Raw genomic sequence first — 264,280 nt, forward strand, 5'->3', positions numbered from 1 at the left:
TAATGCTGATTTCTAAAGAATGGAAAAAGATATGAAGTACCTTTTCTGCTGAAAGAAGAGTCTTTGTTTTGGTGGGTTCCATGTTTATATAGCAATAGCACAGAATTTTCTGTGGGCCTTGCAAAATCAGTCAAAATCCGGTAAAACGGCCGGTAGCGAAGGGCCTTGCTCCGGTGAAAATGGCTGGGAGTGAATGAGTTCATTATACTTTGGGAGAAAAAAGTGGGGCGGGGGGAATATGTCTTATACCCATCTTTTTCTAATGCTGTTAAATCTGAATATTTACACTGAACACACCAAAAAAATATTGAGTGTCATGAGGCAAAATCAAGTGACTCACTGCCAGGACAGAGTTGATTTCGAACATGTTTTTATAATAGTACAGTGCATTATAACAGGAGTCTTTGCAGCGTTAGAGTAACAGCGCCCTCTGCTGGAACATTCCCCAAGTTCCGCTCAACCAGTTGCTATGACAACCATATCAAGCAAAGTCGTCAGCTGGTTTGTATCAACTCGATCATTTCATTAACTTGTTCTGTGCCGTCGACAAAGACGGACATCAAGTCAATTTAAACCGACATCAAGTGATCATTTTTTGAGCGAGGGGCGGACGATAGACGTCCAATCCAGTTTTATTGTCAAAATGGATTGGACGTCTATCGCTGCCAGTGGCAGCCTAAGAGTTGGAAGTCAAACCAGCTCTCTCTTAAATAGTTTTTTTTTTTTTTTTTTGGCATGTATATGCTTCGTGCGTTTAATTTACATGTCAGTGCGTCCTCCCGCCAGCAGGTCCACGTAGGCGCCCGTCACCAGACTGTCCCGGGTCACGCCCAGCTGCTCCATCAGAGCCTCGGCCACCTTCCGGCACGCGACAAATTGACAGTTAATAAACATTTATTTCATCCGAATGAGCAGGCAAGCAAGCACACCTTCTGCCCGTCCTCTAGTGTCTGTTCTGGACGCATCACTACCTGGAAAGGCATTCAAACTTTGCATTAGAGATGCATTGAAGTTTAAAAAGAAAAACAATACACGGACAATACAGCCCAGCTGCGGTGAACACAACGGAGACGGGAGACACCTCGAGCTCCGTGTAGTGTCCGAGGCCTTCCACGTCATCCAGGTGCACTCGCGTTTGACCGACCAGGAAAAGACGGCGCTCCTTCCGCACCTCGCCTTTCACGCCCAGGGCGTCGGACAGCACCGCCTAAAGCGTAAACATACAAACAGTACGCATAAAGGCACACGATGAAACGGAGAAGTGTCGTCGTCGTCGTCGTACCCTGAGGCCGGTCGGGTCAGAGGTGGGGCTGATGGAGTATCGGGATAGTTTGGGTCCGTCCTCGTCGGCACGCTTGTAGAAGATCAGCTGACCCGAGCCATCCTGCTCGCGCAAACACAATTTGTGTTGACACTCCGGCGCCCGACGGGCAAGCAGACGCACCGTGAAGTCCCGCAGTTTGAGTCGTCCTCGGCGGGAGTGGAAGAAAGTGTCGCGCTGCCTGATGACGACGCCATCCGATCGGCTGAGCTCGGACGCCATCTTGGCAAACTGCAGCGGATGGCTCACTTTGGCCTTGATCTCCACATTGGACGGCATGCTGCGCCACATGCCGTGACATCATCATGTTTCTCACAATCGTTTATCATGTCATGAAAAATAAATAAATAATCTTATATCATGTCATTTATGGACTAGTCGACCATCAGGAGCACATGTAGACAACCAATGGACTTGTACATATCATGTAATGAAAAGTAAAAAACTCACATTTTGATTATTTTAAGGTAAATTAACATTTTATCAACTATTGACCACATCTTAAGGAAATTGTGCGTTAGCAGGACAAAATTTACAAGTACAAGCTTGTGTGGCTGAAGCTAAGGCCGCTAATTAGCAGCAAGGTCGCTCACTAGTCACTACAAGCTCTAATTCCAGACCAATTAACAGCACTAATATCTTTCACAATTCATTTTTCTTCCCGTGAGAGATATCGTAAAATCACAACAGAAGTAACTTACTCAGAAGTACATGTGCAGAGCGCCTAAGTTGATATTTCGGAGTTGCGAGACGTTTTCTGAGGCTTTTAATTGAATTTCACGCGTGTTAACGGAACCGGAAGTCGAAAAGACGCGGGAACTCGAGCAGAGCTCATAGGTACTTTCTACAACACAATACTCTATACACGCAGTGAATCATAAAGGACAGACGTTTTCATTTGACGGCCATCTTGACACAGAAACAGATATTCTATAATTTTACTGCATACCTAAGAATATTCCCATTCACAATTGATCCTGAATGATACAAATGTTAATAAGGTTTGTCATAAACCTATCTTTTGTAGATACGTCAAGGATTCAGCAAGTCAAGAGTATTTTATGAGTATTTTCTGCCCAAAAACGGACTCCCGTAATGAAGACTCCACATTGAGAAGTCTATTCCATAAGATATCTATGATCAAGGAATGCTGTTTTTCACATTGATAAGTGGAACAAAATTAAAATTAAGAGCGCTTGACTCGATAGGCGAACAACTACAATGCTCTATTAACAACCACAACAATATACTGTAATATGTACGCAAGTATGTCATATTAAAATGATCAAAAATGATGACGTCCTCTCCCGGTGAGGGCGGGGGGGCTTCTTCTTGTGGTGTAGCAAAGAATCACTTCAGATTTTTCAGGGCGACTTATTTCAATAATAAACATAAAGAGCATCAAATACAAGCATGTTTCGACGCCAACTGAGTGCACGTGATTTAATCATGAACAATAGTATCATGTTTAAATCCCGTTCATTCGTTTTGTTTTAGTTTTAAACCAGCTTCCTACCGGGTCCGTTTTGAAGCCTGTGTAATTGGGTGACGTTGTATTTGCTGTTCCCTGCTGGCCTCAGTCCCTTCGCTTAAACAAGGTGTTAAAAATATGTAAATTGAGTAGAATTAAATGTATAGGTTAAGAGTTACATGTTTAAAAACTGTTATTGTTTTAATGTTACCCACGATTGAATTAATTTCTTTTTAAAAACTGAAAAGGAAGAATGCTCGCCGTCATGGAAATCGGCCTATTTCCTTGTCAATCCGGCAGAGGGCAGCACATACAACGTCACCCTAATATAGAGGGTTTTTAACTGACCCTTCAGGAAAGGCGAAAAAGCTCCAGGTTAAAAAGCAAAATAAAACAAGTTTCTTCATTTAATCTCGTGCACTTATTTTAACTCTACACCGCCAAATTTGATACAAACATTTGTGGACCTCGTTGCTGTAAAAAAATGTTTTTAAAACGTCAGTGTACCTATTCAATTCAATTTTATTTGTATAGCCCTGGGTCACAACAACGTTGTCTCAAAGGGCTTTGCAGAGGCAATATGATACACAATAAGAAACAGCAAATGAAGCAATAAAGATGAATAAATAAATTCAAGTCCTGGGTACCCCCCATCCTCAGACCCTCCATGTCGGCAAGGAAAAACTTCAAAAACTCCAGAGTCTTTGGGAGAAAATGAGAAACCTTGGGGAGTACCACAGTCAGGAGAGATCCACTCCCAGGACGGATTGACAAGAAGCCCCAGGACTGCTAATGGGAATTAGCAGGTGAAGTTACAGTCCGTAAAGATGCAGTGGAGTAAAGGAACAAGAAGAGGTCCATCTAGCCAGATGAGACGGGGGTAACAACGAGGTACCTTTCAGCCATTTGTTTTTCCTTCCTGGAAAACAATCCCAAATCTGTTTTCAATTTTCTTTCAAATTTTAGAAAAAATGAAAAAGGAACCCAAATCCGTTTTTTTGTGATTTGACAAAAAAAAAAAAAAGAGAAACAGTCTCTCGTGTCCCGATTCAAAACCGCTCATCCAATAACGGAAAACAGGCCTTGGTCCGTTTTTTATTGAACTGAAATGGAAAAACAAAATACGCCTAATAGTTGTTTTCCACCAAGTTCGCTTTTGCCATGACAATGTTCTTATTATAAATGTTATGTGGCTGCAGCAAGGTCGTGTCTATTTACATCTATTTCTTAATGTACAAGGACCTCAAACCTTATTGTGTTCAACTTCACCTTGTTTGACGAGAACCGCACGTAATGTATCATTTATGATAAAAATTTGAAAACACACAGGCATATTGTTTTATAATGATTAAGGACCACATACAGCATTCAAATTTTCTGTTCATTTCTGGGTTAAGGAGACGTTTGAGTGCATCTGTCGGTGTTTTTATTATGATCATATCCATTGGCCAATATTGCTTTCATTTTTTTTTTTTTACAAGAATGACAACACCCACGACTGAAATGCTTTAAGAGCGGATGTTTTTATTGACAAACAATCCGACCATCAAGTTAGCTGTTGGCAGGGTGGCGAGCGAGCGCCAAGCCGACGCGGTCGTTTCCTCGATCGAAGATGCTGTAAAACTTTGTGAGGAAAACGTCTCCCAGGATCCACAGCGGGCCCTGAGGCGTCACAATGTCCACCGCCATGAAGCCGCTCAGGCACAGCTCTTTGTCCCCCAGCATCTCCTGAGGGACACCGTTCGGCAGAGAAGTTGACGGGGCCTGAAGCGGCGGCGAGGCCGGACCGGTCGATTCCTCACCTTCCTGACGTACTGATCGGCCGTTAACGTGAACTCCACGCCGCCCAGAACGAACGTCACTCGAGGCAAACTGGACATCCGGGCGCAGTCGATGAAGAACTGAAACGCGAGCGAACACGGTCACGCGAGCCGGCGCCACGAGCGACGGTCGCGCCGACCTCGCCGATGCTAGTGGGCGTGGCTCCGATGAGCTGCTGCAGGCCGAGGATGTGATTGGTGGGCCCGGCGATGAGGGAGGTTCCCGTGTCCACGATGGCCGCGCAGCCGCGAGGACAGAAAGTCTTGATGCCTTGGACGGACACGCTGAAACGCGGCGAGGCCGCTCTTTAAGAGGCGACGGAGCGGAGCAACGCGCCGTACCTGTCCATGCGGATCTGCCAGTAGCCTTTGGCGGTGACGGGAAGCCACGTGATCGGTCCGTCGTACAGCGCCTCGTCGGTGCCGCCAAGCAGGAGTTCGCCGTCCACGTCTATATTGCCGCCGGCCTTCCTGAATATAAAGCACGGGCGCCCGTCGTCGACCCGACGGTTCGTACTGGGTTCAGTGTCGCGGACGCTTACCTGCTGAGGTAGAAGGAGAAGACGGGCTGGTCCAGGGAGGTCTGCGCCATCATGCTGTCAAAGACTGGGTTGCCCAGGATCTCGGCCAAGGGCGGGTACGCCAAGCCCAGGACGCCGTCGAAGCGGGCCACCACGAAGGTGGAGCCCGGCTCGTACACGGACTCTCCGAACTCCTGGTTGAGCACGCTCACGTCGCCCACCTGCGCACGCGGACCACGGGGAATAGTCTTCGAAAGCGGCTTCCGCGCCAGTTACGCGAGCAGCGACGCCGACCTTGAGCGTGTCTCTGGCCATGACCCCGAGCAGGTGTCCCGATCCGTAATGGATGCCGAAGGTTCGACCGTCGTGAAGGTACGAAGACGACTCGAACGCTCGGAAACGTTTGTGCACCGCTGTGAACGCGCGCACTCGAGGGTTATTGGCCTCTTATCACCGTACGCGGTCAAAGCGCTCTGACTCCGACGCAGACCGGGCAGAGATAACGCCCGAATGTGTATTCGTGCCGTGTGCCCGTTACCGCAAGCTTGGCTGACGCAGTACGACGAAGGCACCCACAGGTCCGCCGAGCCGGTGTCGAAGACCACGGAGAAGTTCTGCTCGGGAGAGCCCAAACTGATCTGCCCGAAGTATTGAGCCTAACAAAAAACGGCGTAGTTTAAGATGAGGTCGAGGCGCGAATCCCGGCTCCGCTTACGTCCATGAAATTGTAGAGCTTCTCGCTGGAGCGCCCCAAGCGCAACGACGGCGTCCCGGCGGGGAAGCAGTGAGCGTAGCGCCGACTGAACGCGTCGGGCCGGTGCTCGCGTAAAAAGTCGTCCAGCGCTCCGTCGGCGCGCAACTGAGAACGGATGGAGCGCCTTCGTTGCAGAGGAACCCTGGAAAAGCAATTAAGCTCGAGCTCTGTCAAACGCCACCCGTGCTCCGTCCTCACTAGGACTATTTGTTACCTGAGCAGGGCCAGGCAGGTGGAGGCGCTCAACAGGAGCAGCGCGAGTTGGAGCGGGCCCATCGCGTACGGCGCTTTGGCTCCGCAATGGTGTGCGGCGGAGGCACGCCGGCTTATCAGCGATCAGACACGCGAGCGTTGTGTCGAAGATCAATACGCGCGCCAGTCGTGTTGACATTTGGGCTCATGGGCCGCAAGCCAATGTCAGGACGCGTTTAGACAAACAAAGAAGCGGTCGCGAAGGGCAATAAGAGAAACAACTCCGGTCGCTGCAACTTTTATTTTTCAACAAAAAGAAAACTAGACCAAAAGATGCTGGCGTTAGCCTACAGTGCTTCCGCAGAAGAAGAAAAAGTGCAGCAGCATTTCTTTTCAATTACCCAGATAAATAAAGAGAGAGAAATCTCGGCGGAGGACTTCCTCTAACAAGGATGCTGATCCGGAACTCTCTTCCTGCAGACAAAGCACGCCGACGTCACGTCAGTCCGGCGAAGAACGAGACGGGCGCCGCTTTTCCCGGGACTGTCGCTCGACTGACCTGGGCGCCGCTTTGATGATGTTGTCCACCCTCAGGATCATTTCGGCCGCCTCGGAAGCGCTCAGCAGGACCTGCCTCTTCACCTGGAAGGACTCAGTGACGCCCAGCTCCGCCATGTCGCCCACCGCGCCTTCCGCCATGTCTGCGCAAAACAAAGCCGTTACAGCGGAATACCTACTTTTAGAACGGTGGCGTTTGTGCGCCAACGCACTTAAACCGAAGGTGGTCATATTCTCTTGATGCGCCGCGCGCAGTTGGGCCACTAGGTCGGCGCTGTCGTAGCCGGCGTTGTCTGCGATGATGGTGGGGAGCTAAATGAGCCAAAAAAAGAAGACGGTTTTCCGGTGTCTCTTGGCTATGAAGGAATCTCGGCATTTTTTTGGTACCATCCTCAAAGCCTTGGCAAAAGACTCCATGGCCACGGCCTCTTTCCCTGGCGTCTTGTTGGCCAAATCGCTGACCACTTTGGCCATCAGCATCTCCGAGCAGCCTGAATACACACCGTCACCTGGTCACTGTTCTTATTTTTGGAAAGCGAAAAATGTTACCTCCTCCGTAGACGGTGCGCGGCTCCTTGACGGTCTGCGCCAACACGCAGAGAGCGTCGTGCAGCGAGCGCTCGGCCTCGTCCAGAATCTGCTGGGTGGCTCCTCGCAGCACGACGGTGCACGCTTCCCCTGCAACGAGTCTCTTTGTTGATGTACAATGCGGCTCGTTTTTTGTTTTAACGAGGGCGCGCGTACCCATGGCGACGCCGGAGAAGTGGATGAGCGTGTCTTCGCCGATCATCACCTCCTCGATGAGTTTGCAGTGGCCCAGTCGTACCAGCTCGGGATGCTCGAACGTGGAAGTGATCTCTCCCCCTAATACGCACGCGGCTGAGTCACGGACGCGCATGTGCGCGCGCGCGCGGCGAGGTGACATACCAGTGACGAGGGCCAGGCGCTCCACGCCGGCGAAGTCGGCGTGTTCGATGGCCATGACGCCGGCCTGAGCGAAGAGCTGCTCGGGGTAGTTGTAGATCAGTTGCCTGTCGAGTCAAAAGGAATCTTTTAATCCCGAGGCTAAATGTTTCCGGTCGCGTCTTCGGAGCAAAGCGTGACCTGTTGATGAAGCAGTTGATGCCGTGCTTGAGGATGCGCTCCACCTTCTCCTTCATCTTTTCCTTCTCGGCCAGCTCGATCTCGGCCACCTTGGCCGTGGAGTCAACGCGTACCCTGGAGCCGAAGATCTACCAAACGCAGAGGGACGTCGCGGCGGTCGCCTTGCACTTTCGCCGCTTCGCTCACTCACTTTGATCTTGTCCGTGTCCATGCCGGTGTTGGCGATGAGGATGTTGGCGTTTTCCAGCCTCTTGGGTTGGTTCACGCCGATCTTCTTGTCCAGCAGGAAGCCTGAAGCGGCACAGCACGCGCTAGACGTCAACTCTTAGCAAACGGTCCGGGGAACCCGGCGGCGGCGGCGGCGGCAGTCCGGGAGCTCGCCTTCGTCCAGGTAGGAATCGGTGAGGCTGCCGCCGAGCTTCTTGATGACGTGAATGGCCTCCAGGTTGCCCGAGCCCTTCAGCCTCAAGACGGCGTCGACGGCGAGCCGGGCGAAGTGATCCTTGTGGTGGGTCAGCAGCTTGGACGACAGCGTGGTGCGCGCGATGTTCAGGAGGTCCTCCTGGAAGCGGGCCGTGTCGTCGCTAGGGAAACGGGCCCAGTTAGCCATCTCTAAACGCTAGAGCCGATCAGAGCAGAGCACCTGTGATTCACAGCCGCCTCCCTCAGGGCGTCTCTGGCCGCCTGCGTGGACTTCCTCCAGCCCGCGATGATGGTCTGCGGGTGGATCTTCTTGGCAATCAGAAGCTCCGCCTCCTGTCAGGCAAAGAGGGCGTCAACACTGCCGCCGTATTCTTTGAGAAAACAAAAAAAGGGATTCTTACCCGCAGAAGTTCAGCTGCCAGAACCGTGACGGATGTGGTTCCGTCACCGACTTCGTCGTCCTGAACCTTTGACATGTCTGTACGCGGGCACGCACGTCATCTCCCCGTAGACGCGTCCCACTCACTCCCGCACGTCTTTACTCACCAACCAGAACTTTGGCAGCGGGGTTGTCGACCCCGATGGCCTTCAGGATGGTGGCGCCGTCATTGGTCACGGTCACGTTGCCGCTTTTGCCGCTACCCAGTAGGATCTTGTCCTAAAAATCCGATCGTCCGTGCTGAATTTCTTCAAGAGGTCAATAGCATTTTAACATATGGACGCACGTACCATGCCCTTCGGTCCAAGGGTGCTTTTCACCAAGTCTCCAATGGCGATGGCGCCCACGAAAGATGACTGCGAGGACAACACGGTACACTCGTAAGCTTGACAACGACATTTTTATTGATGGAGTTAAAAAAAAAAAAAACACGCACCAGACGAGCAGTTTCAGCTTTTTCTTCATCAGCTCCATGTTTGAAGATGTTGACAGGGGCCATTGACAGGGACGCCTGTAGGAAAAAAATAATTATGTTTTAAGAAGGGTTACCAAATGTATTCATCTCTTCCAAAGGGAAAGAAAAACGAACAAATAACCGGGTAAACAAAAAATGCAAAGAGGAATCAACAAAATCTGACTAATATCCGAGCAGCCCTAAACGCAGCGTCACTCCTTCGAGAAGCTTCGAGACAAACGGACATTACAATAATAAAAGGTTACAGACAAAAAAATAGCAATATTGCAATCAAAATCGAAACGAGTTTGTCACCATTTCTCCCACAATGAAATCATAATCGGCGTCATATTTTTTTCCGACAAAGACAGAATGACAAGCCTAGCTTGAAAGACACAATAAAAGCCATTTTCTTTAGCCCTTCTTAGTACAAGCTATAGGAAACTGCAAGAACAAAACGAAATGATGATGAAGCTGTGACGATTGTTGCCATTCTTTTCGCTACGAATAACGCCCATGTGCTCGCCGGTTAGCAACAGCCGCTAACTGGGCGGTAACAAAGCCAAAGATGCCAAAACAAAACTCCGATTTCAAAAAGGTCAATTAATGCTTCTTTCGGGCGCTCTACGGAGCATCTATGTTGGCTTTAATTGTGTTTTAACGCTTAAACGGGAGAGTCAAATAGGTCGGGACTCACCATGATGACTGCGTTTCACGGATGGACCAGGAGAAAGGAGTGGGCTTCTTCTTCAACTTTCTAGCAGCTGTGCTTAGACACGCTACTGAGATTTGCTGCCCTCTAACGGACACCAAGTGAATATGTTGTGATATTCATTTTCCCCAAAATGGCTCATTGATCAAATCTTTGTTTAATTCGTTTAAAAAAATGACTGTGCATTTAACATTTCTGTGTTTATTTGATCAAGTAGCTATCCATAGAAACTTTGATCAAAAGAATAACAAATATGAGTGACATAATCATAAAAATGATCGTATACTTTTTTCATTGGTGGGTTAAAAAAAAACAAAAAAAAAACACAGGAACAGACATCCTGCCGAAGATGACGTGCACGCGCAACGTCATCGCGTGACTATTTAAAGTGTGCGCGCGTGCGTGTGTGCGACTCAAAAAGTTCGCAGTCGGCCGCACCTGTTGTCCGTCTGTTTTTTCTCTCTCCCTCACTCTCACTCAGTTAGGGAGGGCACGTCTGCCTGGCACGGCCCGGCCCGGCCCGGCCCGGTTCAGCATGCCACCGTGCTGGTCCGAACTCTTCCGAATCGTCCGATGGCGCGACAGGACGCCGTGAGATGCGTGCGTATTTTCCTCTACGCGCTCAATGTGCTTTTCTGGGTAAGAACTTGTTTTCCCTTTTGACCCACTTATGTCAAGACCACAACAAGTCACTTTTATGTGCTTTGAGTGTTTGTCTCTGTATGTAGTTTGTACAGTGTGCGTCTGTTTGTTCACGTACAGTATGTGTCTTTTTGTGTATAGTGTGTGAGATACTGTTGTATATTAGGAACAGAGTAAGTGGGTGAGTGTGTGACATGGTTGACATTCTCAGATGTTATTTCTGTAGCAGAAATGGATCTGTGTGCGTCTTTGCAGCTTTTGTCAGCGTGCATTCTGGGAGTGGCGGCGTGGATTCGAGATTCCCTGAACGCCGTCCTGACCCTGACTGCTCACACCAGGTTGGTGTGGACACACAACAACAACAACAACAACAAGACAACTTCATGTACAGTACGCGTGTTGTGTGCGCAGGCTGGAGGAAGCCGCAGTGCTGACGTTCGCTCCCGTGGTCCACCCCGTCCTGGTGGTGGTGTGCTGCTTTCTGCTGATGGTGGCCATGCTGGGCATTTGCGGCACGCTACGCTGTGACCTCGTGATGCTGTCCTGGGTCAGGCCAAACGGCGCTTTTGATTGGCTGAGACGGACTGGCATACTATTGCAGAAATAAAGGTACGCAATCTTGTTTTGTGTTGCAGTACTTTGGAAGTCTGCTGGTCATCTTGTGTGTGGAGTTGGCCAGCGCCCTCTGGACCTATGAACAGGTGACACAAACGCCGTCTCTGGCTGCTTGTGTGTTATCTGCAGAGGAGTGACACACCTGTCTAACCCTTAGTATGTATTATCAGCAAAGTTTACACCTGGCTAACAAACAGTGTGTGTGTGTGTGTGTGTGTGTGTGTGTGTGTGTGTGTTTTCAGCCCCCATTGCAGCGCTCTGACATTATCAGTCTCAAGTTTCGTATGTCAAACTTTGGCCTTCGCCAGCATCAGTGGCTCACACACACCTGGAACACCTTTCAGACAGAGGTCGGTTGTCTCTCTCGCACACACACGCGCTTTTGAAAACAGACTAACAAAGGGCACATGTAGTTTGAATGCTGCGGGGTGATCTACTTCACGGATTGGCTGGAGATGACGGAGAGGGAGTGGCCTCCCGACTCTTGCTGCTCCAATCAGTATCCCGGATGCGCCCGGCGAGCCCACCAACACGACCTGAGCGATCTCCATCAAGAGGTGAGGTGCCGCTCTGGAGGTGACGAGGTGGAGACGTGACACGCCACCTACGCGCCTTGCAGGGCTGCGGTCCCAAGTTGCTGTCGTTCATCCGCTCTAGCGCGCCGCTGCAGCTACTGCGTTTTCTGGGCGTGGCCTTGGGCGTGGCGCAGATCCTAGCCATGGCTCTGACGCTCACGCTGCTCTGGACGCTTTACTACGGACGCCGGAGACTTAAGGAGCGACGGGGCTCGCCGGCGCCGCCTCAGGGAGGCGTGGTCACGCCCGCCGCCGAGCACCGTGTACAGGTAGAGCCCGGGTCCTAGCATTGGAACTCATACGACTGTGGAAACATTAGCATGCTAGAACTTAAAACAATGTATGTGTGGTGTGCTTCGTGTATGTACTGTATGTTCAACTGATTAATACATTCAATTTTGAGGAAAAACATAAATGAATGCACCTGTAACTATTACACAAATCTTCATAATGTATACATTCAGTAGGCCATATCGACAAATGAATGGGCTCCCCGGGCTTTACGTTGCCTCGCCGTATGCATCTGGTCTTGCGCAGTTCTCAAGACGATGCTGTCGTTATTATTTCCTTTTGGTAAGGAATGTTTCCAAGGGTCACAGTTCACAAAGGAAGTGAGCAGAGAGGAAACCGACTGGACACATTAATAATAGTCAGGAGCCGCTGCTTCTTCCCGAGACAAATGAGTGTGTTTATTTCTCAAAATGGGATTTATGTACTTCAACACTGCACACACTGTTAACCATCGTTCATGCCATAAATATACAAGAATCATCATCAAGTGTATCCATGATATTAAAGATGTTTGACAAAGAGAAAATCATGGTTCCACTAGTGCATGCTAGTATTCTCTAACAATTGGTTTGGAACGGGATATGAAGGTTGGAATAAACAATGAAATGGCTTAGAACAGATGAGCCCACTTCAAGCAAATAAACTTTCAGACATCTTTTAAAATGCCTCCATTGTAACTTCAACCGGTTATATAAACCTGAGAAGTAGCTGTCCTGAAAGAGGCTAGCAGCTACCTCCACATGTAAAAAAGCACCTCAACTATGTTTTGATTATCAACATTGTAGTTACCTACATTAACGGCCATTCACTTTAAGTACTCAGCTAATTAGCATGCACGCAAAAACAAGCAAGCACATTTTTGCTCCTTGGTTGCGGTTCACCTGATTCTGGAACAGTTCAGAGTTCCAAAATGCGAACGCTCTCGGGGGTCCGGCAAAGGTTCACCGGGACGGACGACGCGGAGCCACGGACGGCGGGGAGCGTGTCTTCCAATTTGGCGTTCAAACTGGCGCGACTGTGGAGAGAAGTCGGATGATCCGATTCAGGAACAAATTTTGTATTCGGACAGCTCTACCTGAAGGGTCCTTGCGCGGATTCAGTGGTGCCGGTGTTGGACTCGGGCTGGTCCAAGCTGGACTTTTTGGTGCAGCAGAAATTCAAAGTATGGTGCAAGGAAGAGATGCAGGAGGTTGAGGATGAATGAGTTTGGGCCCGCTTCAACAAGGGCTCCTCTGGACAGCTCCATTCCATGGAAGCTTGGTCTACAAAGTGGAGGTTCTGATCCAGACCACAACAGACCGTAAAAAGCGGTGAGTTCATTGCAAAAAGAATCAAGCCAGAACATGTGTGTACAGTCAAGAAGTCCTGAGTAAAGCCTGCCAGCGAGCTCACCGTTGTCTTCTCCAGGCAGTGCAGCAGGTGATGATGGTGCTCCACCATGTTGCCATTGGGGTTGGCCTTGAATGCTAGCGCCTGCGCCGCCTCCTTTGACGCCTTCAAGACACGTGCAGTCACAAGGTCAAAAGAGACTATACGAGGACTACGAGTGAGACTACAAGCTGACTACTGTATCTAGCACCCTTCACCACCTATGCACCAATAACATGTGGTCCTGTGTAGAAATATCAAACAGTGGAAGGCAGAAGTGTGAAAACGTAATAGTCAAGAGTTCTACTAGTCCTTCCGAGATGTTGTCATGGAAAAAGTTTCAAGAGTTTCTTTGTGGCACGTCACTTCTCATTGACTGTACATGACAAAGGTAACTCTTAGCGGAGGAGCCAATCACATCCGGCATGCATCACGCCACAGAAACACCATACCGGCACCTCTGCGTCGGCCAGGAGTTTGTAGCGCAAGTAAGCGCTCGCTCCGTCGTCCTTTCCCGCTTGAATTCTAGCCAGACGGCTTTTCTGTTTGTGAACACGAACACACGTTTAGCGTGGGAGCTTTGACGTAGGCAGTAGGGTTCTCACCACGAAGCGCGCTAAACCTTATGTCCGATACCCACACCGTTTCATCAGGTTCTTACCTTCTGCGCCCGCCTCTTCTCAGCGCGCTGGCTCTGGTGGTAGATGCGGCTGAAGTTGGACACGATGACGGGCACGGGCAAAGCGATGACCAGCACGCCGCTCAGCGAACAGATGGAGCCCACGATCTTACCCGTGATGGTTTTTGGAACCATGTCGCCGTAGCTGAGGAACAGGTCACGATCCATAGAGTCAATCGATCGATGGGGATTTTTATTTCTTGACTTCATAGGACAAGATGGTGACATAACCATAGATTCTGCTAAGCTTAATATTATGTTTCATGAGCAAGTCGCCTGAGGTCGAACCGCTCTTTGAAAAACAATTCAAGCGGAAACCCTCGCGAGTCCGCTTTCTTATTTATAGTGGGACGCCGGCGGCCTTCTTTGACCATTGCTCACTAAGATAGTCACGTGACTCCGCCTGCGGCCCGACCTAACATATCGTGCGATAAGCGTACGCTCACGTTGCGGCCAGGTGACGCCGATCGGGTGTATTGTACACGCACTGAAAAGAGGCGCACCTGGATGCACGTGACACAACGGCGCCTACCCGTGAGCCTTTTCGTCATGTGCCGTACCTAGAGTGCTGAGGATGTTGCCATGGAAACAAAGCTCATCATGCCACACCGCAGCCAACAAGTCATTGTGCGCTCTCCATTAAACAACCAATTAAACTAAAGCGTCATCGGAGGAGCTCATTAGATTAGCAGCTTGATCGGGACATTAAGTTTCTTCTTTTTTCTCTCTTTCTATGTGTCCGTAAAGGGTGATCCTGTCACTGCATGGGTCATGTGGTTAAATAATACATGCGTGTGGACACCGGTCTGCAGGTGTCTCGCTGAAACACAATACGCAGACACTCACATGTGTACACAAGTCGCAGTGCAGCTGACAAAAAACATTGAAAATAGGCTGCTTCTTGCCACCTTGACAACACACACCAGTTTACACTGAGAGGGAATTGAACCGTCATGTTAACATGGACCATTTACCAACTGTATCAGCAGCACCTGAGTGTCTGCCCATACAAGTATCTAATAACAAAATTTGCACTATCACCCTGAGCGTTACCTGACGGACACTCAGTCTCACTTACATGCATGTTATAAAGTTAGTCTAACCTGACAGAGGCTCTCAGCAGGACCTTTTGCAGTATCTTAGTTATCACTTATCTGGTGGGTCTTGAAACTAAAAGTGCGAATCACTGAAGGCAGTCTCGGAATCACCCGAGCACCTTGTCAGCATCACCTACCAAAGGGTTGCGCCTGAAAGTGTCTCAGTATCAAGCCTAAATCTCCGTCATCTACCAGAGTATTCCACCACTTGAGTGTTTCATCGTCATCTACAGGGGCTCCAAGCTTAGCCTGTGGATTAGCTGCTAATCTATGCCAGTGTCCTGCCATAAATTCCGCATCCATTCGAGTGTCTCGGTAGCTGGGATTCCAACCAGATGGTGTCTATCACTTACCCGAGTGTGGTCATGGTGACGATGGTGTACCAGAAGGCAGCGGGGATGGAGGTGAAGGCGGAGCCCTTGGAACTCTTCTCGGCATAGAACATAACGGTGGCAAAGATGATGATGGCCATGGTGAGCGAAAAGAGCAGGAAACCCAACTCGGAGGCGCAACTCTGCAGCGTGTAGCCCAGGATGCGAAGACCGGCCGAGTGGCGCGAGAACTTGAAGATCCGGAAGACGCGGAAGACCCTGAGCGTGACGAAGGCGCCGCTCACGTCCTCGTTCTCGGGCATGACCAGTCCGATGTAGTAGGGCATGATGGCTACCACGTCGATGAGCGACATGACGCTTTTGACGAACTTGAAACGGCTGGGTGCCGCCGCCAGACGAAGGACATACTCCACTGTGAAGATCAGCACGCACGCCGTGTCCAGGCAGAAGAAGGCTAGGGCGTAGCGCTCCCCGCACGACGTGGTCTTCGCTTGTTCAAACCTCCTCCCACAAGGGACCGTCTCTAGAACGTTGGCGAAGACCGACACGGCAATGAAGAACCCGGTGACATAATAAAATACCAGCGCCATGGTTGACGTGTGCGGGTTCTCGAAGGCTCGCCACATGGACTCCCGCAGGTTCGAACGGGCCGGGACCGGCTCGTTGGCCGGATCGGTCTCCTCGTCGTCCTGGAGGCGCTCCTGGTTCTCTCGCCGCCGGTCCTTGTAGTCCTCGTAGCAGCAGTCCCCGATCACTTCCGGGACGATGCCGAAAAAGGTGAGCTCCTCGTCGAAGGCGGCGATGCACTCCTGCCGCGGAAAGTGCAGGTTCCCGGTCCGGTAAAAGTTGAGGATGTGTCGGAACAAGTCCGGGTCGCGATCGAAGAAGAACTCGTTGCTGTCCTGCAGAAAGAAGAAGTCCTTCTCGGAGCTTCCCAGAAGGGTGTCCGGGTAGCGCTCCAGAGTGTTCCGCCAGGTCTGGAATCGACTGCCGCTCACGTTGAGAACGAGGACTTCGTCTTTCCCGTGCCGTCCTTCTGAAGGGACCGCCGGCATGGGCTCGCCGGCCAGGGGCATCCAGCCCACGGCTGCCGCACGAGCCAGCGGCAACCACGCCGCCACCCCCGCGGCCATAGCGGCGGTAGTCCGTCGAGTGAAGTTTGGGAGCGGAGCTTTCACACGGTGGAGTCGTACACGCTCATCAGCAAGAAGATTTGACGCGCGCTCACAGGGAAACTGCTCGCAAGATGCGCTCCTCTGTTTCCCAGGCACAGCTCACATGGTGATGTTGAGCAGCTGGCTCATTATTACACAGGTGATGGATGCACTGCCCACTCTCAGGACCTCCCCCAAGGCATGCGATTCCTCCCCCTGGAACACCCTCCTCCTTTCCCCTTTGTGTGTACGCACAACGTGTTTACAGACAGTCGTGTGTGTGTGTGTGTGTGTGTGTGTGTGTGTGAGTGCACTCATCTGGTAAAAACAGAAGGAGTCACTGTACTTGTAAAAATGAAGCCGCAGGATAACAATCACCAGAAAGAGCGGATGCTTTACAGCAAGACTTTACAATTGTTGTTGCGCATTATTATTCATGACAAACTTTTAGTTATTGACTTTTGTCACAGTTGGGGATTCTTTCAGCTGCTGAAGTGATGATATGAACCTTCCCCCTCATCCTTTCACACTCTCGTACGCTCTTCACCCCTCTCGCTGCCTCCCATCCCCCAGGAGATGTTCATTGAATTCCACATCATTCTATTTCTATTTTTAGTCACATAACAGCCTCAACGTAAAAGAAAAGATGATGAATAGCAAACAAACACCAAGACCATTACTATTGCGTACAGTATAGAAGTAGAGGACTGTAGAACTTAAGGGCGAGCACTGAAACGAGGGACGACTTGGTGCATAATATTGGGTCAACAGAAGGATTACGACCAGAAAGACATAGACTGGATGAGGACTAGCGTACACCGGGCACAGACGCTTCCCCCTCAGGAGCAAACCAGTGAGGGTAGAAGGAGGCATCACTGTGGCAACAGCATCCGCTTAATGACCACAGCTTCCCATGAATTTAATGAGACATAACGACAGACTAAAGTTTCTTCACAAGGGAAAGGAGGACAACTTTTTTCTCGTGCGTGTACATGCGAGATTTCTCCACGGTCAAATGTGCTCCCAAACAATACGGTGCGTCCGTGTGAAGCACATCAGGTAGAGCGAAACCTTTGCTCATCCTCACTATCACACACGCTTTTTGACGCTTGTTACCAAAGCTACAAGGGCCATTACAGGATGCTGTTGTGCCGTGAGAGGGGGGTGGGTTCAATCACCCAATAATTGGAGCTGAGAACAGACCATACTTTAACATAAGGAAGTCGGGGGTTGGAAAAGGGGGGAAATGTCTCCTTCTTGAGAAATGTGTCGGTTTAAATGAGGAAGATCTAATTTTAGACCTAGAGACATTCATTATTGTACATCGACCGGACAGGAAGATTCACATTTCTTTGCCGTCATCTGCTGGCCAAGTGCACGTGATTGTAAGGGGCGCAGACTGTACTGTATAGACAAACAACATTTACAGCCGACGAAAACATAGGCAGAAACTCCAGGTACAGTCCGACCCTGAACTTAAGAACTGTGGGACAGGCCGGTTGTCTTTCTACTATACCGACATACCAAACTGCTTTCATCCAATCAAGATAAAACGTGACGAAGGCCGTGAACCCTTTATTATTTTTATGAAATTTATCAAACAGTAGGCGATCACAAAACTACAGTAAGACTTTCCTCTTAACTTCCTGTCAAATCTTACACAGAGAAAATGACATCATTAAAAAAAAAAAAAAAAAGAATCACAGTTTTATCAGAACTCTAACAACTTGGTTATTCTACGCAAAACATCAAAGAGGCGAAAGCTTCACGGCACCGTGACGTGAAAGGGGCTACCGGGTATGTGGGCGTCACCCCATTTGACCATGAGGATGTAGTTTCCTGCTTCTTTTACCGTGTACGTCACATTGTACATCTTGTGGCCCGCGTGCTTGACGTAGACCTCCTCGCACGGGGCCCTGGGGCCGTGGACCCCCACCATCAACATGTTACTTCCTGCCGAGAAACCACAGACCAACAATGGCTGCTATTTTATCTGGACAACATATAGTCATTTTGCAGACCAAGCAACCGCCAGGAATATTGAGGAAAACCGAAACATTAGGACTATTCGTATTAGACGCCCGCCTACCTGCTTTGCTGCAGTCCACCATGAAGGAGTTTTTCTGTCCCACAAAGGCCTTGGACAGGCCGGACCCCCTAGGGATCACCTTGCTGGCATCCGAAGAGAATTTCGGCAGGGAAGCGAAAGCGCCCATCTTTCCAGACGACGACTTAGTGACGGTTTCTACCAGTACTGACGAGGTCTCGTGAAGACTGGAACCTCCGGACAAGCGAGGACCTAAGGACACAAGCGATGCGATGATGACGATGACATCTGACAAGGTGAGCGTAGGTTTTCGTGCGGCCCTCCCTCGGTTAGATAACCCATCCGTCGAACCTATACGTGGCGCTGTGGTCCAAACCCACCTGAAACTTTGGCCTTGAAGGGGCTGCCGATGATGTGCTGGGCTCCTGCGTACTTGACGGAAATCAGGTAGCTACCGGGGGCCATGGGGGTGTAGGACACCAGGTAGCCCTCAGCGCATTCCTGACAGCTCATCTGGACTTTGGAGGGACCGTCGATGGTCACGGACAGAGCACCGCCGCCAGCATTACATGTGTTGACCATGAACTCTGATGCCACACCTACCATCAGGCAGTCAGACTTGAGTCACCGTTTTTTTAAGATTTGAGACTCTCATCACCCGGTTGCTCACCTGTGGTCCCGATCTCCAAGCCCGCCCCAGAAGCTGACACCTTGCTGGGGTCTCCCGCCTGGCCTGGCTCTCCCACACGGATTTTAAAGGGGCTTCCAGGTACGTGGCTTCCGCCGAAGCGAACGTCGATGGAGTGGACACCGTTTTCTTTAGGGACAAACCGGATGGCGTGCTGATCTGCAGACGGAAAGAGTTCATTTCGTTTTGGAAAGATTCTGAAAGCCTAATCCACAAAAGCTTACCAATGTCCAGTTGAGTGATCAAACATTCCTCTGTGGCTCCAGAAGGTGCGTGGATTTTGGCATCTATGTGTCCTCGGGCTCCGTTCAGTTGCACTGCAAAGGACGCTTCTTGGTTAACTTTCAGTCCAGAGTCCTGGAAGACACCGGCACCATACCAACAAGACATTCTTTTGACCATTTCAGAATGTTTGGAAAGTGTAGGCACAAAGACATTTCTGACTAATAGACTGAAACTGACTGACTGGTGACTGTAATGTTGGGTCTCACCTGAAGGCTAGTGATGGTTAGGCGGCGAGCGTCATCAGACAAACTGGCCACGGGGACCGTGAAGGGAGAATCTGGTATGTGCTCGTCGTTAAACTTGATGGAGACCTCGTAGTCTCCTGGTGGGAGAATGCGGAAGGAAGATTAGCACGAGAAGATCAACAAGTGGCAGGAAAACAGGTTTTACCAGGCTCTTGGACCACATAGGAGACCCCGCAAGAACCGTCCTTGCGGTCCTCAAATGCTATCTCTGCCTTGCTGGGACCCTCTACCGCTATGGAGAGCCCTCCGGCACCCGCCTCTCTGGTCCAGATGCTGAATTCAGCTGGGATGCCGGCCACGCCACGCTCCAGCCCGGTGCCGCCAGCCCGCACCTTGTGGGCGCCGCCCTCTCCCAAGGGACCCACAGTGAACTGGAAGGGGCTCCCGGGCACATGTTGTCCGCGATACTTGACGTCCACCACGTGCGCCCCCATTTCCTGCGGCACGAAGCGTACGCTGTACGTGCTGTCCTCGCCGCGGATGATCTCGGCATCCTCGCACTTGCCGCCCGGACTTGTCACCTGAGCCGCCATTTCCTGGTGGGCCGCCTCACCTGAGATAGAGCCCTTAGATGACAGGTAGGAGGTCATTTCTTTTCACGGTCACACATACCCTCCTGCAATGGCGATTTTCCGCCAAAGCCGCTCAGACTCTCCCGTCCCAGGAAGTCTCCAAAGACATCTCTAAACGGGTCCCCGACTTGCGTGCTCTCCTCCACTCGGACTTCTCTCTTGGTCTCTCCGCCACGTGTCTTGCTGATCTCGGTGCGCTCGGTGCGCGTGTACGTGTGGCTGCTGCGCGTGAACGTGCGTGTCACCCGCTCCTGCGCTGAAACCATCTGAAACCAGTTGCCTGAGGGAGACAAGCCATGTGAGCGATAAAGGACAATTACTTTCTACTTAGATTAGACGACATAGAATATTGATGCTTACCTGGAATCTTGAGGTTGAGGTCACAAGTGCTTCCCACGGTGGCGATGGCAGGTGCCTGGCGCTTCCTGGTGATACTCTCCTTCATTCTGCCCTCACCAAACATTTTTACAGTAAAAGGGCTTCCTATTTCAACGGGAACACATGTAGGAAAAAGTCTTGACTGTAATGGAAGTGTCGGTTTGGCTGTTCTTGGTCCACAAAGTTTAGTGTTTTGTGACCAACGACTTGTTACTTGAAAAACTTGCGTGTAAATTAAGGTAGCGCTGTATAAGAAAGCGCCCCCCCCCCCCCCCCCTCAAATCAGGGGTAATATTTTACCTGAGACGTGCTGGTCAGCAAACTTGATGTTTATGATGTAGTTACCAGGCTCACTGGGACAGTACGTGACACGACACGTGCCGTCCTCTACATCCTCGCAATTGATGTCGACTTTACTAGGCCCCTCGATCGACAGACCCAGACCTCCGTAACCTGCAGCAACAAAAGCTTTCACTTAAAAAGCGCAGGCAGGTATCAAACAAAATTAGACGTACCGGCGGTCCTGGTGTCTACGATGAATTGCGCCACCTCGAAAGTGCGTCCCTCCAGCAGGCCCGCCCCAAACACTTTGACCTTGCTGGCGTCGCCAATCTCAGACTGCGCTACCATGATTTTAAATGGGCTGTTGGTCACATGTGTGCCTCCCTTTTTCACGCTCACTACATGCTCGCCCACCTCCTTTGGTGTGAATGAGATGCCTAACAGGAGGAAGAAAAAAAATAACGTATGATTCGGGACTTCAAGTCTCGGCTGGCCAGTCGACGCACCAATGTGTCTGTTGGGAAGTCTCTTCAGGAGGCATGCCTCTTCACTCCCTGACGGTGCCCGAATGGTCGCCGTCAGACTCCCCAGATCAGTCTCCATGATCCTCAAGGAGACATCAGTCGCCGTGCCAACGTTGAGTTGAGAGGTGGCGAGAGGGTCGTCACCTACAAACACCCAGACGTAAGCTGCGGAACCAGGAGAAATTGGCAGCGTCCCTTTGCATACCGGTGATCTTGGCGGCGAAGGGGCTGCCGTTGATGTGTTTGTCGTCAAACTTGACGATGATAATGTAGTCGCCAGGGGACGTGGGCAGGTAGGACACGGTGCAGGTCCCGTCTTTGTTATCCTTGCAACTGATCTCAGCTTTGGACGGACCTTCCACCGCCAGAGACAAACCGCCTGCGCCCACCCGGACAGTAGTGTTAAGTGTCTCCGCATGAGCTTTACCATCCACTATCTTACCTTCTCCGGCATCCTTGGTAGCGATGGTGAAGACTGCCGGCGTGTTGGCGATGCCGTGGCTCAGACCGGGACCGTAGGCTGTCACGTGACCACTGTTAATGGCGTCCACGAAAAACTGAAGTGGACTTCCTGCAGCAGACATGGAAATCTGTTTTTTTTCCACTTCCTTTTACAGAAAGTTTATAGTCCCGGGTGACTCAGGGATCTTCCATTCTGCACTGAGTTTACCATCCTCAGTAAGCGTTGCGACTTGCGTGTCATATCACAAAAGACCGACTCCAGTTTTTGCGACAAACGGCGGTACCTGGAATGTGCTGGCCTTCGTACTTGATGTCCATCTCGTGCAGGCCACGTTCGTTCGGCGAGTACTTGACGGTGACCGTGCCGTCCTTGTTGTCAGAGATGTGCGGGCGAGCTGTGCGGCCGGACGGCATTCGCACTTCACCTGTCCGGCGCAGTGTGACTACATCGTCATCGGCCCATTCACTCAAACTAAAGGCAGGCAGGCTAACCTGTGATTTCCCCCGTCTGGACGGTAAAGGGAATGACCAGACTGAAGGGTCGCAACATGGCCTCCATGCCATTAACAGGAATCCTGGGATCATTGGTCGCCTAGAGGGACAGGGTCACATAAAAGATCCGATGAAATTCGTTGCCGTGTTTCAATACGCGCAAAAACATAACATTTGGTGGTGAAGAGCGCCACCTTCAGGAACGCACAAGCGTGCCATTAGTAGCCCATCGTGCAGAACAGACATGCGGCTCGTTAGTTTGAAGTGACAAGAGTTCACTTGGCTCCTCATCATTGGCCTGATGGGAAGAAGGCAACACTGAGAAATGAGTCCATCACAGTTCATTTGGACATTTCGGGATCCGCGTGTTAATTAACAGGCATTCGTGAGCATGCTAAATAGAATCTTAATTTGGCGTGCTTTTCGTGATCGCTGGCTCACACAAGACTTACCATTACGTGGAAGGGACTGTCAGGAATGTGCTCCCCCCCAAAGCGGATGGTGATGACGTACTTCCCGGGTTCTGGCGCCGTGTAGTATATGTCAAATGTCCCATCCGTGTTTTCCACCACATCCACATCTAGCTCCCCGCCATCCGGTGTAGACACCTTGCATGTGACTTTCCCTTTCCCAGCAGCCTTTGCGTCTACAGTGATGACGGTTTCCTCTCCGATCTGGATGGTGGGACCGACACCGGACCCTGACGAGAAGGACGCCATGATGAGCTTAGTCATGTGACAAATTCAAAAGTCAACCACTGTACTACCGACAGCGAGATCAACCACAACGTAGACTTGAGTAGCAAACAACAAGGTGGCGAACACTCACCTGGTCCGTGTCCTCCGATGGACACTGTAAAACAGCAAGATGCCCATTAGGATCATAAATAAAGGAACAATTGGGGAAAGCTATAATGGGCCTGACCTGTGACCAAACACTTGCTGGCGTCCCCAGTGGGTAGGGCGTGGATACGGTACGGCGAATACGGGATCTCGTCCCCGCCATACTTGACGGTGATGGTGTAGCGGCCTGCCATATCTGGCACGTAGGACACTGTGTATGTTCCGTCTCGGTTGTCCCGGATGTTGGCCCTCTTGGGCTTTGCCTCAGGATCCTGAAGACACACCAAATCAGGGTCAGAAAAAGAAATCGAAAACATCAAGTGCTTCCCACCACAGGTCTACAAACTGCCCAAGCAGTCAAGCTTCTGAGTGTTCATCCATCTTTTTGTTTGACCAATTTATCACTAAAACTACAGAAGAATTAGAACAAGGAGGAGGACAGAAAGGAAGAAACGGACATGTGCTCTGCTCATACAGTGAGCCGTCCCTCTGGATTGAGAATATCTTCTCAACTCCCTGGTTTGAGACCAGTGGTGGCAGCAACCTGTTGTCAAGTCTGGATACAGTTTGTGATTATGAACAAGAGATTTAGGATGATGATGTTGAAGGGACGAAGAAGTTAGCTGATGATCCGATGTCAGTATTTGCCGTAGAACATACAAAGTTATGACATTCTGCTTCACAAAGGAGGCAGGTATGATGAGATGTCAGGTTGCCATTGTTGGCAGTGGGTGCAAGCGAAGGGAAGTGGGGGAGCGTGCCGTTGGCCTTACGTAGGCTCTCTTAAGAATGGAGAACGGGATGGTTCTCTTGACTATATGAGATTCCCAGACACGGGTGTGCCAGTCCTGCACAAAGATAGCGGCCTGGTGTTCGCATCCGTCAGGATCCTGCAGCCGGCGGCACAGGAGGTCAGCACGGATAGTGTCACTGTCAGTTACTAGCGCTAGCTGACTAACTGAAAGTCAAAGGACTGTCTTGACACGCTTGTCGGACTCACCAGGATCTGAACGGTGAGCAACCCTTCGCCGGCGTCTCTGGCATCAATGGTGAACTCTACCGGCAGACTGGCAGGGACGCCGGACGAATTCAGACCGGGACCGCTGGCACGCACCTTGCTGGCATCATGGGCCGGCAGGGTCTTGATTTTGAAAGGACTAAAAATTCAATGTTTCTACAATCACAATCTTCTTGAGCACAAAACAAAGTGAATGAGCGTTCCTCACCTTCGAGGGACTTCTTGCTGGGCGTACTTGACACATATGGTGTATGGACCATCGTGGCCTGGGGTGTAATTGACCGTGTGCGTCCCGTCCCCATTGTCTATAATACTCACGGGCTCAGTAACACCTGCAAAACCAGTAGTTTCATCTTCAAGATAGAACTGTGATATGTTTGGATGCACTTGATTTGAATTATTCATCAGTCAATCATCACCATCACCTGTGGGCCCAAATATCTGGACCTCCAGAGGGGCTACACCAGCCTTGCTGCTGTCGACCGTGAAGGTCTGAAAAACGTGAGCACGAACGCCACTGCCGAGACCAGGTCCAGAGCAGCGCACTTTGCCGGGGTCCACCACCTCTCGCACCGGTACTCGAAATGGACTTCCTGCAATGAAGGACCGTGAGCTCAAGTCATCTTCAGAGAAGGGAACGCTAGGGGATCAACTCCACCTGGAATGGGAAGTCCTCCAAAGGTGATGTTGACATCGTATTCTCCAGAAGTAAAGGGAATGTACTCCACGCTGCAGCTGCCATCTTTATTATCCTTGCAGGACATTTTGGCCTCTGAGGGGCCCTCAATAGCCAGCCCAAGACCCCCGGTGCCAGCACCCCTGAGGAGGGCAGCACAGGGAGCAGGTGGAGACTTTAACTGAGTTCATTTTGGGATGTACTTGGAAATAAAAACAATTCAAATTTATGTAAGGGTACAGAAGTTACCTGGTCTCAACGGTAAACCGGTTGTGCTTGTTGACCAGACCCTCCTCCAGGCCCGGCCCGCAAGCTCGAACTCGACTCGGATCACAACCTTCACTCACGGACACCCTGAAAGGACTCTTTGGTAAGGGGTCATCATCCACTAACACCTCGATGACATGCACACCTGCCAAGACGAGCCAAGCTTGTAACGCCATCAGGTCATTTGCACAAAGTCAAAGTAGCACTAGTGTAACGCCACCAAGTCAAGGCAAGCCACTGACCATCCTCGAACGGCGTGTAGTCCACTCGGTACGTGCCGTCACCCTGGTCTGTAATGTAGGCGCCCGTGTTGGCGCCCGAAGGATTCGTAATGTAAACTTTAACAGAAGACTGGTAAACACTCTTGGCGTCCACGATGAAATGTGTGGGCACTTCTCGCAGGACTCCTGGTGAAGAGAACACAAATGGGAACAAAAATAAAAAATTAAAGACCTAACACTTCATAAAGATGTCCACTTAAGTACAGTCACAAGGTCTTTAAAAGAGCTCACCTCGCGCTTCCACGCCAGGTCCGAAGACCTTGACGCCGCTGATGTCGAGGGCGGCTTCCACCTCAAGATGTGCGGGGAATTTCGGCACTGGGTGTCCACCGTACTTAATGGTGACTGTGTACACGCCGTGACACTGTGGGATGTAGGTGATGGAGTAGGTTCCGTCGCCGTTGTTCTCCACGTGAACTTCAGCTTTGGAGCCTGACTCGGAGATGATTTCGATGGTGAGCTCAGCCTCTCCGGCTTTGGAACAGTCCACTAGGAAGGAGCCGGCTTCGTGGGCTTTTCCCCGCTCTAAACCAGGCCCACTGGCCGTCACCCTGCTGGGGTCAAAGATGGACTGGACGACGGCCTTGAAGGGGGAGCCGGGGATGTGCTGCTCAGCAAAAAGGATGTTGATATTGTACTCGCCGGGTTCAGTGGGCAAATAGGACACAGAGCAGGATCCGTCACCGTTGTCCTGGCATTCAATCTTGGCTTCGCAGGGACCCTCCACCGTCAGGCCTAACCCTCCGGTGCCCGCTCCCTTTGTATCTATGGCAAACGGGGCCGGTTGGCCCACCGTGCCACCCTGGAGACCCGGACCGTAGGCTCGCACCTGCGAGGTCAGCAAGAAAGCTATTGACTTGACCAAAATGACGACAGCTTCCCCATCTTCATACAAATATCTAACCTTGGATGGATCAGGAGGCAAGATGCCTTCCACGGCCAATGGGCTCCCCGGGATGGGGTTCCCATCATAGCTGATTTCCACACTATAAGGCCCTTCCTCTGGCGGGATGTACCTCACCGAATAACTTTCATTGGCCGCGTCAGATTCCAGCTTGCATGGTATCGGTCGGTTGGATGGGGATATGATTTTCACTTCTAGTTGGCCTTGACCACCGGCGCCCAATGTACTGATGCTGAATTCCTGATCCTTCCCGACGTCGACCTCTGATTGACACATCGCTGACGTCAAAATAGATCTATGCATAACGCGCACAGTACAGTGATCCCCACTAAGAATGCCGAAAATCTACAAGTAATCGACATCCCCATAAAGGATTCGAATTGCCTGTACATTTTCCAAGATGGAGACAAATCATAACTTTGGTTTACATGAATGCAAGGGTTAAAAAAAGAAAACTTGACTGACTGTTGTTTAGACCGTCAACATGGACCTTGCTGAGATCCAGAGGTGGAGCCACAGTGATGTGAAAGGGACTTTTGGGAATAGCGTCACCCCCGTGGAGGACAGTGATGACCAAACTTCCCTGAATAACAAAATAAACACGATGAACGTGACGTAAAAATCCTCAAAGGGACGGAAACGTGCTCCAAACTCACCTGGTGGGCAGCGGTGTAGCGGACTGTGTATGAGTAGTCGTGGTTGTCAATGATCTCAAAGTCTCGCACCACGTCACCTGTAGCTCTGCCTCCGAAATGGACCTCAGGCTGGGCTTTGCCGGCTCCTTTTGTGTAGATAGTGAAGTGTGTCGGCTTTCCCGCTTCTACACCTAAATTGGAAAAAAACATCCAAGTGCTCAACACCAACAGCCGCCGGAATAATAGGACATTCTAGAAAGGTTATATTCATATTAGCTGACCCGATTTACTGAGTCCAGGTCCTTCTGCTCTCACTTTAGCAGCATCATAAGAAGGATCCACTTTTATTCTGAAGGGGCTAATTGGAATTTCCTGTTCCAACAATCAATTTGTACTCTTACGCATCCGCAGGTACTTTGAGATTGACCTTGATTTTTTTTTCTCCTTCTCACCTGGTCAGCAAAGAGCACCATGATAGTGTACAGGCCCGGTGCCGGTGGAGTGTACTTGACCGTGAATGTGTCATTGTCATTCTTGATGATGTCAAAGTCGATGCCGGCCTCAGCGGGTCCGACCACGCCGGGGGCACACTTAATGCCAATGCTGACATCACCTCGGGGGGGCACAAGAGGCCAGGTTTCACTTTGTGCTTGCCGTGAAGACCACAAAGAAGAAGTGGTGCCTTACCTTGCCCTGCCTCACCGCAGTCCACTGTGAAGTAAGTGGGCTCTTTAGCTTTCAGTCCATTTCTCTCCACGCCGGGACCAAAAACCTTCACCTTCTGTGGATGGCTCCCCTCTCCAATGCTCACCTGGCACACAAATACACACCTTTATGAATCTCTTCTGTCGTCGAGTATTTTTTTACTGCAGGGAGCAACAGGAAGCGATTACAGTACCCTGAAGGGGCTGTTGGGAACATTGACTTCATCCCAAGTGATAATGATTGTGTGCTTCAGAGGCTTTATTGGGATATAAACACACAAGAATGTCCCATCGCCGTTGTCCCTAATCTCCACATCAATTGGGAAGCCTTCAGCATCCTGTGGAGAATATCAACGGCAAGTGGGCATGGTAAAGTAGGCAGGCAGGCAGGCGAGTTGTCACCTGAGCGTAGAGCCTCAGCTTTCCGCCGCCGGCTCCTCGGCTGTCGATGGAGAAATCTGCCGGCTTGTTGATCATGCAGCCGACGGGTTCCAGACCCGGTCCGTAACACCTCACCTGGGGATCGGACAACGGCATACTGAGCAGTCAAAAATGTCCAAGGACTGACAGTTTCTGTCTCGCCGGAGCCACCTTTTCTGGGTGGAGGTCCACGGCCGCAGGGAGAATGCGTGCCATGAAGGGGCTGTCTTTCACATCTTCGTCGTCACATATGACGTGGATGGCGTAGTCGCCGGGCTCGGTGGGCCAGTACTTCACATCACATGACCCATCTCCTTTGTCATCGCACTCGATCTTTGCCTGAGACGGACCCTCGATAGAGAAGCCTAAGCGGTGGTCAAGTGGTCAATCTCGGTCACCTGGCTTCTTTTTTTGGGCCGTGTTGCCATTTTGAAGTGTGAGGACATACCCAGCGTTCCCACCTCCGTCCCGATGGCCTCCACCACGAAGTCAGCGCTCTTGCCCACCAGGCCCGTCTCCAGACCGGGACCCCAAGCCCGCACCTTCTGAGGCCCAGCTTCCTCGCTCACATAGACCTCAAACGGACTGAACACACCCAACGCAAAAAAAAAAGTAACAAAGATTCTACTTGTCGAAGATAGCAGCCAATAGGTGCACCTGCGCGGGATGCTGTGAGCCCCCCAAGTGATGGTGATGATGTAACTGCCCGTCACGATCGGATAGTAGTTACATTCGTAAATGCCGTTGTCCGCCTCCACCATCTTCACGGGCTCCTCCAGGCCATCTGAATTGAGCAAGGACAGCAGAAGCTAAACATCAGCGGCACCGTAACCTTCATAGATTCATATGCGTGGCGAAGATGCTCACTCGGTCCCTTCACCGAAACTCGGAGCTCGCCGGTGCCGCCGCCTCGGGTGTCCACTTTAAACTCGGCCACTTGCTTCACCCTCAGACCTCTGGGCTGCAGACCTCGGCCGGACGCCCTGCAGGCGTTTGGGCTACAGGCTGTGTGGACCAGTCAGAAGAAGCTCTGGTTAGATTGCGTTCAAAACAGCTTAGGTCGCTGTTAGTCGTGGAAAAGTACCAAAAGGTGAAACGATACGATTATCTGAAGACAAAAGAGGAGACTATTCACATGAATTAGCTGAAGAAAGCAAGAAAAATGAATTGTAGGGCGACCCAAGCCACCTGACGCCAGCGAGCGATCGCTAGGTTGCATTTGGAGATCGAGATGATGTAACACATGCAGTAAGGACTCATTCCACACACAAATACGCTCGCTCGTTGTTGGTGTCGAATGAGGACGCCGCCCAAGGAAAAGCGGACTGAGCCATGCTGGCAAGCAGAGTCCAGGGGGCGCAGACAGGCGCCGGTCACAAGCTCGACCCCCCCGCCTCTACTAACTTGGTCGCCTGGGTTTTGGCGGTGTCGGAGGAGGGCCTTTCCTTGGGGGAGTGTGTACTGACGGAGGTACAACCTGCACAGGAGACGCGGCGGACACCGACGGAGGCGGGGAGACGCTCTGTGGGACTGACCAAGGGAGGAGGAAGTGTCAAGTGTCCGAGTCCAACCGTCGGGCATCCAAGTCACGCGATCAGGCCAACACCCAAATCACATGATCAAGAAACCAAAGTCACATGTCATCAGGGTTTGAAGGCATACCTTGTGCTATGAGGACAGGGAAGGGGCTCCTGGGAATCTCCTGTCCTGCAAAGGTGATATGAACGGTGTGCGGCCCATCCAGGACTGGAACGTAGGTGCATCGGAAGATGCTATCGCCTCTGTTTTCCAAGACCACCTCCACGGTGTCCCTGCGACCATTCGAGTCCACGATGATCACGCCCACATCGCCGGCGCCAGCGCCTGGTGATCCAAAAGGTAGGGAACATTTAGGGGACATGCCACGGGGCGGGGCCAACGGGAGGTCATTATCACACAGATGCTAACCTGCCGTGTAGATGTCAAAGTAGGTAGGCTTGGTGGCCACGTTTCCCACGTGTTGCAGTCCCGGGCCACGGGCCTGCACCCGGCTCGGGTCCCCCATGGCTTTGGAGACATGGACCATAAAGGGGCTACCATTGATGTCCTGGCCCGCAAACAGAACCTTTACCTGTGACAGAAGGACTCAAGTTAGCACTCAGCTATCATCAGCTGTTTGAAGAACTTACTTTATGGAGACCCTCCACTTTGGGCAGATAGACTACCGAGTATGTTCGGTTTTTGTCGTTGTTGGGGATCACCCGTGCCTAAAACGAACACATCGGGGATATTGAATTCCTTTGAAGCTAAACAGTAATTCTCGTGGCCATACCTCTTCCGTGTGCCCTTCCAAGTCCTCCACGTAAACCAGAACCTCGCCCAGTCCGGCCTCCACCGTTTCCACTAGAAACTCTGCCGGCTTGAGAACCACATTACCTCGAGGTTCAATGCCTGTGACCCAAAGGAGAAGAACATTTGATCAACTCTTTCTTGAAATATTTGGAAGTAGATGCTAGGGGACTTTGCTAAACATGAATGAAGACCGATAGCCTGAACTGAAAACGTTTTCATTTTCAGTTCAGGCTGCAACACCAGATATTCTACTGCTGCCAACAGAGAAAGGCCTGTCTTTTGCTACCGGAAAAACATAAGGTGTCACGGTGACAGGTTTCCGCAAATCGGCATGACCCAAACATCTAATGTTTTCCTACCCACCTGGCCCAAATGCTTTGGCCTTTTTTGGATGCAGTGTCTTGGCCCTCAAAGGGGCTCCTGGCTTCAATTTGGCTTTGGGAAACTGAGACAGGTAGGTCATAACAGAGTGTTCGTCAACGTTGGGGTCCACGATCTCCTCTGGAGCAATTACCTGCACGTACATCGAAATCCTGACAGTTTGCTAAGGAACCTCGACCACCACACGTGAGACACAATTCAAAGGAGAAAGACACATGGTGACACGAAAATGAACCTGAGGTACACCCAACCAGTCGTCGGCCTGCTGCATGGCCTCTCTGGCGTTCTCCACCGGCTGGCTCGGATCCCACATTTCCCAGTCTGGACAGAGACCTGAAGACAACACCATGCATACTATTCAGGGCCCACCACTGTCTACTTGCCCACCAATGTCTACTTCCCGTCCGTTCTGTACGGCTAAGAGTTTTCGCTGCTCTTACCGGGGGCGCAGTTGTCCACCAGGGCTCCTAGAGCTTTTCCATCCCTCCAGTCACGGTGGAAGTTGGTGATGGGCATTTGGGGCACTTTGTTCTGGATCCAGCCCAGAAGACGCTGCTTGGGCGTCAGCTTCCTGGCTTCCTCGTCATCCTCGTCCTCCCACATTGGCATGGAGATGGAGTAGTGCAGGATCAGCGTCCAGATCAGACCGAGGATCAACTTTAGGTTCCCGTCCACGATGGCTTTGGAGTCTGGGATGGCGTGGCTCATTGTAATTAAACTATTTAGTACATTATTTAAGAAATGCAAACTACCCCGACCCAAACTGATACCATTAAAAAAGTGCTTGAAGACATGGCAAAATGTTCTCTCTTTTTAGGTGTCATTTAACCGCATTTTAGACTCACTGGAACGTCTCACTTCTTTATGACTTCTTTCTGTTCCGTCACAAGTCCAATGAATTCGACTTGGTTCACTGAAAAGACTTCTTTGTTCCACACAAACACTCGTTACCCATAGTAACAGGACAAACACACTGATCATGTGTGATGTTTGAGGGAAAGTGTTCCACGAGCAGGAAGTGGGACAAATGAGCGCACAGGGAAACTATTTGTTAGGCTTCTTGGCACCCCGCTGCCCCCCACAGGATGGAATCACCACCACTGTCCCACAGCCACTTTGACCCAATTTTGACTGAAAAGAACCAACAGCCCCGTGACCCTAAGTCAGTGGAACATGCCGCCCAAATCCCTTCATATGTCACAGGACGCTAGTGAAAGCTAAAAACTCTGACAGTTTACATTTGGTCATGAAGGTATTCATTTGTTCACATTATTACACAAACACACCTGTCACCTATAAAAGACAACAGCTGACACAAAGTCTAGTAAAACGGACGCACACATGTTTTCTGGTCACGGTTGTTTAGAGCGGACAGCTGACAATACAGTATAGTCTGAGGACAAACACACAATTGGCAGCAAGCCTTTATCAAATTTGATTCAATTCCACGCACCATCAGCAGACTAGGGCACATTTAGCCTTACAAGTAACATGTCCCACTAGTACGCCGCAGTTGTTGTACTAGTCTAAATGTCACGGGAAAATCATCCCTATTGAGATAGTCAGTGGGATAAATGCTGTACAGAATGAAATAGTCTATTCTTGTGTACCTGGAGATATGAAAATAATAAAGTGATCTATGTGTTTTGTTATGGGGTATGGTATCGTAAATCCTAAAAGAGTAGTGTGTTTCTATTTTCAGTTGGGGACTTGGGGGATGGCAGAACTCAGCTGTTGCTCTGTCAATCAGGACCACCCCCCCCAAAAAAAAAAAAAAACAGACCCCACCTTTACAAGGCCATGTTTGGAGGTTAGCTTAGGTTTTGAAATGAAGTTGAAATATACCGTCAATCATACATATATGTGGGGACTTCTGCGGCAGAGGTCAGTGTTACTCTTCTCAATTCCACACTCACCAATGGACACCAGCCGGATGTGTTGCCGCTCCAGGAACTCCAGTGCCACCGACACATTCTCCAGCTTCATCTGGCGGAAGTTGGGCCTGGCGTGGTACCTGCGGTACATGTTCTTCTGGCTCAGGACCTCCAGCAGCGCGATGAGCCTCAGGCCATCCGCCAAGTCCTTCTGCAGGTCCAGCATGCGCTTGTGGACGCTCTTCAGGTGCTCGTTGCACCACCTGGTGAAGGTGTTCTGCTGGATCTTCTTCCACGGAGCGTCCTCGGCCAGGTCCTTCTCCGTGGCGGGCATCTCCTCCGCTTCCGCCCCATCTTCCGGCTCCTCTTCCCTGACAAAGTTCTGGAGGTGCTGCGGCTGCGTCATGGCGGTGCCGGCGGTCGGCGCCACCTGGAGAGCGCGCCGAACCAGCGCAAAAGTGGCACGAGACGAGCCGCGGCGGAGGGAGCGAGCGTGTGCCTCAGAGTGCAGGACTCCCTGGAATGTTCCTGCCAGACCGTAATAACACGCAGCCTGATAGCCAGCCGCCAGCTCATTGGATCGAGGGGGACCCGGGAGGTGGGGCCGGCCAAGCTCTATTTTTAGAGTACACGCTCAGAGGGACACTCCAGGCCGCTGTGATGTCATCAGTCATCAGCTAACATTTTCCTGAAATGTCATAAAGTTAATTTTGATGTTTTGTAGCGCGGTGAAGCATCACTATCTTGCTGCTCAGAGGATCGGTGTTTGGATCTTTGCGGAATTGATATTTGGCTCCACACTTTCATTGGAAATGTGCTCTATATTGTCAATTGATGTGAATGTCAATCTAAATGGTTGTTTGTCTACATGTGTCCTGACATTGACTGGCGACCAGACGGACGGTTGTCTTGTAGTGAGAAGACTGATGACCTGAATATGAGTAACCTCTATAGAAAAGGATGGTGGCATGTGATCACTTGAAGCTGTTGCTCATCATAGAAGCCCAGTCACTTGGAGTGGTGTTTATTACACAAGACATTAGTACAACATCGCTACATTATCATGCTAGCTTGTAGCCTCATCGGAAGGTGCGATCAGATGGCCGAGTCAGCGTTGGTATTCAGATACAAGAGGAAGCATGCTACATTTACATCAAAGCGTACATTATAAGATCTCTCTTTAACCACAAGTGCCCTCACTCTCGGTTCAATATTGATAATCGATGAACATTAATAACTACATGTATGTGCAGTATTATGTGCTCTGACATACTAGTATTTACTGGCGACCAGTCTATTTGTCTATATGTGCGCTGACATTGACTGTCAACCTGTCCATAGACTGGCGAGCAGTCCATTGTTTTCACAATTTTTGACCTGCAATTAGATGGCGACAGGTCCAGGGCGTACCTGGCCTTTCAACTGAAGTCAAACCTGCAACCGCAGTGAAGACCTAGACAACGGATGGAGGCTTACGATCCAAGATTCTGTGCTTGGATCTGCAGGGTTCCGGGATGGCCGCAATGTCCCTTCTTGTCAAACTCGGGTCAAACTGGGGAGCAACAGAACAAAGATGGCTGCGACTGCCACCGCTGCAGCTGCAAGGTTGCATCCTCCCGCGTCGCCCTACCAGATGAGGAGGAGAGAATATTGTGGGCGGGGAAAGCGGTGACTGCCTTTTTCGATCGACGCGTTAGAAAGTGAGGTGAGCCAAGCTCAAATGCGCAAGTTGTTAACCGTCCAGTTTCAAGCAGGCAGTACCTGCTCCCGTCTAGGACGCCAGCTCCTCCCACCAGCACCACATCAAGCCCACAATAGCAATCAGGCCTAGCACGGGTGCCGACACGAGGGGGTTCTCGTGGGGGCTTGGGCGGCCCTGAGGAGGACACACAAGGAAGGAAGTGGCCACGTGTGACAGGAAGAGGAGGGACTCGTTTGATGCGAGGGTGGCGAGGAGGTGGTGACATCAAACGGGAGGAGGCCGCATCTATTTTTGTCAAAAAAAAAAGTGCAAAATTGCCATACTTGGCCAATCCCTGTCTTAGTCCCTCCCCCAATTTGAGCAACTAATGACAGTATCGTTTGTTTCCCTTCCTGAACAAGCCACACCCCCTCTCACCTGTGCCCCCTCTCCCAGAATACGTTGAAGTTCGCCCTTGCAGTGTCGCAGCTCCTCCTCCAGGGTGGTGCATTCGCGCCGGCTGTCGTCATGGAGACGCCGCAGTGAGCTAAGCGAACGCTTGATGCGCTCGCACTGACACAAACAAAGGCAAATGTGCACGTCAGTTGCCGCACGTTCTACAAGGTGCGTGACGTACGCAGTACCTCGGCGCGCGCTTTGAGCTCGGAGTCCTCGACCTTCTGCAGTTGGACCTGAAGTTGAGCGACTCCCTGAAAGGCGGCGGGCGGACTGCACGACTCTACCTCCGTACTGGAACAACAAAAAACTGTCAGCTTTGAAAGCCATCAAAGCTGCAACCTCTGCGTGTTCGGACAGTCGAATGCAGAGCTCACACGTACGCTGGTTGTTTTTGCTCTTCTTGTCGGACTTTGCTGCTCAACTGCCGGTTGGCGTCGCTCAGCTGGAGACGTTGGCGACTCAGCGATGCAAACTCATCCTCTGCACGTGCGCTTTCGCCAGCTAAAAGCCAAACGTACAATCCCGGTCAACAGCGACTCCACTCGCCCTCTGGATTTGTTTCTTTGTGGATTTGTTGTCTCGTAAAAGAGTGGACTTGCCCGGGTCACGCGCATCGCCACTGTCCATCCTCAGGGCGCCGATCTCGACCCGGCGCTGGCCGTCCCGGTCCCGGAGGCGCTGAATCCCGGCCCCGAGCCGACAGAGCTCCTCTTGCAGGCAAGCGATGTCGTTCTCGCTCTCGGCCGCCGCCTCTTCGCCGGCCTCCTGTAGCGCGAGTGCCGTCTCTTCCGCCCGGCGCAGCGCCATCTCGGCCTCCTCCAGATCGCTCCGCTTCTCCCGTTCGGCCGCCGCCAGCTCCCCCCGAACACGGGCCAACTCGACTGGAAGGGGCGATCGCGAACACGGAAGGCCGCTGCGGCCCTCTAATCCAGCGTGAGGACTTGAGATATTGATGAAATGGTGGACGGTACCTTTCAGAGCATCCAATTGCCTGGTGAATGTTTCAGCCTGATGGGCCTTGGCCATTCGCTCGTCTTCCAACATGCCTGACGAGAATGAGAAGAGAATGTGTTCATAGAGCGAGAGGAACTTGCAACGACAACTCGTTCTCACTCTTCATTGCGTGAAAATTCTCCTCTTGTCTGCAGGAATCTTGCCGGGTCTCCTCCAGCTCCATCAGAAGCTCCACCATCCGGAGCCGCAGTTCTTCCACGCCCGCCTCTTCATCCTCCTCCTCTTCCTCAGCCAACTTTCCATCTTGTGTCCTCTGACACACATCGTCCTTCAGCTGGCCTGTAAAACAATATGCCGGTTATGGATCGATTTTCAAGGCGCCGGCCACCATGAGATGCTTTAGGCAATGTTTTTAAAGATCTACAAATGGGAGAGGGGGAAAAAAAAGAACTTCTCATTTGTTGGGTTGATCACACTGACCGTACGAGTCCAGAACTTCCTCAATGAGGGGGGGCAGCCGTAGTCCGTTCATTTTCGGGGTTTCTGAGGGTTCCTCAAGATGCACGCAGTCTGGTCTGCTGAAGACACCGCTGCCTCCTCATCGTCCTAAAAGGCACGTCATCAAAATGTCAAATATTAGTATCTCTCTGGCGACCACTTCAAGGTGTACCCTGGCCGCTAGCCTGGACCCCAATGAGGACAAGTTCTATAGAAAATGGACGGATTTACTACTCCTGTGAACACACGCAGCGAAGTAGTGACGTCAGCGTGTTGCTCACAACCTACGCTGTGGATGTGCTGGTTGTCATGGAGACGTGAACGTCCTTGACCACGCAGCTGTTTTCATCAGCACGGTAGAATGAGATATTCACATGACATGATGACAGCGATGAGGAATTTACCTGCCGACTTGATGCTGCGTCTCATCTTCCCCATCTTCATCATTGGAGTGACGCTCAAGACCGCGTCACGCAGTCGACATCCGTGACGTCATGATTAACGCTTCATGGACCAGTCTAACGAGTATAACTAGACAATTCAACATCATGGTGTTAAACTGTTATATGTACTAACAACACGTTTGTAACTTTTAATGAGAATCGTTTTTGATCGTATGCCGTGGACTACAAAGGCGCGCCTTTATGATGTCATTGCTGTCCCATCTTTATAACGGGACGCGCACACCACACGTCTTTGCTTGTCGGAAAGCCCCCCAAAAAACATTGGGGATGAGTGTATATCACTAAATCAACAGAAAGAAGGCCATTTGTAGAAAATATATTTTCCCCAAAGTTTGAGGTTTTGGCTGAAATTTTGCACAACGCACCAGTCGACAACACTCTTTTAAGACTCGGTAGGTCAAGACCGCCGTCTTGTGGCGCAAACACGTACTAAATGTTAAAATTGAAATGCTGCGTTTCGGAGAACAGTTTGCAGGTTCCTTTAGTTTCAATACACTCATTGAAAATACCTTTGACAGAGTCTTAATAGTAAAACCAAGGAAAGCCAAAAGCACTTGTAACCGGTGATGGTCGTGTCTGAATAATGACGGGAGCAAAGTGACCAATGCTGGCGTGATGAGCAATGTTTACACAAAGATAATCCTCCCGTCAAACTTGGCATTAGTAACGATCCCCGTTTCAAATTAAATAAAGAAATACACGCTAGGAAATGAAGAGCAGTTTGGCGCTTACCCAGGGGTGAAAGTGGCTAGAATTTCTTGCAGGAACTCCCCGACGTGAAGGTCGCCACGGAGCCAGAAATAGGGTTAGGGTTAGCTTCATCTTTATTTATATTTTGTGGGGGGTTCAAACCTCCTAAAACTACTGAAATGCAAAGAAAACTGTTTTGGCACAGTTATTTCTAGAACACATACAGAAACTGATTTTCATTCAAAATTGTATTTTTCCCCCCATGATTTGCCAAATAAAAGTTAACAAAAACAGCAATAGCCCCAACCTCCATCTCCTAATTTTTATTTTCCCTCATTTCCTCACATCCTAAATGTCAAATCTCAATTTTAACTACTTAAGAACATAGGATGTATATTATAATTGAAGTTAACGTTAACATTTACTTGATTTAAAAAAATAAATAAATAAAGATATAAGTAACATACATTCAGAAAAATAAGTAGAAATGACTTATATTATGCAGAGTGACATAGAATATATTTTGAAGATTGCGCAAACATTGAAGTTTTTAAATCATAAGGAAATGAATAAGTAGCCTAACATACAGTGGGGAGAACAAGTATTTGATACACTGCGGCAGTGTATCAAATACTTGTTCTCCCCACTGTAAATGAACAAATATAAATCCAAAGTGCACATTGACAACTAAGATGTTGTGAACCTCCCCATCAGAGCAAATAAAACTAAATATGATAAATAAGCCTCCTCAACTCTATCCCTGCTTTGAAAGATTTGATCTATTTTCTGTTGCGTTGCCCTTTTTTGTTGCATCAATCCAACTTTTTTTTGTTTTGCTGTTCCAGGAAACATGCACATTTGAACCAATCAGAGCTAACTATCTCTGCTGATCACATGTCAGTGTGTCAGCCAATTGAACGGATAAAAGAGTCCAGGCGTTTTGCTTTGCTGCGTGCATTTGCACATTGAGGTGACTCATCATCGTCAGTCAGATAACTGCAGCAGCTGGGGAAACCTCCATGCCGTCCGTGGAATAAAAGAAATACTAAATATCGGTGAAAACGGATTACGCAAGCACTTTTATGATGGTTGTTGTTAACACTTGTGTATGTAAATCGGATGTTAGTCGACTGTTTTCTTTTTGGAGATGAAACGCATGTGTGGCAGCTTAGCATTTTTTTGGGTTTACATAGCGTTTTGACAGTTGCCGTCATATTTTTGGAATCAAAGCACCGTGTACCGGAGCAGCATTCCGGCCCTGAATCTTATACCGGAACTGCGTTCCTGACCGTTCTGGCCCACTTTGACCCCTGCGCTTACCTCCCAATCGGCATCCACATACAAAAACAGGAGCAAAACAATTTGCAAATATGTACAAAGTTACAATTTTGAAAGGGGGATGGATCGAAAATGGGAGAAAATAATCAATAACCAGTTATTACACGAACATACCATTTTTGCTCTAACAAGTTAGCGCTGTTACATACTTATTGACGGCCGTTTCGTAAAATAAAGCCACTCGGAAGAGGACGGAGCTGCATTTACTTGCTTTACATTATTTTGATATTTAAATTAGTACAATGGAGTTTGCAACAATTTACGGAGGGATTAAACTTAAGCACTTTGATCAATCGTGTACCATTAACGTATTTTATACATTTGACAACTATTTTCAGTGATGGTGGTGCCACTCGGAAAACTGTACCCATCAGTCTTCATCAGTCCGAAAGGACCGTCACTTTGCTACACTTTTGCGGTGTTGCGTTCTGTCCACTTGTTGGACGCCGCCGCAGTACAGTATGTTCAATTAAACCAAACCACAAAAACAGCAGCAAATATATTTGAATAATATCTTGTGATTCACTGAGTATTTTTAAGAGCAGTGTGTAACACCACTTATTTTGACCCCCGCCCCCAATAAATTCTGAAAATATTTATTCTCATTTCCTTGTCTGTTTAAGGCTCGATTATGTCGGCTCAGGCGGATACTCCCCTTTAACGCTTGGATTCAAACCCCTGCCCTTTAATACCTCATCGTCGATCCCGTTTGTGTGTGCGTAGTGTAAAGTTTTACTTTCCACCCGAGGTGACGCACAGTTCAGCTCGTAAGGCAAGTCTTTCCCTTTTTTTGGGGGTGGGTAGGTCAACATTTGCTATTTTCAAAGATAGGAGTGATCACCCGCGTTGCTCACTCGTTAGCTTATCCGGGCTAACCGGTGAATTAGCCTCGTTAGCACGAGGAGCTAACAGCTGCCAGTCGCTATTTGACATTCCCTTTGGTGCCTATTTACTTAGCTTAACTCACTTTCAGTTGACACGGCACGACAGGTTGATCCGTCGCCACAGCAGCCGGGGGCTTCCGATTGGCTGCTTGCTTCTTCGATTCCGTGACCCACCGGCCGGATAGACCCCGGATTGGTCGCCGCTCGACCGTGGACGCGCAAGGGACCGGTCACCGGTCAATCGCAAGATCTGGGTGCGCGTAAACCCCTTGGCTAATTGGCTACCATTGACGTCCGATCAGTTTGAACTGGAATAAGGCGACCCTCCCGGCTGCTAGACATTGGACGTCTATGAGCGCCAACGGCACTGAAATATTTTCAGTCCCGTTTGTTTTTCAGTCCAACCCTTGTTTTCTTCACAAGTCTGAGGAGGAATGCGCTTTGTAGCTTTAGGGCCCTGAAGCTGCCATTCTCTCGCTCTCATAATCAAGCTCTTATTTTCCTGATCAAAGCTTTTGATTCTACTCTGGCTGCCTTGTGACGTGCACGTGCGCGCGTTTTCACCTTTCAACGCGCACTTAAGAGGCCAGATTTGTAGCACTTTCAACTTCCACTTTCCCGCAATCGGGCGCATGACAGAAAAAGAGGAAGTGGAAATCACTTTTCTCAACAACTTTTTAAGATGTCATTGACTATTGTATTCTCAACAAAATTTCAATGATCTGGTTTTGGGCCCCGGGTCAAAATTTCTAAAAAGTCAAGCAGTCGCTAAAGGCTGTGACAAATTTCAACTTTTTTTTTTTTTTTTGCGCTGCGCAGGTAAACGCATCGTCACCCCCAAATGTCCCATCGGCACCTCCGAGTCAGGCACGGCGACACGAGCTAGCGGAGGCTGGCATGCGACAGTGGCCCAGCGCGTCCGGGTGGCGGCGCCGCTGAGCGAGACATGGACGAGTTCGGCAGCAGGACTTACGGCACCAGCGGCCTGGACAACAGACCGCTGTTCGGCGAGACGTCTGCACGGGTGGGATGTCTGTCGGAATGATGCAAAATGAGCACCGTTTGACCCGAACGCTTCATGATTTCGACTTTTTGTTTTGGGTGGCTGTCAGGATCGCATCATTAACTTGGCAGTGGGAGGATTCACGTCTCTGGTTGTGCTGGTACGTACGTCCGTGTCGTCGACGCGAATGACAGATTTCGAGACGAGCACATTTACCTTTCAGGTGACGGTGATCAGCTCCTTCGTTTTCCCTTCGTTGCCTCCGCGGCCGCTCAACATTTTCTTTGCCGTCTGCATCCTGCTCACCTGCGGATCCGCCATTTTGCTGGTACGCCCAAATTGCGGCGGCGAGAAAATGAACCTGAACCCGCCACCTTTCTCCTTAGATCTTCTGGTACCGCCAAGGCGACCTGGAACCCAAGTTCCGCAACCTGATCTACTACAAGCTGGCGTCCATCGTGTTGCTGTGTCTGTGTGCCAACCTCTACTTCCACGACGTCAGGTGAAGGAGTCCCGGACGCACTTCAAGACGCGCAATAAACGTCCACTTCTTGTCCAGCACCTGTTTTGCGTCAGTTCAAATGGCTATGGAGGTTGAAGGACCAAATGCCTTTGGGTGTTGGACCATAACGATGCAACTTTAGTTTTTTTTTCTTGCCCTTCCACACATTCCAGCGGGTAGCTTAGCAGAGCTGACACATTTGCACTAATCACAGGCTCAAGTTCAACGTCCGCGTAGCCTCGTGATACTTTGTAAAAAAAGAACCGAGACCTCGTACGACACTTATATTGGGTTTTGACCAAAACGCCCGTGAGGGGTTTTATGTTTGATACTTTTAACATGTTCCCCACCTGAAGAATAAAGCTCACCACGACTTTCGGATTGTCAACACAATGTTTTTCTTTTGTTTGTATTTAATATTTGACTGAATAAATACATGAAGTAAAATGAGATGGCATTTTTCTTGATCACGCGCCACAAAACTTGAAAAATTGGCACTTGACTTGTAAAAAAAAAAAAAAGGAAAAACCTGGATAGTGTCCTAATCGCAGCCGTCCTGGTTCTCCAAGATGGGATCTGTAGACAAAACAGCATGAGTCGCCGCGCCCGGACCCGTCACGTTGGCCTCACCTGTCAGCGTGCTGCTGATGTTGGGAGAGGGCACGATGAGGACGGCGCCACCGCCGTCCATTGACGAATGCGCCGCCGGAGCGTCGGCCGCGGGCAAAATCAGCTGCTCGATGACAAAATGTAAACGTTATTACTGACTAGAGCGGACCGAAATCGTAGCTACGGAGCACCTCGTCGGTCGTCGGCTCCTCTGCGGACGCCTTTTCCGGATCGGCCAGAAGATCCCGGCGCCGTCCCTCCGTCTCGTCCGAGGCCAGCGTCTGGATGATGATGCCGTCGCCGCACAGGCCGTCCGTCTACGAAACGGCGTCCTCGCATTAAGACAACATACGCCGGTCGCTATACGTACGGCAAAATGCGGCGGAGACGCACCGTTAGACCGTGCAGGATGATGTGCTCGTGGGATGAAGAGGAGCCGGTTGTCAAGGTCACCGTGCCGTTGTCGGCCAAGCCAAGCGGCAGGCTCTGATTGGAGGAGGTCTGCAGGACGTACGTGCCCGGCGTGGCGGTGGGCTGCAGCTGGAATGACTGCCGGAGACGGCGAAACGTCGTGGGAAAAGACCCGCCCACACGCACGCGCGACCTTTTCGCCCGAGCTTACCGGAAGAATCTCAAAGGCCTGCAGCGCTCCGCCGTTCAGCGCGACGGTATCGCCCTCGCCGCCGGCCGCCGAAGACTCTGAGGATGGAGACGCAGTCGATTTAACCGTCGGACAAGGAACGCGGGCGGGGGGCGGCGGCGACTTACCCAGGTGCGCGATCTGAAGCGGGATCTGCACCGCGCAGCTCTGCAGCGCCGTCGAACCCGAGCCGCCTTCCTCCGAGCGGCCCAGGCGGATCTGAAGCGAGGAAGCGGCGCTCGTGGACATCACTTCGTGGAGGCCCTTGACCAGAACTGCAAACGCATACGGCGTCAATCCTTTTTTTCCAGTGAATTCTTTTTTTTTTCCCTGGCGTGTCACCCCGTACCCGGGAAGGGGACGGCCTTGTGATTGGCCACTTGTCTCTTGATGCTCCACCATTTGGAGCGCAACCACTGGGGCGAGCGCACGCTACGCCAGCCGCCCGCCAGCTCCTCCCATTTGATTTCGTTCTCATCGACCACGTCCAGCTCCAAAATCCTGTCCCGAACGCAACTCTGAGCCGTCGACTCGACAGAGGAGTAAACGTCCGAGCTAGCGTACCTGCGCGCGAGGACGAGATCGTCGTCTTTGGTCCAGTCGGTGCCGCCGCTCTGCTTCCAGTTGAGGTAGTTGAGCCACTTGGAGCGGCACTGCTTCTCGGAGCGCGTGCCCACCCGGTTGGCCACCGAGGCCCAGGAAACGCCCCCGGTCACCGCCGAGCCCGGGGACGCGCCCGCCATTTCGTACACCACCTCGGCCAGACGTCGCTCCTCCTCCTCGCTCCACTTGCCTGCGCCGTCCGGGCGTTTAGTCGGACCGAGCGATCGGAGCCTTACCCTCCGTCGTACCCGTGTTGCAGGTGTCCTTCATTAGGCGACAGCGATCCTTGACAGAGGACGCGCTGCGGCCCAGCGCGGCGCCGATGGTGGCCCAGTCGTTGCCGTGGCGATCCCTCAGGCTAAAGGTTTGAAAGGTTACCCGCCTGAGCTGGCGTGGGCAAATAAAGACGGACTCACCTTTTCAACTTCTCAATCTCTCCCGGAGTGTACCTGAACACAAACGGGCACGCGCGGTCACGTAAGACGGGCGCTTTCGCCGCCGTGACGACGAGCGGTCTCGGTCACTCACTTGCCCACGTGGTTGCGGTTGTCGTACATGCGCAAGACTCGTCGGTAGACGGCAAAGAGCGGCCTGTTGAGGCCCACCGCCACCGAGCGGTAAAAATCTTTCCGCTCCTCTTTGGACATCTCGAAGACGATCTCGGCCGGGTCCTCCACGCCTCGACTCTGAACGAGCAAAGACGTCAACGTCGGTCTCTCGGCCGACGTCCGTGACCAAATCACCAAAAGCAACCTTGACGTATTGTTCGATGTTGCTCATGAGAATGTCGATCTCCTCTTTGGACCACATTCCTTGTCTCCACTTGTGACCTGAAAGCAGCCACATTTAGCTCACGCCGCTTCCGGACTTTCCGACGGCGTCTTACGCTTTACCTTTGTTGGCGAGCGAGTCTTTGTCTTCTTTGGTGGTGAACCACGCCTGACTGACGGCCGCCACCTCCGCTTTCTCGTCGGGCGACAAACCGGCTTCCTCGTCGCACAGGACCTACGGGCGACGTCACGACCGTGAGTCCGCCGCGTCCCCGAGTCAAGGTATGTCAATGACCCGACCTGAAATTGAGCCGCGTCCTCCCCAGCGATGCCGTCGCGGTCGTCCGTCGCGGTCACCTCAAAGCTCTCGCAGCCGTCGGTCGCCGAGGACGGGCTCGGCGCCGTCGACCCGAACCCGGCGAGCTCCCCGTCCCTCGTCTCACCTGGCATCGCGACGAGAGAAAAGGATGCGGCGGCGGACTCCTCCGCCGAGACGCGCGCCTTCTTGGCGTGAGGCCCGCCCTCGTCGTCATCATTCTCGCGCACGCAAGACACGGGCGGTTCGGCGAGTGACGGCGGAGTAGCGTGGGCGGGAGAGCGCGAGACCACGCTGCCGTCCCGAGTCTCCGCGAGCGACTCGACCGTCTCCGCCGCGACGTCGTCCCGCTCCTCCGCCGCGCTCATCGCCTGGGATGGCTGCAGAAATCATATGTCAACATCCCATTAAAAAAATGGTTTATAGCATTCATACAAATCACAAAAGATTAAAAAGGAAACCATATTACAAGAGCAAGAAGTGATAATCTATTAATAGTTTTATAATAATATGTTATTGAGTGGATATTGAAAAATTTAAGTGTATTTTGATCATCCAAAGGAGTCAAATTTGGTAGATGGTCCTATGAGCATTTTTTTTTTTTTTACATAAACTGTCTAATGGCGCCCTCTGCTGATTACACGTAAAGCACGCTTCATTCTGGGGAACACAATGGAACATTAAGGAAATATTTGCACAAAATGGTACGACACAGTGAATATTTAGTGGGTTTTAATTCCTCGAAGGGGTGTGAATCTATATGTATGGCTACGTCACGTTGTTTTGCATAACAGCCGCTCCCGAATTTGTGACTTCTAGTGACAATAAAGCTAAAAAAATCTGCAATAGTACTGCTCTCTTTTCTTAGTAACGTAAACAAACAACAAACATTCTGTGCTAATCATTAGCATTCAGTCAGCTACCTCCGCTCCACAAAGGGACCAAAAAAAATACGGCGCCATTTTAGCGTCCAAGGTGAAGCTCGTGGAAACTCGAGTGAATTCAACCGTTTATTTTCGAGTTTTGTGGACATGTTTGCGGCGTGGAACACCTCTGAGGTAGCACGTGGTTACCACTAGGAAGAAAGACGTTTTTTTCGCTGCTGAAAGAGGTACTTACTTCCTGTTTTTGGTCCGGGAACTTGCTAGTGACCAGGATGCAGGCAAGTGCCAGGATGCAAGCGGTTGGAATACGCGTTGTTAGCCAATCCGGATACAGCCGTTATCAAATGTCGGCCATTTTGTGTCAGGATCATGCGATTCTCGTCAACGGGGTGTGTATTTTGAAATAGCCACAAATGGATCAATTTTCAAGCTTTTTTCAAACAAAGATGCAGTAAATTAACTGCGTACTTAATTTTGACCTCCCGCCCGAATCATCACCACGCTAATAGGGTTTGTTATCGACAAAATTGTTTGAAAATCTGTCAAGATTTAGCAGTGGAGAAAGTCCCTCACATTAGGTTCGATGCAGCTGACCCCGCCATTGCATTCCACTGCTTTAAGATGGCCGCCGATGACTGACGCCGCAGACTCCCACCATCTCGGAGGCTCCTTCAAGACTTCCGGGTCGAGAGGTCGCGCGGGAAGATGACAAAACGAGATTAAACCGAATACATGCACATTTTATCCAGATTCAGACAAATCGGCAATATTGAGAGTATTGACGTCAAGTGCTTTTTCAGTCGTTATACCGCTCTAAACTGCTTTGTTGGTATTGTGCTTATATCAATCTAGTCCGCCTAAAAATATCTTCCGCCCCAAAATTTATTTCAGCTTAATGGCTAAATGAAACCGCAAATTCAACGAGAATATAGAATATTTATAAAATTCTATAATATTTTCTTTTTGCATACATTTTTTTTAAATCCGTTCTTGTGATTTGAGTTGAATGTTGAGTCGTTGTTTGCGGCGGAAGCTAAGGACGAACGGAACATTCAAGCTACAGGAATCTCGGTGGACTTGGCTTCAATTTGATCAAGAAATGGATGAAAAGCCGGTTAAAGTGTAAGTAACGCGACCGCGGCAGATTGAACGATGGCGTAAAGGCTGGCGATGTTTTGCAGTTTGGTGTGCGGGGACGTCGAAGGCAAGCTCGGAGCTCTCTTCAACAGAGTGCAAAGCATCCAGAAGAAGACGGGACACTTTGACGTGAGCCGAGACGTTCTTTATTCGAACACCGCAACGTTCACATCTCAACACAGTGCGCGTGCCGTGTGCTGTAGCTTCTTCTGTGCGTTGGAGAATTCTTTGCAGCCACGCCAGAAGCTGAGGAAGAGTGGCAGCGGTACAAAAGCGGGGAAAAGAAAGGTAGTACAAATGTATCGCCTCTGGTGACAGTGATTCATAAAAATAGACCAGGGTTCACTAAATCCGGACCTCGGTGCGACCATTCCTGTCGTGTTTTCCATGTCTCCCTCCTCCAACACACCTGAATCAAAATAATCAGGATCGTTATCAGGCTTCTGGTGAGGTTGCTGAGGACATAATCATTTGATTCAGGTGCGTTAGGGGAGAGAGATGCGGAAAACACGACAGGAAAAGTGACACAGAGTTCCGGATTTAGGGAACCCTGACATAGACTGATGCTTTTCCTCAGCTCCCATCCACACGTACATCTTGGGCGCCGGAAGTCCGGAAACGGCCGAGAAGTTTCCCGGCGCGGACGGCTGCGAGCTGGCCGACAACATCACGTATTTAGGTACGCGGACCGCGGGTCGAGATGGTGCCTCTCGCTTACTTGCGGCGCCTCGGCGTTCCAGGTCGGCGCGGTGTCTTCGCAGGGGTGTCGGGCCTGCAGATCGCGTACGTCAGCGGGCGCGAGGCCACGCGGGAGCCGGCGCCGGCCCATTGCTTCGCTTCAAAAGATCTGGCGGAGCTGCTGGCCCCGCTGATCGGCGGCGCAAAGTTCCGCGGCGTCGACATCCTGCTGACGTCGCAGTGGCCCGAGGAGGTGTGGCGCTTTGCAAATAAACCGGTAAGCATTGATCAGCGGTTAGTTGTGACAGATTCTTTCTCTCCTTCATCATTGTTTGTTTACCTAGCAGGAAGTTGACACAAAGTCGTGCGGAAGCGGCGCCCTCGCCAATGTGGCGGACAAACTGAAGCCCAGATATCACTTTGCTGCACTAGAGGGCATTCACTATGAAAGGTTACCTTACAGGTGAGCTGAAGAATCTTACAGGATTTCTTCTTTGTCCGCTTACACCATTTCCCCCCCTCAGGAATCACATAGTGCTGCAGGAAAACGCTCAGCACGTGACCCGCTTCATCGCCTTGGCGAGCGTCAACAACCCCGCCAAGAAGAAGGTGCGGGGAGGCCGCGTCGACGTGACCGTTCGGTGGGCCGGAAGATGGACGCGTGTCAATGTTTTCCCGCACAGTACCTGTACGCCTTCAACATTGTCCCCATGAAGACCATGGAGCCGTCGGAGCTGGTCAAGCAGCCGCAAGACGTGACCGAGAGCCCGTACAGGCGAGTCGCGAAAGACCGGGACGGCGCTTTGAAGAGCGGCACGAGCTTGGCGGCGGAAGAGGTGGGAGCGCCGCGATGCCCAGATGACATGAGGCGGTCCTGACTTGTTTTTTTTTTTTTTTTTTGCTTGATTTCCACACAGGAGCCCAGCACGCAGTTCTTCTTTGACCTCAACAGCGGACGCGGCCGGAAGAGGCCGCACGAGGGCGACCGGTCGCGACGAAAGCCACCGCGCGAGCACCGTGAGTTAGAAATGAGCCCCGGTCCGGGTCCGATGAATGAACAAATGCCGTCGTGCAGCTCTTCCCCCCGGGGAGTGCTGGTTCTGCCTGGCGAGCCCTCAGGTGGAGAAACATCTGGTGGTCAGCATCGGGACACACGTGAGTCCGCGCCATCGGGATGCTCGCGCCCGTGCGGAGTCTTGACGCCATCTCGCGCCGTAGTGTTACCTGGCGCTGGCCAAAGGCGGCCTCAACGCGGGACACGTGCTCATCCTGCCCATCGGGCACTACCGGTCTACGGTGGAGCTTGCCGCCGAGGTTCTGCAAGAGATGGAGAAGTACAAGGCGGCGCTGAGGAGCTTCTACAAGAGCCGGGGCGAGCGCTGCGTGCTCTTTGAAAGGAACTTCAGGAGCCAGCATCTGCAGCTTCAGGTTTGACCAGAGACATTCGGCGGTCCGGTGGTCAAGTTTGACAAGTTTATCTCTCCCCCCCCAACCTCAGGTGGTCCCTGTGCCGCTGGACTGCTGCGCTAGCGATGACATCAAGGAGGCCTTTATGCTGCAGGCTCAGGAGCAGCAGATGGAGCTCGCCGAGATCCCTCGGCACAGCGATCTCAAACAGGTTCGTCGTCGCCGGCCGTCCCGCCCACCGGCTCGCCATGACGTACTTCTGTGCAGATCGCCCCTCCCGGCACACCCTACTTTTACGTGGAGCTCGACTCGGGCGAGAAACTCTTCTACCGCATCCAGAGGAATTTCCCGCTGCAGTTCGGGAGGTAAAGAGCGCCTCCTTCTGACAGTTTTAAGAGCGACGCCCCCTGACGACCACCTTCGGCAGGGAGGTACTGGCCAGCGAGGCGCTGCTGAACGTTCCCACCCGAGCCGACTGGAAGGAGTGCAAACAAAGCCGAGCGGACGAGGAGGAAGCGTGCGCCAGGCTCAGGGAGGCCTTCCAGCCCTACGACTTTGCCTGGGACGACTAAAACAAAATTGAGGTTCAAATGTGTAAATAAAGTCAAATTTTCAATAGACTTGTTTTACTTTATTTGGCATAAAATTTCAACTCAAAAAGTCAACATCAACATAAAAAGTTAGTTACAATAAAAGTCAACAGGCTAAATGTTAGCGTGTTTTGGCGTGCAAACTGAAAAGGCTTTTTTGGTGGTGAGCCAAGGCAACGCGGAAGGTCAAGGTCGTGCGCTCGGGCCGCCGCGCGCTCACTCGTCCAAGACGGCCGTCCTGCGGGCCTCCCCCGAGCGGCGATTTCAAAAAAAAGCACGGGTTACTAAAGAGAAGGCAGTAGGGAAGGGGTTAAACAAAGTCTCTGGATCGCTTGATGGCGCAGCACAGCATCATGCTGAAGATCATGCCAAAGATCTGCAAAAAACAAAGATGTTTTAGGTCGGGCGGTCCGATCTGGCGAGCCGGCACGCACCATGATGACGCCGATGCCAATGCCCACGCCTCCGATCACGTGAAGCTTGTTGTTAAATATCTCGCCGATGGCGGCGGGGCAGCTCTGATGCACAGAAAAGCACATCAGACCAGCGGAAACGCCGGATCGACGCGTGGAAGACGGCCACCCGCGATTACCGTGGTGACGAGGACCTCCAGCCCCTCCTGCTTGGGGCAAATGTCCCTGGCGGCGTCGATCACCGTGCCCGTGGGACCGCAGCAGTTGAGCTGAGGGCGGGCGGGAAACGGCCAAATTAAAGCGGTAAAAGTACGACGGCCTTCACGTAGAACCGTTCTTACGCCAAAGTGGATGAGGCGAAGGGTCTCCTTAAGCGCCTCCTGCCTGGTGTCCTTGTAATTGGTATAAGTTTGCTTGTAGAACTCCGTGACGTCGTCGACCACGCGCTCCTTGTTGGACAGACCCCAGATGCCCGCCGCCACTTCCACAGCGAAGATGAGCAGCAGGAACAGAAAGAACTGCAATCAAAAATGTTTAGTTCAATTTTATTGTCAACAGAGAAGGGAAAATACCCGATCGATTCAAAACGGACCAATCCCAGCATGCACGGCGACTCCTTGATGGCTCCGCAGCATCCCAGGAAGCCCACGACCATCATCAGGGCTCCGGCCGCGATCAGGATGTACACGCCTACAGGAACAAACGCCAGATTTTTTTCCCCCCAATCACATCAAGGAATCTGACCTTCCAGCCAGACAGCTGGAATCATGCCAGCCGCAGCTCCGACAGGCCGGGCCGGCGCGACCCCGGTCTGGCTGGAATCATGCCAGCCGCACCTCCGACAGGCCGGGCCGGCGCGACCCCGTCAATCCGGCCAGAAGGCCAAACTCCGCGTGTTCACCTTAATCTTAACCCTTTGTACCGAATCCATTTTGAAAGGTTTAAAAGGCGGCTCACTGAACACAAGTTGACAATTTATTCAGGTCGACAGATCAAAACGGCAAGGCGAAACAGAGGCAAGCTCGTTCCAAGGTCACCGTATCAGAAGTCAACAAACGGTTCCCGAGAAAAATGACAACGATTAGTTAAAAACATTTAGTCTTTTGAAGGCTCTCGCAAGGCTGGCCGTGTGCAGGAAGAAGGGTGTGTTCGGGATTATTGTCCGTTTGCGGATTGGACAGGAGGATTCGGGAGTTACCGTTGTCCGGGCAACGAGGGTTGTGGATTTTGCCACCTCAGCATCAAAGGGGCTCTTGGAGTCTTGTTAGTCATGTTATCAGTTGGATATAGGGGCTTCTCTTGTGTTAGGACAGACCGTGCCGCCATTTGTTCTGGACTGTCCGGGAGAACCGATTGAGAGACTTGGTGGTGCAGACGTGGGCTTGTCAGCGTCAGTCGTGCTCACTTAGTTGTATGACGCACGCGCTGGGCTGTGATAAGAAGGTGTTGTTTATCTCATTCTGCTTGTTTTCCTTCAACTATGGGATAAGTGCTATTTATTTTATATTGGGTGTGTTAGAGTAATACAAAGTGTCAAACAGAAATACGAGAAACAATACCATTCCCTATTTATATGAAGTGTGTTAGAGTAATGCAAACAGACTGTGCCTACGAGAAAAGGTACCATCTCCTTCACACCGGAAAGGACAGAATTATGATATATTGTACAAGGTAACGTTAGGATCGCGTGTCCACGGTGACCTCGGCGGGGAGGTCGCCGCCCCTCCCGTCGCCGAGGAGGAGCTTCCACAAAAGGCGCATTCCCGGCGGGGAACAAAGAGCTCGCTGTTGGGCCGCCAACAAGCGGGTGGCGACGCACTCCATCGACAAATCCTTCTTCTAAACGCGCACCTCATCTTACCCTCGTGTGCCAGTAACACCACTCTTGTTTTTGAGACAAAACTTATCATGGGCCCGTGATTTGGATACATTGTCATTTAAGAGTACGACACTGTTTAGGGGTCACCTTTTGCCAGATCAGTTGACCAATTCCAACTGTTGGATTCTTTCTAGATGTCCATTCTACTTTTGTCAGCGCACAGGAGCGGTGGTGCCCATTTGTCTTACCGGTGAAGAAAACCGAAGGGGAGTCCTCGCCCTCAAACAGTCCTGAAGTTCTGGAGTCGAAGCGTAGCCATAGGCCCACCGCCAACACGCCCGTCCCGGCCAACTAGAGGATGGGGGGGAGAAAACCAAAATGAGGTCTGCCTTTTACTTAAAGACAAAAATGGGCCATCATACAGAAGAACCAGATCTTCACTGACTGATGTCATTTCATCCTAAAACTACTCACTTTCATAAACACGAGAAATATTGCTGTCGAAAGTCACCGCTTGATACATTTATTTCTTCTACACTTTTCTTCCCGTGTTGTTGTTGTCGGATCGCTTTACCATTTGTCACCACAATGAGTCACCGTCTCCCAAGAAACCGCAAAACCTCCTAAACAACTCCCAGGAAGAACCTCGTGGGATTGAGACATGAGGAGGACACCCTCCTCACCGCTAATTGCGAGCCTGCCTTCTCTTCCCTTCCTGTTACTTGACAGCATCTCATCATCTCTTTTGAGGCAAATTTGACTTGAGAAAAATCGAATATTGTACAAGTATACATAGGGAAAGACAATCATGCCTTTTTGTACTGGGAGGGCCATCAAAGCACCACCAGTCCAAACGGATGGACTGGTGGTCAGCCATGGCAGAATAAGAGTTAATATTTAAGCCCAATGGCAGTTCGCCAAAAAGTAAAACATGCTGCAATGGCCAACACACACACACACACGCTGACATTTGAGGGCTGTTGTACCGCATCCAGGTGAGAACACTCAGCTAATTGCACAAGAACAACACTACAAATCAGGAGAAAAAGGTTGTAAAATGGATGTGACATACCCAAAAGAGAAAGTTGAAGATAAAGAGTAAGTACTTGACACACTGCAGAGCCCCCATGTCGACCAAACGGCTCCAAACAAGTCAAACTGGTGCAGATGAGGAAACAACTCGACTCGCTCACTAATGTTTCTTGACTGAACGAGTGCAGTCAGGAAGTCGAGGAGAGGAGGAGGAGGCCACCTCCTCCTTCTTCACCTGAGAGGTCAAATGGGCGGGGCTTTTCTTTCGCTGTGGTGTAGCAGGTGACCATCATCAGCACTGACTGGATTTTAAGCATGATGATGACTTTCCATCTTTTTTGGTAATAAAAGCAGCTTTGTCTTGCGACAAATGTGACCCCACCCGCAAAACAGAAATCCTACCATTGAGTAAAGATAACAAAGTGATGATAATGATAAATATTAAATGACAAATATTTTGCAAAATGAGATGACAGAGGTGGCCAGGGCATGTAAGATACCAACATTTCCATTCATTACTGTGATGAATAAAAGTGATATTAAACATGTAAAAGTGATATTCCATTTACAAAAAACAACTAATTAGTGTTTCGCAATATGATCGCCAGTGACGTCCAAAATAAATAGGGTTGATCACATTGTTGTGTGTGTAATAAGTGACTAATATCCTGTCAGTCGTTTTAAATTAGAACTAAAGCAACAGCAACACCCAGTGCAATTTCAAGGGAAATGTCGCCGTCCCGCGGACACGGCTTGTAATTACACTTGAGAGTTGAGACGCTTGTTTTTTTTTTTGTTTTTTTCCAATTGAAAGTGCATTTGTATGTCATTGATTTCATGCTTACGTTTGAAAAAAAAAAAAAAACTAGAAATTATTAACATTAGTATTTAAAATATTAGCTTTAAAATAATTTTGGAACCGTTTCACGACAAACGTTTTCTACATTTTTAAAGGCTGAAATAGTCTGAAGCAAAATCAAAGAGTGCCATCTTGAGTTTGATAGAGTACTAAATTGCAATGGGATATTGATGACTGCTCTTCACTCACCCAGAAGATAAAGTTGAAGACGAAGAGAGCGTACTTGACGCAAAGCTCCCAGCTGCTCAGTGCGGTCATCTTCCTCGAGTACTGCCAAAGTGAGTGAGTGACAGTCTGAGGCAAGACCGAGATGTTGTTGTTGAGGGCGTGCCTCGGCTCGGCTCGGCTTTCTTCGGCTCTTTCCGGAAGCGGCACCCTTGTTACCTTCATCCCAACAACGCCACAATATAAAGTGCTCCATCATTTTAAAAACGTTTTATGATTGAAAAGTGGAATATTTCCTTTTCTGAAAGATGAAATTTTGGAGGTGTGCGTGCCATTAGACAAAAGAGCGAGTGTGCCCCCTCCCTACAGGGGTGCCATATACAAAGACAACCAATAAAAGAGAAAGTTTACCTATGTAGTCATATAAAGACAAGCGATCAAAGAGAACATTTACAAAGACAGTCATATAACGACAATCAATAATTTGACAAACAACCTTCACGCTGTTTGAGTTTCCTTTTTTTCCTCCCTACCAAAACAAGGCAGCCTTCATCTCCTCACAAAGCTTCCCTTCACGGCTCCTCTCACTGTGTGCGTGCGTGTGAGTGAGGAGGAGGAGGACATTTTCAGCATGTTTTGGCACAAATATTGAACTGCAACGCAACAACGTCTCCGAGTTATAAAAAGACCAAAACATGATTATTGAAATACTTGATTTCCACCTGGGCTCGGCCCCTCTCTCTCTAGTCGCCTCCTCGCAAAGCCCGAAACAGAAAAGCGTTTGCCGCTCGTTTCACTTGATCGCAGTGGAATGAAAGCACATGTTGTCGTGAAATTTCTCAATGGTCCGAGTAAGAATCAAGAATAAAGCTTATGGATGAAGCGTTTGTATATTTTGTTGATAAAAAAAAAAGAGAAATTGCACTAAATGGTGATGCACTCAAACAACAAACAGTGAAACGGAAGCGGCTTTATTGTTCAATGGCAACATCACTGCGTTTATAAAATGAAGCTTAAATGATCCATCATAATACTTTAAAGATGAGCCATCTAAGAATATTTGAACATTGATCCAACATGTTATCAGGAGGGATGATGATGATTGTACAGTCAACCAGAACATATTCAAAGTTTGACTCATGGATGGAATGTCTTGATCCCACAGTTCAAAAAGTCATGCGATAATGACCTTATTGGCATATATTTACGATCAAGTGGCCTTTCAAACAAGAGCTAGCTGCTTGGGTGACCTCCAGTTTGGGAGCGAATCAACATCGTACGTGGCCAAAGGCGAAGCTCACATCCTGGCTTTCGGACGCGGCGCCGAGTAGAGGTGCCGCTGCAGGAAGGCCAATATCTTGTGCCAGGAGTCCTCTTGGGCGTCCGAGTGGGCTTTGGTTTGGCCGCCCCACAAAAGGGTGACTAAGCAGACGGCGGACGCGTGAGTGACGGGGGGGGGGGGGGCAACGTCGAGCTTTGCTACAATAAGTCACGTCGAGGGGTGGCTCACCTCGGGCCTTCTTGCTGTCCCACATGAAGTTGGTGGCTCGGAAGTGGGGCGAGTACGGCGGTTCGATCAGGTGACCCGTGTCGGGGTACTCCAGACGGGTCAGAAGATGCTCCTTCCCCGCCGAGCGCATCATACGCTCAATCTGGAGAAAACGGCAAAACATTTCCGTGCGGTCAAATGAACGATTAAATACGGACACGTTTCATGTCAATTTGGACATCCTTCAATGGCAGCGAATGAGTTCATCGCCAGTGAATTCCCATCGTGTTGATCAGCTCACATCTTCCGCGTACTCCACCGTCGGATGATTTTGGTCGTCCTGACCGTTGACCAACAAGAGAGGGCAGTTGATTCTCCTCACCTGATGAGCAGAAGCACAAATGTCGGTCCGCCCGCGCCGTTTATCGGGGCTTAGACTCAAGTGCGAACCTACGTCCGCTTTTCGGGACAGGTCGCCGGAAACGGGCAGGCCGAGATCTCGCCAGATGAGGTTTTGTTGGTCGTCCAGACGAATCTTGCCGACGTTTCTGGCGCTGCGCCAGACTCCGTGCATTTATTTACGAACGTACGTGGAAAATATGCGTGCGGCCGGCGACCTATCCGTACTTGGGTTGGCTGATTTGACTCAGGGGTTGGTCGCGTGGGAAAAAATGGCTGCCGCTGATGCAAACGCAACAGGCGGGCTGCCGACGGAAGCTTTTGTCATCCGACTGAAAGTTCCTCAACTCTCCACGGCGGCGGTCGTCGCTCACCTCGACACGGGCGCTCTCTGACGCCAGGGAGATGGCCACCATGGCGCCCATGGAAAGGCCGAATATTCCCACTCTGTCGGGGAGGACGGCGGGATGCCGTCGGACCAGGTCGAAGGCCGTCTGCCGAGAAAAACGCGGTCCAACGCAATGACGGATAACGCCGCCGCCCGTCACGTACCTCAAAATACTGGAACTCCAGGTCCGTGGAGGCCAGCTCGCCCGGGGCAAAGTACTCCAGTGCCAAAGAGACGTAACCGTGCGAGGCCAGCAAAGCCGAGCGGTACTCCAGTAGGCCCCCGCCGCCCCCCCACATGTCCAGCAACCCCGGGAAGGGTCCCGGACCTGAAGGAGGTAGCGAGCGCCGGCTGTCACTCCTGCGCGCTTTCCGTCGGAATGCGACGAGCGAACTGACCCGAAGGGATGAAGAGGGTCCCTCGCACTCCTCGGTCCTCGACCTCCACCCGGCGGACCCCCGGGGCCGCGTACCACCTCTCGACGAGCTCCCGCGCCAGAGGAGGTCGGCCGTCGAAGTCGCGGTCGACGTGGCCGGCGAAAACGGAGATGGTGAAAAGCATGGGCGTGCGCACGTTCCTCTTCCTCAACCTGCCGTGAATCCGTCCCGTTTGGGAATCGAACACGAAACCCCGCAATCGTCGTTTTTCCTCACCTGAGGCCCGTGCGGCTGCCGGGAACGGGTCGCATGCTCCACAGCAGACCCATAGCTTCTCTTCCACAGTACGTGCCTCCTAAACTCAAGTCATCGGCAACTAGAGGCGCAAAGGCAAAAATGACTTCTATTAGGCGATCATTTGGAATAAACGGCGGCTTGTTTGGTACTGACCGGAAACAGCTCCGGCGGCGTCGCTGACGTAGTGGCCGTAAGCCTCCCAGTAGTCTTTGTCCTCCGACCGGTGCTCGCAGCGCAGCGTCACGGGCGCCCTGGGAGGCAGATTGTCCACCCGCACCCTCAAGGTCTCGTCCACCAGGGCCCGCGTTGGCGCCACGGACAAGATAGGTGGCGGGGCGGACTGGGACATGGCAGCGATTTTCCTTTGTCTGTCAACAAATAAAATGCCATAAAAATGGTAGGAATTATGATATGTCCATCCCAGAAGAAAAAGAAGAAGGTCGATGCAATCATCATGTTCACCACCAGACGGCGCTATACGCCTCTTGTGAAAAACGCAGGGCAACTTTTAAAAGCATCAATAGCTTGTGAATGAATGCAGACGTTGAAAATGACGTTTTACATTTTGATTCAAATAGGTGCAGTGATTTCTCAATGCTGCTTTCGCGTGCAGCCTTGCTTTATACTACAAATGATATGCGCTTGTATGACTGCGGAAGTAGAAGTCAAAACTACTTTTACAGGGCATTTGGATAAGCACACAAGCGATCGGATCCATTTCTCCTTGAACAAACAATTTACCAAAGCTAGTCGCAAATATCAGTCCGAAGACCGTCGTTGTGTGAAAATTCTTTGTCATCTCCGTGTACATTCAATACAACAGCGATTTCTGTATATATTTACCCAGCTGCGTGACGACGTGGTCATCAAACCGAGCCGGGTCGCTTGTTGATGACGTCGCCGCTTTGGCGTGAAGTTCACTGACCTCACGTGAAAAACGGCCTGTCGCCTCGTGTACGTTCACGAGATAAGAAATGCGATACGTAACGGGCTACGATAACAACACGCATATATGAATTGAATATACCCAAACAAATGCACATAAGTTGCAAGGTCGTCTAATAAAGTATTTCTACAGTAATAATTCGACCACAGTGTCATGAACTATCACAGGAAAGACAACAAAATGATTGTATCAAACCGTATTTGAAAGGAAACAAAGCAAACTAGATGATTAAACGCTCTCATGTTGTTATTAAAACGAAAGTCATGACACTTATAGACCTGCCGCCCTAGGAAATTGTCGACAGAGCGACCGACCGCTTGCGCCTACCTCGTGGGTCTGGTTATCCGCACCTCATAAGTGATGCTCATCCACTTGACATCACGTTGAGCTCCTAGACGGAGGTCAAAGTTCCTCCGTGAGCACAGAAACGTGTCAGTAGATTGGAAGAGCCAAGGATGTCCAATTCTTCTGCTCCTCTTGGCGGTGTCATGTCATCAAAAAGTACACAGAGTGAGCAGGAACAAGCGAGGGAATCATTTATTTCAGCAGCCCAATCATTGACTGTCCAGGCTGTAAAAGGTCATACGAGGTTGCACTTTTTCCAAACTGTGCACAAGTGTCAGGTGGAGATTGCACAATGCTCACATTACATGAGGGTGGGAACACTTCATTACGACTGTGCAAACAAAACATATTGGTAGCTATTAATATATCAAGACAGACTGGTGAATGAAGGTTTATCAAACATGGGTATGCGATCAAAATAAACGAAGCTGCCTTTCATGGCTTTCAAACACATGACAAACGCTGAAATATTACGCAGCTCTCCATTCGCCCAAGATTCTCTTGTACACCACAATAGGAAGGAAGTCCGTGTAGCACTCACCAATGCATAGAGGAATAATCTATAACAATTACACAGCCATAAAACTCAAGAATGACACCAAAAAAACAAGTGTGTTGAATGTACTCTTTATGGGATTATTTTTTTAAACAATCTTCTTGATGGGATTGTTTTTTAAACAATCTTTAATTAAACGAAGGGGATTGATGCCAGCAGACAATATCCAGCGGCTATTTTCTGGTTTATCCGGCAGGGGGCAGCACATACAACGTCAGTCTATTACAGAGGCTGATAAATTGACCCTTCAGGAGGCAAATAAAAAAAGCCCCAAGTTCAACATTAAATCAAATAAACGGCGTTTAAATATACAAAACAAATGATCATGATAAAATATTTGACTTGAAAACATATTTGAATTTTAAACTAACGATTAAAAAAATGTTACACATTAAGCTCATTTTGTGGTGTTTAAATATACAAAACAAATGATCATGATAAAATATTTGACTTGAAAACATATTTGAATTTTAAACTAACGATTAAAAAAATGTTACACATTAAGCTCATTTTGTGGTGTACAAGATCATCTTTTTGACTTTAAAGTGCTATTTATTTGATCAATTATAAATATTACACAGTGATATAACTCAAGATGACGCCAAAATATAATAGCGTTAAAGATGATGTTTATGGAATTCACTAATTAAAAAAAAAGCTACCTTTAAACGAAGGGGATTGATGCAAGCAGATAATTTACAGCGGCTATTTTCTGGTTTATCCAGCAGGAGGCAGCACATACAATGTCAGTCTATTACAGAGGCTGACAAATTGAGCCTTCGGGAGGCAAATAAAAAAGCTCCAAGTTCAACATTAAAACAGATAAACGGCGTTTAAATGTCAAAAACAAATCATCATGATGAAATCTTGTGTACATATTTGACTTGAAAACATATTTGAATTTTAACCTAAAAAAGCCCCAAGTTCAACATTAACTGACGAAATCTCGTGAGTATAATTGACTTGAAAACATATTTGAATTTTAAACTGACGATAAGAAAAATGACGTTACCAAGAGAATCATTTGGGTTTTTGAAGAGCTACTTATTTTGTCACACAGGCCAATATAGGGATTTATTTGCATCACTTGTTGGTAATTGTTGCCCAGTGTACCTATTTGACACAATTGATAAAGCCAATACTGCCAGTAATGTCTTTCGGAAAACAAGAGAACATGTTTGTTATTCACAACCATAATAAGCAACCACGCTCAGGTATTTGGCGAACAGTTTTTAATGAGAAGCGATGAGAACGGAGGCGAGACGAAGGGGTCACTGGGCTTTGGGGGGCACCCACTCGTGGATCTTCTTGCGCGTGGTGGGGTAGGGCACGTACTGCTGCGGGGTGCCGCTCACGTTGAACTGGTGCACCTCGGCCAAGAACTTCTTGGGTTCGGGCGGGTGGGTCGTGGGGGGGTCGTCCGTCATGCAGTGGAGCCAGCGGTGCCTGGCGGGCACATACGGTACACGGGTTAGATGACATCTGAAGCAAAAGTCGACAAGAAACCTACCATTCTGCGGGCACCATGCTGCCGTCCACCTCCCACAAAGTCTTCTTCCCATTCATCTCCGTGGTGTAGATGACCCAGCGATGTCGACCTGCAAGCATTTTGGACTAGAAATGAGTAACTGGGACGTGACGTCACGGCGGACGTTCTCACCAAAGAAGTAGTGCTTCTTGTCCTCGTAGTATTTGTTGCCATATTTGTCTACACCGATCAGGGCGCCCGTCTTCACATCGTTTACCCTGTCACACGTGACATTCAAAGGACTTGATTAAAAAAAAATTTTTTTCACGACGAGTACTTTCACAAATAAATCTCAGTGCCAATATTGCACAGCTCCCGTTTGAAAACAAGGCTTGCTGCACTTGCTAGTTGGACACAAGCGATTACTATTACTTTGACGCACCTCAAGAGTTGTAGAAGAAAGCCCCGGACCCCGCCGTGACCTCCTATTTGTCCCAAAGCCCTTCGGACAATGTTGACGTACTCGGCCATTTTGAGACGGAACTCTTTCGCCGTGGCAACGATGGGTCCCGCTTCCAAAACGCACCGGACGGCAACAACTAGCCAAATTAAGATTCCGTGCGAGACGTCCAACACAAATAAACACACAAGACCAGTTTTTGTTTTAATTAAAAACTGTTGCCTGACAGTTTATGATGTTTCGTCAGAGACTCGACCTCCAAACGATTGATATTATACAAATAATTCATGGAAATCAAAGACATTGAAAGTTGTGGATAAAACACAATATCCCACTTTTTTCAAAACGTGAGACCGAGGGGTCATATCAAAAATAGTGTCACAACAGGACTTTCTCCAATTGCTTACATGATACAAAAATATATACGTACAAATGTCTTTGGAGGTGTTTCTTCAACGCGTCCGTGATGTTTAGTGCAACCACAATTCCTCGTTAAAAAAAATGATGCACTTTCATACTTCCATCATACTTTATAAATATCAACATTGCGCTGTCAAATACACAATATCACTGCTTCCGAGTCACCTCAGATTTCGCGATTGGCTTCCAGTTTTTTTCCCCGACAATTTAGGCAGTTACTTGGAATATTCAAACGGAAGTTCAATACCAGCCGCGAACTTTCTGACCCCAAATGGATTCCACGTCAATGGCGGTTAAGTACGGCTTGGTTTGAAGTCACGTGCTTGAATTTCACATCAAATTAGTTTTGACCGCCATTTGCGGAAAATTGTCCACTTGTACACACACTGGGAAATGAAAAGTTCAACTCCCAACTCCTATAGGAAGCGGAACGGCGGTCCGTCTACTCTTCGAGGATCATGGCTTCCTGGAAGGCTTCGATCCACCTGAAGAAGAAGAAGAAGACGTGGCGGTCAAATTGGGATTTGAATGTCTGAAGTGACGTGTTACCACCTCTGCGCCGTGGGGATGTCGTCCGCTTTGAAGATGTAAAAAAGCGTATTTTTATGGTACAGCTTGAACTGGAGCTTCCGCGCCGGTCCGTTTTTCTCCTCCCGCAGGAAGAAGCCGAGCAGCGGTTGGCTTTCCAGCGCTGCCACGTCCTGGCCCGGGAGGAGATATACAAAGTCGGACCGATGGCCGCGACCGAAAAGGAGACGGCGGCCGCCGCGGTTACCTCGCTGGCGGCGTACGTGTACAAAACTTTGTTCTCGATGACGAACCACAGACGCTTCCACGGCTTCTTGTAGTCCTTGGATCGGTTCAAGTAGCCGCTCATGGACGAGTTTTCCGTGTTGGCCGACACCTGCGAGGTAAGGCGGGTCCGTCAGGCGACGACCGCTCGGCTCGCCTTATCGTTAGACGGATCGCAACTGGCCTCTTTCAGCGCGGCCGGAATCTTCTTTTGTTTCCTGGTGAAGGAGAAGGCTCCGGATTTGATGGGGGAGATGGACGACGAGGCGCGGCGGTCACCTGGGAGTCAAACGGAACGTCAAGTTGCGCTTTTACATCCTTCGTGTTGTTGCGCTTACTGTTCTCCTGCAGTTTAGCAAAGCAGTGGTCGCACACGCGTGCCGGCTGATTCTTCAGGTACTCCAGGTAGTACTTGTTGTTGGAGCAGGCCTGGCACACCACCTGTCGAAGTGCAAGATAGGAGACGTGGCGAGGGGGACGGGACGGGACGGGTCGCGCGCCGAGGGGTACCTTCCCGCAGGCGCGACAGTGGTGGCGCCGCCAGGTGAGGGTGAACTCGCAGGTGCAGATCATGCACATGGTGGCCCTCAAGTCGGGGATCCAGATGGGGGCCTTGGAGCCAAGCGGGGCGCCGACGTCCAGTGCGCCGTCGGCCTGGGGGCGGGGACTCGGTCGGTGAGGAGCGTTAAAACGCGGCGCGTGGGAGACTCACCTCCTCTTGACCGCGACTGGAAATGAAACTGATCTTCTTCTTGGCGTGGTCGTCGATGGCCTCGGCGATGGCCTCCAGCCACTCGTCTCGCTCCGTCGCCGAGCTGGGGGCGGGAAGCGGGTCAGCCGAAAACGAGCGGCGACGACTACGACCGTCGTGGATTTTTCAACCTGGCCGAGAGGATGAAGGAGCGCTCCACGCTTTCGATGTTCAGCTCGTTCTGGTAGGCTTCCTGGCTGGGCTTGCTCACCTGCAAAATGACAGGTCACCGTCGCGAGCGCCGCGTCCCGACCGTCCGCGGATGGTCTCACCTTCATGCCGGCCAGGGAGAGCACGCAGTTGAGCTTGTACTGGGCCGACTGGACGGGCGTGGCGTACACCAGCGCGTCGTTGAACTGAGAAGACGTCGACGGTAAAGGTCGCGGGGAGACGAAGGCTCGGGATCCACGGTTTCTTACCAAGAAGAACATCCGCGGCTGCATGACCTTCCTGGAGAGCTTCATCAGCGTTCCCTCCTTCAGAAAGACCTGCGGCGGACGTCGAAACCCGTCGCGTTCCGGACTTCGGGAGAGAGCGAGGGGGGAACTTACCCTGCCCGGCTGAACGATCTCGTGGTGGCCATTCAAACTGTACTGGATCTGCATCAGCTTCTGAAAGTTGTCCTAAAAAAAGGCACAAGGATGAGGGCAAACGTCAACGCCGACGGTCGAGAACACTCACCCCTTGCTTCATGATGTCGTTTGCGTGCTTGGCGACTTCCTTGACGATGCCGAGGGCCGCTGCGCGGATGAAAACGATGAATGAAGGAAGAAGCGTTCCTTTCCATGTTCTCTCTCACCTTCCGTGTCTTTGTAGTCCTCTGAATCCCGAGGCAAATTCTTCAAATAATCTAGATGAGGACAGAGGCGTCAATGACTCTTCCAGTGCCGTCCGCTAGATGAGCGAGCACCTGTGAGCAGCAATTGGTACTGAGGGATCCTCTGGACGGGCTTCAGCAGGTAATGCTTGAGGGCGAGGCTGGCGCACCTGGCGCTCGTCTGCGCCGAAAGGAGTCTGCGTCAGCCCGACGGAAAGGCTTCGGCGGCAAAGTTCGCTCACCTCGAACTCTCGCACCGCCGCGGCGAAGGCCGGGTTCTTCCTGCACTGCTCGTCCAACAGCGCCACGTTGTTGTCAAACTGGCGGATGTACGTGGAGTACATCTTCAGGTACGGGCCCTTCTGCACAAAGATGTCCGCCAGGCGCTGGTGCTCGCTCCTGCGGACGCGCAGAGCCGCGAGGTGAGACGAGGCGTCGCCGTGACCGCCGATTCCGGCCGGCCTACCAGTGCGCCACCCTCTCCTCCAGCTCCCGCAGCAGGTCCTTATTGAGCTGGTAGAGCTGAGGCAAGTAGTACAAGACCTGGCTGAGGACGCGATCGTCCACCGCCGGCTTGCCGTTCTGACGTGTGGCCTTGGCCACGGCGTCCCTGAAGTCCTGGGGCGAAAAAAAAAAAAAAAACTGCAAAAAAAACCTCAGACATTAAACCGTCACAGGTGGCGCTAGACATCCCGTCCGTTTGGACCGTCAACGGCATAATTGCGTGCGATCTTATGTAATATTTGACTTTCTTGACCTACGCGCACGCAACTTCCAAAACATCGGCGTCACACATCAGCCGGATTTCTGGCCACAAGAATGCGCGCAGCGTAGCGGGCAATTATGTCGGTGTGTGTGTGTGTGCGCGCGGAGGTCAGATCGGTGGCAGGAGGAAGCAGCTGCCGCATCCGTGGGCAGAAAAGAATGCGAGCTGACCTCGTTTTTTCTTCTCGGCCGCCGGATGGCACTTTCCACTAATCCTAAAGTTAGGATCGTGTCACTTACTATGTGGAGAAGCTTGAGGACATCCACAAACCTACACAGAGAGTAAAAAAAAAAAAAAAAAAGAGGTGGTTAGTCGGGTTTGGGTAGGGGTCAGGGAAAATACACAAAATCTGACATAATCCATCTTCATTCTTGTTTTGTGCAAGTTTATCTGAACAGCAGCAGCAGCAGCAGCAGCAGCTCATGCCCGTCACTTACACTTTCTCTGAGCTCATGATCTCCCGGGCGATGTGAGCCACCTTCTTGCGCTTGGTTTCGTCCTCCTCCTGCCGGGTCAAAGCACGCGTTCGGTCAAACTTTCTGGTTATCAGCGACCAATTGTTCAAAGCTATTTAAAAACGCTTTATCTTCAAGCAGCGCTTGTCGTGAGGGCCGTCACGGCTGCTTCTTGAGTGATCGCAGACTTTACAGTTAACTCATTGGCTGCCAATGACAGAGAGAGACGTCCAATCTTTTTGTTAAAATAAATGAATCACTCATAGTGACAAAAAATAGTCAATGGCGTACCGATCGCATGCTATTTTTAGACCTTGACGTCACGTCTTAAAGCAGAAGTAAAGCCGAAGTGGGACATTATAGACCCGCCCTCGCATAGAAACAACGTAATTTGTGCTACTTTTCTCCGGTAATCTTTCAAAAACAAACATGCCGATCACACATTCCTTTTTTGGAACTTGTAGAAACGACTCCAGACATTACGACCTATGTTACGACACAAACGGATGTTTTCTTCGTATGTTTCCCGAAACCAAAAACTCGGAGGAAAAAATATGAAAAATGAATCAACTTGCGCAGACTTTTAACGACAGCTCGGTGAATCCATTCGCATTTCATATGCAGTGAACATTTTGTTGGGTTGGCATGGTCTTTCAGAGGAAAAAGAGGTAAGCCATTTTGATATTTTTAACTTATTTTTTAGCGTGACTTGCAGTGCTGCTTCTGTCTGACAATGAATGACCTGAAAATAATTAAAATGGTATCTGACTGCCAGTTACCTTTTCTGTTGATAAAAAAAAAAAAACAACAACTTTAGTAAGGGGGAAGTGTAAATAAATTACAGAATTAAGATTTGTTATCAATGAAAAAATGAAACGTGTTCGTTGGCTGTCACTGATTAGCATTTGCGATCGCTACACAAAACTAACTACATTACCCCCAAGAACGGTCAGAGACGTAGGACAACCAGAGGATAAAATGTATAAGAAAGACAGGGCTGGTGGTAAAGGAGAGCTTGTTGAAACAGGAGAATGTCATTGTCAGTCGCGTAAGAAAAAGGTGTCGATAAAAAAGCTAAGGCTATGCTTTGGTCGGCTCGTGATGGGGGAAAATATTACATTATGCCTTTGTGATTGCTTCTGTGACATAGATTGTAACAACTTCTATTGTTTTTCACCTTGATCCCATAGTTAGGAGAAGCGCTTGAGTAGGGAATCTCACGAGATAACTTGTTTTGTACCATAGTACGCGCCTGAGTTCCATAGCTAGGAGGGAATCTCACAAGATAACTTGTTTTGCACCCATAATATTTACATCTGTTGCAGCACAGCTCAATTGTCCCATGTGAAAAGTCATTTTTCAAGGGGGCTGAACAAAAAGTAGCTTTAATGTTTGTCATTGGACGGGGCCGCGCCGCTCGGAGGCGGAAGTTGGTCTCTCCGCCTCCGAGGGGTGCGTCCTTACAAAAGCAGACGTTTCCGGGTGACCCGTGAAGTCCGCTGCGTACGGATCGCCCAGCTTTGTCCTTTTGCCGCTTTACTGGAGTGTTGCTGGCTTCCCACTCACTTGTCACGGTAAGCGATTTTCATTGCTAAAGGGACATTTTGTTTTGCTGTAACGGGAACGCGGGGATTCTGAGGTTGACAAACTCAAATCTAGCGTCATCGTTGACATTTGTTATACTTGTTTGTGATACTTGTTTGCTTGCTCTTGTGGGATTGTCTCATTTATTCTGCATTTTCATGACGCTAGATTTGATAATCAATAAACATTGTCTATTGAGCAAAAATGTGCCAGTTACTGATTCACCGTGAACCTGGAAATTTCAGAAAACAGCTTGTTAATTTCTTTTCAGCCCTCGACACTCAAGCCATCGATTTAACTGAACATTTTTATGTTCTTCCACATCTTTGCCAGTGAATTTGGCACCAGGGATATCATTTTCGGAGAGAATTGGTAGGTTTCGCTCTGTAAACATCTCCTTTCCATTCATGTACAATTGGGGACAACCTCTCGTTTGTCCCCCACTTAGCAACAGTAGCTAACGCTATGAATATTAATGAGCGGAAGTGACGTGTTGCTCGCGGTACATCATTGGGGGAGGAAGGCTCACGCAAGCGCCTTTTTCCATGTCAATCTATGCAGAGCTTTGTTTCCAATAACACACGCCGACTGCCCACTGCACTCACCTGTTTGTCAGCCTCGTCCGCGTGCTCCTTACCGGAGGACGAGCTGTCATCCTCATCCTCGTCCCAACTGCGGGCCGCCTCGTCCTCTTCCTCCGAGTGGACGTCCCTTCTCGGCCGTTCGCTGCTCGACAACAAGAGAATCAAAATTGACGTTGAAAATAGCAAAGTAGTGTAAATGCCTTATTATGTTCAGCGCAGTATAATCGTTAAACTCCGACAATGGGGTCAGATTGTCCACGAAGGCGAGTCCGGATTTGGTTTGCGTCACGCGCTTGTTTAGCACGCTAGCTGCACTGTTGGTCGACATCACTTTTGAACTTAATGACGCCGAAACATGACCATTTAAATTCAAAGAAATTTAACGACAATCACTGTCAGTGGCAGTCAATGAGTTCAAACAAAGTTAAGGACTACCATTTTCTCCCTAAGTCAAAGAAAAACAAAACAAAACAGGGTCGAGGTTTCAAGAAGACTAAACACAAGGGTGAGGAAGGCCAGCCTAAGTCAGAGGAGGCCGGTGGTTATTTTCCCACTTCTGGAGCGTCGTTTTTTTGCGCCGCGCTCAGACATTTCCTGCTGGGCACGCTGAAAATAACCGGCAGGAAGACGGGGGTGCCGCGCGAGCGTTTAGCAGGCCGTCGAGTCGCGCCGATGTCACCTGTCGCCGCCTAGAAAGCGGGGTCCGCCCGGAGCGGCTCTCGTATGACACACAAATGCTTTTACAGCTGATGGCGGAATGTAGAGTTCAACGACCCGCGTACGTACATATTATTTGCGCTTTCTTTATGCCCGCGTCCTACATTGACTGTAACTAGTTTGTTTCAACATAACAGCGAGTAAGTCGCAGCTTGCTGGAAGCTGATGAGATCAAATGGAGTCATTTGTAAGTCAGTTGAGATGACATCATCATTATTCATTTCTACACTGTGTGACATTTTTCCTGAAGATTTTAAACGTCAAACGAAATCCGGGTTTCAATAAAGGACGAGAATCAAACCTGTCCTCGCCGAACCTCCTGTAGGGATCTTGGGCCTCGTAGACGTCGTCGGCATCCCGCGACCAACGCGGATCGCCGTTGTGAAAGGGCAAGTTCATGTATTCGGGGATCTCCTCGTACAGGGGGACGTTTTCGTACTCCGCTCCGCCGGCGTCGTCGTCATCGCCGACCACGTCGACGCAGCTGTTGGGCCGCCGCCCCCGCTCGGCGCGGTCCGGTGAGTGGCCTCCTTTGGCCAGCATCTTGGGCAGCATCTTGACCGACACGCGCAGCTCCAGAAGCTTTCGCAAGGAGAGGCCGCGTTGTTTGGGGTCCAGGCGGGTAGCTAGGTCGGCGGTCGAGAAGGACTGCGCCCGCTGCTTGCCCCCCAGCGCCGGAGCCCGGCTTTTGGGCGGCACGCTGCTCCTGGTGGGCATATGGCGGCTGAAGAAGGTCACGCCGGGACGGGCGAAACGCCGGGAAGCTTTCTCCCGAGGTGGCGCGGGCAGCTCCCTCGAGGGGCCGAGAGGGGGCGGCGGCGGGGCGGGGAGGCTGTGCCGCTGAGGTTTTCGAGGCGGCGGGCGGTCCTCGGCGGAAAAGGCCCTCCTGGGGTGGGGCGGGGGTGGCGGGCGGCCCAATTTCAGCTGCTTGGGGAGGCTGTGCGTGACGGGGTAGCGCTTAAAATCGCCGTAGCCGTCCTCCTCTCGGTTACCGGCGCGCTCCTCGGCCTCGGGCTCGCCCGCCGGGTGAGGCCGGGAGAGCGGGCCGAGCGAAATGTTCTTGTGCGGTTTCGGGGAGGCGGGCCGCGTCCTTTGGAGGCGAGGGGAGAGCGAAGTCTGCCTAGGAGGCGGCGCGGGAGCGTCGTCGTCATTTTCCCGAGAAACCGCGTTCTCTTCTTTTTGATCGTCCGACTCTGGAGCCGAGCCCTCCACCCCGTCCTGCCTCGCCAGAATCGGCTTCCCGTGCTTGCGAGGGTGCGGGACGGGGAGGGGCTTACTGGGAGGCGCGGGGACCGAGCCGTCGCCGCAGTCCGGCCGCTCGTGACGTTCGGCGGCAGGAGAAGAGGCGTCGACGCGCGTCCCGTCGCCCTCGTTCGCCCTGTCCGAGCGTCTCCGTCCGTCAGGCTCATCCCGGAGCTTTTCGCTCACCCTCGAAAACTCCTCGGTTCCGTTCGGCGCTCCTTCAAGAATCCCGTTCTTCAGCTGTTGCGCGCCGTTCTCCAAAGCCCGGCACCGGCAGCCATCCCGCGGCCCGCAGGCGCACGCGGGAACAACGTCGTCCGATTCCCGCTCCGATAACGTCCCATTTCTGGAGTCGAGCGGGGAGAGGTTGTCCTCGAGATCTTGCCCAGGAGATGCTATAAGCTGGGCTCGGGCGGAGGGGCCTGCGGCTTTTGGGACGCGGGGCTTAGGGGCCAGAGCCGGCTTTGTCCGCTTGAGGGTGGCGGGGGAGGGCCGGGCAGAGTCGGGGGCCGCGGTCGGCGGTTTGGGGGCGACGGGCGGGGGGGAGGCCTGGGCAAGTTTAGGTTTGGGAGCTAATGGTGGCTTCTTCACACCTGGGTGGACACAACACACAAAAGGAGTCAAAATATTCCCACGCAAATGCATTCTACTTCCTTCCTCAAATACCAGCAATGACAGCTGTGAGATGGCAGTGTGAAATGGTCACGCCGGGTTCGGGGTGGGGGGGTTGTCGTGTGACAAATACATTTGAATGGGAAATACGGGAGGACCATCTGACTAACTTGTGGGGCAAGGAAATCTCCCACAACTAATTTGTAATATAGGCAACAAAAATCTACACTCCCCTGGCAAAAAAAGTAACAGTAATTTCAGCAAGTAACAAAATGACAGATTTTACATCCGCCGTGTTCCTAAAAAGTTCAGTGACCCAAAACCCAGACGTGACGCTATACTCTATGTAGAAAATGTCTCATGTTAATGCCATAGAAACCACGTTAAGTTCAAATGGTTCCTAAATATTTCCCATTCGGCGCCAGCGGTCATGACGATGGTATGAAAGCCCTTCACGTACTTTAAACGACAAGAGACGAGCGAGTTTGGCAGTTTTGTCCGACTCGTCAGGTCGCGCAAACTAAGAAAAACAAACTCCGATGACGCCAAATCTATGTAAGGACGAACTTTTATTCAAACGCAACATTAGTCGAAGCGCATGGGGACTCCAACAGCAGGGCAGATGTTATAAGACAAAGGGAGTTTCGGCCACCACCAGCTGCAAGTCAACCACTTAAAACGAAAGGGCCAATTTTATGCTCATTTCACTCGTGGGTGCCCTTTGAAGAACTCCCAACATGACGTCTAGTGAGTCCTATTGTACTATTTATGCGGAGGCGATTTCCCCCCCCTTCTTCTCCTCGGGAAAGGCTGTAATTAAGCGGTTCGGAAACAGCGGATCCTTTTTCCACAATAATGCATTTTCTATAGGCATTTGACTCCAAAGTAGAATGCGATTTTCACAAACCTGTGCTCATGACTCCCGACTTGCTGCTGCTACTGCTTTCTCCATGAGGAACGTAAATTCGCTTTCAATGGAAGCTCTCCGTTCTTTCCTGCCTCAGCACCATTGTCACTTGGGGAAGAAGAAAAAGCACCGCCGGCCGCCACTCGGACTCCTTATCTTGCTCACTTATCCACCGATAAGGACTTTTTCTGTGTTGCTTTTTCCATTTTCCCTGCCTTTTCCAGCTTCGGCAAGTTTGTCGTTTGCGTCAAGTAGGAAGCGCTGCGAGCAAACAGTTTCCGGTTGTTGACGCAGCATCCAACTCGATTGTGAACGACATGTCTCGCTTTTTTTCCCCCCAGAAGAACAATAATTTAACTGCGATGCATCGATTCAAATAATACACGCTGACGATCAATACGTATTTTTTTTTCCCGGCAACTTTTAAATTGATGTATGATTTATTTTGAAATCGCGTCCTCCGAATGTTTGACTTTTCTAACGGTAAGGCACGTCCATAAAATGATCACCCGGGGCGCTGTGGAGCAGAGGCTCCCTTTTTCGAAGAGTTTCGCTTCGGTGGGAATTGTAGTTTTTTAGCCAAGTTTAGCAACGCGGCTAAACTACCGCCTCGCTCGTTCGCTCTCTCTCTCTCTCTTTTCTCGGCGCACCATCGAGTCCAGTCGCTCCCGAAGTTGGGCATGCGGAGCGAGCCGCGCGTCAATGGAGGAGCGCCATGACGGAGGAGTTTGACGACGATGTCGTGTTTGAGGTCAGTGACACTTGTGATCCGATGCTTTGTCATCCTGCAACAAATAGACACGCGCGCTTTAGCTACAGATAAATGTATGCTTTTTTTTTTTTTAATTCAAAAGTGTCCAATAAATGCTAATGCTTTGCTGTTCTCGTGATGGACGGGGGCAAGTTTAGAGACTATTATTGGTTGTTGACGGCACTAGGTGGGGCGGGGACGACCAGATGGACGGAACCAACGCGTCGGTTCCGATTAAAAATTGGGTAACACACGCATACATCTGGATTGCGACAAAATGAGCTCAGCGTGACTATGGAAGTGAGTATTATCCCGAGAGTATATATACGTCACGGTAATTCAACAGACGGAGTCCCGTGATGCATCTGTTAAGTGTCCAGTAGTGTCATGAAATGATGCTGACTGCAAGGACGGATTAAGACGTCCATTTTATGGTGTTTCGGGGATGCGGGACAACATCAGGACGTATTTCGGCGCGCGCGAGGAGATTAGGATCTATGCGTGTGTGTCGGCCGAGCAGAGCCGAGATGCTTCAACAGGTCGGCGCGAGATGGGAAGTCGTCTGACCTGCGTGTTTTCTCGACAGAACTCGCCTCTTTTCCAATACTTGCAAGACTTGGGACGCACGGACTTTGAGGCGTGCCCGACGGCGGCGCGGGAGGATGACGGCGACCCGGGCGGTCCCCGGAAGACCGAGGTGAGAATTGACAAAGCTGTGACGTTCCCCTGCCTCTCTGGGACTTTCCACATGTTCAACTTCCTTTCTGCAGATCGGTCTTCGGTCGCCACAAATGTCATCCCTACTTTTGCTTTTCGTGAACTCTTTCGGCGCCGTTGACGACGATTGGGTCGCTACTCACACCAGCTGCGATAACACATAATCACTGCTGCAACACACATAGCCACAACAAAATGTTCCCACAGCAAATAGATGCTAGAATGTCAGGGTCACGACAAAGCCATAACCTTGTAAGCCCTGAAATTTAGACCACTAATCTTGTGCAAGAGACTGCTGTGTCAACAACCACAATCGAGCTGCTTGACCGGATGCTGAATTATTGTAAACCCAGACTGTTGATTGTGTTATTGTACAGTTTGTGGCCATGTGATGTATGTAACTGTACCATGTCTGATTGTGCATCTTTAGCTGTATGGGGGGGACGGGAAACTGATAAGCATGTGATTCCTCCCGTCTGCCTTTGTCTTCTTCTTCGGTTCCTTTCGGTCAAATCATGTCACATTTTGTAATTGTCAATGATACCGATGACGATAAATATTTCATTCATTCATATTTCATTCATTGACGTCCAATCGCGTGCCTCTTCAAAAAAAACTTTCAAATGGCGTGGACGTCCGTCTCCGTCAATGGCAGCCAATGAGTTAAAGTTTGGCGTCATTTGACCTCGTCGACCATTATGTTGGCGTGGAACAAATGGCTACTTTTGTGCACAGTTTGCAGGAATTCCATGCTCTTTCCAAATCAATACAACTAATAAACACCACCGTCGCCCTGGGGAAATGGGTCAGTCCGCACCCTGGCTAGATGGGATCGATGATGCTTTGTCACCAAAGAAATGAGTTTAAAACAACAACAATAACAACATTTTTTTTTTTGCACTTGTGTAGGGGCGAGTCACGCGGATGCTGGCTGAATCCTTGCGGAAGTGGAGCCCCTTTTGGAAGTCTCACACTCTGGAGCAGCAGCTGGTGGGTAAAACCTGAAAAAAAAAAAAAAAACAACAACCTGCCAACGCCGCCTCTTTATACCCGCCATGTCTGTCACAGGACGGCGTGCTGGGAGAGCACTCGGTGCGCTGCATCCTGGAGCAGGACGTTCTGCTACAGGAGGACGTGGAGCTGATTGAGCTGCTGGACCCCGGCCTGCTGACGCTAGGCCCGGCTCCCGACGGAGCCCGTGCCCTGCCTCGACCCCGTCTTTTCGCCGCACCCTCGTCATGGTATGGGAAAACTCCCCGCCCCCAGTGTAAAAAAAAAAAAAAAAAAAAATCCACTAACCACGTGTCAATTGACCTCCGATCGCGTTCGCTCAGGGATTCGGCCGGTCTGGCCGGCTCGACGGCAGTTCTGCTGGGTCTCTTCTCGGCCTCCGGGGGCGCGTGGTCGTTGCCGACCGCCCTCTGGGTCCTGATCACGCTGGGGTGGAGCGTCGCGCGTGCGGCGGCGCTGTGGAAGCGCGGCGGCGCTCAGCGGGCCGTCCACACGCGGGTCTCGCAGCTGCGCGCGCTCGTCCACGACAGCAAGACATTGACGGGGATGTCCCGCAAGGCGCTGCGTCTGGTGCAGGAGACGGAAGTCATCTCCAGAGGTTTCACCCTGTAAGGCCGCCCGACTCGTCGAAATCGGCGTCATTTTTAGTTCGCTCGTCGCATGCCGGGAATCTGCATGGCTCTATATGGTTTAATTTTTCGTGCTGCAAACAATTCTCAGTGTTGTGTTTTATTGTGTACCAATTCGGGACGCCTCTACAGTCGTATCGCATTTCACTTGTCAAGTTTGCTCGACAGGGTGAGCGCAGCCGCCAACTTTAGCAGGGCGGGGCCAGGGGGGGCGGCGGCGCGAGGCCAGCAGCTGACGGGACTGCGGAAGGCCCTTTACCGGGCCCTCCGCTCGGCCTTCAGAGCCTCGCGAAGGGCCACCTGTCACATGCTCAAGGAATATCCTTTTACGTATTTTCAGTGTTGATTGACAAATTTGATTCTTCTCTCTTTCCACGTCCTTAACGGCTTCCCTCAACATTCCCGCTGAGCTCAGAGGTCGACAACGTGACCAATTATGTTTCTGCGGTGCCCCTGAAGGAACTGGGCTTGGGCCTGGGCATCGAACACCTAGGCGACGAGCAAGCCCAGGAGCTGACCGACGACTACAGCCTGCCGGCCCTCAAGGTTTCCGATCCTGTAACACGTTATGGAGAAAAAAAAAAAAGGATGGATGAAAAGTGACGACGTGACACTTTGCCCTCCTCCAGGTGTTGTTCCAGCTGTGGCTGGGACAAAGCTCAGAGTGCTTCCGCAGGTTAGCCCTCCTGATGTCGCCCCGCCGCCTGGAGGAGGAACGTAAGGGAGACCAAGATTCTCCCCTTCCCGCACTGCATCGCTCCATCGCCGCCGTGACGGAGCCTCTTCAGCAAGCGCTGGCCGCCTGCCTGGAGGAGGTCCGGCGAAGCTACGATTTCCACCGCCACTTCGAGACGCGGGCCGGGTCACGGGGCCGGGACGCCGGCGCCCGGGTCCGGGAGAAGTGCCGGGAGCTCAACGCCCTTCACGCTTCCGTCCGAAGCCTCCAGCTGCATCTCAAAGCCCTTCTGAGCGAGTGAGACGCGCCCGGACCGTCGACGTACGCCTCCGGGTGGCTAACGGCGACGCTTTCTTCAGAATGATTATCTTGGAGGACGACTTGGAGAAGCTGATGGTATCGAAGGAACCCCGCGAGCTGACCGCGGAGGGCTACCGGGACCTGAGCGACCGGTTGCAACAGCTCCAGCCTCACATGCGAGCCAGCGCCGGGTGCTGGGACGACACCGTCGGACAGGTGGAGCGCATGCTGAAGAGAGCCGACGATCGTCCGGGTAGGAAAATCTCGGCGAGAAAGTTTGCGCCCCGGATTTACGCGTCGCGTCCGCAGGTGACGCCGAAGGTGGGGATTTGCGCGGGACCCCCACGTCCGAGATGCCCCATCCTCCTCCGTCCTATCCTTTGATTTTGGACAGAGATCCCGTTCCGGAAGAACTGGTGGGTACCGCCTCTTCGGCGCCTTTTCGCCAGAACCGAATGACTCCATTAGCCTTAACGTGACAGGAATTGGAGGGCTACGTCTCCGATTCGGACTCGGACGGCGAAGGCAAAGAATCGCCGTGCGACACGCAGACGCCAGAGGAGCGGGAACGTCAGCGGCGCGAGCGGGAAGAGTCCCGCCGCGTCCTGTTCGAGCTCAAATCGGTGCTGGGCTTCCGCGCGTCCGAGGGCGAGAGGATGAAGAGAAAGCAGATGCTCTTCAGTGACCGAGGTTTGGAATTTTGCATCCAGATTTCTCCGCCGAAGCAACTTGCTAGCGGTCAAAACGGAGGAGAGCCGCTTTGAGTCGGCCGAGTATTTCCTGTCGTTGCAGCCGCTTCCACTTGCTGTTCCGACGCCGTGACGGATCCATCCGCCGCGCCAGCCGCCTCAGCAGAAAAAGGCGACGACGACGGAAACCAGCTTTCGGAGGCAGGAAACGGACAGGAAGCGCGGGAAGGAAAAGACCAGCGGGTGAGGCCTGACCCCTCTGAGTTCAGTTGCGGTTTGGAGGCGGAGGAGGAAGCGGCGGGAACGTCGGTTTGCGCCCGAGGAGGAGGCGGCGCCTCCGAGTTGCACCAGTACGACGGCGAGGAGGAGGAGGAGGGACGGGACGGCTCCCTCGAAGCCAAAGTTCCCACTTTTTCCATCATGGACAGACTGACGGAGATCCACGGCTCGCCGTCGCTCGGCTTTAGCTCGGCCGTGGCCATGCAGGTGGCGGCGCGCTCGCACTCGCTGCCCAAGATGAAGGAGCAGACGTTTGGAGATGACGAGGATGACGAGCACTGACGGTCTAAGCTCGTGGACGGTGTCGTAACAGAACCGCTCAAATTAATTTTGAGAGCAAATTTATTCTGTAGTGGGATGACTAAAGAACCGTGTGAGACTCCAAAAATAAATAAGACCAGGCCGTTTTTGGGTAAAGAACATCATTTGTCCCTGGAGTGGCGCGATCAGGTTGTCTGATCCAAAGCTTCCAGAAAGAGAACGTTATTTCGGCTGCCTCACGTGTTCAATTTCACATCACCAGTGTACGTGGACTCCAAGTGCTCGGAATTGAAATCGTTTCTCTCGAGTGAGAGACAATCACTTACGGGACAGCCTTTCTTTGCCTCTGCTTGCCGTGTGGGGAGGTCTACAAATCCCGTGTGCTTTTTCCAACGTGAAATAAAACGCAGTTGAAAAAAAAAGGCCTATTGTTTTTAATAGTATCCTGGGCTGCAAACACTGGGGCCAGACGGACAGGTTTGGTGGGTCACTTGATTGTTTTTGTTGACTGGCCTACAACAGCCGGGGGCTTCACTACTATTAACTTTGTTATCACGACAGAAACCCGATCAAGTGGATGTACACACTCCTCACATTTAGCATAAAAAGAGACATCCTACAAAATTGTAAACGATATCCTAAAGTCACGAGCTTCCTGTCCTACCTCACAAATGTACTGGGATGAGCGAATATCAACAATGGACCTTCGTACTCGTCCATTTGCGCCACCTAGTGGCCGCCTTCGTTACTAGTCGACAAAATTTCGAGGTTCTATGAACGCGTCACGACGTCAAGATTTCCCCATACTTACCCACAATACCCCGTGCCGATCTAGCCGCGGCAGCAGCCTGTCATCATCATGGCGGCGGTGCTCGCGGAGACGCTAGCAGAGCAAAGACGGGTCCAGGAAGCCGACATGAACGGCGATGCCGCGGATCGCGAGGACGCCGACCCGGTGGAAGAGGCGGCGGCCAAAAAGAAGAAAAAAAAGAGGAAGAAGAACAAGTCAGCGACGCCCGGTGAGCCCGGATTGCCTCTAGCGGCGTTAGCTTAGCCATAGCTACCTGTTGGCGTTGCTGCGACAGAGTGGGCATATTTATAGCTTTCAATCCCGGACGTGATTGAAATTCGCCTTCAAAATAAAACGCCCGCGCGTCGGGTTTGCTTGAATTGCTCGAAATCAAAAGGATGAAACTCAACATAGCTGTCGTTCCACGCTACGAAGACGGAGATACGTCGGGAACAATACTAAACCAGATGCTTTTGAGATAATAGTTCAAAATCGACTGGGCGTGTAGTGAAACTGAGCCGGAAGTCCATGGATTTGTCGAGCTGGACTTGCCGGTGTTCTCCTCGTTAGCCATGCGGGATAGAGATCACTTTGAATTTCCGGGAAAAAGCTGAAATTTGACGTTCACTAAACAGGTCAAACGACTTTCCCAGACTTATTTTCCAGTTACGTCATCTTGCGTGACTTCAACGGAGCAAATTAGACTTAAGTGTTAAATTGGGACACATTGCTGTCATTATACAGAAACGGCCACTTCATGGTATATTTAGCTGAATCTGCGTTGTTGCGCCGCAGGTCCCGACGGAGACGGCGTCGCCGAGGTGACGAAGGAGTTGGAAAAACAGGTGATAGAGGACAAGGAGGAAGAGGAGGGTGAAGAAGGTGGGCATCGGCGTGCCCTGTCGTTGTCTTCCAAGTGCAAATTTGAATCTATCGCTGACCTAAACAGATGGGGACGACTCGGCAGGGAAGAAGAAGAAGAAAAAAAAGAAGAAGAAAGGACGTAAGTTGTCAGCGGGCCGCTGGTCCGAGAGGCAGGCTTTCTGACGTTTGTTTTTTCCCCCCAGTCAAAGGTCAGACCGATCCTCCGTCAATTCCCATCTGCGAGCTTTACCCTGGCGGCGCCTTCCCCGTCGGTCAGGAGTGCGAATACCCTCCCTCGCAAGACGGGTAAGGACGCGCCTGTACAAATTGTGGTCATCGACGGTCTAAAAGCGCACGCGACGGCAGGCGCAGCGCGGCCTGGCGCAGTACCAACGAGGAGCGGCGAGCGCTGGACAAAGCCAACGAAGAGGTGTGGCACGACTTCAGACAGGCGGCCGAGGCTCACAGGCAGGTCCGGCGTCACGTCAGAGGCTTCCTCAAACCCGGGATGACCATGATCGAAATATGGTGAGGATACCCTTTCCTTCCCCTCGGCCGCGCCGATCGATGACGCCGAGCTGCTTCTTCGGCGTCAGCGAGCGTCTGGAGGACTGCTCCCGCAAGCTCATCAAGGAGAACAAGCTGCACGCCGGCCTGGCCTTTCCCACCGGCTGCTCGCTCAACCACTGCGCCGCGCACTACACTCCCAACGCCGGCGACCCCACCGTCCTGCAGTACGACGACGTGTGCAAGATCGACTTCGGCACGCACGTCAACGGTAAACCCGGCGAGCGACCTTTGACCCGAACGGCCGACTAACCGTTCGCCGCCGCCCGCTAGGGCGAATCATCGACTGTGCCTTCACCGTCACCTTCAACCCAAAGTACGACAAGCTGCTGGAAGCCGTCAAGGACGCCACCAACACGGGCATCAAAGTAGCGCCTGAAGAATTTTTGGGTGGGTCACGTGCGCATAAACTCACACCGCTGTCTCCCGCAGAACGCCGGAATCGACGTGCGTCTGTGTGACGTCGGCGAGGCCATTCAGGAAGTCATGGAGTCCTACGAAGTGGAGCTCGATGGAAAAACGTACCAAGGTGACGCGTTCCTCGAGTTCGCTCAAAGACAGAAAAGTGCAAATTGAGAGCATGACGAACGGTGCTAAAAGAATGAAATCCCTCCCCCCGCAGTGAAACCTATCCGAAACCTCAACGGGCATTCCATCGGCCAGTACAGAATACACGCCGGAAAGACGGTGCCCATCGTTAAAGGAGGAGAAGCCACTAAAATGGAGGTGGGTACTAGAGTCCCGACGGGCGTTCCCCCGATGACCTTTTTCATTTTCGGCGGCAGGAAGGCGAGGTGTACGCCATCGAGACGTTCGGCAGCACGGGGAAAGGCGTCGTTCACGACGACATGGAGTGCTCGCACTACATGAAGAACTTTGACGTGGGACACGTGCCGATCAGGTCGGTCTTTTTTGTTTTTGGTGCGACGGCGGGCGACTTACCCGCTCTGTCCGCCTCAGGCTCCCGCGGGCCAAGCACCTCCTCAACGTGATCAACGAGAACTTTGGCACGCTGGCGTTCTGCCGTCGTTGGCTGGACCGCCTGGGGGAGAGCAAGTACCTGATGGCGCTGAAGAACCTGTGCGACCTGGGCATCGTGGACCCCTACCCGCCGCTCTGCGACACCAAGGGCTGCTACACGGCGCAGTTCGAGCACACCATCTTGCTCAGGCCCACCTGCAAGGAGGTGGTGAGCCGGGGAGACGACTACTGAACGGGCTCGCTTTCTGACTTTTCTATCCGTTCCCATCCCACACGCGTGCCGGATAAGCTACGTTCGGTCGGTCCGTACGGCTTCTGTCGCTCGCCCTTTTCCACTCCCCGGAATGTTTTTGTAAGGAAAAGAAGATTAAAGGAATTTGCTCATCTACGGACGTCCATCTTTTTTAGTAGAAAAGTGGAAAAATATTCTCATTTATTGAGGTCATTTCTCAAGAACAAAGTGAGGTAACAATTTGCATAGTACTCAAAACAAACATGTGCTTTCAAGGAAACTTTTTGTACAGAATCCTCCATTTTGGAAGAGTTCAAATCCCCGTGTCTTGTGTATGTATACATGGTGTTGAATCTGGAATTCAAAATATACATTCCTCAGGCAAAAAGCTCGCACTAGAAAAATACATTTGTTTAAGGGCACTTTAGCTCATCTGTCAAGGGGGGGAAAAAAAAGACCTGCCACCATGAAATCGCAGCCATTTAACACGATTATGTTTTGCTGCGATGCTAGCCAATGTTAATTAAAGCGCTTTCAACAACGGGTGGCAGATCTGGCAGTTCATTCGATTTAAAATCTAACCGTACACTCAAGCGGCTACCTCGTGGCCCAATTAGGCCGTTCCTACGGCGGCCGGTCTTTGCCCCGAGCGACCGTCTGCGTGTAGAAGAGAATGTAGGCCTGCGCTCGGCACACCTCGTCCACGGAGCACACGTTCATCTTGGAGTCGTTGCAGTGAACCCAGAAACCTGCCGGCAATGACGCACCGTCTCTTTAAAGGGCGACACGTTGTATTTTTCGTGTTTAGAAAGTAAAAAAACGGACCTCCCGCCGAGTTGTAACAGTAGGCAGTGTAGTGGCCCGATCCGAAGCCTTTCCCGTGATGCATCACCACGGCGGAGAGCTCGTACAGGTAGCGCCCGGGTTCGCCGCAGCAGTACGGATCCATGTCGAGGAGCTGGTCGAAGCTGACGTGGACGCCGATTTTCTCCCGGTGGTTGCGACCGGACCACCTGAGCGAGGTTTGAAATAGTAACGTTCACCTTATACCTGAGGACGCGGCGCATTTGAAAAATGGCCATCTTTGAACAAATCCTACCTGAAGCGCTTCAGGTGAAGCCGTAGCACTTGAGGCATTTTGCGGACCGTCAGTTGTTTTTGCGCCGGCGTGAGGACGACGACTTTGGACAAGGGCCGCCTTCGCGTGGCTGGTCGAGAAGAAGGAGGAGCTGTTTGCGCGTCCCGACTTTAGGACCGATGAGCCGGAACTCACAGTTACAGTAGTCGCAAGCGTAGATGTCGCCCTCCAGCGCCTCCGTCTCGGTGAACTTGGCCAACATTTCGGTGAGGTGACAGGAGGTCTGCGCGGCAGAGTCGCGGGCGCCGTTGCTGTGGTAACGCTCGGGGAACTCCAGCGACAGGTCCCAGAAGGACTCCACCGTGTCGGAACGTCGCTCGCAGGACACGCACGTCACCTGCCGGGCAGAAAAAAACGGCGTGGAAGCGGCGGGCGGAGCGGCGCGGACCCGAAGGGATCCAACCTGGCTTAGGAGCTGGCCGCGGAAGATGGTGTTGACCACGCCGAGGACCTGCTTGACGAGGCGTTTGTGCGCGGCACGCGCGGCTGTGCTCTCCAGCTCCCGCTGCACCTTGTCCAGCAGCTCGCACAGGAACTCCTGGGCGTCCTGCTGGGCGTAGCCGCGGAAGGTCGGGATCAGCTGCCACACCGAGTGCAGCATGGCGAAGGGCGACACCAGCGCCCACTTGCCCGACCACATCACCCGGAAGAGCGTGCGCAGTTCGTGGCACAGGGAGACGCGCTTGGAGCCGGGCTCTTTGGCCTGGATCAGCTCCATGCTGCCTCCCCGCGAGGCGCCGCCGCTCAGGCCCGCCCCCGCCGGGCTCCGACGGGGCGGGGCCTCGCCCGCCGGCCGGCCCCGCGCGGCGGACGCCAGCAGCTCCGGCGTCTGCGCCAGGTCCAGGCGCAGAAAGCACTCCCTGAAGCCGCGCAGGTGACTCAGCACTTGCAGGACAGAGTTCATGTAGCACGTGTTACCCAGGTTCCTCAAACCCGTCACCCCGGGAGTGACGGCGGGGCGCCGCTTGAAGGGCGAGCCGCCCTCTTCGGCGGCCCGCTTTTGCCGGCCGGCGCTTTGGCGGGGGGGCTCGCGTTTGGGTTTGCCGCCGGAAGAAGGACTTTTGGATTCGGCTCGAGCATTTTTCCGGCGCGCGTTTTTTTTGGGGGTCGGCGCGGAGGCGGTGCGTGACCGGCGGGCGAGGGGAGCCGGCGGCGTTTTGGTCTTTTCGGGCATCGCGGCAGCGCCGGCGCCTTCCGACGCTCGGCGAGTCCTCCGACGTAAACGGAGGCTTTTCCTCAGCGGGGCGTGCTCCAGTTGCTCCCGGAGTTGCCTCTTGAGCGCCCGCCTTCGCTCCCTGGCCTCCAGTTTGCGCTCCTCCGCCTCCGCCCGCCGCCGCTCCTCCTCCTGCCTGGCCCGGCCGCGGCCGGTCAGGCCGAACCAGAGGCGGAAGACGCGAGCCGCCAGCGCCAGGCGGCGGTGCCACAGGGCGGTGAACATGCGGTCCTCGTCCCGGAGCTGCAGCTCGCTGGCGCCGCGGGGCGTGGGCGCCTCGCCGGCCGAGCGGAGGGTGCGCCCGCTGCGGGTGGTGACCTCGTAGCGTTGGCTCTGGATGGCGGCCAGCGTGCTCCGCAGCAGCTTGAGGTCCCCCGTGGCGTTGTCGTTCAGCACGTAGTCGTCGCACAGGTAGCAGAAGACGTAGAGTTCGTTGACCTCCATGGCCAGCGGGTGACGCTGCTCCTTGAAGTGCTGCAGGGCGTGCTCTTCGATGTAGCGCCCGCACGCCACGTGAGCGCAGCCCAGGCAGGCCCAGATGGACTCGCTGGTGTTGCAGTCCACGCAGTGCCACTTCTGCGGGTTTAGGATGGAGTGATCCGGGGCCAGACGCAGACGCCCCACGTGCTTGCAGCGGTCCATCTTCACGCCGGCTCCGTATCACCGAGGCCACTGAAAAGGGCGCCCCCCCGGGGCATGCTGATGGATGTCTACCAAAGGACAGAAAACACTTTGACAATTTCCACTCGATCGGGGATCTCGCGCCATCAATGGCGCTCAATTCGGAAAACGCCGCGACTCTGGAGATGACACGCGGGCACTGTGGCGGAGCTCTAGGTGGCAAGAAGGCTTGAAATGACTACTGCCAGCCACGTTCTCAATGTTTACCAAATGAGAGAGAGAGAAAAAAAAAACAACAACTTCACATCCCTGAGGGTTGAAAAGGGAGCACCAGTCAAACATCTAGTAAAATAAGCATTTACACCCCCCTGCTCAGGCTTATTAAAGGAGTGCGAATCAGGATGTAGTCTCTGGCTGAGACAGAAGGGCAGAATCTTTATGTTCAAAAAGAATAATTGCGTGTGATCGTTGGGAAATGACGCACGTTGACGAGTGGCAACAAGTAGGAAAAGTTGGCTCGCTCGCACTTCAGTTAGCACTTTCGTGCCTGCTACGACAGAGGCTGACATTTCCCCCCCAAAAATTAAGAGGCAAAGTCGGCATGCTTGACAGTGACAAATCAACAACAACAAAAACAAGAAGGCGTGCACTAAAGTCTGAGCACATAAACAAGCTCGCGTGGAACGGACTGGACCGAGTTCGAAACAAACACTCGTCTCGAGTGCAAAACATTCGACAGTCAAAGTGTTTGAAATGATCGTTTCCACAATTTGTCCGATGATGTAATATAACGCGACTGACGAATGATCCAGCATGCTAAGCTAAATTTAGCCGGGCTCGCTCCTGCTTCGTCTCGAACAAATTCGAAGCTCCGGAACCAACATCACCGGGGCTCGTTGGGAGCGGAGGCCGACGGACAAGTAAAAGTCAAAATGCTACATACCGAGCTTCGATTCTACTCGACGGGACGACGCGACACTCAATGCTGTGCTTTTATTCGTCCTCGGAGGGTCGCCATCTTGTCAGCAGCTGTCGCGTGGTTGAGGGCAAGCGCGTGCACGACAACTCACTTTCGTTTCCAAACTGCGTATTGATGACCATTTTTCTGTTCACGCTCCATTTTTCTGTCAAACAAGATGTGGATTCAATTGACAAACAGGAATCGATGTAGCGGAATATTCGTCCGCTCTCAAACGTAAACGATGTACTCTTTTGAATTGATTTCAAATTTCCAATCCTCTTAGAAATGTGTCCAAAATAAAGGCAAATAAATGTGAACGCAGTATTGTCGTTTGCCCTTGACATAATTAATACTCAACTAACTTTGAGGCAGAATCTCCTGCAGTACCACGTTTGAACACTAGAGGGAAACAATGATCACTTTATTTAGGCTCAGGAGAAATACCAGTAGTCGAATTAAAATTTAATGATTCATTCCTACGTAAAACATGTGCAGTATATTGTATTTGTTTTAGCACACGAGGGAACACAACATAAAAAACGCTCCGAGCAACTAAAAAACGAACAGAACCAATAGTATGTTCAGTAAAGTCCAAACGTTACAACACGTGTAATGGATCTAAACACCCCAGAGGCAATTTAAAGTGCGTACGACAGGATGAAGAATAGTCTTAAATAGCAATATTATGTGAATTAGAATCATATTTTAAGACGATTTGACTTTATACAACAATTTGGCAAAGCACAGATGACGAGAAATGAGTCTTTTAATTTCCCGTTTAGCCCCGCCTACCATTAAAGGGGTCCAGCGTCCCCAACAGGAGGATGACGTCGGCAGGGTCACGGTTTCATCTGATTTACAATTCGGCCCATTGAGGGGGAAGTATTTAGAACGAGGAAAATGTGACGAAGAGAGCCGCAAAATGTCATTGTTTCACTCTCTCTACTCCAATATTTTTACAGGATATTCTTTTTATCCAAGTATTTTTTCCACAATTGCTAAATAAATGGTATGGCGTTAGAATATAACGGCGTTACTAACAGCGTTATTTTTTTCAGTAATGAGTAATCTAATTAATTACTTTTCTTATCTTGGCAACGCCTTTACGTTACTGAGGCGGGAAAGGCGTGCGTTACTAAGTTGGTTGAATAAAAAAAGTCTGAGAGAAACGGACTCACGGTGACGAGAGAGCAGAGCAGGAGTGGGGAAGACGCCGTTGCAACCGCGATGCTAGGTGGCTCCAGTAATACCTGACTTTAGCCATAGCCGACAAACTACACCCACATGACACGGTAGATATCATATTATAGAACTAGATGCAAATGACAGACACAGCTGCAATGGCAACATGTTTTAAGGACTACATGCGTTAGTAAACAGCTGCCATCTTAAAGCAGTAGACCTCTCAGGAAGGCTCTAATGTAGAAATCCTTCCTAGCCAACCTAAGTAACTTTTTTTTTTCAATCTAAAATGCTCCTAAATCAGCAAAATCTTAACTTAAATCAATCTTTTAATGATGAAACAGTTTTAAAACTTACACATGTTTAAAGTAGACAGAAGGGAACTAATGCAATAACGGGAGCAATTTTAACAACTTTAGCAAAGGTTACGATCTAGTTATCGCAATACCCTTGTGTCTAGTTAAGTGGAGGGTAAAGAATTGGGCTAGGGCCAATTGTCCCCCAAACCCTTTAAACTTCACATTGCGTTTTTTTGGGGGGGGTTTTTGAAAAAAAAAAAAAAAAAAAAATTATCACTAGTTACTTTGCCAAGTAACTAATTACTCTTACATTCAGGTAAACTGAGTTACTAACGCAATTACTTTTTGAGAGAAGTAATTTGTAACTGTAATTAATTACTTTTTTAAAGTAAAATTAACAACACTGGTCATGACAAATAACAGTCTTGTGCTTAATGGAATATGAAATACTAAAAATGCATTTATTCGGTAGGACATGGCAAAATTACTCCATAATGGTCAAAACTGTCGACGTCACCTTTACTGTCGAACGATATTTTATGCCACCGTAGTTAGTCAGGCTTTGTCATTTCTCTGCCCCGGCTTCGGAGAATGTAAACAAACCGGGAGGCGTGAAAACTAGCCGACATGCTAACCCGAACCGAGTGACGTCTCAGTCTTATTTTCGCTTTTCAAAGCAAAAAAAATCAACACAAAACTAGCCCGGATCACGTCACACGGGGGCAGGGTTGTCGATCGTCTTCGCCGACCGGCAACCCGCCCGGCGGCGAGCGAGTTAAAGCTCGTTGCCCTGCTACGGACAGGAGAGCTTGCCGGGGAAGCGGCCGGAGAGTACCGCCGGACAAACTGGCCGACGTCGGAGGAGCGCTTCGCTGCTGCCACGTGGTCAACACGAATATGGCGTAAAATAACACCTTACTACACAGCGAAGACGTAAACAGAGAGCGGCTTGCAGTTGTTTTGTAGCTAACATGGCAGGATATGTCTGAGGAGAACTTCTCTACATGTCCGTCCATGATCAAACGTAAGTAAATAGTGCTTTATTTGAGGAGAATTTGTCGTGTTTACTTTGTAATCGCCGTATTCACGGCCATTTTTAACAAATGTTGCAATTTCTGATGGGGTTGAAAATTTGACAGAACACCGGGCGCACGAAGAGGGCAATAAGCCGAGGATAGAAGGGTGTGTACAAACAAGCCACCAGTCGTCGGCCGAGTGGCATTCTGGACAATCACCCACAAAATTCAAGCCACCTCCGTATTAAAACGTGTGCCACTGACATTATACGATGTTTACTCACTTCCTCGTAAGTCCAATGGTCCCACAGTAGTAGGACTTGTTTTAACCAATATATGTGGTGAACCGGAACTTATGGAAACTCAAAAAGGCTCACGCCACTCCCTGGTGCAGCAACAATTTTAAGTTTGGCTGGCGTGATGTGAAAAATAAACAAATTAATCCGCAAAATCAGCTGAATCCGCAGTCCATCTACACGTTATAAAGCAATGCTGTATTGAGAGACGCTGACCCGGGTGACGTCACATTCGCATTCGTCCTGAGACTGAAGCCAGAAGTCACCCATTTTCATGGCGCAGGATTCAAAAATTGAATATATAAAACAATCGCTTCCACACACATCCAAGCGGTCCATTTCATTCATGAGTATAAAACACACCGTGTGAAATATGAAATAAACATGCTTTTTGGTGTCACGCGCACTTTAAGTGGTAATTTAACAGCCATTAAAATGGTATGACGTCTAAAAATAGATCTATATAAACGCCAGGCTACAAGATCTGATTTTTGTTTTTTAATTGAAAACGTGCACAGAAAATATAACTATTTCAATATTTTTTACTGCTGTAGGAAATCGCTTCGTGCAACAAAATTAATTTGCTTTGATGGGCTGCCCTCTTGTGGCCAAAGAGAAATATACCCAAATTCCAGTTGTGGTACCACCATTATTTCACATGGGGTCAGTGTTACACTGTTGAAGGTTTGGAGAAATCCACCGACCAATGTTAAAGAGCAAAAAGGAAGGCGCACATTTGCGATAGCTTAGGCCAAGAATGCCATGGACGGCGAGAGACGTCCGAGCCATTTCGAGCGGCAGCAAGAGTTAGGCTGCAATTGTACTGATTCGTCTAGCGAACCTGTGTTTGCTATTTACTTTCTTTTTGATGTAACAAAGCCAGTTCACATCTGCGTTATCAATCTCACGGTCTTCCTGTCGCATTAATGCCGTCGTGGCAGGAAGCGAGCGGAGATAAGGACGAGGGCTCCTGCGATGCCGCCGATAAGCCGCTAATCACATTCCCGCCGTTAATGAGGGCGGGACCGCACCTCGCGGGGCCTCGACTCGGACTCGCCGATCAATCGTCGCCGCCTCGCTTTTGGACAAAAACCGCCCGGCCGGGCATATTGCGGTCACCTCAAAAACGAGCTGTATTTTCCTCGTTTCCACCGTATATGACGGAAATAACCGTATACAATTGCTCGGTGCGCTGATCATCGCCATCAATCGAGAGCTTCAATCCAAACACGAGTCCCTATTCTGAAGCCTGGCGTCGCCGTCTAACATCAGTCCTAAGCGAGCTCGTGAATTATTGAACGACTCACGGCGGATGAAGTTTCACGCCGCGCCAAATATTCTGAAAGCCAAAGAGTCAACTCCAACGAGCCACCGAGATTAGATCTGGGCCGGTCCATTAGGCGACATCCTAGCCGGGCTGGAACGCCCATTGATCCGATCCTAGTTTAATCCGGGTTAGGGTCCGTTCACTTGTGAGATTCCAAACACAATGAATATTTGCGCTTCCTGTATGATGACATCGCAACAAGCATCGAGACAAATACAAAAAGAATGATGTGACACCACCAATTGGGACGATCATTTGTGGTCGTGGTAATATTAAGTATGTGTTTGGATCACGAAATGACAACAGCATCCGGATTCAGAGAAGTAGATGAACTCTATTTCACGAGGTGCCGTCACGGTAACGTATGTCCCCTATGCTAGAAAATGGCCGCCGCCTTCCTCTCCCGTTTCCTATCAGTAGCATCACTCTTCCTACCGTTCGCACCATCACTCTCCCTCTCTTCCGTGGCAATCCATCCACTTTGCCATTTCTCCTCCCGGCTTATCTTTCCATTTGATCTCAGCCACTTTTCGGCCTCTTCCTAGCCTGTCGCTCGCCGCGGCTGCCGCAATGTCAAGAATTGGGGATGTCGTTCATAGGGTGATTTTTTTAGGTACGTGTATGTTCAACGTCACATTTGTATTCATGTACATTTTATTCATTCGTAAACAAAAAAATCAAAATAATTATCAATAAAAAAATATATTCGAGACCTAGTGTCCACATACGTAGACATCACATTTTGGGTCACGTGGGCTACACTTGTATAACTGTTGTTAATACTGTGGTCTACGTGACCCAAAATGGGATATCCACGCATGCACAGTACCGTATATGTGAATGTGTTGTACGTAGATTGGTAATAAAAGTGCTGGTGTATGTGTAGGTGCAAGATAGATGGCGATCCTGAGCCATTGTGACAAGCGTAGACCCTATCAGCCGCTGTTTGTTTGCACGCTCCTCTCGCGCATTAAAGGAAGCGTCTAAGGTGGTCGAGGCGAGCGGGCCGACCGCCCGCGGGCCGCCCTATCTCGTCGCCCGACAGATGCCAAGGCCCGATAACGGCCGCCGCCGACAGTCGTGCAGACGCGCGTAGCGCCGGGCCAGAATTGCATCTAATACTTCATCACGGAACGGTTTGAGTGACAAACTGAATATGGAAGGAAGCGTGTATTTGTGCAAGTGTAGTGTGAAGTCAACGGCTGGCATCTCCTCCAAGTCAAAATGGATTGGACGTCGGGAGCCAGCGATGGGCGTTTTCAAGATAATGTAAATTTCCTTTTAACTACGTAACTACCAAAACACATACAGTGCCCTCCATAATTATTGGCACCCCTGGTTAAGATGTGTTTTTTAGCTTCTAATATATATTTTTTTAATTCAAATAATATGGGACCTTAATGGAAAAAAAGAGAAAAATCCAACCTTCAATACAAGTGCATTTATTCAGTGGGGAAAAATCCCACATTAAGGAAATAATTATTTGACATCAAATAATGTGTGTCACAATTATTAGCACCCCTGGTGTTAATACTTTGTACAGTCCCCTTTTGCCAACAAAACAAGGTCTGGGGACTGAGATGGCCATGGGAGGAGCTTGATTTTGTGTCTGGTGAACCATTTCTGTGTAGATTTGGCCATAGGTTTAGGGTCATTGTCTTGCTGAAAGACCCAGTGACGACCCATCTTCTAGCCTGGCTCTGCCAGACTATTCTCCCTGTATTTTTTAAACACTGAGAGAAATAGTCTGGGAACCATCCCATTAACGGCCTTTTCGAGCAGATACAAAATCAATCGACAAATCAGATTCGTTTATTTGCGTGACGTATTCTTCACGAGCAACGTCACTCTTGCGCGTCGAAAGTCGTCTCTTCAGCAACACAGATGGTGAACGGCAGAGCCGAGAATATGTTCCAATCCACGGTAAAATCAGTTTTAAATGACCAAAAACACATCGACACGAGTCATTGACAACAGTCTGTCTCGCGCTAGCCATGTCGAATAAACTCCACTCTCTTCGTATGTTTACTTCCGCGCGCAAGTCCCTCGTCCTGCCGTCGCCATTTTACCAATGTCACGTCTGCTCGTCGCTGATTGGTCCACTCCGCTGTCTGTTTGCTGTGGCCTGCTCCGCCCTGGAAATTGTTTCCGTGGGAATGGTGGCCAGACTCAATAGCTGGAACAGCGTTGAGTCTGGTGTACCAGGCTACCCATCTTCAGCTTTCGGGCAACAGATTGTTGATTTCAAATGTCCTGGTATTTCAAAGCCTTCATGATGCCATGCACCCTAACAAGGTTCCCAGGGCCTTTGGAAGCGAAACAGCCCCACAGCATCACTGAGCCACCCCCATACTTCACAGTAGGTATGAGGTGCTTTTCAGCACGCGCATCTTTCGTGGCACGCCAGACCCACTTAGAGTGTTTGTTGCCAAAAAGCTCAATCTTGGTCTCATCTGACCAAAGCACACGGTCCCAGTCTTCAACTGAGGCTTCCACCTGATCTAAACCTCAAAATTTCTTGAGTGCACTTGTAAGACTGTATATATATGTGTGCATGTTCTGTTTTAGGTGTGTGTGTGGTTGACTGAGCGAGGGGGTGTATGTGCATGCCTGTTGTGTGTGCGTCAACAATGGCCCGTCGCAAACAATACGTCCCCCCTGTGTGGCGTCTCTGTGCGATAAGGCGCTCAAGGTAATCAATGCTGTAATGAAGGGGGGGGGGGGGGGGGGTCCTATCACAGGCAGTCATCAATGGAATTTATAAAAGTGTGTCAGCGCATGTGTGTGGCAGCGTGACAAACGCACCATCTTGTGTGCGCTACAGATAAGCAGGAAATAATTGCGCTGTGACAGCTCTGAATAATGTCCAAATTAGACAGAAGGTGCACATTCTACCACTTTAGGCAGGACGTGATGAAGATGATGGAGATACCCCCACCCCCCGTTCCCCTTCCTTTCAAAAGCAGCACCCACAAAAAAACTCATTTTGCGTTGCTGCGGATTAGCGCGACGAGACGCTACCTGCTAAAGACCTCCTGTTGCGCCGTCCACTACAGTACGTGCGGGGGCCTCCCGCACCGCTTCGTTGGCAGTCGAGGTCGACCCGAGTCCAACTTTGAAGCGAGAAGTTTTGTTTTGTCTGAGCCCGACGAATGACGCCGCCATCGCCACGCTCAGGTGGAAGCCTCGCCCAAACACGGGTGCCGGCGGGGCGTCACGAGGGTGAAAACGACAGGAATTCTTTTCAACTCGCTGAGAATTCCCACGGACGTTATCCAAATTTTTTCTTGTATGATGTGAAAAGGTTAGTTTCACAAGCAACTCAAGTGACTAAGCCTCTCCATATGTTCTGCAACATGTTGGTGGTATAATAAGACTTTATTTAGCAGCCGCATCTTTTCGCTTGTTCTCAATGAAAGTGTGCTGAGATTGATAGACTGGCACACATGTACAAAGTGTATACGGATGTCACAAAATGGCTGCGCTCATAAGTGACGTCTTATTTTTGGTTTTGGGAACGATTGTCCGCATTATACGAGGTCTTGAGAAATTCAGAATTTGCGCACGAACATTTGAAGGCTTCGTGAACTTTCAGTTTACGACATCGAAGAAGTGAAATCAAATATAAGTAGAAAAAAAGACAACAGGAAGTTTCGGGGGCGCTAGTCGGCGATACCGTTAGGTGGCGCGGGCGGGAACAGGCGGAGGGAGGTCGCACGCTCGAAGAAAAGCCCGTTTGGGAAGCGGCGGCGCGGACGCAATCTCCGCCGTCCACTCGCTTCCCGTTCCATTCCGACAGGAGCGGCGAAAAGCGGGACGAATCCCGCCCGCGCGGCTCACAAACAAGTTTGTCGCGCGCTTCCCACGTCGGCCAATCGGACGGGCCGCTGGACGACGACGTCTCGGCGTGTCGTCCGACGCGGAGACTTTCAAGCGGCGCCAGACGGCGCCCACGAACCTCCCGTTGCCATTGTTGGACGGTGGCGTGCGGACGCCATCTTGTTATTGTTGCGGCGCTTCCTCCTCCTCATCATCTCCATCATCTTAACTTTATCCTCCTTCACTCCTCGTTTTAACCTTAATCTCTTCAGCACCATTATCCTCTATCTTCGCCTTCCCAGAAAGTCTGCGAGCTTAACTCTAACAATAAACACTAGTTGCTATTTACTGGGCCTTATCAGGTTCTTGACTTACTAGCTGCCATTGTCCGATCCATTCTGACTGACAAGTAACCCTCCCGGACAAAATGGACGGGCCTTCAGTAGGACTAAACGTGCTTCAAATGCCAAGAAAACAGCACACTGACTTTCTAGGCCACAACACATCCTTCTTGTTGTTGTAAACACTTGTTTCAATCGCTTTTGTTCCAGAGGTTCTATCGCCGGCCCACCGTGCTAGGACAGCGTCCAAGCCAAGGGTCCAAACGCAGCGTAGGCGCGCGAAGCGCTCCAGGCGAGGTAGCGTGACCGCCGCCGACTGACCGGACAAGACGGGACCGCATCCCTTTAGGACGCTACCCACGAGCCGCGGCGGAATCGCGCTAGCCGCGCCCACGCCACCCGAGCGTAACCGTCACGGGGACGCGCCCGCGACGGGATCCCGGACGCGGCGCCGGTTATCTGCTCCGTGCCAGGGAGCGTGGACGGCAAAGTTTGGTCTTCAAACCGTCTCGCCGTGCCACTTTCCGTTAGCCGTCTTGGCGCGCCTGAGACGGCGGCGCGCGGGCGGGCCGTTGCCGCGGGCGCCCGCTGTTTCTATGGCGACGAGAAATCGCACGTAGGACGCGCGCGGCGAGGACCACCGAGGAAGTCCACCTCAAATCGGATTTGCTCCGCCGAGTGGCCAGATGCGGGAAACGCACCGTCAATTTTGTCCTACAGCGCGACGCTTGCGGTATTAGAATTGCACCACATTCACTTTTGGACCGGCAAGGCTTACTTTTCGAGCCCAGCCCCGTCTCAACTTTAACAAGTTTGCTTTAGTTTTGATGACTTAACCTAAGTGGAGATGCGGTGGTCTTATTATCCCCCTTGTGCACCCCCCACCCTCGGAAGCAACCCCCGTTTTTGAGTACAAAAAGCTGTCGGCCAGAGGAAGATATGTGATTAGCATAAGAAACACTTGCCGTTGTCCCCGGGGGAGTGTCAGTCTAAGTGGGAGCGTATGTTGACATTTATAAGCATCTGCGGGAGGGAGCCACGGAGTTGGGGGCCATATTTGTCAGCTGTTTAACTTCAATTAGGGAAGGAGGCGGGACGGAGGCGGGGGCAATCTCGGCGTCCGTCTAGGAAAATAGTCATCAATGCTTGAATTTTTACGACTAAATAACTATTCTCTCGAGGAATTATTCATATATTTCAGATTTGATTTTATTTCCTTTCAAAAGATCAATTATGATTCTACAACTTAACTCCCATAAAGCACAGTCTTTTTATTTATTGACAATACAGTGACGACACCGGGCCTCCATTCATTTCGAAAGACATTATCGCGTTCCAAAAAATGTCATTAAAAAAAAAAAAAAAAAAAACGATCCCAGATGTGGTGGCAGAGATTTGCTACAAGATGGAGACGGTGTGGAAAAACAAAGAGTTCCCTGCCGAAGAAATAAAACGAGGGGCCGGGAAATAAAGTGAGCTGTCAATCAGGCGGCACAGCAGCTTCTTCTTGGCGAGAACCCCCCCCCCACCTCACGTATTCATCTTCTTCACCAAGGAACAAAGGAGAGTAGAATTTAAAAAAAATATATATATATATATATACGTATATAGCTGGCATCAGATAAGGGAAACAGGAAGGGGTGGGGCTGTTGCTGGGGGAAGCGCGGTGATGTGTGTATTCAACTCCGGGCTGACTCCTCTTATGCTAATACAGCCAATTTCCTCTTTTATTTCATTTCTGGAGCCCCAAATCTGCGATCTGCGATAAGGTTGCCGTGGCGACCGCCTGCTCCCCGGGCGGATGCGGGCAGCCGTGTGATGGAGATGTGGAAGGCGGCAAAGGCGGAGGAGGAGGAGGATGAATAATTTAAAACTCCAGCAAGCTGCACTGATAAGAGCCGGGCGCGCGCGCACACATCCGTCTTCCTCGGCGCTCCGCTCGGGCTTTTTCCCTCCCGAGCCGGCTGACCTTCACGGTCAAGGTCGCGCCGGCTAATTGAACCGGCGGTTCGGGGGCGGACGGCGCCCGTCCTGACCCTGCGGCGCATCAAACAGTGAAAGGACAGCGCCCCGTCTGGAATTCTGCGAGCACTAATGTCAAGTGAAATGTCAGATGTCTCAAAGAAGTCCAGTTTGAGAACATTTTGTGAAAAAAAATGGAAAAAGCTGTTAAAAAAAGTGCTCCTGAGCCTTGGTTCCCTCCAAAAAGAAATCATTTGAAAGGATTTGTATTTCAAAAATCTGCAAATACGCCAATGTTACATCAATACGTCTCATGCTGAATGCTAAAATAAGTAACATTGTAAGATAATAGACCGGATTCTGTCGGTCTAATTCCAAGAGTATAAATCACACGTTTTTGTTTTTTAAGACAAAGCAGCGAACAGGAAGTGGAATTTGGGGGACAGAAGAAAAGAAACAACAAGAAATACATTCAACACCTTCACTAACTATGAATATGTTGGTTCTATCGTAAGCTAGATGTATTTCTGGTTGACACCATGTGGGGGGCCTGTTGACCAGGGAAAGAAGGGGGGGGCCCATAAGATAAGTGATTGGGAGGGGTGGAGTGTACACAAATCAGCTCTGTGAACGAGAAACCAGTAATCGTGTGAATCTCTTGTGAGTGTAAGCCTGTTGGCAACTGACCCTAAGCTGCCCTATCGCCAATCCCGGCACTGAGGCCTACCACTCGGGCAGTTAGGGGGCGGATGGCGCCCGTCTTGACCCTGCGGCGCATCAAACGGTGAAAGGACAGCGCCCCGTCTGGGATTCTGCTAGCAAGAATGTCTAGTGAAATGTCAGATGTCTCAAAGAAGTCCAGTTAGTTAGAAAAATTGAAAAAGCGGTGTTCCTGAGCCTTGGTTCCCTCCAAAAAGAAATCATTTGAAAGAATTTGTATTTCAAAAATCTGCAAATACGCCAATGTTACGTCAATCACAAAACATCATACGATAATACACCAGATTCTGTCAGTCTAATTCCAAGAGCGGTGGGAAACGGTTCATATTTTTTAAGCTGCTGGTCAAGAAATGGCCTCAAAATCACACACAAATAATTGTTTGCTCTCAATTTCACTTATTGGCAATGATGTCTGGATCGGCAAGGAAAATGAACTTCACATATAATGCGGACAAAAATACATATTAGAGAAGCGTTTGGAAGTAAGCTTATTTGCGGTCCAGGCGAGCAAGGATACTTGCTGTCAAACTGCCAGATGCTTACATCAAAACGAGTGTGGCGCTTCCGCGTGACGACGGTGACCTATGATTCGCGGGGATTTACGTTCTTCAACATTGTGTTTTTGCAACCGTATAGAAAAGTATTTGGTAAGTCGTTGGTTTTATGTCAACTTGGTTCAAGTTCAGGTCAGGCCCGGAGCCGCATTCCATCTAAAACTTTGCTCATATACACTCGTAGTGCGGACAGGTTTAAGCGGCAGCCAGAGATTTCAAAGGCACACACACGTACGGAAATGTATGGTAAATGATTGTTTAGCGTGCTGCGGCTCCCCTCCCGGCCACCGGGTGTCAGCGCTCCCCCTGAAGAGAGAGAGAGAGAGCGAGGCGGCCACAGGGGCGGCCCGACAGGAGTCAACAGCAGCAGATGTGCAGATAGTGCAAGATAATAGCTAAATATTGGCCTGGAGAAATAATACAACACGCTGATAAGACAACACTATCGCCTTTTCATCCTGATAGCGCAAGAAGAAGAAGAACCTGGGAGAAGCGGGATGATCGGGAAGGATGTCACAGGAAATGAGCTGGTGAAATGCAGAATGCCAAAAGCTCATTAACAATAATAATAAAGGCAATATGTGTGAGGCATCAATTTAGGCCTCCCTCAATCGCGATCTCTTTAATTAAATTATTCCCAAATGATCCGTCTGCATAAAGGAATAATAAAAATAATAATACAAATAATAAGTGGAATATATTTGTGGCATCAATCAGGGCCGGCGAGATGCGCTTTAATTAGCCCAAAACATTTGCGGGAGCCTCCATTAAATCTGATGTTAATTAAATCTGATCTTGTTTTGTGCATTAATCAAGCGGCAATTTTAATTTAGTCAACACGCGACGCTCGGCAGCAGGACTTTTTTATTTTGGTTTTAATCTAGTCGACACTCGGCGCTCGCGACTTTAATTTCATGCTTGTGATGAAGCTTTGGCTTTTTTTTTTTTGGGACGGGGTGCTTTAGCTTTTTATTGAGCTGACTTGCATTACTTCCTAATCTGACACACACCCAAAAGCTGCAAAACCCCGCCTCCTAGCCTTTTTTTTCTTCCTCCAATCGGAGCATCGAGCTTCTGTGAAGAGTCCACTGTTGCGCACTTTGAGTATAGTTTGATTATCATGTCACCAAGTCAGCACTTTAGAAAGGCAAATATGACACTTGAGAAGAAAAAAGTTCAATCGCTTTCTCATGATAAATTTCACGCTATCGGTCGTCGGCAACTTGTTAACAGAGCAACATTTTTTTTCAATGTTACACAAGTGAACGACGTACAAGTCAAATTTCGGCCCATCACCGGGGGTGAGTTCGACGCGACGTGCGGTCAGCGGCTTTTTTTGCTCGCGCCTATTTAACAGCGAGGCGATAATAACGGCTAATTAGCAAAGCGGCGAGCCGATTGCTCGCCGTACTGCCAGCGATAATAAAAAGAAGAAAAGCGAGCGGAGGAGGAGAGCGGCAGGTGTATGCAAATTGTTTGTTTTGCAGTGGAGGAATTTAAATTACAGTTCAATCACACGGCGAGGGGGGGAGGGGTGGGCATTCGCCTTGGCAGTTGATGTTTGGCTGCGTGCGGATTGAGCGCCACGGGTGCATTTCACAGGCGTGAATGAGGCCAGGCAATCGGGCTCAGCCGACTAGAACAATAATTAGAATGGAGATTAAATAAAAATAATTACAAAAAGTTCATCTACTTTTGATGTATTAATTATTCCGCCCCTGCTTTATTCCGACTCTAATTATCTGCTTCAGTGGAAATGCCGCCGTTTTTGTACCCCCCCCACACCCCAGTCCCCTTCCGACTGCGAGTCAGAAAAAAATGACATTGGTGTAATTATGTCAGCAATTTGGGAGGAAGTCAACTAAGCAAAGCAAAGCAAAGCAAAGCGCACTCTCAAGTAACTCGGAACTACTCGGAAGTTTGCTTTTAACTCTTTCAGTGCCACGGATGACGTCGAACCAAAGAACAAACGTTCCTTAGCAGCTACTTCAAATCGATTGGACGTCAATGGCAGCCAATGAGGTGAGGCGGACGTCCAAAGATGAGAAGGCACTTACTCCAACTTTAAAATAGACCAGTGAAAAAAAGCAACTTCTTTCAGCTTTTTATCAAGACAAAAAATACAAAAGTCAACGCAGGCTATTTGGAAAGATTTGTCAAGTTTTGACTTGACCTGGAACCATAAGCGGCTTTTAAGGGGGAGCTCCCCTGGTGGCCGAAAATTGTCATTGCATGTAATTGACTTTCCTATATATATAAAAGTTGTATAGCAATAAAACTGCAACAAAAATGAATGGAATTAACACAAAAAAAAAAAAAAATTATAATGGGTCGAAATGATTTTTCGAGCACCTTAGATGGTCATTTGCTTTGCATATAATTAAAAAATATATATATAAGAGAAAAAAATATTTTAATGATTTTTTTTCTTTGATTGAAAATATTTTTTTGATTGAAGCTTTTTTGGGGAATGAATGATTTAGACACAAATGTCCTAATCATAATATGGCCCAACCACAAAAAGCATTGCTTCAATCAAACTTTTTCAATGAAAAACAAGTGTTCTAATGAAAATTTTTCATTCTCAAATATTTTTTTGCATTCAAAACTTTTTTCTATGATTGAAAATTTTTTTTTTTTGTTTGAAGTGATTTTTCTTTTTGAAAATCTATTTTTTCGAAGCAACTTATTTTTTGATTGAATAATAAGACAAAAATATCCTAGCCAAAATGTGGCCCTAACACAAATCAACATTACTTCAATCAAAAAGAATAAATAACGAATAAAGAAAAATAGCTTTTACGTGCATTTTTTTGAGTTTCTAAATTGATTTTTGCATTTTGATTGAAGCGACTTTTTTTTTTGGTTGAAAATATATATTTTGACTGAAGCAACTTTTTTTTTTTTTGTACTGAAGTAACTTTTTTTGTATTGAATAATAGACACAAATCTGCCTCCATATGGCTCCGCCCAGGGGATAGAATTTTTGACTGGGGTAACTATATTGGCACGACACCGCCGGGCGTACCAAATTCAATGGATGACGATCTTGGCGAAAAGTATTGCCTAAGCACACTGATTTAGAATTCCCCTCAAGAATGATGGGAAACACAAAACGCTCATTGTCAACTTATGATTATAAATCTTCTTGTAAGTTAATTTTATTGCTGACACTGCGTTTTGGGGTCATCAACATGTTGTGCCCCCCCCCGCCCCAAAAGTCAAACTCCGCCTATGCCTGGAACTGAATCCAACCTGTTGTTTAAGCGCAACTTTTTCTTCATTTAGCTCTTTTGGAGCCATTTGAAATAAGTTTTTTCAAGTTTGCTCTAACGGCAGTCTTCAAAATAATAGAAAACGGCCGGAGATTATTTACTGTCAGACGCGGCGAAACAAGACCTGCACTTCTTCCCACATTTGCTTGATCCATTCTTCTTGGTCACTAGATCATCATTTGCATATAAATGGAAATATTTATTGTTACACGTGAGCAAAGTAATGTGCTCATTTTTTTTTTTTTTTTTTTTTAGCCGTGCGCCCATACACACTTGCATATTTTGGGAGTCAAGCAGTTTAGGGTAGAGGAGGGAAAGAAAAAGAGGAAAACCTTCTAAGATGTTTAGCACACGGCGGCGATAGCGAGAACGCCGGCTAGGACTAAGCCATAATGACTTTTGCCGCCGCTACCTGCCGCCTCAAAGACAGAAAAAGTTGCAAAAAGAAAATGCGGGCAGATAGCACACGTGTCATTATTGTCAAAGAAGCCCGCCCCCCCAAAAGCATTTATTTTACTGTCATAACAAAAAGAAAAAAAGGTCGTGACTTTTTATCTGAGAGAAACTTTTTCATAAAAAGTTAAAAACAAGAAGATGTATGCTGACTTTTTTTTTTGTTTTGTTCAAAACTATGATGATATTAAACTGTCCAAGACTTCATGAACTCACTGGCTGCCATTGACGACAATAGACAAATGTAAACCTTTGCTCGTTCGCCGCCATCCCTCCCGCTTCGAACGGATTGGACGCCTACTGGTGTCAATTCCGGTTTTGGATCGGACGACGCCTGTGGTGGTCAATGGGACCGAAAGAGTTAAAAATAATGAAGTAAGTATGAACGCACGCATACGGGTTAAGTCTTGAGGTCAGGGAGCAGCTCCCAGGGTGAGCATTAATTTCTTTAATGCGTCGGGGCTCCCGTGGGGGGCCCCTTAATGGCCCTCGGTGCACGTTTGGAAGCCTTCATTTTGCGGGCGGGGGGTTGTTGTTGCTATGTCTGCGGTGGGCGGCGGCTAATTCATGATGATTTGTGACACCTTCGCGTAAATGAAATAATATTGCTTTACTTGTTTAAAATAGCCATAATAGATTTGTTATCATCAACAGCAATACGTACAAGTAAGGAGCCAATAGTAATGACGTTTGCTATGCATTTTTGTTACGTTCCAGTCGCAATTTCAGTTTGGAATTCATTTCAAATCATGCAACATATTTAGCATTATTTTTCAGTAGCGTTCCAATAAATATTTTCCATTCATATATAGTTTTGATTTGACGCTAACGTGCGTTTCAAATGATCTACATTTGATTTGACATGTATGTATTTATTTTTCAAAGCCTCACATATGCCGGGGCTCTCACAAAATGGCCTCCCCTCCCTCAATGAAAGCATTAGCGAGGGCAAGGGTTACGTAAGCAAATTGAGCGACGAGAAAGTTCATTGACGGCCGGCGGAGAAACAAAACAAAACAAAAAAAGGCGCTTCTATTCGATCATTCCTCTATCGTTACTTTGCTTGTGACGCGGGAGGCCAATTGACGCCAATCTTCTTTTGGCTCTCGACGACAAATCCTTCAAATTGCTCCGCGAGTCTTTCCTCCGAGACGTAATCCTGACGTTCTGGCCAGCTAACTTATAATGGGACGGGGAAAAAGATTCCTTTTTTTCTTTTGCAGGGTCAGCGTATCTGTTGCTAATAATTACCATGTCAGTTCAACGTTATTAGCATAACAGAGTGTTCGATTACCATATATTTCGGACTAAAAATGGCTCTGGAGTACAAATCTGGATCAAAAGTCACATTTAAAAAAAAAAACAAACAAGAACGAGGACAGATATTTTATATTGGAATTCAAGTTATGACAGAATACAGTTCAACAGTCTGAACAGTTTTGCTAATCGTCAATTATTCATGTTCGTCAGTGTGATACAGTGGTATGTAAAAGTATCTGAACCTTTTGGAATTCCTCACATTTCTGCATAAAATCACCATCAAATGTGTTCTGATCTTTGTCTAAATCACACAGATGAAAAAACAGTGTCCGCTTTAACTAAAACTAACCAAACATTTGTAGGTTTTCATATTTTAATGAGGATAGCATGCAAACAATGACAAAAGGGGGGAAATAATAAGTGAAACTAAGGAACACTTAAAGAGCAATTCAAACCAATTTTTACCAAACATTTAATTCAGGTGTGTGCCTAAAGCTGCGCTGCCCACTATAAAACACACACCTGGTAAGAAATGTCTTGATGAGAAGCATTGTCTGATGTGCATCATGGCTCAGTCAAAAGAGCTGTCTGGAGACCTGCGATCAAGGATTGTTGATTTGTATAAAGCTGGGAAAGGATACAAAACCATCTCTAAAAGTCTGGATGTTCATCAATTGACAGTCAGAGAAGTTGTCTACAAATGGAGAGAGTTTGGCACTGTTACTTCTCTCCCAAGGAGTGGCTTTCCACCAATGATGATGCCAAGAGTTCAGTGCAGAATACTTAGAGAGGTAAAAAAGAACCCTAGAGTGTCTGCTAAAGACTTACAGAAATCACTGGCGCAGTCCAATATCTTTGTGTACACATCAACTATTCGTAAAACTATGGCCAAGAATGGTGTTCGTGGGAGGACTCCACGCTGTAAGCTGCTGCTGTCTAAAAAAACATTATTGCTCGTTTAATGTTCGCAAAAAGCACTTGGACACCCCACAGATGTTTTGGCAAAATATTTTGCGGACTGATGAAACCAAAGTTGAATAGTTTGGGAGTAACACACAATGTCATGTGTGGAGGAAAAATGGAACAGCTCACCAACATCAACACCTCATCCCCACCGTGAAGCACGGTGGAGGGAGCGTCATGATTTCGGGCTGTTTTGCTGCCTCAAGGCCTAGACAACTTGTAATCATTAATGGAAGAATGAATTAAAACGTTTTGCAGGAAAACCTGTCAGACAGTTGAAGCTAAAAAGTGGATGGATGCTGCAAAAAGACAATGGTCCAAAACACGGTAGTAAATCAACTTCAGAATGGTTTTAGAAGAGCAAAATACATGGCACAAATTATTAAATGCGATGGTTCACTTACTTATTTCCCCCCCTTCTGTCGTTCTTTGCATACTATCTTCATTCAAATATGAATACCTATAAATGTTTGGGTGGTTTTAGTTAAAGTGGACACTTTTTTCATCTGTGGGATTTTGACAAAGCTCATATCACATTTGATGGTGATTTTATACAGAAATGGGAGAAATTCCAAAAGGTTCAGATGCTTTTTCATGCCACTGTATAACATTTAAAAGTAGTGAAATGATACGTTTGTTTCGCAAACTACGGAGCAAAATCTCCAGGTATTTGTCGTTTCGGCGGGCCTTAGCGGGGTCGCTGGCGTTTGCTTTTGCGGAGCTCAGACAGGCGAGTCATATTTCAGGCTTGATTGGAAGCGACAGGCTGTTATTGGACGGCTCGCTCCCACACCGATGTTTGCTTTGCAAAGCCTCGGCCATTTATTATGGCTGAAGAACCATCGGAAGTCCCTCCGTCGCGCTCGCTCACTCGCTACTATTACCGGAGCGACAAGTTTAGGCGGCTCTTGCTCGCTCAGAGTACGAGCACAATACAATCGGGAGGAGTTTGTTCTATGGCTACCGTCGACGGTTCGATCGCCGGCGGCCCCGCCCGGTGACGGGTAATGCTGTTTCTGGCTAAAATAAAAATCGACTAAAATTCCAATGAAATGAAATGTCAGCTAACGGGAGTCATTTCTCAACGACTGTACGAGCCTGTGAAGCAAAACAATGGCCACACGTGTTTTTGCAGTTAATGGACAGTGTGCACAGGCTGAGCGCCTTCTATTTGACTAACCTGGCGCTGAACCCCCCGCTGCGGTCTCCCGAATGAATGAAGCCTCTGGCCCGCGCCGTGTTTGCGTTGGCGCAAATCAGCTGAGCGCTGCACTAAGCGCACCTTTTCATGTGGCCGCGTTTGTTCGCGTCCGTGATTAAAAACAACGCTCCGTTTTCATTATGTTTCAGGGTGTTCGGCAGTCAATTTTCATGAATATATATAAATTAGGGCTGTCAAACGATTCCAATTTTCAATCGAGTTAATCACAGCTTAAAAATTAATTAATCGTAATTCAAACCATGTATAAAATATGCCATATTTTTCTGTAAATTATTGTTAGAATGGAAAGGAAAGACACAAAACACAGATACAGTATACATTCAACATACGGTACATAAGTCCTGTATTTGTTTATTATGACAATAAATCAACAAGATGGCATTAACATTATTAACATTCGGTTAAAGCGATCCATGGATAGAAAGACTTGTAGTTCTTAAAAGATAAATGTTAGTACAAGTTATAGAAATTTTATATTAAAACCTCTCTTAATGTTTCCTTTGACTAAAATTTGTAAAATTTTCAATCCAAAAATAAACTAGTAGGTCGCCATTGTTGATGTCAATAATTACACAATTCTCATGGTCATAAAATCAGTGGCACCCAAGCGCCAGCAGAGGGCGACCAAACCCCAAAAAAGTAACAAGTGCACATGACCCTGTACTGTTATTCTAATCTCTTTGAGCGGGGCATGTGCGTTAATTGTGTCAAATATTTTAACGCGATTAATTTAAAAAATGAATTACCGCCCGTTCACGCGATAATTTTGACAGCTCTAATATAAATAAAATCATTTCCAAGAACTGATAAAAAACAATATTAATCAATTCAAAATGAGAAATATACTGCGGTCACAGGCCCCAAACATCACACTAAATTGGATTTTTAAAAAACTCATTGACAACAATACACGTCCGATTCGTTTTAACTGGGAGGAGTGATCATGTTTGAGTGCCGTTGACGGGGCTAGACGTCTAATCTCTTTTGACCGGGAGGCGAGATTCAACACTGCCAGCCAACGAGCGAAAATTAAACGTCGGTCCACAAGATGCAGCCAATTGTCGTCTCGAATGTGCGGACGTGTTGAAGCGTCCCTCAGGTGGAGGGGGAAAAACAACAAGTCTTGTATCTGTTACTCCGCTTTGTGGCAAAGAAAATGTTAACAAAACGCGGCGCTTCTGTTACCGGGAAAGGCTGTGGGAATGACCTCGCCGCTGGAGGATTCTTAAACCGGCTGTCACCGGTCATTTTCATCCTGACACTCACATAAAGTCCGTCAAGTTGATGAAACTTTTTCCCAGTCGAAACGTGAACACCTGCGGACTCTACCTGCGGGACCGGGAGGTCCCGGGGTCGGAACCCGGAGCGGGACCGGGGCCGCCCGGCCTTTTGTGGCGACCGTAAGGGAATACGCAGACTACGCGGGGTCCCGCTCGATGACGGGCGCGCGTCCAGCTCGGGGCTGAATGGCGCACCTGCATCATTGTAGCGTTGCTCCCGTCACGACCTTCGGAAACGTGACACCCCCCCTGCCCCCTCCGAAAAAACAAAAAAAAAAAGAAATATCCGTGCGCTCGCATTGCTCGTCACGGGAAGCTACCCCAGCACACTAATTGTCGTGGTACTAGTTAGCTAGACCTGCACAAACAACAACTTTGCTATTGAGCTCCATAACCGGTTTGTCTGCTTCTATGTGTACTTGTTCAATCTTCGCAACGGTCGCGGGGGTCCTCGGAGGCCGGGGCCTCCCGTCGGAAAGGATCGCGCTTCCTACGTCGGCGAACAATGGCGACGGGGGCGGTCCCGGGAAGCGTCCATTTGGCAGCCGGTTACACGTGAAGCCAGCTGTGAAGCACATTAGCCGGGCTGACCGTCAGCGCGACGTCGCCTCGTTGTTACTGGCGTTATTGTTCCCGGCGTTATTGTTAGCGCCGCCTGTTTGCTAAAGCGACCAGGCGAGCCTAATCCGGAGGTCGGCGCTCACGCTAATGACCTAATTGCTCGGCAGTCATAACGTAGTCCCGGGTTAGCTAAGCTCCTCCGAGCCCCCCGGCCGCAAAGTGGTCGTCACTCCCCGGTTTTAACGTCAACTCTGTGAAAAAGTCAAGTTGTCCAGTCAGCTTCTATTGGGATTTACTCAGCCAGCGATGATAGAACAGCAAACCTTCTCCTACGTCTACATGCTCGGCTCATTCTAGGAAACCATTATTTTGTCCCAGACTTTAGCTGCAGTTACACTTTTTTTTTCTCTGGAAAAAAGCAGACACACATAGATGCATTTCAAATGAAGACATACCTACAAATAATTTTAAATTTGTCACTCAAAAAAAAAAAAATCATTTCATATCAACGGAGACTTTTCCCAAATTGAACTTCAATTTCTTTTCTTATCTGCAATCGGCGGTGGTGACCAGTGCTTTGTATACACTGACTGTCTTTTAGTTGCCTCTCACACAGAAACTTTTATTGAATTGGTGTACCCTGCCTATCACTCAAATGTCTTGAATTGGCTTCTGGACTTGACTTATTCCTGACCGGTTCCTAGCGGTTATTTCACTTTACATTTTGGTGACCTTAGTTCTTAACTAGGTTATCAAAACAGGTCCCTAGCTTTGTCGAGGACATCCTAAAAGTTACCCGTCTTCCGACATCACCCCGAGTGCGACGGCGAAACCGCGCAGACGGGTGTTGGATATTATCGCGCCCCGGCGCGACCGAGCTAATTCCACCATTTCCTCTGCCGTTAAATCCAACGGGCTGAACACCGAGGCGCGGCAGCTGCCAAACAAAGCCGGGCTACCCGTCCGGCTGTGCGCGCGACACCCGCGCCGGCACGGGTCGGAGGTCGGAGGCGGCGGGTCGCGGAGGGGAGGCGGTCGGGGGGGGTAGGGGTTCGCGCCTTGCTGTAACTGGAGCCGAGTGTCGGGGCGGAGGTGGCCTCCCCAAAGCGCGCCGCCTGTCTCTTGCAATACAGCATTTGGAGCGAGAGACGGCCGGATGGATTGACGCCCAATTAAAATGAGTTTATCGCTCGTCGAGGGCCGTCCATTTGAAGTGGGCGGGTGAACGTTCGCGAACGCTCCCGCTTCAAATGGATAGGACGTCTCGCGCCGTCCGTGAGTTGAATGAGAAACCTAGAAAGGCTTCATGGGGTGTTGTCAGGTGGCCGCACCCGCCTTCTCTTCCAACCGCGCTGTTGAACTTGGCCTTGCCGTCACTCCAACGAAACGCAATACCCCGTGCAGACCGGGGGACGGGGGGCGGTCCGGCTAGGGTGACCGTCTCCACTGGGACGGAGAGTGCATTTCAAGCCCATCAGTGTCAGTTAGTTGACTAAGTGGTGACATAATCACCATCGCTGTGGACGCTCCTCTGGGATAAAGGTGGGCGGGGTTACCAGACCTCCAATCATGCGTCACATTTGTCTTTAAAACATTGAGGTATACGGTTTCTACTGACGGCGGCGGTCCGAAACGTGCTCATTTTGGATTCACGGGATGTGGAAAAAATGCCGTTTTTCTTTCTCGGCCTTCTACTTTGAGCAGGTCTCACCTTGTCGCCGGGCAGAACTCAACAGGCCCCGTCAAAGTCGTCACGTGACCTCCCAGAAGTCCTCTTTAGCCGTCTAATGAGCGAGGCGACAAAAGCGGCAGCTAATTAAGATGCCATCGGACCCGAGCGAGCGACACCAAAGAATCAGAGGGAACATTCCGATCAGTGGGTTTGCTGAAAAAGTTTGAGGGAAATCACTTTTTCCTCAGCACTAGATGGCACTAATGAATGACAATTACACTCATCTCAATGCTGCTCTCACATTGAAGAAAAAAATCTCAGTAATGAATGATAAGGCAGTAAAAAGACTCCATTCTATGTATGCGCGCACCTTAAATCAGCGGCTATCTTAAACGCTTTTTCTATTCGCAATGATTTGTATTTTAATGACTATGTTCACGCCGCGTGTTAATCAACAATGAACTGGCATTTCGCACGCTCGGCGACACACAATTTAATCATTCATTTCACACTTTACGCCGCTTATTTATGATACGGGCGCCTTCATTTCGCTGGCTAGTTTTGCTGTGTAATTAAGTTGAACTAGTAGCGGTGGGAAGAAAAGCTTCAATGAGCAAAAAAAAAAAAGGCTTCGATTTTGCTGCCACAGTTCGGAGATCCTTGTTGTTCCTTTGCCTCGTCAAGTGGGAAATCTCCAGTTCGGACGATGAATGTGAACGTCCCAAACAGGTGTAAAAGCGAAGCCGGTTTCCCGTTAGTCGCCGCTATCACCGCGCCTTTTCTACTGACGCCGGCGGTCCCAAATGTGACGAGTGGCGTCAAAGCTCGGGTGCCTCCGAGACGACCCGGGCGCCCGCCGATAAGGCCGGCCCAAATACCGACGGAGCGCGCGCCCCCTCTTAAGCCCCCCTCGACACCGCAAAGCTCTAATCGAGCATCTGGGCCAGCGTCACCCGGTCGGCCCTTATCGCGGACCCCCGGCCTTCATCTGTGATAAGACGTCCACACACTTGGACTAGCGCAAACACATGTACGGGATGACAACACCATGCCGATAGCGTATCAATCCAATGTTTTTTTTTTTCCTTTTTGATATTAAATCACGGCATATTCACTTGAATGCAAAGTCATTGTTATCACGGCTTGGTTGGCTGCCATGGACGGCGATAGGCATCCAGTCCATTTGAAGTAGGGGTGTGACAAAATATCTAAATGGTGATATGGTGGAAAACACTCAGGTGACTTGAAGTTTCGCCCTGAGACCCCCAATTTGGCCAAATTTCAAAATTGTCCGATATGCACGTGTGATACATCTCAATTTTCTGGGGGAAGAACAATTTTGGACAGGAGGGCGATTCAATTTTTTTTTTTTTTTTTTTTTAAACAGCAAAACCCTATCTGGAGGTGAGAGCACGCGAGACCAGAATTACAGATGCCATGACTCTAACGAGATATTATCGCGTACTTACCTTGTTTTGATCCAAAAACTTCATGTAGCATGTATCACTGAGCTGTGAATGGCTACAGCTGGATTTTGGGGGGGATTTTATGGGTGAAACATGGTAATATAACAAGGGTCGCGATGCAGAAATCGCAGACATCAAAGAGTGGTCGAGATGTTCTTTTTCATATATTTACCCTTTGAAACATTTTTTTCCCATTTTTTCTTTGTTTGGATCGATTATTTATCAACTAACATATCGGGGAAAAAGCGACAGTAACAAAAAAATACAATTTAGCGATAGTTATGAGGTAGATATCCTTGACTTTTTTACAGACGCCATTTTTTTTCCATTGTGACATCATTTGTTTAAAAGTTTAAAATATGCGAGTGAATCATTTCAGTTTTTTTAAAACTAAATAGTAGACATCAATTAATGATTTGAAGCTAAAAATGACAGACATTTTGAATAATAAATATAATGACTTATCTTGTTTTCATGGCTGGGTTGAAACAAAAACGGTTGCGCGATGTCTGTAAACGGGGGTTTCCAGGGTAAAACGGGCAAATTAAAAATAGTTCGGGGGCCAATGCGCCATGATTCTGCTATAGCAGCATAAAGACATATTGTTCTATCAAACACAACAGTTGTTTTAGCTTAAAATAAAGCAGTTTCTTTTGGTAAATAATGTTATACTTTCGCTATAGCGCTTTTCTACCTCTCAAGGTACTCAAGGCGCTTTATACTACGTTGCCATCTACCTACTGGTGACACAGCACCAGGAGCAACGGCGAGTTCATCAGGGCGGAGAATCGAACCCACAACCTCTGGGTTGGGGGAAACAACTACTCTACCACTGAGCCACGCCATCCCCTTTTAAATAGGAGTGCAAGAGCAGAAACTGCTTTTTCAGTCTTGTGTTTTCCGCCATATACTTTGTATCCTAGAGGTATGCGAAATTTCCAATTCTTAGATTATTCGCTTTTCGGCCATAGAAGATTCAAGAACGACTCACAAACATCCAAATATCGATGATTAAAATATGTCAAGTAAAGCAGAACTAAAACACTGTCAGCGCGGTCTTCGGGACGCAATGAGGAACGGACCGCTAGATAAAAAAATCTCCAATAATACCTTACTGCGGCCGACAGCACCTACAAACTACGCCCACCTAATGCTACAGCAGATATCACGTGTATATAGAACTAGATGCGAAATGACAGACTCGCCACCGTTAGTAAACAGCCGCCGTCTTAAAGCAGTAGACTTGGCTCTGTTGTAGCGAACCTTCCGAGCGAACCTAATGAACTTTTGATCTAAAATACTCCTAAATCGGCCAAATCTTGACTATCTTTAAATGATGAAAACGTTTTATTAAATCTTTCACATGTCGAAAGTAGACGGAATGGAAATGATGGAATAATTTTAACATAATGAATTGAATGTAGTTGAAAGCTGCAGATACAGAATGGGGACTTGAGTATTTTATTTACTGTTTTGAACTGTTAACTTGATATTGAAATAGTCATTTATTTAAGCCTGAGAAGATTTTTGTACAATGTTTATAACCAATGTACAAAACATTAAAAGCAGCTAATAGCTAGGGGGTGCATCAAACATTGATTTATAATCGAATCGTAGCCTCTGAATCGTTAGGTGCCCCAAGATTCCCACCTGTATTTTATCTCAAAGAGTTATTGATATGCTCCTGCCAGGAATTGTTTTAAAAAGGTGTCAAAGAAAAAAAGAACCCACTAGTTGCTCCCAATATCTTCCACCATAATAGCGTCTCTGTTAACTCTATGCGTTTGCAGGTCACGTCCAGTTGATTTTGAGTCACTGCGTATTACTTCCTGTTCTGTAACCCAAAATCCACAGCAAAGGCCACCAAATTAAACTCATCGGTTGCCGTCGACAACTACAGACGTCCAATCCGTTTGAAGCGGGTAGCACGGCAGTCGCCGATTGGACATCTATCATCGTCGACGGCAGAGGACGCGCTTCAAAAAAAGGTCCGCCCGCTCGGCGTCGAGGAATCGTCTCTTCCGCTAGGCTCGCGAATCGCACTTTCGGCGTGTCGGCGTTCTCGTAAGAGGCGCCGCCGTGTCAAGGACACGCCGACGCTTTCCGTGGCAAACAGGAAGTGGCCCTTTTAAATCACAGGAAGTGCACCTTGTCATATTTACAGCGAGCGAGTCGGAGGGAGGAGGACGATAACTGGCTTTTATTGCGGCCTGTCAGCGTGATGGAGAGCTGGAGGCCTTATCGCCAAACTTTGGATGGGAATATATATACTTCTATCTATTGCCCCCCCCAAATACTGTGGAACTGCACCCCTTCCCCCTTTCAATAGCAGTATATATACTTTTTTTTTTTTTATCAGCACTCAGGCCATTCCTGTGCGTGCGAGCGCGCACGTCGGCTATGTGAAATAATCTCATGCAGCAGATTAAGTGGATTAATTAGGCTTCTATTCATGGGGGTGAATTGCTACCTAAAGAGCTTCCCGCTGCAACGACAAGTATTTTTCACCCGTAATTATCCGGGAAGCGGCGGCCGCCGCCGTACACCCTGGAAAAAGCAGGAAGAAAACTGCAAAGATTCCAGAATAAAATAAAATTTAAAAAAAAAACACAATTTGAATAATTGTTATTGTATATGTTGTTGTTTTTAATAAATATAATATGAGCTAACCTGGTGAGTTGGATGGTTTTTGAAGTGTGTTATTCTTTAAATCACTTTAGTGAATGCAACAATGAACCTTGAAAATAAAGCAATAAAATACACAATATCTATGTGCATTCTCTTAACGGTACTTTTTTTCAATTTTAGGGTCATTTTCAGTGGTTCGTCCTTTGATAACATGACTCATTTGTTAAAGCAAATACCGTATTAAACCAATGCGTAAAATGGTTCTCTCTTTAAATTCACGGTGACTTAGGGCTCGTGTTGGATTGGACATCTAAAAGCCGTCAAAAGCAGCCCAAGAGTTCATAGTAAAAGCAATTAATTAATTAAAAAAAAAAAAAACTCAAGTCGCGACCTGGCATCAACAAAAATAGTGAAATATGATCATTTCACGAGAGTCAAACGGATGAGTTGGAAACATTTGATTCAACTAGGGCTGTCAAAATTATCGCGTTAACGGGCAGTAATTAATCACGTTAAAATATTTGACGCAATCAACGCACATGCCCCGCTCAAACAGATTAAAATGACAGCAGTCTAATGTCCGCTTGTTACTTGTTTCTTGGTGTTTGGCGCCCTCTGCGGGCGCTTGAGTCCAAATGATTTTATGGGTTTGGGGAGTGAGCATGGTGTAATTATTGACATCAACAATGGCGAGCTACTAGTTTATTTTTAATTTTAATAAAACGAAAACATTAAGAGGGGTTTTAATATCAAATTTGTATAACTTGTATTAACATTTATCTTTTAAGAACTACAAGTCTTTCTATCAATGGATCGCTTTAAGAGAATGTTAATAATGTTAATGCCATCTTGTTGATTTATTGTTATAATAAACAAATAGTTCTTATGTCCCTACCGTATGTTGAATGTATATATATCTTTCCATTCCAATAATAATTTACAGAAAAATATGGCATATTTTATAGATGGTTTGAATTGCGATGAATTACGATGAATTCATTTTTAAGCTGTAATTAACTCGATTAAAAATTTTAATCGTTTGACAGCCCTAGATTCAACATATCGGCCTCGGCGACGATTGAGTAGCGATGTCGATTTAGCAGCATTTTTATTACTTTCCAAAAATATTCTTATCATTCGCTTTTAGCTGACCCCCCACGGCTCTGCTTTGAATTTTGAGGGAGCTCTTCAGGCCTGTTTTGTCATTGTGGGACATTGTTGGAATTCTAATCAACTGAAACACAAGGACATTTTTGACTCTGGAAATTGCACAGTCACTTTTGAATTTTCATCAGGACACCACAAACAGGGCTTAAACACCATCCAAGAACACGTCACTCTGAGCAGTCAGAGTGAAAGGTCGTCACTGTGAGTGTTCTCTCGCTTCTAAAAAGCGCGTGGAGGTGCGACAGCTTCTAAGAAAAAAAACTCGATGAAGTTTTCTGATAACGGCGGTTTCGACTTTCAGGACCAAGATCTGAAGTGTTTTCACATCACATTGCGCCGGACCTGTCCCGGCGTCACGGGAGAGCTCCCTTTTCTAATTACGCCGCCGATAAAATCCACGTCATTGCGGAGGGAAAAAAAAAAGGAACTAAGCGGAAGCGTCTCTGAGGGGATCCGGCTAGTCAGAGACGTTTTTTCCCAGAAACAAAGGATGCAAAAGTGACTTTAATTAAGCGCAGAGAAAAGACTCATTAGGAAGAAAAAAAAAAAAAAAAAAAAGCGGCTGAGATTCTTAACTTTCAAAGTTTGAAAATCATGCCTGCCATTCTTCTGAATGGGAAAAGTAGCCATTTCTGACTTCCCGAGAGGACGTTTGCTTTTCGGATCTCCGGAAGCGAGTCGCAAGTAAGAAGTCAAGATTTGCACTTCCTTTGCCGACTAACGCCGGTGTCACCGATCTCCGATCTAAATAAGCTTTTCCCAGGTGAAAGGGGGGGGGAAAATTCCGACGTGACGCTTGAAATAATAAAATGCGGCAAGATGGATGTCCTGCTGGCGTGAGATATGAGGACGCGGCGCCGCCATTACTTATTTGTGAAAGGCCACCTGATTGCAGGCGCGCCATAAATTCAGCCGGGCTCCTGATTGGGATCTGACTCATATTCCCGCGTCACAAAGATGAATGCGGCGGCGCCGTGAAGCCGGGACGGGTGGCGGCGTTTTAATAAATTTCGCATCATAATTCCCAGCGGCCCCGCTGACAAGCGCATTTATTTAAGGACACGCAGATGAATTCGTTTATTAGCGTGCCGGATTTGGATTTTTATTTCTATACCGAGCCTGATTTTTTTTTTTTTCTTCAAAAGCGAACGCATTGCCGCTAAAATGCTCAGAGTGACTTTGATTTGTAATATTTGGTAAAGCAGTAAAGTGTCCGTACATAAAGAACTTTTTCAGTGGCATTGACAGTGCTAGACGTCTAATCAAATGAGCTTTGAACTAGGAGGGTGGTCGGGTTGGACGTCTAGCGCCGTCAGTGGCAGTTAATATCACTTTCGGTTTATTCACCGATCATTCAAAGTAAGAGTGTGACAATATCTCGATACAGTGATATATGGCGATATTTTGAAACCCGATCGGTTATCGATATGCTCCCGCCAAGTAGCGATACTTTTATTTGACATATTGGCCATTAGATGCTGTAAACTGCTCAATGTTTGTTGAGCAATTCCTTGGCGGTCCACTAGGGGGCGCTCAAGAGTGGCGGTGAACGTAAAGTGCATACAAGTTGTCTAGAAAAGAAGAGAGGAAGCTCCAAGTGGGTTGAAAACAATAAAAAAGCTTCGTGGGAACGGTTGAGGAAAAAGTGTCAAAAATATTGCTACAAATCACACATGTGCACACACTTTAGATTTTACACCAACAAGAAAGGAAGTAAGGTGAACAAGGACTTTGCTGTATGCAAGAATTGTCACACAAAAATAAGGTTCACTGGCAGCTGGTGACGAAGTGGACACGGATTTTTTCACTGCTTCGCCTTCATCACTTGAGGTAAGAAAGTTTTGCAATGTAATTGATTTTTTAATTTACATGTATTATTTTGATGGCATTTGGTGTTGAGTGATATAAAATAAAACAGGACCCTAAACTGGATGAAAATCAATATCGAACAAGTAGGCCTGCCACGATAACAAATTTTAGTGTGCGATAATTGATCTCATAAATTATTGGGATATGCGATTTTATTGTGCCCCACAAATTTTTTTTTTAAAAACCAATTTACAATAACACAGTGAGAATACAGTATATATTAATAGATCAAGTACACCCATTTAAACACGATAAATATTTACTCTTAAATTGAAAAATATTTTTTACGAAATCACAACTAAAAATAATAGACCAAGCCTCTCAAGTAAAAGACAACAATATTAATACTGAACAGAAACACAGAATAAATAAAATGTGTTTTTCAAGAAAAAAAATGATACAATTACACTTAATAACTTAAGCATTTAGGGAAATGAAAACTTTTCCCCTCATAGCTTCTGCAATGGTGTTCCATAGGAATGCAATGATACAGTTAAGTCACGGTTCGGTATGATTTTTGATACGGGGGACACGATTTGAGATCCGATTCAATACATTTAATGCTCAGAAAAAAAAAAAAAAAAAATGTATTTTTGTTTCGTTTTTTTTTTTTTTTAGCTAACGAGCAAAAATTAAATTGCCATCATATAAACATGCATTTTAGTAGGTACGTAGCACATCTAGTTTGCTATTTCATGATATCTAGTGTGTGCGCATTACAAAAGTCACGTCTGCTCATCACTGCACAACACCAGCATATGACAATCGACTTTCATAAACAGGACGAGTTTGAAGCACAGCGCTCTTAATTTCATTCAGCTGCTCGTTGTCAAAGCGAGGTTGTTCGTAGCAGCCAAGTCGGTAACAATGTTTTGGCGGACTTCGTTGTAAATATCCGGCGTTGTGCCGAAAAATAGCCGCCCCGCGTGAAATGTCACCCCTGACGGGAGCGCCCACATGTCAACAACACCGGCGCGCCAGAAATGGTCCGCAGTCAAGCCAGAGCACTGGAGTTGAACAATAGGATATAATGGGAACGATAGACTCCGGCGCTATTTTTTACCGGAGCTGGAACGATGATGCATTTTGCGCAGTTGGTAACAAGGAATCCGAACTTTTAACAGCACGTCTGCCGCACGCGCGCACGCGAGGCGATAAATCGCAGCTGAAAAATTACCGCCTTCATTTTTTTAATCGCGCGATAAATGGAATTATTGCATATTGCGACAGGCTTACGAACAAGCCTACATGAATTTACTGATTTATTTGAGAACCACTTTCCTTCTAGTTTACTACACAAACTGTTATTACTGCCATTTTGATGCAATAAGCTATAAAAATGGTTTGAATAGCTTCCAAGATATATAAGGTGATGTGCATGATAATTAATGTAGCCTACATATTAAAAATAGGTATTTTGATTTCTATACATTCAATTCATTCATATTTTTTCTTAATTCACTCAATACTTCAAACACACAAAAAAAATCAGGATTTCAACTCAAAAGCTACGTATTAAGTAGCTAATATTTTTTGTTTTATTTGGTGAGGAAGAATGTGACTGAGTCCGACATCTCAAATGCTGAAGCAGATGGTGGAAGTGCTCAAACCAATGCTTTTGGCAACAAAGGTCATATACGAAGAAAAGACCCAGCAATTTGATCATTTCCCCACTCCAAGCTCAACTGCTGACTGACACCTACAGCACTGTTATTTTTTTTCTAAAGATTTAAAACTTTAAAGAATTTAAGGGTAGATATCAGAGAGATATCAGTGGTTGTGGTTTGTTTCCTCTATATGTGCAGGTACACAATTTGCAGTAGATTCATATTTTACAGCAATGTTGCACAGAAAAGGTGTCACTGCTTAATAAATGACTTAAACAGTACTTTTGCTATTTTGAAATACCTTTTTTTTTCCTTTCAACAGTTATATCGTAGAATATAATGTATCAAATTTCTGACCAATATATCGATAATCGCTGTATCGTGAGATAATCATTATCGTGAGCCTTATATCGTGAAGCGTATCGTATCGTTCCCACTCCTAATTCAAAGTATACATGTCATATACAACCAGATACAGTATACGTTTATAAAATTCGATGTGCGAAAAGGACACGTTTAGTAGGGGCCCAGTTTTCCACAACAGGGTTAAGAATTCAAATTCAATTAAAAAAAAAAAATGCTCCCTAGTATTTGTTCCCAACGTGTACCTATTTTATGATAGCGATACAAACATTGCTATTTTTCGAAGCTCCGAGCGCGACGACGCTCGTAGGCCCGAAATGAAAAGATTTCTCGGAAAGGTAGCGGAACGAGCATGGCGCGCAAAGCGTTTCCGACAGAAAGATCGGTCTGGACGTTAACTCGTCGGCCCATCTGATGGACTAACTAACATCCTTCCCGTGAATCGATAGGGCCCCGAAAGCCCGCCGCCGTCCATTAGCGCGCGTACGAGCGGAGAGGCCGCTCGAGTGTCAGATAAGACGTTCTCGGAGTGGCGTCTTATCGCGGCTTGCCATAAAGTCCTATCTGCCTTTCTTATCGCACGTAAGAGGAAAACGCCAGCTCATCTGGGACGCAGAAGAGGAAATGGAGGCGGCGTTTGTCGCTTTGTGCAACTTCAACTTTAGATTTCATGTCAGAGGACAAGTTAACAAACATCTTTTGACTTTTGTCACGCGATGGCGACGTCACCGCTTGTGACGCAAGTTTTTATCAACTAACAACCATTTGGACAATTCATCCTTGTCTTAATTCTAATCATTATGAATCATTATTTCTCTATAATTTTAAACACAATTATGAATGAATAAAATGTGAAGAAAATTACAACACTGGGACGGGCCCCAATAACATTTTTTTCCCCCCATAGTATTTAACTTGTTGCTGTCATTGACAACGATAAATGTCCAATCCATTTAAACTGGGAAGACGAGGTGCGAATTAGTCCTGCAACGATGAATCGATTAACTCCAGTAATTGATGAGAAAAAAAAGCTTCGAATCAAATTTTGCTGCTTCGGGTATTCGTTTTACTGGAGTGAGTGGCGCTGTAATGGTTTGTTTTGGAAGTGTTTGCATTTAGTTTGATTGATTTGGGTGGACACACTGCCCTCTAGTGGATACAGTGAATATGACATAACTCATTGAACATGGCTAAATCAAGCTAAGGTAACTTTTTCTTTGAGCTCATTTTGTATGTATTCGTAATTTGGTTTATATTTAGCCTTTTTTTTTTTTGGAATATGTGTTTGAACGATTTGTTAAGAGCACTATATTGAAAAAATTTTAACGCATTTAAGCTAGCTGACAATTGACTTGACTTGTAAAGACCAATTGTACTTAGATCCTCATTTATTTATTAATTTTTAAAAATACCGTTTAAGGCTAAGCTCAGTTACTTTATTTTGAAATGAAAGTACACCCCTGCATAGTCTGAAGAAACACTCGGGAATTTTATTTTCTATTTGCATTCAATGCTCTTTTGAAAAAGCAATCTTAGCAAGCCTTTGTTTCACATCTCCTAACGCATTAAATGTTCCTAATCTGATTACTCAATTATTCAAACTATTTCATTGATATTTGATTAATAAAATAATTTACAGCTGCAGCCCTTGTTTGAGTGATCCTGTTTTTACGTGCATTCGGCCGGTCCAGTAAAAATAGATTGGACATCTAGCGATGTCAACGGCAGCCGACGAGCGGAATGAGTGCCCTCAAAGGTCAAAAGCCGAGATGCAAAATTAGCCTTTTCCCCAAACGGATCTTTTTTCTCGGTCGCGGCAGCTGGAGCGCTAAGGCACGTCGCCTTCCCCCGGCGCTCCTTTTTGTTTATCCGCCGCCTAGCGTTTTATCTGGCCGCCCACCTTTGCACGCGGCGGCAAGTATCGCGCGTAATTATCTGTCCGTATTCCCCGTGGGCGCCCTATCGCGGCCGTCCATCTCGCCGTCGGAATTACACGCCGAGCGACGGACGAGACGACGGCGAGGCCGCGCGACGCTCGCGTCTCAGGTGTAATTACTTTGCCGCTTTTATCTGGCATCGAGTTTGCATCCGCGCGAACCCCCTTTTATGCCTCGGCCGCCACCTCCGCATAATGAAGCCGTGGGCCCTCCTCCCCCTCGCCGCCAAAGTCGGCGTGACCTTCCGGCTCGCATTGTGGCAATAAGAAAACCAATTAATGACTTATCCGTCCATCTCAATGTCAAGTCTTTTTCTGAGGTGTACTATTATGTCGCCCCGGCCGACGTCCGGGACGTTAATTAACTCGGCGCCGGATGCTCGACGGCTATGATGATGATGATGATGATGTCGCCCGAGAAAGACGTGCGGGACATCACGGCGTATCCGAGCCGCCGGTAGAAATCGCGGCTCGACTCTTTCGGTGACGTAGGGCCCTGCCGCGTGCGGCTCGAGAGCCGCGTTCATTTGTCACGAGTAGACGTCCGATCCATTTCAACTCTTGATTATTTTTAATTCACGAAACATTTCAGAAAAAGAAACCCACTCAGAAAATGTGGGCTCTGGAATGGGGAACTCGCATATGGAGCGCCAACGGGCCAAAAGTACCGTGACCGCATCGTTTTGGTTTTGTTTTCTTTCAAAGTTTCTTCCAGCGCTTCCGTTTCCATCCCAGAGGACATTCCGACATGTCAGATTAGAGTAGTACTGTTTTTTTTTTTTTTTTCTTAACGGGAATAAATGACGCCCTGGCCCGGCGGATATCTTTTAATTTCCTGAATGCAATTCTGCTCCAAACACTAATTAATTTGTATTTGATCATTTGCCCACTTTCACGCCACGGCTGCAATTTTCCTCCTCCTTCAACTTTGGGGCCGCGCCGGCAACTTTAATTAAAGCGCGAGTCGACGCATTTATCATTCGGCCCGCAATGCTTTGCGTGCGGCAGAAATTAAGAAGTGCAACGGAGAGCAAGTCGGTGGCTGATTGACCTTGTGGAGAAAAATCAAGGGATCTAATTGAACGAACGACGTTTTCTCTTAGACCGATGAGCAACTACGTTGTACGGCAAGTAAAAGTTGGCAATTCTTTGCAAACGCCGGCGCTTCGGTCGGTCGCTCTTAACTTTTCCGCGGAGGCCTTGGTCGGGCCGTCACTTTTCCCGCAGAAAAAGCCAACGTCGGTCTTTTGTCTCAACCTGAGCGGCTTTGGAGGCACAGGTGGATTTTTTAATAGGATTCGCGGAGCGCCGCGCCGATTCCCGCAGACATGCATATGCATGCGTCAGGCTCAGCCTAATAAGCTAACGTTAGCTTTGAAGTCCGTGAGGGTCTTTAAAAAAGAAAAAAAAAATGCAGAGCCGATCCCGCCCGTATCCCGGGAAGATTTCTGTTTGGACATTTTCTTATTCCCGTAGAACAAACATGACATACTGGCAAATGAAGTAGACTTTGGTGCACTCGGAATGACTTTTCAACACGTAGTGGCACGTGTTAACACCATTTGGCAATGTTTCAAATTATAGGCAAAGGAAAATGGTCTGCGATCGCAGGGAAAAGTCCAAACATTTGCCGCCGCCCGGGCATCGGCACGCTTGAACAAAAATACCGATAATGACTAACAGGGATGCCAAATCGTCACTTCTGTACAAGCGCGCGTGCGCCCGCCGCCATTGGGAGCGGCGCCTTTTTGCCGCATTAATTACAAGCTGATTAGCTTTACGGCGGTGCAGGAGACTATCATTTAATTGAGGGGGAAATAATGATCGCAATTGCCGCAACTTCTAATTAGAAAAACAGCTCAAATCTTATCATCGCATGCGCACATTCCTCTCTCTGCGCGTATGTGTGTGTGATGCGTTCAGATAGAAGAAGATGAATCCAGGAGAAGACAATTGCCTCCAAATGTGCGACACGGGCAAAACAACAGCACAAACAAAGAGATTCGCATCTGAAACCTTATCGCTGCCCGCAACACAACAAACACACACTATCTTTTGTGCGGAGTTTCTACGAGCTTGGCTGACACGTTTTCTCACATTTGGCTTGAATATAATATTACACTGGACAACAATGACAAAATTTGTTGTTTTAGATCTGACAGCTGTTTGGAACTCATTTTTGGATGAGAAATCTGAGATCGTCACGATCGTACGATTGCTGCCGACCTTCCCGGGCGAAATGGATTAGACCTCAATGAGTGAACATTTTCTGCAGTTACTGGCCATATTCCTTTCCTGACAATAGCTTGCCTGGGATACCTTTAGCGCACGCGAGTGTGTTTGGGAATCTTCCTGGAAAAATGTCCGCTTGGCTGACCCGGTCCGAGTTGGCCGCCGATGTGCCAGAGAAAAGGCCCGCGGCGCTTGGAGAGGATGAGGGTATTACACACGCACTCGCTAGTGTCCCCCCTGCCCCTAGTGGCGAGCGTCCACACGGGAGGAAGAGGAGCCGCTGGCCGGCCTTGAAAGCGAGAGCCCGGCCTCGTGTTTGGATTCTCAGGTCGGCGATGAGGACGGACGGACGGATGACCGACCCGCCTTACGGGCTGGACCGGCGCCATCGTAGACAAATGCGAGCGACATGCAGGTTCGAACCTTTTTCAAATGTAATTGAACTAGCGGTGCAACGGTTTGCGGTTCAAAGCCGAACCGTACGTTTCGCCCTTTACGGTTCAATACGACTTTATGAACCGCGCCTTTTCGGTTTTGCAATTAATGCATTCCGAACGCTTGTGGAATGAATTGATCGAGCTCTGTGTGCCTGTGTGTGACGTGAAGCACCGCTGAGGAGAAATTCCCGCCCCGCAAGTAAATGTCGGATCGCTGTCAAGCACCTGTGTAATAGAACCCGAGTAATGCCCTCTCTCGCTTCCGAGCGAAGTGAAAGTGAAACAAAAACAAATAGCAATGGCGAGCGGAGGAGTGGAGAGACCGAATTTTGAGGAAGCACCGGCTTCTGCGCTGTGGCAACATTTTGGGTTCCCCGTGGACTACAAGGCGGAGGGAGAGAAAATATTGAAGGAAAAAAAAAAATTGCAAGCATTGCTCAGCGCTTGTTCCCCATACTAATGGCAACACTTTTATAACATGACTCCGGCACCTCAGCCGGCATCACCCACAGATATCAGTTTCTCAGGGGAGGACAACCCTGAAGATGACACCAGTGAAAACACACGGCGGGCTTCGTTAATTTATTTGCAACGCTTGACCCGCGTTACATTGTTCCCTCGCGGACATATTTCTCCAACAACATAATCCCCGACATTTATGAAATGGCACGCAAAGCCATCGAAGATGATTTCGCTAAAGCACATAATTTCGCCCTGACCACTGATAGTTGGACGTCCCGTGCTACGGAGTGCTACTACCTAACTAGGACGGTCCACTAGAATTCATACCTGTCAAATTGTACGGTCTCGTCGTAATTTGTACAAGTGAGCACTCATTTTTAAATGTGTACGCCGTACGTTACGTTCAAAATCTGCACATTTTTCGGTGCATTACCTTTTTTTTTCATCTGTTCGGATTTGGTCAACGTTTCTGCAACGAGACAATGCGTTGGTTGAATGACGGGAGAAAAGTCAGAGACTCGGAGAGGGAAGAGTGTTGAGACGCTGTAGCAAACGCGACGCTAGGCTAGGTGGCTCCAATATTACCTGACTTAGCCGACAACATACAATCTACACCTAGATATCTCATGCATATAGAACTACATGCAAAATGACAGACTCGGTAGCGTTAGTAAACAGCCGCCATCTCAGAGCAGTAAACTTCTCAGAAAGGCTCAGTTGTAGTAAACCTTACGAGCAAACCTAAGCAACTTTTTATCTAAAATACTCCTAAATCGTCAAAATCTTGACTTGAGTCTATCTTTAAAGGATGAAACAGTTTTCTCATGTTCACATGTCTTAAGTAGACAGAAGGGAACTAATGCAAAAACGGGAGCAATTTTATCAACTTTAACGGTTGATTCACAACATTAAATGACCTCCAAACATAGCAAAGGTTACTACATTTTTGGGTTTGTTTGTTTTTGAAAGGTATCACCAGTTACTTTGCCAAGTAACTTTTTTACTACTGTGTGTGTGTATTTCAGTAGTCAGTCACTACACTAGCCAAAGAGCTAAGAGGCATTTTAACAGTTGAAAATGTTTACATTTTAAGTGTTTATTTCATTTTTTTTAAACGCAAAATAAAGGCAGTTCAAAAAACAAACAAACAAACAAAAAAAAGCAAAACGCAAAGCGAAACCGAACCGAAACCGTGATCCCAAAACTGAGGTTCAAACCGAACTGTGGGCTAACTGAACCGTTGCACCCCTAAATTTAACTCACTCGCCGCCATTGACGGCCAATCCATTTGGACTGGGATAGGCTGGCAACAATGTTTGCCGTCAACAAGTGAGTTCATTTCTAGGACTTTTTCTTTTTTTTTTGGGGGGGGGGGGTTGATGACGTTTATTTTCAATGAGCTTTTATAGTGAAAATAGACTATTGGTTTTTCAAAATGACATGCACAGGCCAGTCAGTCATTGGCCTGACAGTGACCTGCCACCAATATCTCTCAAATCTAATCCCAATACTATTTGAAGACAGGTGGAGCTCTGCTTCTCTGGGATGAAAAAAAAAATAGTTTCCTTCCAGAACTGCGCCACACATACACACACATTTGATGAGCTGGTGCAAAAGTGATGATGTGTGTGCGTAAATCAGCGTTCCCACTTTGCCTAGCCTCCTCGCTCGGATGGCTTTAGCCGGGCGAGCGCACTGAAGCAGGAAATCCTGATTCGCAGCCTATCAGCGAAATAGCACAAATAGCACATACAGTATATGAACCCGGCCGCGGCCCCCCACTCCAATATGGCACCGCCGCCCTCCCTCCTTCGACCTAAGACGGCCTCATCGGGCCTTCCGATTCCCCGTTCTGCACCGGCGCGAGCTGCGTTTGCGTAACAGTTTATCACAAAATAAAAGCGACATTTCAAAACGTTTGTCCAACCATAAGCGTTGAAGGAGATAGTACCTTTTCAAACTGTTTGCATTATTCTAACACACTTCATATAATCAATCCGAGAATAGTATCTTTTCTCGTATTTACTGTTTGTATGACTGTTACACACCCAATATAAAATACTAGTCCTTCTCAAAAAATTAGCATATTGTGATAAAGTTCATTATGTTCGGTAAAGTACTGATGAACATTAGACTTTCATATATTTTAGATTCATTACACACAACTGAAGTAGTTCACCCTCGAGCAAGAGTCTAAGACACAGAAAGAAATTTCTGAGTGAATAGGCTGTTCCCAGAGTGCTGTATCAAGGCACCTCAGTGGGAAGGAAAAAGTGTGGCGGGAAACGCTGCACAACCAGAAGAGGTGACCGCACCCCGAGAAAGATTGTGGAGAAAGGCTGACTCCAGACCTCAGGGGACCTGCAGAAACAGTGGACTGAGTCTGGAGTAGAAACATCCAGAGCCACCGTGCACAGGCGTGTGCTGGAAATGGGCTACAGGTGCCGCGTTCCCCAAGTCAAGCCACTTTTGAACCCGAAACGGCGGCAGACGCACCTGACCTGTACAGAGAAGCAGCTCTGGACTGTTGCTCAGTGGTCCAAAGTACTTTTTTCAGATGAAAGCAAATTTTGCATGTCGTTCGGAAATTAGGGTGCCAGAGTTTGGAGGAAGACTGGGGAGAAGGAAATGAAGTCCAGTGTCAAGTACCCACAGTCAGGGATGGTCTGGGGTGCCATGTCAGCTACTACTGTGTTTTATTATGGGTAGGGTCAATGCAGCTAGCTATCAGGAGATTTTAGAGCACTTCATGCTTCCAGCTGCTAAAAAGCTTCACGGAGATGAAGATTTCATTTTTCAGCACGACCTGGCACCTGCTCACAGTGCCAAAACCACTGGCATTACGGTGCTCAATTGGTCTGCCAACTCTCCTGACCTGAACCCCATAGAGAATCTGTGAGATATTGTGAAGAGGAAGTTGAGAGACACCAGACCCAACACTGTGGATGAGCTTAAGGCCGCTATCGAAGCATCCATAACACCTCAGCAGTGCCACAGGCTGATTGCCTCCGTGCCACGCCGCATTTCTGCAAAAGGATTCCCGACCGAGTATTGAGTGCATAGCTGATATAATTCATTGAAGGTTGACTTTTTTTCTTTTAAAAAACACTTTTTTTTGTATTGGTCGGATGATCATTTTTTTGAGCTAGGGATTTTTGTTTTTTCTTGACTTTTTTGCCAAAATCATCAATATTAAAAAAATAAGAGGCTTGAAGTACTTCAGTTGTGTGTAATGAATCTAAAATATATGAAAGTCAAATTTTTTTAGAAGTACTAGAAAATAGCACTTATACTATCGTTTAACCAAAAAAAAAAAAAATACAAATACAAGGCATAAGAGATACATGACGCCTACTTATCACGGAAGCCCAACGTGTATGTCTGACAGCTGACTGAGCAGGATTGATGCTGACTACCAAGTCATAGTCAATACATCTACAAGCCCACGTCTCCACGTCAGTTCTTCCGGACAGTCCAGAACAAATGGCGGGATGCCCTGTCCCAAAACAAGGAACACTGGAGAACGCCCATATCCAACAGATAATACGACACACAAGACTCAAAGAGCCCCTTTGACATGGAGGTGGCAAAAGCCACAACCCTCGTTGCCCTGACAACAGTCACTCCCGAATCCTCCTGTCCAATCCAGACAGACAATAATCCTAAACAAGGCCCAAGCACACCCTTCTGCTGCCCACAGCCCGCCCCACGAAAGCCTTCAAAAGACTGAATGTTTAAGTAATTGTTTTCATTTTTTTCTTAGGAACTTTTTGTCGACTTGTGATATGGTGACCTTGGATCCTCGCCTGGGTCCCTCTGTGCTGTACGATTGCTGTCGACTCAGAATACATTTTCAACTTGTTCCAGCTTTCAAAATGGAGTCAGTAGAAGGGGTTAAGGCTAAGGTGAACGCGCAGAGTTTGACCTTTTGGCCGGGTTGTTGATTTTCGCCGGCCCGGGTCGCTGGAGATGCGCCAACGCGGGTCCGGCTAAAGGGTCAGATTCCTTCAGCTTGTTGCCGTGAAGGCGGTATTTTGAAAAAAGCCTCGGGTTTAACGGATCGTCACGTCATTAGAGCCATCGACCCATTCCTTGACAATCGCGCCATATTTTTGCGCTTTGATAAAAATTTATAGCGTACAATACCATATGCGCCGCATAACACGTGAAAGTGGGTTTCGGTTCAGAGTTGCCAACATCAGAATTGCCATTTATAGAAGCGTCAGATTTGTGGGATTTTTTTCGCCTCGGTGCAAAATATGCGTGGACCTAAACGGGCCGGCCTTGTGGCCGGCCTTCATTACGCCGCCTCTGTGATCCGGGGTGAGGCTTTGATAATTAGCCGAGCCAAATGAACTTGGAATTCTTTGGCTTTCAAAGGCCAGACGTGGCCCCTTAATTACCGCCGTGTAATTAAAAGTCCCAATCAAAGGAGGGGGAAAAATAGAGCCCCCTTAATCCCCCGCCGCCCGTCACCGACACTCCGTCGACCTCAAGTGCCAAAAAAGTGACGTGCGACATTTTAGCGAGTAGAGCAAAAAAGACAAAGCTCGCCGTCTCGCGTTACACGCGAAAAGCGGCGTTTTTTTTTTTTTTTTTTTTTTTTTTGTTCCGGAGGGGCTCATTAGGCACCCCCCTCCGAAAGGCCGACGGGATGTGGCGTGGCATGCAATTAAGAGCAGAATGGATTTACTTTTTAAAAGTTAGCCGTGCACAATGAAGGGCTTTGGACGCGCCCGCCGGCGTGTCACGCGCGGTGATGCTAAGACCCCCGCCTCGACAGTCGGGAGGTGGCGGGAATTACAAGAAAAAGTCCAGGCGTGAGCATTGTTTGCCAATCAAGGCAATCCTAAAGTGGCCGCAAACTTTGTTGCGAAGGAGCGGAAAGATGATGCCTAGTTTTTCCAGTCTTTTACAATGTTTTTTTGTACTTTATTTTTTGATGCATTTTTGTTACATTTCAAAAACAGGCTTTATCTTTCTATTGCTTGTTTGTTCAATAACCCACAAAATTCTACATTTCCATGTTTGCTAGTGACAAACTTTTTTTTTTTTTTTTTTTTACTTTTGACATTCAACTAAATGTTTGATTGTGCCAGTATGGATGGCTAGCCTTGATGATAATATCTTTAGATTATTTGATAACAATAACTGCAACAAAATAAAGCAAAGTCTTTCACCGAAATATTTCCTGGATTTTTAATATTCTGAAATTTTGGCCACTCCAAGATTTTGTGCGTCCCCATCTGGCGCCACTGTCGGGTCGTTTACGTGTCGATGAGATGTCCGCAAAGAGTCGTCCGTTATCGGCCGTAGACGAGCTCCCGTCCCATCTTTCCGACAGATCTTTGGACCGGAAAAGTCGCTCGACAAAGTCGTCAAAAGCGCTTTAAAACAGCGGCGGAGGTGTCCGGGCGCAACAAAGGCGAGCTTACGCCGAGCATCTATTAAATTAAAGAAGACGAGCGCGGAGGCCGCTTCAGGTGGGACAAACGCCGATTAGCGCTCGCCGCTAATCCCGAGGCCTCCGCTCCTACGCGGAAGCGGAAAGCCGGCCTGATCCCGGCCGCTTTGTCGGCGTTCCGAGCGGGAAGGAAAAAGCTCCGTGACCCTCGCCTTTTTTTTATCGCGCCGGCGTATTCTATCAGCGCAGGTGAGGCACAATGGCGACACGCCGCGCACAATGGCGGCGCCTTAATTCATGCGCCGGCTGATCACTCAGCTGATTTTGCTCTTTTCGTGTCAGACGTTTTGTGTCCTTTAAAGAAAAAGCGCGCGGGACGATTAAATCTGCACTTTGTTTCGCGCGCGACGACCCGTCGCCGCTCGCTCAAATTAGGCAAATGAGATCAACTTGGAATAAAGTACATGGTAGACTTTCTTTATCTAGATGCTCTGGAGTTCAAGTTGGGCTTCAGATGATATACAAAAAGAAAACGTAGTGCCTCGTAGTACCTGGCCGCCACGGACGTTTTTGAACCGGGATGGGCCTGCAGCGATCACTTTGCTTCATCGGTCACTGTGCGAGCAAAGCAAAAAAAACTGCAGGCTTTTAGTCATGTTTACACTTCTGCGACACCCCTCTCCGGCGTCCGATTCATCACAGACAGGTAAACAGCGACGACGTTTACGCGGTTTCCGTATTTAGATTCCACGCGACTCGACTCGAAATCCTCAAAGCTCGCCGTCTGTTATTTTCCCCAAATGCTGCCGACGCCTCGCCCTCCGGCAACACGAGGCCTCGAGGGGACACGATATCACGACGCGCCTAGTCGAGAAGCCTTTTACGTCGAGCGGCGGCGTCCCGTGACCTCCGCTCGACGCGCTCGCAGGTTCCTTTGTCTCTTCTTGTCTGGTTTGGCATTCGCGCCGCCCTGCCCGCGTGAGAAAGCGGGCCAAAGGTGAGCTGAAGCAGGTGACGCACGCCGGGTAATAAGGGACAAGGACGCGCTTTACGTCAAGATTTTCCGCGATTATTTTCAACCGGTCGATGCCGAAACACATCCTAGTCCGTCGGCTTTCGCGGCGTTGATCTTCTTCCCTCTTATCAGCGCGAGTACACCCCAGGTGTTAATGCGCGAGCTTCGGGTGTCGTACACAAAGAGAGAGGAGCGGAGCAGATAAGTTCCATTGATCCGATCGGGCTATCTGGGCTCAGCTAATCTGGTCTTTACGGGTCACGGTGAACGCAGCCGTGGACAAATGGTCGTCATTACGCGCGCGGCGGAGGGAAAAGAACCGGTTTCTCTTTTCGTCTCAGCGACCCAGAATGGTCCTCATCAAAACTTCATACCGTAATTTCCCGAATATAGGGCGCTCCCGTGTATAACGCGCACCCCAAATTTAGCACCAATAAATAGAAGAATACTGTACAAGAAAACAGAGCTTGTGTACAGATACGGAAATGTCATTTTACTGATTGGTGAAACACAGCACAAGCATAGCACATTGGTAGATCAAAACATTACCATAAACTGACAATATTTACGGTAATAATATGATTTGACAACTTCTCCAACTTACCAGCGTCTAGGAGAAAACAAAACAGATGTGACTTTTCTTTTAAAGGCTGCTGTGTAACTTGCTCGTTTCATCATGATGAATAAATTTTTCTTCCATGGATTGATACGGTAAAATAAAAGTGGTGATTTAGGTCGGAAATCAGAAGAGCGCATCGCTGTTGACAGGGCCGGCCCAGGCCATTTGGGGGCCCTAAGCAAAATAATGCAAAGGGGCCAGTATTTTTGGCCCACCATTTCGTCACAGTGTACTGTGAAACCCATACATGCAATCCAACCCATATGTCCATATTTTGTATATTAATCAGATTTTGTTGCACTGCATACTTCAAACTTCTCACCCCAAATGATTGTCAGTACTTACAGTAGATAGCGCCAAACCTTTTTCTAAAAGAGGAAAGAAAGAAGTTAAGAAAGAACTTTTATTTTTTTAAGCTTGTAATCAAGTATCAAAACTCACAAAAGTCAAATATAAATAAATAATAAATATAAATAAAGCAAACTGTAGTAAACAAAATAGAATGTAAATTAAACAATTGCCAGATTGGGGGCCCCCTAGTGGTCAGGGGCCCCAAGCAGCTGCATAGTCTGCGTATAGACCCTACCCACGTGACGTCACAACTCCTTCCTCCTGACTGGTGCCCCCCAATTGTCCGTCAGTCTTAATGTTTTCGTTTTAATAAAATTTGTAAAATTTTCAATCAAAAAATAAACTAGTAGCCCGCCATTGTTGATGTCAATAATTACTTACACAATGCTCATGGGTGCTGAAGCCTATAAAATTATTCGCACCCAAGCGCCAGCAGAGGGCGGCAAAACTCCATAAAACACAATTAACAAGTGAGCATTTCACTGTAATGGTAAATGATGTTATACTTATATGGCGCTTTTCCACTTTCAAGGTGCTCAAACTGTCATTTAAATCTGTCTGAGCGGGGCATGTGCGTTAATTCTGTCAAATATTTTAACGTAATTAAAAAAAATAATTACCGCCCGTTAACGCGATAATTTTGACAGTCCGAATATATATATATAGTGGGGAGAACAAGTATTTGATACACTGCCAATGGGCAGTTTATTTATATTTTTGTCTCCATCCTTGTACCTGTTTATAATGCGCACCATGATTTTACAAGTTGATTTGGGGAAAAAAAGTGCGCGTTATATTCGGGAAATTACGTCATGAATTCTACAATACACACACAAAAAAAAAAAGGTTTTTATTGCCAATAGATGCCACAAGATGGCACCAAACCACAACTTTAGTGCAAATGAAGTTCTTCAACTTACTCCCATATAGTTAAATGTGGTTTAAGGCACGTAAAAAGACGAGGGAAAAAAAAAACCCAACTGATTTTCACCTATCATGGACGTGAAAAAGAGGGGTTGGACCCCCGATTCCCCTTCCTCGCCGTCTCCGCGCAATAGAGATGAAAAATATGTATCTTTTGTTTATATGCCAGCGATGCAAATGCCAGCACGCGCCGGATTAGCCACTTCTCCGTCTCGCCGCCGATAGCGCGGCACGGGAAGTAAAAAAGCGGCGCTTTTATGCAAAAGGGATCTCTCCCACCGTCGCTATGACAATTGCAATGCATCACTTCATAGACACTTTTTAATCTGTTTCCCAGCGCCGGCACACTTTGAACCGCTGCGAGCGGCAGATATACACGCGTGCACGTGCGCGCATTTCCCCGCGATTAATCTTTGCGGCCGGTTTAAGCGCCGCGCTGACACAGCACTGATCTCTAACTTTGTCTCGCTGCCCTTGGATTCGCGCTTTGAAAAACATCAAGTTTGCATTCTAATTCGCTCTCCGAGGACAACTTTACTTACGCCCCTAAAAAACACTTCGGTGTCCGGTCGGGACGCCGCCTCTCTTTCTCGACTCGTTGGACGGCGACGGACGTCCTATCCAGACGGGACGGCAATGCGGCACGAAAGCCAACAAATTCGAGATTTGCGAGTCGGGTCGCTCGTATCTCAAGGCAAGCTTGCATAAGCAGTTGTGAACGAAATAAATAGAAAGTACAATCAGCTTTCTATGATTAGTTCGAAGCGAGCATTCGACGATCTGGTATTAGCGGACGAGGACAATCATCCAAAAGGTGAAGAAAAAAAGACAATCCGTATCGGCGACTTTGATGTAAATAGGTGTCACTTGACTTACGCGAGTGATCCATCACGTGACAATAGCGCATCTGACGGCTGTCGGGCAAAGAACCGCGAACCCGAAAGGCGAAAAAACCCTTCGACGGCCTTGTTTATCTTTTTTTTTTTCTTCCGCCGGTGAAGCGCGATAGGGCCCGACACAAAAGGCGAGATAAAGCTTTTAGCAGACTTTTTCTTTTGCATCCAAATTTAATAAGGCTGATGCGTGACACGCTTTGAGGGGAAAAAGGTAAACACATCACGGGCTTTTGTAAGCCGCCGCTGCCGCCGCGTCCCAAAATACAAACAAACCACCAAAGAGCGTCTGACACGCTTTCTTAACGTGTCAACGCCACTAGAAGACAATAAAGTCTCCGAGTTGACACCTCGGAAAACGCGACAAGGCTCCCGAACATGAGGGGGGCTTACCTGCGCCCCCCCCATCCTTTTACCTGGCATTCCCAAAGCGGCTCTCCGGGCGGCACAATGGCGACACAAAGACTCTCTGAGGGGATCCGGGCGCCGTTAAAGTGACAGCTGACGGCGAACCGGCGGAAACAAACACTGATCCGCCGTTCGCCGAGTGGCGCGCGCCCCGAAAAAAAGGCCCTTGACAACACCTGCGCGGATTATCGTGTCACCGAACACAATGGCTGACGGCTCTCCACGTTTTTCCCCCCCCCCACACTCTCACCTCCGCGACTGCCATTTTATCTGTTGCCGCGACAACGGCCGGGTTATTGAAAAAAGAGAACACGGAGAAGAAATAAACATTTTTCAGTTAATTTTCCAGATTAGAGACTCTCCAATTTGACGTTGGCAAAACGGCTCCTCGCGTCGCACACGTTTAAATGACAATCGCTTCCGTTTTACCTAAAGCAATCAAAAGCCAAAACAAATTTGACGTATAATTTGACAAACAGAACTATTTCAGACATTTGAATAAAAACCATGCGACGTTGAAAAAAAACTAGCCATTTGAAAATGATGGATGTCGTCATATTGTATTTAGATAGACATTTGTATTCAGCGGCACCCTCTTCTGGTACGTAGAAGAATCACCGAATTCATTGAACAGATTTTGCGGAAAGTTACAGTGACTTATGCCCCTTTCCCACTGAAACTAGTGGGTCAACGCGCATTTTTTCCAAGCCGATGCAACCCACTAGAAATTGGCACCTTTCCCATTGACAAAAAAAAGCTGTGGTTTTTTTTTTTCCTTCACCCGTCTAACCCCCTCCCCTCCTTAACCGTGCGTAAGGTTATGTGACATCACCACGCTAAGATGCGCGTCTACAAGTGCGACCGAATTCAAGGAAGTAAACAATACAGAGCAACATGGAAGTCTCCTTTCCATTTGTGTTCTCTGTTTTCATGCTTTTTACTGCTCTCAAAATGGTCGAAATGCAGCAAAGGATCAACACTCAGCTTGCGCTGAGGCAACGTGGGCAACGTGAATTCTTCTTCTTCTACTAGCTTTGTTGTTAGCATTGACGTAACTACAGTTGTGGGGCGTGTTAAATGGGAGGCGACTGGCACGTTGTTATGACGCATCACGTAAGAGCCTACGTCACCACGTAGATTAGGGTGTTGACTGTTGACCCGGGGTTTTGCTTTCACACTGCATGACGATCAGAGCCGAGGTGATTTTAACGCGGGTCGCTTGGCGGGTTGATTGACACGGGTCGAGGCGGGTCGCTGCACCTTTCCCACTGCCACCAAAAGCCGATTGTTAGCGGGTTGACATTGGTTTTTTGGCCAGTGGGAAAGGGGTATTACAGTAGTCATAAACATCTGTTCCATTTTTAAAAACTACTATACGCATATTAACTCATCAGTTTGCATTGACGACGACAGACGTCCAATCCGTTTGGAAGCGGGAGGGTCGGCGGCCATCGAACGTTGAAACGTGATCGTGCCCTATTTTGGACAAAAGTGTGGCAATGTTTAGCTGTAGGCGCATCCTCGCTAATGTGACGGACGCCCCCCCCCCCCGACCCGAAGCCTCCCTCCCCCTCCAGTCGGAGAGCCATGGGATAATTCCGCAATGGATATTTGAGAACGGGCCAGTGTGTGCGCGAGAGGCCCTCGGCGGAGGCTCTTAGGATGGAATGCGAGGGTCCTTGTGTAAACACATTAGCGACAGTGGCGTCGCGCGGACCCGGGCGGCGCCGGCCACCCTTTTGCACAAAAACGGCCGAAAGGAAGCTCGGCCGAAAGACGCGATATAACGCGATGTCGCCCCGCGCTTCGATTGGCCGTCATCGTTGCGCCGAATAGAACTTCAGGGTGCGGACGGCTTAACGGCTTTAGAAGGTAAACAAACACGGGGGGAGGAAGAAAAAAAAACATCCGAACGCTCGGTACGTCGCTTTGAAAAAGCAATTAATTCCAGATAGCGCGCACATGAAAGGTAGCGGGATTGTGTGAACATAAAACGCGGCGAAGCCACGCCGCCGCCGTCTTCGCCGGCCCGCCCACGATGACGTCCGACGGCGTCCAGGTCGCTTTTTCGCAACTTCAAAGCGGAGCTTAAGTCCGACGCGGCGTCGCTCGCTTTATTGGCGTCAACTTTGACGAAAACCTCAAATATCTATAATCCGTCAATTTTCCACTTTGACGGTGACAAGTTGAGCCTTTATTTGACAAAGACCGGCCGAGGCTTTCAAACAAAGAAAACAAATGACTTCCTTTTGGCCTTCTGAATGATTCAGCTGATAAATTGTTTTAATGAGAGCGGCAAAGCAGCCCGAGCCGATATAAAAATCATGAAAGCAATACGCTGCGGTTCCTACAATTTATCAATTTCACTTATTGTGCGATTTTCCACCCGCTGCTGGCGATTCTTTTTTTTTTTCTTATTGCGAGTGAAACTTCTTTTGCTTAGGAAGTCAAAATAATGAGAAAAGAGTCCAAAGTGGAAGATAGCAAATTCAATTAGAGGGAAAACACTTGGTCGTCAGCCCTTTGATGGCGGACAAGACGCGCAAATCTCCACTTCCTCCGCTTGAACGTTATTCATCAAACGACTTTTCTTTTTCTTTTATTCAAAGTGTGGGTAGCAGGTACCGTATTTAAATGACGAGCAGCCTCTCCGTTTTAAAACATCGGGCCCCAAAAAGTAAGAATGAAACCTGTTGGATGGACGAGAAACTTGAATTAGACGTTTTTGGAAAAGTGAAGTTATTACAAACGGCTACAGCATTTGTCATGAGCTGATGGACTCAACTAAGGCTGTCCCAAACGACTCATTTTCTCCCGATTAGTCAGCCGACTATTTTTACCATTAGTCAACTAATCTAATATATATTGTGGAAAACACTCAGCCCCAATTTGGCCAAATTTCAAAATTGTCCGATATGCACGTGTGATACATCATTGGAAAGCTTAAAATCTCAACTTTCTAGGGGAAGAAAATTTTTGAACAGGAGGGCATTTTTAAAAAAAAAGATTTTTTAAACAGCAAAACCCTATCTGGAGGTGTGAGCACCTGAGAGCAGAATTACAGACGCCACGACGAGATATTATCGCTTACTTACCTTGTTTTGATCCAAAAACTTCATGTAGCATGTATCACTGAGACACAGCTGTGAATGGCCACAGCTGGATTTTGGGGGATTTTATGGGTGAAACATGGAAATATAACAAGGGTCGCAATGCAGAAATCGCAGATATCAAGGAGCGGTCGAGATTTTCTTTTTCATATATTTACCATTTGAATCATTTTTTTCCCCCAATTTTTCTTTGTTTGGGTCGATTAATTATCATCAGACATATCGGAGAAAATGCAAAAGTAACAACACCAAAAAAACAAAAACAATTAAGCGATAGTTATGAGGTAGATATCCGTGACTTTTTTACAGACACCATTTTTTTCATTGTGACGTAATTTCTTTAAAAGTTTAAAATATCCGAGTGAATAATTTTTTTGAAGTCATTTTTAAAAACGAAATATTAGATATCAATTAGAGGTGGGAATCTTTGGGCACCTAACGATTCGATTACGATTCAGAGGCTCCGATTCGATTATAAATCGATTATTCATGCACCACAACCCCCAAACCCCTCCCATACTAGTTCCAAAATTGTTCAAAAATCCTCTCAGGCTAAACCAAAGTACTTTTTCTGTTTCAAGTTAACCGTTAAAAACAGTAAATAAAATACTCAAGTCCCCGTTCTGTATCGGCAGCTTTAAACAACATTCAATTCATTTAATGTTGTGAATCAACCGTTAAAGTTGTTAAAATTGCTCCCGTTATTCCACAATTTACCTTCTGTCTACTTTCGATGAGAAAGTTTTAAAACTGTTTCATCATTTAAAGATAGATTCAAGTCAAGATTTGGCCAATTTTTTTTTTTTTAGATAAACAGTAATTAGGTTAGCTACAACAGAGCCTTCTAGAGAAGTTTACTGCTTTAAAATGGCGCCTGTTTACTAGCGCGGGGAAGTCTCATTTCGCATCTAGTTCATGGTATATGATCTAACGCAGCCGTCGTCTGTCATTTCACATCTAGTTCTAGATATATGTGATATCTACCATAGCCGTATGTTGCCGTATGTTTGTAGCAACTAGCAACGGGGCGCTCTTTGTAGCGGCTGATGGCCGCAGTCAGGTATTACTGTTATATATTTTTTATTTAGCGACATGAGTTGAACATAATATTTACTCTCGGTCCGTTCCTCATTGCGTCCTGAAGACCGCGCTGACTGTGTTTTATTTCCGCTTTACCTGGTATAATTCAATCATCGGAATTTGGATGTTTGTGAATCGTTCTCGAGTCTTCCACGGCTGAATCGCGAATAATCTAAGAATCAGAAATTTCCGACGCCTCTAATAAATATAGTTAATTACCTTCGTTTTATGGCTGGGTTGAAACAAAAGCGGTTACGCGACGTCTGTAAATGGGGGTTTCCAGGGTAAAACTACTATGGCAGCGTTCTTTTGGCTTAAAATACAGCAGTTTATTTTAAAGAGGGGTGCAAGAGCAGAAACGGCTCTTTCCAGCCTTGTCTGTGTTTTCCACCACATTTATTTTTTTATACTTATTTACCAATGAAGTTTTTGTTGACGCCTATTAATTCACAAAAACATTTTGGAACACTTAAATAATAAAGTGCAAATAGGCACGTAAATAACAATAATAAATCACAAATAAACAATGAGGTTTGATGATTAAGTAGTGCAAAAGAATGGAATTTAAACAGATTCAGAACACTGAATTGGCCTTTCCAACATGATTCAAAACAATCCTTAAAAAATATCTAGCATTAATATTATAGTATACTTCTATATATAATAGCATTTTATTAATTAATTGTTGCCGATCAGATATTTCATAAAAGGTGTCATTTTAAACCTACTCTTAGTGTAAAATCTGAATTCTGAAGTATGTGGGATTAACTCCAGAAATCGTTATTTATGTGACAAACTTGACGTGCTTTTATTTTGAAATGTTCGCCGGAAGTACGTTCGCTAACCCACGAACCGTAAGCTTTACACTCCGCAAAAAAAAAAAAAAAGCAATTTTCGTCATTGCATGTGATGTCAGGAAGAGATTTTTTTCATTTTTTTGTTTGCAAATGCTTTTAACCAGCGATTTTTCACATTTGAAGTGTCACCTTTTAATCACAAGTTTGCGTTTTGGAGAAGACTGCAAATGTTTTATAGCAGGCTAAAGTCTTTTTTCCCCATTAGCTTCAATGTAGCAATCCTAACAGTGTTTAATATAGATGTGTTTCCTTATTTTGTATGTCTGAACTTTAATTCTACGGCGTGTTGATGACCAATAAACATCTGTGAAAGGAACTGGAGTCTCATATGCTGCAGCGATAAAACGCAGCCGTGAAAATGATCGCCCTCATTTTTATTTACCGTGCAATAAATGGACTCACTGCATATCGCGAATTTCAATAAAACATGTCGTTAGTTAGATGGACTTACGATCTGCCCGCTTGTTGTCTCCTGTCATCTTCCAAAATTACAACTGGGTGACGGCGCTTTAGGTGTTCATTCACGGCCGACGTGCAGCCAAGCTGGGCATCGAAGAGACAGGACACAAGAGTGTACCCTCCTTTGTTTCGTTGAAGTCAATATTTTGGCCACTCTGGTGTTTTTTTTTTTTTGACTTTATGCTGCTTGCATATCGAGCGTCCGACATTCTCAACTTTCCACGCATATATTTATTTAACCCTCCTTTATTAACCGTCGATGGGATCTTGTGCGTCACCGATGACGTCAACTATGTTGACTAGTCGGGACAGCTCTAGACTCATACTAAAAAGGCACCGTTTTTATATTGATCCCACTAGAACTTTGCCATATTATAACTTAGCCCAAGGGGGGAAAAAAATCAACAACCTTTCGACTGTTCTAAGGAGATTCGTGTTTTTTCTACACGTGAATTCGTCAGCTGCCACTGACGGCGTCCGGTCCATTCGGATCTAGGGCCGTCCGCGGCACAGAAACACGCTCGTTCCACGCCAGCTGTCCCAGTTCAAATAAATATGACGCGAATAACATAGAGCTGCCTCGCGAAGTGTTTACTCGCTTTTCCGTGGGAACATCTTTTTCTCAAAATCCTCCGGCCAAATTCATTCATTTTATATGGATTGAAAGTATGTGATGGGGTTCCAATGATTTCAAAAATGTTCTTTAAGTCTACAACCTGAAAGTAGACTGAACAAGCAGTTGGACGTCTTGCTAATACGAGAGGAGATAACGTACACATTAGTCGATGTCAAAGTTGTAATGAGTTGCCAATAATCCCACATTATGACGGTTTTTGCTCCACACAACAACAACAACAATAACATATAAGTGAGAATAAGAAATATGTAAAATACGTGGGACAAAAGGCGACGACTGAACGACGGATTTGGATTTCGCTTCGATTTTCCTCCAATCCCGACCGGCTCGGCTCCTTCACTTGGACTTTGCGAGCGTTTAGTCGGCGCGCAACTTATCTTCCTCTTTGTTATTCTCGCCGTCGCATTAGTTACATTAGCATTAAAAAGGGGTGTGTTCGTGTACGCGTGCGTGCCGGGGAGGGTGAAAAAGTAGTCGCCGATTATGTTTCTTGAACAGCCGCCTTAACGAGCTGCAGTCAAAAGTAAAAAAGCAAGAGGATCAAAACATTTTGCAGGCCAATAATATGGGCAATTTTTTTCAAATTTGTTGGGATGTACCAAAAATAAAGTTTGGAATTGAAACCTCCGAGGACAATTAACAAAAACAACAACCCAGAAATAAATCTACTGCATTTCATATGACATGTAACACGCAGTTTAAAGTTTCGAGGGGAGTCAAGCTTCACAAAAGCCAGGTAAATGTTCCAGCTCGTGAGGTTTTGATGTGTAAAGATGTCGGAAAACGCAATGAAGAGCAGGTGCTCGGCGGGCGGCGGCTTTAGTGATGGAAATGTGACAAGCGCGGCCGCCGGCCGATAACTTTTGCGCGGACGGCGCTCCGTCCGATTGTCGAGTGTCGCCTTTCATCCCGCCGCGGACAAAGGAGGAGGACGAGCGGCGTGAAAAGAGAATTTGACAGACTTTTTAAAATGGAGATGAGAGCGCGGCCGGACCCGGGAAGGCGGGGCAGGGGGGCCCGCTCCTATTGGACACGCCGCCAGATAAAGAAAAAATGAAGTCCCAATCAAAAGCTTCTGCTGCAATCTCCTCGGTGGAGGTGATGTCAGCTTTGCTTCACGACTGACATCAGACCCTTTCGACGATCATCGTGTTTTTTTTTCTTCTTCTTTTTACCAAAACGCGAGCGGCGACTCCCACAGATATTGAAGCACGGTACTCAGAAGAGTCCTATTGACCGTGGGTGTAGTACCGTGTCAGGCCCTAACGCGCCAGGGCAGCACTGAGCTAGACTGTACAACAAGATTCCATAAAATCGTGCAGTACATAATTGCGCTTTATGTAAACGTACAGCCATGATATAATTCCTTACGACGAAATGGATGTCAATGGCAGCCAATCAACATACATGTGCTATTGCAGCATCTGTTTGAAGGGTTATAATTACCCTAATAGCCCAATTGGCTAAATATCCCGTAGTTAGTAAATGACACCTGCTTCTCCTCCGCACATTCTAGCCATACCTCACCCGCATGTGGTCGCGAGTGCGCTCACTCAGGTGAGTGTCTTGTGGCTCCTTTGAATTATTTCTAGTATTTACGGGCTTAACTTTGACAATGCCGGCGGGGAAATGAGTGTGGACCAGAGCATTAGGGCATTAAGACAGTCAACAGCGCGACCGGCATGTGGCCTTAAAGTAACTTGTTCAGGTATTTAGAGGATCAACTAAAAGTGACGGACGCGTGTTTAGCCAATAAACACCGTCCAAAATACAGGCGCGCAGATTCTAACTGGCATTGACATGGAAAGTATTTCCATAGGCGGATCTACTATTAAGGCGAAGTAGGTGATCGCCTTAGGCCCCCAACTAGTCGGGGCCCCCAACCAGCTAGCCCTACCCCAACCAGCAAGGGCCTGCGCCACCGGAGCCAGCAGCACCCCCAACTATTTGTCATGTATAATTATGTCAGCATACCAAACAAACAAATAACAAAACAAAAAAGAAAGCCATTTGAATGCTGCATTTATTAGTATATTATTCCGTCCCCCCAAACATGCACTACAATGGACTGTTCCATGACTACGGACTGAGCATAACTATACAGTAGCAGTCAAAATTTTTAGGGGGTGTCGTAAGTCAAACTGACGACATGTTTTATTGAAGTTGCTAAGCCTGTCGCGATATGCAATGAGTCCATTTATCGCGCGGTAAATAAATATGAGGGCGGTAATTTTCACGGCTGCGTATTACCGCCGCGCACGTGCGTGCATACATTTGTGCGTGCGTGCTGATGGCACATGAGACTCCAGTTCCTTTAACAGATCTTTAATGGTCAGCAACACGGCGTAGAATTAAAGTTCAGACATACAAAATAAGGAAACACATCTATATTAAACACTGTTAGGATTGCTACATTGAGGCTAATGGGGAAAAAAGACTTTAGCCTGCTATAAAACATTGGCAGTCTTCTCCAAAATGCAAACTTGTGGTTAAAAGGTTACACTTCAAACATGAAAAATTGCTGGTTATTACGAAAAAAAAAAAAAAAAGTGACACCACACGCAATGACAAAGAGTGTAAAGCTTTCGGTTAGCGGTTTAGCGAACGTACTTCCGGTGAAGATTTCAAAATAAAAGCACACCATGTTCATCATTTCTGGAGTTAATCCCAAATGCTTCAGTAATATGTTAATACTATTATACTACAGAATACAGATTCTACACTAAGATGATGATGAAAATGACACCCTTTATGAAAAATATGATTGGCAATGAATAATTATTATAACTATTATAACATTATTTTACGACATTTTTTAAAGAATTGTTTTGAATAATGATGGAAAGGCGAAGTCAGTGTTCTGTATGTTTACATTTCATTCTTTTGCACTAGTAAATGCTACCAGCATTTAACCTCATTGTTTATTTGTGATTAATTATTGTTATTTATATGATTATTTGTACTTTAAGAATTTACGTGTTCCAAAATGTTTTTGTCAATTAATAAACGCCAACAAAAATTTCATTGCTAAATTAGTAAAAAAGATTAGTCGATTAATCGTAAAACTAGTCGGCTGACTAGTTGGGAGAAAATTTGTCGTTTGGCATAGTGTACCGGAACACATTTCCTCCACACCCTTCTCACCTTTTTAACCCCTGACTCATATTTTCATGCCTGATTGTAGTTGTTCATCTTCAGCCTCGATATATACGCACAGTTTCTTTCTCTCTGACATACAATCTGAAGCTATATTTCCTCACTTTTGTTCATTTTTTATTAATCTAGTGAAAGGTTGTACTGTATGTAGATAGGGGCCTTTGAGGCTGCCTTTCCTGCTTCTTTTGTGTTAAAGGAACATATAAAGAGGGCCCCTGGCTATGTTCGCCTTAGGCCTCAAAATTGCTAAGTCCGGCACTGAGTATTTCCTTACAAATTGCAGACAACGATCGGTCGCCACTCGTTGTCAAAGTGTATTAATGCAAAAACAGACAGGTCATCAAGTTGCGCCGTGACAATCGGCCAGTTTTTCATTTGAACTAGGACGTTGTCAGGTTGTATGAGAAGAAAAGCCACTGTTTATGTTCTCAGGCAGGTCAGGCTCACAGGTATGTTTCAAGCATAACATCACCTTCCATTGAACCCCCCTCCCCCCTAACGGGCACGGTGAGCCGGCGCTTGGGAGGGGCCTCGCATACACCCGCAGTCCAAATAACGACATTCACCTGGAGTCGGACACGGAATCACGTCCTCTCACGGCCAATGAAGCGCAACGGCGTTTTTTTTCTGCGCCGCCGGTGAGGATGAAGGTACAATCGAGTGCGTGCGAACGCGCCATAAAAGTCAGACGACGAGGAAGGTCAATGGCGGCGGCGACGCGGCGGCCAAGCGAGACGTGTCCTTTTTTTCTCTGGTTTTGTTTCAACTTGTGTTCTTCGTGCACACACGCGCATAGGACGAGTGTGCAGATAGCCGGCTGCCAATCCGCTGTAATCCCTCAAACATTCGGGAATTTTCATTTCAAACAAACGTTGCGGTGCCAGAAGACACAAGGAAGACACACACACACACAAAGGCAGACGTTCAAATAAGCCTTTAAAATAAGTCGGCCATTGACGGCGATAGACGTTCTATCCATTTGATTCGGGAAGGGCGAAGGAACGACGTCAAAACGGATCGGACGTCTATCGTCGTAACATCCGTGACACTTTTTCGGCTCGCGAACCACTCGGTTGCGGCGTCCCTCCCGGATCTGTACCCCGCCCCGTCACCCTCCGTCGGCGGCTAAATAAGGCGGACGACAAAGATAAGCTAATTGAAATTGGATACGGGGGCTTGAAGATCAAGTGGACGAGCGGGGGAGAAGCGCGCGCTGTCGTCTTCTTAGTCCTTCTTTAAGCGGAGAGAAATGAAATATCCGGGTGGCGGACGGCGGTACTGCGCTAAGCCTCTTAGGCCGTAAAAACACTGCGTGTGCATCTTTCCGCGCCTTAATTACACACACGCGACACATCGCGCAGCCCGGGAGGGATCAGCTAGCGAGAAGCGCACCGGGCCTGCTGACTCATCGCTTTTGGGCACCTTGACTTATAAGTCCAATTCATTCCAGGACACCGCTCGCTCATATATCAAGTCGACCATCCTCCTTGAAATGAATGTCTGGAACCCACCGAGGAAAGGCGGCGGCGACCGCTGCTCCCGGCGTCTGTCGTCAGTGCCATTAGCCTGTACGGAAAGGGCTCCTCGTTGGGTGGCGGGCGGCGCCTTCCATTAGCCTAATTGCCGCATTAGAGCCAATTGAGGGACCTCGGCAGGGTAGGGTTACCCACGCCCCGACTCGCCGGGAGAAGAGGCGTGCTTGTGCGCGGGCATTCATGCGTCCGGGCCGGATGCTAATTTGGTCCGGTGGCAGACGGATAATAAGGTGCCGGTGTACCCTCCAGGGGGTGACGCGTTCAAAATCTGTCTACGAACGGCATTGTTTTGCTTTTTAAAGGATGGCTTCAATGGAAATATTCCGTCCAGAGGTACAAATTGCAATTAAAAACAGCAATGTGTGTTTGTGCGCGCGCTCCCCGATTGCTGCCATTGACATCAGTGGTCCAATCCATTTGAAGCGGGAGGGTCCGGCAGCGAATGAACAAAGGTACGTTCGCCGCCAGCCTCCCGCTTCAAATGGAATCCAATTCCATTTACAATCGTCAATGGCGCTGAAAGACTTATGTGTTCATTTTTCTGGGGGTGCGCCAACATGTACTGAAAGTGAAATGAAGGTCTAACTGAAAAAACAGTTACGATGGTGTGAGTTACACCAACGCCGGTCGAACCGGTCGGCCCGCTCGGCGATACGCGTTTGGAATTCCGTCGTCGGGGCGCTGATTACTTGTGGGGGGGTGGGGGTAGGTTTAAAAAAAAAAAAAAAGCACAAAACGGCGGCGCGCTCTTGTCACGCGCTCAGCACAGCAGCTTAGCCGAGACTCGCGGCTGTCAACACGGCCAGATAGCATCTACACAGAGGATGAACTTTCCCTGTTTGGGGCTTAACTGATAAACCACACGTACACGCAGGCACACACACACACACACACACACACACCAAGATAACACCCTGACGGGTGTCAAGTGCAGGTGAACAGCCACCTGCCTCGTACACTTGCACTTGTAATCACACATCGTCAACTTGTTGGATTCTTTTAAAGTCAGGAACAGTTGAAGGTACCGGCGGAATGGTTCCGCTCTTCACTTGGCTGGGGAAAAACCCTGCGTACTGGATAAACAGGATAGTGCTTACGTGATGAGCGTATGAAAGTTTGGAATTGTTCCGATGGCAACACTCCAATCCGTCTTTCCATTTGTAACAAACCGGACATTCCTGGATGCCATTGACGGCGTCCAATCCTTTTCGACTGAAAGGTTGTTTTTTACAGAAGCGCGCTGTACATATTTATTATAACGAGTAGAGCTGGGAATCTTTGGGCACCTAACGATTCGATTACGATTCAGAGGCTCCGATTCGATTATAAAACAATTATTGATGCACCCAAGTCCTTTTTTTTTTTTGTTTGTTTTTTTTGCATGTTTTGTTCATTAGTTCCAAAATTGTTCAAAAATCCTCTCAGGCTAAACCAATCTACTACTTCAGTATCAAGTTAGCGTATAACAGTAAACAAATAAGCAAAAATAACAGTAAATAAAATACTCCGGTCCCCATTCTGTATCAGCAGCTTTAAACTACATTCAATTAATTTAATGTTGTGAATCAACTGTTACAGTTGTTAAAATTGCTCCCGTTATTCCATAATTTCCCTTCTGTCTACTTTTGTCACAGGTTTTAAAACTATTTCATCATTTAAATATAGATTCAAGACAAGATTCTGCCGATTTTGGAGTATTTTAGATAAAAAGTTAATTAGGTTCGCAACACCAGAGCCTTCTAGAGAAGTCACTGCTTTAGTACTGCTTTAAGATGGCGGCTGTTTACTAACGCCGGAAAGTCTGTCATTTTACATCTCGGTTCAATAATACATGTTCTAACACCGCTTTCGTCTGTCATTTTGCATCTAGTTCTACATATATATGATATCTACTGTAGCCGTATGTCTGTAGCAACTAGCAACTGGGCGTTGTTTGTAGCGGCTGTCAGCCGCAGTCAGGTATGATTGTTTTTTTATCTAGCGGCATGAGTTGAATATGATATTTACTCTCGGTCCGTTCCTCATTGCGTCCCAAAGACCGCGCTGACTGTGTTTTCCTTCCGTTTTTCCTGGTATAATTCAATAATCGAAATTTGGATGTTTGTGAATCGTTCTCGAATCTTCCACGGCCGAATCGCAAACAATCTAAGACTCGGAAATTTCGCACACCTCTAATAATGAGCGTAAATTATTCACAGATTTTCACTGTCCACATTCAGGCCTGGTCTTTCTGCATCACACAGTGGCGTTTGCATTAAATGTTAGCATTAAGCTAAGATGACTTTGCTCAGCCGAATGATTGAGACACGCATTTTTTTTTCATGGTCCGTTTTAGCTAAAGTACGAGAGTAAACTTGAATTGTAAGTGGCAATAAAGAGATTTTTGAAGAATCGCCGGCGGTTTGCCACGGATTAGGTGGGGGTAAGGACACAGTATCCGAATCCACCTCCGAGCCAGAGAAGGAAAAAACGCGACCGATCGGGCGCGCTCTGAGGACGGAGGCGCGTCCCCGAAAACCCGGCGTCGCCCGTCACGTCTGGGATAAATAAATGCGCTGACGGGCGCCGGCTCGCTCGGCTTTGCGCGACCGGCGTCAATCTCCTCTCGCGCTGGGATCGGGACGTGTTTACATAGCATTAGCATGCATTAAAGTCGCATTTCCGCGCGCGGCGAGCGAGGGAACCGGGCCCGGCGGGATCGGCGCGGCCCCGTATTGACTGCCATTGATATTCATTACGGTGGCCCGCCGGTGGCGGGGAACCTTCGGGCCCGCGCCGCTTTAGCTTCTTATCAGTGTTGGGAACAAGGATTTGCTCCTCAGCTAACAACAGACGGCCGCCTCAATCTCTTCAGGCTCGCCGCTATAATCTCTGCAGCGTACGCACTGCTCCGCGCGCGCCGGGACCGACTTGACACACTGTACATTCGATGTATGGCTACGAAATGATTCACACCTGTGGAACTGGGTCTTCAAAAAGTTTTTCAAAGCTTGGTAGACACAAACACGAGCGTGACTACAAAAAATGAACTCACACCCAAAATACTCTGCGCTTCATCACATAGTGAACGGTGATTTTGACAAATAACACCATGTTACAGAAAAAAAAGAAAATGTTGTTCTTGGTTTGTCATCATTTTATTTATGTTGCTTGGGTCCAAACTAAATGAAAAAATGTTTAGATTTGCTAAAATTCCAGGCTTATTCCAAATTTCCAATTTTACGTCCTAGTAATATATGAGTAAAATATGAGGTAAATGTCATTTCTTCATGTTTCAAGTCAAACTAAGTCTATAAAATATGGAGGAAAATGCACATATGTATTTATAAAAGCATTAGAAAGTACAACATGTAGTCATGACCACAAAGCCAAACTTTGTGGGAAACAAAAGTGTATATGTCAATGCGACGAAACAAACTAGGCAACACAACTTAAAACCTGGGAACAAAAGAGACGTTCAAATAACTGATGACACGTCCAATTTATAGAAACTGGGAGGGCTGGCCGTTTCGTTCGCTCCTCCCAATCAAAATGGATTGGATGTCTCCCGCCATCAATTCGTTAATAGGTCGACGCGAGCGGGTGAATTTGGGAAAACAGGGGTCCCCGGTCAGGCTCCGGTTACACTCGGCCTTGACGCAACACATGAGCAAATGCGGACGGCCGACCCGAGGTGGGATTTGTAAGCCCTTGCTAATTCCCGGCCAGGTATGTTTCTGTGTCACTAATCCACGACGGATGTTTTAATCGTAAGCGCCAGGCTTTTAGCGCTGTTTTCACAGTGCCGCCGCCCACATCCGACACCGACGCTCGGGCACGGGTGAGCCGGGCCCCCGCAGGGAATAGTGGCCCTCCGCTGGCGACTAGACGTTCGCTTTTTATTTGTTGTCTTTGCTCTTTTAAAAGCCTCCAACGAGGCCGACGGACGCCGATATTGGTTTAAGCATTGAAATGTTGTTTTAATATTTAGCGGTCATTTAAAAGTCAGGGTAATTTGCGGTATTTTGGCATCACACCCAACGAATCACGAACGACGGAAATATATTAGTTTCACCGAACGAGTTTTTATCGTTCGTGTCCGGCTTCTCAATCGGTTTCACGACGCTTTTCATAGGGATAAGATATAGGTGATTTGTCGCACAGCTATTTTCATTTTAAAATGAACAGACCGATTGAACAGTGCAAGTAAAAACTGCACTTACCTTCTTTCTCTTTTTCTGGATGTCTCTTATTGTGAAAGGTCAGCAGGTGCACAGGAACTGAGGCCTGCCAGTGAATAAATGAATTTTCATTATATTAACAATCCTTCTACCAGGCATGAAAATGGGTCAGAGGTTAAAAAGGTGAAAAGTGTTTGAGGAAATATGTTCCAGTACATTAGGGCTGTCCCAAACAACTCATTTTCTCCCGATTAGTCAGCCGACTATTTTTACGATTAGCAAAATAATTAATAATATTGATTAATAATTCCCCCCCCCCCCTTTTTCTTTTACTAATTTAGCAATGAAATTTTTGATGACACTTTTTAAATGGAACACTTATATTCTTTACACAAGTACAAATAAACACGGAAATAACAACAATAAATCACAAATAAACGATGAGGTCAGATGCTGATAGCATTAACTAGTGCAAAATAATGGAATGTAAACAGATTCAGAACACTGACTTCGCCTTTCCAACATGATTCAAAACAATTCTTAAAAAAATATCTAGCATTAATATTATAATATACTATTATATATAATCGTATAATAATTATTCATTGCCAATCAGATTTTTCATAAAGGGTGTCATTTTAAAGCTAGTCTTTGTGTAGAATCTGAATTCTGAAGTATGGGGGGGTTAACTCGAGGAATCGTTATATGACGAACATGACGTGCTTTTATTTTGAAATGTTCACCGGAAGTACGTTTGCTAAACCGCTAACCGTAAGCTTAACACTCCGCAAAAAAAGCTCTTTTTGTCATAGCGTGTGGTGTCAGTCATGGATTTTTTTTTTCTTTTTTTTCATTTGCAAATGCTGTAAACCAGCAATTTTTCATGTTTGAAGTGTCACCTTTGCGGTTGCAAGTTTGCGTTTTGGAGAAGACTGCCAAAGTTTTATAGCAGGTTCAAGTAGGTTGTCTTTTTTCCCCATTTGCCTCAATGTAGCAATGCTCACGTTTACAGTGTTTAATATAGCTGTGTTTCCTTATTTTGTATGCCTCAACTTTAATTCTACGGTGTGATGATGACCAATAAACATCTGTGAAAGGAGCTTGAGTCTCATATGCCCTCAGCACGCACGCATAAATCTATGCACGTGCGCGGCGATAAAACACAGCCGTGAAAATTACTGCCCTCAATTTTATTTACCGTCATTTTTATTTACCGTGCGATAAATGGACTCATTGCATATCGCGACAGGCTTAGTAACTTCAATAAAACATGTCGTTAGTTAGTTAGATGGACTGTCTCCTGTTGTCTGCCAAAATGACAACTGGGTGACAGCGCTTTAGGTGTTCGCTCACGGGTGAAGTGAGGCCAAACTTGTCATTTAAGAGACAGAATACAACAGTGTACCCTCCTTTGTTTCGTTGAAATAAGTCAATGTTTTGGCCACTCTGGTGCGCTTTTTTGGCTTTGTGCCGCTTTTCCAGCTTGCATGCAGAGCGTCCGTCATCTCCCGACCCCCCTTAAAACTTTTCTCCTTGGATCTACACACCCTTTTCGACTTCAAAACGGCAAATTTTGCCGAAAGGTGAAAGAGTTTCATGCCTGTTCTACAACTAATGTCAAATTTAAAAAATAAAAACAAAATAACTAGATACCTTTCTTGATGGCTTTTACTGTGAAATTAAAGGTGGCAGAGAGGTGATGAGGTCTGTGAACAAAGAATGGTCAAACGGTGAGTAAAAGGCAAAATGGGAAATTCAGATAAGTCGAGGTCAAGCTTCATCAACGAATGGCTTCCAGCCCTACTGATACACAGCAATAAAATGGACGAATCCCAAAACCTTCCTTTTTTTGGGCGACTCTGCATTTGAAAAAGTTCACCTTCCCACCCCGCGGACCCCCAAGAAGCAAGAGAAGAAGATCTGAGGGAGTCGCAAAGCCGTCGCTGGCTCGCCGCACTTCCTCCAATGTTTTCCAAAGTTAATTAAAATGTGGAATAAATAAGCAGAACAACAACAAAAAAAACAAGTTATTGAATTGTGAAGCCTTTGATAGATTTCCCCCCCACCCAAATGGGCGAATAATGCAAAGTAAGATTTAATAAGACCTTTTCATAGGGAGACTACAAAGCGCTTATTTGCATGAAAGTGCAAATCAGCGTCACGGCGAAGGCGGCGTCGCCTCTAAGCCGCTTGATGTGCGCTTGCGAGTATTTGGCGAGTATTGTTTCACGCCGCCGCTTGACGGGTGTCAAGGTGATTACGCCGAAGATCCGCCGCCATCGCCGCCACCGACGGCGGGCGGCTAAAAAACTCTTCCGACAGCCTCCACAAAAGCCGTCAAATGTTTGTTTCACTGGGAGGGGAAGAAGGATGAGAAGGCTTCAAACATTCTGACACGCGCACGACTTTTGCTCACAGATACAAAGTAATAGTCACGGGGGGGAGGGAAATAAATAAATAAACACCTGAAGCCCCCCTGGGAAACTTTGACAGTCACCCTTCTTTGCCAACAAAGTGAAAAACAATTTCAAAGTAACACGATTGCAAGACGGACAAAACGCATCAGTAGTCTCAAGAAAGGCATTTCCTCCCAGCGTGATTTTCAATTAGTGTCTTTTTGGGCTTCCAGCACTTTAAAATGGAGTGTTATTTGGTTGAAATTGTAGGTAAATTGCGCTTACACAGCTTGTATAATTTTGTACATTTTAGTCCCTTCTGAATAAACTGCTGGCAACAACAACAGAAACTGTATTTTCAATGACTAAGTTTTGACCAGCGATAAAATAGGAATGTACCGATGTTTCACCGGGAGAATGCCTCTACAGTGTATCACAAAAGTGAGTACACCCCTCGCGTTTTTGCCGATATTTAAGTATATCTTTTAATGGGACAACACTAACAAAATGACACTTTAACACAATGAAAAGTAGTCTGTGTGAGTTCATTTATTTTCCTCTCAAAATAAAGCCATTAATATTTAAACCCCTGGCAACAAAAGTGAGTACACTCCTTAGAAACTACATCCCTAAATGTCCAAATTGAGTACTGCTTGTCATTTTCCCTCCAAAATGTCACATGACTCCTTAGCGTTACTAGGTCCAGGTGTGCGTAGGGAGCAGGTGTTCCAATTTGTAGTGCAGCTCTCGCACTCACTCATAAGTTCCAACATGGCACCACATAATAATAATAATAATAATACTATATATACTATAATACTAATTTTATTTATAACGCACTTTACATTTGAAAAACAAATCTCAAAGTGCACATTGCCAAAAAATAAAATAATAAAAAGACTAAGAATAAAAGAGTAAAGCAAAACAGACAGATAAAATCAGATACCAATCAGATAAAAATCAGACAGTCAAATAAAATTAGATAGAATAAGCTTTTTTAAAAAGGTGAGTTTTTAGTCCTTTTTTAAATGCATCCACCGTCTGCGTGGCTCTGAGGTGGTCTGGGAGGGCGTTCCACAGACGGGGCGCAGCAGCTGCAAAAGCCCTGTCGCTCATAGTCTTGAGCTGAGTCCTGGGCGGGAGTAGACGGTGCTGTTGGCCTGACCGGGTTATGGCTGAAGTATGTGATTTGAGCCAAAGAACTCTCTGAGGATCTAAAAAGATGTATTGTTGCGCTACATGAAGATGGCCAAGGCTACAAGAAGATTGCCAACACCTTGAAACTGAGCTGCAGGTCAGTGGCTAAGATCATCCAGCATTTTAAAAGAGCAGGGTCCACTCAGAACAGGCCTCGGGTCGGTCGTCCAAAGAAGCCGAGCGCACGTGCCGAGCGTCACAACCAAATGCTTTCTTTGAAAGATCATCGCAGGAGTGCTGTCGGCATTGCTGCAGAGATTGAAGACGCTGGGGGTCAGCCTGTTAGCGCTCAGACCGTACGCCGCACTCTACATCAAATTGGTGTGCACGGCTGTCACCCCAGGAGGAAGCCTCTTCTGAAGACGGTACACAAGAAAGCGCGCAAACAGTTTGCTAAAGACATGTCAACAAAGCACACGGATTGCTGGAACCACGTCTTACGGTCTGATGAGACGAAGATTAATTTGTTTGGTTCCAATGGGCTCGAGCATGTGTGGCGGCGTGAACGTGAACTCCAACATGTACTGTGAAATATTTCAGCACAGCATGATCTCCTCCCTCCAGAAACTGGGTTGCAGGGCAGTGTTTCAGCATGACAATGACCCCAAACACACCTTCAAGATGACTACTGATTTACTGAAGAGGCTGAGGGTAAAGGCCAAGCGTGTCTCCAGACTTGAACCCAATAAAACATCTTTGGGGGAATCCTCCAGCGGAAGGTGGAGGTGCGCAAAGTCTCAAATATCCGGCAGCTCCGCGACGTCGTCACAGAGTAGGGGTGTACTCACTTTTGTTGCCAGGGGTTTAGATATTAATGACTATATATTTGAGGGGAAAATAAATGAATTCTATTATATAAGCTGCACACAGACTACTTTTCATTGTGTCAAAGTGTCATTTTGTCAGTGTTGTCCCGTGAAAAGATATACTTAAATATCTGCAGAAATGTGAGGGGTGTACTCACTTTTGTGGTACACTGTATGTGAGAATTTGACAGAAATACTGCATTAGGTTTGTAACCTACTACTGTTTGTTTGCTATATAACATTTTCATTTTGTCTCAAATACACACACACTCATACAACTCTTAGGGGAAAAAAAAAAAAAAAAAAGAAAGAAAATGTTTGGAATTTTGCCGCCATCCTTCAAACCCTGACAAGCAGTTGCTACATGATTGACAGTCGCCGAGGACGGAGGTCAAAAAAAAGTTTCGGGCAGGATAAATCAAAGGCGCCCTCGTCTTCGAGCGCGCCCCGTTCCGGTGTGCCTTTTCGGATAAAGTCACCTGTCGGGTATCAAACAAACTTTGCTTGCAAACAAACACTATAAGGCCGCTTAATGCTGCACGCCGTCAACACACACACAAACACAAGCGCACGATTGTACAAGGATGCGACCCATGTGACCAGCCCGTGACTCCACGTTATCATCGCGCTGCTGAAAGACTTGTGGCCTGAGGGGGTGCCTGTGTGTGTGTGTTGAAGGCGGGGGATGTTGTGTTGTGGGAGGTAGCAGGTTAATCGTCGCCCTCCCCTTGTCTAATTACTGCTTATCTGACTGCTCCTTTGCGTGCCCACGCACACACACACACACACGACCCGGTGTGTGCATATATTGGCAACCGATGCAACTCATTGACGGCGCTACACGTCCAATCCATTTTGTCAATGGACTTATATTTATTGATATGGTCTTACCTGGTTTTTGAAGGTAGAAGCCATTAAAAACTGTAGTATGCATTTCAAGTTTTTAATAGTGACACCAATCTGATTTTTGGTGATTTTGGCAAGAAATTAGCGTTATTCACTTTCACGGACCGCACAAGGCCCCCGGACCTTGAGTTTAACACCTGCGTTTAAGTGTGTGTCTATACGCGCGCGCTTATGCGATGAGATACAGCAGATGACCTCATAAATCTAAACGGGCCGTCATTCAACCACGCAGACGCCCGTCACCGTGGTAACCCTTCCGCCTGCAGGGTTAGAAGGTGTAGGCGCGTCGGCCACGTGACCTCCTAAACACTCATTAAATATCAAGGTACAAGTCATACGCACACACATCAGAAGTGCGGATGGAGAGGATGGTGAGGAGGAAGAAGAGGTTAGGTTAGGGGTCCCGTGTGCAAAAGAGATAAGAGCTCTTGCTTCTATTTTGACTGGCAGGCCAACACGCACATTCGCAAATTTATGAAACACTGTAGAAGGCTGATGGAAATTTACTACTAAAAGTTCCTGGAATTTTTAGATGGATGAACATAAGGATTTCCACGTAACTCATTGGCCGACAAAGATAGACGTCCAATCCATTTGAAGTGGGAGGCTTGGCAGCGACCACTTGGCATTGGACGTCTACAAGGGATAAACCCCTTTAAAAGATTTTTGGTTTTAAAAAGTCTCATGATTGGACGTCTATCATCGTCAAAGGCAAACCGACTCGGTCACTGTCCATTTCATTGACGGATGAAACGGCAAGGACGGCAGACTGAGCGTGGGTCCGATTGGACTTTCTTTAAATGTCACTAACATCTGTTTCATATTTATAGCGGCGATGCCCCCCCCACAAAGATTCTATCGCCGCCTCGGATTACCGCCATGCATAATTTATGAGGCTAATCTCGCCACCAAAGGCAACCCTCTTTAAACGGGAGGCGATGACGACGGCAAAATGTTTTTGTCGAGAAAAATATATGGTTGGAGCCGATTTTGATGACGCCGCCTAGTGGGAAAAAAAGCAATTTGGGATTATTTTATGTCTCGATAGCAGGAATTAGCTCAAAACGGCAAAGGTTGCCAACAATTAGCCTAAAACTGAACTGTAAACTAATTAGCATGCTAGCTCCAATGCAGACATTATGTTGGATTTTTTTTACAATGACCTGCAGTAAACTCCATGACTCTTTGAGAAAAATGGTGACATCCACGATAAGCTCATTAGCATGTTAGCGCTGCTCTTTCGTCCATCTGATTTGACATTTTTTTCCAGCATTTTGTGCGTATTTCCAAAAGCGTGGCCTTTCCCTCCCTCTCCGCCCGCAAGCTTATTAGTCATTTTTCCCGCCGTCTTCAAATCACGCTCCTTAATCCTCGCGGGCGGGTGGCGTCGCTTTTTAATTCGCCGATGGCGCGATAAGAACGGCGAGCCGAACCGAGCGTCGCCGGCCTCCGACGGGTAGCGACAAAAAAAAAAAAAAAAAAAGCGATTTACACGTAGATGAATGGTGCTTACAAGATGGAACCCGGGGCGTCTAAATTTCCTATCTGTCATTTTTTCGCCCCTCCTCCATTGGTTGATGTTTTCCCAACCTCCTTCCCTCCCTCCCTCCCTCCTCCCATTACCCTTGCTGATTGCAATCTTTAAGCGCCATTGGGCCCACTGCTTCTGCACTTTTTAATCTGCCTTTAATCCCATAGATTTTAAATATTCCCCGGCTCCCGGAGACTGCAGGCAATTAACTGCCCTTCTGATGCTCTCCTTATCACTCGCCTCCTTGTATCTCTCTGAAGCAGCCTGGAGACACTGCCAGGCCTGACAAATAATACCCACATTTACGGCGGGGGCCGGAGGGGAGCGCGCGCGCCGCCACCGCCGCATTCTAAACAGGTATTTGGTAAACATATCATACCGAGGAGGAAACGCGCCCAAAGGCCCCCCCCCCCCCCCGGGCGGCTGTTTGCCCTCCGAGCTGAGACAAAAGACGCCAAAAGGGCCTGGCCTGAAAACAAATGAGCTTTAACGGCGCTAAAATCCAAATATTAGGAACGCCTTGACAACGCAAAAACGTCTCAAAATGGTCTGGTTAATGATGCACTCATGTTGGGAAAATGTATCATTGGTGATTTCTTAACTCGTTGATCTGCAGGGTGGAAGGCAACATAAATAGTCTGAAATATCAACAAATCTTAGCTGCCTCTTACATTCCTACCCATAAAAAGGGGCAAATTCAGCAGCAGGGTGGTGCTGCATCGCATACTTCAATCTCGACCTCAAAGTTCCTCAAGGCAAAGAAGATCAATATCCTCCAGGACTGGTCAGCCCAGTCACCGGACATGAATATCATTGAGTATGTCCGGGGTAGGATGAAAGAGGAAGCATGGAAGACGAAACCCAAGAATGTTGATGAACTCTGGGATACATGCGAGACTGCTTTTTTTGATGTTCCTGATGACCGCATCAATACATTGAATGAATCCTTGCCAAACCACATGGATGCAGTCCTTCAGGCCCATGCAAGTCATACAAAATATGAAATTTGGATCTCACAGCACCACTACTTCATTCGATTAGGTTATGTAACATATTTTTTTATTTGAAGGACATTTTTTGTTCATTTTTCACACTACTTTCTGAAGGCGACAAAACATTTGTCTTGCCAAAATTTTACCTTTATGTCTTCATTAAATGATAGATCTTTTTTTTAGTGAAACAAATATATTTTTGTACATTCAACATCATTTGGGAGGGTCTTAGCTTTCATATGAGCCATTTCTGAAACCAAGTGAATCATTAAAAGTCAGGTTATTAGCAATTGTTTCTACAAAATGGATAAGCGACAAGACTATTGTCAGGGACTGCACATATACCGTATTGGCCTGAATATAAGACAGTGTTTTTTGCGTTGAAATAAGACTGAAAAAACGGGGGTCGTCTTATTTTCGCGGTCTAGACATTATACCCATTAACAACGCTAGATGGCACCAGATATCATTGAAGCGATGTTCTGTCATGACAGATCTCAGCTACTCTCATGTTTAACCAGTTTGCATTATTTTATTGCAATGTTTTTCCTTATTCAGATTTGTTTCAAGACTACAGTTACAGTTCGACTTCACTTCACAATAGACTGGTTTATTTACATTTCAAAAACCAGAAGCCATTCATTTACGAATGTGATTGCACTTTAGTTTACATATTTAAAGATTTGAATGAGGCAAAATGACATGCTTTTTCTCTCAAATATATTGTTATAATCATTTGTTTCGGATGTACTGTAATTATTTTCTGTATAAAAATGATTTTGGTGTTCAAAAAGTCTTTTTTTCCAAACTTGAGTCTTGAAAAAGAGGGGGTTGTCTTATATTCGGGCCAATACGGTATATCTGGGCTTGCAGTTGAAATTGATTTGACATTGATCGCTGTAAACGACGTAGAATAAATTAAAATCCAAATGGAGTCAATTCCTGTAATTTGGGAGTTTCAGCAACACAAAGCAGGGTGATGTCACAACACGGCCACTGACTCAGCTTGCGCTCCATGCTGAGCCTCGGCAACATGCGCCAAACAAACAACAGCGCAATGTCACAAATTCCCTGAATTTTGCAAGCAAAATGTCCCCGAGAACGTTATCGCCGACAGTCAGATGACGATGATGTTTCCAGAGTGACGTTTTCTAGCCTTGGATTACACGCGCACCATTAAAATCCCATTCAATTAGAGCCCCGAGATTGCAGAGGCGGCTAATGGTCGTCAAAACTCTGATTGCAAACGCACACAACGGGGTAATTAAAACGGAAACATATGCTTTAGCCGCCCGCCACCTTGCCGACGTTCTTCTGTTTTTAATAATAACACGCGGTGGGATTAGAGGCCATCGCCTGTCAGTCATGCGCTAATAAGTTCTCCTTACCTTGATTTCTGAGTTTTGTTCGTTCGGTTTACTTGTACCACGACGCAGTACGACTGTAGGTTTCGACCCATCCTCGACACATTTGTCTTTTAATGGCGGATAATTCTTTTGTGTTAGTATATGTTCCGGGGTCGGGTCGCAGGGGCAGCAGCTTTAACAGGGAATAGAATTTTGAGCCACATACTAACACCAACCATCCATCCATCCGGAAGATGATGGATGGATGGTGTTAGTATATGGCTCAAAATTCAAATTTCCAACCCCTGAGCAATTGTTGGAGCCCACAAAAGTTATATGCTCACGTTGGAGTGTTTTGTGAGGTTAATTTGAAGCAGAGAACCAGAGAAGGTTGTCATCTTTAGGGGGGTTTTAGATGGAGGGAGCAAAGTGCCCCCCCCCCCCAACCGCAGGCAGTGCCAGGCAGGATGCCGGCCAAGCGCCCCTTCTCATCCCGTTAAGATCCTCCACCGCCAAAAGGAAGCGGAAAGACAAAGCGGTCGCGGGTCAGCCATTTCGCGTCCAGTTCGATCGAGGCCTCGTTATCGACGGCTCGCCGCCGGAGATCGAGAGGGGAAGCGGCGAGGGGCGACGACGTCGCCGGCCTCCCCGAACCCTGTCGCAACCTACCCCCTCCACACGCGACGCGAATCCTCCTCCCCTGGTTTCCGTGGCGACTGCTAAGCCCGAAGTTACGGTAAAGCTGGTGCGCCACTGAGCCCAGGGCAGGATTTGTGACAGAGAAATCACATCAGCCTATGCTGATTAACAATTCCATTCCACTCTGAGATTTAGAGGGGAAAAAAACTATCTTACATTTGGCTTTTTAATAGGAACGATCGCTATCTCAAATTGAGTCCCTGCAAACTTTAATAAAGGCTACAGGGTTGAGTGGCATTTTGCATGCTGATTTAGGCCCGATTGGCGGCTTTTGATGAAGGGGGGGAGATGTGTGTGTGTGAGGTGGGGGGGGGGCGCCACTATGTAAAGCGGTGCTCCCAGCGCTTTTCCACATCGCCGCTTCAAATGCGCGAGGATAAGAACATGAAAAAAAAAATAGCACTTCCATCTGCAATCTCCGGATTTCTCTCGCTGGCTGCCTGCTGCCTCACCAGCGACACAAATGATTGACTGCTGAATATGAATAAATGCAATAGAATGAAGAGAGAGAGAGGGAGAGAGAGAGCGTGCGTGGATAAAAGAAGTCCTCTGCTGGACTTTTTCCTCTGGAGGTGAGACGTTAAAAAAAAAAAAAAAACGCAAGAAGAAAGAAATGAAGGCAGAATGGTATTAGTGTCCAATATTCAGCGAGCACAGAAAGGACCACGGGCACTAGCGTGTCTTTGGGCTGAGGATTGAGGGGACGGATAATGAAAAAAAATATAAGAATAATAAAAAGGAAACACTTATCCCCTTCGCAGCCCCCCACAAATCTACATCAGCATTAAAAACTATTTATAGCCAGAGAGTTCAGCTTAATGGGATAATCAGTTGTATTTGTAAAGATATTGGATAATCCCAAATAGTTGATACGGGCACACAGATTTGAAACATTTTCATTCGAGGAGGGGAGGGGACGCCGGGCTTTTTACCCGTCACTCGCTTCGCCCCTAAAGCCTCACGAGACAATGGAAGAGAAGTGCGTAATTCCGGAGGCGGCCAGGCCCGAAGGAGGGGGTCCTTTTCTCTTAATCGGCATTAACTCCATCGGTGCCATTGACGAGGATAGCCGTCCCGTCCCTTTGAAGCGGGAGGGCCGGCGGCGGCCAACGAACATCCGTTCATTACACCCCCGCGGAACGCAAACGCTCGATGGAGATGAAAAATGTCAGCGGGGAAAGGCGGTACGAGAGAGTCGGACTGCCAATGGAAGGCATCCAAAGGGATGAGTGAGTCGGGCCCGCCGCCAGCGCCTGGCACCCAAACGTGAAATCCCCCGTATTCGAGTCCGTCAGGTACTGGGACCCGAACGTGGACACCTGCCAGACGAGAAGGACGCGGAGCGGAAGAAGAGGAGGGATGGACGAGGAACACGCCCAGAGAAATGAGTTGAACAAAAGCAAAAATCTCAGAGGACCCAGAGTTTTGCGTCGAAGGGCACGCGCTACGAGCGAGTCGACGTCAAGTCTCGGCGAGGACAAGAAGGTCAGGGAGCGCGACCCGGTCCCGCCGGGCCGATAAGATGCTATCGTGTGCCCTCTAAGCACTTGAAAGCCACTTTAAGAGATGACTGCAGCCATTAGCATGAAAAGTAAAAGATAGCAGATTAATAGCGGACAGGCGTATCGATTTCAAGCCCCCTGGCTTTTTTCTTCCGCCGTCAATACTTGCGCGACCCCGGCCGGCCGTTTTGTGGCCTCCCGCCGCCGGTCGGCACGCCGGCGCGCTCGCTATCTTTGCTTCCGCAGGCCCATCCTTTAAGAGCCTCGCTCTTATCTACTGATGTTATTCAATTGTTGCGGGGACAATCTGGGCCATTAGTCGACCATGTTAAATAATGCATCCGCCTTATCTCTTCCAATACGTGTGTCTCTCCGCGTGCGTGTTTTTAACGTTATTAGTAACGAAGTGGGGGAAAAAAAAAAAAGTCACAAACACGTGCCCGCCCTTCTAATGAAGCGCGCTTTATCTGCTTTTTATGAGAATGGACAACAAGAAGCGGAAACGCCAGATAAAAATGTATCCGCGGGTCCGATCGATACCGAGGACGGCGAGCGTCGGCCGTCGTCGCGTTGCTATGAGACGCCGGGAGAAGAAGAAGAAGAAAAAAAAAAAGCCGAGCGAGAGGGAGGATGTGAGGGCGGCCAGATAACCGCCATGTCTTCAGTCACAGATTTACACAGGCCATTGCGCTGGCGCTTATCAGTCACGTTATTGAGCGCCGCCGTCGCTGCCACGCTGCATTAAAATTCTGCTTAGATTTCACAAAAATCTAATTGTGCAAGGTAATGATCGCAACTCCAAATGGGTACACGCTCATTCGCCAGGCATTAAAAATGAAGAAGGGGAAATAAAAACAGGTCTCGGTGGTAAGTGGCTATCTTTATTGTACGCTAGCGCAGCAAAGCTTAATAATCGCTCATTTGGTGCTTTTGGCTTTACGGCTCGTTCTTACTCCTTCTTTTTGCCGCTTCATTATTTTCTGGCATTCAAATCATTCCGAGGCTACGTCTTTTCCCGCATTTTCGCAACCAACCGAAGTTCGTGTTTCGGTCGTTCCCACACGAAGCCTGACTTTGGAAAGGTAACATTGGTGTTTTTTACAACTCGGACTCAACAGGAGCCAGGAAGTGTCGATTGTACTTTGATGTATACGTCTATTGTAGATCTGTGTTCAGAATGCGACGTTGGAGTGCTCTGTCTTGAAAGATATCGAGCGCTCCTTGCCAAAGTTGAGTCAAGTTGATGTCGAAGGATAGGATTTCGGCCTTGACACGAGTCTCAAAGTCTTGGCTTGATAAGATGATTCTGAAGGTTAACGTGTCAGTCGTTTCCCAGGGTAGGCAGAGAAAACGCCTTCCCGCCCCGCTGACATTTCAACACGGCAAGTTTAGCACTCGGAAGGATCTTCTTGGCATCTCCAAACGGGGCTCCCCGCTCGGCGGTTTGCCTATCTTTCCCCGCCGCCCCCGTCACCGGCGCGCTCCCGCCGCCCGGTCCCCGCCGGGCTCCTCCAAAATCGGAGGGCCCGAGCGGGAGCCGGCGCTAATCCGAGCGGCGACCGGAGCTCAGTGTAATCACACGGCTAATTCGCAGGCGGACGGCGGCGAGGCAATCCGTGACGGACGTTTTTTGTGCGGCTAAGAATGAGCTCCCCCGGCGAGGCGCGAGGCGAGGCGGAGGGAGCGGGGGGCCCGGCCGGCGTGGCGCGGCCCGAGATGTGACGGGAATAGATGAATGGCGGGGAGCGGGCGCTCCGGATAGGAAGCGTAAGGAATGTCGGGAGCGCTCGGCAAAGAAGAAAGATCTTTTGTGGGGCGGCGCGACTCAATGAGGACCCCGATGAAAGGCTCCTCATTCATTTGGATAAGAAACCTCTGCCCGCGCACACCTTTTCTCTCAAGGCCGCCATCCGCGACACCTCGGGAGACGCGCTCCGTCTCGGCTCAGCGGGCCAAGTCATTACGTTCCCACGCCGGCGGGAATTAACTCCAGTTTTCATTTGCTCGTCCCGCACGGGAAACGAGGGCCGCCTGACCTCGGAGTATCCTACGGACTCTCCGTGGAGATGTTTCCCAAAAACGTATCGATAAGAACACACAAATATTGGAGGTCGAGTTGATTTTTGCCAATTTATTATGAATAGTGTTCACTTTAATGATTGCGTTCCAATCCATTTGAACTGGCAGGGGCTGGAAGTGATCTGTTCAACCCTTCCGGTTCAACTGGATCGCCATCATGATTGTTCGATACCATCAATGACTAAGCCGTTTGTTTTGATTTATGCACCATGTTGGTGTTGTTTGGTGATTTATCACACCTTGGTATAGGGACATCTAGTGGCAGTTCTGCATCATATAATTAATTGAAGAAATATCCGCACTGAAGAGTCGTGCACTTCTTTTTGTTTTTAAATTGACAATAGTTGTAAGAATTCATGAAGATACCTAAAGGACTCTGATTTCGTCATATGACCCAACACTACTTTGAGGGAAGTATCTTCTAAAGATCCCACAGATGGATCCAGGAAGGCTGGTTTTTATGCGTTTAGCCGGTAAGGCGGCGTTAGCGTTTGCTAGCCAACACGCGCAGTAGATGAATGCAATGGCACCAAACTGGAGTGGCACCAAAGCTGTTGGTGGCACCTGGCTGCGTGAGACGTGTTCCCTCTTGTTCTGCCATCGCAACCCTCTCCAGCGTGTAAACTGAACACGCACACATGCTCGTATGTGGTTTTAGCGGCAGTAGCCGCGCGTGTGCATTACCTGTTTTAGTGTGGTGGCCAAACTCGGGGAGGGAGGGAGGAAGGTGGGTGGGTGTTAAGGGGGGTTGGGCAAAATTAAGCTGGCTGCCTGACGTTTTGCCAACATTAAACACACACAAAAAATGTCTTTTGTTCATGCCTGCCTCTCATTTCCTTTTAATCCTGCAGCCCCAATGAAAGTGTGCGTACTTCTTGCAGATAATAATAGTGTGTCACGAGTAATGATATGCAAGGAAGTGAGAAACGCACACTTGTGAGATTAGTGCCTTGACAAAATTGGCTGGTTTCTGCACGCGCACAAAACACACCTCCACGTGGCAATAATGCAAACGGTGCGCATTTGATCATGTGAGACAATATTTGTAGATAGGGCAACACGTTTTTTTTTCCAACTGATTATACAATTTTTGATCATTGATTTAAAAGTTTATTTCTGAATGTTCAGTTTTGATGTAATTGGCACTATTCACCCTATATTAGGGGTATTTTGTCAAGATATTCATAAATATCATTTTAACGGGTCAGCCCTTTGACTTTTTGTTGACCAGTGTAGTAATCAGTGGGACCAGCGATTTTTTTTTTTTTAATGCGCTAGCTTATCTTAAAACTCGTTGATTCGGCGCAACCCATTTCATGAAAATTAATAGTTGAAAAGCGTGAATCTCAAGCAGCGTGTGGACGCTCACTTGACTGACGGCTTCATATGAATGGAGCAGTGGACTCATCAAGTGGCATTTCAAGTGTTCTGGGCCAGACCAACAAAAGCAATTGAAAAATACTTCAAAATTCAGATATTTTAAGATGCCCCTTTGTTTAGAATCGGCAACTTAATACTACAGTATGTCAGGGGTAACGCTAATCCATACAAGAACTTTCAAGTGGAGCTAAAAGTATGTTGTCGGGGCCTGCGCGTGCCCCCTTGAGGTGTGTATGGGGGGGGGGGCTGAGGTAGAAAGGGGGAAGGGGATGGTAGGACTTCTTGGTTCTTGTCCCTGACCCGTGTCTAAGTGGCGCTGCAATGTTTACTGTGAGGAAGGAAGCTGTCAACTGTGTTTGCTCCCATCTCAGCATGGCGGACCTCAAAACCCTCCGACACACGCACTTCAGGCCCCCGCCTCACCCCTTACATGGAAGCAGAACCTTTCACGTCAGACCTTAAGAAGCAAAGACGGATTTCTGAGCCCGACTCGGCTCGTATGCGACGGGGCCTCCCCCGCAAAGGCCCGAAGGTGACTGACGGGCCTTTTCTACTCGCGGTTTCGTGTTTCCTGCCGGTGCAAAGTCCAGGGAGCCGCTGCCGCATTCCTGACCAGGTCATGAACTGACCACCTCTTTCACTGCGGGACCACCGCCCGCCTCTGCGCAACCCCTCCTCCAAACCGCTGCTACCAGCGTGGGCCAGGAAGCAACAGAGAACACCTCAGTTTTAGTCAAAAAGCATTTGCTGATAAAGCGGCTGTAATCAAAGGTAAACTCAACTGTTAAATACAGGATGAGCCTCATACGTGACTAGGGGTATGAGAAAATATGGAAATGGTGATATATCGTGATACTTTGTATCCCAAAAGGTTATCGATATGCTCCTGCCAAGAATGGAGATATCCTTTTAAAAAGGTGTCAATGCCCAAAAGAAAAATGAACAAACTAGTTGCTAGCAAAATGTTCCACCATTATAGTCTCTCAGTTAACTCTAAGGCTGCATTGACGGTGCGCACGTCCATTTAGACTGGGAACGTTCGTTCATTCGAAACCAGCGCATTCAGTCATTTTGTCTGATTTTCAGGCCATTCACAGGTCACTCGCTGTTCATTTACAGGTCATTTTCTGTTGTGTTTGAGTCACTGCCTATTCATTTGGGTGATTCCCAGGTCACTTCCTGTTCTGTAACTCAAAATAAACAGGAAGAGACCCATCAAATACCCCAAAATCAACAGGAAGTAACTGTAAATCAACAGGAAAATGACCTCAAATGGCCCAAAATGACCTCATTGCCTGGCATTGGCTGCCACTACCGGCCATAGACGTTCAAACTGATTGGACGTCTACTAGTGATAAACTCATTCCAATTCACGATGTGACTATGCTGGAACTTTTGTTGGGTGCTGTTCCAGTGAGACCTTAAATGGCCCAAAAATGACCTAAATGCCTGGCATTGACTGCCACTGACAGCCAATCAGTTTGAAGTGGGAGGGATGGGGATGAACTGTGACCCTCCCAGTTCAAATTGTTTGGACGTCTACAAGTGATAAACTGATTCCAATTCACAGCAGAAGCTTGTTTTTCGGTTTATTAGTTGTTTGTAGAATATCCTCGAATTATTTCCTGACCAATTTATCCATAATCGTTGTATCGCCGTATCGTTATCGTGAGCTTTGTGTCGCAAATCGTATCGTATCGTGAGGTACCGAGAGGTTCCCGCTCCTATACGTGACCTCGATTTCGGGCGACGTAAGCGAAGAATAAGTGATGCTGATTCGCGAAGGGATGTTTCCATCAAAGGTCAACAATAGAAAAAGACAATCGTGTTTCACTGCCATTGACGGCAATCACCGCCACAGCAGTTCTGTGGATGGCCGTCACCAGACTACGACTAAACGAAGGATGAAAAGACAATGAAATGAATAAAAATGATTGCTTGGTAGAACCTCTGTGAAGTTGGCCCCCATCATAAGCAAATTTATTGAAAAAATTTAGTAAATTATTTGTGCTGTAAAAAGTTTCATTTGTGCGCCAATCGTTTTTAAGATATTTACAATTATTTTATAGGTCAATCTGAGGTCAACCATTTTGATGGCTAAAAATGGTTTCAATCGTTTATGCTGTAAAATTTTTTGTTTGTGCTGCTATCGTTATCAAGATATTAATTTCGAGTGAAGACGTCAATTGCAGCCCCTCCATCACGGCTGACGGAGCGTACCGACTCTCTCAATTGCAGAGGGGTGTCCGAACAACTAGAGCAGACGTAGCACAAACCAATGCAAGGAGGGATGCAATTCACGTCATCACTCCAAATAAATATCTGCAAAATGGACCCGAAGGGATGCCATTTGTTTGTGCGACATTTGCTTTAGTTGTTGGGAAACCCCTTTGTTATTGAGAGAATCGGTACGCTCCGTCAGCCACGGGAGTTGGATACGGAAAAGCTGCGTCATCACTCGAAATTAAAATCTCAATATCTCTAAAATGATAGTAGCACAAACAATTTTTTTACAGCACAAACGTAGCATAAACGAACAGAAGGCCCATTTTGCAATTAATGGGGGGGCTGCGTGACGTCATCACTCGAAATACATATCTCAAAAAACGATACCAGCGCAAACAAAACTTTCTACGGCACAAAAGATTATATAAATTTGTATCTGATGAGGGGCCAACTTCACCGAGATCTATGACAAATACAGACTTCATGTGAATGAAAATGTCACTTCACTACTGTATGTCTATGAGTTTTGTTTTGTTTTTTGGCTTCCTTTGTCGCCTGGCAACATTTGAGAGCTTCCAGCGACTTCACTCCTTTCCACTACAAACACAGGGATGAATACGGTGCCCCCGTCCTTCTCCAGACCCCCCCTTTAGGCTCACCTCAGGGCCCCGAGCTCGTCACGCTCTGCCCGTCCCGCCAATCTCTATCTGGACGGGAGCAGAAAGGCGGGGAAATAGGGCGCCTTTTTCCCTGGAATGCGATGAGACGGCCCACGTTGGCAGGCGGGCGGGCGGGCGCGCCTCTCTGCTTTTTAATTGGCCGGCAGATTAGCTCGTTGATGGTCGGCCGCGAGACGGGGTGCGAGCGGGGAGCTCGGTGCGAGGCGCTGATAAGGACGCTGTCGGGGGCGGCGGGGGCGACTACCCCCTCAACCCGTCTTCATGCTTACTAATAGAATCTGGAGGGTGTCTTTTAGAATGCTTGATGTAAACAAACTGTTTGACAGCAAATAAAAGACACCTGAGAACTTGTAACGCTAAATCACATGACACCACAGAGGAAAGGAATTCAAATACTACAGGCCCAACTAGGATATTTTCAAGATTCAGTGACTTTTCATTCTTCTGCTTTGAATGGACATGAGTTTGTCACTAGTAGACGTCCAATCCATTTGAACCGGGAGGGTGGATTGGATTGAAATGGATCGGACGAGTGGCAAAATTTGGAATGTTTTAAAGAGCCACATGTCATGTGCTGAACGTTGTAGTTTTGTTTGCAATTGGGGCTAAATTGTCACATTTGGTGCAAAGTTGCGTCATGAAGGAAATGTCGGGCGCGCGCACACAGGAAGTAGCTGTGATGAGTTTTTTCTCTCGCTTGTTTTTTCCCCCAAAGCGTCTGACTTGTTATCTGCGGCGTCATCTCGCGGCGATGATGGATGTAATGCGGGCCGCAGCTGGCCATTAGTCAATTACCAAATTGAATCGTCACAATTATGAGAAGCCATAACGATTAACGCCGCATTTCCTCTTTTAATTCAGCCTTGATGATTTTTGCAGAGGGGCCCTAACTTCCTTATCTCCGGTCTTCGTATTCCAACTTTCCCTCGCTTCTTTAAAAGTAGATCTCATTAGGCTCGTCCGGCCCCTCCATCACATTACGCCGGCCTCTCCGGTTCTGGTTCTGGCCGGCCCGAGCGCCGATCCGGGCCAGCCGCCGAGGAATCTGATAGGGATAAACCAATTTGCGCCGCACGCAAACATCCCGGCTCGCTCCCGCCGCTCGTTTAAGACGACGGTCGGAGAGGCCGGCAATTAAGTTTTAATTAGGTGGGCTAATTATTGCCGGCCAGGAAGTATCAGACGGCAGGATGATTGTTCTCTGGCCTGCGGAGATCAGACCTAATGGGGGTGCGAGGAGGGGGCTTCTACAGTATCCCCACCCACGCTCACACGTGCTCCTCTTACACCGACTTCGACCCTCCATCTTTGAAACTTTTCCTACTTTCAGCTTGAATTCAATCATTGACGCAAACAAAGGAGGTCATAAAAGAAATCTCGACAGCAGATAAGTTTAGATCAAAGGTGTGACTTTAAGCGCAAACTTCCGAATATCTGAATAATCCAATTAGTCCCTCTCCGACGCACGCAGACACGTGCGCGAAGCAGATAAGAAGTCGACGGCGCGGGATTATCGGTGAGTCGGGCCGCCATTTTGTTTGGCACAGGTGTCACGGGAGAAACCTTCAAGATGGAGATAGCGGCGAGCGGGCGGGGTTAAAGTTTTCCCGGGCGATTAGGACGAGATGACGGGTGACATCCGTAAAGGGATTAGGGCGCCCTAATCCCGCTTTTGTCGCGGCGCCGATAAACAGCGCGGCGTGCCGGGATGAAAAGTGAACACGGGCTACACAAATAACTTCCTAATACCCCTTTTGTGCACCTGAGCGCACTTCAACGCAACAAGCGGCGAGGAAGTTCTCCTCCTCGAGTGCCGCCGCACGGGCCCAAAAATCGAGGGGAAACGCCGACCGACGCCTTTGTCGCGCAGCTGTCATTTTGCGGTGTCACTTCACACGCGCGCACCTGTGCGCGCAGGACAGACCACCAACTGACAGTCTGGTGTCAAAGAAACGACTGTACAGGTGACTCGCATTAGCGCACAAACATTGACCGACACGACACGATGAATCGACCGCTAAACATTTGGATGACCAATGATTGACCTAATCCTTTGTTTTCCCCTAGTCCTAGTAAATATTCTTATTTGTAGTTACTTTTTTACACATTTTATGAGATTTCGTGCCAGCCCCTCCTCTGTGAATGCACTACATTCAATGGGCTAGATGTCAAATTTGTATTGGAGGGGCGAACTTTCATTCGTATTGAATGTCCAGCGCCATCAATGGAGTTAACCCTTAAACACCTAAACCTGTTTTAGCCAGATTGACATGCCTTCGATGTTACCTTTATATTTCAAAGAAAAAAATTGTTCACAATGGCCAGGTTGTGTCCTTTTTTTCAGGACAACCTTCATGCCCAAACTTTTGTTTTCTTCACTGATCAATTATAATCAACATTTTGTTTCCAAAAAAATAAATAAAAGCAAAAAAAAATTGTAATATTGATGTCCCATTGACAACCAAACATGCGCGACGAACCGTTTTGAGGTGTGATAATATTTATTCAACTTGTTAGGATATACATTAAATAGAAAAAAAATGAGACTGAGTAGTTTTATAATTGATCATTTGACAAAAACAGCAGGTACGGTCATTGGCGTTTATGTCCTTTCTGCACTGCTGCTCAAAAGTATTGGCACCCATGCACTTCTGTCAGATAATGCTCAATTTCTCCCAGAAAATGATTGCAATTACAAATGCTTTGGTAGTAATATTTTCATTTATTTCGCTTGCAATGAAAAAACAAAAAAGAGAATGGAAAAGAAAAAAAAATCATTTTATACAAAACTCCAAAAATGGGCCAGGCAAAAGTATTGGCACCCTTTGAAAAATCATGTGATGCTTCTCTTATTTGTGTAATTAACAGCACCTGTTACTTACCTGTGGCACATAACAGGTGGTGGCAATGACTAAATCACACTTGCAGCCAGTTAAAATGGATTAAAGTTGACTCAACCTTGGTCCTGTGTTCTTGTGTATACCACATTGAGAATGGAGAAAAGAAAGAAGACCAAAGAACTGTCTGAGGACTTGAGAAGCAAAATTGTGAGGAAGCATGGGTAATCTCAAGGCTCCAAGTCCATCTCCAAAGACCTGAATGTTCCTGTGTCCACCGTGCGCAGTGTCATCAATGGGTGTAAAGCCCACGGCACTGTGGCTAACCCTCCTAGATGTGGATGGAAAAGAAAAATTGGCGAGAGATTTCAACAAAAGATTGTGCGGATGGTGGATAAAGAACCTCGACTAACATCAAACAAGTTCAAGCTGTCCTGCAGTCTGAGGGTACAACAGTGTCGACCTGTACTATCCGTCGGCGTCTGAATGAAAAAGGACTCTGTGGTAAGATACCCAGGAAGACCCCACAGACATAAAAAAGCCAGGCTGGAGTTTTCCAAAACTTACCTGAGGAACCTAAAAACGTTCAGGAAGAATGTTCTCTGGTCAGATGAGACAAAAGTAGAGCATCAACATAGAGTTTATAGGGGGGAAAAAAACGAGGCTTTCAAAGACAAGAACACCGTCCCTACAGTCAAACATAGTGAAGGTTCGCTGATGTTTTGCAGTTGCTTTGCTACCTCTGGCACTGGACTGCTCGACTGTGTGCATGGCATTATGAAGACTACCAACAAATTTTGCAGCATAATGTAGGGCCCCGTGAGAGAAAGCTGGGTCTCCCTCAGAGTTCATGGGTCTTCCAGCAGGACAATGACCCAAAACGCATTTCAAAACGCACTAGAAAATGCGTTGAGAGAAAGCAATGGATACTTCTAAAGTGGCCAGCAATGAGTCCAGACCTGAATCCCATAGAACACCTGTGGTGAGATCTGAAAATGGCACCATTCAAATCTCAGGGACCTGGATCAGTTGGCCAAAGAAGAATGGTCTCGCATTGAAAGAAACTCAATGATGTATACCGGAAGCGGTTGTTCGCAGTTATTTTGTCTAAAGGTTGTGCTACCAAGTATTAAGCTGAGGGTGCCAATATTTTTGTCCGGCCCATTTTGGGAGTTTTGTGTAAAATGATTTTTTTTTCCTCCATTCCCTTTTGTGTTTTCTCATTGCAAGCAAAATAAATGAAGATATTACTACCAAAGCATTTGCAATTGAAATCATTTTCTGGGAGAAATTCAGCATTATCTGACAGAATTGCAGGGTTGCCGATACTTTTGGCCAGCACTGTACATACTATGGTCAAAACAGGTTATATACAGGAGATCAACAGTCCAAAATAGTGAATGTTATATATATGAAAACTATTTACAATAAACGTCATGAGATATTTTTCCTCTAAAGCCATAAAAATGAAAACTATATACATTTTCTTCGTCTTGGATTTCTCAGAGGCCTTGGTGAAACTGCAAGAAGCAGTTCCTCTCTGGCTGGAGATTGCATGTCTCACACATCCAGGCAGTGCTCCTTTGACAGAGACGCAGCGTTAACGCCCTATGCTGGCTTTCTGCAATTTCAATCTATGACCACACTGGAATCTCCAGATAGCTCCAGCATCTCCGCAGCCCTCTCCAGGACACAGGTCACTTAAGGAAGAAGACGAGTACTTATTTTATTGTCATTTCATAGCACGTACACAGTATAGCTGTTCCTCATTACAATACAAACTGTAGCAGAGTAGTAGTAGTCACAAATGCTGTAGAGTACTAACAATGTATGGATTACTGCACATACATGAAAATAATAATTTTATATGTACTTTATAACAAGACTTTGACAATGTGACACTGTTCAAATATGGTTGCTAAGCCAGCGAGGCAAGCATCATACATAGTACATTGACACGTGCACATTTACACTCTATATATTGTACTCTCAACACACAATTCAAATATGTTTTATACATAAAGTACCGTGAACAAATTAAAAATGAGCTTGAGAAAAGTACAGAGGCTTTCAACTACAGAGACACAATCGATACCTTTCTTCGCCAAACGCTGCTCCTCCCGTTGCGCTCTTGTTCCCAGACTCTTCTTTAACCTGTGCAGGTTTTATTGTCTCGCTGGCATTTACTCGCAAAAAAAAATAATAAAACCGGTCGTTCTTCGCTGTTTTTTTACCGCTCTCCTGACATCTCTTCTTCCGTGTATCGCGGGTCGCCACTGCCGGCACATCAGAGAATATAGGAGCCAGTTCTCTGGTTTCCCGGCAGTAGGAGAGAGAGATCGCAGCAATGACACCCGCTTGGCGGTCAAGTGCAACCTCTCAGCTTTCAGGATCCGTTGAAATTTTCGTGATAGCAAAAACCATTTAGGAGTGACGGCAGTTCAAAGTAGACATGAGGAAATGCGTCGCCAGCAACACATGTCGTCAAATGAGTGCCCTGTAAAGGGTTAAGTAGCTCCTCACTCTATAAGGAAATTGAGTGAAGGCTAATTTGCACCAGTCCGCCCATGGCACTTATATGGGATTCTATGTTAGCATTAAGCTAGTGGAGGTGGACTATTATGCATTTTGGTTGTAGATAGCTAAGAAACGGCCATTTATCAGTGAGCTCTGATGACGGCAGAGGCGTGTTTTCCCTCTGGCTCGTGACGTTCTGACGTCTCCCGTCGGTCCATTTCACAGCGGCTCTTTCATCAGTCTCCATTACCTGCTCATCGACGCCGCCCGCGCTTTCTTCTCGCCACGCCGTGCAAATTGGCCGCCGCGTCGAGATCTGAAAGCCAAGCAAAAACGGGGGTAGGGCGTCAGGCTAATGACTTCATTTTCTCTTTCATGTAGAGTCGGGCGAGACGGCCTTCAAATCCAATCTCCTTTTTCTTCACAAAAATCTTGATTTGAAGCACTTTTCTAAGTGTGTTAACCACAGACGCAGGGCAACGGCTTGGTTTCTCCTGTGACCGAACAAGCGTTGGAAGATTTTTTTCCCAGGCGATATTTGCATTTCATACCATACTTTGCCACTTTTATTTGGGACTTTATTCTTGAAATTTGGGAATATAATCTCTCATTTTTGATGAGTACTTTACTACTCCAGTGTTGAGTTTGGGGCAGACGTGTCCAAATTCCGGCCCGGGGGCCAAATGCGGCCCAGTGTCATCCGGCCCCCAGCCTCTGTCATAAAATCAATAACGTCTGGCCCGCACACAGACTTAATAAATTGGTCAGCAGTACTGCAACCAGCATATGAAGTAGCTTACACATGAAATGCTGCTCCTCATTTACCCACTAAAAGGCAGCAGCACTTTAGCCCTTTATTGCCAAATGTATCACATTTGATACACCTAAAATTTCGTGATTTTCAGACTAATTTAGAATTTTGACATTTCTTTTTGAAAAAAAAAATGATGGATGCAAGTTGACACATGCATCTGCAGGTTCCATGAGAAAAAAACAGGATTTAGCATGGGTTATAGCTATTAGAGCGCTTATTACACATATTCATTTTGACTTTTCTTTTCACAAATTTGAAAAAAAGGTTTCATTAGGAGCTTTTTTTTTTTCAACTTTTGGGATTCTCTGTTAATTGCTTCATGTTGCAGGTATTTAAGGGCTAAGCAACATTACTCCGTGTGACCCTTTACTTCCAATTTTCTAAAATGGCGACAATCAACAAAAAAAGTTGACTGTGACGGATGATCTTCAAGGATAGGTGGAAATTGGACTATTTCTTCACTAAAATACAAAACAACTGTGTCTTGCCTCATTTGCAGAGACAGTCGCTGTTTTTTAAATATTTCTATGTGAGGCGATATTACCAAAGAAGATACGCTGACATTACGACAAGAGTACAGGGAAGATACGCAGCGAGAAATTAAAACAACTTGAAGCTAGTTTAATTTCACAGCAGCAGTATTTCGCAAGAGCCCGAGAGTCGAAAGAGAACGCCGCAAAGGCTAGTTGCAAGATTGTTGAAATTATTAATAAAAATAAATAATAATAAAGCAAATGTGACACAGTGAATGGCTTGCTAAATTTTGCTTAAATATACTGTTCTGTGTAAAGGACGTCAGCCAAGGTCGGCCCCCCACATTTTTACCACGCCAAATCTGGCTCCCTTTCCAAAAAGTTTGGACACCCCTGGTTTAGGGGTACTGTACTTGAAAAGCCAATTATACGTTTTCAGAAAAGTTTAAGCGAGTGCTCCAATCAATTGATCGGGCCTTGTAAGAATTGAAACGAAACCGTTTCCCCCCCCCCACCCCAAAAAAAACCTCCGTTGTGTGCATCTTGCAAATTCCCTCCGTGCCCCCCCTGGAGAACACGAAATATTCCCCCACACAAATGAGACGTGGCGATTAACGGCTACGTTTACGCGTGACTTAGAGAATCGGCATCAGTCAGAAGAAATACGACAAATATACATTTAGCGGCAAAGCCCGGATCATCTGCGATTATTCCTTCTCTTGGCCCGTTTTGGCGCATTGGAGAGGAAGCGCTTCTCCCGTCTTTATTGTGAGAGGAAAAAGTTCAGGCGCCACCCAATTTATTGGGGAATCCGCGTGCGGCTTAGCCGGACTCTTTGCTCACAGACAGACATTGATGTGGGATTGGGACGTGTAACTGATTGGAGGAACGGGCCAAGTGGAGATTGGCGCGGCGTATCTGGACGCCGCACATGGGGAGCGTGTTTTTCGCGAGCCCGCTTCATCTGCTGTGTCGCCGGCCCTCCGTAAACGGGATTAGCGGATTATTAGAAGAGGTGTGTATAACCACGCCGTCTTTGTTGTGGCGGCAAACACTTTCTCTTACTCCAAATAGTCCCTTTCACATCAAAACGCACCCTTTTCGAGTCAAACCGCCAGTCGACGACACTCGAAAAGTCGACCGATTGCTCCGGTGGTTTTTATGACGTTCCGTCAAAATAACTGTTTGCGTCAAACCCATCGGCGTCACTGTAAAAGTGCTGAAAAATATCCGTGTCGTCGATTTCATCGCGACTTTTTCCACATAAAGACCAACTGCAATAAAAAAAAAATAAATAATTTGAAGTGAAGTTGACATTTTTGAAGTGCGTTTTGGGTCATTGTCCTGCTGGAAGAACCATTACCTCTGAGGGAGACCCAGCTTTCTCACATTAGGCCCTACTTTATGCAGCAAAATTTGTCTTCAGAATGCCAGAGGCCAGAGGCAAACCCAAAACATCAGGGAACCTCTGCCATGTTTGACTGTGGGGACCGTGTTCTTTTCTTTGAATTATGCTGATGCCTTTCCCCAAAAAGCTCTACTTTTGTCTCATCTGACCAGAGAACATTCTTCCTCTGGTAAGTTTTGGTAAAATCCAGCCTGGCTTTTTTATGTCTCTGGGTCTTTCTGGGTATCCTACCATATACCCCTTTCCCACTGGCCAAAAAACCCATGTCAACCCACTAACAATCGGCTTTCGGTGGCAGTGGGAAAGGTGCAGCGACCCGCCTCGACCCGTGTCAATCAACCCGCGTTAAAATCACCTCGGCTCTGATCGTCATGCAGTGTGAAAGCAAAATCCCGGGTCAACAGTCAACACCCTAATCTACATGGTGACGTCGGCTCTTACGTGATGCGTCATAACAATTTCGACCATTTTGAGGACAGTAAAAAGCATGAAAACAGAGAACACAAACGGAAAGGAGGCTTCCATGTTGCTCTGCATTGTTTACTACCTTGAACTGAATGAATTCGGTCGCACTTGTGTCGACGTGCATCGTAGCGTGGTGACGTCACGTAACCTTACACATGGCTGAGGAGGGGTGGGGGGTTAGACGGGTGAAAAAAAAAAAAAAAAACACACAGCTTTTTTTTTGTCAATGGGAAAGGTGCCAAATGCCAATTGCTAGTGGGTTGCATCGGCTTGGAAAAAATGCGCGTTGATTCACTAGTATCAGTGGGAAAGGGGCAATAGAGTCCCTTTTCATTCAGTACGGGTTGACATTGTTGTACCCCCAGACTGCAGGACGGCTCTCGTCGAAGTGTCTCATCAATTTTTCTTTTACGTCAACATTTAGGGAGGTTAGCCACAGTGCCGTGGGCTTTACACTTATTGATGACACTGCGCACGGTAGACACAGGAACATTCAGGTCTTTGGAGGTGGACTTGGAGCCTTGAGATTGCCAATACTTCCTCACAATTTTGCTTCTCAAGTCCTCAGACAGTTCAATGGTCTTCTTTCTTTTCTCCATGCTCAATGTGGTACACACAAGGACACAGGACAGAGTTGAGTCAACTTTAATCAGTTTTAACTGGCTGCAAGTGTGATTTAGTTATTTCCACCACCTGTTATGTGCCACTGGTAAGTAACAGGCGCTGTTAATTACACAAATCAGAGAAGCATCACATGAATTTTCAAAGGGTGCCAATACTTTTGTCAGGCTCATTTTTGGAGTTTTGTGTAAAGTGATCATGATTAAATTTTTTTTTCCATTCTCTTTTGTGTTTTTTCAATGCAAGCAAATTAAATGAAGATATTACTACCAACGCATTTGTAATTGCAATCATTTTCCGGGAGAAATTGAGCTTTATCTGAGAGAATTGCAGGGGTGCCAATACTTTTGGCCAGTACTGTACATATGGTTCTTTTTATTATCATTATATTTTGTTCAATAGGAAATAAAAACAAACACTCTGGTTATGGCTCCCAAACGTACTTTTTCAGTTTTTTTTTTTTTTAATATTGACAATGATAGACGTCCAATCCATTTCACAGTGATGACTGATTGGACGGCTATCGCCGCCAATGCCATTAATGTTTACAGTGACTATATTTCTAATTCCGAGCTAAAGGGGCGGCCGTCACGGCATTTTAGGGCACGTGCTCAGCAATTACGGTGGAGAGATTCTTTCACAAGTTTGAGAAGTGAAAAGAGGCGGCTGTTAAATGCGGCACGGAGCCATCTAAGCCGACAATAACCCTTTTACTCACACCGACAGTCATTTGCCGCGATGGCCTCGGTTTCGGCGGCTTAGCCCAGCGGAGCGGACTGGCGTGGCCGCCGCCCGTCGGGAGGGCTCGCCGAAGCCGTGGGGGGCGAGGCCCGCGGGAGCCCCCCCTAACCCACGGATTGTATTTGGGAGCCTGAGGCATGAAATGGAATAGCTTTAATCTGTTATCACCTGCAGGGAGGGGGCAAGGCATCGGGTCGGGAGACCGCCGATGGACGCCGAGGCGGCGACGATTGGGGCGGCTCGGTCCCCGCCGCTAAATGAAATATCAACCGGCGGGGACCGATAGCGATATTATTTTTCCTTTCATTCTTTTTCTGCCTGACTGAAGACGGTACACTCGCTCTTCAAACACAACTGCACAAACAAAGACTCACTGTATCCTGTGTTTGCTCAACAAATGGAGAAAATATAAATACATTTTTTCACACTCTCGTCAAGGGAGGAAAAATGATGAATGAGATGCTAAAGGCAGGAAAGATAGTCCCTATTTTAACAACAGCGTCTATAAATAGAAATTGTCTGCCTCGTTTTTTTCTGGATTTTCTTTGGCAGATGACGCCAACTTCCTGCTCAGGAAGAAGGCTTTTTCTTGGTGGCGTACCGACACAAACGGGTGGCGTAGGAGGCGGCGAACGCGCCAAACAGGGGCGGAAGTTGTGGCTTTCAAACTACTTTTTCTTTCGCAACAACCCAGCCGCTAGCTCTGGAAATGAATTCAAATTGGACAAAGGAGTCTTTAATGATGCTCACGTTTTGGCCGGGGTGGAAAACGTACCCCCAAAATTTACTCGAGTAAAAGTACTGTAGAAATAAGAGTAAAATTAGAAAAAGTAACATTTTTAAAATACTCAAAAATGTCACTTCAAATGTAATTAGTGACTTTGTTACGGTCGCAAATGATTCAGCAGGAAGCGATTGGTCGCTGGCACACAAGGTGGCACTGGGAGCGCCCCTTTTTTTCCGCCTGTCACTTTGTTGCTTTAAGATGACAGGGCTCTAAAAATAGGTGCGGTGGTTGACTTGACGCACGTTCGGAAAACAGATGCGCCACGCGCACAACTATTTCATCTGAAACGGATCCAAAAGCCAAAAATAGTCCATTAGAACTCAGCGACTCCAAAATTCACCATCGTGCTAAAGCTATCGTACGTCGGGACCTCGACTCTTTTTTTTTTTTTTTTTTTTTTTAACACGTAAACGTTTGTTTGGGTTTGCGCGAGGACGGAACGCGTCCGCGTTGTTCACCCGGTCACGCTGACACATGAGTGACAGGATGGCAGGAGAAACTTACAGTCCATAATAGTATGATCTCACACGTCTCGTTAACGCAAGCGTGTTGATTGAAAACATGTCAGACTCAAAGACAACATCCCGGAGTGGTTTGTGTACATAAGCTGACGCGTCAGACAAAAGCTGGCACGGAACTACATAGACTTTGCTGCTTTACTTTAGATTGATTTAGGACACTTACAATAAGCGAGAACTCAAAGGTACTGAAACGTGATGATTCAAGTTATCCAGCTATCTCAGATCTACCCAAAAGTAGTTAATCGGCACCAAGCTTGCAGAAGCGATAACTAAGATTTGTGCGTCAGGGACGAGCTGAGTTTAGCCTGGGTTGTAAGGGCAAGTTATTTTGGTTTTCCCCAGCAATAACTTGCTTCAAAAAATGATTGAAATAAGTATTTGAAAAAAAGTCACCATGGAATTGTAATAAAAAAAAAAAAAAATGTCATCCCTTCAATCTGTTTGATTTCATTAACTTTTGTGATTCCATCAAGTTGCCTCATCTGCGAAAACGTTGTTTTCATGGGTTAGGGGGGTCAGGGGAAAGATGGAAAACCAGTTTAAACGGCGCTGCCGCGGCAGTTCCACCGTGCGGGCCGCTTGCTCAGCGCGGACAGTTTGGAGTGTCAACACGGCCTCTGGCGTGAGAAAAAGTCTGCAACATCTTTTATTGTTTTGGTTCTCACAAGAACTCTCCGTGAATATTGTCCTTCATCCATTCCGTTAACTGTTTTTTGGAGGTGAGTGGAGCTGACGTTCGTTTTCACTGACTGTCAAGCAATTCTTCTCCGGTCCTTCGTGACCAGACTCACTTTCATTCATTTATAAAATCCAGGTTTTTTTTTGTTTTTTGTTTTTTTTTACACAAATAGGAAGTGAAAAATGGACAATCAAAAGGGGTCAAAAACGGCTCACGGGAAAGTAGTCATAAATCACTGTATTGGTTGCGATGTAGCGACACTTTTCAAATGAAGAGGCATGAAAATGGGTCAGGGGTTAAAAAGGTGAGAAGGGTGTGGAGGAAATATGTTCTGGTACACTAGGGCTGTCCCAAACGACTAATTTTACGATTAGTCGACAAATCTAATCACCCCTGCCCCCCCCCTTTTTTTTAAACATTTTGGAACACTTAAAATTCTTTATTAATGTACAAATAAGCAAGTAAATAACAATAAATTTAAAAAAAAACAAACAATGAGGTCAAATGCTCTCATGGCATTAACTAGTGCAAAAGATGGAATGGAAAGAGATTCAAAACACTGACTTTGCCTTTCCAACATGGTTCAAAATATTTTAAAAAAATATCTAGCATTAATATTATACAAGTAGTATACTACTATATGGAATAGTAGTATAATAATTATTCATTGCAATCAGATTTTTCATAAAGGATGTCATTTTAAAGCTACTCTTAGTATAAAATCTGAATTCTGAAGTATGTGGGATTAACTCCAGAAATCGTTATTTATATGATGAACATGGCGTGCTTTTTATTTTGAAATGTTCACCGGAAGTATGTTCGCTAAACCGCTAACCGTAAGCTTTACAGTCCGCAAAAAAGCACTTTTCGTCATTGCTTGTGGTGTCACTAATAGATTTTTTTTTTTTTTTTTCATTTGCAAATGCTATTAACCAGTGAATTTTCATGTTTTAAGTGTCACCTTTTAACCGCAGGTTCGCGTTTTGGAGAAGACTGCCAATGTTTAATTGCAGGCTAAAGTAGGTTGTCTTTTTTTCCCCGTTAGTCAAAATGTAGCAATGCTAACATTTATAGTGTTTCATATAGTGTTTGTATTGTATTGTATTGTAATATAGTGCTTGTTTTGTGTGTCTGAACTGTAATTCCACGGTGTGTTGATTGATGAACAATCTGTGAAATATTCATATGCCATTAGCACGCACGCACACAAAATTACCGCCCTTATTTTTATTTACCGAGCGATAAATGGATAACTGCATATCGCGACAGGCTTAGCAACTTCAATAAAACATGTTGTTAATGTTGTTTTTAGTTAGTTAGTTAGTTAGATGGACTTACAATCTGCCCGCTTGTTGTCTCCTATCGTCTTCGTAAATTACAACTGGGTGACGGCGCATTAGGTGTTCATTCTTCTCCAGTCCCTCGTGACCAGACTCACTTTCATTCATTTATAAAATCCAGTTGGTTTTTTTTACACAAATAGGAAGTGAATCAAAATGGGTCAAAAATGGCTCATGGGAAAGTAGTCATGAATTATATTGTATTGGTTGCGATGTAGCGACACTTTTCAAATGAAAATCTAGTTTGCCGGCCGGTAAGCTGATTTTTCCTCAAATTAGTTACGAGTATCCAACCTAAGAATGTTGACCAACAAGCCTTCACACGACCAATATGTGCTTTGTGTTGAATTTCCAAAACACGTAACTCATTGGCCACCATTGACGGCAATAGACGTCCAATCCATTTGATGTTGGAGGTTCAGTTCAGTTCAAATGGATTAAACGCCTACTCGTCATAAACTGGACGTCGTGATACTTTGTATCCCAAAAGGTTTTCGATATACTTCTGCCAAGAATCGAGATATCATTTTAAAAAGGTCTCAATGTTTAAAAAGTAAAAAGGAACCAACGAGTTGCTATCAAAATCTTCATCGTGCCTCAGTTAACTCTAAGGCTGCCGTTGACTGTGCTCGACGCCTAATCCATTTACACTGGGAACGTTTGTTCATTCAAAACCGGAGCATCCGCAGTCATTCTGTCTGATTTTCGGGGCATTTACAGGTCACTTGCTGTTCATTTAGAGATCATTTTCCTGTTGAGTTTGAGTCACTACCTATCCATTTCATCACTTCCTCTTCTGTAACTCATAATAAACAGGAAGTGACTCATAAAATACCCCCAAAATCAACAGGAAATAACTGAAAATCAACAGGTAAAGGACCTTAAATGGCCCAAAATTACCTCATTGCCTAGCAGCCATAATCCGTTTGAAGTGGGAGGGATGGCAGCGAATGAACGAACGATCATCGTTATCGTGAGATTTGTATCGCAAATCGTAACGTATCGTGAGGTACCAAGAGGTTGTCACTCTTTGAGTCGAGAATCTTTCAACCCACTGGATAACAACGCCCGCCAGTCCTTTGTCAGAAGAAGCTAAAGCAAAGCCGGCCGGCACGATGACGTCCCTTTCCCGCACGCCCACGCGTCCGCCGGCCACAGACAGGAAGTGTCTGGGAGATACTTCCCCTTCACGACGCAATTATTCCAACTATTGTTTGGATTGATAATCACCACTCATTAGCCGGCGATGGAAGGAAAAAACAGGACCCGTGGGAAAGTCATCTCGCAAAATTAGCTCCAACTTTTGAAGAAAGTAGCTCGTCCTAAAATACTTTGGGGTCTTAACGATGAACATTAAAATTCAGTCCCACAACCAAGTATGCACTTGACATCACCTCGGCGCACTCATCGAAAGAGCATGAAAAGATTGCAGCCGGATTGCGCAATGTAAACAGTAAAGTGAGCGGGAGCATATTTGACAGGTTCCTGGGACTCGACGTGGAAATGCAGCCAAAAGGTTGGATCTTTTTACTTGGAGACGCTTGAGTGACGCAAAAGAATGTCTTTGATTAACACGCGTGCACCCCGGGCCACAACAACACACGCACTGATTACAGGGGACGTTAGCCCTCAGGGGCCCGTACACACACACACTGCTGCTATTTAAAGATATTTGCATTGCTAAGGGTTGGGCGGGTGGGGGTTCGAGTTTGTTTAGTCCTGCCGGGGGGCAACAAAAGAGCCGCCGGCTCCGGCGTTGCTCGCTCGGCCTAGCCCAAGATACCGCTTTCCAGGTGAAATTGGTTAAGTGGCATATATATATATATATAAAAAAAAGATCTTTATAAATACAGTGGTACGTCAACCAGTGTTGTTAAGAACAGCTTTAGAGTATAACACCGTTATTAACTATTTTTTTTCAGTAGTGAGTAATCTAATTACAGTGGTACCTTGACATACGATCGCTTCGACACACGATCTTTTCAACATCCGACCTAAAATTTGACTGGCCATTTGTTTCTACATCCGACGAAATTCCTTGAAATACGACGACATGACAGCACCGCAGACCAACGCGCGGCGGATTTTCTTGTCAACACAGGTTTCAAAAAGGTTGGTACAGGTGGTGAAACCAAGAAAAAGGTGACACTTAGCATTGGAATTAAAATGAAAATGATCGAAAATCACGAGCGGGGTCGTTTACGATTTCGACGGTCCCCCTCAGGCCTCCGTTTGCCAGTCTTTAAAAGGTGACAATTATAATCATTAGGAGTGGGAACCTCTTGGTGCCTCACGATACGATACAATTTGCGATACAGAGCTCACGATAACGATCTGACGATATAGCGATACAACGATTTTCAATACATTGGTCAGGAAATCATTCTAGGATATTCTACAAAAAAGTAATAAACAGAAAAACAAGTTTTTGCTGTGAATTGGAATGAGTTTATCACTAGTAGGCGTCCAATCCATTTGAACTGGGAGGGTTCAAATCCCTCCCACTTCAAACGGATTGAACATCTATGGCTGTCACTGGCAGCCAATACCAGGCAATGAGTAATTTTGGGCCATTTAAGGTCATTTACCTGTTAACTGTCAGTTACTTCCTGTTGGTTTTGGGGTATTTTATGGGTCACTAGCTGTTAATGTTGCATTACAGAACAGGAAGTGACCTGGGAATCACCCAAATGAATAGGCAGTGACTCAAACCCTACAGGAAATGACCTGTAAATGCCCGAAAATGAAAAGCAAGTGACATGTAAATGCCCCGAAAATCGGACAGAATGACTGTGAATCAGGGGTGAAAGTGGGCGGGAAAGGTCAGGAACGCAGTTCCGGTATAAGATTCAGGGCTCGAATGCTGTTCCGGTACACGTTGCTTTGATTCCGAAAACATGACAGCAAGTGTCAAAACGCTACTGTATATATATATATTTTTTCAAATTAAATAAAAAAATGAAATGCTAAGCTGCCACACATGCATTTCATCTCTAAGAAGAAAACAATCTACCAACATCAGATTTGCATACACAAGTGTTAACAACAAGCATAATAAAGTGCTTGTGTAGCGTAATCCGTTTCCACCAATATTTATTATTTATTTTATTCCACGGACGGCATGGAGGTTTCCCCAGCTGCTGCACTTATCTGAGTCTGACCATGATGAGTCACCTGAATGTGCGAATGCACGCAGCAAAGCAAAACTGGACTCATTTATCCGTTCAATTGGCTGACGTAGTGACATGTGATCAGCACAGATAGTTAGCTCTGATTGGTTCAAACGTGCATGTTTTCTGGAACAGCAAAAAGAATTGATGCGACAAAAAAGGGCATTGCAACATAAAATGGATCAAATCTTTAAGAGCAACGAAAGAGTTGAGGAGGCATAGTTATCATATTTAGTTTTATTTGCTCTGATGTGGAGGTTCAGAACATGTTAGCTGTCAATGTGCACTTTGGACTTATATTTGTTCTTTTATGTTAGGCTACTTATTCATGTCCTTATGATTTAAAAAAGTCAATGTTTGCGCAATCTTCAAAATATATTCAATTTCACTCTGCATAAAAAAAGTCATTTGTACTTATTTTTCTGAATGTATGTTACGTATATATCTTTATTATAAATAAAAAAAAGTAAATGTTTACATTAACTTAATTTTATTATACATCCTATGGTTTTAAGTAGTTAAAATTGAGATTTGGCATTTAGTATGTGAGGACATGAGGGAAAATAAAAAATAGGAGATGGAAAATCAGTTTTTATGTTCTAGAAATCACTGTGCTAAAACAGTTTTCTTTGCATTTCAGTAGTTTATCAGGTTTGAAAAAATGAAACAAAATAAAAAATAAAAATTTCCGGCTCCGTGGCGACCTTCACGTCGGGGAGTTCCGGCAAGAAATTCTAGCCACTTTCACCCCTGCTGTGAGTGCTCTGGTTTTGAATGAACAAACGTTCCCAGTCTAAACGGACTGGGCGTCGAGCACCGTCAAATTTTTTGTTTTTTTTTTAATTAACCTTTTTAAAACGATATCTCGATTCTTGATAGGAGCATATCGATAACCTTTTGGGATACAAAGTATCAAGATATATCACCATTTTGATATTTTGTCACACCCCTAATCATCATTGTAGAGATGACACGAATACTCCAGTCAGTGACATTGAAAGTCTGAAAATGGTTCAATATTAGGTGAAATGTCTTGTTTTCTCAGGTATATTAATAATCGCTCTTTACATATAAAAAGGGGAAAAAAATGTTTGATCCGATTACTCGATTAATTGATAGAATTTTCGGTCGAATACTCGATTACTAAAATATTCGATAGCTGCAGCCAAACATTATTGTAACAGTGGCAAGGAAGTCGTCAGGTTTTTAATCATTTATTTCAGAACTGTGCAACACAACACGGCTATTGTCCGCCATAGCTGTAGCAGACGCCAACAACAACGACGGAACATGAAAAGTGAAAACTCCTCGGCACCTTTCTCACTCTGTGGTCAGTCACACGGTGCGTTCAGGAACAGCCTGCAAAACACAACCACCGCATTAAAACCCGATGTTATGATATTATTCGCATATATAATTTATTGTTTTGCCATGTGTAATTGTACTAGCAGTAGTAATTCGGATTTAGAGTAGGATTTTTAATGTATTCTAATGGGAAAATCACATTCGACGTGCGTTCATTTCAACTTACAAACCAGGTCCTGGAACGAATTAGTAAATTGGTATGTAGAGGTACCACTGTTTTTCAATCAAACTATATTCATTTATTTCAAGTTTATGTTCATCATTTTAAAAGTTCTGCTAGAAATGTTGATTTTCATTTGCAACTTCTGTACTGTATAGCGCAAATCACATAATAAACATTTGAAGAAAAAACAGTACAAATCATCAGGTATCACTTATAGTTATAGAAATGACTACTGTTGCCCAGTCACACCGTTTTATTTGGAATATTTTGCAATGGTGAATGAATGTGACGAAAATAAAGTTACTCCAACGGCAATGAATGTCAACTTACCGCACGTGTACTTTGTGTTCCGTAGCGTCGCCACGGCGACTCCAGATGAGATGGGGCCAAGGCGCTCAATAAGTCAATGGCGCGCACAATGGCACGACAAAGGAACAACAGGGCGCTAAATGAGCGCCGCCGGCCTCCTCGCGAACAGCGGTGAGGGCCCGCCGCACAAAAAGCCCGCCGCGTTGGTGTCATTGTGCTCTCGGAGGGGCCACTCCACCCGCACAAAGAGACTTACGACGCTCGGCGGCTGCCAAGAAAGCGGCGGACGCCGGCCAAAGCCGCGCCGAGAGAAACGCCACACATTATGGACTTGTTTTGAGCCTGATGAGAAAGAGCTCGCTACTTAACGGGCGCAGGTGTAAATTTTCTCCTTGGAACCTTAGGCTTTTTACATGTTCAAACTATGCTGCCACACATGTCTTGGAACAACTTGGTAGTAAATAGAAAACTGAAATTCTCACTCAATATTGCTCTTTTATTCTATGTTGCAGAAATTTTAAATGCACAGAAATCATGTCAAATCACTCAACAACTTTAAACGGTAACTTATTAGAATGTGTCATCTTGTTTCTGCGCAGATCATATAAAAAGAGAGCAATGCTAACCATCCTCATGAATGAATTAGCATTCAAATTTTCATACAAATAGTGCTGCCTGCGTATTGAATGGCAAAATTCACCCGGTCCCTAACCTCTTAGCCGTGGGTGAGTGTTCACTTTACTAATGACTCCAGACCACACAGCTCTTGATCAATGTACCAATCAATCAGGCTTGTTGTCTTTTTTTGTGTTCCCGCTAAACACACAGCACTCCACGGGGGCCATAAAGTCAACTTAAACACACACTTTAACACACACTTAGCATCGTAAAGGCCGCCCGGAACAGACGGGACGTCGGGGGCGGTCCGGCGTTCCAATGAGGGGCTGTAAAAACAAAAACAAAATCAAAATAAAAGCGACGATTGGGCCTGTAAAAAAATAAATAAAGGCACGAACAGCGGCCGGCGGCCCGCGCATCGTGGGATCGTTCGGGACAGATGGAAGCGGGATAGATGCCGGGAGCGCCCTAATTAGCGAGGGGGGCGCAACAGATGGGGAAGAGGCCGGCCCGCCCCGGCAAAATGCGCAGGAACGTCACCGGCGGCCGTGTGTGTGCGTGATAAGCACATTGGTCCCCCGGGTGAGCGCCTGACTGATCTAACAGGGGCAATTAATTTGTTTTCTATTCCCGTTAAGACCTGCGAGCACCCGCAAAAGAGGGGGGGGGGGGCCGGGCTCCACTGGGACTTCTGAATGCGCTCTGATACAAACCGGGCCCAAGGGGGCCGCCGCCAATCAGCCCCAATACACTTGCCACTTGTAAACAGACGCTAGAGGTGACCCACTTATTTCAAGCAGGCAGGGGGATCTTTTATGATTTCTTTTTCCAACTTCTTTCAAATGTAATTGAACTCATTAGCCGTCACTGATGGCGTACGATTCAGCCCCCCACCCCCGTCCAAACGGATCAGACGTCTATCGCCATCGATGGCACTGAAATCTGATCAAGTTAGCCAAAATGAATAGTCAATGGGACCAAAATCCTCATTTTATCTTTATTTGGGTTATCTTTGTCTGATACAATCTCAACCCTTTATAGGGCACTCATTTCATTGAAATAAAATAGATCAACTTTATTGTGTTTTGGGGCCCAAAATGAACAGAAAGTGACCCTATAGCAGGGGGTGGGCAAACCGGTCCTCGAGGGCCGCAGTTGGTCCTGGTCTTTGTTCCAACTGATCCAGCACAGAGCTTTTAACCAATGAGGTTTCAATGGAAACAAGAAGCACCTGACTGCAATCAACTGAGTGCACTTACAACACACCAGATTGGTGAAAAAGTGTCCTCTTGATGGGTTGCAGCAAAAACCTGCACCCACAGCGGCCCTTTGTGGAATAGTTTGCCCACCCCTGCCCTATAGCAATCAGAAGTGACCCGTAAATGCCCCAAAATTAACAATTAATAGTTAACCATGCGAGTTTACAACAACAAACAGAACAGATCAGAAAAAAAAAAAGTCTCCAGAGATTGCGTTTTCTAGTTAGTTTTTAACATACCGTAATTTCCCGAATATAATGCGCACTTTTTTCCCCCAAAATCAATTTGTAAAATAATGGTGCGCATTATAAACGGGTACATGGATGGAGACAGAAATATATATATATATATGTATGAACCGATTTTTTTTACTGACACGGCCACGTCGTGTTGAAGAAACGTATGCGGCGATCCGTTGCCGACCATTACGGTACGTGACGTCACCATTTTGTTTCGGTAACAATTCATCTAATCGGCCGAATGATTTCGTCTGTGTTAAATTCTGCTTTTTTCACTCTTCATAAAGCACAGAATTTAGTTTCTTGAACTCATTTGAGTCAACGTTTATTGCAACTCGGACCATAACAAACGTAACAACACACTTCCTGTGTGTGTCCGTCAACTATATCTGTCCCTCGGGAAACTCAAACCTAAATAACAATAGTTCCTATTGTTACTGTCGTGCTGACAGCGATGAGTTCTCACGGATTTCCAACTTATGTTCTCACTTTCATTTTACCGTATCAATCCACGGAAGAACCATTTATTCATCATGATGAAACGAGCAAGTTATACAGCAGCCTTTAAAAGAAAAGTCACATCTGTTTTGTTTTCTCCTAGATGCTGTAAGTTGGAGAAGTTGTCAAATCATATTATTAGCGTAAATATTGTCAGTTTATGGTAATGTTTTGAACTACCAATGTGCTATGCTGGTGCTGTGTTTCACCAGTCAGTAAAATGACATTTCCGTATCTGTACACAAGCTCTGTTTTCTTGTATTCTTCTATTTATTGGTGCTAAAATTAGGGTGCGCATTATAAACGGGTACAATCATTTTCCCTAGATTTTACAAGTAAATTTGGGGTGCGCATTATACACGGGTGCGCCTTATATTCGGGAAATTACGGTAGTTTTTAACATATATTGAAAATGATGTAATTATAATAACACATGATATTAAAGTGAATTGGATAAATTACTAGTCACTTGCCCTATAAAGGGTTAAATATGCTGCCCCAAAAAATAAAAGAGTAGTTTATGGACTGCTTCTTTTCTCAAACTGCAGATGAGTCAGCGAAGCCCCATCTAAGGTGTTTTCATGCCACCCTGAGACCGCCGGCTTCCGGATCTTTCCCACACTTGTTTCGCGTCTGCCCTTTTGTTCTACCGGGCCGGGCCGGGCCGCCCTGGTTCCGTTCCAATGAGACAGCCGACAATGACCGTCTCCGTCATCCCAGCTGCGCAAGGGTGAATGGAACCCTTTTCCGACAGCGCATTCTCCAGAGGACCATTTAGGGGTCTCGCATCCTGGGACGGGACTCTCTAGAGACCAATAGGACCCACGGTCAGATAGAGGATGCGTTAATGAGACAGAAAAGGCTGGGAAAGTGGCAATTGGGAGGATCCGCCACAATTGAGTGCTTGGCAGAATGAAAGGGAAAAAGTCCAATTTGGGGAAAACTGGGCCCCGAGCTCGCAAAAACCCACAAACAAACGCGGCGAGATGCAAATCTGGCCCGGCGACTTTTGCCCTCCCGCTTCCAGCGGCCAAAAGTCTGGCTGCCGGATTAAGATGAGTCCGCTGACCTCATTGCTTTCAACAAAGAAAGGCCACAATGGTTAAGAAAGCACCTCAGCGATAAAGGGCCATCAACAAAGCCCGGAGAATCGGATTTCGTCCGATGGGATCGGCGGCGCAAACCGACACCGCGGGCCGATCGGCGGCCGGCGAAGGGATCGGCTTGCTCGATTGACGTCCCGCGCCGCTGATTAGCCGAGACTAATGATACAATTACAACGGCGTGCTCGCAAGCTGCGCCCGCCGCAATAAAGACCCGTCTTTATCCACGACTTGAGGGGGATTAAATATGAAGTAGGCAACTGTGACGAGTACTCGCGCTAATAGTCCTAAGGTGTACTTTTAAATTGAGCTCGAGCGCCCTCAAATGAAATCGACGGCGCCGAGAGCAATCGAAAAAGTTTTTCCGATTGCCGACGAGTTAGGAATTTGCATTTTTTTCCGCCTATTTCTCGGTAAACGTCAAGCGCCGACGAGACCCAAACCAGTCCGGACCTGTTCCGCCAGCCGCGGCGAAAAGACGCACGCGCCGGCACGCTTTTAAACGTTGACATTCACTTGCGGCCGGTTTCTCGTGAACTGCATTCCAGCCTCTTTTTGCCTCAACGCTTCCTGTTATCGGCCGCGGCTAACAGGAGAGGGAAGGGGCGGCTAATGTACTCTAAGTATACGTACGCTAACACGCAATGATATGTCATTCACTGATGTCACCCAATTGGGGGAAGGTGATAAATGGACAGAGAAGAAACAAATGCAGCCAAGGCAAAGCAAAACAAAAAAAAAGAAATTTGACAAATGTATAAATTGTGACATCAAATGGAAAAAAATAAATATGCGGATTACAAGCAGTCATGAAACTGCTAGGAGAAAAAAAGAAAAATCTCTGAACATATTTTGGATAAACACAGCCAATATTAGGCGACTTTTGAGGAGGCGAGTCAAGATCAAGTCAAATCTTGCCTGCTGCGTTGCACTACTGGAGGAATGCGAGCGTGCGTTCGCGTCGCAAAAAAGATTGTCTCATTACGGTTTGAAAAATGAACACGCGACAATCGGGATGATTTTCAGCAATGCGGCAGGCTGGGTAATTAAACACCTGCTCTGTAAACCGCAGTCATATATAATAATCAAATGTACTTAATGAGCTCGACATCCAGACTCATGCCAAAAATCTGTCCCCGTGCACTCTGGTTCACCTTTGCTTGTGAGTTACGGGCATGACTCACCTTGCACATATTCTGCACACCTCTGCGTTCTGATGGAAGTGCGCAGGTGTGTTCGGTTGTGCTTTACAAATGGAAATGAAAAGGTGCCGTTAAATTTATGACATCTTAATAGGCGGAAAGAGTGACAAAATATCTGGATTCCAAAAACGTCCGCTCCGAACCGAAGGCTCGGCATGCCTGTGCTCTTTCAGGCAAGGACATTTTTTGCGGGCTTTAACATGGTGAAATTTCTATGGCAGTGGGGACTGAATTTTTGAAAAATACTGTATATCTGCGCTATGCCTGGAAAAAGCTACCTTGGATCAAAACGCCAGACTTCCTTTGTCTTCTCGAGACCCGTTATGGGTTTTCACTCGTCTACCAAGCGACGTGACGGCACGTCAAACTGGCTTCGTGGGCCGGATTTTCCCAAAACTTGCGCTTGTGCAACCAAGCCAAGTGTGTCGGTCACACCCGTTTTTGCAGTATGCTCAAACCGCTGATTCATTTGGCCTAAGAATAATACCGAGCGAGCAATTTGAAGAACGCTCAGGGCCCTCGTGAAGAGCGTTAATGTTGCGAGGAGCCCTGCAGCAGAAAGAACAAAGGAATTCTGCTCGTATGGGAACACCACCCAGCCAGCGCTCGCTCACTCACTCGTTCAAGTGACCGCATTGGCCCTCAGATGTAATCTGGCAGTAAAATGTTTCCAGTGAAACCCTGCGTCCGCCAGCACGCACCTGTGCTAAAAACCACACCCCTTTACACCTGTCAATAGAAGGGGGGCCGCAGTGATCAGGTTCTAACTTGCGTGACCCATGAATAAACCCCCCCCCCCGTACCTGAGGTTCTATCGCCATCAATGGAGCTTTAAATGGAAGCTATTATCCAGTGGCGCTACCTCCCAAAACGGAGGTCCCAGGAGGGTTTTATTCGGGGGGGTGTCCATTACGGGTCTACGGCGAGGACTGGAAACGGGAGGGGGCATCCATTACGGCTCAGGGGTATGTAATGTCCAGATGGCCAGGTGCTCCGGAGAAACCTGTCCCCGCGGCCCGCTCGGCAACAATCGACGCCCTTCACGGCCCGCCCCACGGGGCTCCGGACCCGCCGGTCACGGCCTAGCGCTCAAGCGGAGACGAAGCGGGAGGCCGCTCGCTTCGTGACAACTTCTCGGAATGCTGCCGGCGAAGCTACATTTTTGTACATTTTCTAAAATGGCCACAGATCAAGTCTGTTGAGTGAAGCCCCGCCTACAATTCTGTTCCATTTAGACTGGGAGGACGAACGTCCCCTCCCGGTCCGAATGGATCGGACGTCAATGGCAGCAAATGAATTAACGACCCTAAAAATGTACACATACATATCTAGAGCTGCAGCTATCGATTATTTTAGTAGTCGATTAATCAATCAGCTAGCTTGTTTGAATAAACGAGTCATCGGATTAGTAACATTTCATGCGTTGCTGAATGAATTTTAGGAGATGTAAAACTAAGGCTAGCAAAGAATGCACTTTCAAAAGAGCGTTAAATGCGAATACAAAATAAAATTCCTGATTGTTTCATTAAACTATGCAGAATTGAACTTTAATTTAAAAATAAATTAAAATACCTGAGCTTAGCCCAAAATGGTATAAAAAAAAATTTTTAAAAGAGGATCTCAGTGCAAAAAAAGATCTATTGGCTAATTTGCATAGCAAAAGTCCGCAATCTTAAATGCTATAAAATGCTAACTTTTTTTTTCTCTCTTCACAAATCATTGAAACATATGTAAAACTTATTAGCTCAACCAAAAACTTACCTTATGTTGGTCTAAACAGGGAGCCGCTGGATTCAGCCATTATAACTGAGTTATGAATTTTATTACTTTCAAAACAAAACATTACAACGCCACTCTAAAAGAATACTGTACTCAAAGCGGCAAAATTTGATTTGAAGCATTTATCCTAATCGAATGACTCGTTAATTCATTAATCGCTACAGCACTATACATATCTACATTTCCCCCCTAAAATGATCGGAATTTCAACTCTTACCAGGTTTTACTTGCAGGGCCACACAAGCAGTACATCCACACGACGCATCATCTCCTAAACCACCCCAAGCGTGTCTGTAGAAAAAAAAGGCATATTTGATTTGATTTTTTTGATGTTCCGAGAGCTTGGCACTCCATCGCTCGCACGGCGTACACACAGGCCCATTGTGAGGAGGCAAAAACACCCAAGGGAAGTCGCCATTCAGCGCTCACTCACACTTCAATGTGGCAAATATGTTTTATGACAAATGAATGAGAAAAAACACACAGGGAGAAGCATGCTGCCCCCCCAGGAGGGGGGGGGGGGGGCAACAACTGCGCATCTAGGATTACTCCTCTTTTCATTGTGAAGGTGCAAATCCAAGCAGGGGCCTCTAAAGTGGACGCGACGCTCGCTTCATTCAATCTTGCAAAGTTGTGAGTGGCGTGTCAACACCAGTGATTTATGAGCGCACTTGTCATAAAGTGTCCATTTAGGGGGACGTGAGCCCGTCAACACCCCTGCGCGCACCAGTGGGAGTCGGTAAACACACAAGAGGGGGTTATTTGCTCACTGCTGCATCACGCGCACCATCTTTTGGCACTGATATAATGAATTAATTATTATCATTATATTATTTATAATGAAATAAGAGCAAATATCGACTTATTTTTCCTCAAATGACAGCATTTCTTCACCAGTCCAGTGACTCTGCAAGACTGCAGGGAAAAAGCAGAGAGCAACAATGAGTCCTAAATTAATTAGCAAAACTGCACAGCAAAATATTTCATTTGTTTAGACTGGTAAGTTAAAGTTTAAAAGATTGATTTACTACATTGTTGTTGTTGACTAGATAGTTTGCAAGTTGTGTAAGTTGATTTCACATTTTGTCACTTGCTGTTAAAACAAAAAGTTACTTACAGTTGTGTGTTAAAACAAAATACTATATTTTTTATTACTTCCCATTTCAAGTTAAGAGATTTTAATTTTGTTCTAACTTGTATAATACATGATAGAACAATACAGAATTATTGCATAAGTCCAAAAATACTTTCATTAGTAAAAGTTTGGTTATACACAATGTTATAAGTCCACCCAGCTGTTTACCACATTGTACAGTAAAACTGTGTGCATAAATCACAGCACAACTTGGTCGCAATTTTGTTATCATTTCTCACATGTTCTTTTCTTATACTTACTTTTTACTTATTATTATTTTATTATAACTAACCCTTTAATTCCAGTAACCCTGTAATTCCAGTTCATGAACTTAACATGCAATTGCTGACTTCTGTCAACAGAAGAAAACAAACAAATAGCGGGCTGAAAAAGTGTCATGGAGAGGAATAAACGTGAAAGAGAACTATAGTGGCGTGGCTCGAATTTTAGCCCCAAGCTCCAGCAGCACGTTAATGTCATTTGACTAGAGACTTGGGGAAATTGCTGTATTTGGGATAAATGACGCAGTTTAAAATTAAACCCGCGGGGTATCGTAATGCCGACGTTCTGCCTGGAAGCTAGCTCGCAGAAGCTACTTGGCTAGCTCGCGTTTGGCTACGAATTCCGCATTTCCAGGCTATCAAAAGCACAATTCACGTGCAGTGGTTGCGTTATAACGTTACCGAATCTACTTTTAATGGAAAAACATTTAATTTGACGTGTTTAAACTTAACTTACACCATCCCCTCTAGCTGGCTGGCTGCTCTCCTCCTTGCAGTCAGAGTGGTCAGTGCCTCGTCTTGCTCCGCCGGTAGAAGTAGTCCTTTGTAGTTTCACCGCAAAAGTGAAGAGAAAATTGTCCAAATGTTCTACAAGTCAGCACAATGAATAACTGTCAGTTGTACTTACCCGCCTTTATCCTCTGCTTTTGACTTAAACTGATGAATCCAAGTTCAATCAACACATACAAATCTGACAAAAAAATGTTTAAAATAGTCAACACCATGAACAGATGGAATTTTTACCTTCCAAAACTTCGACTGAGTTACCAATCCAAATCCTAAGCGCTTCGTGTTAAAGTCAGGAAGTGGGTACACATGACTAAACGAGGCCGCAATGTTTGACAGTGTGCGTGCAAAAACAATCAGTTAGAAAAATACTATGAACCAAAAATTGACGTTTAAACGTTTGACATTCCAAATATTTTTGTCAACTTTTGAAGCATAATCAATAGACAAAACAAATACATTAAAAAAAACAAAAAAAAAAACAACAACAACAGACAAACTTGGTGTTGAGGGCGCTATTTCTTCTTCTTTTGTATCTTTGGGTTTACTGGTTAGTGACATCTGCCCTTCAGGTGCATTACCGCCACCTACTGTGTTGAAGTATGAGCCTGAGTGTGCAACTAAAATATTACGGTTTTGCAATCTTGCTTTAAATTTAAAACTAAGCGCTGTCTGTCGCTTGATATATTTCTAGTTATATGAAATTCTATCTTTTTTCATTGTTAAATGTGAAACTCTTTCACAGCCACTGAGAGATGTCCAATCCATTTGAATTGCCATACATCTCGCACCCGAGTAGAAGTCACACAATAATGTCTAAAATATAAATTTTTTTAAACTACACGACCCTGACAAGAATAAGTGTTGTTGAAAATGGGTCCTTGGACATTTCTAAATAATCGTTTGGAAGGCCGAATGTTTCATCCAACATTGAAATTTTCAGGACATCATAGTGATGGGTTAGCATGTTGACATCATTAAGTATAGTGAACTTACTTTGTAATTCGATTATTACTAGATTTTGTGTATTAAAGTACATTCTACTTTTTATGCCGCTACAAATTGGATGTCTCAGCAGGCTTTTTGGCAACTCTGGACTTTGAATTCCGCTTGTGACTTGGAAAAGGTGACGTGAAGATGATGGAGACTGATGCGACTGAGGCAAGGCCGGTGAGACGACGTGGCGAAAAAGACAAAGATTGATGGCGCCCGTCCCTCTCCTTCCTCGCCCCGGGGCCGCCTCGCTCGACGCGGCGTGTCCGGACGGGCCGTGGGTGTTTCCAGCTAAAACTGGTCACCCGAGTCCTCGCCGCGCCTCGCCTTCATCTTAGAGCGCCCTTTGGCTCACCTGCCCCCAGGACGCAAGCCCCCTTCCCCTCCTCCTCTGTCATTCGGGCCAACAAGAACAACAGTTAAGTTGACTACGCAAAGCCGGCTTCTCGCTGCCAAACAACTTTTTGGATTTGTCTGCGTTGCCAAAAAATGAAACAAAATGTCAAGTTTGGTGCCTAAGCCGGAAAGGCGTCGACGAGACTTTGCGAGAAGCCAAAAGGAGCGGGAACCGAGGAGGAAGCCGCTTTGCCCCGACACGGCCGAGCGACCGAGAGTGACTGAGCTAGTCGGCACAATAGGGGCTCGCGAACCCCCTAGCCTACGGCGCTTTTTATCCTCATCGGGGTCACCGGGCGAGACCGAGCGCCGGCTTTAGGGTCATTCCAGACATTTTAGAAAAAAATAAAACAATTGGTTTGCTCGTTATTCAAGAAAACAAAGTTTTAATCTGCTTTCAGATGACATTGTAGGGATGGAAAATCTCCGTTTCAGGCAGTTCCTGCTCGTGTCATTTTTCAGGGAAACGGTTGTCCCCCCCGAACCAGTTCCTCCACATAGAGGCCCGCCGTTGGAGCGAAGCACCTGCCGCTTCGCACTTCCTGGTCGACGGCTCCCGATCGCGTAAACACGAGGTCTTGTTTGCCTGGAGTGTTGACAGGCGCCGCATTCCCGCTTTCTATCCGAGCGTCACCTGCTTACGCAACAGAAATGCCTAACCCCGACGCATTCCCTGCTTGCTTCATTTGGACTTTTAATACTTTAGAAAGACACAAAGGGTCACCGGGTCTGGGATGTCATGATTTTTTCATCGACATTTAAAAATGGAAATTTGTTGATAGGTGTATAGGACATTGAGTGACATTGATGGCGCTAGACGTCCAATCCATTTGAACTGGGAGAGTGGCAGCGAATAAACATTCCCTCCCACTTCAAATGGACTGGACGTCTACCAGTGATGAAGAATTGGTTTAACGGTGTTAATGTTGTTCTATTTATTCATTCCAGTTTGACCTCTTTTTGTGCGATTGAGACATTTTCAACTCACTGTGACGTAACAGTTAGCACTGATTAGTGTTAGCTTTTGATCGTGATGTCAATAATATTGGAATAATTCAATGTGGGCATTACATTTAATTTCAATATCATTTTATATGATGAACAGTAGTTTTATATAAATAACACAGGCTGTTTGTTTGAGAAATTCTACACTTGAATGCATTTCATTTCCCTCAGATGAGTCATTATGACGACTGCACCATTGACATTTCCTTCACCAAAAGAAATCGAGTTGGTCAAGGGTTACATTTCCCAGTTCAAATATTGCCCAGGTAAATTTTAAGCTCTGATTTGGATCACCTCATTCCCAAACTGAAGCCGCAAAAGATAAACATTGTCATGAAACTGCGGTAAAAACCCTCCCGGCGTTCTCGCGTAGATGACGTGAGAAGTGAGCGCAGCAAAGCGTGAACAAAAAAGCTGTACGACCCTCCTCGTGCTCCCGTTCGTGTCATTTTCCCCGTTGTGCGGTTCGATTTAAATCGTTGATGCCAAATCGTCTCGTCGTATCGGAAAAACATTCCGACCAGCAAGTCGCGACGCATATCGTTGGGCAAGTCGAGTCGAGAATAACCGGCGTCCGGGCATGGCAAACACACGTTCGGTTTTAGTGATGACTTATTTGGATGATTTTCATGTCTGTAGGAGTTGTGAAGGTGAAGGGTGAAATAAAAGCCTCCTCGTTGCTAGCCTTTATAGTTAAAAGCTCAGCTAATGTTATCTTCCTCGTTGTGAGCATGTTTTCCTTGACAACAGTCAAGCCGTGCCAAGAAGTTGTCACCCAACACGGGTAGAATTGAGCAACACCTGCCGACGTCCGATCGGGCCGAGGATTTACGGCAGCGCTCGGCAGGTGGCCGTGGGCCCGGCTAATTGCCGCGCGATTAAGGTCAATGACAAAAACAGAGAGAGGAGAAACAACGGTGTCGGTTGTGGTCATGCAAATGTTTGGAGGGCGGCGCCAGGTGAGCTGCAGTTGGGGCCCCGGGCTTCATTGTGTAGGGGAGCATGGTAGTAAAACACTAAAACACATCCTTGGAGAGGACTCCTGTGTGTTTTTTTTTAAACTCATCAATCAGCTTCAAGTGTCAACAAATTGTCAATATTTACCACTGAAGTCAGGTAGTTAGCTCAATTGCAGCCATTGACAGAAACGGAACTGTAATGATCCCGTTTGTGCCATTGACAGCCAAAGACGGCCAAGCTATCTGCTCTGGGAGGGGAGGCAGCGATCGAGGTCATTCGTGAAATAACGTTAAAATTAATCAAACAGCAGGAAGGTTGTTGCGTTAATCATCGCAAATTGATGTCAATGTGAAAAATAATCCTTCTCAATGACATTTGAGATGCCTTTTTTCCTCTCCAGTAAGAAGTATGTACAATTTGAATTTAAATAGCAAGCGTCCATCCGGATGCAGATTTGAAGCTTTGAGGTAAAAGCCTTCAAGCGGCATACTTTGAGTGGAAAGTCTTGTTTTTGCATCAAATGCTTGGTTTTCAGGACTGCGCCAAGCATGCGTGCGCACGCGCTTGTTTACGAGGGTTTAGATTCGTCATCGGCGAGGCCGTCCAAGAAGCCTCGGGGGCACGTCGCTAAAAGAGATAATTATCTTTTATCTTCCGTGTTGTGACGGGAGATTACGGTTGAAATTTACGATTGTTAGCGAGACAATGGAAAGCCACACATCGCTTCTGTTTTTTTCCGAACGAGCGAGGGAACTCCCACAATGGCGCGGTGCTTCAGCCTTGAGGTCTTTTCCCAAACTAGGATAGAAGAAAAAAGGCATGTAATCCCGTGAATTATCTTTAATCTCCACCATCGTGTGTCACTTGAAATCATCTCGATGTGGTTTGCGTTGCTGTTAGCGCACAAACGTCATTCACCAATCACGGCGGGAGAATAGTACTCGCGCCCGCCTCGACATTCAGAGCGCCCTTGGAATTTCATCCTTCCGTCAACTCCTCTCGACCCGGAGTGATGACGGATATCCCCCGATGTCAAATCTATCCTCGCTTTAACCTGAACGGACGACTCGCGAAGGACGGGGACGATAAAACCCACGCGATCGCGCAGAGTTCGGCATCACCGCCAGACTGTTGGGGGTCAGACGGAGGCCAGGGGATCTCGAAACCTACTTTGAGGACAGGGTAATTCTCCCAAGACCAAAACCTACTACTGGGGCTGAACGCTCTCTCAGGACCAGTTGGTACTTTGTGACTAAAACCTACTCTCCGGACTACAGGGACTCAAATCTTACTCGGGATGGAACCATGCCATCCAAAGACAATTATGTTGGGAATAGACTAGTGTCTCAAAACCAACATTTGCTTCCAGAACAATCTTTCTTTCCATCCCGTTGGACTTCACATCTACAAATGTGTCACCGGGTTCACCTGAGACGAAAACGCCAGGAGGAGTGCAAAAAAAAAACCTGCGGAATCAGAGCGAGTTGGAGCGCCAGTACGGTCAGGGTCAGACGAAGGCCACGGGGTCCCAGCGTGGGGCAAATCTCCCTTCCAATCCCTCTGTATACACACACACAATTCCCATCCTCCGCTTGAACTCGCTACTAAAAACAGGAGCGGATCCCCTCATTGGTCACGCCGATCCCAAACAAATGACGCCGAATATCTGAGCCAACGCGTGCACATGTTACTTATTCTTCTCTGTGATATATTGGCGACCAATCCGGGGTACGCTCTTCAACCCCCGTTCCAAAAACATTAGCTTCATTGAAGACTCGAAGGGAGTCTTCTCACTCGAACCAGAAAAGACAAACACCCCCAGCCCTATGGTAGGCTCCCACCCGACGTTCTGTTGTTTGATTTGCGAGTGTTTACGCGCCACTTCCGTCAAGCTTTTCCCCGTCACGTGAAAAAGGACGGCTCGGGATCACAGCGCTAACATGTCAACAGAGATTAAACTAGTTTTATTATTTTGAAACAGGGGGGGGGGGGTAGTCAGGGTGGGAGGGTCTACCAAACAAAAACAAAAAAAAAAGCAGCCATGTTTTACACTAGTGATTATTATTATTCCATTTTTACAACCATTCAGTCTGCATAACATAAAGAAATAATTCTACATCTTTGTTTCTTTCGTATTTTTGGTACTCTGATTTTTTTTTTACATACAAATAACAAATACAGGAACTTTTTTTTCACAATGCATATCATCATCTGTCAAGTGTGTGTATGCGTGCGTGTGCGCGTGTTTTTGTATGTGTCAACACAAACCAACAGGCCGAGACTTAAAGCACATCCAAAAATAAAAGCAAAGGCGTTCGTTCACGTCATCTTTACACGGACTTGCGGCCTGCGTCCCGGGGTCCTCGTACCCTTCTTCAAGTGTCCTTTTTTTTCCGTTAAATGTATTTCATACAATTTGTACAAACGTCCTGTTACACAGGTGCGAGACCGGGAGGTTTTGGTGAGCTTTTCGGATGGGGTTTTTTGTACACAAATGAAGATCCTTATCCCGGGAGGAATCAAATGTCCGTGCAGTTTGAGTCAGTTCCCCCTTTTTGATTTTATAAAAATAAGATCAACTGAAGATAGTTCTCAGTCATCAAGGTAGTCCGCAAAGAGCGCGTCGGATTCTCGTCGGAGACGTCTCAACTTGAGCCGAAAGGCTTCTTCGCTTTGGAATTTGCAGATGTCGCCTTGAGGGCAGCCAAACTGTGGACAGAGAAGCTGGCCCTGACAAAAGTGGCACTCGCGAGCCAATTGAACGACAAACGGTCGACTACGACCGGTTGGAAAGCCCGAACTCGTCGGCTCTAGACGTCCGATCCGTTTGAAGCGGGAGGGATGGCCGCCGCCCTCCCACTTGAAATGGCTCGGACGTCCGCTAGAGTTCAACTTTTACAAAGATTGAGATCCCGGTTTCAGGAAAGGGACTAGAACCAAATAGATCTTTGTCTTTCGAACTAATCGAGACTAGAGCCTAAACTCTAAGGTTCCAACCGTGGGTTGAAAAACGTCACGCACGCTTCGCTACTAATTTCAAAGCGAAGAAGCCTCAGATCGATGGAGCGGCGCCGTTGGACTTTTGCGTCCAGACCGATGCGAGGGTCGAGCGGCGTCTAGCCCATGGCCGTCACCATGCTGGACGGGTGGTGGGGCGCGAAGGAGGGGTGCATGGGCGTGGGGGTGCCGAGCATGTGGCCGGAGTGCGAGAAGGGCGGGAAGGAGGACATGTGGCGGGAGAGGGCGGCCGGGCTGAAGGAGCTGCTCTTGTCCATCAGGCTCTTGGAGAAGTCGTCCATGCCGCCGTCCTGCAGGGACTTTTTGCTCTTCTTGGACTTGCTGGACATCTTGCGGTTGCGCGTCTGGATGCCTTCCTTCTTCATGGTCAGAGGTCGGTTGATCTGCTCTCCACAGGGACGACACAGAAGAGGGCAGGTTAGTATGATGCGGCCGTTCCGCGCACCGTCGGCGGCGTCTCGGACGCGCGCTAGCTTAGCGTACATAATTGTGATAAATACAATTAACTGCAATTAACAGCATCAAGCTAGTGGACCACGGAATGACTTTTCGTAGCGTACGGGTATATTGTATGTTTGTTTTTTGTGTGTGTCCAAATGGACTGTGTTGCGCCGTGCCAGGAGGAAAGAGGGGATGGCGGCGGAGGGGGGGGGGGGGTCGCCCTGGCACGCGGCACCGCGGGCCAAGTCCTCCTCGACCGCGTGGCCGTCTCGTCCCGGCTGCCATTCCGCAGTTCAGCCGGGAAGAATCGAGATGATGGAATTTGGGCTGTGGGCAGGATTACGGAGGGGGGAGGGGTGCGGATGAGGCCGACCGGCTCCCTGATCTTTTCCGAGCGTTTCTTCTTCCCGGGGAAATGGGAACAGGGATTTCTTTCTGGCTCTGGCGCGCTATGTCTGAAACATTTTTTCGCTGACTCCAAAAGCAGAGCGGTCGCCCCGATTAGCCCCTTCCCCCCACGCCGCCGACGCGGGATCCGGTGACTTTCAGGCGGACCGAACCGATGGACCGCCCCAGTTAACGCATCCCGCTCTTTCCGAGATGCCAAAGTCAACAAATGCCATCAATTGTGTGCGTAACCGTTATCTTTCGGGGTAATGTCCGATCCGTTAAAAGTGGGAGAGGACCTTGCCAGTTCCAATGGAGCCAAAGAGCATTTTTTTTTTTGTTTTTTTTTTTTTTTCATAGTTTGACTTCTATTCAGGTGCAATTTGTATATGTCACAACACCTAATTAGCCTCTATTTTCTTGTTATTTCTATCGCATATCATGTTTGTTCTCGGTTTCTGATTAAATTCCACCCAAAAATGTCTTTTTCTTCTTTGCCTGATGCGACATAGAATCTGATAGATGCAGTATTATATATAAACCTTTAGAATGGGTAGGTATCTGCCACCATAAACGGGGTTGCCCGTTTTCCAATCTTCTCTCAGCCGACAGCAAGACGGAAAAACGATTTACGAGGAGCGGCCCGGCGTGACGGTAAGGCCGGCCGGGCGGAATTTTCTCCGGCGATACCTGCGCCTTCTCCCGGTTATTATTATTATTTCCCCGTTTGCCCCTCGATGGAAATTGACAGCTTTTTTTGCGGCCTCCCATTCCCCGAGGTGCTTTCGGGCTGCCAAAGATGACGGGAGGGGAATACGGCGGTCAGGAAAAAAAAATAAATCATGGGATTTTAATTAAGCTCCTTCTTTAATATTCACAAGCGAGCGGATTCACAGCGGCTGCCAATAAAATCATTAATTCACTTTATCAGCCGCGGCTCTGCAGGGACAATTAGCGCTCGGGGACGTGAGGGGAAAACAAAGATGGGGGCGGGGGCTGCGGAAGGTGACTCTTATGCGCCCCCCCCTCCTCCCCACTAACTGTGACATTCTCCTGTCCGTTGTGCAATGACAAAAGTCAAAGCTGCCATTTGGGAAAAGCAATGTGCACGAAAATGCTGTTTGTCAAGCACACCCAGCAACAAAATACAGAATATGGACAACATTCTTAAGCGTAATTGTTCATCATCCAAAATGAAAAATGCAGAACATATTGAAGGTATTGTACATTGTTTAAAATAACTGATTTTCTTTTATATCCATTTCAAAAAATCATTGCACGTTTGTGTTGATTTGTATTTTACTGTAAGTAGAACAACAAAAAGCAGGCTTACCATTGGAAAATGTCACTATTAGAGGGGAAAATATCATTCTTTTCAAATAATACTCAAGAGGGAATGCATTTTTTTTTAATAAGTCATAACAATAAATTGCCTTCCTTCTATCTTCGTTTTTTTGGACGCTTCTCATTTAACTCTAGTTTTGTTTGTAATAAAGCAACATTTGTGAAAAATTGCACACTTTTGAGAAAACATCAGACAAAATGCTATTTCCAAACGATAAATGTGACACTTTTCAAATTTGCTACCAACACTGAATTTGGACCGTTTTTGAACCAAAACTATTGCTTTGCTTCTGTCATCTAAGAAATACACTTGCAGGGAGATATGAATATAATGAGTATTCAAATTGTGAATATATTACTTTAAATCTGCATTTTTGGACCCCATGCTAGTTGGAAAATGATGCTGAACTTGTAGATTTGATTTTGTTGCTCTTTAAATTTCCAATGCATCTGTATTTATTTTCATTAGATCAAATGAACCATATACAAAATATTGTCTGGCAAAGAAAAGATTGCAACATTTTGCACAATGGCAATATAGTGTCGAATACGCTTTTGGTTTTTTTGTAGTTGTTTTTGGTGAACTTACATTGTGCAGCTTAAAGTAGAGTCCGCAGGCGTTGCAGACGGGGTCGCCGTTGGCGTTTCGCCTCCATAGCGTAGTGGTGGTGGTCTGGCAGTTGGCGCACGACGTACCCGCGCGCCTGGCCGCCGACTGCAACCACAACATGGCACAAAAAACAAAAAAAAACACAGATCAACAACGCTTCGACACTATTCCTGGAAATGGTGACAATTTCCAAAGGTTAGAAATGAAGACAGGAGGGAAGGGGGGTGAAAAACAAGCAAAGGAGCGGAGGCGCGCTGCATGGCTGGGGGGCTAAAAATAGCACCAGTGCAGAATCAACATTTGCACCACACATAAAAGCAGAGATAAAAGCGCAGCCTTGACACGCTGCAGCCATTAAATCTGATTAAATGTCCTCCTCCGAAAAAAAAAAAAAAAAAAAAAAGTGGGCCTATCGCTGCACGGTGTCAACAAAAACAACAAAAAACGGGTCGCACGTTTGAATGCCAGTGGAATGATTATTTTGGTGAGATGCACTAATTAAAGGCATGCATAGGAGGGAGGGAGGGAGGGAGGGAAGGGAAGGGAAGGGAAGGGGGGTTGATCGCTCCGGGGGGTTGCAGCGGAGCTTCTACTGATGGATTTAACTGCTTCTGCATGCTTGACATTGATGTTCTAATCTCTCTCTCTAAAAAAATACAAAATCAATGGGCAGGTGAGCACCAGGGACCTTCATTATCTTTCCAATTAGACGCACGTGCCCACCTAATAACCCGCGAGATGGCGTCAAAGACGTTCAAATTGGACCTTTTTTATGAATTATTTGGAGGGCGGTGGGGGGGGCGCAGAAATAAATAGAAACGCGACTATAGTAGCTCTGCACGTCTTGAACGCTTATCTCGCATCCTGCACACTTTTCCTGCTTTTAGGCGTCACAAAAGATTTTGCTCGCACTTTAAAAAGAAGCTCAAATCAGGGATGTCCAAAACAGGGCTCGGGGCCGTTTGCGGCCCACGCCACAAGTCAAAAATGACACTCGACGCTATTTATGGATGGCGAGGAACCATTTTTAGACGTTTGCTTAATGGAGCCGAAATCACTTCAATTGGGATCATTTTTAGATCTTTAAAAAGATGCTGGCGACAGGGGCGGCTCCAATGTCGTGGGGTAACGGGCGCTTTACACCACCCCATAATAGTTTCTTTCACATCAAGTCATGACGTCCGGGTGGATTAAACAAAAACAATACAGTCAATTGCTTTTAGAGTTTTGACTAAAACTGAACATCATCTCTTGAATTGAAACTGAGCAGGACAATCAAATTTAGAAATATATACTGTAGATTGTGCACCATATGTGTTTATGGTAATTCAAATGATTATATTTACTTCCAGAAATCTATGGTATCACTAAATAATGACAGTAAAAATATTTGTAACTACTTGATTTGAGCAAATGCAACAAGGTTACAATTTTTTTTATTATTGCATTTAATGAATTTATTTTTGTAACATTTCATTTTTGCACTGTTTGACCAAAAAAAGACTAAAAAAGCATGTTGAATAATTTTACGTGCTGCACAGGACAATTTGGATTTTTGGGGATTTTTTTTTTTTTTTTAAATATTATTAAAAGAGCTGGCAAAAACTGCCTTGCAAAAAACGACATTAATGTTTTGGCCCTTGCATCCTTTTTTTTTTTTTCAAATGTTTGGACACCCCTGATCTGTCTGCAAGACATACTGCCGATAAGAATCAATGAGACGCCATTGCAATTTCGCCCCTCTCTTATTTATTTATTTTTGTCTCCAAAATAATAATAGTAATAATACACAGTGCAGCTTTTTTTAGGATCTGAAAGCAGAGACCTGCACTTGTCGAGTCAATTTCCTGCAGCTAATAGGCCTACTTCTTCCTGGAGAGGAAACACAGAGAGAGAGAGAGACGCACATGTCATCAAGATGCCAGCGTGGCGCGTTGACGTACCAGCCGCCGCTTGGGCTTGATCAGGGGCCTGTTCTGCCCGTTCATCTTGTGGTACAGGCCGCAGGCGTTACACAGATAGTGACCCGTGCCGTCCCGCCGCCACAGCGGGGTCGACGTGGCGCCGCAGTTGACGCACTCTCTGCCCTCTGAGCGCGTGCAAGCAAACCCACGCACAAAAGACACAAACACGCGCGCGAGGTCAGTGCAAGGAAGACCACAAGTCACACCATTTCAATTCAGTCAAAGCCTCCTCAAATCGGCACGTCGACCAATTCGAAAAATATTCACACTCGCGTTTGAAAAATTCAAATGACATTTTCACATTGCTCACATCAAATATAAAGTTCTGCAGAAAAATCAGTCACATCTGCGTTTAACAATTCGTTTTGCTGCCATTGAGAGCGACAGACGTCACAGCCGAACCTCCCACTTCAAATAGCGTGGACGTTTGACACTGTCAATTGCTTTACGGCAGCCAATAAATTCAAATGGTTGTCACTTGCAACAACGTCATTTTGCAAATATATTCATTCCCAGCAGCAGCGGTAAAGAAAAAAAAAAAACAATTCCTCCCCTCAAAAAATATTCATTGTGTGTTGATAACACTGGGAAACACAATTTTTGGTTGTTTCAAGTCTGACAGTTTTTGACTCATTTTTGGATGTGAGTCTAAAAGTGATTCATTTTTTCTCTATCACGTCACGTTAGTGAACTATAGAATTTCACAATATATATGAATCCCAAAATACTGACATACAACGAAATATGAAACTGCCATGACTGCAATGTGTATTTAACATTTTCCCCCCAAAGGATTATCATGGAATAACAAAATAATAAAACGAAAAATGTTGATATGACAAAGAAAATTTGATATCTGTACCCCATAATGAATTGAAAACAGCTCATTTTTCCCCCTCCAAATTGTTGCCCAGCGATGGTGGTGTCCGATTGGCACTTGTGACAGCCTCACTGAGTTTGATCCGAGCGTGTGCGTGCGTGCGTGCGTGCGTAGAAAGCGAAAGTGCGCGCGTTTCACTTGGTCTCGTTGAATAGAACGACATTTGTGCAATCGTCTTCCATTGTCCTCATAATCAACGCGCTGCAGTAAAAAATGGTATTGGAAGAAAAAGTGCTATTAGGCGGAGGGTGACGTCTTTAAAGGCACATGATCCTCCCATTAATAATAATCCCGATGATATGCATCGACTAATCCATCAGATTTTAATCTCATTAGCAAAAGCAAATGGGTGCGCGCGTGTGCTGATGTGATTATCGAATGCGATCTGGTGTGTTTTGCGGCAAAAGTGAGAGTGCATGCTGAGGCCTACCTGAACACGACCTTGTTTTTGGTCTTGTTTTGGAACCATAAGTAGAAGAGGACCCACCTATCAGGCTACTTGGTGGGAAGAGGCCTGGCCCGTATTCGGGGACATAGGGTGGGTATGTGGCGATGGGGTGGTGGGCCGCCGCCGCCGCCGCCGAGGAGCCGGGGGGGCCGGGTCCGAGCGCCGCCGCCACCCCGCGGCCGTGAGCAGTCTCCAGTTTCATGCTGTCGGCCAGCGTCACCTGGTACTTGACGCACTCCTTGTCCTCGGGCCGTCCCCCGCCGCCTCCCCCGGAACCCGGCGTGGACAGGCCCGGGTCCGGCGACACGTCCTTGGGCGGGGTGGGCGGAAAGGTGAACAAGTGCGGGCTGGAGTGGCCCCCGGACAGCGACGACGACGACGAGGACGAAGACGACGCCGGGGGGTAGACGGACAGGCCGGCCGGGGAGCCGTGGTGGTGGAGGGGGTTCTTGGGGAAGGGGCTGAGGTTCCACGGGGAAGCGCCGTGGTGCGCGCCGATGCCTTTGCCGCCCGCCGCCTCCAGCCACGGCAGCGAGCCGTGCAGCAGCGACGGCCGGCACACTTGGCTGCCTACCACCAAACACACAAGCACGCACGCGTTACCCAAAACAATCCGATCGCGTCCAACGCCTGCATGCACGCTTCAAATAAATCGTTTGCCTGCATAAATTCCGCTCAACATGGAAAAAAAAAAAAAAAAAAAAAAAATCTATCATTCCCCCTTCAAACGTTCCATCGCAATAATTCAAGTGCATGCGCACAAAAAAAGGTTGGCGTTTTTTCATCCATTTCGGCCTCAACTACTTCACCGTCATAAATTCAGACAAAACCGTTGCTAAAAATTCGCTTCATCCAACGCATTTTTTTTTTTGTTGTAAATTGTAAAAACGTTCGAGCATCACAGAAGAATAAAACCACAATGGCGATTGACAGTCCGGGAAGTGAAAGGTTACAATACTGGAAAATTCTAAGAATAACTTTTGAGACGAAACCTTTTTTTCCCCCCTCTTTTTAATCTGAGACGACAAACAGAGAAGCACTTTTTGTATTTTCTCTCACTTTTTCACACGATGTTCCGCCTGTCTATTTTGCCAACAATTAACGACCTGAATAATATTTTTAGCTCCTTCATCACGCTGTATGATTTATTCTTTTAGAAAATAGGACCCCCCTCCCTTGACAATACTTCAATTTAAAATAACGAACAAATGTAGAATTGTAGTTTAAATGCATTGTCTCTTTAAAAAAAATAGTAGCGACTTATTTTCAGCTAATAAAAGGTTGCTGCATTTTCGATTTTTGCGTTTTGAGCTGCATGGTTGCGAATGCGTGTATACTTACTGTGCGGGGGCGGCGGGTACCTCTGCACGGCCCGCACAGAGTTGCCGTAGTAGGGCGAGACGTGGTTGCCCTGGGCGTCGATATTAAATAGTACATCCACATCTTCGGCCAGCGGGTACTGCGCGGGCTCCATGTAGGAGTGGCCGAGGCCCGGGTGGTGCGAGCCGGGATGCTGCTCGTTCAGCACGGCCGGGTGGTGCGACATCCAGCGGGGCTGCTCCGCGCTTACTTCCATCGTTCCCTCTTTATCGCTTTATTGTTCTTCTTTTTCTTTTTTCTAAGTGTTCATGCGCGCGGAAATCCTGCCTTTTCTCGGGTTAAATCCACAACGGTCTCACCTGCGCACACAGACAGAGGCGATTAACGCGCGGCCCGTCCCAGGTGAGACGCACAGGACCGGATACGTCCAACATGGAGAAGTCGGAGGGGGGAGATCCTCAAGTGGGCCGGAAATGTTGGCCTTTTCTTTTTTCTCTGTAGCTTAAAGATGACAAAGCCCAAGGTGAGGACGTGCGCTCAACAGGTTCGCGTTCGGAAGAGTGACCAGAAAGGCGAGCGAGCCAAGTGTTGCACCCGCTTAGGCCTCCCTTCTCCCTCTCTCGCTTTCCCTCCCTCCGTCTCTCTCTCTCTCTCTCTCTCTCTCTCTCTCTCTCTGCCCGCCTCCCTTCCTCTCTTTTACACTGAAGGCATTCTTTCCGGATGGCGCCAGGCGGCTCAGTGCAGCAGACAGCTGCGGCGCGACGCAACTTAAGGAGGGTCTTTGCATGCATGGGTGGGGTGGGCTACACGGGAGGAGTGGGACGGGCTAGTCCTAATTGAATTGACGATCATTGGGCACGTTTCAAGAGAAATATGACACAAGGCCAATGGGGAAAAAAAAAAAGAAAACAAGAACGAGGAAGAAGTCAAAGTCAACTGGTGGAAAAAAAAAAAAAGAAAAAAAAAACATGGCGCATGCGCGTGTTTGTCACCGCACCGTTGCGTCCTCTCGCGGTCAGGCCCCACGTGCACGCACACTATCAGGCTCAAACACGTGCACGCGTAATAAAGCTGCACCCAAAAAATCGGAGGCAACTTTCGTTGTCAATGTTCAAACTGGAGAGTTTTAAAAAATAAATAAATACAATTTAAAAAGTAAAAAATGGACCTTCTACCAAACAATGGATCAATCAGATGTTGTCAGTTATACCTCTAGAACGCATGACATACATATCGAAGGGCAAACAACAGATTTTTGAGGACTTGTGGACACCTTTTTATGAATTATGTCAAAAAGGTGAAACTGTCTTGAGGCCTACTATATCATATTAGGGACTGTGATTTTGTGTTTATTTAGGATAAATGGGGTGAAGCTGGAGCTTAATAATTGTAGAGGAACAATTATTGAGTTTTTTTTGGTGTGCGTTCTTGGTGTGGTCTCTTTATTGTTTTGATGGTGTGAATTATTAGTTTGAAAATCAATAAAAATATTGTGGGGGGGAAAAAAAGTAAAAAATGCCTTGATTCAAATTTGATCAATTAAATGAATGACGAGACAATGGCAAGTTGAATCACAATATGTTCCATTTTTTAAAATAAGTATTATATGTGATTGTTCACATTAAAATACTAAAATATTTACATATATGATTCCTGGCCTTTGCTCCCACAAATTGCACGAAAACGTACTGAAGTGAAGTGGTGTGAGGTTAGAACTATGACGTCAGCAACCACTCATGTATTTATTTGGTAAAAGGTCACCATTTCAAAATGCTATCATTTCATCCCCATGATGCCAAAAAGACTGGCATTGTATTTGAAACTTTACAATTTCTCAAAGCAAACTATTGTTAAATACCGTTTACAATATGGCAATATTTATCAAAAGCATGTGATCATGTTTTGTACATGCTTGACCACGTGTTCAAATTTCATCATAACAAAAAAAAAATTCCAATTTTTTTCTTGTCCAAAAGAATTAGAATGAGTCAATAAAATTAAAATGAAAAGATTGAATCATGCAAAAACATCCAAATGGCTGTTTATGAATCATTACATGTGACGTCATAACAATCCCGGAAGGAAGGTGCTCAATAATTTACCCAGCATGGTCACGTGACTAACCATTTACATTTCAGGTGCCTTCCAATCATCCTAAAATTAATATGGTCATCCATCACGTGTTTTGATCCGTCATTTAAAATGACCCCAAAATGTTCAGCATGCAGGCGATGTTAAAATAGAAACCTTCAATCCTGATTAGAAAAGGCAAAAAAAAAAAAAAAAAAAAAAAAAAAAAAAAAAAGGAATCGGAAACTAATCTCGATTACCTCTTCACCAAATGATTCCAATTTTTTTCTTCAACGAAAAGCAAAGATGATTTCAACAGGACACTTGACATTCTAATCTGACGTCTGTTTAATTTCCCAACATTCAACACGCGCGCGCCCCTGTGTGTGTGTGTGTGTGTGCATGATCTGCAACATTTCATCCCTGGCTGCCAGTGGAATAATCCACTCGTTTTAAACACACACGCACACACACATCCTTTTTGTATAGCAGTTGATTGAAAATGAAAGAGGCAGAGAAATCCCAATTAGGACCCAAATGACGTCAAATATCAACGCTATAAATGTACACATTTAATCCACATGATGATGATTTCAATTTGGGGAATAAAATGGGGTTATTTTGATTTTGAACTGTAGTCTGTTGTATTGTATTGTCATTCTCAACGGCATGCATGATCAGATAATCATTTTTGAAAATCATTTTTTTCTTAACTTGTGTTCTGCTAAAGAGAATCAAAGGAATGAAAGTAAGACTTGTTGTGCTTTCTTAGAAGCCAAACTAACGGGGAAACGTTTTTTTCCTCGAATGATTAAAAAAAAGGGTTTCATTTTCAAACATGATTTTTTTTTTCTTTTTTCTTTTTCCGAGCACACGTAGGGGGATAAAAATAAGACATCAAGCCACCTCCACTTCAAGATTTACGATTGAGCATGAAATGAGTTTTTGATGGACGACTGACGCCCTAAAGAGGCTGCATGGGCTTTTTCTGGGGACAAAGAGTGGACGGAGGCTCTCATGCAGCAGCAGCAGCAGCACCTCTCACAAAATGGACGCAGCAGCAGCAGCAGCAGCAGCATCATGCGAGCGAGCGAGCGAGCAAGGAAGCAAGAAGGCAACAAAATAGCAGTTCCTATAAAGAAACAGGTGAAAAAAAGGCGGCAAAAATCGTCCATCTTTTATAAATATTCCTCATTGAGTTCCTTCTCCATTTGCACGCTTGAACTGACCTGCACGCGCTATTTGCTCTACGTTGGAGGGAAAAAATGACGTCACGAATGGACCCTTCACCGGCTCCGTCACAATTAGGATTATTAATTATGATTTCACATTCGTGAACGAAAGGGGGGAAAAGTTGACGAAGCGACGAGATGCGAAGGTACGCACATATATACACACACACACACACACGCGCGCGCGCGCAGAGTGCGCCCCTAAAATGACGTCATGGTGTTTATGAGCAGAGGAAATATGAATTGATGCAATATTTACTGACCTTGTTGTCTTGCTCGGATGAGGGGCGCGCGAGAGTGACCCGAGCGGAGGATGCGCGCGCAGAGACAGAGAGCGGGCCGTGCACGCGCTGACGCACGCGCTCCCCGGTTTAAGGCGACACTTCAACATTTGCCTCCTCATTCATTTCGTTTTCCTTTTTCATTCATAACATCATTTTTATTGATCAGTATCAGTTGTTATCATTAGTATTTTCTGTTACTCTTTTTGATAGTATTTTTTTTCCTCAATTTCGCTCCCTTTCCTTCATTCTTTATTATTTTTATGATATATTATCACTCTTTTTCCTTTACTTATTTTTTCATTTGATCCTTTTCTTTCTCCTTGTGTTATTGTTCTACACCCAATGCATCCCCATTCTTGCCTTTATTTCTCTCCTCTTTCGATTTTACTCTGAAAATTCATTTTCTTCCTCTTCTATCATTTCTTTCTTCACTCCTTATTATCATTATTATTTTTTGTTCATTTTTTCCCAGTTATTTTTTCACTCCTTTTTCAGGAAAGTAGGAGGGAGGATGACTGCTGATTGGCCCCAACAAACAAATAAATCCGTGACGTCACATAGGATCTCACGGATCATTGTGTCATTTTGATGTTTTTCTCCATTCAGGCACATTTCAATATGCTGACGTTTTTTTTAAAAAAAAAAACATGACATCATAAAGAGTCATTTTTTGAATTAAGAGTTTTGCACTTGGGCGCCTTGGTAATTGTGTACAATTTCATAAATATTGAGCTATATATTTGCAAAGTATTTAGACAAATTCTGTGCAAAAACCAAAAAATGGGGTAAAAATGTTCACTTGTGATTTACAACATAAATATAATACAACTCAACAGATTCAAGTGATTGACTCTTTGCAATATTAGAGCGTTTTTGTGTATTGGACTGATTCTAATTCCTTCAAATGGAATTATTACGTCACCTTTTGCTTACAAGTCTCATTGAGCACACACAAACCTATGGTGTATTTTTTGGGCTGGAGAATAAGAGGCAGCGAATTCTTTTCAAGGCCCAAATAAATAGCGTTAAATTCTTTAAACTTCCTCTTCTTTTTTTTTTTTTTTTTTTTTTTGGTCTTTCGTTTTTGCAGTCACTTCCTGTAATCGTGAAGTATAGCAGATTGCAAATTGAAGAACACAACGCAGGCAATCAAGTGCTTATTTGGGAGGGATTTTAAGGACAACATTGAATGAAAGCATATTAGTTGACTCATAAAAATATTCATTGGAAGGAGGGGCGCATCATGAATATTTCATCTTATTTGCTCGTGCTGTAATGAAGAATTAATGCAATTAATAATCATTCAATAGTGTCAAAGTGCAATTAATACCGTACACAAAATTTCAATGAATAATTCAAAATGGAGGGAAATATATGTAAAGGTATATACATCATTAAATGTTGGGGGGGGGGGGGGATTAACACTTTACATCGAAGTACAATAGAAATGATTTAAAAATATGAGCATATTTAGAATAAGATCATAACAAGTCCTTTCAACATATTTCAATGGCAAATCCATTTGGACTGGGGGGAGCTTCATGGACCGGACGCAAAGGTGATTCTAAAATATGATCCAGGAATACATTTTAAGAAAAAAAAAATCAACATAAAATACATTTATTAAAATTAAGGGATAGTAATCTAAATTTGATAATTGTCTTTCTTATTTTCATGACTCCAAAAACCAAGATGAGGTCCCTCTCCCCCACGCTTCTGTTTAATTCTCCCCTTTTTGTGTGTGTGTATTTGTATTTATTGGGGGTGTGAAATATTAGGTTGGGTGCACGCGCGCACGACAGTCTTATCAGCTCGCGCACGTCTCCTCACGCAGGATCACAGGCGCTGATTAAGAAAGAAGTGCCAAAAAGGGGGTTGGGGGCCTGCAGGATTGCTCACAATGAATCCTTATCAGCTGCGTGCACATTATCAGCCTTTCTGCACGCATTTATTGCACGGGGGCCACGTCACAATCGGCACGTGCACGCGCGCACTTGCAGGAATGCTTTTTAGCATGTTTCATTGCAGCCAAAAGACGAAAGGGGGATCTGATCAGAATGTTTGAGGGGCGGGGGGTGTCCTAATCTCTCCCAGCAGTCTTGCAGCCCGTAATTAGTGTGTCAATTTCAACCTGAAATGAACTGCATCGACCTGCCATCACGCAAACCAACCATTTGGATCAAGATTCTCATCATTCACACCCCCCAAAAAAAATCCTCTATTATGGAAAAAAAAATGAAAAAAAAACATCATTCATCACACACACTACATGAGCTTCTTACATTACGTGTAATCTGTATTTTTACGACTCACTTTTTTTTTTTTTTTTGGTATCCTGGCAACCATCAGATGGAAATCACGTCCAATGAGAGGCGGGAAGGTGTCCATGTCAATCCCCCCCCCCCCCGCCCGCCATACTCAATGAGCAGAATAATCCACGAGTGGGTGGCCCCGAGTAGGAGGCTACAAAATCCTCATCTCTGCTGTTCATACGTATCTGAAAACAATATTAACAATAATATCAGTCATAATGGAAATGCACGTATAAGAATATTTCAAGTGTTTATGCTAATCTCACGAACACGTACAACGTAACCTTTCAATAATGTACATTTGCACATTTTTGCTTGGTTTTAGCCTATGGGAGGTCATCAAAATGACATTTCAGCTGTTGTCAGTCATTAACTTGATGTTGGTTAGTTGTCATCAACTTATTATTAGTGGCTGATCTGTCAACAGGGAGCACATTGGCTGCCATTGGCGGAAATAGACGTCCAATGAACATTGGTTTATTCGGCCGCTGCCAACCCTCCCGCTTCAAACTCATTTCAACTGGTTTGTCACCGTCCGTGGCGCCGAAAGAGTTCAAGTCGGTGGCGATGGCGCGCCTGAAAGGTGCTATTAGTTTTCCCGACTCGTCGTCCGGCATAACGAGGCGTTTATCAGGGGCCGGCCCAGAGCGCTCGTTCATCTCGGGCCGCCTAATGAAATGAATCCATCGTCTCTGGCTCGTTTGTTTTTAAGAGGCGAAGCGGACATTTTACGGCGCTAATAAAAAGCCATCTTCTTCTTCTTCTTCTTGTTTCTGGTGCGCGTGTTTTTCCAGGAAGGCGACTTTTGATTGACAGGCCGTCGGCGGGATCATGTTTAATCCGCGCCTCCGTGCAGCCTGTTCGGAACTCATTTCTCCACGGCGAGATGGGGGACTCAGATGGTTGCCAGGGCGACCCAGATAGCGCTAAGCCATTTCCATTTTCTGTAAAGGGGAGGGGCGCCGGGCGGAGTCTACGCGCCAAAGGTCGGCGCAAAGTCATCGACGACGCGCACGCGCGCGGCTTCAAAGACACGCGGTTAACTCATTGGCTGATCGTGTTTAAGTGCCAATGACGGTGACAGACGTCCGATCCGTTGGAACTGAGAGTTAACCAGAAGAATGAATGGGAGTTTATCTATGTGACCTAACATTGACCTGTACATTGCTTACCTGAGTTTGGACACATAAAGTTTGTCTTGTTCATGTCTTAAAGGTAGGATTTCCAACAGTTTGTTGTCATTATTACCCTCCCAAAATTTGGTTCATTCTACGGCCTCCGGACTTCCAGGTGAGCGCTCACCCCACTAGGTCGATCCGCGGCCTGCGCTCGTGCGATAAACGTGAGCTACGAGTACTCTGTCGGCGTCGGGCTAACTATGCTAACGGGGCTAACTGTCTATCTCGGTGCCGCACGTTGCGCGGGAACTCGCCGGGAGCCGTCCCTCGTGCCCAATATTCAAATATCAAAAGCGCGCCCCGGCATCCCGAGCGCCCTCAGATGACAATGACAAGCTAGGATAAGAAGACTTTGCATCAAATTACAAACGGCTAAAAACATTTTCCAACACAAAAAAACCTAGATTCATTAAGTGTTTGTTCCCAGTTACTGAATCCCATGCACCGTCATGACCCGAGAGCCTGCTTTCCAATCAAAGTCAATTCATCAAGCATCTCATCTTGCGCCACGCGGGCTTCCTTCCAAGCAAAACAACAGCTGGAAGATGAAAAGTTAGCAACACGCTAACCACTTGAAAAACTCCAGGGGGGGTCAATGCTCACAAAATGTTAATACATGAATGCATTCACGCACCACTGAAAAAATGAACTCACTGGCACGACATCCAATCGCCATCCATGTTTTAATCCCCTATAAATGGCACTAAATGGTGGCAAATTGAAGTTCAGCCTTGGTGTGTTTACAGGAAGTGGTTTCGTCAACGGCGACGAAAGGGCAGCGCAGCACCTGCCGCCGCACGCACGCCACCGCAGTTAGCGGGGTTGTTTGTGAATGAAATGAAAGGTGGTCCCGGGAATCAAAGGGGGGAGGGTCTCGTCAGTCAGCACTTTTGATGAAACTTTCTTGAAGTGGAGGAATCAAACACTTCCTGGCTTGAAAGTGGAAACAGCGGCCACTTCCTCCCTCATGCAGGTGAACGGAGGCAGCGTGCGGGGGGACCCGGACGCCCAGTCTAAACACGGAGCAACTTTTCTCAAATCAAAACAAAATACGGCCGTTGTCCATCGAGCGAAAGCCAAAATGCAGCTTCAAAGTTTGACTTGATTCAAGCAAGCGCGAGTATTGTGTTTTTTCCCGTTCAAATTTTGGCACCTTTGCCATTTCCTTGTTTTTATTTGAAACCCAATTTTTGTCAAAAGCACACAGAGAGCGCCTGTGCCCCCCCCCCGGGGCGGTAAGGTACACCGCGGCCGTGGCGGGGGGCCAGAAGCCGAGCGCTCCGTTCTGAAGGGTTCATTCCGCCGGCGGTCACGAGGTTAAGTGGCGCGCACACGCGCAAACACTGCCGCCATTGACGTCAACGTACACGAGACGCCGCCGGAGAGACGGCGAGGCGGGGGGGTCCTTGGCCGCATACGCTCGTGGACCAAAAAGTCCTACCTTTTGACTTTATCATTTTTTATAAAGGAGACGATGATTTAACTGCCATTGACGGCTCTAGACGTCCAATCCATCCAATCCAAGTTAAGATGAATTGGAGGGCTATAGCCGTTTTAGCGATCATATAAAGGGATAAATGTCAATGGGGTTGGACGTCATCACTTGTCTTGAAGACAGAACAATTCAAGCCACGTCCTTTATCATGAAGGAGATAGTGCCTTTTCTCATAGGCACTATCAATCAGGGATTAGTATTGTTTCTCGTATTTACTGTTTGACATTTTGTATTACTCTTACACACCAAATATAAAATAAATAGCACTTATACCATAGATTTAGCAAAAGAAGAATATAGGGCATAAGAGATAAAAAACTCCTACTTATCACCAGTGTTGTTAATTTTACTTTAAAAAAGTAATTCATTACAGTTACAAATTACTTCTCCCAAAAAGTAATTGCATTAGTAACTCAGTTACCTGAATGTAAGAGTAATTAGTTACTTGGCAAAGTAACAAGTGATAATTTTCCTGTTTTTTTTTCCCCCAAAAAAATCCCCCCCCCCCAAAAAAACAGGTCACACAATGTGAAGTTTAAAGGGTTTTGGGGACAATTGGCCCTTGCTCAATTCTTTACCCTCCACTTAACTAGACACAAGTGTATTTCGATAACTAGATAGTAACCTTTGCTAGGTGTGGAGGTCATTTAAAGTTGTGAATCAACCGTTAAAGTTGCTCCCGTTATTGCATTAGTTCCCTTCTGTCTACTTTCAACATGTGTAAATTTTAAAACTGTTTCATCATTTAAAGATAGATTTACGTCAAGATTTTGCCGATTTAGGAGCATTTTAGATAAAAAAAAAAAAAAAGTTACTTAGGTTCGCTAGGAGGGATCTCCACATCAGAGCCTTCTTGAGAGGTCTACTGCTTTAAGATGGTGGCTGTTTACTAACGCATGTAGTCTTTAAAAGATGTTGCCAATGCAGCCGTATCTGTCATATGCATCTAGTTCTATAATATGTGATATCTACTGTATCATGTGGGCATAGTTTGTAGGCTATGGCTACAGTCAGGTATTATTGGAGCCACCAAGCATCACGTTTGCAACGGCGTCTTCCCCACTCCTGCTCTGCTCTCTCGTCTCCGTGAGTCCGTCTCTCTCTCAGACTTTTTTTTATTCAACCAACTTAGTAACGCATAGTAACGCACGCCTTTCCCGCCTAAGTAACGGCGTTGCCAAGATGAGAAAAGTAATTAGATTACTCATTACTGAAAAAAATAACGCCGTTAGTAACGCCGTTATATTCTAACGCCGTTATTAAATACACTGCTTATTACGGAAGCCCAGCGTGTGTGTCATGCAACGAACGCACCAATTCTCGCAGTCAGTTCTCCCGGACAGTTCAGAACAAATGGCGGGATGCTCTGTCCCAACACCAGGATCACTGGAGAACGCCCGATGTCTAACTGATAACACGACTGACAAGACTCCAAGAACCCCTTTGACGCCGAGGTGGCAAAAATCCACAACCCTCGTTGCACGGACAACAGTAACTCCCGAAACCTCCTGTCCAATCCACAAACAAACAATAATCCCAAACACACCTTTCTTCCTGCCCACGTCCCGCCCCGCGAATACCTTCAAAAGCGTGCGATAGGGTGACCTTGCTTCCTCGCCTGAGTGTTTCTGATTCGCCTTGTCGTTTGATTGCTGTCGACCTGAATAAATTGTCAACGTGTTTTTTGGTGAGCCTTCTTTAAACCTTTCAAAATGGAGTCAGTGCAAAGGGTTAAGACTAAGGTGAACGCGCGGAGTTTTCCCTTCTGGCCAGATTGCTGGAGTCTCGCCGGCCTGGATCGTTGGAGCTGCGCCGGCGCGATCCGTCAGTTTAGCTGGCGTGATTCCGGCGGTCTGGTTGGAAGGTCAGATTCCTTCAATCATAACTATATTTTTGCTCATTTTTCAACTAATTTTCAGAGGGCACCCCTCAGTTTTGTTACCGAACACGAAGGCGGGTTCTCGGCAGAAGCCGTGGCTTGGCCCGGCCCCTGCGCATCTGTATTTGTGTCTTTGTGCGGTGGGGGGGTAAAGCCCTGCCGTCGCCCGTCTTTTGTCTCTCTACTGATCGCCTCTAATGCTGCAGCACTAATTGTTTAACACAGAAACACATCTTTTCTCCCTTTAATGTTTTTGTCGCCATTGTCAGCCGCGCATTGATGACAAAACCTTTGTGGATTTCCTCCCCCCCCCTCCCACATCCTCCTCCGACGACAGAAAGAAAGACACGCGAAAAACGTGAACATCAGCAGAAAAAACAGGGATGTCTGGCAAGTTGCATCATTTCGCCAAACAAACAGTGTGAAAGGGTGTTAGCGGGCCTATTAGCATATACACACAAAAGGCCCGTGTGTGCGCGGCCGCCTCGGAAATAAAAGGAAAACACAAAAAAAAAAAAAAACGCGGCGCTCGTTACTCTCCGCCGGCCGTGACGGAGGTTTCTCCAAGAGATAAGGCGGCGGGTAAACATGTGATCGCCGCAGATCCAATCGGCTCAAACAAAAGCGATACGCCACCGAGACGAGCAGAAAGGATGCTGGAGGTGCGCCGCCGCCGCCGCGGCCAAAGTGGGAGAGGAAGCGCTCGTCTCTTATCATTTGCATCATAATGGCAAAGTGATACGTGCGCGCTAAGCGCTTGACAAAGTGCCTTACCTTCAAGAAATGTGTCACCATTGTGTTGCCGACGCCGCTTTCATCACTTTGGGAGGAGGAGGCGGAACCGGGACAGGTGCGGCGGCGGCGACGACCGAGCGTTTCGCTTTGTTCGTCGCCACTTTGCTGGAACGCCGACAAAACGGAAAGTTGCCTGCCAGTCGACAAGAAAAGTGCATTGAATTCATGTCGACGAAGTCGAATTTCAACGACGATTGACGTCCAAACCATTTGGACGTCTTTCGCCGTCAGCGGCAGCCAAAGGTGACGAACTCGCAACTGGCAGTCTTAAATTTTTCATTCTTTGGCACGGAATGAGATATTATTGACTACTCGTGCTCAACGGTGGCATTTCCAAACAAAACGAGACAAAATGGTAAAATAGTTGAACGGCGCTTTTCTACCTTTAACCAGATCACCATCCACCAACTGGTGACGCAGCACCAGGAGGCTCAAGGATACTTACGACAAGTTCATCAGGGCGGCGAATCGGACCCACAACCTCTGGGTTATGGGACAACTACTCTACCAATAAGCCATGCCACACCATCAAATACTGAGAGTCCATCTGAAGAGGGTCTTGCGCCATCCCCTAGGAAACAATGAGTCATCTGCGGGTAAACACACAAAATAACACATCAGCCTTTACTGAAGTCTGCAAAAAAAAAAAATCATTTAGCAATTCACCTTAAAGTGCGTACGACAGGATAAAAAATAAAAAAAAAACTCTTAAATACCATTATTATGTGAATTAGAATCATATTTTGAGACGATTTGACTATATACAACAATTTGGCAAAGCGCAGATGACGAGAAATTTGTTTTTTAATCCGACAGCTAGCCACGCCTACCATTATAGGGCTCTAGCCGCCCCAACAGGAGGATGACGTCGGCAGGGTCATCTGATTTAGAATTCAGTCCATTGAGGGGGAATTATTCAGGACGAGGAAAATGTGACAGAGAGAGCCGCAAAATGTCATTGTTTCACTCTCCCTACTCCAATATTTTTACAGGATATTCTTTTTATCTCAGTATTTATCCCCAATTGCTAAATAAATGGTATAGTCATGACAAGCAAGTCTTGTGCTGAATGGAATATGAAATAATAAAAATGCATTTATTCAGTACGACATGGCAAAATTACTCCATAATTGTCAAAACTGTCGACTTCACCTTTACTGTTGAACGATATTTTATGCCACCGTAGTTAGTCAGGCTTTTGTCATTTCCCTGCCCCGGCTTCGGAGAATGTAAACAAACCGAGAGGCGTGACAGCTATCTGACACGCTAACCCGAACGGAGTGCCGTCTCAAAGTCTTATTTTCGCTTTTCGAAGCAAAAAAAAATAAAAAAATTAATCACACAAAACTAGGCCGGATCATCTAACACAGCGGCAGGGTTGTCGATCGTCTACGCCGATCGGCAACCCGGCCAGCAGCGGGCGAGTTAAAGCTCGTTCCCCTGCTATGGACCGGAGAGCTCGCCGGGGAAGCGGTGGAAGAGTGCTGCCGGACAAACCGGCCTACGTCAGAGGAGCGCGTCACCGCCACGTGGTAAACACGAATATTGCGTAAAATAAAGCTTTACTACACGGCAAAGACGTAAACAGAGAGCGGCATACAGTTGTTGTGCAGCTAACACGGCAGGATGTGTCTAAGGAGAACTTTTCTACATTTCCGTCCATGATCAAACGTAAGTAAATAGTCCTTTATTTAAAAAAGGTTTGTAGTGTTTACTTTGTAATCGCTGTATTCGCATTTTTAACAAAATGTTGCAATTTCTGATGGGGTGCAAAATTTGACAAAACACCGGACGCACCAAGAGGGCAATAAGCCGAGTATAGAGTGGGGTGTGCAAACAAGCCGCCAGTCCTCGGCCGAGGGGCATTCTGGACAATCAGCCACAAAATTCAAGCTACCTCCGTAATAAAACATCTGCCATTGACATAATACGATGTTTACTCACTTCCTCGTAAGTCCAATGGTCCCACAGAAGTAGGGCTTGTTTGACCAATACCCACGGTGAACAGGAACCTTTTCAAACCAAAAAAGGCTCACGTGCCACTCCCTGGTGCAGCAACAATTTTCTGCAGCCGTTTGGCTGGCGTGATGTGAAAAATAAACGAATGAATCCACAAAATCAGCTGAAGCCGCAGTGCACGCTATAAAGCAATGCTGTATTGTGAGACGCTGACCCGGGTGACGTCACATTCGCATTTGTCCAAAACCCGAGCCTGAAGCCGGAAGTCACTCATTTTCATGGCGCGGGATTCAAAAATTGAATATATGAAACGATCACTTCCACACACATCCAAGCGGTCCATTTCATTCAGGAGCATAAAACACTGCGTGAAATATGAAATAAACGTGCTTTTTTTGGTGTCACACACTTTAAGACAGTGTTTTGACGACTTACAGGTAACAAAAAAAATCTCTGCCTGAGAAACTAAACTAACTATTGTTAGCTTAGTTTCTGACTTGTGTTTTTTTAGTCCCCATCGCTCTTTAATTAGCTGCTTTGTTTGAGTTCCAGGTGACATTTATGTGATTTTTTTAGGTGCTGTTGCCAAGGTTACTATGAAGACGGATTCATCCCCTCGTATTTTTTCTCTTTTTATGTGGCGTCTGTTCGACAGGAATAAAGTTTATTATTATTATCGTCGTCATTCTGGAGGCATGAAGCATTAGAGGACACATCCAATGACACCCCCCGTTTCCACCTTCCTCCCCAGGAGACTGCCGCGGCCTCTGCGCATCCCAGATAAGGCCTCCTCACCGGGGGACGAGCGGAGGGGGTGTCGCGGCGCTTGAGAGGGGCGGGGGGCTCCGGGGTCACCACAATGGCCCGCTCCCGATAGCGCTATCAGCTTATGCTAATCAGCAGCTAAGTGTTTTGGGGGCGTTCTCCTTCCTCGAACCTCCTACTTAACCTGCGCCCGAGCACCAGCGACTTCTCGTCCGCTTCCTCTCGCCTTCAAAGGGCCCAAATTGATTAATAGTGTCACAAATTGATGTTCAGAGCCGTCAGAGATATCACCGGACTTTTTTTGGGGGGGGCTATTGAGCTATTGTTCCAGCCATAATGGTGCTTTTGGAGGGCTTGAATGAGACGCCTTTGTCAGCCCGCCGCGGCGTACGCCACATTTGGAAGATAGAGAACACACAAGAACAAGAAGCGCCCACGACCTCCACCTTCGCAAACTTAGCGCACCAACAAAAAAAAAAAAAAAAGAGGGAGGGTGAAGATGTCATGTGTTGCTTTTATCAAAGAAAATTGTCCTCTAAAAAGACATTTTTGAGTAAAATTCATTTCTAGCGTCCAATCCTGTGGCTCTTTTAAAATCCCTTTAAATGGTTTATCACTGGTACATGTCCAACTGAAGTGGGAGGGTTGGCAACAAATGAACTCACGTTCACGTATCGACATTCACCGCAGAAGGATGATTGGACGCTACACGACCGGACTTTTACCGCCATCTCGTTTTTCCCGGTGGTGAGCGGAGTTGGCGGCCATCTTGGGTAGGGTGACCGGTGTTCGGCCATTCCTTACTACGCAGCGAAACGTCCTACGCCAGGGTTCACTAAATCTGGACCTTGGTGCTACTTTTCCTGTCATGTTTTCCATGTCTCCCTCCTCAAACACACCTGAATCAAAATAATCAGGATCGTTATCAGGCTTCTGGAGAGGTTGCTGATGACATAATCATTTGATTCAGGTGTGTTAGGGGAGAGAGACGTGGAAAACACGACAGGAAAAGTGGCACCGAGGTCTGGATTTAGTCAACCCTGTCCTACACAATGCTCAGCGCGCTTGCGCAAGCATCCGCACATCGGTTAGAAGCGGCGAGTACTCACTATTTTTGTTTTTATTTAGTTATTTTGAATCTTTTCACTGCCTCAAAGATAATTTTTGCATGTATACCCTCTCATACTTTTAACCATTGTGTTTTTTTGTGTTAAGCTTTGAAGCAGTTGACCACATTAGTCACGTAGCGTATTTAAACCGTCCTTATTTGATATAACTACATTTAAGTATTTTCTGCAGGCATTTTTTTAGTACGTTGTTCCTGTACGCATCTAAAAAAACAAGTTTAGAGCGCACGGTAGCACGGACATTTTGGCAGAACACCGGCGGTCAGTAACAAGAGCAGCATCGACATGCCCATTTTCGTGCCGTATTGGCATCGACACCAAATTTGGGCCATTTTTAGGTGCGCAATTTCTCTGACAAGTGAATCTATGATCAAAATAGCCAATTTAAAAATGACCAGTTGATTCGTAGTCACAGCCCTACTCTAGTGTAACAACTTTTTCCTCCCAGCTGAGTACGGCACTACTACGAGGAAAGTAAATAGAAAAGGTGAGAAGTACTTTCCACCGAGGGTGCGGCAACGCAAACAAACAGGAAGCGTATTGGAGGGCCTCCGAAAAGTTTATTTTCCGTCACACGCAGCTGAACGGGAGGCGTCGGCTTCCCCGAGATGGAATCCGCAAAGTGATTTTCTCCCGCCGCCGCCGCCGCTAAATCTCTTGATCACTTTAATTTTTTGCTAGGCTGCTCGCTAGGCCAGAGGAGGTGAAAAAAAGGAGTCTAGGGAGGAAGAGGAACGGAGGCGTTATCGGCGTCCGGCCGGAGTCGGCGGCGCTGAATCGGCAGAGATTAGGACAAAATGCGGCCGCTTGCTCGCTCGGTGGCGTAAGCCCCTTACACGCCGCCGCTCGTATTAGTTCAGGTGAAAGGACGCCTGCCTTTACATACAAGCGGACAAATCCGGACACAATGCGTTTCCCGCCGGACCACAATGCGGCCGCGCTATCTGCGGACCTCGCCGCCGCCGCCCACCCCCCCCCCCTCCGGCGGCACCGCTATCCAAACGGCGGAGAAGACCACGGCCCGGGGAGATACGGCGTCCAATCAAAGTGTGTTTGCCGGCTCTCCGCGGGGGCACGGAGGAGGTCACGCGTGTCTTTCTTTCCCAAAAGTTGCTACTTTGGGCGCAAACTTGCCGGATGGCAAACGAAGAACAAAAATGGATGCATTCTTTGATGAAAAATAACAAAATTAAATAAGAAAATTCAACTTTTTATGAAGACAATTTGAATATAGCTCAATGGCTGCATTCAAATAGATTGGACATCTACCACAAAGGAAACAAATAGTTTTTTTGTCTAAAGTTAGAAAAAGGAGGAAAATGTCAATACTGTTCTTTTTTTTAATTTATAAAATTTCTTTTATTTACTTATTTTTGTTATTATTGAAAATAAGGAGGAAACAAATTACTTGGAATTTAAATTATTTTTTACTTTTTTTTCCATTCAAAAACATAAAAGTGTGGCTTCTGAGCCACATGCCGCTTCAACACATTGACGTCGCGAGAAGTCCAATCCATTTGAAGTGTGACGGTGACAGCCAATGACGGTTCCGTCGCTGCCACCCTTCCAGTTCAAATGGATGCGAGTGATAAACTCGTTTAAAGAGTTTAACCCTTAAATACCTGCAACATGAAGCAATTATCAGAGAATCCCAAAATTTGAAAAATAAGCTCCTAATGAAACCTTTTTTTCCCCAAATTTGTAAAAAGAAAAGTCAAAATGAATATGTGTAGTAAGCGCTCAATAGCTACTGTATAACCCTTGCTAAATCCTGTTTTTTTTTCTCATAGAACCAGCAGAACTTGGATCCGTCATAGTTTTTTTTCCAAAAAGAAATGTCAAAATTCTGAATTTGTCTCAAAATCATGAAATTTAAGGTGTATCAAATGTGATACATTTGGCAATAAACGGTTAAATGAAAACCTATATGAGCGTTATGACTGGGCATCTCTCACTGTCAATGGCAGCCAATGGGTTCATCTCTGCTCGACTAATATCCCATGTTTTTTTCTCAGGTGGGAAGCAGCCGCGGTCCCCCCTCCCCCCTTTCGTGTGGGCTCTGACAGCATCTTTATTCAAATGAAGACGGCGTCAAGGCAGATTAAGTGCTCGCCAGCCCACACGGGATGTTCTTGCCAAAAAGTACACATCACATCTCATCTTCCAAAAAAAAACAAAAAAAAACATCCCACATTTTCTGTATCGCCCGCTAATCTAGCGCCCGGCTTAGTCGGCCGGTCGCTCGAGAAGAATTTGTCTTCTTGTGAAGTCCTTCACCTCGTCCTTGTTCGCACGCTAATTCTGCCTTTCATCTGCGGGACGGCCTGCCCCGGCAAAGCGCTCGTCTTTGCAGGTTGGACCCAAAAAAAAAAAAAACCCTGTCAACTAGTACACACTTTGTCTCCTGAGACAATTCCACCCCCGCTAGAATCGACGTGTTTTGTTCTTCAAATCATTTTGGCCTCCCGGTACAGCTCGAGTCTGATATCTTTGATACTGAATTAATGCTTCATTGGCTTATTAAGAAAAGAAAAATCTTCCCTGTTATCATTTATGCTTCTATTGTATTGTAGGTTTCATATAGTCCTTGTATTTGTACGTATAGTAAATATTCTCTTCATTTTTGGATTTTGAAGTGTGGCTTATGAGCCACATGCTGCAGAGAAAACGTATTCCGTGCCCAGATTGGACGTCTACCGCCGCCAAAGAGTCAACTTCACAAACTCTGATTCGACGGTGAAGCGGCGATTCCTGCGTCAGAATGCACACCGGCGCGGAGAAATAAAAATGTCAGGACGTAAAACGTCGCGCTTGAGGCGGCGGCGGGGCGACAAATCCGTATTCTTCAATAAAAGCGCCGGCGCGCCATAATCAAGGCAGAACAAAGCGGCGTGATTAACGATCGCAATTTATCGTATCTGCCGGCCCGACGGCGGTTATCATAATTCATATCGTAAATAAGCGCGGCCGGCCAATGGGGAGGAGGCGTCCGTGTCATCCCAAATAACCTTTGATAACAATTACCATAGAAGGCCTCCAGTCACAATGTTATCAGCGTCCCATTCTCCCCGTGTAGCCTACAACACTATTACCATATAGATTAGACTATTTACAATGCGCACGCACATTGGCGCGCACCACCAACGTGCGCGGGAAAAGTGCGCTTGTCTGGAAGTATGTGTGGAAACAAGTCGGCGAGTAGAATTGCGTATCTTTGACTCCCACATTGTCGGTGGCGCGTTCCTGGAGGGTTTGGGAAAACCTTGGAGGGAAAAAACCCAGATAACTGTCACAGATTAGCCGAGCGGATCTTGTCCAAGGTGTCTTTCTTCTTTCCCGTTTTTTTATCTGCCGATATGCTGATATGTGCCCACACACGTCACGTAAGAACAGAAAATGCACTTATTAATGATCACCCATGCTAATTTCGCTACCCGTTTATGGAATTTTCCTCTATATGTTAGCATCGAGCTAGTTAAGTGCTGTTCATATAAAGTCTGTATTTAACAACTCGACCAAGTGATATTTGGTTATTGCAGTTGTATTTCATTTTTCACATCCGGTTAGTTATTGAAAAAGGTGACATAGCTAAAGTTTAAGTATTTGTTTCATAAAGCATAAGCATACAACTGGTAGTAACAAAATTCATTTGCATTTACAATACATTCTCAGTTTGACTTTATTTAAATCTTATCGTGAGTTTTCGTCAACGCTGACAACCTCGGTACATATATACGTCGGCACAGAGTACAAAGCCATCCCGCCCGCCTGCCGGTGCGAGTTTATGCCGACTCGCAACGGCGGAGCTTTGAATAATTGCGCCACAATGCGAGCGGCGCCGATTAATTGCCTGAGATAAGGACGGGCCGGCGCTGCCTCAGCTTCCGTAATTCCGCCGAGAAACTATTTAAGTGACCCTGTCATCTCGGAGCGGCGTGATGGCTGTCCTAATTACTCCACAATAACAAACGCGCAGCTCATTTAGCTGTGACGAGCGCCTGCAATCAGCACTTCTATGAATAACTTAACAGGAAGGCGTGGGCCTATTTACACTTCCATTAACTCAAGACAATGCGCGTCACCTCCACGTGAGCGCGCCTTCAGGTGGCAATGACAAAGCGGGAACCGGACGATCACCTATCAGCGCCGTCCGTTTCCACCCGGAGGGGCGATCGGACGTTCGGTCGGAACGGATAGGACGCCCGGCGCAGTCGAAAAGAAGAGAAAAGCCGAGCGTCGGATGAAAGACCGGGAGGGAGGGGCGCACTTGACACCGAGCTAATGGCCAATCGGCGTCTTGATAGCGTCATTTAGCCGTGCGCCCGAAGGCCCCGCCGCCTTTGAAGTGCTTCCAAATGTCGACTCAATTATTACTTAAATGAAAAAGAGTAGGAATTCAATTTGAGCGTTTCGCGCGACAGATAATCGCCGACATTTCACGATAGGCGGCCGACAAAAAAAAAAAAAAGTCATTTGAGGGAGGCCCGGCCGCCTCCTTTTTTTCTTCTCTCTTTAGGGGAGAAACACAGTGTTGATGCTCGCTTCCATCTTTTCTACGCTCGCCATTATGACGGCGGCGGGTTCAGAATCAATTTGCCAGAATAATAGTCTTCATCAGAAGGGAAGCCGGCGGTAATGATGTTCCGCCACACCTGCGTGCGCGCGCGACTCGGCGCCATTCATTACACGTTGGCGTCAGCGCTTCGATGAAGACGCGTCGCCACGGCGTCGTTTTCGCGCGACGACGGACCGACTGAACCGAGCGTGAAGACGTTCCGGGGCGTGCGGCATAATATCGTCTTGTCACTTTTGTACATTTTGATTTCTCAATGATGGCGTCGGGCTTAAACACGAGGCCGCGTTGGGTTCAACCGGTGGAGGTGTAAAATTCAAGCGTTTTGAATGCCCGCAGTACCGGACATGACCACTGGAGGCTGGCTACAAAACAGAGCGATCCGCCATCAAATCCCTTTCCAAATTGCCTGGTTAAAACATAAAAACAAATGTTGAGTTTTCACTGTTTTCACTGTATGGTGCCGCTGACGCTACAGAACAATTGAACGGGGAGTACATTCCCCCACCCCAATTTAAGAATCCTCACACTTACAACCCTTAGCAAAAAGTATGGAATCAGCAGTCTCGGACGAGCACTCACTCAGACATTTTATCATGTAGAACAAACTCGGATAAAAAGCTTGAAAAAAATAATAAATTACTTCAAAAGTGCAACTCTTTAGCATTCAGAAACACTAAAATGATTAAAAAACATTGTGGTGGTTAGTAGAGGCGTGCGAAATTTCCGATCCTTAGATTATTCGCGATTCGGCCGTGGAAGATTCGAGACCAATTCCCAAACATCCAAATTCCGATTATCAAATTATACCGGGTAAAGCTGAACTAAAACACAGTCAGCGCGGTCTTCAGGACGCAATGAGGAACGGACCGAGAGCAAATATCATGTCGTTCAACTCATGCCGCTAGATTAAAAAAAAAAAAAATACCTGACTGCGGCCGACAGCTGGTTCAAACAACGCCCAGTTGCTAGTTGCTACAAACATACGGCCACATACGGCTATAGTAGATATCACATAAATGCAGAACTAGATGCTAAATGACAGACAACTGACATATAAAAAGAACTAGATGCAAAACGACAGGCTTGCCGTTTATTAGTTGCCGCGTTGTAAACAGCCGCCATCTTAAAGCAGTAGACTTCTCTAGAATGCTCTGTTGTAGCGAACCTAATTAACTTTTTATCTGAAATATTCCTAAATCAGCAGATCTTGACTTGAATCTATCTTTAAATAATGAAACAGTTTTAAAACTTTGACATGTTGTAAGTAGACAGAAGTGAAATGATGGAATAACAGGAGCAATTTTATCAACTTTAACGGTTGATTCACATCATTAAATTGATTTAATGTCGTTTAAAGCTGCCGATCAGGAATGGGGACTTGAGTATTTTATTTAATGTTTTTAACTGTTAACTTGATACTCAAATATTAGTTTGGTTTAGCCTAATAGGATTTTTAAACTATTTTGGAACTAATCTACAAAACATTAAAAGGGGGGATTTGGGTGACATCAATAATCGATTTATAATCAAATCGGAGCCTCTGAATCGTAATCGAATCGTTAGGTACCCAAAGATTCCCACCTCTAGTGGTTAGTAAATGTTGATTTTATAGAGCAAGTGCAGGGAAATATATGAATGGAATCTCTCCATTCTGAGGAAAAAATATGGAATCATGAGAAACAAACAAAGAAATAACAATCAAAACACATCTCTAGTCTTTGGTAGCACCAGCTCTGGCTTTTACGACAGCTTGCAGTGTCTGGGGCATTGACTTGATGAGTATTCTTCATCAATTTGGTGCCAACTCTCTAATACCCCTTTCCCACTAGCCAAAAAACCCATGTCAACCCACTAACAATCGGCTTTTGGTGGCAGTGGAAAAGGTGCAGCGACCCGTGTCCATCAACCTGCCAAGCGACCCGCGTTAAAATCACCTCGGCTCTGATCGTCATGCAGTGTGAAAGCAAAACCCAGGGTCAACAGTCAACACCCTAATATACGTGGTGACGTAGGCTTTTACGTGATGCGTCATAACAACGTGCCAGTCGCCTCCCATTTAACACGCCCCACAACCGTAGTTACGTCGATGCTCATAACAAAGCTAGTAGAATAAGAAGAATTCACGTCGCCTACGTTGCCTCAGCACAAGCGGAGTGTTGACCCTTTGCTGCATTTCCATCATTTTGAGGGCAGTAAAAAGCATGAAAACAGAGAACACAAACGGAAAGGAGGCTTCCATGTTGCTCTGCATTGTTTACTTCCTTGAACTGACTGAATTGGGTCGCACTTGTCGATGCGCATTTTAGCGTGGTGACGTCACGTAACCTTACGCACGGCTGAGGAGGGGTGGGGGGGTTAGACGGGTGAAGAAAAAAAAAGACACGGCTTTTTTTTGTCAATGGAAAAGGTGCTAAATGCCAATTGCTAGTGGGTTGCATCGGCTTGGAAAAAATGCGCGTTGACCCACTAGTTTCAGTGGGAAAGGGGCATATGATTGCAGTTGCCAGATCATCCTTGCAGGTCGGAGCCATTTTTTCCAATTTCCACCACAGGTTTTCAATAGGGTTAAGATCTGGGCTATATGCAGGCCGTGACATTGACTGGATGAGTCTTTCTCCAAGGAATGCTTTAACAATTTTAGCTCTGTGGCATGATGCATTGCCATCTTGGAAAATAACAAACATATTTTCAGTTGAAGGGATAAGAAAGCTGTCTAAAATTTCAATGTAAACTTGTGCATTTATTGAAGATTTAACCACAGTGCCTTTGCCTGACATCCAGCCCCATATCATCAAGAAGTGAGGGAATTTTGGTGTTTTCTTCAGGCTGTCATCTTTGTAAATCTCACTGGAACAGCACCGAACCAAAGTTCCAGCATCATCACCTTGTAAAGAGTCAAGAATCTGCATTGGAGTTGGTGATTCCATACTTTTTGCTAGGCGTTGTAGTTGAAGCCGATCGGAAGGGCAAAGAAGCTGCTACATTGTTTTTTACTGCTAAAAAGCTCAATCAACTGAAAACGTGACAGCTGTCATGGCGGCGGCCTGAGAGTAGGAAGCGGGAGCAAATGGATTCTGGCTAACGCGATGCATAGTGGGTCTAGCCAGCATGATTTTTTTTGTTTAAGACGGCAAATACGACTGTACGTGTGAGAGATATTGTTTGAGGATGTGAGAGGGAAAAAAGCTGGCAAAGCCCCGAAAGAAGAAGTTGAAAAGAATTCAAGCAGAAAGTAACTTAACGTTTTCCTCTTCAACTTTTTGCAGAAGCCAGTTTTTTTTTTGTTGGCTTCTTTCCACGCGCGAGACGGAGCGTGGAGAAAAAAAAAGTGTCCGCGCCGGGCCTTTATGGGATTTGCGTATCTCCGGGGGCGTTCGCTCGGCATTCCTTCACGGGTTGACTGGCAATGCCCGAGCGGCCCCCTCTTAACGGCCCCCTAATCACCGGCGGGCCACTTTGAAGCGACAGACAATTTGCTGCGTGTAACGCGAGCGCCGGGCCGCCAGACAGATGGGCAGATAGCGTTGGGGCGGCGGGCTAAGTCGGGGCGACCCCGGGGTTACGCGGGGGCCTCGTCGGCACCCAGGGCCCAAAAAAGAAGGGCAAACAAAACGTGGCTCGACGACGTCAAAGACGGGCCGAACCGCGACGCGACACGCGGAGGCCGGCACGTACGCAACGTGCGTGTTTATTGTTTACGCGGCTGCGGGTGGCGCCGGCCGCTGGAAAAACACTTTGGCTTTTGTAATCGCTATCAGATCGCCACACGGAGAAACGGGGGCGGGGACTATAAAAGGTATGTTATTCCACACGGAGTGCAAAAAAGGGCCTATGTAGACTCAAGTTTGGAGACAAAGCCGTTACACAAGCGGGCCCGACATGATACTCTGTACCAATTAACGATTAGTCCCTTACAGATGACTTGGAAATGTCTACTTTGTCTGCTTTTTTCCTCGCTCCACTTTTTTAACTATTAGTACGCAAACGCCGGGAAGGAAAGCCCAAGTTGTCGGCGCCGCCGGCTTATCTTGTTTACACGAAGCGACTTTTTCAAAAGGCAAACATTTTCTTTGCGAGCCGATACAAATCACCCGTGCGGACGCTTATTAGAGGGACGCCACGGAAGGGCGGCCCTCCTCGGGAAAATGCCAAAAATGGCAACCGTGCCGCCTTTTTGCACCCGTCGACAGCGATAGACGTCCAATCCGATGGAGGCGGGACGCGATCCACGAGTTTAACGCAAAAACGGGAAGTAGTTGGTTAACTTGTTGCCGCCGCGGAGGTGTCGTGTGTCTCTTAACGAGGCAGGCCTTTGTCCCGAACGACACGTTGAGGCCCCTCCATTTGAGGGGTCGCGACCCCGGCCAGAGTGCCTACGAGGTCGGGGGGTCAGGTCAGCGCCGGGTTAACGTTATTGGAGTTTATTTGTTTAATTTTCCATCAAATGCCAGCGTCTGCCTCAGATCAAGATGACTCGGGGAGAAGGGGAATGCAGGTTCTCATTTGCATCGCGACTGACAATAAACATTTTATTGTTTAGAAAAATAATATTCTGTTCTCCTAACATTTTTAGATTTTGCAGCCATTTCATTACTGATGTTTAAAGAATTTCAAATTCATACTCAATGTGACAAGTTCTCACATCTACATACGATTTTTGAAAAAGAATTAAGGAGACATTTAAACTTTTTTCTCCCCAAAAACAGGCCACGTTTCAACATTCCGATGTCATTTCGGGGTACACGTTGAATTGAAAATGACCCCCAAACTTTGCTCTTTATTAGTCACTCAAAAACTACATTTTCCATGTCGTTCATTTGTTTGCACACAAATCAAAACTATTTTGAGGATTGTCGTCTGAAAAGCATCTTTGAACGTCGCTGCGCTTGAAAAGCGGCGATGCGGATCCTCACGTGCTTACGGGACCGAACGTCCGGATGACTTTTTGCCCGCCGGCCACAACAATACACTTAATTTGCTGTGTATGCGCGTGTGCGCGTGTGAGCCCAAACAGCGCGGCGCCAACAGTCTGCCCTTCCCTTGAGAACGTAACGGCTGAGTGGCAGCGGAAAGAAAAGGAGGGGGTAACAGAGGGGGGCGCAGGTGGGACAGGCTTTCAGGTGAGGCGGCGAGTGACGTCGTTAGCTCACACGTGAGCGATGTCCTTTTATAAAAACCGTTCGGACTGGGAAGGGCCATTGACGTCTAGCGCCGTCAACGGCACTGAAACATAAGCATAAACAGCCGTTTCTCCCAATCGAAACAAATTGGACATCTATTTTCGTCAATGGCAGTCAACGCTTTCATGATGACAATAACAAATTAGAACGCGGAAAAGCAGATCACTTAAAAGTGCCCGACAAACAAAAAGTGTCGCAAAGTCCAACAAGTGCTTGAAGGTGAAAAATTGTTAAAGAAGTCTTTTTTTTTTTTTTTTTTAATCCGCCATTTTAACTCCAGCCAATATTGGAGTTTGTTTTCCATCATAGCCAATCACGTTTGAGCTTGTCCGGGTGCTAAGAATAGGCCGTCGGTGGCGCTGTCGTGTCAACAGGTCGGGCCACTGGTTAGGACGCATAAGTGCCTTATTTACGCTGCTTATCTGCCCCCGCGCGATCGGCCATTAGGCTCGCGGGCCAATGGGATCGCTCCCGCTCGTCACACGGGAAGCAAACGCTAGCCCGCGGGGGGGGGGGGCGGCTGAGAGCAACAAACAGGAAGTACCAGAGAAATTTCACAGTAAATGCCGGACGCCAGGAAACGGCACACACAGGAATCCAAGCGTGTGCGTGTTTGTCAGTGTGAAGAGCAGATAAGCAAGCGGGATGATGAAATGTGAGGCAACAACACAGGAGCCAGCCTCAAGATCTCTGATAAAAACAAACACGCTGTGTATATACAGTACCGGAACTACACGCACGCACAAATAAGGTTCAGCAGAGCAACTAAACTTTGAATTCAACTCTTTTACAAACAGGCTAGCCAAAAGTAGACGGACACTGGAAATTAACTTTCAGGTTGGAAGGATGTCAAGTCTATTCATAAATAGCCCTAATTGAGACAGTAAAGTGGTTAACTTATAGAGTATGAAGGAATCTGACATTCTAGCCAGACCGCCGGAATCGCGCCAACTGAACCAACGCTGGCGCACATCCGACGTTCCGGGCCGGCGAGACTCCGGCAATCCGGCCCTCTTTTTTTTTTTTTTTTTTTTTAAAACCTGTCCTGTTCAGCTGCCCGGATAGTCTGAACAGTTTTAATGTTTCACATTGAGAGTCTGACATACTCCCATTGTGATCATTCAAAATACCTTTTTATTTTGACAAAGCAGCGAACAGGAAGGGATTATGGGGGGACAGAAGAAAAGAAATACAAGAGAAGAAAGAAAAGAAACACATAGACAAACAAAAACAAGAAATACATTGAACAACTAAACTAGTTACTAATATGCTGGTGCTATCGTCAGCGAGATGTATTTACAGTTTACACCATGTGGGGGCCTATTGGCCAGTGAAAGAGGGGGATGGGGGTGGGGGTGTCTATAAGCCTATAAGCCAAGTGATTGAAAGGGGTAGAGTGTACACAAATCAGTTCTGTGATCTAGAACCCAATAATCGTGTGAATCTCTTATGAGTGTTAGCCCGTTGGCGACCAACCCTACGCCGCCGCATCGCCAATCCCGGCACCGGGACCCCCAACCCGAGCATGCCCTACCACATCCAGCAGCACGCAAGCCCCACCGGCCTTCTGGCCGGATTGCCGGAGTCTCGCCGGCCTTTGAACCTTTGTACTGACTCTATTTTGAAAGGTTTAAAGAAGGCTCACCGAAAACAAGTTGACAATTTATTCAGGTCGACAGCGGTCAAAACGGCAAGGTGAAACAGAAACACTCAGGCAACAAAAGGCTCCCGAGAAAAATGACCACGATTAGTTAAACACTCAGTCTTCCGAAGGCTCTCGCGGAGTGGGCCGTGGGCAGGAAGAAGGGTGTGTTTGGGATTATTGTCGTTTGTGGATTGGACAGGAGGATTCGGGAGTTACTGTTATCCGGGCAACGAGAGTTGTGGATTTTGCCACCTGAGCGCCAAAGGGGCTCTTAGAGTCTTGTCATTTGTGTTATCAGTTGGATATCGGGCGTTCTCTGGTGTTTCTTGTGTTGGGACAGGGCATCCCGCCATTTGTTCTGGACTGTCCAGGAGAACTGATTGCGGGTCAGTTGCATGAGGCACACATTGGGCTTCCGTGATAAGAAGGCGTCATGTATCTTTATCCCCTATATTCTGCTTGTTTTCTTTAAACTATGGTATAAGTGCTATTTATTTTACATTGGGTTTGTCGGAGTAATACAAACAGTCAAATAGGAAATACGAGAAACGATGATTGATTATATTAAGTGTGTTAGAATAATGCAAACAGTTAGACGGTACCTACAAGAAAGGGTGCTATCTCCTTCAGGTACCATTGACAGCGATCCAAATGAAGTAAAAGTTGGTTCATTCGCTGCCAATTCGAATAGAACGGAACCATTTTCAATTCAGTTAACTTTGTTTCAATCTTCCTTGATGCTTCCTTCCATGCTCAGCTAGAAAAGTCATTTTTGGACACGCCCATCCACTAACAGCTCATCTGATAGGAGGTCAACCATGTGACACCCCCCCACATACACACAACTATGTGAGTGTGCGCGCGGCCAAGAAGGAAAGTACAAATATGTTTTTCCGGCTGGTCGGCGTCCGGCTCGTGGGGGCGCGCTCCGCCGCGCCGCTCGCCGGCGATCGACACGCGGCCCCCGCCTCGGCCGGCAGATTATTCATATCGACGGCGTCGGCTTCGGCGAAGCAATTACTCTGGGTCACGCTCCGTCAACTTCGGGAATGACGCCGCTGCCAAGGTGGTAAAAAAGAAACGGGCGCTTCCGACCGGATGGGCGGCGGACCGACGCTACATACGCGCTCCTCGTTATATCGCGGAGATCGTTTTTAGGAATTAATGCCGGATTCGGGGGAACTTTGGTTCACGTTTTCCAACAAAGTTGATTTGGGTTAAAAGTTGCTCATTGTCAGTCGGCGTAGTACTGTATTGTGCCGCAACATGCCAGGCCAGCGTCAGAAGAAAAGCAGCAAGAGGAGCAGAAAATAAGCCTTTCCACTTTTAAGATGCCGTTTTGGTGAATAAATATCTGACGTCACGGGAAAAGTCCGTTCAAGCTGAGCTCGACGGTCAGACCGTCCACCGTGAGCCGGTTAGCCTTAAACCCAGGTTTGAGAGCGGCCTTTAGTTGAGCTTGGCTGACCTCATCCACACACACACGCCGTAAAAGTCACTCACCAATACACACACGCATCTAATTGAATGTCCCGGGGTCAAAGGCGGCGCTCTTTATGTTGCTCAGTGGAGGTGCTGAATATTTCACTTGGGAAAAACGCTGGGAAAAGTCCAAAGTAAGTAAGTTACTTGAATATAAACGAGCACTAAAGGTGCGCGGTTTTGCCTCGGGCCGTTGGAGGAGAATTCAATTCAATTGTTTGTTCGCACGACGTGGAAGTCCGGACTCGGCGCCATCGATGACGGTAGATGTCCGATCCGTTCCGAAAGAAGCGACGTTCATTCGTCCCTCCCGGTCCGACGGATTGGACGTCTTACGCCGTCGGCGGCACTCCAACACGCTCATAAAATGGAGGCGAAAAAGAACTAAAAGCGAAGCCGCCCCGAAGGCCGTACGTGGCCGCTAGCCAGCGATAATAACATCAAATCCCTTCGCGGAAAGCGTCAAAATGTACATCTGGCTGATGTGAAAAACACGCATTTATTTTCATTTCATCGCCATCCAGTTATTTTCTTCTCGCTTCTGATCCGTGACAATGCGCCAGCCAAGGTGAAAAATGTCGGATTTAATGGCTTTTTCTCTTTTTTTCGGGGCCTCCGGTGGAGAGAACTCTGCCTGTGTTTATTTCATCATGTATGTCATTCTCTTATTCTGTTGTTGTTGTTGTTGTTGTAAATATCCTCTCGCTAGCCCCGGTGGACACACGCTTATCTGCCGGGATAGGAAAAGGAAATGAAAGGAGATGCTAAAGGAAAGGATGCGAGTGGAGTGAAGGAAATGAAATGAGGAATTACAGGTTAGTAAAGGATGCTCAAGGAAGAGAGGAGGGAGGGAAATGAAATGAGCACGCGGAATAGGATGCTTGACAACAGAGTGGCAAAGGCAAAACAGGAAATTAGCAGCTAGCAAAGGAAGCTAAACAAAAAATTGCTCTGTTTTAGCGTAGAACAGGGGTATCCAACTCCCGTCCTCGAGAGCCCCCATCCAGCATGTTTTCCACGTCTCCCTCCTTTAACACAGGGGTCCCCATCTGCCGGGCCGCGGATCGGTACCGGGCCGCACAGCAATAATAATTTAATAACGACCGCATTCTGGCCGAATTAACCCTGTGCCCCTGCTTAACACACCAATATCCCTGTCTACTCCAGATATAGTACTACGGGATAGATTAGAATGTCGTCATAGAAATCCATTGATTGGACTGCAGGCAGTACATCTTGTTTATGTATATAATATATCTATGTGCGCTTGTCCTCGATAATAACGTACTGCTCGGCCGCGGGCGCAGCACATTTGTTCCAGGAAATAATTAGCCCCCACACGAGCGAAGATGACTGGAAAACAGACGTCTTTGGAGATATTTTTACGGCGAAAAGGGCAGCCTACAACGTCGAAGACCCACGAAATGCGAAGGTGTGGATCCGTGACCCGTTTGTGAATAAACCGTGTGATTCGAGCATGTCTGTGCAACAGGAGGATCAACTTGTAGAGATCGCAAATGACGGCAACCTTATTAAATGTACATTTGAGACAACAATTCTACCGAGGTTCTGGATTAAAGTCATTCCGCAATATCCTGACATCACTACGAGAGCATTGAAAACCTTGCTACAATTTCCAGCATCGTATCTTTGTGAAGCGGGCTTCTTAATTAATGCTTAACGTCAAGGCGAAGTCGTTAATGGTGAGAGCGGTGTGCAGTTGTTGTGCGCAGCTAACATGGCAAGATGTCTACGAGTCCTTCCATGATCAAATGTAAGTTAATATTCCTTTCTTTAAAGAAAGTTTGTAGTGTTTACTTTGGAATCGGTGTATTGGTGGCCATGTTTAACGTGACGTGCATGCGCAGAACCGCATCGTTGCAATTTTTGATGGGTTGCAAAATTTGTCAGAACACCGGTCCGTGAAAAAAAAGACCTAAATAACACTGGTCCGTGGTGCAAAAAAGGTTGGGGACCCCTGCTTTAACACACCTGAAAGAAATGATCAGCTCATCGGCAGGAGCCTGATAACAATCCTGATTATTTAGGAGGGAGACATGGGAAAACAAGCTGGAGGGGGGCTCACTAGGACCTGAGTTGGATAGCCCTGGCGTCGAATTAGCGTAAATACAATCGTCGCCACGGCGACGAGTGCCAGCAAGAAGCTTGTTTCTCCGCTTCCTCCCTCGCGACTTCTTCGTACACAAACAAGCCACTGTGAGCACGCTCTGCGTTTTTATCATCCATTTTGGAGCGGGAGGACTGACAGTTAACGCCATTGACAGTGATAGATGCCCACTCCATTTTGACAATTCCACGTCAAAATGCAGTCAATGAATTGAAATGTGTTTATTAGTCGTAGACGTCCAATCCATTTGAAGTGGGAGGCTGGCCATTCGTTGCCATCAAAACACAAAAGAGCTCTCGGACCAGATGGGGCAACAGTGCCACCCAGCCCCGGCTGACGCCACTACAATTGTGCCCCCTCCCCACCTTGCCGCCGTTTCCTGACATGACTGTCAGGAAGAGTTTTTTTTTTTTTTTTTTTTCCTATTCAGCGATCAAAACAAGCTCAGCACGACACACCAGCCAGCCAATCAAAGGCCGGCCCGGTGGCTCTTAATAGACTGCGCGCAGCAAAATCAAACTAATTACAATTTGTCCTTTCTCTTTTGTCCTTTTCACAAGATTTCCTTTTAATTCCCGCCACTCTCATTTAAATAAGCGCCAAGCCGGCTTCTCCCACCCAAATACGCGACTCGTGTAATGACAATGAGAAGTGGGGGGCCCGCGGCGACTATTTCAAATATTATTTAAAAAAAAAAAGGCCGCATCTGTAATTCAGAGCGGATCCGCTATCAGACGCCGCGCTTGTCATTGGCGCGGCTAATCTCCCGCGCGCCCGACAAACACGACGACCGCCGCCAGCGAGCGCTCGGAGGAAGGCGACGAAGGAGGGGGGCCGGGATTTTCCGCGCTTATTTTAACGCGACGCCTATCATAACATCAAGCCCTCAAACGGATGGGAGAGGAATTCCGCTTTTTAGAGAGCTATTAGCCGGCGATCGCTCGGTCTGCCGTCGGTCGACGAATCGTCGCTTACGTTTTCCAAGAGTCGACTATTCGGTTCACGTCTATATCACATGTTGTATTCCTTTCGGAGTTTAGCAGTAAATGTGCTTTGGAACCAAAAACGATAGAAGACGAATACTATGTGATTGTTTCCCAAAGCCCCCTCCAAAAAAAGTGTGTAAATTTCAGTCATCATCCTAAAATAACACATGGGGTTTCGCTCAGACATGCGGTCTGAACAGGAAAGGATGGAGAGCCGCCACGCTCAGCGGGACCCTGACACGGGGCCGTACGCACACCCGCAAGTCCGGCATCGGGTCGGGGGGGTCTCCAGTCGGACCCGGCCATCTATCACAGATGGAATCCGACACTTGATTGGCAGCAAAGTCAATATTCTGACAAGGAGTTAATTCACGATGCTACGGTTTCGTTTAATACAGCGGTTTACTGCTATTTCTTGTCATTCCCGCCAAAAATTTCAAGAAAAGCAATACCAGCAGATGTCTCAAGATGGTAGTCATAACACTTTCATGAATATAAAAGTCTTCAACTCACCTCTAGTAATATGTTTGAGGACCAAAACATGGTTTTCAGGATAAAGGGGGGGATTGTACACCTCATTTTAGGTCCTTTTTACCTGAATCAAAAGAGAAGATGCAATTTGACCTTTGTGTAACAAATGGACCATTAAATGGAAAAGAAGAGTGGCACCTCTGTGCGCTATATTAGAAAATGGCAACGTTGGAAGAAGACAACTGCCTTCCTCTCTATTGGCTTAATGCTAGTTACTTCATAACAAATTTAAAAAACAATTAAGTGTAAAGAATTGAACTTTGTGTTGCATTACTTTTTCCTTTTTTACCTCTCCATGAATGTAGTCAAACGTTTAACAGGCGTGCCAAAGTAATTAACACCTGGCCTATTTATTATTTACCTCCTGTCGACAGTCAGAAAAAAAAGCCATTTGTGGGTAAAGGCCAAGTTGTGAAGCAAGCATGGACTGAAAATTGGTGGCCTTCGGGGGGTGGGAAAATCACTCAAATTCGCAACATGTTGATTTCAATCAATGGGAAAGAAATTGAACTCACCCGCAAAGCAGAGAGGACTTGAGTGGCTGAAGCAGGTACACATCAAACTGAACTTGAACCCGACCTCTTGGACACGTAAAAATAGACGTAGTAGCAAGCCAAAAAATCCCAAAAGTCAGCTATTAATCCTCCCGAAGAAAACCAGGAAACGCGTCAAGTGTGTACTAAGCAGGCCCAATTGTGTTGATGACTGCACTCTGCAGTACCGCATTCAGCAGAGGGCGCCATTTATCGTCCTATTCCGTGTTTTTACAGGCAACTAATCCTCATTCCTAAATGCACCAACCCTGACACGAGAAATAAAAAAATAACTCATAGTGGCAAGAAAAAGTTCCCGCACATCAGCAATTTTTCCTCACGAAGCCGGGAAATACGTCAATGTTAATGGTGACTTTTTCTTTTTACAAGCTTGCTCTTTTAGCTAACATTTCACTGCATATATGTGACCAAATACAAAAAAAAAAAAAAACTTCGCTTTACTTTAATTTTTAGTTCGTTTGTGAGCACCCCATGGACGCGCTTGGCATGTAACGCAAAAGCACTTTACGTTTAGAACGTTTGTTATCCGACTGCTCCACCCAGCGGACAAAAACGGAGCTGCGCCTCTCCGAGACCAGCGCAAAAACAGGTCCAAAATAAACGCTTTTCATAGGAGCTACAGTATTTTATTAAAAATAGGCCATCAAATGTGGACATTGACCATCTTCATGAGGGACAAAAACAGTAAAATTACTTTTTTTTTGTCTGAAACCGAAGAGGAGGGAAAGCATGCGCTGCGCTGCTTCATAAAACAGGTTCATCAAAATGGTACATTAAAAAAACTACTTCATAAATCTTTGGAGAAATAAACAGAAACGAACACGCATTATTTCATTCTTGCGCCAACCTCAGTTCAAAGGTTGTCGCAAACTTGTTGAAAAAAGTTGATTTCTTCCAAGGCTATATACTGGGATACTGGGATACATTTGCGAATAAATCTAGAGACACTCTATGTGCATTTGCAGCAGGGGAGGAACACAAAGTGTAACGCGAAAATGTTTTGAACGAATCCAAGACGACTGAACTTTTTACTTTGTGATCATTTTTTATAATAAACAAAAAAATATACCATAGATTTTACACACAAAAAACAATGTTTTTAATATTACTCTAAACATAACTTGGGAAAATGAATACCAAATATTTTTTTCACAAGATTCTGCAACCTACCTGTGCATTTGCAGCAAGGGGGAGCAGAAAAGGCAACACATCACGTGGGCAACGGAAAATATCTAAAAGAATAGCATTGCGTTAGCATTTAGCAACACAATATTTGCGAATGGCTTCGCTCGTGGAGTGGATAAAAGCAAAACACAACAACAAAGAACAGCGCTATCACTCAAAAACTCACATACTCCAACTAAACGACGCCAGTCACTTCTCAATTTCATTGCGTTATCTTTTGAACGAATCCACGACGACTGAAGTGAATACGTTCCAACTACTTGGAGCAAGTGCACCTGCAATGACGTGGTCCCACCAGGCGATGGCATATTTGTCTTTTTTAAATGGATTTTATAAAGACCATTTTTAACTATGTTACATTTATAAATAGAACGTGTTGGTAACAAGCATATAAAAATGTCGTGTTTGTACATGTTCATTACTGTACATCAACAAAGTCATCCATCCTTTAATCTCTTTTTATTGTGTGAAAACAATCAGACAGCAGTGATCATGTAGGTTTTATTTCTCTGTCTATTTTACAAACAAACGTCACCGGAGTCGTCTGCGCCAGATTTAAATGTTGGTCCCGTCTCGGATCCATTACCTAGAGAAAGAGAATGCGTATTGTTAAAACGATGCAAAATAAAAAAGATTGGAGTTAAGACATACGGCTAAATAGGACGCTATCCGACTCAAAACACATTGAAACAAGCCTATATGAGCATCTAAAATCTACCAAGTTACCTCCCGCAAGGTTCAATTCCTGAATTGGGCGGATTGTGGCGAGAGTTCAACAAGAATGTTTTAATGACGGAAGCGATGATCGTCACGAGGACGAAAGCGGCAAAAAGACTTACAGAGCGGCGGCTCCGGAGATGATCTCAATCAGCTCCTTGGTGATGACGGCCTGTCGGGTGCGGTTGAAGGTCAGCGTCAGCTTATCGATCATCTCGGCTGGCGCGAGGAAGGAAAAATTAAAAAACGTCACTCATCGACGCGCAGATTTTTTCCCCCCGGTCTCATTTGGCGCCGCTCACAAGCATTCTTGCTGGCGCTGTCCATGGCGGTCATCCTGGCGCTCTGCTCGCTGGTGGACGACTCGCGCAGGGCTAAGTAGATGATGTTGACCATGGCGAACTCCTGGTAGCTCCTCAGCACGTCGGCGTCGATGTCGTCGTACACGCCCATCGTCTCTGTGGCGGCACGCGCGAACGGGCGTCACCCGCAGTCTAGGGCCGAGGATTCGGATATTTTACCTGCGTTGGCGACCACATCGTTAGAAAAGAGGGGCTGCTGGTCCGTCTTGTAGGAAATGACCGACCTGCCGGGAGAAATCAAAAATGTGGCACGATTTAGCGTCGTACCACCTGGGGACAGACGTCCGAGCCATTTAAATAGGGAGAGACGACAGCAATCGAATCGCTCTTCAAATAGCGGTCAACGAGTGAAAAACTAAAAGCCCAAAGTGTATGTATAATACCAGTTTGATTTGGTGCAAAAAATGTGCCGCCCGGCTTATATTTTGACGATCGTCCCATTTTTGTATATTATATTTTGGGAAATTAAGATGAAAATTCATTCTTTAAGTGAAAAAAATGTGTAAATGGGAAGCACTGCACACACAATAATCGACCAACCGTTAACACGACACAATGGCTAAAGTCAGCCTTGACCACGGGTCCCACCTGAAGCGGTTGTAGATGACGGCTCCCTGGTCAAACTCGTAACCAGAGTTGAGCAGTTCGCCGGCGATGATGGACGCGTCCCCAAAAGTGGGGGGCTTGCGTCCCACCTCCTTGCAGTTGAGCATGATGTGCTTGCCGTGAGTCCTGACGAGACAAAACCAAGCGCGTTAGCGCCGTTCTGGTCGGTGGCGCGAGCGGGCGCGGGCGTACCGGTGCAGCAGGCCCCTGAGTTTGTCGCCCACGTTGACCACCATCACCTCCTTGCCGCTGCCGGTCAGGTTGGCGATCTCGTTCTTGATGGTCTTGGCCACACCCGAGTGGATGGCGCCGCAGAGGCCGCGGTCAGACGTCACGCCGATAATCAGGTGCTTAGACGCCTTGTCCTCGGGCGCTTTGATCTCCGCCTTCTCGTACAGAGCTGCCGTGGGGAAATCGGCCGATTAGCGTTAGCGTGGCTATTTGAAACGCAGGTCCACGTACAGAGGGCTCCGGTGCCGTAGACCCGGGCGGGCTTGAGTTGCCTCTCAGCTCGCGCGTATTTGGCGGCGGCCACCATTTTCATGGACTTGGTGATCTTCTGGATGTTCTTGATGGACTTCAGGCGGATAGTGACTGCACACAACGGACACTTGCTTATTTTGTCATTTTCTTATTGCAAAATATCTGCCTTCATTCCCAATTTGACGTTCACAGTAGTACAATTTAATCACCTAACAAAATAAAGCCCTAGTACTGTCTGATCATGCTCCAGCGTCATTGTCAATGGCAGCCAGACCTAGTGTTGCAAGGGTAAAAGAAGACAACTTACTGTCCTTCAAGGTCGCCATGTTCCTGATCTGCCCACTGTTAATAAAAATAAAAGGGTAAATTCAACTTGCGCATCACGTAAACGTCGCATTGTGCACAAGAAATACACGTCCGCAATTGACTTCGCGTCAAACATGGCGAGTCAATTTGGACGCCACAGAGCCGCTGAAGCAGTCCGCGAAAATTGCCAAAAATGACAAATTCGTTCGATTGGCGAATTTGATGACGGGGAAGCAAGACAATGTCATCGGGTTATTTAGCATTAGCCGCTGCCATTCATCAGTCGCGGCCTCCACGGTTAGCCCGTCCTTTAGCTTCTAAGAACGTTCCTTACACGGCACAATCTTCGTGCGAAATAAGCTCACGACACACAATGTGCACCCTGAGACACACATGAACGGGAGTAAGCTATGAAAAAAATGGAAAAAAGTGAGTTTTTTTTACCATTGTGGGGAGAACACCAAGGCGCTGGTCCTAGCGAACATGGTCGATGCAATGAAGGTCAGACGGCCGCCACTGCGCGTGCGTACACAACGACACGGATGAATGCTGCCTTCGCGGACTACACAGAAAGTCGGATTCTTCGACTCAGTGACTTTTATGATTGAATTTCCAAGATTTTGATGAAACACAACAGCAAATGACTTTAAAACGATAGCAGACCATATTTTGGACACAAATCCATTCAAAAAAAGTGACAGAAAAGGCTGGAAAACAACACTCATGCAAATTGATTTTATTTCCATATTAGTGCTGAGTAAAGTGTAACCACGGCAACCGCTCCCTCAACTCAGTCTTGCGGTCGCGGAGTTGGCGGCAAAAAAGCGAGGACGAAACAAAGAAGAAGAAGTCTAATGTGGGCGGAGAAGACCCCGCCCACGACGAAGAAGAGAAACATCAGGATGCGCTGGCCAGCCTGATGTCAGGTGACGGCGTTTCCGCTCTGACCCCCTTCGGCGGGTGTGAAGAACTGGACCTTGGGCGAGAGCATACCCGAGTTGTTTCGTCGAAGGCTTCCTCCGCCTTTGCGCATGGAGTTGTTGCGCCGCATGGAGTTCCTCTTCCTCAGTGAGTTCTGATGGGACAGCTCGCTCTTCTGCAGCGTCTGGATCAGGATGGACGGTTTCTCGTCCAGCTCGCGGGCGCTGCAGCGGGGCGTGGCCACCTGTCACGGCAACGCAAACATCACTCACCACAATGATAAAAAAATGGAAGTCATCGGCTGCCAACGACGGCTATGGACGTCCAATTCGTTTGGACTTGGAGGGATGACGGCCCAGTCCAAATGGATTGGACATCCGCCGCTGCCAATGGCAGTACACGAGTGAAAGGGGCATTACACCAAGAACATTGAAAATGACAACAATAAAGACACTGCTAAGGTCATATATGGGCATATTGCTAAACTTCTCAGCAATTCAATTGAATACATCATTTCCACCCTAATATTTATATTCCTTTGTTTACAAATTTCTATGGTTACGAGGTGTTTGAATCAATTGTTCATTTCAAAAATTGCGCACATATTGTTGTCATTTGTAACACTCCTTGTGTTGTTCTTCAATATGCTTGAGAGTCACTCATCCGCTGTTGTTACGACCATAACAACGCAGCAACTTCAAAACAAAGACTCAGAAAATACGGATTGAAAAAATTTGTCGCGTGACCAACCCGCAGCGTGTTCCCAAACTTGGAGTAGTCGACGGAGTAGACGCCTTCTTCCTCGGTGACGATGGGGACGAATCGGTGTCCCCACTGGATCTCTTCGGAGACGTAGGAGGTGCGCGCCTGCGTGGTGATGCCGGTGGTCTCCACCACGCCTTCCAGGATCACGATCACCTCCAGGTCGCTGCACTGCAGCTCCATGGCCGACAGTTCGTATAGCGGGCTGCCGTGACGGGTGACCAAATTTTAGCAAGCTCTACCGGATGTACGCGCAGCCAGAACAACCTGTCAACCTGTTCTTGTCGATGACATGGCAGATGATGAGCGGGGCGAGCAGGAAGAGACTGTTGCTGGCCACGGCGCTCTCTGTCTGGACGTCGATCTGGTGGATCGGGATCACCTCGCCCTCAGGGGTGGTGGTCTTCCTCACCACCTGCGGCGTAACCAAACCTTACATGTTACCGGACTTCTCCAGAGTAGCCACCAAGTTCTCCGTGACTCAGGTGAGCGGTGACGAAAGGATAAAAACTCACCTGTAGCCGTACGGTGGCGCCGATGATCATGCTCTTCCTCAGATCTCCGATGCGGATCATGAAACACAGACGGTTGTTGCGCACGGCGATGACGGCGTGGCGGCTGAAGATGAGCGTCTCGGCGCGACGGTTCGATTGCGCCGTTTTCATGAAGATGCAACCTAAAACGCGAGGACGTAAAAACGCTCCTAAATATCTCAAAAGTCCGATCCGTTGAATCTGACAAAACGGAATTTGGATCCGCAGGCGGTCGGACGGGATCAAATTTTTGTCCCAGTAGACGAGGCCTACCCAGCATGACGGCATTGATGATGAGTCCCACGATGTTCTGCAGGATGAGCACGGTGATGGCGGCGGGACACTGCTCGGTGATCATGCGGCCGCCAAAACCGATGGTCACCTGCACCTCGATGGAAAAGAGGAAGGCCGACGTGAACGACCTGCGGCGGAAACACAAGACATCTGAGTGATGCTGCGATGCGTTTGCCCTATAGATACCACAAGAGGGCAGCATTGACAATCGGTCCAACTGATTATCTTTTAGTGCCATTGACGGCGTTACACGTCCAATCCATTTGAGTTGGACCAGCCCCTCCCAGATGGAATGGATTGGACGTCTACCGCCGTCAGTGGTTGCAAATGAGTTGATGTTGGTCAGGAGTCAATCAGAGCAGAGAGCGAGCTGAGTGGGTGGCCTCAAAAAGTACTTTTTCACTTGAAACTTGCCCAATTTGAACATAACTTTAGCCGGTCGAACATAAAAGGTGAAAAAAGGCGAGGTCTTACTTGACGTCGGTGACGCAGTGCACGCCGCTGAGGCGCCGAGGGTCCAGGTCTCCGTGCGCAAAGGCCACTAGCCACCAACTCATGGCGAAAAGCAGCCAGCTGCTGACGAAAGTGGTGGTGAAGATGACCAGCGTGAATCGCCACTTGAGGTCCACTAGCGTGGTGAAGACGTCCTGCAGGAAGCGGCCCTGCTCGCGGATGTTCTTGTGGGCCAAGTTGCACGAGCCGTTCTTGGCGATGAAGCGCGCCTTGTTGACGCGGTCGCGGAACACCGGCTTGCGGGGCAAGCGGGACGCCAGCCCCGGCAGGCCGAACTCCTCCGGGATGATGCTTTTCCGAGCCAGCATGCTTTGCTCGCTCGCTCGCTTCTTGCTTGTGCGACTTTTTGCGCGCGTCTGGACGTGCGCTCTTGACGCGCGTGCGCAAAGTTCGGGCTCGGTGAGGAGCCGCCTCCGCTCTGAGGAGGGCTGGGACGGCCCTACGACCTTGTCGACCCGGTTCCGTTGCCGTCAAATAAAAGAGTTGCACGCGCCGGAAACAAACGCGAAAGCTGCTTCAGTAAACTGACCCAAAATGGTCATTTGACAACTGGAGTTGGCAATTTGGGCCGCCAGGAGACACTGTTCAGCAACAAATTGTCAAGTCGTTCCAAAAAAAAAAAAAAGACAGGAAAAACACTTTCAAATAGAAAATATTTTGTACAGTAAAATGATTGTACAAATTGTATGACACTTATAAACTCTTTGCTGTCATTGACGGCAATCCGCGTCCAATGATTTGGCCCTTTTCGTCCGTCCGCGGGGAATTTCAATGAGAAGTATACGTCCTATCCATTTAAAGAGAGTGGGACCCTTCCATTCTAAATGGATTGGACGTCTACATGGATTTAAATCGTGCTTTCCAGGAGACTCCAAGATGCTTTATATTGCATTCTTTCACTCCACACTCGATGGTGGTATGCTACTATTACAGCCAAAGCTGCCTTAGTGCAGCCTAACAGGCAGCCAATTTTTGCCCTTCAGGCTATGATCAAACACTCATCCTCACACAGGCAAGTTCAGCACCCAAGGATATACAGTATTACCAACGGGGGCTGGATTTGAAGCCCTAATCCTTCAGTCAGTGAACTACCCGCGCCAGTCTTGATTATTCAATGCTAGCCATCCCGGTTCCATTCGTTGAATAAAATATCAACAGTTAAAGATTACAAAAGGACTTTAATGCACATTTCTCTTTGTGTTCTCAATGGCATGCTACAAGTGCTGAGTAGTAATCAAAGAAGATAAAAATCAATGTTCATACTCCCGGATTTCCTTTTAATGCCACAGAAAAGATGCTCTTTTGACCGCCCCAATGGATAGAGGAAATCCCATTTTGTACCCTCACCATAGTTGTCAATGGTTCACTTTCCATCCAATATGAGCAAACGACGAAAGTGTCGATGCACCCGAGTTAACAAACATTCAGTAACGGTCGGAAAAATAACAGTCGTTTCCGTCCTCCTTATTGCTGCTTACGCGAGAATCGGCGAACGCGCGCCCACGCGTCGGTCTACATGTCGGCCTTGACGAAGGAGGCGAACATGCCGTCCTCCTGCTCCAGGAGCGTCTCGGGCTTGTCGTACTCCAGGATGTTTCCGCGCTTCATGACGATGACCAGGTCGGCCGTGAGTATGGTGTGCACGCGGTGCTGAGGGGGCGAGAGGAGACGCGCGCCATTAGGGCAGGGCCAATGTCTCGTCACCTCACGGGAGCCATTTCTTCATTCGTTCTTGAGTCGCAGTTTCTTTTTGAAATCTTTCAAGGGGTTTGGTACCAACCGGGCAGTCTCCGGCGGAACCGGAAACAGACCTCCAGCCCCGACTCGACCGCCGGCGAGAAGAACAAGCGAGTTGGAAAGGTGCCAGGAAGAAACGGGAAGACAGACGGCGGCCGGGTCGAGTCGGACTGAGCTGGTCCCGTCCGGTTCTATTTGTGGGTCCGCACTAGCACACTGAAGAGGCTGTCCTCCTGTGCTAGCAGGTTGGGACCCGAGTCACATTCCACCAAAATCCCGGAGGAGAAGACCAACACCTGCCCGGCGTCCAAGATAGAAGAGACGCGGTGCTGAGGGCAGTGGACAGAAAAGAAAAGAAAAGAAAAGAAAAGGTGGCACAGGACAGGATAGGACGGGTTGTGATCAAACAGGACAGGACAGGACAGGACAAGAAAAAGTCATAAGGAAAAAGAAATCATTTTACTGATGGAACTTGGTGAGAAGAAAGCGTGAAGCAGAAGCAAAAGCCAACAAAGACAAAGAAGACTTACAGCAATGGTGACAACCGTCCGGTCCGCAAACGCCGTCATCACAACTTTCTGCAGGATGTTCTCCTAAACATGGAAAAAAAAAAAAAAAGATTTATGTCATGCTCCTTGCGAGCGCTTTCATTTTGTATTTGCGTGTTTGACTTTAGTTCTGTTCAATAAACATCGGATCTTTTGAAAGTCAATGGCTGCCATTGACGTCCAAGCCATTTGAATTGGGATAAAACGAGCCACACCGCCGGACGGAAACACACCGTCGCCATGTCGATGGAGGCGGTGGCCTCGTCCATGATGAGGATGCTGCTCTTGCGCACAAAGGCCCGAGCTAAACAAAAGAGCTGCCGTTGACCCACACTGAAGTTCTCGCCGCCCTCCGTCACCGCCGCATCTGTGCACACGAGGACGGCCGATCAGAAAGCTCGGACGCGGGACGCGTCACCCGATCGCGTACCCAGTCCTCCCGGTAGCGCCTTGACCATATTCTTCAGCTGAGCGATCTCCAGCGCCTCCCACAGCCGCTCGTCGTTGCACGTCCGCTCCGGATCCAGATTGAACCTGCGGGAGGTCAATTTGTTTGCTTTTGCTCGCGTTCGTTCATCGCGTCTTCACGAGGGGTCGACGATAGCCGATCCGACAAACGCTGTGCGGTGGGAAACCCCCCACCGTATGCGTACGTCAACACCGGTATAAATAAACACCACGACGAGAAAGTTTGTCAGATGGGGGCAACGTCAGATGAGAAGATTGATTCTGCTTGACACACTTTGGAGCGTAGCAAATTTCCACAAGGCTGTACTCTTGGGTCCCCGTTGTTTTTAAAGGTCAAAATGTAGGATCTACCGTATTGGCCCGAATATAAGACGGCCCTGATTATAAGACGACCCCCTCTTTTTCAAGGCTCAAGTTTGAAAAAAAAAAGACTTTTTGAACACCAAATTAATTTTTCTACAGAAAATAATTACAGTACATCCGAAACAAATGATTATAACAATATATTTGAGAGAAAAAGCATGTTATTTTGCCTCATTCAAATCTTTAAATATGTAAAGTGCAATCACATTCGTAAATGAATGGCTTCAGTTTTTGAAATGTAAATAAACAAATCTATTGTGATAAAACCACAAAATTGCAATAGTAAGTGAGGTCTAACTGTAACTGTAGTCTTGAAACAAATATGAATAAGGAAAAACATTGCAATAAAATAATGCAAACGGGTTAAACTTGAGAGTAGCTGAGATCTGTCATGACAGAACATCACTTCAATGATATCTCAATGGGTATAATGTCTAGACCGTGAATATAAGACAACCCCCTCTTTTTCAGTCTTATTTCAATGCAAAAAACACTGTCTTATATTTGGGCCAGTACGTTTTTTGTTTTTGTTTTTTGGTCATTAAAAAAAATGCTCATCTTTTAGTGCCATTGACAGTGCTAGACATCCAATGTGGATGTCCAGCGTTGTCAATGGCAGCCAATGAAATAAACAAGTCGAGGATCAATGAGTTAAAGTGCCCGCCTACAGAAAAGACTGAAAATAATTCCCCGCTCAAAGGAAATCCTCCACCTTCTGCCTGAACGAGATTTATCGGAATCGCTTCCAGGTTTACTCCCGAAAAAGATTACAACTTAAATCAAGCGGCCGGGTTGGAACATAAACGGGAAGTTATCTCTTCAGTCGGGAAGCGTGCGTCTACCTTATGGAGCCACTAAACAAGATGGGGTCCTGCAGGATGATGGACAGCCGAGACCGCAGCGTCTGGAGGGGAAGTTTGCAGATGTCGATACCGTCGATGACGATCTTGCCTAGGGGTAAAAATCAGTCGGTCGTTCACCCCTCTCAGTTTTTTTTTTTTCTTTGAGTAAACAATTCCAACAACATTTACTTCAGTCAAATTAATGATTGAAAAAACGACCACTAAGTTCTTGACTTAGGGAATAATTGTTGTTGTGAAATACCCAACCTGGGCATTGATGACTTATCCAAATGGACATTTATGAACTGTTGACATTTACTGAAGTCATTTTTAGGGCAAAAAAGTCGACTGGCTTATCTCAGACACAAAATGGAAATACAATTGTTGAAGGAAAGAACAAGATTGTGTTCTGTGTGCCAAGTCATCATTTAGTGGTGTTATGGTCTGACTGTTAAAATGATGGCAGTGTATTACATACATAAAGAAGTTCACTGTTTACATGTCCACAGATACTGAAATATTTTCATATCGCTTCATTGTGTCAACAACCTTCATGCCGGCATAACACTTTGGCCAAAAAAGGAAATCTTAAAACAATGTGAACGACTTGTTTTAAGTAGACATAAACAGAAAAGAAGCAAAGAATGTTTTTTTTTTTTTTTAAAGGCAGAAGAAGAGGTCTCCCACTCACCTTCAAATATGTCCACCATGTTGAAGAAGGCTAAAGACAGCGAGGACTTGCCGCTTCCCGTACGGCCACAGATTCCAACCTGGCGGGGAGGTTAGGCACGGCGCATGCAATTCGTCAATTCTGAATGCAATGGGAGTTTCAACGACGAGTTTCAATATGCGACTTGAGCTATCATGAGTATAGCCATAAAAAAATTGGTAAAAATCAGAAATTTTGGTTTGAATTTGCTGTAACGCAAGTTTGATGAATCTCCAAACAGGAAACTTTGAAAGGTGAACCCCTCAAGACAAAAACCTCTACCTTCTGACCCGGCTGGATGAAAGCGTTGACGTGCTTGAGCACGGGCTTGAGCATTTGGTCGTAACGCACGCACAAGTCCTGGATCTTGATCTCTCCATCCTTAGGCCACTTCTCTGGCACCTGAGAAGAATCTGACAAAACCTTTCTTTCAAGATTCCCACAGTAGGATGATTCGGATGCGTGTCGAAGCTAAAGTTACCCATGGATCCCTCGTAGTTCTCTGACTCCGTACTCAGGAAGCTGTTGACTTTTTTCACCGCCGCCATCTGCACCTCCAAGTCCGCCAAATTCCTTACCACCCAGTTCAAGTAGTTGGTGACCTGCGTACAATGTCAACAACGTGTTTTGTTTTTTTGTTTTAAAAAAATCAAGCCAACGACGCCCTGCGAACTGACCGTAAGTGCATAGGTGAGGGCCAGGCCTACCATCCCTCCGGAGGGTTTACCGCAATCTAAACCCCAAATGGACGCCCCGGCCGCGGCCAGCACGATGACGGCGCCCAGATAGTCCTGGACGAGACAAAACAGCAGAACGATGCTTGCGGCATTTTCTTTTAAAATATTTCAGTTCCATGGACGATGATAGATGTCCGATCATGTAGCTTTTTCCATCCTTCTACTCTGAGCTTCTCACCAGCAGACGGCCGATTCATTAAAAGTGGGAGAGCCTCTCGATTCAAATGTATTGGACTTTGATGGCGGTTCAAATCCAGCTCCCACTTGTGCCTATTGTTGTTGTATCTTTGGGCAAGATACTTCACCCTACTTGCCTGTGTGAAAGTAGTGTGTGTTTGAGCTGGGAATCTTTGGGCACCTAACGATTCGATTACCATTCAGAGGCTCCGATTCGATTATGAAACCATTATTGATGCACCCCCCTCCTTTTTTCTTTTTTTTTTTTTTTTAATGTTTTGTACATTAGTTCCAAAATTGTTCAAAAATCCTCTCAGGCTAAACCAAACTACTATTTCAGTATCAAGTTAACATATAACAGTAAACAAATATACAAAAATAACAGTAAATAAAATACTCCAGCCCCCATTCTGTATCAGCAGCATTAAACTACATTCAATTAATTTATTGTTGTGAATCAAATGTTACAGTTGTTAAAATTGCTCCTGTTATTCCATAATTTCCCTTCTGTCTACTTTTTTAGATCCGCTACAACAGAGCCTTCTAGAGAAGTCTACTGCTTTAAGATGGCGGCTGTTTACTACCGCCGGAAAGTCCGTCATTTCGCATCTCTGTTTAATAATACGTGTTCTAACACCGCTGCCGTCTGTCATTTTGCATCTAGTTCTACACAGAGGCGTAGCAAGGGTCCCCTTTGAGCGTGTGCAAGTAAGGGGGACAGTTGGACTTGAAGCTATAGCATATTTAATAAAAGAATAATAATGCCTCGGTCTCATAGAGTGCTTTTTAGGACACTCAAAGTGCCCGGCTTCTACTACATTAGGGCATTAAAGTACAGCAACATAGTACACTCTACGCTGTCTTGCTTCCTTTTCTCCTATGCTTTTTTTTTTCTTTCTTTTGTCGCTTCCAGAAGGATAACTTTCCTTCATTTTGGATATACGCCAATTAAAACAAAGCCAAATCGCCGCTCACTCTCACTCTGAGTCACGTGAGGGGGGGGGGGGGGGGAGTGTAGAGCGAGTGCAGGGGCCCCTTCAGGGCACTCAGACACAAGGCTTTCACAAAGCTGCGTGTGCTAAATCTGTTGGCCCTCTGGGGGCCCCTGCTGGCTAAGGGCCCTAGGCAATTGCCTGGTTTGCCTCATGGGACATGACGCCTCTGGTTCTACATATATATGACATCTACTGTAGCCGTTTGTTTGTAGCAACTAGCAACTAGCAACTGGGCGTTGTTTGTAGCGGCTGTCGGCCGCAGTCAGGTATAATTGTTTTTTTTTTTATCTAGCGGCATGAGTGGAACATGATATTTACTCTCAGTCCGTTCCTCATTGTGTCCCAAAGACCGCGTTGTCTGTGTTTTACTTCCACTTTACCTGGTATAATTCAATAATCGGAATTTGAAAGTCTGTGATTGTGATGTGTTTGTGCCTCGATTTCCGGAGCATTTACAGGTCATTTCCTGTTGAGTTTGAGTCACTGCCTATTCATTTGGGTGATTCCCATGTCACTTCCTGTTCTGTAACGCACAATAAAAAGCAAGTGACCCATAAAATACCGCAAAATCAACAGGAAGTAACTGAATATCAACAGGTAAATGACCGTAAATGGCCCAAATTTACTCATTGCCTGGCCTTGGGTGCCACTGACGGCCATAGACGTTCGATCCATTTGAAGTGGGAGGGATGGCAGCGAATGAAATCATTCGCTGCCACCCTCCCACTTCAAATGGATTGGGTGTCTACTAGTGATACTCATTCCAATTCACAGCAGAAGCTTGTTTTCCTGTTTATTAGTTTTTTTTGTAGAATATCCTAGAATGATTTCTTGACCAATGTATCGAAAATCGTTGTGCCGCTAAATCGTCAGATCATCGTTAGCGTTATATCGCAAATCGTATCGTGAGGTACCCACTCCTATTATCTAATGCCGTCAATAGCAGCCAGTGAGTTAAGCTAGTTGAATGCGTCACAGCATTTTTTCCCCCTGATCTTGGAACCAACGTTGGGTTCAGGAACGTCACGCAATCAAGCGAGCGTCTCACCGTGCGGACCTCCAGCCAGCGGTTGGCGGCCGAGAGGAACAAATAGGCCGTGTTGTTGGTGTCGGTCAGCTCCAACATGCGCTGCTTGAAGCGAGCCTCGTGTCTGAAGCAAAAAATAAAGCCGGTCAATTCCAAAACGATACCGATCGTGGTCGCGGGGGAGCCGAGCGCCGGTCCCCAAACCAGACTCCTCTGGATGGAGACCAGCTGATCACGCTGGCGGGAAAATTGTGTGGGTAGGAGGTCCTCAGGGGGCAAGATGTGGAGGAAAAACGTGAGAGTTTCTGATTGCTGCATCATAACTCTGATGGGAAAGAAAACTAAAAAACACCAGGAGGCCTCTTTGTTTGTTTGGCTACAATAAATCACTGGGAACCACATGAACGCGCGGTACCTAAAGGCTCTGATGGTGGTGAGACCTTCAGCCGTTTCGGAGAAGTGACACAGCAGAGGGAGTTGCGTTGAGTCGTCCAGGTCCTGAAGGTCTCTGAAGGTAGGCAAGAAGAAGAACCGGTCCACATTACCATTCTCCAAGTTTTAGACAAATTAGCTTGCACTCACTTGGAGGCCACCCGGAAGTATTTCTGTATGAAGTAGAAGGCCACGGCCAGGGGGACCAGAGCGACGATGAAGTAGGGCGTGATCACGGAAATGACCCCGATGGCGGACAAGCAAAGCAAGGTGGATCGGGTCAAAGACTCCAGAGTAGGAGGAATATGCTAGAGGAGAAGAAGCACCGATGTCAGGACGGTTCGACATTCGGTAAATGACACACACCAGACCTGGTCAATGATGTTCGTATCTGCCGAGAACCTGTTGAGGATCTGACCCAATGGGGTGATGTCAAAAAATCTGAGGAAAGACAGGGATTTCAGTCTAACCCATCAGTTAGAATGTAAGGCAGTGACTACCTGAGGGGGGCGTGGATAATCTTGTTGAGCAGGTTATGGTGAAGGTTGGTGGCCGCAGAAAGCCCCAAGAACTCCACGGTCAGCGAGGTGATGAGGCACAGCGTGATCCCGGCCGCACACAGAACCACAAACACCATCAGATTAAAGAAGTCCTGCACACGCACATATTTCCAAATGCTTTGACAACCGGAGTCATTTTGTCTTTCTCTAATTTGATTAGTTTTAATTAGGTTTTAGACTGGATTTGCCAGAAAAAATCAACACCTTGTCAACAGTGTAGCTGCTGATCGCAGGGTAGACCTCGCACGTTCCGTTGGGTCCCTTCACCATGGTCACGTTGGTGTGGTTGGAGGTCCAGATGGCGAGCCAGTAGTCGATGGCCACGATGACCGAGTGCTTGAGGAGCTTACAGGACATCATGAGGAAGACCATGAAGAAGCCACCGGAGGATAGGTAGCACCAGCAGACCTGAGAAGACGTTCGGGCCACGTTGAATGGAGACCAACCTAAGATTTAAAATCATCTCACCTTCCAGGGGACCTTGGACCTTCTGTTTGTGGTGGTGGACAAGTTGTCGTCATCTTCCTCCTCCTCTTCCTCCTCTGAAAAGATCACAATTTTCAGCTTTCAAAGGCATGGTCACAAACGTACGTGCCACCTACCTTCATCTTCATCATCCACCTGGTTTTTGGCTTCTCTGGGATAGAACGCTCGACGGAGGGTCTTCCGCTCCAGTGTGGTTTGGCTGTCCTGCTCAATGTCCTGCAAGGAGAACAGCAGTCAGAAGAAAAAAAAATGAAAGAAAGACACACACGCCAACCTTCTCCAACTCCTGGTCCTGCCGGTTCATGAGCGTCTTCCAGTGGTCGTAGAGCTCCACGTCATGCGTCTGAATGTCCTTCAGAGTTCCTTCTCTCAGGACCGTGCCGTCCTTCATGGCAATAATCTAAGGCGTGAAGTTTGAGTTTTAAAATGAAAAGGAAAATGAAAAAAACGTGTTAAATGATGACGTTGGGCTTCTCACCCAGTCGGCATGGATGAGATACTGCAGCTTATGCGTTACTAAAACCACGGTTCTCTTGTCATCCTGCAGGAACTTGAGGATGCCGTCCTGCATCAGGTGGTCGCTCAAATGGATGTCCAGTGCGGAGAAGGGGTCGTCCTAAGGAGACACATTAACGTATACTTTAGAATTTCATGTCAACCCTGTGTCGTCACTTCTTTAACTTTGTGAAACGCTTGAGGACAATTGCACGCTTCTCGCACTCGGGAGCAATTTTCTCTAAAACGACCCCAAACACATCACTCCCATCTGACGGCCGTCGTCACCGTTTAACCTCGCTGCCCTTTTTTCCCCGGCCGAAACGACACGACAAACAAAGTTTCCTTAAGCGGGCTGGAATTCCAGCAACCGCAGTTGATGTCGCCACGGTGACAGGAAAATGATGCGAGCGCTAAAACACGTCGTCCTGCGGGAAAAGGGCGTCTCTTCCGTCAGACGCCTTCAATTCATCTAATTGAATTACGTCGATTAATTGAGTTAGTTGCGGCGTTTGTCAGTTTGTACCGACCAGGAAGACGATGTTGGTGTTCTGGTAGAGCGCTCGAGCCACGCAGATCCTCTGACGCTGCCCGCCGCTCAGGTTGATGCCCTGTCGGGATAAGCGCAACGTCATCAACGAAGGCAAAAATAAGCAGAGTACGATCACGGCGGCGCGACCTACTCGCTCGCCGATCTCCGTTTGGTCTCCGAAGGGAAGCAGGTCGATATCCAGTTGGAGAGAGCAGGCGTCGATCACCGCCTTGTACCTGACGCGCCGGTAATCCAATTCATTTGAGACTTGCTCGGCTGGTCTTTGATGTCATAAGACTAGCGAGTTGCACCTCTGTTTGTTGAAGGGGCTCCCGAAGGTGATGTTGTCTTCCACGGTCGCGTTGAGAAGCCACGACTTTTGGGTCGCGTAGGCCACGGAGTAGCGGTTCTTGCTGCGGGAAACGGAGGAAAGGGTCAGAAGAAGGACAATGAAGCTTCGGAGAAAGGAGCCTTTTCTCGCGGGCATCCCGATCAGCTTAACCATCGACACATCAATGACGTGTTGGTTGGATGGCGTATGGAGGTACAGCACGACAAACACGGCACCAAACGGGAGGACGGACCACCCCTATGTACACCCCCTGAATTATAAAATTGAACGTAGACGTCCAGGTGGCAAAAGCCTTGATGGGACAACTATTGACAAACCCTTAAGCTAATTAGTGAAATCATTCCGTGCGTTCCGCTCCCAGCCCAAATGAGTACAATGTTAATTTATGAATGAATATTAAGCCGTAGGAATTTTGTTGATCTTCACTTTCAGTTTGGGAAGTAGTAATTTGATCAAATTATTGCGGGGTCAATGTAAAAACAGCTCATTTTTCTGGCTCAGCTACCATTCTCATTGGCACTTCTTGCAACTCTCCAGCAGCAAAAATGACCCGATGACCCTTGCTTTTTTTCGAGTGCCATTTGCTCAATTTGAAGTCAATGATGGTCGCAAAGACTTTTTGCCACCAAGGAGATTTTTGTTTTCAAACTCTGTGAAAAGGTTCATTCAGAATCCATGCATTTTTCACAAAAGAATGAACCAGATTCCATGGGATATCACGGGAATCCGTTAATTAGTTTGAGGATGTGATCATGCTGAAATCACAAGAGGGGGAAGAAAACCGCATCAAGTCACAATGTCCACAAAGCCCATGAAGATGTCAGGGATGGAGCAAAAACACCAGTGGGGAAGGTCAAAGGAAGGCAGTCCGCTACCTTGCGGCGTGTTCGCCGGGCTCTTCTTTCGCCGCTTCCGGATAGCTGTCAAAAGCGGCGCTTCAGCGTGACGTGAGCTAACAAAGTGTGCTAACCTGCCTGCTTGCGAGTGGTCACTAACGAAAGGCAACACAACACGAGTACTCCCATCTATGAACAATGTGTTTTTATGGGATTCGGGAGGACCCTCCGATCTTAAAAGAAGCCATATGAGCAAACGGACTGTGTTTCCGTGGCGACCGCTCCAAAAGTTCCCACCCTCAATACGGGATGCCGTCATCGTTGATAATTGGGTTCCGTCCGGTTTGGAGATCACGCGGAGGTCAGAGCGATCGCTTTAAGAGTTACGTGGATGAAATGAAATGATGATGGGTGCTGGCGAGGGAGGAAAGTACCTGAACGTCCCCTGGTAGAATGTCTCGCTATCAGGCGGCCTGATGCGGCGACAAGGCAAGGAGGTCAGAAGCTGCGGTTAACGCGCATCCACATGCAAAAAGCTCAAAAACAGGAATGTTCCAGCTAAAAACAGGCGCGAGCGCGCATCACGCGGCTCGCCGGATGAGTGACTTACTTGCTCCAGTGGACACGGCCGCTGATGCTCTGCATCTCGCCCAGCATGGCGAGAAGCAGCGACGACTTCCCGCAGCCCACCTGGCCCACGATCATGGTCAACTGTCCTGGGGGCGCAAATTGACATCGTACAGGACGGGTGTCCAAACTATGGGGGGCGTTGGATTTCATTCCATCAAAACAAGACGTCATCAATCTGGTGTCTTAAAGTGTGATCAGTTGACTGCAGTCGGGTGCTGCTTGTTTTAGCTTAGTTAAAGGGATCCTCCATCTTAAAGACAAGTAATTCTTAAAAGATAAATGTTAGTATGAATTAAAATAATTTGATATTAAAACCCCTCTTAATGTTTTCATTTTAATGAAATTTGTCAAATTAATTTAAATGATAGGTCGCCATTCTTGTTGACGTCGCAGTGCGGTGACATCACCGGGCCCGCTGCCGAACTTCCAGCGTGTCACTCGTTAGCTACCCCGACATGTCGTCGGTTCTGCCCTTGCAATTTGAACCAGAGTGGAAAAGTGAAGAGCAGGACAGCACTGTCGGTCGTTCACAAGACAAGCAGCCAAGGCAACATGCAGAGCGGGAAATACCTGATAAGACAAGAATTTGGCAAAACTGGGTGTATTTGGGGCAAGTGCGTCTCAATGACAACAGAGCGAGAAAGCGTATGCTGTTGAGAACTCCGGTTTTTGTTAGCAGATCTTCAAGGTGAGCTACTGCGTGATCAAACTTATTCCAATATAATTATGCAGATTGTTAGTATCCAGAGCTGTCGTGTGCTTTACATATAGTACAGGCCAAAAGTTTGAACACACCTTGTCATTCGTGCATTTTTATTTTAATGACTATTGACTTTATAAACTCTAACTGAAGGCAATAAAACTGGGAATGTACACGTGCGATAGTCAGGATCGAGTCGCGTCGTGGTTGAGTGTCCTCATTAAATTCGTCATCGGGATGGCGTGTCCTCCATGTCTTGTACATCCAACTCGCGTTTAGCTACCTAAGGGTGGTCCATATCAAGTGCTCGGCGCGCATCCGCTGGCCACTGTATCGCCGCATCGGACATGTCTGGATCAGTTTGAGTGGCAGCATCACTCAAATTAGGTGAATACTGAACAGAAACACCTACTGCCTGATGAACTGACAGTAGAGGTGAATTATTAGCTTCCTCTGTGACGAGCGGTACGCCCGAAGGTTCGCCTACCGCTGTAGCGACAGGAGCGGCTTGCCTGCTTAAGAGAGCGGCCAGCTGTTTCTTGTCTTTGGCGCTTTATTGCGCGCACTTTACTCGCTTTCCGAGCGCCTTAAGGCTTCTTGTGAGGGAAAATAGTTGCAACGGCATTTGATTTTAGTCTCCGCTTATATCCAGCCACTCCGGTGAGCTCTTTCATAAGTTGTCGTCGACTCGAACGCGGTAGGAGAAAAATAGCGAGAACAAAGCCTTGGGTCTTTGGGAAGTTTTGTCAGTCTACAGGCATTTTCCCCAAACCTTTCTCCTTTTCTTGCCGATAGGAAATCTGTGGAGACTCACTTCTTGACTGGAAAATTGCATCCAAAAAGCAGCATATCGTGGCATTTTACTTAGCGAGTTTAGGCAGCAATACACAATTGGAAACGTTCCGTTTACGTCATCACTCCGAGCCCGCAAAACATGGCGCCAACTATCGGTCAAAATATGTACAAAATGTTATAAAATATTGCCATTCATTTAACATTTTATGTGTTTTCAACAACATATTTTAGTACAATACTGTAGAACAATTGCGGTTTATTAGAGCCTACATGTCTTTTAAGATCGAGGATCCCTTTAAAGTGTCTGTTTTCGATCGGTAGGAACAAAAAACAGGAGCCACAGCGGCCCGTGAAGACCAGTTTGGACACCCCTGCCTTACGGGCTAGCTGGTGGAAACTTTAAGGTCCGCAGAGGCTCCAAAGTTGAATTGTCCTTACCTGTGGGGATGCGGATGTTGATATCGGTCAGCAAGGACAGGTTGCTTCCCCAGGTGAAACATCCGTTGCTCACCTGAACAAAAACCGTGAAGATGCATGAATAAATGGCTATTATAAAGGGATTTTTTCCCGCTCCTTCTTTTCCGGGCCCACCTGCCAAGCATCCACCACGACGAACCCTAACCCAAAACAGAGTCACTTCCCGCCTCTGCGATCATCCGGCGGTCGCATTCCGCCGCTCTGTTTGGTTTATTTGTTCCCGTTAAGTTTATTTTATCTGAGGGACCCCCGCGCTCGCTTCCCCCCAGCGTCCCTCTGAGCGCCGCGCCGACCCACGAGCGCATCTTCTTTGGGACATTTCGGGTCGTGAGAGCGCCGCGGTAGTCTGACGCAGCGCTCGGTCAATGAAGGATCGTGTCCAAATACTTTTGACCACCCGTGCGGCAGAAGGTCACGTGACTTACAGCACGTCCTCAATATTAGGATTTGCTTTGCTAAAATTCCTAGTGACTCGACCTTCTTGGCACAGCAAATGGTGACTAAGATATGAGGGGTAATTATAACTCCAACGTACGTGACTTAACTCCCGCCTCCGCTGTTCGCGTCCAAGAGAAGTCGGGAATGGGACGAGGGGGAGAAAAGATAAACAACACGAAATTAACAAAGCTCATCACATGTCAAACGCGACAACAGGAAACGACGGCGATGCCGCGGCGGACAAACTCGCTTTTCCCAGAGCGCTCGACCCCGGCCTAGATGACCACTTCGGGGACGTCGGCGAGAGCTTCCGAGCCGGGAGGTGGACTCCGTCACGTCTGTCAAGTTCCGAATCGTCCCCCTCCGTATTGGCCTAACGAGCGGGCCGTCGCCCCGCGGGGATGCGACAGGAAGAGTCGCCTTAAGTGAGGCCGCTTTCGGGGCAGGACGTTCTCGTGTGAATCCTCCGCTTCGTGAGAAGTCACGCGCGCGCTCGCCGTGACAACAAACAGCTGCCGATGAGCCGAGCTTGACGTATTTAGTGCGTCATACAAGAATAGCGCGTAGCTCGAGGGAAGCAAGCGTCCAAAACAATTTTGCTCAATTTGGGGTTTTGCGGTAGATGTCCAATCCATTTGATTCGGGAACGCTGGCAGCGAACCAACATTGCCGACCTCCCATTTCAAACGGATTGGACCTTGGTGAAATGAACAACTAACCTTGACGGCCACGTCCTCCGTCTCACTGGGTCTCATCTGCCGCTTGGACGGCTGCTCGTAGGAGTCCATCTGGTAGCGTCGGGGCTGCTTCCTGCTGACGGCTTTGGTCTTCAGTAGACAAAAAGACGACAATTGAGAAAAAGAACGGAGAAGCCGACCTCGCGGGGCGCGTGCACCCACCGCCCCGGGACGCGTCTCGGCTGCCTCCGAGGGCACCGGCACGTCTCCGTTCCTCCAGCTGTCATCTCCGATCTCGTCGCTCTGGAGGAACTCGCCCAGCTTCTGGACACTAGAACACGCCTGAGGAATCAAGGCTCGGCATACGCGGCATCTAGGAGGTGGACTTACCTGACGAGCGCCTTGACGGCGAACCTGACGACGGTAGAGAGCAGGAATAGCGGCGTGACCAGGATGTTGAAGAGCGCCAGTGTGGCAAAGGCCTTCGCGGGGCACAATTCGGCGTCCGTCATGAAGTTATGCATGACGAAGGTCTACGAGGAGGCGGAAATGACTTAGAACACGGGTTCCCCGACATCATCGACCACGGCTAAACATCTCGATTATCACGACGAGACGTAATTAGTCGTCAGTTATTTCCGGTTCGCCCGCACGAGCTTACCACCAGGACAGCGGCGATGGGAATGGCGGCGTTCATGAAGACTGCGCGAGGACAGAAGGATATCAACGTGAGGGCTTTCTGAGAACGAAATCGGCCTCATTTGTGTCTTCTCACTGGACATGGACGTGTAGAAGGCGAAGGTCTTGAGGCTGTTGAGCTCTTTGCCTCGTGTCTCCTCCACGCTGTCGCAGAAGATGTTCTCCCACGCGTACAGCTTCAGCAGCTTGATGCCCTTCAGGATCTCCGAGGTCTTCTTCAAGCGATCGGTGGAGTGTTCCTGCAAGACGCCGCTCGTTGTTTAGCTTTCAAACTGAGGCGAACCCCCGTGACGCTCACCAGGGTGCTCTTCTGCATGTTGGCCAACTTGGTGGCAATGAGGTACTGGACCGGAGCCAGAAGAACGATGACGGAAGCTCCGACTAAAGCGCTCCAGCCCAGCAGGTCGTACAGTAGAATGACTCCCACCACAATCTGGCGCAAAAAAGAATATAGGACATCCACATTTGTCAGTTCTTTGGCTGAGGCTCTTGTTTTGGGTGCTTCCAATAAAAATGAAAGACTTTCTGGGTCTTTGAGAGCATTTTTTTTTTCCGGAAGATACCTGCACAGGCATGGCCCAAAGGTTGGGGCAGAGGAAGAGAAACCACATGAGCTGATTGGTTTCTATGGCGACCAGGTTGTTGATCTGGCCCAGCGTCATCTCGCCCATGGACATGTTGGACGTGGACAGACGCAGGATCTTGTTGTAAATCATCGCCTGGGTGAAATAAGCAAAATTAACCGATGCATTTAACTCATTGGCAGCGCTAGACGACCAATCCATTATGACTGCAAGGTAGCGAATGAACATTGAGCTGTGTGGCACGATACATTCAACACGAATTTTCAGAGTTTAGGCAAAATTCCTCGCATATTTATCACTCACCAATAGGGCTCCCCTTAGGTTAATGCCCGTTTCTATAGTGACGTAATAGGAAGCCTGCAGGAAGGTTCTTTGCAGCACCAATGCCAGGAAAAGCAGCACGGCCAAAACAGAGGGGTTCTGAAGCAGCTCGGTGGACAGCATGAAGTGGACGCCAAAGTACTTCTCCTGAAAAAACATACAGCTCACCTTGACGGATGACCAAGCTTAAATCAATATTCCCCAAGCAGCGACTGTCGTTTTGCTTTACTTTTGTCTCTCTGATTAAAAACAAAACTGAGCAACATGTAAATTGCAGCACTCATGAGTCAAGCGGACCAAATGTCATGCCTTTCAAAAAGGAAGATATGAGGCTTTTGGGGAATTTGTCACACATTTCCAACGGCTTCACACTTTCACCGCCACTCCGGCATTGGCTTTTGGACATCTGCCCATCAGCTGTGACAACAAGCGACCACTCAGAGGGCTTTGTCAACACGGACCCCCGAAGACTTTGCCGGTCGCTGTCCAAAGCTAAGTCCCGAACACTGATCCTCAAAACTGTTAGGCTAACACGCTACTAGCTCACCGTGCAGCCATTTTCAAGGGTAATGTATTTTTCCTAGGACTTGCGATCACACCCAGTGACTCACTGATTGGTGGGCGACCAGTCTCGTAGTGTCATCGCGAATTTGCGCTAATAAAATCAGCTTGTGTAAACGCGCTAAGTGATTTTTCTTGGCTTGCAAAATGTGATCCTATTTTCCCTACTTTAAACGCATCCATCTTTGGGTCATCTTTGCTGTCATTGACGGCGATGAACGTCCAATCCATTTGAACGACGAATGAACCAATGTTGATTCGCTGACAGTGACAAAATCAGTTCAATTCACAGGAGGCGGCTGAAAAGAGCCATATGATTGGATGTCTGTTATTGTCAATGACATTGACAGAGTTAAAATTCATTTTTAAAAGCTGTTGTTGAAAAAAATGACACTCTAAGATGTAGTCTATCTACTAGTGCGTTGTGGTTGTTCCAGTACGATATACTCACCCTAATCTTAACAGAAGCGGAGCCTCCGTCTTCTTCCAGCGTCAGGTTCTTGACGATGCCCAGGATGCAAAGCGGCCCGGCGAAGCCCAGCACGTCGGCCAAGTAGCGGAAGGTGCTGCTGAGCAGGATGGGTCGCCCGAACGCTCGGTACATGGAGCGCCAGATGGACGGTGCCCTCTCCGGGTTCTCGGCAGTCTGCGTTAGATCAAGATCCCGGCGTTTAAGTCTGCTCTGAACAGTCCGTTAGTGTGACGCTAACTTATGATGTGAAAAGTTCAAATTAGCATCATTGTTTTGTCCCTCACCCTCTGGTCCTCGTAGGCGTCTTTGAGTCGCAAGTAGTTGGTCAAAGCCCGCATGGCGATGGGCAGCTTACCGATCTTCTTCAGCTCGATGGGTCTCTTGTGGGCACCGATGATCAGCGGGTTCATCCACCAATATGTCGCCTGCCGAAGGAGCGTAAAAGCTACAGTTAGACCTCAGCTTTAACCTTAAAAAAAAAACTTCCGTCTACCTTTGACAGAAGGTTGACAAAGGGCTGCAGGAAACGGACCCCCAGATCCTGCAAGTCCTCGGGCGGCTTCACCTTCTGAGGGTTGGCGAAGAAGACGTACTTCTGCCGGGACAAGTCAACAAAATAAGCTCACGCCGAGACCCGCCGTGCCGAGGAGATCAGTCGTAGTGACAGCCAAAATTTTCAGCACCCTGATCCTGATCACGTTGATTTCGACGGCCATTAGCAGGCCGTACAGAAGCACCAGCAGCGCCGTGATGCAGAACCTCAGCTGCAGCGGGCTCACGTGGTGCGTGGTGAACTTCCACAGCTTGATGCATTTGGTGATGAAGGCCAGCACCCAGTAGATGAACAGCACTGTCAAGGACAGCCCGACAATGAGCAGTAACTCCAGCGAGATTATTTTTGCTTACATTTGATCCCACGCATACTGTATATGTTAGTACATCTATTTTAGTGCAGTCCCTAGAGATATAGCCGCGTCGAATAGGTTGAGCTCACCGAGTAGAAGTTTCGGGAAGTTGGAGGTCTCAATGTTGTGGTAATAGACGACCGACGTGGTGGCCGCCACGAAGCCCATGAAAGCGGGCATGAACAAGTGCAGGTGGTTGGTGTCCATCATCCTGGAATGAGGCGCAAACACAACACGGTGTCATTTACCACCGCGTCCGAAAACCGCGTGCTCGACGGGAGGAGGGGGGCTAACTTGTTGGACACCAGTCCCTCGGCAAACTCGCAGACGTGAACGAAGAGCAGCGAGAAGGTGAGGATCCACCTCAGGTTGTGGCCCGGGAAATGGAGCCACGTGTTGTGATGGATTTGCACTTTGGAGCTCTGGCTGCCCCATCCTGAGATTTGTTTTTGGCAGAAGATAAAGAATATAGGAGAGCGAGTGTGGCTTAAAAAAAAAGCGGCTAATCGTGTTATGACTTGCCAATGAAGAGGATGGGGAACGTGATAAAGAGGAGGAAGACATGAGGCACCAGGTTGAGGGCGTCCACAAAGCAGCCGTTGTTGAGAACGCCGTCGTCCACGCTGTAGCCGTCCGAGTCGTGGTCGTTGCCGCAAAACGACAAGGCCATGGCTGAGGCTCGCCGCTTTGCCGCCGTCTGACAAGAGTGGTCTCATTCTTGGTCTCATTGTTCCAATAAATAAATGTATTTGTGTTACATAAAATGAAAACTAGAGTTCTTTCAAATTACACTGTTGACTTTTTGTGAGAAGGAAAGTGACACCCTTCTCTATACAATACTCAAATAAATTTAAAAGGTAGTACGGTAACAATGAGGTCATTCACAACAATTACGTCATGCCGTGGACATGGAAATACGCACACGACAAATGAGTGGACGCTTGAAATCTATTGAGAAAAGTGAGAAAGAAAAGTCTATGGTTTACCTGAATAAGATGAGCGAAATCCCGCAATCTTCACGGACAAACTTTCATTCCCACTGGAGCAAAAAAAAAGGAAGAAAAAAGGTGAGGGAGAAAAGGAGAAAATTATTTGGTCCTGCGTGCTGAGAGGGAGAGAAAAGTTACTTATTTTTAGACGCGCACCACTATCAGCTGCTCGACATTGTCATGTACACTTGCAAGAAGACATGCATGCTCCACACTTCCGGTTACTTTCAAAATACACGCCCGACGTCACAAAACTACCGTCTCAAATACGTGAAAGAACATGTTTTGGCTCACACAAACAAGTCGAAACACCAACGAGACTAAAACCGGCTCCGCGTCGCGGAGCCGGTTTTAGACGCATTTTGTAGCTTGAAAGCCCTTTTAAAAACATTTCCGGTGTAGGTTAGTTAAACTAGCGCTAACTTGATGCATACTCGCCGATCAAATTTCACAAATTGAAGCAGTTTGACGCCTCAGATGGGGTTTGAGTCAGACTTTTAACAAATAAAAATGTAACTTTGTCATATTCTAAATTATTAAAAATAAAATAAAATAAAGCAGCTCTAGCAAGGAACATTTCGCTAACTGGATTATATAATTATTACAGTCATATTAATGGAATTTACGAATCTAAAACTGAACACACAGCGACAGTATTTATTTTACCGTAAATGTATTTAATTCATTTTCTCGTCACGACATCATGTCGTGTTTTAAAAAGCTCGAGAGTCCAAGCTCCGTTCCGAAATACATCGACTTATTGATCCTCACGTTTGTAAATAATTGTACAACCACGGGACACAAACAAATGATAAATCAACTGGATTCAATATTGTATTCGGCATGCGCAAACAAGACGTTTTCGAACAGCAGAACAGGTCATCGTTGACGTTTTAATTTGCCAAGCATTTGTGAACATCCCCCACTTCCGTTCGTCTAACCCAGGTGAAAGCATCCCACGCTAAATTTATTTTCTTGCACGTGAACACTTTTTACAGCTCCGATTCTCATGCCGATGACACGTGTACCGTTTAATGACTTGATATATGTATTTGGATGTCTACTGCAAATAATAGCATCTCCCCGTGAGCACAATTCTTCTATCGATCGTTTGGTGAATGGATGCTTGTTCGCGCCTGCCCGAGGACAATTCATGTCCCAAGGTGATATTTGGAACTAACGTTGCGGGGGGAAAAAACAGGCGAACGACACGGGACACTTACCCGGCCTCTGATGCAGCATTGGGGGGCTCCAATTTGATGATGTGTGCCTTCTGATGTCATTAAAGTGCCGATGGTGCGTGGTTCTTTCCACCGGAAACAGCAATAAATTGCGTTCGAGCGTCAACCATAATCATATTTTTATGTACATAGAGGGAGAAAACGGAATGAATAATCATTATTGATTAAACGCTCCTATAGCAAGTATTGATCACGGGTATGTTGACAGGATAAGTGTCAGCATATTATGAGAATAGAATAGAATAGAATAGAATAGAATAGAATAGAATAGAATAGAATAGAATAGCCTTGATTTTATCATTGTACAGAGTACAGTGATATTTTAAACTTCGCTAGTATGTGCACCACATAAAACAAAAGCAAAGTACAATGACTGAAAGAATTAAATAACATACAACATATCGTTTCATATTTGAAATAATCCATAACGAACAAAAGAATGTAATACAGGCCGATGCCGGATGGTGGCGCTACGAAAGGAAAAGTGAAAAGATTGTAGTGCTATTGACGGCCATAGACGTCGAATCCATTTCGAATTGGAAGGCTGGCAGCGATTCCAACTTTCCAGGTCAAAATGGATTGGACCTCTATAGCCGCCAGTGGCAGTCATTGAGTTAAAAATCATCGCATCTACCCCCCAGCTAGTGTGTGTGCGTTTACGCAGTTGAATTCGGCACCGTGAGAAAGTTGAGGCCAGAGCGACCGATCGCCCTCACACAGGAAGCGGGGGCCATTTGGTCGCAGTGACCTTTTCCCACCCGTTTGACAGAATATCAAAGTGAATTGGAGCTGCGTTTTCTTGCAGTTCACAGTTGAGCCACAAGACGGCGACATATCCTTCTATTTGGGACGGCTCGAGACATGTCTTCGAGAGGGCGCCATTGACTAACTTTTGATGTTGGGCAGTATATTATTTTGAGCTTAATCGTCATCCTTCCACGATTCATGTTTTTAAGTTTTGCTGGAGTTTAATTTATTTCAATAAAGTTTCGAAACTGTGTGTTTATTAACGTCCCGTGAATGTTTTTTAAACGCTACTTAGTAGTCTAGTCATAATGTGAAACCGTTTTTTTCATACGTGAAAATGTATGATAAAATACACTCGCCGGCCAATTTATTAGGTACACCATGCTAGTAACGGGTTGGACCCCTTTTGCCTTCAGAACTGCCTCAATTCTTCGTGGCATAGATTCAACAAGGTGCTGGAAGCATTTCTCAGAGCGTTTGGTCCATATTGACATGAGTTGGTGCAGATTTGTCGGCTGCACATCCATGATGCCAATCTCCCGTTCCGCCACATCCCAAAGATGCTCTATTGGATTGAGATCTGGTGACTGTGGAGGCCATCTGAGTACAGCAAACTCATTGTCATGTTCAAGAAACCAGTCTGAGATGATTCCAGCATTATGACATGGCGCATTTACCTGCTGAAAGTAGCCATCAGAAGTTGGGTACATTGTGGTCATTAAGGGATGGACATGGTCACCAGCATTACTCAGGTGGCCTATGGCGTTCTAACTAGGCATGTGCCGGTATGAGATTTTCACGGTACGATAACCGTGAGCAAAAATACCGCGGTTTCACGGTATCACGGTATTGCAATTATAGCTCCAAAATTTTGAGATCTATGGGTTTAAAAAAAAAAAAAAAAAAAAATCCATTGAACAGGATTTTTTTCAAAACATATTTGCAAATTGGAACATGAATATAATGTGAAAATAAATACATTAACAAAAAATAACAAATATTATATAAAATTAAAATAAATAGAACCTAGACTATACCCACAGCCACAGCTCAAGTTGCTCAATATGAGAGTAAGAACAAAATAATTGCTATAAAAAGTAAAAACACTTCTAATTAAAATTAAAAATATATACTGTATGACTTTTTTTTTTTTGAGGGGGGAAGCTCAAGTGAAGTTTCGTCATTTTCAGCCACTGTGTCAACTCTAGTCTACATGATGCCATGCCTTTGTGTTAAAAAGAACAAAGAATTCATAAGTTAATAAGTTAGTTAAAAATGTATAAGTTAGTTTTATAAATTAGTTAAAATGTAAATATTGTTGAGGAAAGGTTTCATCTAAAAAAAAAAAAAAAGTGAGGACTGAGACCTCCTCTCTCAATTAGCGATCTTTGACGCGATTCTTTTTCTTTCCCCCTTGCATTCAAGCTTTTCTCTCACTCAGCGGCTGTGAGACATAAAAGAAGCTGCTCTCCCAGTTTGGCCTAGGCTAACATTCGTCTTTGTAAGTTTTAGTTAGTTTGTATATTGAATTTGAAAGGAAAATGTGTGTTTTGTTTTTGGCGAACTTTTTAATGGAGCTACTGCTATCCTGTTGAACCTAATCACACGTGGAAAAATACAATTGTACAGCGTTTTAAATGTATTTATTTGTATATTTCACCACGATTTGAGAGCTCAATAAATTGAAGAAAAGTACACCTTGTGTTTGGAGGATTTGTTTTTGGGTTTGCTGGCTGTTTAGTGACACTCACGGCAACAAGCGGGAAGGGGTGAGCAGTGCCGCACCAAGCCACTTTGGCTGCATTTTGGCACATGAAAAATAGCGAATACCGTACTAAGGTATGACGGAAAATTTTAGTGGTTTTGAAACCGTGACGTTTTCACACCACGGTAAACCGTGAAACCGGTAACCGGCACATGTCTAGTTCCAACGATGCTCAATTGGTACCAAGGGGCCCAAAGAGTGCCAAGAAAATATTCCCCACACCATTACACCACCACCACCACCAGCCTGAACCGTTGATACAAGGCAGGATGGATCCATGCTTTCATGTTGTTGACGCCAAATTCTGACCCTACCATCCGAATGTCGCAGCAGAAATCGAGACTCATCAGACCAGGCAACATTTTTCCAATCTTCTATTGTCCAATTTCCATGAGCTTGTGCAAATTGTAGCCTCAGTTTCCTGTTCTTAGCTGAAAAGAGTGGCACCCGGCGTGGTCTTCTGCCGCTGTAGCCCATCTGCCTCAAAGTTCGACGTACTGTGCGTTCAGAGACGCTCTTCTGCCTACCTTGG

At 47.1% G+C, this 264,280-nt stretch overlaps 20 protein-coding genes across 60 annotated transcripts; 5 read left to right on the top strand and 15 right to left on the bottom strand.

Annotated features, from left to right (window-relative positions):
* Positions 1-4,306: 4,306 nt before the first annotated feature.
* On the bottom strand, positions 4,307-6,226 carry nots (nothepsin). The gene is made up of 9 exons (XM_057854741.1): positions 6,102-6,226; positions 5,849-6,029; positions 5,672-5,789; positions 5,428-5,546; positions 5,155-5,354; positions 4,955-5,083; positions 4,753-4,897; positions 4,595-4,693; positions 4,307-4,520 (listed from the first exon to the last, which is right to left on the bottom strand). The coding sequence occupies exons 1-9, from the start codon at positions 6,161-6,163 to the stop codon at positions 4,344-4,346; spliced, it is 1,230 nt and encodes a 409-aa protein (XP_057710724.1). The 5' UTR covers positions 6,164-6,226; the 3' UTR covers positions 4,307-4,343.
* Positions 6,227-6,361: 135 nt separating this feature from the next.
* cct2 (chaperonin containing TCP1, subunit 2 (beta)) lies at positions 6,362-9,850 on the bottom strand. Its single transcript, XM_057854687.1, has 16 exons — positions 9,755-9,850; positions 9,040-9,114; positions 8,894-8,959; positions 8,711-8,822; positions 8,566-8,642; positions 8,385-8,497; positions 8,123-8,325; positions 7,932-8,032; positions 7,742-7,869; positions 7,565-7,668; positions 7,382-7,501; positions 7,187-7,315; positions 7,025-7,128; positions 6,850-6,949; positions 6,639-6,780; positions 6,362-6,553 (listed from the first exon to the last, which is right to left on the bottom strand). The coding sequence occupies exons 1-16, from the start codon at positions 9,755-9,757 to the stop codon at positions 6,523-6,525; spliced, it is 1,608 nt and encodes a 535-aa protein (XP_057710670.1). The 5' UTR covers positions 9,758-9,850; the 3' UTR covers positions 6,362-6,522.
* Positions 9,851-10,260: 410 nt separating this feature from the next.
* Positions 10,261-12,535, top strand: tspan12 (tetraspanin 12). The gene is made up of 7 exons (XM_057854770.1): positions 10,261-10,408; positions 10,667-10,749; positions 10,823-10,958; positions 11,047-11,112; positions 11,269-11,376; positions 11,440-11,583; positions 11,646-12,535. The coding sequence occupies exons 1-7, from the start codon at positions 10,343-10,345 to the stop codon at positions 11,886-11,888; spliced, it is 846 nt and encodes a 281-aa protein (XP_057710753.1). The 5' UTR covers positions 10,261-10,342; the 3' UTR covers positions 11,889-12,535.
* Positions 12,278-16,543, bottom strand: LOC130928258 (potassium voltage-gated channel subfamily D member 2-like). Its single transcript, XM_057854680.1, has 6 exons — positions 15,390-16,543; positions 13,922-14,084; positions 13,713-13,802; positions 13,285-13,386; positions 12,968-13,170; positions 12,278-12,907 (listed from the first exon to the last, which is right to left on the bottom strand). The coding sequence occupies exons 1-6, from the start codon at positions 16,499-16,501 to the stop codon at positions 12,790-12,792; spliced, it is 1,788 nt and encodes a 595-aa protein (XP_057710663.1). The 5' UTR covers positions 16,502-16,543; the 3' UTR covers positions 12,278-12,789.
* A 1,420-nt stretch (positions 16,544-17,963) lies between these two features.
* Positions 17,964-33,370, bottom strand: LOC130928203 (filamin-C-like). 6 transcript variants are annotated; one of them, XM_057854532.1, is made up of 49 exons: positions 32,873-33,370; positions 31,397-31,645; positions 31,192-31,289; positions 30,939-31,089; positions 30,556-30,674; positions 30,413-30,490; positions 30,192-30,354; positions 29,907-30,107; positions 29,649-29,774; positions 29,112-29,249; positions 28,902-29,028; positions 28,693-28,829; positions 28,416-28,609; positions 28,227-28,340; positions 28,019-28,162; positions 27,808-27,931; positions 27,573-27,733; positions 27,402-27,492; positions 27,142-27,311; positions 26,951-27,068; positions 26,486-26,748; positions 25,813-26,410; positions 25,543-25,707; positions 25,283-25,445; positions 25,016-25,176; positions 24,783-24,950; positions 24,566-24,689; positions 24,340-24,496; positions 24,113-24,229; positions 23,422-23,611; positions 23,326-23,349; positions 22,950-23,197; positions 22,706-22,795; positions 22,498-22,597; positions 22,290-22,430; positions 21,986-22,114; positions 21,749-21,922; positions 21,526-21,687; positions 21,253-21,456; positions 21,038-21,190; positions 20,720-20,842; positions 20,400-20,639; positions 19,933-20,340; positions 19,749-19,864; positions 19,482-19,614; positions 19,240-19,416; positions 18,950-19,168; positions 18,612-18,821; positions 17,964-18,475 (listed from the first exon to the last, which is right to left on the bottom strand). In XM_057854532.1, the coding sequence occupies exons 1-49, from the start codon at positions 33,234-33,236 to the stop codon at positions 18,288-18,290; spliced, it is 8,412 nt and encodes a 2,803-aa protein (XP_057710515.1). In that variant the 5' UTR covers positions 33,237-33,370; the 3' UTR covers positions 17,964-18,287. The 6 variants fall into 6 exon arrangements, with proteins under 6 accessions (XP_057710515.1, XP_057710517.1, XP_057710516.1 ...); XM_057854534.1 differs by lacking the exon at positions 29,649-29,774 and having other exon boundaries at positions 17,965-18,475; XM_057854533.1 differs by lacking the exon at positions 22,706-22,795 and having other exon boundaries at positions 17,965-18,475.
* Positions 33,371-33,850: 480 nt separating this feature from the next.
* LOC130928287 (coiled-coil domain-containing protein 136-like) lies at positions 33,851-40,329 on the bottom strand. 6 transcript variants are annotated; one of them, XM_057854752.1, is made up of 10 exons: positions 39,882-40,326; positions 36,827-36,953; positions 36,405-36,530; positions 36,084-36,263; positions 35,570-36,016; positions 35,351-35,471; positions 35,156-35,261; positions 34,950-35,084; positions 34,592-34,706; positions 33,853-34,456 (listed from the first exon to the last, which is right to left on the bottom strand). In XM_057854752.1, exons 3-9 carry the CDS (start codon positions 36,454-36,456, stop codon positions 34,602-34,604), a joined length of 1,146 nt encoding a protein of 381 aa, XP_057710735.1. In that variant the 5' UTR covers positions 36,457-36,530; positions 36,827-36,953; positions 39,882-40,326; the 3' UTR covers positions 33,853-34,456; positions 34,592-34,601. The 6 variants fall into 6 exon arrangements, 5 of the variants coding, with proteins under 5 accessions (XP_057710736.1, XP_057710735.1, XP_057710734.1 ...); XM_057854755.1 differs by lacking the exon at positions 39,882-40,326 and having other exon boundaries at positions 33,856-34,456; positions 35,570-35,851; positions 35,942-36,016; positions 36,827-38,119; XM_057854753.1 differs by lacking the exon at positions 36,827-36,953 and having other exon boundaries at positions 33,851-34,456; positions 39,882-40,329.
* Positions 37,114-41,750, top strand: tmem243b (transmembrane protein 243, mitochondrial b). 2 transcript variants are annotated; one of them, XM_057854805.1, is made up of 5 exons: positions 37,114-37,278; positions 40,618-40,822; positions 40,911-40,961; positions 41,025-41,129; positions 41,188-41,750. In XM_057854805.1, the coding sequence occupies exons 2-5, from the start codon at positions 40,745-40,747 to the stop codon at positions 41,305-41,307; spliced, it is 354 nt and encodes a 117-aa protein (XP_057710788.1). In that variant the 5' UTR covers positions 37,114-37,278; positions 40,618-40,744; the 3' UTR covers positions 41,308-41,750. The 2 variants fall into 2 exon arrangements, with proteins under 2 accessions (XP_057710788.1, XP_057710787.1); XM_057854804.1 differs by lacking the exon at positions 37,114-37,278 and adding an exon at positions 39,710-40,052.
* On the bottom strand, positions 41,601-45,915 carry dmtf1 (cyclin D binding myb-like transcription factor 1). Of its 3 annotated transcripts, XM_057854666.1 has the most exons (15): positions 45,165-45,329; positions 44,226-44,621; positions 44,049-44,160; positions 43,909-43,985; positions 43,684-43,841; positions 43,572-43,604; positions 43,404-43,513; positions 43,117-43,345; positions 42,902-43,053; positions 42,681-42,827; positions 42,535-42,611; positions 42,306-42,461; positions 42,104-42,229; positions 41,934-42,036; positions 41,618-41,879 (listed from the first exon to the last, which is right to left on the bottom strand). In XM_057854666.1, the coding sequence occupies exons 1-15, from the start codon at positions 45,201-45,203 to the stop codon at positions 41,845-41,847; spliced, it is 1,950 nt and encodes a 649-aa protein (XP_057710649.1). In that variant the 5' UTR covers positions 45,204-45,329; the 3' UTR covers positions 41,618-41,844. The 3 variants fall into 3 exon arrangements, with proteins under 3 accessions (XP_057710646.1, XP_057710648.1, XP_057710649.1); XM_057854663.1 differs by having other exon boundaries at positions 41,601-41,879; positions 42,535-42,827; XM_057854665.1 differs by lacking the exon at positions 45,165-45,329 and adding an exon at positions 45,361-45,915 and having other exon boundaries at positions 41,614-41,879; positions 42,535-42,827.
* Positions 45,169-48,945, top strand: cwf19l1 (CWF19 like cell cycle control factor 1). 2 transcript variants are annotated; one of them, XM_057854683.1, is made up of 14 exons: positions 45,169-46,247; positions 46,307-46,391; positions 46,466-46,550; positions 46,840-46,941; positions 47,003-47,217; positions 47,285-47,403; positions 47,465-47,549; positions 47,624-47,776; positions 47,858-47,957; positions 48,016-48,095; positions 48,159-48,368; positions 48,439-48,558; positions 48,615-48,712; positions 48,775-48,945. In XM_057854683.1, exons 1-14 carry the CDS (start codon positions 46,132-46,134, stop codon positions 48,917-48,919), a joined length of 1,713 nt encoding a protein of 570 aa, XP_057710666.1. In that variant the 5' UTR covers positions 45,169-46,131; the 3' UTR covers positions 48,920-48,945. The 2 variants fall into 2 exon arrangements, with proteins under 2 accessions (XP_057710666.1, XP_057710667.1); XM_057854684.1 differs by having other exon boundaries at positions 45,170-46,247; positions 47,288-47,403.
* A 13-nt stretch (positions 48,946-48,958) lies between these two features.
* Positions 48,959-53,480, bottom strand: LOC130928295 (CD9 antigen-like). 2 transcript variants are annotated; one of them, XM_057854771.1, is made up of 7 exons: positions 53,250-53,480; positions 51,418-51,520; positions 49,943-50,040; positions 49,692-49,868; positions 49,530-49,619; positions 49,372-49,455; positions 48,959-49,313 (listed from the first exon to the last, which is right to left on the bottom strand). In XM_057854771.1, the coding sequence occupies exons 1-7, from the start codon at positions 53,448-53,450 to the stop codon at positions 49,248-49,250; spliced, it is 819 nt and encodes a 272-aa protein (XP_057710754.1). In that variant the 5' UTR covers positions 53,451-53,480; the 3' UTR covers positions 48,959-49,247. The 2 variants fall into 2 exon arrangements, with proteins under 2 accessions (XP_057710754.1, XP_057710755.1); XM_057854772.1 differs by lacking the exon at positions 53,250-53,480 and adding an exon at positions 52,242-52,466 and having other exon boundaries at positions 48,961-49,313.
* A 700-nt stretch (positions 53,481-54,180) lies between these two features.
* LOC130928277 (peroxisomal succinyl-coenzyme A thioesterase-like) lies at positions 54,181-58,424 on the bottom strand. Of its 8 annotated transcripts, none has more exons than XM_057854721.1 (11): positions 57,449-58,148; positions 56,329-56,543; positions 56,155-56,254; positions 55,900-56,090; positions 55,666-55,829; positions 55,488-55,607; positions 55,342-55,418; positions 55,169-55,268; positions 55,016-55,096; positions 54,736-54,877; positions 54,181-54,647 (listed from the first exon to the last, which is right to left on the bottom strand). In XM_057854721.1, exons 1-11 carry the CDS (start codon positions 57,487-57,489, stop codon positions 54,523-54,525), a joined length of 1,356 nt encoding a protein of 451 aa, XP_057710704.1. In that variant the 5' UTR covers positions 57,490-58,148; the 3' UTR covers positions 54,181-54,522. The 8 variants fall into 8 exon arrangements, 7 of the variants coding, with proteins under 7 accessions (XP_057710704.1, XP_057710705.1, XP_057710706.1 ...); XM_057854722.1 differs by having other exon boundaries at positions 57,472-58,147; XM_057854723.1 differs by lacking the exon at positions 57,449-58,148 and adding an exon at positions 57,019-57,358.
* A 722-nt stretch (positions 58,425-59,146) lies between these two features.
* Positions 59,147-60,099, bottom strand: ndufa12 (NADH:ubiquinone oxidoreductase subunit A12). Its single transcript, XM_057854796.1, has 4 exons — positions 59,933-60,099; positions 59,683-59,768; positions 59,533-59,620; positions 59,147-59,468 (listed from the first exon to the last, which is right to left on the bottom strand). Exons 1-4 carry the CDS (start codon positions 60,019-60,021, stop codon positions 59,294-59,296), a joined length of 438 nt encoding a protein of 145 aa, XP_057710779.1. The 5' UTR covers positions 60,022-60,099; the 3' UTR covers positions 59,147-59,293.
* A 58-nt stretch (positions 60,100-60,157) lies between these two features.
* LOC130928215 (FYVE, RhoGEF and PH domain-containing protein 6-like) lies at positions 60,158-75,928 on the bottom strand. Of its 2 annotated transcripts, XM_057854574.1 has the most exons (22): positions 75,722-75,928; positions 69,598-70,382; positions 67,138-68,671; positions 66,141-66,261; positions 63,934-64,001; positions 63,736-63,766; positions 63,197-63,348; positions 62,973-63,129; positions 62,824-62,911; positions 62,713-62,763; positions 62,595-62,653; positions 62,465-62,536; positions 62,333-62,401; positions 62,186-62,269; positions 62,045-62,124; positions 61,875-61,977; positions 61,673-61,816; positions 61,501-61,603; positions 61,347-61,441; positions 61,146-61,274; positions 60,923-61,071; positions 60,158-60,855 (listed from the first exon to the last, which is right to left on the bottom strand). In XM_057854574.1, exons 2-22 carry the CDS (start codon positions 69,605-69,607, stop codon positions 60,813-60,815), a joined length of 3,342 nt encoding a protein of 1,113 aa, XP_057710557.1. In that variant the 5' UTR covers positions 69,608-70,382; positions 75,722-75,928; the 3' UTR covers positions 60,158-60,812. The 2 variants fall into 2 exon arrangements, with proteins under 2 accessions (XP_057710557.1, XP_057710558.1); XM_057854575.1 differs by lacking the exon at positions 75,722-75,928 and having other exon boundaries at positions 69,598-72,041.
* On the top strand, positions 69,094-75,570 carry vezt (vezatin, adherens junctions transmembrane protein). Its single transcript, XM_057854811.1, has 13 exons — positions 69,094-69,129; positions 70,260-70,348; positions 70,935-71,045; positions 71,975-72,055; positions 72,134-72,306; positions 72,400-72,684; positions 72,874-73,035; positions 73,116-73,251; positions 73,335-73,678; positions 73,741-73,934; positions 73,991-74,097; positions 74,164-74,371; positions 74,474-75,570. Exons 2-13 carry the CDS (start codon positions 70,313-70,315, stop codon positions 74,929-74,931), a joined length of 2,295 nt encoding a protein of 764 aa, XP_057710794.1. The 5' UTR covers positions 69,094-69,129; positions 70,260-70,312; the 3' UTR covers positions 74,932-75,570.
* On the top strand, positions 75,711-78,500 carry LOC130928271 (methionine aminopeptidase 2-like). Its single transcript, XM_057854703.1, has 11 exons — positions 75,711-75,929; positions 76,496-76,582; positions 76,650-76,703; positions 76,768-76,870; positions 76,931-77,092; positions 77,161-77,342; positions 77,405-77,499; positions 77,564-77,660; positions 77,754-77,857; positions 77,917-78,032; positions 78,092-78,500. Exons 1-11 carry the CDS (start codon positions 75,770-75,772, stop codon positions 78,342-78,344), a joined length of 1,413 nt encoding a protein of 470 aa, XP_057710686.1. The 5' UTR covers positions 75,711-75,769; the 3' UTR covers positions 78,345-78,500.
* On the bottom strand, positions 77,051-188,386 carry usp44 (ubiquitin specific peptidase 44). 7 transcript variants are annotated; one of them, XM_057854660.1, is made up of 13 exons: positions 188,087-188,312; positions 187,947-188,009; positions 187,776-187,860; positions 186,120-186,193; positions 166,599-166,664; positions 144,908-144,960; positions 143,297-143,360; positions 79,886-81,405; positions 79,618-79,819; positions 79,444-79,552; positions 79,170-79,357; positions 78,946-79,093; positions 77,051-78,698 (listed from the first exon to the last, which is right to left on the bottom strand). In XM_057854660.1, the coding sequence occupies exons 8-12, from the start codon at positions 81,335-81,337 to the stop codon at positions 78,969-78,971; spliced, it is 2,076 nt and encodes a 691-aa protein (XP_057710643.1). In that variant the 5' UTR covers positions 81,338-81,405; positions 143,297-143,360; positions 144,908-144,960; positions 166,599-166,664; positions 186,120-186,193; positions 187,776-187,860; positions 187,947-188,009; positions 188,087-188,312; the 3' UTR covers positions 77,051-78,698; positions 78,946-78,968. The 7 variants fall into 7 exon arrangements, with proteins under 7 accessions (XP_057710643.1, XP_057710641.1, XP_057710639.1 ...); XM_057854658.1 differs by lacking the exon at positions 188,087-188,312 and adding an exon at positions 188,326-188,386 and having other exon boundaries at positions 77,056-79,093; XM_057854656.1 differs by having other exon boundaries at positions 77,056-79,093.
* A 4,729-nt stretch (positions 188,387-193,115) lies between these two features.
* gata3 (GATA binding protein 3) lies at positions 193,116-203,037 on the bottom strand. Of its 5 annotated transcripts, none has more exons than XM_057854716.1 (5): positions 201,613-202,283; positions 200,311-200,841; positions 198,805-198,851; positions 196,959-197,084; positions 193,116-194,580 (listed from the first exon to the last, which is right to left on the bottom strand). In XM_057854716.1, the coding sequence occupies exons 1-5, from the start codon at positions 201,845-201,847 to the stop codon at positions 194,296-194,298; spliced, it is 1,224 nt and encodes a 407-aa protein (XP_057710699.1). In that variant the 5' UTR covers positions 201,848-202,283; the 3' UTR covers positions 193,116-194,295. The 5 variants fall into 5 exon arrangements, with proteins under 5 accessions (XP_057710699.1, XP_057710698.1, XP_057710697.1 ...); XM_057854715.1 differs by having other exon boundaries at positions 200,254-200,841; XM_057854714.1 differs by lacking the exon at positions 198,805-198,851 and adding an exon at positions 198,923-199,068 and having other exon boundaries at positions 201,613-202,280.
* Positions 203,038-235,371: 32,334 nt separating this feature from the next.
* atp5f1c (ATP synthase F1 subunit gamma) lies at positions 235,372-238,003 on the bottom strand. Of its 2 annotated transcripts, XM_057854768.1 has the most exons (9): positions 237,873-238,003; positions 237,430-237,464; positions 237,102-237,233; positions 236,832-237,039; positions 236,622-236,765; positions 236,193-236,257; positions 235,974-236,129; positions 235,794-235,890; positions 235,372-235,540 (listed from the first exon to the last, which is right to left on the bottom strand). In XM_057854768.1, the coding sequence occupies exons 1-9, from the start codon at positions 237,911-237,913 to the stop codon at positions 235,537-235,539; spliced, it is 882 nt and encodes a 293-aa protein (XP_057710751.1). In that variant the 5' UTR covers positions 237,914-238,003; the 3' UTR covers positions 235,372-235,536. The 2 variants fall into 2 exon arrangements, with proteins under 2 accessions (XP_057710751.1, XP_057710750.1); XM_057854767.1 differs by lacking the exon at positions 235,372-235,540 and having other exon boundaries at positions 235,775-235,890.
* A 108-nt stretch (positions 238,004-238,111) lies between these two features.
* kcnj8 (potassium inwardly rectifying channel subfamily J member 8) lies at positions 238,112-241,295 on the bottom strand. The gene is made up of 6 exons (XM_057854740.1): positions 240,413-241,295; positions 239,918-240,066; positions 239,627-239,787; positions 239,387-239,526; positions 239,100-239,316; positions 238,112-238,593 (listed from the first exon to the last, which is right to left on the bottom strand). The coding sequence occupies exons 1-6, from the start codon at positions 240,757-240,759 to the stop codon at positions 238,351-238,353; spliced, it is 1,257 nt and encodes a 418-aa protein (XP_057710723.1). The 5' UTR covers positions 240,760-241,295; the 3' UTR covers positions 238,112-238,350.
* A 336-nt stretch (positions 241,296-241,631) lies between these two features.
* On the bottom strand, positions 241,632-261,327 carry abcc9 (ATP-binding cassette, sub-family C (CFTR/MRP), member 9). 7 transcript variants are annotated; one of them, XM_057854555.1, is made up of 43 exons: positions 261,219-261,327; positions 259,993-260,045; positions 259,529-259,703; positions 259,301-259,442; positions 259,096-259,217; positions 258,785-258,951; positions 258,595-258,696; positions 258,386-258,526; positions 258,081-258,275; positions 257,051-257,215; positions 256,727-256,882; positions 256,462-256,596; positions 256,240-256,402; positions 256,126-256,166; positions 255,855-255,997; positions 255,687-255,795; positions 255,507-255,614; positions 254,311-254,383; positions 252,358-252,463; positions 252,182-252,220; positions 251,787-251,831; positions 250,871-250,972; positions 250,711-250,795; positions 250,558-250,638; positions 250,011-250,148; positions 249,807-249,932; positions 249,649-249,748; positions 249,515-249,588; positions 249,251-249,454; positions 248,987-249,138; positions 248,858-248,927; positions 248,637-248,794; positions 248,470-248,562; positions 248,076-248,178; positions 245,796-245,909; positions 245,600-245,720; positions 245,401-245,531; positions 245,101-245,179; positions 244,410-244,518; positions 243,167-243,270; positions 242,970-243,103; positions 242,719-242,781; positions 241,632-242,101 (listed from the first exon to the last, which is right to left on the bottom strand). In XM_057854555.1, exons 3-43 carry the CDS (start codon positions 259,674-259,676, stop codon positions 241,964-241,966), a joined length of 4,779 nt encoding a protein of 1,592 aa, XP_057710538.1. In that variant the 5' UTR covers positions 259,677-259,703; positions 259,993-260,045; positions 261,219-261,327; the 3' UTR covers positions 241,632-241,963. The 7 variants fall into 7 exon arrangements, with proteins under 7 accessions (XP_057710538.1, XP_057710539.1, XP_057710540.1 ...); XM_057854556.1 differs by lacking the exon at positions 261,219-261,327 and adding an exon at positions 260,134-260,197; XM_057854554.1 differs by lacking the exon at positions 261,219-261,327 and having other exon boundaries at positions 241,955-242,517; positions 259,993-260,143.
* Between the last annotated feature and the right edge of the window lie 2,953 nt (positions 261,328-264,280).

This window comes from Corythoichthys intestinalis, chromosome 13, assembly GCF_030265065.1.
Source record: "Corythoichthys intestinalis isolate RoL2023-P3 chromosome 13, ASM3026506v1, whole genome shotgun sequence".
In the NCBI taxonomy this organism is placed as follows: Eukaryota; Metazoa; Chordata; class Actinopteri; order Syngnathiformes; family Syngnathidae; genus Corythoichthys; species Corythoichthys intestinalis.

Bases quoted from the DNA above. Each gene is read 5' to 3' on its own strand.
- kcnj8 (XM_057854740.1), bottom strand. From the start codon at position 240,759: ATGCTGGCTCGGAAAAGCATCATCCCGGAGGAGTTCGGCCTGCCGGGG. The intron at 239,317-239,386 runs GTTGACAGGTTG...CCGTCACGGCAG, and splicing joins CATGTCATCGACAAGAACAG to CCCGCTATACGAACTGTCGG. The intron at 238,594-239,099 runs GTTGGTCACGCG...TTGCCGTGACAG, and splicing joins AGTTTGGGAACACGCTGCGG to GTGGCCACGCCCCGCTGCAG.
- dmtf1 (XM_057854663.1), bottom strand. From the start codon at position 45,203: ATGGCGCCGTATTTTTTTTGGTCCCTTTGTGGAGCGGAG. The intron at 43,986-44,048 runs GTAAAGCGTAAG...GGCTGCTTTCAG, and splicing joins AGACTCGCTCGCCAACAAAG to GTCACAAGTGGAGACAAGGA. The intron at 43,054-43,116 runs GTACGCTAGCTC...CGTTCGGGACAG, and splicing joins GATCTCGTCCTCGCGCGCAG to GATTTTGGAGCTGGACGTGG.
- vezt (XM_057854811.1), top strand. From the start codon at position 70,313: ATGACGGAGGAGTTTGACGACGATGTCGTGTTTGAG. The intron at 72,307-72,399 runs GTATGGGAAAAC...GCGTTCGCTCAG, and splicing joins TTCGCCGCACCCTCGTCATG to GGATTCGGCCGGTCTGGCCG. The intron at 72,685-72,873 runs GTAAGGCCGCCC...TTTGCTCGACAG, and splicing joins ATCTCCAGAGGTTTCACCCT to GGTGAGCGCAGCCGCCAACT.
- LOC130928271 (XM_057854703.1), top strand. From the start codon at position 75,770: ATGGCGGCGGTGCTCGCGGAGACGCTAGCAGAGCAAAGACGGGTCCAG. The intron at 75,930-76,495 runs GTGAGCCCGGAT...GTTGCGCCGCAG, and splicing joins GAACAAGTCAGCGACGCCCG to GTCCCGACGGAGACGGCGTC. The intron at 76,871-76,930 runs GTAAGGACGCGC...ACGCGACGGCAG, and splicing joins TACCCTCCCTCGCAAGACGG to GCGCAGCGCGGCCTGGCGCA.
- tspan12 (XM_057854770.1), top strand. From the start codon at position 10,343: ATGGCGCGACAGGACGCCGTGAGATGCGTGCGTATTTTCCTCTACGCG. The intron at 10,750-10,822 runs GTTGGTGTGGAC...TTGTGTGCGCAG, and splicing joins ACCCTGACTGCTCACACCAG to GCTGGAGGAAGCCGCAGTGC. The intron at 11,584-11,645 runs GTGAGGTGCCGC...CGCGCCTTGCAG, and splicing joins TGAGCGATCTCCATCAAGAG to GGCTGCGGTCCCAAGTTGCT.
- LOC130928287 (XM_057854753.1), bottom strand. From the start codon at position 36,456: ATGAACGGACTACGGCTGCCCCCCCTCATTGAGGAAGTTCTGGACTCG. The intron at 35,472-35,569 runs GCAAGTCCACTC...TTTGGCTTTTAG, and splicing joins TGGCGATGCGCGTGACCCGG to CTGGCGAAAGCGCACGTGCA. The intron at 35,085-35,155 runs GTACTGCGTACG...TGTTTGTGTCAG, and splicing joins AGCTCAAAGCGCGCGCCGAG to TGCGAGCGCATCAAGCGTTC.
- nots (XM_057854741.1), bottom strand. From the start codon at position 6,163: ATGGGCCCGCTCCAACTCGCGCTGCTCCTGTTGAGCGCCTCCACCTGC. The intron at 6,030-6,101 runs GTAACAAATAGT...TTGCTTTTCCAG, and splicing joins ACCTGCCTGGCCCTGCTCAG to GGTTCCTCTGCAACGAAGGC. The intron at 4,898-4,954 runs GTACGGCGCGTT...GCCGCGTTTCAG, and splicing joins TGGCAGATCCGCATGGACAG to CGTGTCCGTCCAAGGCATCA.
- LOC130928277 (XM_057854721.1), bottom strand. From the start codon at position 57,489: ATGAGCATCACTTATGAGGTGCGGATAACCAGACCCACGAG. The intron at 56,544-57,448 runs GTAGGCGCAAGC...ATTTGTTGACAG, and splicing joins CGGATAACCAGACCCACGAG to ACAAAGGAAAATCGCTGCCA. The intron at 56,091-56,154 runs GTGAGGAAAAAC...GATTCACGGCAG, and splicing joins GGCAGCCGCACGGGCCTCAG to GTTGAGGAAGAGGAACGTGC.
- cct2 (XM_057854687.1), bottom strand. The intron at 8,823-8,893 runs GTACGTGCGTCC...TCGGATTTTTAG, and splicing joins CCCTTGGACCGAAGGGCATG to GACAAGATCCTACTGGGTAG. The intron at 7,502-7,564 runs GTATGTCACCTC...CGTGCGTATTAG, and splicing joins GCGCCTGGCCCTCGTCACTG to GGGGAGAGATCACTTCCACG.
- atp5f1c (XM_057854768.1), bottom strand. From the start codon at position 237,913: ATGTTCGCTAGGACCAGCGCCTTGGTGTTCTCCCCACAATG. The intron at 236,258-236,621 runs GTGGGACCCGTG...TTCTCCCGGCAG, and splicing joins GTCATCTACAACCGCTTCAG to GTCGGTCATTTCCTACAAGA. The intron at 236,130-236,192 runs GTAAAATATCCG...GTGCCGCCACAG, and splicing joins CGATGTGGTCGCCAACGCAG to AGACGATGGGCGTGTACGAC.
- LOC130928215 (XM_057854574.1), bottom strand. The intron at 66,262-67,137 runs GTTTGATTCTCG...GTTGTCGAGCAG, and splicing joins AGGAGGTTCGGCGAGGACAG to CGAACGGCCGAGAAGGGACG. The intron at 63,130-63,196 runs GTAGGCCGGCCG...GCGCGTCCGCAG, and splicing joins GAGGAGAGGGTGGCGCACTG to GAGCGAGCACCAGCGCCTGG.
- LOC130928203 (XM_057854532.1), bottom strand. From the start codon at position 33,236: ATGACGCAGCCGCAGCACCTCCAGAACTTTGTCAGGGAAGAGGAGCCG. The intron at 29,775-29,906 runs GTATGCCTTCAA...TCCCTTGGTCAG, and splicing joins CCCTGTCCTCATAGCACAAG to TCCCACAGAGCGTCTCCCCG. The intron at 23,612-24,112 runs GTAAGGCCAACG...GTGTGTCTTCAG, and splicing joins CCATTCTTAAGAGAGCCTAC to GATCCTGAGGCAAAGCCCAA.
- usp44 (XM_057854660.1), bottom strand. From the start codon at position 81,337: ATGGACCGCTGCAAGCACGTGGGGCGTCTGCGTCTGGCCCCGGATCAC. The intron at 79,820-79,885 runs GTTGGATCCCTT...TCTGCCCGGCAG, and splicing joins GCGGCCAGCTCCTAAGCCAG to GTGACGTGCGTGTCCTGCGA. The intron at 79,094-79,169 runs GTCCGTTTTTTT...CATTGCCGGCAG, and splicing joins CTGTTACAACTCGGCGGGAG to GTTTCTGGGTTCACTGCAAC.
- LOC130928258 (XM_057854680.1), bottom strand. From the start codon at position 16,501: ATGGCCGCGGGGGTGGCGGCGTGGTTGCCGCTGGCTCGTGCGGCAGCC. The intron at 13,803-13,921 runs GTAAGAACCTGA...GTTCACAAACAG, and splicing joins AGAAGAGGCGGGCGCAGAAG to AAAAGCCGTCTGGCTAGAAT. The intron at 12,908-12,967 runs GTAGAGCTGTCC...TTCTCTCCACAG, and splicing joins TCCGCGCAAGGACCCTTCAG to TCGCGCCAGTTTGAACGCCA.
- LOC130928295 (XM_057854771.1), bottom strand. From the start codon at position 53,450: ATGAAGGTAACAAGGGTGCCGCTTCCGGAAAGAGCCGAAGAAAGCCGA. The intron at 49,869-49,942 runs GTCCGTTTTGAA...TTTTGATTGCAG, and splicing joins CGCCGTGCATGCTGGGATTG to TTCTTTCTGTTCCTGCTGCT. The intron at 49,620-49,691 runs GTAAGAACGGTT...GCCCGCCCTCAG, and splicing joins TTCGCCTCATCCACTTTGGC to CTCAACTGCTGCGGTCCCAC.
- abcc9 (XM_057854555.1), bottom strand. From the start codon at position 259,676: ATGGCCTTGTCGTTTTGCGGCAACGACCACGACTCGGACGGCTACAGC. The intron at 249,933-250,010 runs GTGAGAAGCCCA...TTCACGCCTTAG, and splicing joins ATCTCATCCATGCCGACTGG to ATTATTGCCATGAAGGACGG. The intron at 242,782-242,969 runs GTGTGTTTCCGT...TTCCATGTTTAG, and splicing joins CCTCCATCGACATGGCGACG to GAGAACATCCTGCAGAAAGT.
- gata3 (XM_057854712.1), bottom strand. From the start codon at position 201,847: ATGGAAGTAAGCGCGGAGCAGCCCCGCTGGATGTCGCACCACCCGGCC. The intron at 197,085-198,922 runs GTACGTCAACGC...TTGTGGTTGCAG, and splicing joins TCAAGCCCAAGCGGCGGCTG to TCGGCGGCCAGGCGCGCGGG. The intron at 194,581-196,958 runs GTAAGTTCACCA...TGTGGAGAGCAG, and splicing joins TCTACTTTAAGCTGCACAAT to ATCAACCGACCTCTGACCAT.
- cwf19l1 (XM_057854683.1), top strand. From the start codon at position 46,132: ATGTTGAGTCGTTGTTTGCGGCGGAAGCTAAGGACGAACGGAACATTC. The intron at 46,248-46,306 runs GTAAGTAACGCG...GATGTTTTGCAG, and splicing joins GATGAAAAGCCGGTTAAAGT to TTTGGTGTGCGGGGACGTCG. The intron at 47,958-48,015 runs GTGAGTTAGAAA...GCCGTCGTGCAG, and splicing joins AAAGCCACCGCGCGAGCACC to CTCTTCCCCCCGGGGAGTGC.
- ndufa12 (XM_057854796.1), bottom strand. From the start codon at position 60,021: ATGGCCGAGTACGTCAACATTGTCCGAAGGGCTTTGGGACAAATAGGA. The intron at 59,769-59,932 runs GTGCGTCAAAGT...CACGTGTGACAG, and splicing joins TTTCTTCTACAACTCTTGAG to GGTAAACGATGTGAAGACGG. The intron at 59,469-59,532 runs GTAGGTTTCTTG...TGTGCCCGCCAG, and splicing joins AGCATGGTGCCCGCAGAATG to GCACCGCTGGCTCCACTGCA.
- tmem243b (XM_057854805.1), top strand. From the start codon at position 40,745: ATGGACGAGTTCGGCAGCAGGACTTACGGCACCAGCGGCCTGGACAAC. The intron at 40,823-40,910 runs GTGGGATGTCTG...GGTGGCTGTCAG, and splicing joins TCGGCGAGACGTCTGCACGG to GATCGCATCATTAACTTGGC. The intron at 40,962-41,024 runs GTACGTACGTCC...TTTACCTTTCAG, and splicing joins TCACGTCTCTGGTTGTGCTG to GTGACGGTGATCAGCTCCTT.